The sequence below is a fragment of the Podarcis muralis genome, chromosome 8 (genome assembly GCF_964188315.1).
Source record: "Podarcis muralis chromosome 8, rPodMur119.hap1.1, whole genome shotgun sequence".
Taxonomy (NCBI): Eukaryota; Metazoa; Chordata; class Lepidosauria; order Squamata; family Lacertidae; genus Podarcis; species Podarcis muralis.
This window is the reverse complement of record NC_135662.1, coordinates 70,208,013-70,496,370: the sequence shown is the minus strand read 5'-3', so window position 1 is coordinate 70,496,370 and position 288,358 is coordinate 70,208,013.

Genomic DNA, 288,358 nt, shown 5'->3' with positions numbered 1-288,358 from the left:
ATATTTCATACAGAAGTAGCAATTTAAGCAATGACATTTTTATCCTATTTTTAGCTTCCCTGATACGGTGAGACACTATAAAGGGGAAAGATGCTAGAGAATACAGCCACTTTCTGATAGCAAAGATACAGCAGATTTGAGTTTATCTTAAACTGTAGCACCCTGCTTGTGGTTAACGCTTAGCTGGAATGAAATATTCAACGCAGCAATAGAGAAATTAAAATAATAATTTATTTGTCAGACAAATAAATGAGAGGCACAGTGGTATATGGTTACCAAGCTCTGGCCTGGCCTCCTGCCATTATGGCCAGCACTTATATTCCCTTAATCCAGCCCCCTTTGCTCCTCCTTGGCTGCATCTGTCCAATCAGCCTGGTTGGATTTCCTATTGGCTGCCTGCTATATCCAATCACAAAAGATACACCCACATCCTCCTGTCCTTATATGGAGCACAAAGAGCTATATATTGTTACATCTATAAATGACAAATAAGTAGTAATATATCTTACATGTGTCTCAACAAGGAATATTAATTACCAGCTCACCTCTTGCCCTCTTCGCCCTATTGCCTTCTAAAACAAATGGTTAATCTTAAATTTTTATCTTAAACATATGTCAAGGATCTTGAGTTTCACATCAACATTGAAAGATCTCCTTCATTTGAGAGTTTCTAAACAAATGTCTGACAGCCATATATCAGGACTGCTTGGATGGCTGCTTGGATGGCGTCTTCTTGTCTGACAGGGGGCTGGGCTCAATGGCCCCTGTGGTCTATTCCAACTCTAGGACTCTATGAAATAAGAATCTAACATCTAAATTTGTTACTTTCTAAATCCTTTGCATAGTTACATTTAAGCCAATATATTTAAGCTAATATATTTCATACATTATCATAGGTAACCTTTTAAAAGAATAAAGCTTCTCAAAATAGAAAGGAAGGAACTCAGTAAAAAACAGGTTTTAAAAGGAACCCTTTCAGTTTACCCCCCCTTCAGCCATCTGCTCTCCTCTTTAGCTGTTCCCAATATTTATTACCCTTAAACTCTCTCAGTTTAAGAAAGAAAACAGCTTTAAAAAAGACTTCCCAAAAATGCTTTCTTTCTGCCAGCCAGATGCTTCTCCATTTGGTCTTTAACCTTGGAAAGAAGATCTAGCTCATTTTACTGGGAGGCACATTGGTATAATTTTACTATTTACTCATTCCTAATTATATTTATCTCTGCCTTTGTTATCTTCTGTAACATGTAGGATCAGTGTCCGTTCTCAGCCTGTAATTTCAGCTTTTACGACTTTGAGAATTGTTTTCTGCTATCAATCAAGGGGCCCCTTGTCTAGGAAGAAAACACTGTCAGTGTTTTCTTAAGCAGCTAGCCTTCTTGCCTGGCGTGAAACTTTTAAAAATCTAAGCCCTCTTTAATATACAAGCCTTGATCAAACATTAATAAAATGCAGGCTTATGCCTGATGCCTCATTCCCCCCTTTCAAGCTCACGGACCTTCGTCCCAAGTGTCCTTGATAGCTTGACCTTCATCATATTCCTGAGGTAAGGCTCTATATAGTGCCATGATATGAGGTAAAGTTTCATTTGAAATCATCTTGCTAATTGTACTCCTAAAACATGAGATGATACATGGCACCATACATAAAACCATTATCTGAAATGTTAAAGCAACAGGCATTCCCTGTCAAGTTCAAGACTCCACATAGGCCTCCCTGCTTGGCAAGTCATCCAACTGTCGTGCAATAAGTCTCAAACTCTGGGCCGTTGCATTGGTTACAAGTTCCACTACTGCTTGCAATCGAATTATTCTGTTTAGATTATAAATAGGATCCCATGCCCCTTGTATGAGCTCACCAGGATTCCAGGAGGCAGGATCATAATAAGCTATAATGCGCTCTGGCGGCCAATCATCAGTACCGCTCCAACTTTGGGTACTTCCTCCTGCTATACGAGAAATATCAGCATTCCTTCGTGTTCGCTTGGCCGAACTAGTGGGCATAATCCACATTGGTGGTAATACCCATCCCAGGAAACAAGTCCCACTCCATTTGGAAGGGAGTTTCTTGTATGCCCATTCTCCACATATCCACCACAACCATCGGGTCTGAGGTTTTTGGTACGTGGAGTACAGAAGGCGAAATATCAAAAGAGGCAGAGAGTTCACAGTGCAGTATGTTAGATTGCCTTTCTCTGTCACAGTTATGTTCCATACCACTTTCCATGCATGAATAAAAGGAGGTGCACAGGGCAAGGTATTCCGAGTTCGATAGGTAGTACGTGTGCCCAGGTATGACTATTCTTAATATAATCCCAAGTATAGTGACAATGAGAAGAGCCTATCATGATAGAATCAGCTGCATCTGATGATTTATGTACACAGAATTCCCCTTGTACAGGTATAACTCGTAATGGTTTAGTTGAGTTCCATCCGGGGAAATTCTGTATTTCTGTTTGGTGTGGCATTTCGCTTACCATACCAATGGCATCTAATGGTATCGGTAATAAGGGCATACCTCCCTCTGAATCATCTGGCCCAAGAGAGCAAACAAGGCAATTGGTCCTATTTGCAACATTGGCTACCATTTCAGCTAAACCTACCCACATATTGTGGTCATGGCTGAATCCATATTTAGCAAATTTGGTCAGATTCAAGGACCCTTCCCCTTCCCAAGGGATCAGGATTAATAATAAAATCATGTTGATGTCTAGCATATGCATTCCTTCCACAAAAGATTACCTTATTGTGATAGCATAAAACTATTAGTCCCAATATAATTCCCCCAGTGACAGAAATGGGGAACCACCAAGACCAAAACATATATCCCGAGGATCCCCAGTGAGTAATATCTCTGATAATTGTTCCACAAGGGGGGGCCAGTCAATTAATTGTATAAGAGAATCTTCCCGTTCACAGTCGCTGGTTCAGACGCTCCTCAAGCTTCAGGCGTGCGCAGGTCAGCCAGCTTCCAGGTTGTGGCTGCAGCAGGCCGGTCGTCTAATGTTGCCCGTGACCTAGCCCGTTCCCGGTAGGGCTAGATACAGGGGTTTTTGGAGAGAGTCAGTTTTAAAGGATTAGAGGGGTCACCTTTGCACGTCCAACTGCCTTCGGACTTCTTCAAACGAGAGTGATGAATCCAGGGGGTCACCTCAGCTACCTTCACCGCTGTTGGAGTAGAGAGCAAGACGGTGTAAGGTCCACGCCACTTAGGTGCGAGTGGATCACGTTTCCACTCTTTCACCCATACGCTATGCCAGCCTGGAGCTGATGAATCGGCGTGGCAATGCTGCACGGCGTGTGCTTGAGGGCCCACCTGTTAAGAAAAAAACAACAACAAACAAACAAACACGGGAGAGAGACAAAAACACGGGAGAGAGATTGCACTTATCCCTGTGTCACATGGTCTCCTATTTGTTTGAGGTCAGTTGGAATATCCTGAACAAAGGAGGGCGGCCTCCCATACAGGAGCTCAAAAGGTGACAACTTAAGTCTTTTTGTGGGTGCGCACCGAACACGAAACAGTGTTATGGGTAACACATCTACCCTCCTGAAACTTTAGACACATTAGTGGGCTTCTGGCATGCCCTGCAAATACCTTGCACAAGCGTCTGGCGGTAGGTGGTAAGTCTGGCCAGGTGAATTGCATTGTTTGGATCCCAATTAGGATCTTCCAAGGGAAAGTTGTCTTGGAGATGACGGTCAATATTAAAAATATTTCCCACTCTGGCCTGCTCACGCAAATATATCTGTGCCTTTTCAATTATGTCTCTCCTTTCCTCAGTGGTGAAGAGAGTATTACTATTGAAGTCACCAAGTCCATCATAGCCTGAGGTTTTTCTGCGAAAGATGGGGCGTTTTCCAATTCATCAGACTGTAGTTGTGAATGGAATACATTGCAGGGTCGAAGTTCGAGGTGGCCTTGGTCCAGGTTGCCCATTAACCAGCACAGGCTCCTCAAGTGCATCAAATACTCTTCTGAGAGGGGCTACTACGTGATCTTTCTCTTCGCTTTGCTCTAGGGGCCTCAAATCATAGGGGATGGTATTTGTCCCAAGGCGTTCTTTTAGCAGCTTAATACGCCTGGCTGTATTGCTTGCTGACCGATTAAGATCTCCCTGTAACTTCTGTAATAATTCTCTAGGACTTGGATGTACAGGGGTTTGGGGTAGGCAATCAGTTGTTCCACTAAAAGAGACTGTAGATGGAGTTCTACTGGGACTCACAGATGGAATAACCACTTCTGCTTGGGCTTCATTATAGGACTCCAATGCCTCCTGAAGATATTTATCATAATCTATCAAGGAGTCAAGTTCTGTGTCTCTACCCCCATTATTCGTTCCACTTTCTTGCCTTGGGGTTACAACTGGTGGAGGGTTTGAATTTGTTTGGCAAGATTCCTTTCCTAGCTTTGGCTTTTACAGCCAATAATTTGCATCGTTGGACTTTGCATTCCCTTATCCATGGAGGATTTTTATTTAATGTGCTCAGCCAGGAATCTATATATGAAAATTGTTCTGGGCACCCTCCAGTTTCTTTGGTGATGTTAGACCAAAGTTTGCTTACTAAATTTATATCAAAGGTTCCTTGAGATGGCCATTCAGTATTTTGTTTTGGCCATTCTAGTTCACATAACGTTCTCAAGCGCTCTGGCGTCATTTTGACTCCATATGCCCCTGAGAAGGCTTTCTTAAAATTATTTAACATACATTCAAGAGGTGTATTTCCCCCCTTTGAACCCCCAACTCCCATTGTATGGCCCTGTGAAGTATCCACTCAGTCACTCACACACACGCTTCGTGGGTTTCCTTGCCCAGATGGAGTCGCCTCACTGGGAACCGAAGTACTACCCACTCCACACTCAGGTCAGCTACAGATTGCTCTGTACTTTCTCACACATACAATGCGCAAGATACTTCACCACACTCTACCTCCCATTCTTCCCTTTCCCCCCACCAGACCACCATCTGATATACCCAACCACCTAGCGTACTCAGTTCCCACTTACTGAGACGCAGAAGTTTGATCAAGACTTCTCTTCCTCCCAATTAATTGGAGGGCCAAAAATCCCTTTGTGCACTTACCCCTTGGTTGGTTCCGTTTCCCCCCGGTCCGTCGCCGTCGGTGGGCAGGGTATCAGACAGACGAGACTGCTGCGTTCCCCTGGAAAAAATTTTTCCATTGCGCGCTGAGTAGGCAGTGAGTGATCCTCTGTCTTGTACCCTGCTCAGTAGGCGAAGGGGCTGCGTTCCAGCAGACCACTTATCCGAGTCACAGGAGCACCATAAAATGTAGCACCCTGCTTGTGGTTAACGCTTAGCTGGAATGAAATATTCAACGCAGCAATAGAGAAATTAAAATAATAATTTATTTGTCAGACAAATAAATGAGAGGCACAGTGGTATATGGTTACCAAGCTCTGGCCTGGCCTCCTGCCATTATGGCCAGCACTTATATTCCCTTAATCCAGCCCCCTTTGCTCCTCCTTGGCTGCATCTGTCCAATCAGCCTGGTTGGATTTCCTATTGGCTGCCTGCTATATCCAATCACAAAAGATACACCCACATCCTCCTGTCCTTATATGGAGCACAAAGAGCTATATATTGTTACATCTATAAATGACAAATAAGTAGTAATATATCTTACATGTGTCTCAACAAGGAATATTAATTACCAGCTCACCTCTTGCCCTCTTCGCCCTATTGCCTTCTAAAACAAATGGTTAATCTTAAATTTTTATCTTAAACATATGTCAAGGATCTTGAGTTTCACATCAACATTGAAAGATCTCCTTCATTTGAGAGTTTCTAAACAAATGTCTGACAGCCATATATCAGGACTGCTTGGATGGCTGCTTGGATGGCGTCTTCTTGTCTGACAGGGGGCTGGGCTCAATGGCCCCTGTGGTCTATTCCAACTCTAGGACTCTATGAAATAAGAATCTAACATCTAAATTTGTTACTTTCTAAATCCTTTGCATAGTTACATTTAAGCCAATATATTTAAGCTAATATATTTCATACATTATCATAGGTAACCTTTTAAAAGAATAAAGCTTCTCAAAATAGAAAGGAAGGAACTCAGTAAAAAACAGGTTTTAAAAGGAACCCTTTCAGTTTACCCCCCCTTCAGCCATCTGCTCTCCTCTTTAGCTGTTCCCAATATTTATTACCCTTAAACTCTCTCAGTTTAAGAAAGAAAACAGCTTTAAAAAAGACTTCCCAAAAATGCTTTCTTTCTGCCAGCCAGATGCTTCTCCATTTGGTCTTTAACCTTGGAAAGAAGATCTAGCTCATTTTACTGGGAGGCACATTGGTATAATTTTACTATTTACTCATTCCTAATTATATTTATCTCTGCCTTTGTTATCTTCTGTAACATGTAGGATCAGTGTCCGTTCTCAGCCTGTAATTTCAGCTTTTACGACTTTGAGAATTGTTTTCTGCTATCAATCAAGGGGCCCCTTGTCTAGGAAGAAAACACTGTCAGTGTTTTCTTAAGCAGCTAGCCTTCTTGCCTGGCGTGAAACTTTTAAAAATCTAAGCCCTCTTTAATATACAAGCCTTGATCAAACATTAATAAAATGCAGGCTTATGCCTGATGCCTCAAAACAACAACAACAACAATCACATATTGCCAGAAAGAGGCAGGTAGGCAATTAGCAATTTACAGCATTCAGCCTCAGGTGACTGACTCAGAGTTACCAAGGAATTAAGAGTTAGAAAGCAGAAGGTCTCTTTGATCAAACACACCACAGGGAATGAGAAGGAAACAGAATGAGGAGTGCGGGGGGGGGGGGGGAGAGAAAGAGCAATCTTAGGGGAATTGAGACTGATCCCTAAGTCCCAGAGCTGGAGGGTAAAACTAAAGTGATTTGATGCTGTTTCCTGTTTCCTATGCATCTGATCAAGCTGGGGAGAGCAAAAGTTTGTATGACATGTTGTCAGGTTGTAAGCCAGAAGAATAAAAATAGAGGGCTGTATACAACTGATGCTCTTCCATAAGCACACAGGCTTCTGATCCAACAGGAAACATCCAGTAATCAAGGAGAAGGGAAGGTTAGTTTTGTCATTTCCTCCTCCCTACTGCAGCCCCCAGTGCTCCCTAAGGGCCTATTCTGGAGGATCCCCTAACCCTTCAAAACAGATTTTTTGGGGGGTAAGGCACTACGGACAGCAGGAGGGAGGGGACTCAGCAGGCATTTCCTCTACTTGTCCCCCATTAGTAGAGGCGTCTACTAGATCAACAGTGCTAAGAGGCCTAATTGGACCCCACCCATACACTGAGCATTGCTTGCTCCTAGAACATGGGAAGTCTCTGTTTGTAAAAGAGAGAGGGGGGGGGATGTGCAAATAAGTACCATTTGAGAACAATGATAGGCAGCACTAGTCATTGATTGGGGAAACCTAGATAGTACATGTGTGTCCGATCATGTATATGCATGTGCAAACAGCTACACCCAAGAGATAACCAGGACAAAGGCTGACATGGTGGATTGCATGCTAATTGCAGAACGTGCACAGAGGGGCTCAGCACTTGAACCCTGGGCTACCTGCAACCTCTCTGCAACAGGAGCCTTGAGTACTTAACTAGACTCCCACTCCAAGCATGGCCACAGGTACACGTAGAAGAAATAAAATGATGCTTTATCAGTACAGGCTCAGATGCACAGAAAAGGCAGGTGCAGTGCAGTGGTACCTTGGGTTACAGATGCTTCAGGTTACAGACGCTTCAGGTTACAGACTCCGCTAACCCAGAAATAGTACCTTGGGTTAAGAACTTTGCTTCAGGATGAGAACAAAAATCGTGCTCCGGCAGCGCGGCAGCAGTGGGAGGCCCCATTATCTAAAGTGGTACCTCAGGTTAAGAACAGTTTCAGCTTAAGAACAGAACTCCGGAACGAATTAAGTTCTTAACCCAAGGTACCACTGTATAGGAGCTCTTACAAGGTGAAATGTTAGCAGGAACAAGTTTGGTCAAGGAGGAAAGGGCAGTGTTCGTAAGTCTGAGATCATGAATTAACATGAATTCTGAGGTTGCATGTAAACTGCAAAGTTGCTCCAACACCTTTCCCCACGTACCCATCAAGTTTTTAAGTAGAAGTGTAGATGCTGCAGGAGTTTCTAGCCTGAAACCAGGTCTAGAGGGGTGCATTTCCTATTTTCTCTTGATATGCTGCCTCTTCCCTGGGGACAATCAGGGCCTGCCCACATCTCTGAATCCTCCCGTTGTGGCACTTCAGAAGATGCCCTGAAGTCCTCCTAATCCGCCATTGTGGACATGGCCTCTGGAGACTTTGACAGTCCTGTCTCCTCCACAGACAAAAGAGAGGAAGCCTCTGGGACCTCAGCTTCAACAGTGGAGCTATGCTTGTTCAGAAGGAGCTATTCATGTTCCATCAACTGTCTCCTCACCTCCCCCCATTGTCTCACATGTTGTCTGACCTCTATGCCATTGTCTCACCTCCCTCCCATTTGTCACCTTCATCTTCCATTTCCTCCCACTCCAGCACTGAATCAGAGTACTCAGAGGGGATCAGGACAGCACTCCTGGTAGGATATCCTGCCATGTAGAAAGCATTTGGCACTGGGCAGAAGTATTTTCTGTAAGTAAGGAAACAGCTTATATACAGTAGAAATGTTTGGAGTGCTGTAAATTGTGGCTGTGATAAAATAACCCAGGATCTACTTGTGTATCAGATGATGATCTTAGGAGAGTTAAGGGTGTTCGCATTATGAACTGCTCATGTCAAGCTCACAGAAGTGAGCAGGGAGTTTGGGGTTTTGTAATACATCACATTTTCCTTTTTCAGCCTGAGAGCTATGAGGCTCCTGATGTTCTAAATCAGATTGAACCCAGCTGAAGCTGAACAGAATGAGAGAGCGAGGAAATAATACAAAGCAGAGGTTTTCAATTCCACACTCGTGATATTGATTCAGGGAGATTTTATTTTGTGTATAAGTATAATTGTATCGATTTTCATAAAACTGGAGAATTGGAAAATACAGCCTGCATGCTGTTTAAAGTACACTGTGCTGTGTTAAGAATTGGAGGTTTTAAAGAGCTTGGCTGAAAACACGGCGGTGAGCAACTTTTACGGGGGAATAAAGGACAATATGCTTTCATTTATGCACATAAGAGCACAGGCGCATTAGTGGGTTGGAGATGGGATTACGGCTCTTGTTTCTACAAATGTACATCATGTAATACCTTATTGCTCGGTGATCCACAGGTGATGCTCAAGCAACATTCATCATGTAGCGGGCTCCCCATTCCCTCAACCATTTGACAGCACACATATGCATTAGGTGAACATAACACAATGCTTGGAAATGAACTGCCACCACTCAAAAGGATTGCTCCTTCATAGTCACAGCATGCAGGGCCAGCATCAGAAGCTGATGTAACTGGGTACCTGTCAAGGTCCATGTTCCAACCGAGAGAGGGGAACAAGGAGGAGAAATCAGTATTGGTGTCATGACTGAGCCAGCCCAGCCAGCTTTCAGTGGAGGAAGTAGGCAGGAAGAGATAGGGTTAACTACCAGAAGAGAGGAGCCTAGCCAAGCACCAACTTCCCCGCCCTTAGGAATGCAGGTCGCCAGGTTTCTCAGGGGGAGGGAAAAGGTGAGGAAGAGAAGATTGGCTGTCTGTCTTCTCAGGAAGAAGTTGGAGGTGATTCAATGAGCCCAAGGTGGAAGCAGAAACGTAAGGGGTATAAAATCCCATTTAAGATGGAGGAAGGAGAGGGACTCGGCAGAAGAGTCATTGTAATTCATGATGGTGGCAGTTGAGTTAATGCTGTCCGACGTTATTATTGTACTTGATCAAAAAATCATCCTTTCTTCTTAACTACGCTCCCTGTGTTGTCAAGCTGGAGGCTGGATGCCTGTCAATTGCCCCCTCACTCTGAGTGCCGGCATAGACTGTGCATGGAAGGAGAGGGAAAACGATTGATTTGACAAATCCGCTCACATTCCCCAGTGGGTGCTGTTGCGGCCCAGCATCCAGAACCTCCCAGTGACCTGGCTGGAGGGTGGAGGGATGCCGCCCGCATCATGGGGACTCCCGGCAGCGTCACGCCCCCGGCTGTCCAATCGGCACAGCCAGGGGCATACTATTTATTTGGGGTGGGAACCCTCTGTTTACATTAGATGATATATAGAATATTTGTATCAATAAATTCAAAACTTAAAAACTAAATGACATTAGATTAATCAAAATATGAATAAAAATCAGTTATATATATAAAAAACCCCTACACAATCAAATTCCATGTTAATATTGCATGGAAATAAAATGCTTCCTAAGGAATTTATATTTTTATTTTGATGGCAAGCACTGAAAATGAAAGTGCCTGCCTAATTTCAGTGGAAAGGGGGTTCCAGAGGATAGGTCTTGCCACACTGGTGGATAATTTCCTTGCAAACAAAGCATGCACATAGCAGCAAGGAAAGGGTGTCCACCTTGATCAACAGCTCTAAAATCTGGAATTGGCACTGGCATTATTTTATTTTATTTTATGAATGTATAAACCACCTGTCATTCAATAATACTGTGGTGATGTAAAAGAGAAATAAGTAAAGCAAAGATACAAAGTCCAAACAGTAAAAATTGATTAAATCCACCTGCAGAATCTATTCTTCTAATCCATCATGGGGTCAGATACCATCTGGTCATGATTTAAAAAGAAATTTCCAATCAAGGAATATGATATGTGTTCTTGTGCTGCTTATATATGGAGTCCCTCATCTTATCTGGTATTTCCTTCCTCTTTTGAGCCATTATGTTAAAAGACACAGCCACACAGTTCTTTTTAAGAGGCAATAAGATTTGTAGCAAAATATTGCAATGTACTATGTGAACTATGCCAAGGTAGATATACCAGCTTCTGTGATCATTGAAGAATGAACAGGTTTTGTCCATGTTTATTTATTTTGCAGCTGGACACTTTGCAATAATTTGGAAAGGGGGAGGGTAGAAGAAAATCAAACAAACAAACAAGCAAATATTCATAAAGGACCACAGCTTTAGACTAGAGAGGCTAGGGTTTAAACATGTGCTCAAGCTGTGACTTCAAGCTCAACATAAAAGGGAAATATTGACTGCTTTATCCCCCAGCGTTCTTCTAAACATGAGTATGGCTAATGATAAAATGATGCACCCCTTTATTACATTCCCATGCCACACAGAGGCACTAAAAATACAACCTTTAAGTGTGGGCATAGCTATTCAGTCAGCCACTCATTACCTTTATATACCCTGTCACTCAGCCATCAAACAGATTCCACCCACCCCTGGCAGATTGCAATCATACTAAATCACAATTAAAATCTAGATTAAAAAAACCAATTACTGTACTTTTCCGTGTATAAGACTATGTTTTTTCCTTTAAAAATCATGCTGAAAAGTTGGGGTCGTCTTATACATGGGTAGTGTATAGGGTGGGTGTTTGATTGGTTGCTGCTGAGGCTGTCAGAGGCTATTGTGCGTGTTATTGGTTGCTGCGTCAATGAGTGGTGTTGATTGGCTGACGCTCTGGCAGTTGGGCGGGCGATTGGCAGCTTCTGCCGGCGATGGGACAGACGGGAGGCAGATTTATTGGCGTGTGTGGGTGAGCAATTTTCTGCAATCCCCCCTAAAACAAGCTCAACAACCCTGGGTAACCCTCCCCCCATTTTCTTAAATTTGAGTCCACGGAAATAGGGGGCGTCTTATACATGGGAGCGTCTTATAAGTGGTAAAGTATGGTAGATCAACCACCAAAAAAAAGGATAAAGAAAGGAAGCAGCAGTATGAGCAGCCAAAAGCATTCATCCTTCCTCAGCTAAGAAGGTATTTTCAGTCTACAATTTGACAGAGCATGGGCCAAATGAGTGGCTGATGCAAATATATTTTGCCTGGGATCAGTGGCGTAGCGTGGGGGGTGCAGGGGGGGGGCGGCCGCACTGGGCGCAACATCTGGGGTTAGGTTAACTTACTGCGTTCCATCATACCTCTCCTCCCTTTCGACTGTTGCCCATAGACTGGCCTTCACCAAAGCGAGGTTTAACGTTTTCCCCTCCAATGTCCTGAGACATAGATTCTCAAAGGGCCAAGCCTCCGCCATGTGTGAATGTGATAAGGAGACGCCGGAGTCGCTCCAGCACATTATGTTCACTTGCCCCTTGTTCAATGTGCCACGGGCAAATTTGTTGGGATCAATCATACAGAAACTAGAGGGTACCCCACCAAAATTCCACCTTGCCCAAATCCTGCAGGATAAGGATACCCATACGACCCTGAAAGTGGCTAGGTTCCTGGTCGCTGTCCTTACCCAAAAGCGACGCCAAGGAGCACTACAAGCTAATTAAGGCGTAGTATGCCATCCCATCTTATAGTATTTTATTGTTATAGTGGTGTTTTAGCGGCTGTTTTTTCCCACGTGCACAAGCTGTTATTTATGTGTTGTTTTTATCTGTATGGGCCTATGGCCGTAATAAATTTTCTTCTTCTTCTTCTTCTGGGGTTAGGGCAAATCCACGGGTTAGGGGGCGCAAATCCACAGTTTAGGGGGCACAAATCCACGGGTTAGGGGGCGCAAATTACTTGCCTTGCCCCGGGTGCTGACAACCCACGCTACGCCGCTGCCTGGGATTGTCAGATCTGTGCACACAGTGTCCCATGTAGTGAACCTCTGAGTGGCAGGTGGCAGGTTACAATACCGTACTTACTTTCCCATCTTCTGGCACGAATTCTATTCCTATCATCCTCCCGCCCCGCTCTATTTGGTCATATGTTTTAATGTATTGATGGTCCTACTACAGCAATGTCTGATATATCTGTGAGACCAGTCCTCTGTTTGGTGAGCTAGCCTCTTGAAACAAGGACTCAAATAGAATTAATGGCTTAATAACTGTTAACAGCAAACATCATTCCTTCTCTGTGAGATTGAGTATTTTCAAATATTTTAACATTTAATATTTTAAAGGGTCTCAAGTGGTGGTTACTGTAGCCCGTCCAATGGCAGCAAATTATGATTATGCTCCGGGTCTAAAATCAACCATAATCCTGGATGAAAATTGGTTTTTTAAAAAGTTCATGCCAGCCATCCCGAACCTTGTGTCCTCCACAAGGTTTTGGATGACAACTCCAAATGGGTCTCTTAAGCATGGTGATGGCTAGGGCTGATGGGAGTTGCAGTCCTAAACAGGTCTCACCAGGTTGAAGTACTGATTGCTGTTAAGAATCAGGATAGCAGGAAAGAGTTGCTTTCAACATGCAGTGGTTATGACTGGGTATTTATTAAGATCCACTTTGCTTGGACTTTTTTTAAGGGATTTATTAATTATGGGCAAATTAATGCAGCAAATTAGGACTCAAAAAGGGAGACAGGGATTTGATTATTTTATGGAAGACTGGTGGCTAGTAATTGCACATTTGGACAGTGTGATCAGGGAAGAGCCAGATAAATACAAAGCTAAATTGCTCAGTTTGTCCATTTTGTTTCGTGCTAATTGAACCAGAAGTATTTATAATTGTGATTCTAATTCATAGGGAGGGGCAGAGGAGTTCTGCTTAGTGTTTGGTGTAGTATCACAGAAAAAATAGCAAAACAACAAGTTATACAAATGGCTTTTTGTAGAGCTGGAAAAATAATAATGATGGAACAGGAGTACTGTCTGCCATAGGTGCTGACTCCTAGGGGCCAAGGCAGTTTCAGTCCCCCAATTATATTTTTTGAGGGGGATGAACCCCCCACCCTCAATATTCAGAGGACATCACATGCACAGTGTCAGGATGTCACATGGCATCGTGTCAGGGCCCCCCAGTCTTCTGGAGAAGCTTGTGCTGCTGCTGCCTGAATACAGTGGTACCTCGGGTTAAGAACTTAATTTGTTCCGGAGGTCCGTTCTTAACCTGAAACTGTTCTTAACCTGAAGCACCACTTTAGCTAATGGGGCCTCCACTGCCACCATGCTGCTGGAGCACGATTTCTGTCCTCATCCAGAAGCAAAGTTCTTAACCCGAGGTACTATTTCTGGGTTAGCGGAGTCTGTAACCTGAAGTGTCTTTAACCTGAAGTGTATGTAACCCGAGGTACCACTGTACTGCTGCAAGATTTTTCAGAGACTCAGGGAAATGCAGAGAAGTGCTCTAAGGCATGGGTAGGCAAACTAAGGCTCGGGGGCAGGATCTGGCCCAATCGCCTTCTAAATCTGGCTGGGAATCCGGGATTCAGTGTGTTTTTACATGAGTAGAATGTGTCCTTTTATTTAAAATGCATCTCTGGGTTATTTGTGGGGCATGGGAATTTGTTCATTATTTTTTCCCCTCCAAAATATAGTCCAGCCCGCACAAGGTCTCGGGGACAGTTGACCGGTCCCCTGCTGAAAAAGTTTGCTGACCCCTGGTCTAAGGGGACTATAGCATTAGTACAACATCAAACAAGTACAGTGGCACCTTGGTTTACAGACGCTTCAGGTTACAGACGCTTCAGGTTACAGACTCTGCTAACCCAGAAATAGTACCTCGGGTTAAGAACTTTGCTTCAGGATGAGAACAGAAACTGTGTGGCAGCAGCACAGCAGCTGCAGGAGACCCCATTAGCTAAAGTGGTACCTCAGGTTAAGAACAGTTTCAGATGAAGAACAGACCTCCAGAACAAATTAAGTTCTTAACCCAAGATACCACTGTATAGGCTGTTAAAAGCAAGACAAAGGTGAGGGTGGGAATGGGTGGAATCTCAATTCTTTTTGTTTGTGTGCAGAACTATAATTCTTTCTGGGATGACTGAAATCTCAAATGTCAGAGTATAAGTGGAAAAGGTGGAGGTGGAAAGAATGTGGGCTCACTTTGAACTTTCAAAAAGACTTTATGCCTACTGAGATCTGCTACTTTCCTTGAAGCTTCAGGACTCTGCATGTAAGCATGAACTCCTGCCGAGAGCCCAAGTTTTCACTGAGGAATGAAAACTTTTGGCCTGTTGATACCGTCTGTATAACCCAGCCTGCATACAGTGCCAGCACCCATTTCTTGGATGTAGATACAACAAAGGGCACCAGTGCTTGGTTATGCAGTAAGCAACAAAGCAGCAGCAACCCCCACCCCTTGTAGTATGATTTTATTTTTAATTTTTTTGTAAAAGAATTTGACATTTCCAAAAACAATACATTAAAGTAGTCACTATGGGAAAAATCAGGATTTGGTTTGACTTCCATAACACATTATTTCCCCAACTTTTCTATTCTCTTTTAATTATTTTGAATTACATATGAGGGGGCGTCATAATTTTATGGCCAATGCTGTTTTTGTGGGGAAAGAGGTGCCAGAATTTGCTGTGATCGCCTCCCTTGTTATCTTATAATGGCAATGGCGTCCACCTGAGAGGTGCCAGAATTGAGTTCTGGCAAGTTCCAGCTGACAAAAAGCCCTACTTATGGCCTCTCAAGGTCTTCATGTGGCCTTAATGGACATGACTTTGATGCCTGCAATATTTGTTTTTCAGGTGTTATACAGGAAACTTCTAGAGTTTGCATTGAAAGAACATTTCATAGTGTTTGTGAGAAGAGAGCTGACAATCTTAGATGAAAACAATAATAATATGGGCTATTGTTTTTTTCTTGCAGATTTATGAAGGTTGTGGAGATATTATCCATCAAGTTGAATGCAGCCACCAGTCACGTATGGTAGCCAAACAGGGGAACGGGAGCCTTCCTTGTTTCTTCAGTGCATAAGTTCAACTTTGAGAATAGGGTGCTCACAAGTTGTGCAAGCCATTTTCAGGCATGGGAGTGAGTAGGTCAGTGGAAGAGCAAGAACAGGCTGCTCACAATCTGCAGTGTATATAGAGATTATGGCAAGTAATGCTAGAACTGGACAAAATTGTACCATGCACATTTTTCTGATCTCATAATACTTGTTGTTGCTCAAGGAAGTTGATTTGTGGAAAGCTTCGGGAAAATAAAGTTATTCCTCATACGACACATAACTAACTTCCCCCTGACTTGAGCATAACCTGAACTCGTATATGTTAAATGAGACACTTCTCAACCTGCCTCCTCTGTGAGAGATTCAGAGGTTGGTAACAAGGAAGAGGATTGTTTCAGTCACGGCACACACATCCCATCTATGAAATGTTCTCTTCAATGAGGCCAGACTTTTGTCAACATTCATATCTTTCCAGTACCAAGTTAAGGTGCACCTCTTCTGCAAGCCATCACACACACACACACACACACACACACACACACTTACTTGTTGTTTTTAATTGTCTCTGTAAATCGTCAAGATACAAATAAATAAGACTTAAATGACTTTACAACAACAACAACAAAAATGGATTACAGAACAAGAGTTTAGTATTCAGACTTGGGTAGTTGATGAGTAACTGGTAAATTAAAGGTAAAGGTAAAGGGACCCCTGACCATTAGGTCCAGTCATGACAGACTCTGGGGTTGCAGCGCTCATCTCGCTTTATTGGCCGAGGGAGTCGGCGTACAGCTTCCAGGTCATGTGGCAAGCATGACTAAGCCACTTCTGGCGAACCAGAGCAGCGCATGGAAACGCCGTTTACCTTCCCGCTGGAGCGGTACTTCTTTATCTATTTGAACTTTGATGTGCTTTCAAACTGCTAGGTTGGCAGGAGCAGGGACTGAGCAACGGGAGCTCACCCCACTGCAGGGATTTGAACCGCCGACCTTCCTATCGGCAAGTCCTAGGCTCTGTGGTTTAACCCACAGCACCACCCGGGTCCCTAACTGGTAAATTAGCCCATATGAAAATATTTCCATTTAGTCCAAGAGCTAGACCAGATTTTATTTACCCTTGAATACCAAAAGTGCTGTGGTGTTTTTTTTTGAAAGCCTACTACCTATACAAACCAAATATGGCAGTCTTAGTAAATTTCAGTGGTGGTGGGGTATGAAATCTGACATCATCAATATGGCCGCCATGTCATTTTTACTTTGAGGCATTGAAATGGCTGTAACTTAACAATGGTCTGTTGTATAGGCTTTTTAAAAAAATTCAAGATAATTTAATAATAAAAAAGCATGTTATGTCAATATTTTACATAACTTGTAAGCTTTTACTGTTTTTTAGTTTCAAACTCCAGAAATGGATATTTTGCCCCACACGTCACTCAGTGTAACTAAAAAATGAGCACAAAGCAGATGAGTAAAATGTATTTATTTACTAAAACACTTAACTTAGACTATTATATTTGACTATTATAAATCACAGAATATAATTATTAATGAATCTGAAATCAAATAATGAATATTTTAATTCATTTATAGCAAAAAAAATGGAAGGGTGGAAATTCCATGTGTTTGAGAGTAGCAACTTAAATTTTGTGAGTATATAGTTTCGGCAAGACTTACTTACAGCAGTAGTAAGACGGCAAACAGATCAAAAATTAATTGAAGAATGGGATTGTGTAAAGGAGTACATGAAAAAACATTGTTCTGGGACAAATATATTGAAATGCAGTGAATGAAGTTTACAAGGTAGAAATACTGAGGAAATGGATGGAAGTGGAATAAAAATAAAATAATACTAATAACACAACAAATAAAAGAAGATCAAGGGAAGGAGGTCAAACATGGGTGGAGGGAAGTCAAGTTTCTATGTATTTTTGTGTGTGTTTTTTTTCTTTTTTGTAATTTGCTGTTGTCCTTTTTTCTTGTGATATTGTTTGGTTTTCGTTACTGCAATTCAATAGTGTGTGTGTGTGTGTGTGTGTGTGTGTGTAAAGATTTCCATTCATTTCGGTGAAGACATTCTTATTTAGACAAGCCAACCAACATGTTTAGAAGGTTTGTATGATTCAATTTGTTTTAGTCTATTTTTTTGTGGTTTTAACCCTCTGCATGTTTTAAATTATGCTCATAATTTTTGTGTGTGATGATTTCAATGTTTTATTTATGTTGTAAATGGCATTCAGTGTGTGTCCCGCACCCAATCAAGAGTATATCAAATTTAGGAAATAAAAAAATAAATCACAAACCATGTTTCAGAAAATTTTAACCAATATCAGAATGAATAGTACTGAAATGGTGTGAAGTGTCCACCTTACTTGCGGAAATATGGGCCAATTTGACAACATTGTGTGGATTTTATTAATGCTTCATCAGATTTTTTATTTTATTTTTTTAAGTTGCATTCCATAATTGAGTCTTCCCTACTGGGGAAGTACGGCTTTATGGCTTTGATCACAACATGCATATTGATCCTTTGTTGTCCTAACCTCTTTTGCCTTTTTAGTTTCTGTAGAGATAACCTCCTTCTTGGCTTTGTATGAGATTTAATCATGTCATCTTCCCATTCCACAGGGTTCTCAATTTCAAATGTTGCATGTATTCATTTATTGATTTAAAGCAACCAACACAGAACCTATTTCTCATCCCCCTTTTTTGTCCTTTCTTCGGGACTATTTGCAAATCACCTCCTTCAGTAGAACAATTTGAACACTCAATCTAATTATATGCACGTCTCAGCATTCTTTGATTGCTTTTCTTTCAGCGTTCCTGATGGAACGGGTATCTCTCCAGTACAGGCATATCAGGAACAATAAATACGCATTAAAAACAGAAGATGATAATTAGCAATGAATTAGATTGATTTCCAGGACAATGTAACAGTCATTGTTTGGGGATACCTCATGCTGAAGCAACATCTAGGCAGTAAGGTATTTTTAAACAAATATAGTGCATATTAAAAACAATTTGCCACTCAAAAGAATGATGATTTTGAATAAATTCCAGTAATTAGCAGCACATGTTCTTAATTTGCCCATATCCTTTGTCCCTGGAAAAATATCAACTGTTATACAAAGGAGAAAGAGAATCACAATGTTTGTGTATGAATAGGAAAATATGCTGGCAGAACAATCAGATTTGGGCTGGAACCATTTCCAATGAATATTTGCATTTAATTGCCAGTGATAAATAGCAGAAGGTCTAAATATGTGTGACTGCATCTGCACATATTAACTCCCATTTTTTCACCATCTCACTTTCTTCCTTTTCGCTTTCTATCCCCCTCTTCCAAAATCTTCCCTCTGCCTAAAATTACATTTGGTTTAATTTTTTTTTGTTGTTGAATAATTATATTGCAATCCTCTTGCGGCCGGGAACATTTTTTATTTCTTCTAACATATAAAGCACTATGTACTCAGTGCTTAATTTCTAGAAACTCTGGTTCAAGTATGTCTAGAAAAAAACGACACACCACTGATCCCGAAGTCCTTCTGCTATTCCACTCCAAAATACCAGCAGTCTGGAAGCCCTACCAGCCTTAATTCCTCTCCCCAGAAGCTATGATGATTCACCCTCTCTCAGCGTAACCTATTTCCCAAGGCCATTGGGGAGATTAAACAGCTTGACCCTCATGGGAATGAACCTCTGCTCCTTAGATGAAGGTGAGCTAGAAATGAAATAAATGAATAAATTCTCGAAGGCTTTTTCTATTATTTTTTGTTTTGTTTCCCCCCCTGGCAGCTATTAACTTCCATTGCCTGCAGAAGCATGGGATACATGCCCCTATAGCTTTGTAGGTTTGCAGTCACAATGTATGTTGAATGAATTAGGTGAGGTTGTGGAAGAAGTGGTAATGAGAGTGGTGAGAAGCTACACTGAGGAATCGCGAGTTACATTCCATTTAATACCTAATTTCTGCTTCAGAAAGCCTGACATTATCAAATGCTCCCCCCCTCCACCTCCTCTGCTTTCAATTGCTTTGGAATTCTTATTGAAGATGCTGAGTTACTGAACCATAGGATGGGCTCCAAGGGGTTTAACATATTCTTTTAGTTCTGGTGATATAAACTTCTGCACAGCAAAGACTTTTATGACGGTTTCTCGACATCAGTTATATGAAAGAATCCCCCTTTTTAAAAAAGAAGGAGAAGAAGCCATTGGCTTTATCTGTTCTCATTACAAGGAGGAGGAAAACGGAAGAAAAGAAGCAGTTACACTTTATCCCGCTTTAAAATGTTACATGAGGGGATCATAATCCCGCCCTGAAAATTGTCTAAGGGGTTTTTATGGGGTCTTGAGCAACCCTTGGGGACTGGAGGAATTTATGAGGGAGGTGTTTTATTAATATTTTAGTGTGTTTGCTCTTATGGTGTGTGTACTTTTATTGTTGTGTGATATTTCTGTAAACCTGCCTTAGGAAACACGTTTTGAGTTTCATTCTCTTTTTATGTGGGATAAAAACACCGTTAAATGAATAAGTAACTACGGGCTGGATCAAAATTTCACAAACTTTTTTTTAAAAAAAGTTTCCTTTTTGAGAACTGTTAGAGAAATACAGTCCATCCCAGTAGGATATTTGGAGAAATAGGCTCCACAATTTCACTGGTCATGAGTTTCCAATGGGAAATGGGTATAATGAGTCTGCAAAGAAGCTGGATTAATTTTGTGCATCTGCCTTTACTATGGAAGATGTAGGGCAGATCTGTGTTCCTGAACTAAATTTCACAGGAAGGGGATTGGAGGAACTGAGGCAAATAGTTGTGACAAAGACTAGGCCTTTTTGACAAATTAACTGAACTTTCACATGGACTGGATGGGACCACACATAATTCTACAAACTTCTATTATGTTTATAATATGTTTACTTGCCTTTCTTCCAATCTAAAAAGCCCCAAACGCTGTAATATTTCTTCACAGGGGAGTTGTTCTACCAACCTGATCACTGGGGTTGTCCTTCCAGGAACATTTTTCAACTCTACAATATCAGTTTTGACATGCTTTTAAACTTGTTAATTGCTATTTGGATTCAGAGGCGAGCAGAGAAGTAGCTGTTTGCTGATGATACCCAATTGTCCAGTGTGGTTAAAAAAAAAAGGGCTCCAAAGGGATGTCTCCAAACTGGGTGAATGGGCAGTAAAATGGCAAATGCAATTCAATTTAAGCCTGATTTGACAGCATTCCTGCACATGGGAGAGTTTTTAAGCATCTTCAACTGAATAGACTTTAAATCCCTCTTCTTCAGACTTTCAAACTCTTTGGACAAAGATTTGACGAGCAGCTCACATGTCTGGGGACATTAGGGTCAAGTTTGCATACCCCCATTCTGCTCATTATCCACATTGTGTGCTCATGCCAATGTCTGAACACACTGTATTGTTTAATAAAACTGTTATACTAGTGTTCTTTGAGGTCGCTTTACAATATTGGACATATAACTTCAGGGAAATCTGTCTGTAGGTAATGTTTTCATGTTGTTGTTTCTTTTATGGATTGTCCTGAGGGACAGCAAAAAAGAAAAAGAACATCACTTCAGTGGTGATGTTCTGTTGCTTTTAAGTGAGGGTGTGGAGATTCCAATATCTGCTGCCAGACGTAATGCTGAGCAATAGTTGCAAGTTTTCCTTAATGTTAAAATAAAAAATAAAAATGTATCCAGTCGAATTCATCAAAGAGCAGACCCAGATATAAATTGAAACTCTGAATGAAAACCTTAAAATTAAGATATCTTTGATAAATTCTAGCATCATATCAACAATTATGATTAGGTATACAGTCGTACCTCAGATACCGAATGCCTTGGGAGTCGAACTTTTCAGCTCCTGAACAATCAAAAACCGGAAGTGAGTGTTCCCATTTTCAAATGGTCTTTTGGAAGTCGAACATCTGCCAGGGCTTCTGCGGCTTCCAAGCTGTGCTTTGGAAGTTGAACGTTTCAGAAGTCAAATGGACTTCCGGAATGGATTCTGTTCAACTTCCGAGGTACGACTATCATGAAAATTGGATTCAGATGAATGTGGTGCACATTGAATTCAGATGAATCATGATTCCTAAGGCAAAGCAGAGTGCCTGAAGAGAGTTCTGGCTTGTGAAGCAAGATGGCACCAATAAAAACATAACTCTGAAGTGTTCCATGATGCTTTGGTGAGCCACACATCAAAATAATGCTTCAGACAAGCATCTGCTAAAAGCGAAAGTATTGTCTCATAGCTTACCAGAATGCCTTTATTTCAGGGCATGAATGAAATATGATTCTCAAATGTTAAGTATGTGCAACAAAAGTGCTGTACAATACCCATGATTTTGGTGAATGATTGAAAAGAATGCAGGAAAAGTTGCAAGATTCCAGACTCCTCATCATAGTTTATTGGTGTTATGTGCTGTGTTGAATAGGATTCAAAATGCAGCAGTCTGATTGGTCCTAGAACAATAGGAATCAGAATGCAGCAGTCTGATTGGTCCTAGAACAATGCAGCAGTATGATTGGTCCACAGGAGCCACCCAATCCAGCTCCAGGTGGAAGTGAATCCACAACCTGATTGGCCTACAGGAGAATCCTGGAATTAGCCAATCACGTGCAGCCCATTGTGTAAATAATGTATATAAAGCAGATATTGTGGGGGAAATTCCATTCCTCCTCACCACTATGAGCTGAATAAAGAGCATGAAATCCACTCTTGACTCCGAGTATATTTCAATCAGTCTCAGAGGGAGTCATGGGAAGGCCTGAAGAATACTGAGGCTGCCTCTTGAGCAAGGCTAAAGGAACTGATGGAATGTTGTTGGCTGGGTTTACCTCAGTCCATGATGAACATACCTTTGGGGAAGGGTCATAGCTCAGTGCTAGAGCCTTGCATTCAGAAGGTCCCTAGTTCAATCCCTAGTGTCTCCAGCTAGGGCTAGAGATACCTCTGGCTGAAACTCTAGGGAGCTGCTTCCGGTCCTTGTTGACAACACTGAGTTGGATGGACCAATGTTTTCACTTGGTATAAGGCACTAAAGGAAGACAAAGAGGGAGGGAGGGCAATCTGCTCCAGAAGGAAATAAGGAACAGCTCAAAGGGATCTCCAACCCCAGAACTGTAACAAAATTGTTACAATTTCTGAATCTTTGCAGTAGCTAATCCATAATGAGAGATGTGCACCTTGCATTTTTTGCATTATCTGCAGTTCCCGGGAATAATTTTCTTCAAAGGGCACTGCATAGAGTGCATTTGAAGGCCATGAAGGCATGAATGACAATTGCCAGCTCGGTCTGACTATAAAAATTAAGGCAATGTATTGCAGCTGTGATTTAGTAGAACAATTTAAAAGGGAGAGGCTCACAGCAGGATATTTAGTCTAAATCTTTTGATTAATAGTAGCAAAGGCTATAAAGCTTGTATGACTATATTACTGCAGGCATCCCACCCCATTTGCCTTTAGAACTTTGGAAATGCACATCTTGGCAGTGACTACCGTTTCATATAAATGAAGTGACTTTGGTTCTTAATCTTATATACAGAAGTGTCCTTGAGTTTAAATTGTGTCTTATCAGTTTTGCACTGAGACCTGCTGCAGTGAAAGCATCAAACAAAGTATTTTGCTGTGTAAACACAGTTCCTCAGATGAACACATTGTCACATTTACTTACATTGCTAATTGAGATCAGGCCCATAGAATCTCTCTCTCTCTCTCTCTCTCTCTCTCTCTCTCTCTCTCTCTCTCTGTGTGTGTGTGTGTGTGTGTGTGTGTGTGTAGGATCAGATATAGTGGATTGGATCTAGACTTCCCATGTTGCTTAGAACAGATCCATTGAAATCAGCTTGATGTCCTATGGATTTCAGTGGCTCTGCTCTAAGAATGGATCCAACCCATTAACTTAAAATGACGAAATTTGTTTCCAGATTGGTTCACATAGTGCTCTGAACTGTAGGATCCATTTTGGTTTTCGAATGCTATAGCTGAACAACCACATTCTCCTATATGAACATGCCCAAGCATTGAGATCACCAAGAAATCCTATATGACCATGTCCCAAGATATCCAGATATATGCCTAGCGTCCCCTTCTCCTTGTGCCCTCCATCTTTCCCAACATCAGGGTCTTTTCCAGGGAGTCTTCTCTTCTCATGAGGTGGCCAAAGTATTGGAGCCTCAGCTTCACGATCTGTCCTTCCAGTGAGCACTGAGGGCTTGAACAACTCTTACCATCATAAAAATCTTCCAGATAGTTAGTTGGAATCTCCTTTCTTGTAACTAAACCCATTGGTTTGGGCCCAATCCTCCAGAGCAGGAGAAAAGAAGGTCATAAGGCTTGATTTTTAGACCCTTTATCATCTTGGTTGTCCACTTCTGCCCACAATCCAGCTTGTCAAAATTCTTCTTAAATTGTGGTGCCCAGAACTGGACACAGCATTTCAGGTGTGGTCTGACCAAGGCGGACTAGAGTGGTACTATTACTTTCCTTTATCTGGACAGTATATTTCTGTGAATGCAGCCTAGAATAGCCTTTGCTGCGGCACCACAATGTTGACTCATGTTAAGCTTGTGGTCTCATATTGGTTTTAATTTTTCTGGCTAATTTTATTTTTTTATCTTTTAAAATCTGTACTTTTGTTGTTCATGACTGTTTTTGATTGATTTAAAAAATATTGCTGTCAAAGTATGTGCTTTTATACTTCAGATTGTTTTGTCTTACATTGTTAGCAGCCTTGGGCTCTTTGAATAATGACAGGCTATAAATGTTTCAATTAACAAATAGAAGGAACATGAAATGTTCACTGTGTAATCAGCAGCTTTTCTGAGGATCCCTCACTACTGATCTTCAAAATAAGGGGCCACATATCATCTGTCTATTTATCTGTCTATCATCTATCTATCTATCATCTATCCATCCATCCATCTATCCATCTATCTCTATCTCTATATCGTTATATAACCAGTGCTATTTTTCCAGAAAAAGTGGTGCCGGAAATCACCATGAACACCTCTCTCATTCTCTTAGAATGGCAATGGTGTCCACCTGAGAGGTGCCAGAACTGAGTCCCTGTGAGTTCCCCTGGGGAAAAAAGCCCTATATATAACACACATTTATAAATGTAATCCACATTTCTCCTGAGTGTCCAAAGAGAGGTCCAAAGCAGTTAACACCAGCTATTTTGAATAACTCATCATCATCATCATCATCATCATCAACCACCCCTTTTCTTGAGAAGCCAGAGAAATAGAAGAGTTGTGCTCTCTTTGTTTTGCTTCCTTGTCCTCATTGGCTTGGCTGTTTTTCTTTGTGATTGTGAAAAAGTGAAGAGCTGGAGGGGAAAGCAACTCCTCCAGAGAGAATAAAGGAGCCAAAAGAGGTCAGGAGCTCCTGCGATGGCGAGTGCAGATGTGGCTTTGAACATGAGGTGAAGAAACAGCTAGAAAATGCATTTCAACTTGTAGATGCTGGTAGGAACCTATTAGTCTTAAGGCTCTATACAAAAGCAAGCACATTTTAAAATAGTAATAAAAATATTTTATCCTAGATTTTTCCACCTATTGTGGAACTCAAGGACTATAGACCACACTGTTTTTTTTAATCAAATCCTGTCTGCAACAAGTGCATTATATATTGTTTAATTTGTTTTGCTTACTAAGAGACAGAGAGAGGGAGAGAGGGGGGGGAGAGACTGAGACTAGTGTGGACTAATTCCATAGCAATTTCAAAATTGTATGGCTTGGTACATATCCTTTTTTGAGGGAAATAGCTGTTTCTGATTCTGTTCACAGGTAACTCTACACCTACTAGGCAGGGATGGGGATGGACTATGTGATGGAGCACATGTTCTGCACTCAGAAGGACCCAAATTAAATCCCATGTAGAACAGCTGGGAAAGACCATTACCCGAGACTTATGAGAGTTTCTGCCAGTTAGTGTGGGGTGGGTGAATAGAGTGTTGGACCTGGGAGACCAGGATTCATAGCCCCACTCTACCATAAAGCTCACCTTGGGCCAGTCACTGCCTCTCAGTCTAACCCACCTCATCAAATTGTTACGAGGATAAAGTGGAAATGGGGATCTATGTTGAACCATCGCGAGCTCCTTGGAGGAGAGATGTTGCAGGGAGAAGGGGAAGGTAAATGGACTGAGTATAGGGCAGTTTCATATGTTTATCCTATGTATGACAAGCAAAGCGTTCTCATTGTGAGTTAGCATAAATAGGCCTGAGTTCAGACACACAAAGATAGTGGTAGGATGCATGTTTCAAGCTTGCTTCCACACTGCACTAGGTATAGAGTGAACCAGGCCTATAAAAATCCATTTGTACTTCAAAATATATTAATACATACAGTGGTACCTCGGGTTACAGACACTTCAGGTTACAGAGTCCGCTAACCCAGAAATAGTACCTCAGGATAAGAACTTTGCTTCAGGATGAGAACAGAAATCACACGGTGGCAGTGGGGCGGCAGCGGGAGGCCTCATTAGCTAAAGTGGTACCTCAGGTTAAGAACAGTTTCAGGTTAAGAACGGACCTCTGAAACCAATGAAGTTCTTAACCTGAGGTACCACTGCATTGCTAATTTTGTATGCAGTGATGGATTTTCCCGTCATCCTAGAAAGTACAGATTATGCCATTTAACTGGTGTGTGTGTGTGTACTTGCACTGGCATGCTTTCGAACTGCTACATTGGCAGGAGCTGGGACAGAGCAACAGGAGCTCGCCCAGTTGCAGGGATTCAAACCACTGACCTTGTGATCGGCAAGCTCAAGAGGCTCAGTGGTTTAGACCACAGTACAAACCTCTGTGGCAGGAAGGTAAACAGTGTTTCTGTGTGCTCTGGTTTCCCCCACTGTGTCCCATTGCGCCAGAAGCAGTTTAGTCATGCCGGCCACATGACTCAGAAAGCTGTCTGTGGACAAATGCCAGCTCCCTCAGCTTGAAAGCAAGATGAGTGCCTCAACCCCATAGTCACCTTTGACTGGACTTAACCATCCAGGGGTCCTTTCTCTCTCTCTCTCTCTCTCTCTCTCTCTCTCTCTCTCTCTCTCTCCCTCTCCCTCTCCCTCTCTCTCTCTTTTAAATCTATTCTGCAATGCAGGTACAAACTGCTTAGAACCTTCCTTCCAATTGTATTAGAAGGAAGGAACTAAATGCTTACATAAAGCCAAATCTGCGGTTCATTAGTGGAGTGTGATCTAGCTTCATTCAAGTTGATAGGAGTTTTGCCATCGATGCAAATGTGGGACAAGAATTGCACATCCCTAAGATCCAACAGAATTCGTGCCAATTGGAACTGATACGTTTATAGCTGTGCTGTCAAGAATTTACTAGACAACCTTGCTGTTGTGCGTTTTTGAGTGGTATTTCCCAGGACCTTGGTTATCTCTCCCGGGTAGATTAATAGCACCATGGTGAGAGTGAATTTATTTTCTTGGCTTTAGAAGTTCCTCTCACTTCCTTTGACAGCAGATATAGATGAGTCTCATCCAACTTCCTAACTGAAAGCAAGCTTGTTTCCATGTCACTAATGACATTACTGTTCCAAGATGAAAGCCAAATTGATCTTCTGGTATTAACAGAGAGAGAGGGAGAGGGCATAACTAAGCCACTTAGTGAGAAAGATATTTACATCTCAAACACATTAAGAATATTTTCCTTCAGTGCTTCTGGAGCACAGTGTATATGTAAATACAGACTCTCCAAAGTTTTCATCTTCAAATGAACAGGTCTCTCTAAATCTTTCACTGTGAGATGTTACCTTCAAATAACTTTGAGTGTCTGAGCTCCATGCAAAAAGGCCATACAAATCAGAATGTTTAAAGTATTCACGATCAAAAGTTGGTATATTATCCAGTCCTGCTGTCAGCATAAAATGGGTAACTTCAACAAGCGTAAGAATAACTGTGCTAGTTTAGAGCTGCAGACATTAGCACAGATTAAGAGCCCTGCTGGTCCATCTGTTCCAGTATTCTGTTTCCACCAGTAGCAACTGAGAAGCCTATGAGAAGCTGACAAGGAGGGCATGAATGGAACAGCATTCTTCTCTTGTTTCTCCACAATATCTAGTATTCAGAAATCCATGTGGGACCTGCAAGAAAACATTGAAGTTTGGAGTGTTATTCTGTTTTCCAGGGTCATCCATTATACCCCACCCCACCCCAGTTTTCTGCCCACCACCAGCATTTAGGGAGCAACCCAACCCCAAGATCTGCTGGGATGAATGAGTTAGGATCCAGCTGGGCTATGCCAACATAAGTCTCACATCACAGCTCAGCCAGACATAAACCATCATAATTCCCTCAACCTGGCTCCCTCATCCTGGCTCAGCCAATTGATCTGGAACTGATGGATCTTATGCCAGCATAAAAGACGTAAATGGATGTTCAGAGGAGGGGCAGGAGACTGGATCCTTCAGCCCAGTCATATGATCTGGCAACCTGGTTGAACTTAAGTTGGCAAAATGGGTGGTATAATTAAAACACTATTTTAAGGCTTGTTTTCCCTCTGCTAGGCTCAGGAGGCAGTAGTCCTGCGCCTGAACAGAATTTAAAATAGGGAAAATTTACCCCTATATTTAGCTCCCTGTATCAATGATTTCTCTGTTAGTCTGGGCTTGGTGAGCATACGTAGTCTTTACTGAGTTGTTTTTATCCACCCATCCATCTTTCCTTAGGGTGCCTCCAGACTAGGGTTGGGTAAATATGTAAATTGTGGTTTCTCTTCATTTCTCAGGTTTCAAATCCTAAATTTAGTTCTCCATAGTTCTACAAAAGGTTGTGTGTGTGTTTCTAAAAGAGTCCTCATGAAAATTAACCAGCATTTTAGTGCAAACTTCTCAGATACATTTCTTCTTTGCAATTTTGCCTAACAATTCAGTGTCATTTTTCAAGAAAAAGAGGTGGCAGATCTCACCATGAATGCCCTCCTTGTTCTCTTATAATGTCAATGGCGCTTACCTGAGAGGTGCCAGAACTGAGTTCCAGTGAGTTCCAACTGAAAAAAAGGCCTGCCTAAAATAAACATCTAAAGGTCTTGATTTTTAAAGGACAAAACTCTAGACTGGATTTGGGTTGCGTGGCAATGCCAGGAATTTTCTGAGGTATAAGTGGATCTAAATGTGTTGTGGAGAAAATTGTGGTATTTATCCATGCACACATGCTCCCTGAGACAGAGAAATGTATCTTATAAATAGATGAATGGATGTTTCCTAGAAATGTATTTTATAAATAATTCACACTGTTCTATGCTTGTCATAATAAATGAGACATATTGATTTGATACAACATTCATTTTTTCCTCCTTCAGCTGTTCATTGATAAATTCTGATCTCTTGAATTAGTTTTCCAGTAATCACTGACAGCCAGGAAGAAGGTTTTTGTCAGCTAGCCCCCTCCTATGGACATTGTCTGCTCTAATAAATTAAGGTATATCAAGTTCTTTCCACCTATCCAACATATTGTTATGTGGTGTCCTTGTAGTTGCAGGCTTGCACAACCTCAAGTTCTCAGCCGTAAGTCTCTGTGATATGGTTTGTAGCCTGTGAACAAAGATTTATTGGGCTCATATTTTAAGAATATATTTAAAAACATGATTTGGAACTAAAATCCATGATCAATTATTCCAAACTGTAGGTCCAAGGTGGTGAATAGGAATTATGGCTTGTTGCATATTTAAGCATGCATATTATGTGTAAACTGTGGTCAGCACCTTTCTGATGTGCTCCCAAAGTCTGTTGTCTAGAAATTACTTTCATGTGTTCATTCTTTATAAAAGTATGAATATTCAGATACAGCCACTTCACAATACCATTTTTTTAAAAATTGTGATAAAATATGTGAGTCTGTGTAGTCTTTTCAATGATCTTGCCAGGTTAAAGTGGTATTTTGAGCATACTGAATTATCCTGCAGTTACCTCTCAAACTGTCTAGAAAAGTTATCAGAAAGTTGAGTGAAGAATGAGTTGCAATCTGGACATTTCACATTCACATATCCTCTGTCCTCCATGAATACTTTACCACTTCACTTCACCAGAGTATATATAGACCACTAACATGCTTCACCCAAGAAGTCACCATTTATGAGAATCACCACCCTGATAAGGATACATTTTCTCTTCCTACATACAACCAATGTAGTCATTTGTATAGTGTTGATGTGGAGATACCATTTCTCCAAAATGGCACCTCCACTTACTATGAACCCTGTTGACTCACATAGGGGTCATTCCTTGGCATTGTTTGGACCAATTTCAGAACCAAAAATGGACACAAGCTGTTCAATTGAAAAGTCTATTCCTATTCATTTTACCACTACCCAAAGTAATCATTGACATGTATCTCATTAAAGGAAACATTTCACTTTCCATCTCTTCATTCAGCTTTGGGCAAAAGCATCTGTTCATTTTCACAAAAGCAAATTGGACCAATAAAAGATTTTGATTTGCCTACTTTGAATTTCAATACCGTAGCTTTAGCAAAGTTGCTACACGCAGATTTCACCTCTGAAATACAAACATGTCAGCCTGGATCAGATATGACGTTAATACAGCATTGCGTCTACACTAGATCACAGTCTGACTGACACTGCTTTCCTTAAGAGGTCAAGGCAGCTGTTAAATCAATCACAGCTTTCAAAAAGGGACATATTGGCTTCTTTTCTCCACAAAGATTTTACTAAAGAAACAACAATGATGGATATTTATCACAGGTGGAATGAATATAGGTGTGATTCCTAGGTAATTCCGTGTTTTCCATCAGAAATGTTGTTTTTTCTATCACCCATGGGTATATGAGTGAAAAAATTCTAGTATCACAAGAATAATTTCCCCAAGCCTCCATATTCAACTCAAAGTTTTATTTAGGTGAAAATTTGTAGCAATTTGGACAGGGAGTATAGACGCCTGTGCAAAATTTCACGTCTAATCAAAACTGGTTTTTGCTTTCCTTGAATTTTCTTCTCGTCTCAAAAAACAAACAAACAAAAACTGCTTTCATCAAAATTTGGTAGCTGCTAGAGCACATTTTAGAAATTTTGCATCAACATCTGTTTAGGGAAGTTTTTAATGTCTGATGTTTTATTGTATTTTTAATATTTTAATATTTTGTTGGAAGCCGCCTAGAGTGGCTGAGGAAAGCCAGCCAGATGGGTGGGGTATAAATGGTAAATGATGATGATGATGATGATGTTCTGTTGTTCCACTTTTAGAGTCCACCATTAGTGATTGTACTAACAAAGCTGGCTCTGCCATTAGGCAGATTGAGGTGGCTGCCTCAGGTGGCAGAAGTCTCCAAGGCATGTGGGCCCTGTGGGCGATTTGCCTGCCCCACCACCTCCATCACTTGCACAGAAGTCATGCCAGTATCTGCACTGATTCTGGCCTAAATTGCAACCAAAATCACAAGAGATATTTCGGAATGCACAAGATCTCAGGCAATTCAGGCGAGAACTCACCCAAATTGGGGAATATCTTGCCCAAAATTGGCACTGATGCTGGTACTGCATCTCCACCAGTGGCAGAGGCAGCAGGGCAGGTGGAGAAGTGTTGTCAGTGGAAGGGCAGGGCAATGCAGCACTCCCCATTTTGCCTCAAGCCATGAAATGGGATGCACCGACTCTGGCTACTAATAAAGTCCGTTGGCTAGGGATAGACACATCCTTATGTTTATGGTCTGTGTCAGTTTCCTTCATAAGTCTGTTTTATCCCCTTTCCACTTTAATGTTTGGGGTTTTAATCAAAAAAGAATCTGCATAAATAGGATATTTGAATATATATTTTACACAAAAGGCAACATTTGTAAATCTTTCTCATTGTATATGTTTCTAAACATGTTCTAACCTAAAATGCACATTTTCAGATATTTTAGCATACCTTATCAGCAAAGAATTTTCATAATATTCAAGGAAGGACAAAATCTGGAGGTTAATTGTGTTTCTGTCCACACATATGTCCAGAAATATGAAACAACTTCCACAAGTGCAATGGACCTTCTCCTCCCTCTACTTCATTTACACATCCTCTCTGCATTGCCTCTAAATCCATCAAGGGAGGTTGAGAGACCTCTGAAACAGATTTGGTGTGGGTGGTGTATTTTTGGGAGCAGAGGAAAAGGAAGTTCCATTGTAAACTAGCTAAGAAACAACCACAGGTCATTTTGTATCAGAATCACAGAAATTACATTTCTCAAGAATCCCTACCATTGACATAAACATGTAACTACTGATAGTGTGTACACATGTAAATGTAGAAAGCACTTTTGCTATTATCAGATTTCATAAACTGTCAAGCCTAAAACATCTAATATTAAAATATGGAGGCCCTAAAATTGTGTAATCAACTTGTAAGTGATGTGATTTTGAAATCCATAGCTTTCCAAACATCCAACTTCTCTAGAAACATCATTCTAGCCTTTTCTTAGCTCACAGAAGGCTTGTAAAAATGGGAGCTGAGTTCCATATTATTTCTTCCTAGGGCTCATTATTTTAGGTCCCTGGAGTCCCTAAGAAATAACGAGATCAGCAATTAAAGGATAAATAACAGCAAGTCTATGTTTTGCGGTAATTGAAATTTTCCAAGGAAACAAAAATGCAACTTTGGGCTTACAGCAAGGTTAAAGTTGAAATTATCACTTCTGAAATGTATAGTCATTGGATCAAATTGGTTGCTGTTCAAATAAAAATCAGATTTTGAAGTGATATAATTCCCTCAGAGTAGAGTTGATTTATATATTAAAATCCACTCAGTTTCCAAGAGCTAGTCTCCGGCGTTAGGTGAAGCTCTGAAGAGGGTCAGTGGAGAAGAATTATGGTTATTAAGCATTTCCATTCCTCTTTTTAGTGGGTAAAGGTGAACTCTTGAACTCATTAATCTACACAACAGCTTTGTAAGTTAGGTGGCAGTTGTTCCTTTTAAAATAAAGTAATAGAATAAACTTGTGCATGTGCTACTAATCTGTGAAAAGAAAAGGTTCCAGTCTTTGGTTTGTAATGGAGAAAAAGAAAATAAATTTTGCACCTTTCTTCTGTGTTGCTCAGCCCAGGTTGGCATAGTTTAAGCTATTTTATGTTGTGCTCTGTGATGCAAGTTTATATCTATCATCCGTGTGTGTGTGTGTGTGAGAGAGAGAGAGAGAGAGAGAGAGAGAGAGAGAGAGAGAGAGAGAGAGAAATATGGGGAGATTATTTTTTAAGACTGAACTACAAAACCACTTTTAATTCAGTCTCAGTTCTATTTTACATGTACATGTACACAAACCTTCAAATCATGCATGGCATGAAGATGGATGGATTTCACAATTTGTGACTAGTCACATGTGTCTCTCTGTGTGTATTCATCCTAATAACCTGTGATAGGCAATCCTAAGCCTTTTCTTTTCTAGAGGATAACACCCAAGCATTTCTGAATTGATATTGGTCAGGCTTTGTGTGACAACTTAAGAAAACTCTACTATGATTGATGCTCTTAGCCTGACCTCCAGCACAAAGACCTCAAAATCTCACGAGAAGGTCTGCCCTTGTCAGTAAGTCTACCAAAGTCATGGAAACTAATTGGCAATGCATGTCAAGAGTCACAGCAGAGGGACTGGGCCACCATTCTGAAGCCTCATACTCTAGAATAGGAAGGGCAGTGGACTTCGCTTAGGTTACAGCTGGGCTAAGTAGCTTGAGGGAGGCAAATAATTGTAGCCTGGAGACCAAACTACCTTCTTGCCAGTTGATATTTCCAAGAAGGAAGAGAAAGAACTGATAGTATGAGAGGAAATTAGACTAATGCTATCTATATTAGTTCTGATACCCAGCAATATTCATAATTTTGAATATATTTCCATGGAAATACTCTTCAATTTCAGGAGTAGGATGTTCCCACTCACAGAGAAGGGTGGAGTAGATTTTAATCAATTCCCCATTTTCCCTGTGTCCTCATTTCCCCTCCTTCTCAAAAACCTGGCTGCAGAAGACAGAGGGATCTGTTTCTCATATACAGTCATACCTCGTGTTGCACGTTAGGTTCATGTTGCATCTTTTCGGCTTGCGAACACAGCAACCCCAGAGGTGTATACTTCTGGGTTTTGCTGCGCCTTGCATTTCACACATGCGCAGAAGCACTCTATCGTGCCGTGCATGTGCACAGAAGCGGTGCTCTAGTTACAGACTTTTCGGAGGGCGAACGGCACCCCGGAATGGATCGAGTCTGTAACTAGAGGTACCACTGTATACAACTTTGGAAAACAAGTGCCCCCGCCCTTTGAGTGAAGCAGTGCCCAAAATTTCGGTCAAAAAATGGATAGTCACTGGGGCATGCTTAAGATTACAGTCTAAATTGAGTATCTCCACACAATACTGTAATATTCTTCACTAACTTGCATCAGTTTCATTTTATCAAAGTGTTGCTGATTTCCATAGAGCTCCACCACATTCCAGTTCCTCCCTGGACAAATGCAAATGCTCAACAATGCTCAATTGTCGCTTCCATTTTCTTCAGCCGCTTCGTCTCACCGCAGTAACTTTCTCCCAGTTACTCACAGTTAAGTGATTCGCTATTAGAATAGTCAGCACCAATCAATTAAAGCAAATTAAGACTGACAGCGACACCAAAGAACAGACGAGTAAGCAATCTGCAATTACACAAGATTTTGAGAGGGAAGATGATTGCAGTTCTCACTGCAATGGTAAGAGGTGCTGAGTATAACTTATGCTTCTGGACCAGGGCCGGATTTAGGTTTGATGAGGCCCTAAGCTACTGAAGGTTATGGGGCCCTTTATATGTCCAGCTGTCCTTTGTCAACAACAAATTGTCGCTGTTTTTTTTTGTATTGAATATATGATATATGGTAATTTATGGACCTAATAGATATCTAAAGCCATTTGCACATAACAAATATGTATTTTATCAAAATAATTGTTGAACTGAAATACAATTAAGAAGAAGTATATTAATGTTGTGGTTGTTTAGTCGTTTAGTCGTGTCTGACCTCTTCGTGACCCCATGGACCAGAGCAGTCTTCCACTGCCTCCCGTAGTTTGGTCATACTCATGCTGGTAGCTTCAAGAACACTGTCCAACCGTCACTGCCTTGCCATGGTGAAGGGGCTTGAATAACTCAGAGAAGCTATGAGCTATGCCGTGCAGGGCCACCCAAGATGGACAGGTCATAGTGGAGAGTTTTGACCAAACGTGATCCACCTGGAGCAGGAACCGGCAAGCCACTCCAGTATCCCTGCCAAGAAAACTCCGTGGACAAAGACAACAGGCATATAAAACATATAAAAGTATATTAATAGTGAAATGCAATTAAGAATAAGTATATTGAGGGGGGGGGCAAGAGCGTGGGGCCCTAAGCTACAGTATATCTTGTTTAGCTTATACATAAATCCGGCACTGTTCTGGACCAAATGAAACTAAAAGCTCAAGGATTCAGCTTCAAGCAAATGAAGCAACAGTTACATCAATGGCCAATATTTGCATCAGTTGGGAATGCATTCCCTTTCTCTGGGTGTCTAATCGCTTACAAAAGTGAATGACATCATTATACACATTCCTTATGGATATTATTTTTTTAAAGAAAACATTGTTTTTCTACAGGCTTGTAGCTTTTGCTGCGAGCAGGCCTCAAAGAAGTCCGAATGTTATAAAGCTTTCAGCATGCTGGGATAACACATTATAAAGCTGATATGGTTCGCAACCCTAATGTAGCTCAGTGCATATCTGTATTTCAGTGTAGGTTTCTCTTGACTCCATTTCTATTGATTTTTATAATTTTTTTACTATTATGTACCCTGCCCACAATCCCAGAATCCTGAATGTTATTTTCTGCTATGCTTCAATAGCAGTCCACAGAATATTTATCTTCCAGCTATTCAGTTCCACTGGTCTTTTCTCAACCAGCATTATCATTGTCCTCGGTTATTGTCGTTTCTGGACGAGTTTCTGATCTTCTGAATATGGTTGGATCAACAGCTACTTCAATAACTGCTTCAATCTCAATATAACAGAATCAATTGAAAACTTGGTTTATTGCTTCACTTTGCAGTTTTCAGACTCTTTTCATGAACTGCATTTGAAATGTAAAACTTTCCTCTCCTGAAATGACATTGTAGAATCCCTGAGACCGATTGCTGTGCCGTATTTATTGGTCAAGTTCACAACTTAACAAACAGCGTGGAGATCAAAACTAGAGTTGGCGAAAATGAAATTTGAGCCGGATTTGGAGGCTTGTGCTCAGGCAACATATCCAAGGAATTACAGCAGGAAGCACAAACAATAGTGATTTTATGAAATAACTTGGGTGGGGAGGTGCACATTCCTAAGTCACATCCAAGTTCCAAGGTGGATTTGAAGGTTTCTGGTTAGGAAAAACACCTGAGGAATACTGAAGTGAAAAATGTCTTAAGTGTCACAATTTTCATAGCAATGTCCCTGTTTCTACCTTGAAGTACGTTCAACTGGTAGCGGTGGGATTTACTTGCAAGTAAACATGCTTTGATTCTGCAGCAGGAGCTGCCAGAAGAGTGTGGTAGTGCCATGCTACTGCCTTTCTGCCAGAAGCATCATTGTAACATGCTGGGGCATGGCAGTAGTGAGGTTGGGGCTCTGCAAGCACATCATCATTTTTAATTAGTATACCGTCTTTCTATCTTACTCAAGGCAGTTTACAAGCTGAAGAAACAAAAATTGCACATCTTATAACAATCTAATGCAATACAAAAATGTGATAATAAAACAACTTTACAATAGCAACCTACATCAAAAAGTAGCATCCAGCAATCATTGGAATAGTATTAAATAAAAATAATAACATATAAAAGTTAAACAGAAATCCACTCAATAGTTACAATAAATAATTTCTAAACTATGATCAATAAAACAATGGCAAACCACAGTACATAAAATAATACAATACAAATTGAGAAGCAGAGACTAGAGGGTAGAGCAACGCAGGTGAAAGGAGGCCTTGCCTGATGAAGTCTTTCCCCTCACAGTTCTTCCTCCAGGACCAGCTCCCTTATGAGGACTCCAAGGGTTGGAGGGTGGGGCAAGGCAGGTGGAAAGAGGCCTTGCCTGATGGAGTCTCTTCACAATGGTGGAATTTAACTGGTGCTCCTACCAGTGTACCTACAGAGCACCAACTTTGCCCTGCACTTTCATGCACCATCTTGGAAAATGCCAGAAGATTGATGACACAGCACTGCCCCGCTGTGCTGGCCACTCCTGCCCCACATCCCATTACTTGTTGCGTTTCCTCAGAATAATTCCCACTTCTTTAAGTAGGAACTACTTCCACATATCTGGAAGTAGGATCGTAGCTTTCCCCTTCTATCCACACAAAGTCTGTTGAATTCAGTCAAACCTACTTCCAAGTGAACATTAGGGGTGCCTGAGAAATCCATTCTAAATAAATACCAGCATGAACCAATCTGATGCACACGTCCCAGACTAATGTGCAAACCGACGCTATCCACCACCTTTAGCCCTTCCTGAATGTTCTTTTGCAGTTCTTGGGTGACAAAAGAAGGATTGAAATTGATTTGAACATGAGCCCCCTTAACTATGCTGATCCTGCCCAATGCCATTTTCACACAAAGTTCTGACAAAAATGCCCAGTCACCTGACATAATGAAGCACTTTGCTGAGGCACACAAGAGACACACATGCCCCACAAAACCCAATTGGGGTTGGGAGGAAATAAATCCTTTCTTGCCCTGTCAACCAGTGACCCAAATAGACCAGTGATGCTCTAGCACTGAGTTTGGGATCTTGACAGGTCATATAGCCCCAATCCCTCATGGGTGATGCCTTTTAAAGCCTCAGCCCTTCCTCCCTCTTGTGAAATTCTGTAGGATGATCGTTCCTCCTACAGGTTCCCATGTGACTTACACCACACCAGAGTTCAACACTGGCTGAACACTGTGTGGAATGCTATTTCAAAAACAAAGGCTGAGTAGTATAAGGAATCGATCCTGTCCTGCTGCCATGCCAACGCCACTTACCTGCTGTTTAGTTGTGTCCCGATTTCACCCCAACACTGGTGTCCAGTTTGAGTTCTTTCCACCACACTCACAAGCCACAGATATCTGACTGCCTGGACAAAGGCCAGCATATTTGTGATTCACACTGTCAGAATGAAATGCGTTTAAGAGCTACATCTTTACATTCTGGCACACTCCTACGCCGGCTTTGATGAGACTGAACCAGTTGCTTTGGTTTAATTGCCTGCCTTGTCGTTGCAGAATCGAGCCATTCCAGGATTTGCTCCAAATAGTTAATTGTAAAAATCGTATTTGCTTACTATCCTGCTCTCAGAGGTTTTAATAACAGCTTGCCCGTCATTTGTAAAATATACACACTTGTGTTGCTGCAGCCAGTTTAGAGGGACTGCCAGAGGTCTTGGCCAGAATTAGAACATAAGCATGTCTTTCACAACCTGCTGGTATATTTCATAGGATAAATGGCCTGGGATGGAACTGGAAATGAGATCTGGAGAATTCTTCAGCATGTAAGAAAGTGTCAAGAAAAAGAAGTGTAAGTAAGGGCTCATCCACACTTTCTCTTGTCCTGCCACCTTCTCCTGGGAAAACCAGCTGTTTACCACTGAATCAGAGCAAACTGGGTTTTCTCTAGATTGATGTTTGCTCCGATTTAGCGGCAAACAGCTGGTTTTCCCCGGGGGGAAGCGACAGGGCAAATGCAAAACCACTTGGACCTGTGCCCAGAAGGCATGGAAGAAGTGCAAAAGCCCTCGGACTCATGCTTCCTGGGCACAGAAAAGTGGAAGCTTGGCCTTTGAGAAAGAGAATTGTCAGGTGCTGTGGAGCTCTTCCACTAGTTTCTCAGCTGGTGGGTCACTGTTGCTTCCCGGGAGGGAGAGGGGAAGGGGTGAGTCAAATGCACTGACAGAACAGCCAGATTGTCATGGCACCAGCCTCTCTACCACCTTGCCTCCTCCATTCCCTTCTGGTAAGGAACAGCGGCTCCCTTTCAGGAAGCTAGCAGAGTGGCTCTACCTGACCGCTGAACCACTTCCGAAACTGTAATGAACTGGGGCTATGCAATGTTTATTTTGCATCTTCTCATTTCCATTATTATCTTTGTTTCACGATCCATTTCTACAAAATAAATTCAATATTATTATGTTTGTTTTCCCCCTCTCTTTTTTTAAAAAAAGTTGGGGGTGGGTTTCCTAAACGACCTTGGTCCTGTATACATGAAGGAGTGTCTCCACCGAGCTCAGCTTGGACACTTGGAGGGCCTTCTGGCGGTTCCCTCACTGCGAGAAGTGAGATTACAGGGAACCAGGCAGAGGGCCTTCTCATTATTATTATTATTCCCCAGATTCAATATCATTCAGGGGTCAGGGGATGGTAATCCCTCCAAGAAATGAGGAAGAGATACGAACCATGGTGTTGACTCCACAGCCAACCTAGACATCAGACTGAGATTACAAACCACCTTCACCTCCAGTTGGTCAGGAGGTGGCTGGGGAGAGGCAATCCAGTGGCAAAGTTGATGTGGTGCAATCTGATGCTCTGGCCCTTGCATTTGCACCAAACTGACCTCTCAGACACCCAACCCCACCACCCACTACTGTGCCAGAACCTCTGCAACATTATTATTTCTATTTATTATTTATTTTGCATCACTGGTACATGCTCTGCTTTATAGAATTACATAAGCAAAAACAGGCAGTTCTCTGCTCCAAGGGTGCTTAGAGGACACCCAGGAATGCTCAAGCACAGAATGCTGCTTTTGCAACACAACTATGTGGGGAGCAAAATTAGGGGTGTGCTTTTTGTCAATGTTTTGGCAGTGCTGAAAAAATATGCCCACCCCTAGCAATGCATCAATTATTGCTTTTGATTTCGTTAGCTTAGATTAAATATTGGCACACTCCTTTTCTAATAACAAAGTTGAACTCAAAGCAGCTCACAACAATAATGTGAAATCAACAAATGCCAAATATTTCCAGAACCATGAGGATATTAAGAAAACACATACTAGTATATCAGTGAAGCAAAAGCAATACAATTCAATACAAAATGCATTTTGATACAAGCTCGTAATAATTCAAAATAATTATTAGAAATGGCTGCTGAGATCTGGCCCATTGCCAGTCAACACTGCTTTGATTGCTTTGAAAATGTATATTCAGGGAACATTGCTCTTGTTGCATATTGTATTTGCACCAGTACTTCTGCATTGTTGCACCTGCAATTTTTTTTAAGTCCCTAGAATAATAGCATTGTATGATGAGGTGTTCCTAGCGCTGCTCACTGACTGAAACAGTACATCTTTCATTTGCACCATGCTGCCTCAAATTTCCTCCACTGATTAATTGATGAAAGCTATAAAACTGAATTGTCCAATTAAAGTTATGGGTTAAATCAATTATTGCTTACAGCCTGAGTTGTTCTTGTTCTGATGCTGTAGTCCATGAACCAACTAGCCCGAACAGCAAGATTTGGGGTTGGGCTGTTGAGCATTCTACAGGGATTGTGGTTGATATAGCTCTTGAAGTGTTCCTACAGTTTGTCATGGGCTGGTTGAACATGGAGGAATGGAGGGAGGAACCACCTGGAGAAGACCCAAGGAAAGAAAGCTCAGAGCCAGGGGATTGGTAGTGGGACAACAATGAGTAGTCAGATGGAGAAGAGGGAGAAGACTGGGAGGAGAAGTTGACAGAAGCTGAAGAGGTAACAAGGGTTGGTGAGAAGAGAGAGTCTATGGCAGATGGAAGTCTCAGACCAGACGCAGAAGCAGGAGAATGAGATGAGGGAGGCCAAGTGGCAAAGATGAGTCAGGCTAGTGAAGAGGCACTGGTGTTTCCTCCTCCTGCTGAGAGAAGCTCCCATCCCCACTGGTCTCCCAGGACCAGGAGAGGCATGAAGTGTGAGGAGCAATGGCAGACAAGCAGGCACAGTCTCAGATAGCTTGGGAAAGATCTAGGAAAGGAGCGGACAATGGTAGCTGTGGGAAGGTGGGGAGCTTCAGTCTCTGCAACTGCCTCATATTGGCGAGACCAATTGAAGAAGAGTCGCTGTGCTCATTAGGCCTGACATTTCTGCGCAGATCCTGCCTTTTCTAATAAAAAGATAGCTTCATGTACTCTGTGTGATTTACTGCTGGCTCACTCCCGACATGGTTTGATCCTAACCCTAAGTCCCACTGAATCAATAAGATTTACTTCCTAATAAGCATCTGTAAAACTGCAGTTTTGAAATCATTATGACCCTGATTCTCAGTTTTATTTGCATTCTGATGCACTTCTACATTCAGTTCAATGAGAGCCATGGTAGACACAAAGCAACCTCCACAGCAGTGAATGGAGAAGGCCTCACAGACAGGATAGCTCCATGCGTTGATCAAAACTCTTGCATCGGAAAGGTGACATTGAATTAGGGCGAATGTGGATTTTATGACTGAATAAATTTTCACTGTTCATTGGGGTAGTTCTCAGGTGTGCTTCCTTAGTGGCCAAAGAGTTCATCTGCATGGATAATTCATAAGCATGGGCAATTTGTGAGCATTTCTACAGCTCTAGCAGATCACCAGCTGCTTTAGATATTGACAACTCTGCATCACTGATGCTCACAAAGTGCAATTTGCTGGGCATAATCCAGATAAAGAGTCATTGAAACCAATAGGACCTGAACACTTTTTCTGTGCAATTATGTCCTACTGGTATCACCCGAACATGCTTAACTATTCTTGAATTGTGCCTACTGTTAAATTGCTGCACCATGCATCTATGTAGTGCCAGGAGACAAATAACTCATTGTGCCTATACTGTTTAAGCATTTTCCTGGGTTGCTTTCTGACAATTGAAGTACCACTTCAAAGATGATGTGTAGCCATTCTTCTCCAGCTGCTATAATTATATATGGAGGGGGGGAACCCATCAGGTTGATGGCTTTAGTTTGATGAAAACATCATCAAAATATATTTATCATATTGGAGAAAAGGGAACTGACTAAACAAACAAGCTGCAGAAGAGCAAATAAAATTGGCATATCTTATATAGATGATTTTTTTTTTATTTCTCCAATTTTCCATAAGCCTACATTCCCATCCTTCTTGCTTTCTGATATTGCTTTTCTAAATCCATTGTCCTTGTTTTCTCCCCTGGGTTGTAACTCATTTTGCAGTGTACATTTCTCTCTCCAACCTTTATCCAATTGTAATTGAAGAGTCTGAAACTTCTTCATAACTCTTTTCGTAGCCATCCCTCTGCAGGTCATGGGGAGCTTCCTAAATGAAAGCATTGAACCATGGTATTAAGCATCATTATTAGTCCTTGGACAAAATTATTAGCTTTTATTAAGCATGCCTGTCTGCACTTCAAAACAATAACAAATAGTACATCTGCAAACTCGTATCAATTTCACATCAGTGTGATTCTCATAGTTTATGCCAATGAATCTTGGGAATTTTTGTTTGGTAAAACTTCTGAAAGTTCCCTGTATGATCATTTGGAACAAACAAACACACACACACACACACACACACACACACACACGCATGCATGCATACCACTTGTTAAAAAGTACATAAAATAATGGTCAGTAACATATAAACAAAATATGCATTTAATGTTTCAGTATGCGAATGCATTCTGATGCGTTCCTTGACAAACATTGCATTTTCTGTTCATTTGGAATAAAGTTTGTCAAGGCATTCAGCTGTAAGGCTTATAGAGTTCTCCTTTGAAGGTAAGAGAGAGTATTGAAGATGTCTTTGTTTACAGCCTGAGCATGTGTTTCAAACTTCCACAACAGGTACAGATATATTAGCTCTAGGGCTTGCAGTCTATTCATTCATTCATAGAATGCATAAATTGCGTAAACTGTAAAATATCTAAGTGGTGGGTAAGAGAACATAAAATGCAGAGGATAAAAACTATAAAGCGTAATGACAAAGCATAATAATAAAAAAGAAATCATCTACTATAGATCGTATTGGCTGCAAGGTAAAAACGACACTTTAGTTGGAGAAGACCTAAAGCATAGACTAGACAGTGCCTGCCTAATTGCCATTGGGAATGGCATTCCACAACAGTGGTGAAACCACACCGAAGGTTATGTCACTGGTAACCGCACATTGAAGAACTGGAGTCATCAGCAAGGCCTTATCAGATGAACACAGGGACCAGGCAGAGCTGCAGGGAACAAGGTGATCTCTAAATATCCCCTATTTTCCTTTAAATCTGCTGCTGAATAGGAATGCAAAGCAACTGTGGTTATGTGCTCACTGTTTCTCACATTCACCTTTTCATCTTCCCCACTCCTTGGCCTGATATACCACACACTGGAACCCCCTTTATTAGAGCAGGTGGAGTTGGGGGGCAGAGAAAAAGAACTTAGATAAGAGCACACTGGAATAGATGTGGGTGTTTTGTCCCCTAGTTCTATGGTGAATTCAATGTAACACCGAGACTCAAGGAAGGACCATTTATGCCCTAAGTCAGAGATAACCAATTTGTTTACTGGTCAGGGATGATGGGAGTCCAGCAACCTCTGAAGGGAACCAGTCTGGCTATTCCTGGCCCATGTTCTGTTTCCTTGGCAGAGGTCAGGTACTTGTGTGTCGAGGTCCCCAGGGCCACCCCAATAACTCACACATCACACAGAATTTTTTGTTTAAGGTTTTTGGCATAATTTTGGCCACAACTTTATTAAAATACAAAAATGTGAGTGGTTGCTTAGGCATTGGTTGCGACTAGCTGCCCCCACAATGGGGGAAAGACTGACATTCCGCAGGATGCGAAAGTCTGAAAAGGGGAATACACTTGGGGGTAGCGACGGAGCAGGGAACCTGCCCTCAGCCCTCCCCAAATGCAACCAGGAGCTCATTGCTATGGCCCGAGCCCCCTTGATAGAGTGGACAAGCAATAGTTAGCCCCTGATTCCTTTAATGGACTCCCTTGCAGCAGCAGCATTAGAGGGGCAGGCACAGCCAATCCATGGCCTCAACCAACCAAACCATAAACCAATGCCTAACTGCAACCTTACAAGTTGTGATGATTTGCTACGCAGTAGGCAAAAACCAAATGGCCCCAGCCAATCAGCCAGATGCACAAAATTCCTACCGGGCCCCTGCCCCAAGAGCAGACGACCCCATGACAGGCATAGCAAGGTCAAAGCAAACAACCCTAATTCTAGGGGGGGGGGGGCGGGCAATCCTATGCACAGGCGAAAAGAGGAAGCCCTAGCCTCATGCAAGGAGTTTTAGCATTTCTGGCTGTCAATCAACAAATGGCAACATTAACTTCTTACCAACAACAAGGGAAGCCCCAATCACATCAGTGGCCAACGATCAATTAGCCCGCCCCCAACTTTGGAGTGTCCTGGCGGCCCCCACCGCAACACGTGCTCTCCATGAAGGAGAACACGCTTTAACAATACAATCATATACATGCCTACTCAGATATAAGCCGCAATGAGATCAATGAAGCTTCCTCTCTGGCAAATGGGTATAGGCATGCAACCTTGATTTTTTTATAAATTAAGCAAGCTTGTGGTGTTCTGCACAGTTCTTGCCAAATATCAAAGCAATTCTTTCTCCATCCTCTTCTGGGGTTACAACACTGTATTTCTGGCCATAAAAATATTATCACTTTCCCCATTTTCCTGTCAGGTATTTCTCCCCACATCACAGCTGTACATCGGGGAGTTTTCAAAGAACAATCAAGTCAGCTAGGGGCAAACTTTAATCACAGCGGGTGGTCAGTTTATTGTCAGAATGTGAATATTTCCCTTTGTTAGGAAGAACAACGGCGGAAAATGCCTATAGTGCTTAGATTTCAAATGTAATCTCCAAATAGTTCTTTTAGCTTACCTGAGTGCTTTTTTTCAAATATTAATTTGACACCTCTTATGTTTAAATAACCCCCTCACTCTGCGGAGTAGAATAGAGTTTAATAAAAGAAGTGGAAATTCTACCACAAATTTCAATTGTAACCTTTCAAAGACCAGCTTCTTTTTTATTAATAGGTAAGTGTGTATCATGAAGGTCACATCTGAATGCAGGCTTTTCTGTCCAGAGGGTGAAGTGAGGGGGAAAGTGGAAGGAAGAGCAGAAGACATAAAATGGACTTTAAAGAGGCCACAACTTTTATTGAAAGGGCTTAAAAAACCATTTGGTCAGTGGTGTCAACCACATCAAACCACTACAATCTTGACATAAAACCACAGCATGAAAATGCCTCATATAACACTAGTATAGCAATAACACATCCATAAGCTTGCCTTAAAACAAGCACAAATTGATGCATAAATATGAAGATGGGAAATAAGCATGGAACCATAACCGTTGTTTTACTGGTTGAGGGAGCTTATGACAACCAGCGTTTGTTTTATTCTCTTTAAACAATGTATATGCTGCTTAACCACAAAAGTCTCTAAGCGGTTTACAAAAGTACATTAAAAATAAGAGCAATCAATTAAAACTTGGATTTCAGTTGAAATGGTGGAATAAAACAGTCCTCAGTAGGCACCATAAATTCAGAATACAGTGGTACCTCAGGTTACATACGCTTCAGGTTACAGACTCCGCTAACCCAGAAATATTACCTCGGGTTAAGAACTTTGCTTCAGGTTGAGAACAGAAATTGTGCGGCGGCGGCACAGCGGCAGCAGGAGGCCCCATTAGCTAAAGTGGTGCTTCAGGTTAGGAACAGTTTCAGGTTAAGAACGGACCTCCAGAACGAATTATGTTCTTAACCCGAAGCACCACTGTACAGGGCACCTGCCTGACGTTAAGTGGGAGTTCCATAAAACTGGGCCCACAATACAGAACACATGACTCCTGGTGGATACGAGACCTGCGTCCAAGCCATGAAGGACCACTAACCAGAATGGAAATTCATATCCACAAGTATGCTTGGCCTGTACCGGTGCAGCACTCTGTTGTAGGTGTGGATATGAGTGTAACAATGGTATCTACATGTGGATTGCTGGATTGGAGCAATTAAATCTGAAATGCAGTTCTTCAAATCCAAACATCTTGTTTTATCACACAGATCTATTATTTATCTCAGGAAGGGGAGAATGATCCAGTGGCAAGGGGGGGAAACAGGGACACCATATTTGGGTTGCCTCAACAAGTTGAAAAACCAGATTGAAGTGAATTCATTTGATATCGTTTCTTGTCAGAATTCTTTCTGAGGTAATAAAAAGTCTTTATGCTATTTGGTATTTTATAGTCCCATATTTTATCTTCCATTCAGGCCTAGATTATAACCAAGCCCATAACCACCCCCCTTACTCCTTACTATTTCTGTCAACTTTATTGGATCTTCTGGTATGAATCTTCCAAAATTACTGAAGAGCAGGTTCATCTTTCACTCCTTTATATAGCATGTTTACTTCTGTACTAATAAATCGACCTTTAATTACACTGTTGACAGAGGCTGCCTTATGATTTGCTCATCTCACCGGCAGATGTTCTTCATTATGCCCGCTAAAGCATTCCATAACAGAATGTCAATTTCCGATCAGAATATTTGCCTATCCTTCTGTATTTCCACAATACAAATCTTTGGGGGGCAGTGTTAAAATATGAACAGCTTCAAAACATTGTTTTGGTTTGGTTTTTATCTGCTACTTTTCTACTTTTTTATTACTGGAGTATGGGCTTGTTTTCCTTTGGCCATGCCAAAAAATGAGTGTGTGCAAACGCCACAGCTGTCATCTATGACTAGGGCACACATCATGAATTCATCACAAACTCCCAAAGTGGCTGTCCATGGAGTTTTGATGCTTTTGAATTATGGTGCTGGAGGAGACTCTTGAGAGTCCCATGGACTGCAAGAAGATCAAACCTATCCATTCTGAAGGAAATCAGCCCTGAGTGCTCAATGGAAAGACAGATCCTGAAGCTGAGGCGCCAATACTTTGGCCACCTCACGAGAAGAGAAAACTCCCTGGAAAAGACCCTGATGTTGGGAAAGATGGAGGGCACAAGGAGAAGGGGACGACAGAGGACGAGATGGTTGAACAGTGTTCTTGAAGCTACCAATATGAGTTTGACCAAACTGCGGGAGGCAGTGGAAGACAGGAGTGCCTGGCATGCTCTGGTCCATGGGGTCATGAAGAGTCGGACACCACTAAATGACTAAACAACAACAAAGTTGCAAAACCCCACTGCTGAAAGGGTTTTGGATCTGGTGTAACTTTATGCTGGTGGCTTAATTTACAATGACTCATTACCAGACGAGGAGCTCAGAGAGACGAAACACCATGGTGCATCTGCAGCACAACCAAATACTACATCTACCCCAGCTGCAACAAAACATGTCTCTCCTGTATCGGTCTCTACAGCCATAGCAGGGGCATTATAACTCTCCAACGGTTTGACTTCTCCCCAAAAGATGCACTTCTCCATGGTCTCCCAAGACAGGTGGATGCCGACACCAGCTTCTTGCACCCCAAATTTCCTACCCTGAGGTGTTTGAGGTTATCCTCTTAGCGAAACACAGCTTATTTTTGCAGATAATTTCTTTACATTGATCATTAAGCAATTAATCAAGAAGAAGGATAAGTGACACAGTTACTGTTTAAGCTAAGGTGAAGCACATTTAGTGCAGTCATATCCTTGGAGGTCAAACCTCGCGACACTCATTGCACCTACATTACTTTTGTTTAATTATATGTAACCAAGCCTTCCGAGGACCTATTTGTTCAAGTTAACAGGAGTAGACATTTTATAGACAAGTAAATTTCATGGAGGGCTGGATATATTTTCAGATGGAAAATTCCAGCCATCCATGAAATTAAAGGGAAAAGGACTGCTTATAAAGAAAAGTTTTGCAATTACAGATCCCGTCCACTTTTCTTCTATATAAGCTTTCTTCTGTCAGTGCTTTGGTCACTTAAAATGTTGTGTTTTCTGCTGTTGTTCTAACCTATGCCACTTGGGAAAGTAGGGAGAAAATATTATCTGTATTATTAGTGCATGATTCAACTAGCCAAAGGAACACCATCTGAAAATCTTACAGGTGCAGCTTTTAAATAAGCATATGGAAATCAATAATGTATTTATTTCATCACAGGTGGGGGTATTGTTTAGTCAGCGTTGTTTGGGTGGGGTGAGGTTTGTTCCTGTTATCAATATTTTTTATCTTTTTTATATCCTATTATGGTTTACGTGGCAATTTAGTTGTGTTTTATTTATTGTTTATGACTAATTTTGTTAGATTTGTAATTATGTATTTTTTTCATGTTGTCAGTCACCTTGAGCATGGTTTTAACTACGGAAAGATGGTGTACAAATAAAATGATATGTGTATGTATATATGTACAGTATATACATATATACGTCCATATGTATATATGTAAATACGGATAATATTCACAGTATGTACAGTATGCCAGATCTAAAGCTAATTTACCTGCGTATTATTGTCATAAATGTGTAAATCAACAATAACTTTGATTTATGCCATTAATGCCTTTCTACTGAATTACGTAGATTGGTTTCATGTTGGAAGGGAGGGGAAGTCAATCAACATTCTTGAGCTTAAATAATCAAAGGACATAAGGAAAGAATGAAGTGTTTTAACAATGCTGGATTGAAATGTAAGACATGAAAAGAGAGGAGAGAAAAATGTTATTAAAAGAGCAATGCATTTTTAAAAATCTTTCTGAACATTAGCATTGTGCGCTTTCTAGTGGCAAACCCCTAAAGACATAAGCATAGCTCATGGAATCATCAAAGACATTTTTTTCATGTCTATGTACTTATTGATCCTTGGAAGCCCAACAGGCCCCTTTCCCGGGTTTCAGAACAAATTATTAATTCTTGCAATGATAATATTTTAGATGTCTACTGATTACTTTTTCTTCCCATGGAACAAATAGCAAATGTAGGGAAATTAATTCTACCTTCTTTGGTCTCATTTTTCAATGGATTTGGCTGACACAATCACTTCAATATACAGATAGGTGAGTTTTTCCCCTATATTCTTATCAATACACAGGAGATGTTTCAGAACTACCATGACTGAAGATGATTTCTTTACGTCCCTTGGTGAATTATATATTCATATTAAGAAAATCACAGTGATTCCTGGTTCTTCTTCTTTTTTAATAATTTCTGCCACTACACGCGGGTTAGATAATAAGAATTCACCTCATGTACTCCCCTCATGTAGTATTTATTGACTGAGCTGACCAAAGAATAGGCTTTTAAAAATAACTGTATGTCTAATGACACTGGGACAGTCTTCTGAGTCAATTTTAGAGAGTTATTCAGAATGCAGCTAAAACAGTTTCCCCTTAATTTCATTTCAGCCTTTACAGCTGCCAGTAATAGGAGATCACTGCAATATGTCTGGAAAACAAATCCACCCTAATTGATTTTTATTTTTTTTAGGGGGAAAAAATAAAATTAAAAAAAATTGAATCAGATGTATTGAGTTCATCTGCCCAGGCTGAGGGAAGTTGCTGCAAGTTCCCAATACTGTCTTAATAGGTGTGTGGTGAACTAGCTATTTTTTCCCAATATCACACTAACAGGCTATGGATTGGGTACAGACAGATGTGCTGTAGAAATTAAATAAAACAGATCAATACATAGGAACTCTTAGAGGCTGGAAAGGTTACAGACTGTCATAATGGTTCTTTTCAATCTTTTCACAAAACTAATACTCTGATGAACTGTTTCCCTGGGAGATATTGAAAAGAAAATAACTCAAGAGTGTACACAGAGACAAATACAACATACAGAGGCTTGTCAGAATGAGGTTATGATTAAATTGATTGCCAGGATACAGACTAACAAAATTGTTTTCAGCCCTTTACTATAAAAATACAGGTGAGTAAATTAGTGAAACCTTTTCTTATTATTTTTAACATGGATATGTTTAGGAAGAATTCTGCATCCTAGGGCTCAGTGCGCCTCTGTGTAGGGTACAATTGCACACAATGGGCTGTTTGGATTGTAGCCAACAAAGTTGGGCAATTGCACAAGGAATTATGTTTGTGTAATGGAACTTCCTCTCCTTCTCCTTGTGTGCCCCCATCATCTGTTCTGCATTTCCCCCAAACTAACCAGAGCAGATTGGGGCATTGGGGCACACAAGAAGAGGAGAGGAAGGCTAAGTTCTGTTGGGCAAATGGAAGCCCTTATGCAAATGGGACAACTTTGTTAAATATAACCCCCTGAGATGCAATTATGCATATAAAATAGTAAAACTCTAAGAACAAATTCAGATGTACTATACCCCTAGGTACTGAAGCTGAAGACACCCTGCAGTTAAGCACCTGTGTAATTTGAACTGGTATTCTCAAAGTTCTGATTTCCTGAATCATGTACAATTACAGTGGTACCCCAGGTTACATATGCTTCAGGTTACATACGCTTCAGGTTACATACTCTGCTAACCCAGAAATAGTACCTCAGGTTAAGAACTTTGCTTCAGGATGAGAACAGAAATCGTGCTCCGGAGGCATGGCAGCAGCAGGGGGCCCCATTAACTAAAGTGATGCTTCAGGTTAAGAACAGTTTCAGGTTAAGAAAGGACCTCCGGAAGAAATTAAGTACTTAACCCAAGGTACCACTGTATCCCAGAGTTAGACCGGGAAATAGTTTCAAATTTGCTGATAGCAGCAAATATAGCTGTTGCTAAAGCATGGAATAAAAGCTTGGTTCCATCAGTTCTAAATATGTGTGGAAGTAGATGGAGTATAGTAGATGGAGATCTTCGAGAAAAAAATGGGCAAAGAAATAGATTAAATGAACAATTCACAACTTTTATTATGTTTTGAGACGATAAGGTTCAGGACAACATATATCCCTATTATTTATTCATGTTGTTGTCATATTGCAACATTATTTTGGTTATGTGATGCATTCAACAAACCCATTCCACTAATGAAATCTCATGATTCTCTCCCCCCACCCTCCATGCCTCCTCAAATCTGCTCTGGAGGGTCAAGAGAAACCCTAGAACAAGTTAAGGGAGAGGAGGGCATAAACATTGTCCTTTTTTTGTCTCCTTGCTACTTTTATTTTTTGTGATAATTCTTCCTAAGAAAGCTGCCTGCCAGGAATTGTAAGGATTCCCAGGTTGTAGCTATGACTGTCCTGGCAGATGTTTGCAAAGAAGTTATGAGTTCCTTACTCTTTAGTTCTTCCATGTCTTGAGGATAAAAATGAAGTAAGGCTAAAATGTAGGTGATTGGGATTGCCTGAGCCATACTCAAGGATATCTTATAGAGGACATCCTTCCAAAATTGTTCTACTGTTGGACACTCCCACCACATATGCTAATATGTACCTCTACTGGAGCATCCTCTCATGCATAGTGGAGGGCTATTATGTTTTATGTAGGCTTTCAGGCCGAGGGAGCCACAGACAGTTTTCCAGGTCAGGTGGCCAGCATGACTAAACTGCTACTGGCACACGGAGGACCGGAAATGCACGGAAGTGCACGGAAATGGCGTTTACTTTTCCACCACAGCGGTACCTATTTATCTCCTTGCACTGGTGTGCTTTCGAACTGCTAGGTTGGCAGGAGCTGGGACCCAGCAACGGGAGCTCACCCCGTCATGGGGATTCAAACCGCCGACCTTCCGATCAGCAAGCCCTAGGCTCGGTGGTTTAGACCACAGCACCACCCACGTCCCTATTACACTATGTTTAGAAACAGTTCAAGGCTCAAGAGCTTAAAGCATGACTCATCCACCCTTCCTTTCTCTAAGGAATCTGTGTATGTGCAGTAGTGGATATGAAGCCAATGTTGGATTCCGCAGCATCTGGCAGGAGCGTGAGGTATTTGCCTGAATGTGAGGCATTTGCTCAGTGTGAAGTATCGGGAGTATAGCAAAGGGTAACATCCTATATGGTGGTAGTGTAGAATGGTAAGCAGGAATGGTAAAGTACTGATGGATCTCTCTGTAAACTTGGATCTTTACAAGATTTACTTCTAAGACCAGATAATTGCTTCACAGTATACTAGTTCATGATGTACCAGCATCTCTTAAAGTTTATGTAGATACAGTAGTGTGTTTATGCTTGTCTTGTACCATGAAACAGTAAATACTTTATACTTTGAGCTGAACTTAATGGCAAGGAGTTTCCTTAACCAGGAACTCTGGAAAACGCTAACAACGAAAAAGCAGAAAGACTCTCATGTTGTGCTGGAGCTGTGCATATACAGCTGATCCCACTGGTCAAAGTGTGCTGTGCTGTAGTATCAACAACAGATGCTGAAGTACACTTGGTCTCCCTCCTTTCCATTTTCCAGTGATTACTATGGACTGTTTGAGTTCATCAAGGTTTTGTTGTATGTGGATGATAATTGCATTATCCTTGCTTTTAACGGCTGTTCCTGTCTCCTTGATTGTCGTTGCTTTAAATGAAATGATTATTTTAAATGCTGCAATCCACCGTGAGCGGTTCTTTCACATTAAAATGACAGGTTAATTACCTATTAACAAATTACATTCTGAAACCTGGGCAAAGTTTAGTGATACAACCAGTGGAGACTAGCCCAGTAAGGCAAATGGGGCACTGCCTTTTGGCTTTTTCCTCCTTAGCCTCACTGTTGTCCTTGTAGAACTCAGATGGGAGAAAGATTTTGAGGGGGTGGGACTAGAATTAATTGGATCTGCAAACCATTGGCTCTGTCTCCACCTACTGTTGGCCTCTTGCTTTATGCCTAATAATAATAATAATAATAATAATAATAATAATAATAATAATAATAATAATTTATTATTTATACCCCACCCATCTGGCTGGGTTTCCCCAGCCACTCTGGGTGGCTTCCAACAAAATATTAAAATACAATAGTCCTTCAGATTTTTAAAGCTTCCCTAAACATGGCTGCCTTCAGATGTCTCCTAAAAGTCTGGTAGTTGTTTTTTTCCTTTGGCATCTGGTGGGAGAGTGTTCCACAGAGCGGGTGCCACTACCTGAGAAGGCCCTCTGCCTGGTTCCCTGTAACTTCCCCCAAGGGACACGTTATCAAGGGACGTGGGTGGTGCTATGGTCTAAACCACTGAGCTTCTTGCACTTGCTGATCGGAAGGTCAGCAGTTCGAATCCCCGTGATGGAGTGAGCTCCCATTACTCTGTCCCAGCTCCTGCCAACCTAGCAGTTCGAAAGCACACCAGTGCAAGTAGGTACCCTTGTGGTGGGAAGGTAAATGGAGTTTCTGTGCACTCTGGCTTCCATCACGGTGTTCCGTTGCATGAGAAGCGGTTTAGTCATGGTGGCCACATGTCCTGGAAAGCTGTCTGTGGACAAACACTGGCTCCCTTGGCCTGAAAGCCAGATGAGCGCTGCAACCCCTTTGACTGGATTTAACCGTCCAAGGATCCTTTTTTTAAAAAAAAACTTTTTACCAATGGATAGACACCATAGTAGATCTGGGAATGAATCTAGGGGTAAATCTTCGTCACTTTGGGGGCGTTGGGGTTCTATGAACAGAAAGCAGTGGCCTTGTGTGTGTCCAGGGTAGAGAGCAGCAGTTTCTGATGGATCAAAAGGCTAAGCCCAGCATAATATAATACATGAAAGTTTTATATTCATGCAAGATGAAGGTGAGGGGCAGGCTTGCCCTTTCTTTTCTGACAACTGCCACCAAAGCAAAATAAAGAAACAAATAAGGCAGGTCCTATTTTTTCCAAGTTTCCTGGCAATACAACTTGGTCTGCATTCTTTCTTTACTTGCTCTAGTTCTTTGAGGGCAATTAGGAGGAATATCTTTACTGCAGGGGAATGCTTCTCTTTCAGGCATAGGCTTCATATTTGATGATTACTTTATAACAAACCCTGCACAACTTGACACACACGCTGAACACAACTCACCAGCCTTGTATTGTATAGGCTGTCAGGTACTTGACAACCTCCTTTATCATTTCCAGGAAGGCAGGAAAAATTGAAGGTTTATTGAACCCCTAGTGGGCATCCACACATAGTGTGTGGGCTGCCTTCAGTTCCATGGGTCAAAAGTTGTGCAGGCCTGTTTTATAAATTAACTGCAATTCAGCTAAATTGGTAGTAATAAGCAATGTTCTCATTTTCAAGGAGATTTCTACCTCAAGGCCTGAGATGAATCAGTCACAAGCAGCAAACTCCTTTGAGGAGCACCCAGCCCTTGTGAAGAGTACTAAAGAGGCCTAATAAAAGAATGAACAGGTTGTTGAAAGAGAGCATAGCATTATACTGCCTAATAGCATTCAGTCAATGTAACAGGGACGAACATAATAAAATACCATCTAGCTTAAGACATACTAAATAGGACAAAGATCTAAGCACATTTGTGCTGGGAGAGCAGCTCAAAAGTTTTACTAATTAACATCTTTTTAAACAAAGCACAGGGAAGGAGACACTTAGGAATTCACTCCGTATGAAGAAGAAGTCATTGATTTCAACTCACGCGCACACCATTTTGCCTCCTTCCGAAATGTGATTATATGTCATTGGAGCCTCAAATGATGTATGTAAAAGCAATACTTTTCTCTGAGCTTGCTCCCTTTGATTCCTGGTCCTGCAACTTCTTTAGATGTCAAAAAAAATTAAGCAACCCTACTTTGAACAAACAGCTGTGAGAAACAATCTGCACTTTTGCAGTTTGGGGTAATTGTATTAATTGGAGGAGGGAAAAAGTTTCCCATTGTTGTTGCTGCTAATTGGGGAGATGTTAATAGCTGTCACCTAGCTGGGACTGTGAAGCAAAAGGAGCCCAACCTCAGTAGTCAGGGGCATGCACTGCACGGACATAGCCCATGAGTCAATCTTGGGTACCCCAAAGGTTAGGAAAGACTAATACAAACTTGTACTAGCTTGACTGATGTGGAGTTAAGAGCTGCTTCTTAGGAGTAGTTTAGACATGTATGCATGGTGCAAGTACTGTACTTCTGTATGAAGCAGCAAAGATGTTGTATATCTCATCATATAAACCTCAGTATAGAAAGACTCAAGTGATCGAAGTCTTCCCAGAAGGAAGAAGGCAGCTTCTATTTGAAATGACCCTGGATTCTTAAGTGGTGGAAAGTTGCGAGAAAAGGGGTGGTTGTCCATCCATTGTGGCATTCACTCCCCAAAGGGGCCACCTGTCTTGATCTTGGCTATGTTTTTAAGAAGCAGGAGAAGATCAGGCTGGTTAGATAGGAAACTTGCTACTTAAGATAGGCTGCTGACGCCTGGTTTTAGTATCGCTGTGCTGTAAATGTGATTACTTACCTTGTCCTGAATTGATTCCATTGCTTTAGATTTGCAAACCAGGGGTGTAGCAGAGGGGCCATAGGCCCAGGTGCAGATTGTTGAGGTAACACAAAGAAGGTGTCCCCAGCCTGGCCCAGCACTCCTCTCCAGGCTTTGATGGAACCAATGTTCTTGGAGAGGAGCACTGGACCAAGCTATTCTGCAGGTGCCGGCATGGGGGCACCTGCTTTGCATCCACCAAGTGCCACAAGCAGACAGGCAGGGCAGCACATGGTTGTTGCACCCTCCCTCCCTGAATCTGAGCCTTGCAGGGCCGTTCGGGGAGGGCTTTGTGGGGACACAGCAATTGTGCACCCTTTGATCCCATCCTTGCACAAGTGCTCCTTCGCCCACAAATAAGAACATAAGAAGAGCCTGCTGCATCAGGTCAGTGGTCCATTTGGTCCAGCATCCTGTTCTCACATTGGGCAAACTTATCGGGAAGCACACAAACAGATCCTGCAAGCCCCCCTCCTGCGACTTCCGGCAACTAATATTCAGAAGCCTATTGTCACTATTGGAAATCAGCCCTGAGTGCTCACTGGAAGGACAGATCCTGAAGCTGAGGCTCCAATACTTTGGCCACCTCATGAGAAGAGAAGACTCCCTGGAAAAGACCCTGATGTTGGGAAAGATGGAGGGCACAAGGAGAAGGGGACGACAGAGGACGAGATGGTTGGATAGTGTCTTCGAAGCTACCAGCATGAGTTTGACCAAACTGCGGGAGGCAGTGGAAGACAGAAGGGCCTGGCGTGCTCTGGTCCATAGGGTCACGAAGAGTCGGACATGACTAAACGACTAAACAACAACAACAATTGTCACTCCACTGAAGGACAATGTTTGGAGTGGGTCCAGCAAACATATTCCTGTTGCTCCCTCCACATATTTGCAAATGGATGGGAATATGCAAAGGGATGTCTTGTTACCTTTATACCTTGTTTTCTTCCTTTGCTGCTGTTTGCTTGCTACTTTTTCTCTTCATTTACTCTCACATTTCTTTTGTCTTTCCCACTATCAACATTTAGATTGCAAGATCCTTGGGACAGAGACCTTTCTTCTTCTTCTTCTTCTTCTTCTTCAAGTTACAGGGAACCAGGCAGAGGGCCTTCTTGGTAGTGGCGCCCTCCCTGTGGAACGCCCTCCCACCAGATGTCAAAGAGAATAACAACTACCAGATTTTTAGAAGCCATCTGAAGGCAACCCTGTTTAGGGAAGCTTTTAATGTTTGATGTATTTTAATATATTTTTTGGAAGCCGCCCAGAGTGGCTGGGGAAGCCCAGCCAGATGGGCGGGGTATAAATAAGAAATTCTTCTTCTTCTTCTTCTTCTTCTTCTTCTTCTTCTTCTTCTTCTTCTTCTTCTTCTTCTGTAAAATATAATATAGTCTCGGGGGGGGGGAGCATCGCATTGAATTTATAGCGTATGTTACATAATCGTAAAATATTAATATGCAATGTAGGCTCTCCACGGGCATATGTTTATTATTATTTTTGCAGAGACTGTATTCAATTTTATATAATAATAATAAGAGAAAGGACAGCAACCGATCTTGCTTATGTAACACTGTAAAGCAGCATGTCGACTGATGGCACAGTCTGCCTAAACACGATACCTTTTAATGCACATTTAAAGCACATTTTTCATCTCAAAGAATTCTGGGCACTTTTGTTTACCCCCTTGAAGAAATACAGTTCCCAGCATCCCTTAACAAACTACAATTCTTTGAGGGGGAAAATGTGTTTTCAAGCAATGGCATCTATGGTGTAAATTAAAATCATAATAGAAAGGTCCCAGCATGAGTTAGGCACATAAATGTCCCTTTTTTTATTGTGAGAATTACGCACACGCTAAATTCACTGCTTTTGAACTGGAGCTTAAGTTTAAGGTGTTTTATTTAGACTCTGCCCAATAATACACTTTTATAGAAAAATGCCTAGTTTTGCTGATCCCAGAAACATGGCCATTCAGCCATTGTATTGTGCACTCTGTCATATACTTTGCAGCTGTACTCATTTGTCTTCTCCTGTGCATACCACTCCTTGCTTTGATCAGGTATTCACTTTGAAGATGCATCAGTTTGAAGCCGCATCCAGCATGCCATACAATCTGTGTGGTCTTCCTTTATGAATTGAAAACAATTCTTTAAATGTCATCGCCAGGGCTCGAGGAGTTGCCTGATTTCACCGACAAGCAAGTCTCATGAGGATTCGCTCCATTCGAGAAAACTTCATAGTTTACAAGTTCCTTTACCCATCTATTCCTGAAAGTATTCTCTCTCCCCCCCCCCCAATGCTGTAAAATGCAAAGCTAATTTCCCCATTTTATCATTAGCTGAGGAGCTGCAAGATCGATGGCTTTCAAACTGACAGAGAAGTGCCAACAGGATTTGAATAGGAAATGCAGGTTGAATTGAAAACTGGGCATCTGGTAAAGAAATCACATGACCTCTTTGCCACCTGCTAAAACCTCCTTGGACCCATTCTTATTGACACATCAGTTTTGTTATATGAATTGGCACTGAAATCGTAACAGATTGAGAATGTGAGGAACTTTGGTGTCTTTCTCCCCTAAAATAAATTGCTTGGAAATGTTTGCTGATTTGATTTGATTGTTTAATTTTTTTTTTAGATACCTCAACTCTTTCATCAGTGTAAAGAGGTTTTTGTCGAATAACAGCTTCAAAAGGGAACAGCTAAAAGATGACACATGCAATATTAGTTTACTAAACCTTTAAGCATGTTTTAAGAAGTTATTACATATAGTTATTAGCCATCTATTTATTTTATTTCTATCCCACTCTTCATCCAAGGATCACAAGACAGTTTATCCTTACCATTGAGGTGATATATTTGATTAGAGACTAAAAGAATAATCAGTATCACCTTTGAAATAAAACCTTATGCTCATCTCTGCAGATATCATTATCCTCATCCTCATCATTATTATTTTCATCAGGGTTGCGAATGCACTACAAAGAACCTCAGGAATCCTCACTGTGACTCACCTTGCTGCTGACAAGCCCTTAATCCCCCCAAGGCACAATTTCAGCATAGGATTCGGGATTTCTCCAAATCTAATGCACACCCCTTAGTTAGCTACCATAAATCAGAGGACAGTGTTATGAGCATAGATCATCAAATTTTAGAGTTGGCAGGATGCCTGAGGATCATCTAGTCCAATGCTTTTGTTGTTGTTGTTTAGTCGTTTAGTCGTGTCTGACTCTTCGTGACCCCATGGACCAGAGCACGCCAGGCACCTCTGTCCTCCACTACTTCCCGCAGTTTGGTCAAACTCATGCTGGTAACCTCGAAAACACTATCCAACCATCTCGTCCTCTGTCGCCCCCTTCTCCTTGTGCCCTCCATCTTTCCCAGCATCAGTGTCTTCTCCAGGGAGTCTTCTCTTCTCATGAGGTGGCCAAAGTACTGGAGCCTCAGCTTTAGGATCTGTCCTTCCAGCGAGCACTCGGGGCTGATTTCCTTAAGAATGGATGTGTTTGATCTTCTTGCAGTCCATGGGACTCTCAAGAGTCTTCTCCAGCACCATTGCAACCCCTTGCAATGAAGGAATATGCAGGGATTCGAACCTGCAACCTTGGCATTAATAGCACCACAATCTAACCAACTGAGCTATCCAGGCTGACATCTCTTGTTATCCCTTGCCTGCTTGGTTTAGTTGACTTAGTGCAAAATTCTATAAAGCCGGGTTTAACGGCGAATAAATAAATAAATACATCGGCATCTATCCAGTGTGGCTTAGCTAATATCACTTCTCCTATTCTTATCCTCAGTAGCAGTTTTTTTTTTACAGCAACAGCCTAGTTACCTTTGTGCAGCCAAGGCTATAGGATAGTGGGTAGACATTCCTTAAGTAGTGGCAGCAGACAATAAACTTCTCACTCCCACAGAGTGATGTGTCATTGACTCTGGGCTGTATTTTTTAAGTGTTGTTAGCCGCCCTGGATTCAATATGAAGAAGGGCAGGATACAATGAGTAACTGGAAACAACCGGAAATACCAGTTGTGCTATGCAAGTGGTCATATTATACACCAGAGTAGCATGGTTGGTAGAGCATGTCTCTCAACCTCGTGGGTCATGGGTTCAAGCCCTATGTTGGACAGGAGATTCCTGCATTGCAGGGACTTGGACTAGATGACCCTCATGGTCTCTTCCACCTACAATTCTATGCTTCTATACACAAGATGTGAGATCAGGATCATTCCAGCCTACCTTGCCATCCTAGCACACCCTCCGCACTTACCCGTTCTGCCCAATAGTCACATGCTAGATCCACATCAGCGTAAAGGCTGAGATATGAGATGTAGCAATCTTGAAACCAAAAATTGCACATTGCTTCAATGTGTTCTTCTTCTTTTCTCCCTTCATTCATTTTTTATTTTTTTTGATGGGATTGGAGTGGAAAGTCTCCATTCTAAAACTGATCAATCCTTTGCCAGTCAGCTTTAAGTCTTTTTTAGAGGAATGGACCCGGTGTGTCTTTTCATTTCTTATATTGATCTGACTGCTCTAATGGGACATTGGCATTTTGCTCTGCTGTTTCATGGGTTTTGTTTGGTTTTCCATGATAACTTTAGGCTGGTTGGTAAATGACTATTTTTTCATTTTTTATTTTTTGGGTACCCAGTATTGCTGTCTAGACTTCTGCTACAAAGGTCATGATGTTAATAGTCTTACTGTATGTTTGGAGTGAGTGGTTACCTTTAAATTCTGTTAATAATGCAACCAGCAGAAAAAAAACCACTAAAGAAATGTAAGCAGTAGGATAGGGCAGATGAGGGGAGCTGACTTAGGCCCCATATTCTGAGTGCCCAGAGGTGTGCGACCACATTGTGATGCCATGACATCACTCAAGCCATGTGCCATCATGTCATGACATCACATCACATGCGCACACGCTGCTTGCTCTCACCCCTGTCACTCTCTGCTTCTTTGCTCTCCTGGGCATAGAGAGGCAGGGGGGTGGCCTTGGGGGCTGCATGCTCTCCCCAGCAATCGTGGAGCAAGGCACCCTGGGGCTTGTAGTATAGCTGCTTAGCCAAACAACCAAGCCCAAAGTGGACCTCAGCCTCCAGCGCTTGAGCGCTAGCTCCCTGCCGAAGCCATGTGCTTCTCCTTTGCCTCTAGGTCAAAGGCTACATGGACTTCTAGTGAGTTTGACCAGCCTGAACTACAGCTCCCAGCATCCATTTTTGTGCTAGAAAAGCGGGGGCAGGTGGGCTGAGCTTCTTAAGGCCATAGTTTGTTGGTGTTGTTTTTGGCTTAACACTGCCAACTTTCTTTTTCCTTTGAGAGGTAAAAAGGATTTTTAAAAAAGGTAAAGGACCTCTGGATGGTTAAGTCCAGTCAAAGGTGACTTTGGGGTTGCGAAGCTCATCTCGCTTTCAGGCCAAGGGAGACGGTGTTTGTCCACAGACAGCTTTCAGGGTCATGTGGCCAGCATGACTAAAATGCTTCTAGCACAACTGAACACTGTGATGGAAACTGGAAATGCCATTTACCTTCCCACCACAGTGGTACCTATTTATCTACTTGCACTGTTGTGCTTTCGAACTGCTAGGTCGGCAGGAGCTGGGACACAGCAACAGGAGCTCACTCCATCACAAGGATTCGAACCGCCGACCTTCCGATCAGCAAGCCCAAGAGACTCAGTGGTTTAGACCATAGTGCCACCCTCTCCCCTCTTTGATAGGTACACATCTGGTCAGTAGCTGTTGCTTTCAAGGAGATGTGATGACCCTTTCCCCTGTTCTGCAGCTGAGCCTGGAAAGGGGCAGGGTGACATTACACAGGTGATGCATTGGGTCGCTTAGCCAGACACCCACAGAGGAAATTTTGTGGGTGCCAAGCACCCAGGGGGCCCCAGAGATGGCACCTATGGGACAGGTAGTTCCTGTATTTGTGCCTCTTGGAAATATTCTGTGCCCAGTCTCTCGAAGTGCTGGGAAAATGCCATTTTTTTGGGGGGGGGGCTCAGGAGATGAAAAAGCTAGTGGGAACACACACACCCTTTGGGGGTAGCAAATAGATATTTTTACACAGGAGCAGTGATGTAGAGATGGCAGTCACCATGGAGGGTTTAACATAAGAACATATGAAGAACCCTGCTGGATCAGAATGAAGTCCTATCTTCTCCAGCAGCATGAGACAAGAAGAAAAGGTCAACCTGGGTGTGGATCAGGCCTGTACAGCTTTCAAATGTGCTTGGGAGATCAAGGTTCATCCTCCTAGTGATGCAGCAATAAAAAAGCTAGCACATTTGCAAGCTGTGCAGGCCTGATCTACACCAAGGTTGACCTGATCTTCTTGTCTCCACTCCCCAATTCTTCTCAAATTTTTTTTATGTTCCGTGCTACTGACAATGGCAAGCCAGGGATGGTAGGCAATTCCCCTCCCCACGCCTATTTTATTTCTACATCTGAATTTCAGGGTAATTATAAAATAATTATGGAAACAGAATGAAGAAAATCGATTTCACACAGTCATTAATAGCATTTTTGTGTGTGTTCTCCATAATAAAATAATCTCGGAATATATAGGAAGGCCAATTATATAATTTGAAAAATTTGTGGTTTTCCATTATGGTTCAGACTTCTTCGTAGCCACCTGCTAGGCCCCTCTTCCACAAGAATACTGGAGATGAATATATTATATTCAACAGCTGTGTTGGGGGTGTTTGCTCTGTGAATTATTTTCCCTGTAGTTATAATCTGTGAATAATGCGGCTACACAAACTAGAGCTGTTTTGTTTCTTTTTCAACTTGGAAGAAAATGCTGTTTTCATTTTGTTTTGAATTGCTAAAAGTCTTTGGGCATTCGTGCTTGTAACAGGGATAGTCCATCTTGCAGTTTGGAGAATCCTGTACCTACTTGTGCATGGTAGACGCTAACAGAAGGTTCACCTTCTTCAGACTGTGAGATGCTGTTGCATCACCATGTGGTGCATGAAACAGCTTATAGCAAAGCATAATAACGAGGTGGTGTACAACTATTTACAACAAAATAACTTACTAAACAGTAAATAAATAAATATTTCTGCTTGAAATACAAACATGACAGGGAAAAATACTGTGGGGTTTTTTTTGGGGGGGGGTGGATATTTTGGTGTCATCTCCCAAACAGGATGTCCACGGACCCTGGTTTTGTGAGAAGTTCCAGCGTTTCAATACACTTTGATACAAATTTCGACAGGTATGGAGAAACAACACTTCAACAACTTATTGAAGTGGGTCTGTACATGGTTGAATACCATCCAGGGCTTCATCCCTGGTACAAACCTTGCTCACTTGTTCAAAAGATAGAGTACCACTAAGACATGATAAAGGACGTGGGTGGCGCTGTGGGTAAAAGCCTCAGCACCTAGGGCTTGCCGATCGAAAGGTCGGCGGTTCGAATCCCTGCGGCGGGGTGCGCTCCCGTTGCTCAGTCCCAGCGCCTGCCAACCTAGCAGTTCGAAAGCACCTCCGGGTGCAAGTAGATAAATAGGGACCGCTTACTGGCGGGAAGGTAAACGGCGTTCCGTGTGCTGCGCTGGCTCGCCAGATGCGGCTTTGTCACGCTGGCCACGTGACCCGGAAGTGTCTCTGGACAGCGCTGGCCCCCGGCCTCTTAAGTGAGATGAGCGCACAACCCTAGAGTCTGTCAAGACTGGCCCGTACGGGCAGGGGTACCTTTACCTTTAAGACATGATAGAGACAAAGCTTCACCATACAGTAAGCAAAATGATTGTCCACATCAAAACACACAAGGCTGACAAGCTTTCAGTAGAGCACCATGTATGAAATAAGGTTCAACAGTCCTTTGTTTTATTTTCTGCACCTTGCTTAGTACGAGACCACACAATAGCAACATATGCCGTCATGACCACAAATCTTTATTAGTGGGGCAGGTGGGCAGCTGAAGGGGGGGGGGATATTAAGACATGGATCAGAAACATATTATTTAAAAATAAAAAATAAAGATAAGCCTGAGATTGCTTGGAAAAGGATTAGAGACAAACACAAGCTGAACAATTGCCGCCCAAATCCACAGACACTTTCTAAGTGGCAGAACTTACAAAAAAGGTCTGTATTTTAAGACTTTGCCGTCTATCCATCAAGCATTGTGACTGGAGAGAGAAGAAGAGAAGAAGACGACTTTGGATTTGATATCCCGCTTTATCACTACCTGAAGGAGTCTCAAAGCAGCTAACATTCTCCTTTCCCTTCCTCCCCCACAACAAACACTCTGTGAGGTGAGTGAGGCTGAGAGACTTCAGAGAAGTGTGACTAGGCCAAGGTCACCCAGCAGCTGCATGTGGAGGAGCAAAGACGTGAACCCAGTCTCCCAGATTACGAGTCCACTGCTCTTAACCACTACGCCACACTGACTCCCTGTTGAGTGAGAGTTGAGTGGGCTGCCTGAGGTGAAGGACAAGATGGTTCTACGTCTCCATTCCACGTTCAGGTTGAATCTAATGGCAAGGGGGCATCCTCCACCATAACTGAGGCAGCAGGCTAGCTTAAGGGAGTATAGGGCAAGACATGTGCACCTTGCCACTGTCCCTCCTCACCTCCTGCCTGAGGCACTTGCCTCACTCTGCCTCATGGAAGGGCCAGACCTTTCTTATATGGTGTTTTAATTTTAGAATGCAGCAATTTGGAGACTGCCTGGCCTTGTGAGAGACTGCTTTGAGCTGCTGATCAGCACAACTCATGACAAATTGCCTTGGGACAAACCAATCTGCTCTCTACTAATTTGGAGTTGTTTCAACTGGAAACAGCAAAGGAACAAGTCAACACAAATTGGTTGGGAATTTGGCAGAAGCTGGTGCACACCCCAAATTAGTAGTAAACAGCAGTTTTGCGTGGATGGGCTAGCATTGGAGTTACGGTTGTGTCTTTTAAGAAACTGTTCTAGCTTCCCTTGAATAATAATAATAATAATAATAATAATAATAATAATAATAATTTATTATTTGTACCCTGCCCATCTGGCTGGGTTTCCCCAGCCACTCTGGGCGGCTTCCAACAAAGATAAAAAATACACTAAAATGTCACATATTAAAAACTTCCCTGAACAGGGCTGCCTTCAGATGTCTTCTGAATGTCAGGTAGTTGTTTATCGCTTTGACATCTGATGGGAGGGCGTTCCACAGGACGGGCGCCACTACCGTGAAGGCCCTCTGCCTGGTTCCCTGTAACTTGACCTCTCGCAGTGAGGGAACCGCCAGAAGGCCCTCGGAGCTGGACCTCAGTGTCCAGGCAGAACGATGGGGGTGGAGACGCTCCTTCAGATATACTGGACCAAGGCCGTTTAGGGCTTTAAAGGTCAGCACCAACACTTTGAATTGTGCTCGGAAACTTACTGGGAGCCAATGTAGGTCTTTCAAGACCGGCGTTATATGGTCTCGGCGGCTGCTCCCAGTCACCAGTCTAGCTGCCACATTCTGGATTAGTTGTAGTTTCTGGGTCACCTTCAAAGGTAGCCCCACGTAGAGCGCATTGCAGTAGTCCAAGCGGGAGATAACCAGAGCATGCACCACTCTGGCGAGACAGGCAGATAGGGTCTCAGCCTATGTACCAGATGGAGCTGGTAAGCAGCCGCCCTGGATACAGATTTGACCTGTGCCTCCATGGACAGCTGTGAGTCCAAAATGACTCCCAGGCTGCGCACCTGGTCCTTCAGGGGCACAGTTACCCCATTCAGGACCAGGGAATCCTCCACACCTGCCCGTCTTCTGTCCCCCAAAAACAGTACTTCTGCCTTGTCAGGATTCAACCTCAATCTGTTAGCCGTCATCCATCCTCCAACCGCCTCCAGGCACTCACACAGGACCTTCACCGCCTTCACTGGTTCTGATTTAAAAGAGAGGTAGAGCTGGGTATCATCTGCATACTGATGAACACCCAGCCCAAACCTCCTGATGATCTCTCCCAGTGGCTGCATGTAAATGTTGAAAAGCATGGGGGAGAGGACAGAACCCTGAGGCACCCCACAAGTGAGAGCCCAAGGGTCTGAACACTCATCCCCCACCACCACTTTCTGAACACGGCCCAGGAGGAAGGAGCGGAACCACTGTATGACAGTGCCCCCAGCTCCCAGCCCCTCAAGACGGTCCAGAAGGATGTTATGGTCAATGGTATCAAACGCCGCTGAGAGATTCAGCAGAACTAGGAAACAGCTCTCACCTTTGTCCCTAGCCCATCAGAGATCATCAACCAGTGTGACCAAGGCAGTTTCAGTCCCATGATGAGGCCTGAATCCCGACTGGAAGGGATCCAAATGGTCCGCTTCTTCCAGGCGTGCCTGGAGTTGTTCAGCAACCACTCGCTCAATCACCTTGCCCAAGAATGGAAGATTTGAGACTGGGTGATAATTGGCCATCGTGGCCGCATCTAAAGATGGTTTTTTAAGAAGCGGTTTAATAACCGCCTCTTTCAGCGGGTCTGGGAAGGCTCCCTCACGGAGGGAAGCATTCACCACCCCACGAAGCCCATCGCCCAGTCCTTCCCGGCTAGCTTTTATAAGCCAGGATGGGCAAGGATCCAGGAGACAGGTGGTTGGCTTCACTCGTCCAAGCAGCCTGTCCACATCCTCGGAGGTAACAGGTTGGAATTGATCCCACACAACTGGACTAGACAGGACTCTAGCACTCTCCCGCCCTGGCTCTGCTCCCACGGTGGAGTCTACTTCTTCCCAAATCTGAGCGATTTTATCTGCAAAAAACTTTGCAAAATCATTGCAGGAGATCATGTGGTCCGTACTGGGCCCAGATGTCGCAGGTGGTTCCGCTAAATTGTGAACCACCTGAAAAAGTCTCCTGCTGCTGTTTTCTGCAGATGCAATAGAGGCGGCGAAGAACGTCTTCTTCGCCGTCGCTATCGCCACTTGGTAGGCTTGACGTTGAGCTCTAACCTGTGTCCGGTCAGATTCGGAATGAGTTATCCGCCACCGGCGCTCTAGCCGTCTCAACGATTGTTTCATTGCCCTCAGATCCGTGGAGAACCACGGGGCTCTCCGGGCTCCATGCAATCGGAGAGGGCACTTCGGAGCCAAACAGTCAATAGCCCTGGTTAACTCCACATTCCAGCGGGCCACCAGGGAATCGGCTGAAAGGCCATCAACATGGGATAAAGCATCCCCTACCACTCTCTGGAAACCATTTGGATCCATTAAGTGGCGGGGGCGGACCATCCGAATTGGTCCCACCTCCCTGCAGAGGGGATGGGTCGCAGAGAAGTCCAGTTGCACCAGGAAGTGATCTGACCATGGCACTTCTTTCGTTTCACTTTTACTTAGTAAAAGCTTTTACTTTCGTTTCGCTTTTACCTTGAGACTCTGCAAGTGATTCTCCAGATTACTGCTTTGCATTTCACATTACAAAATCTCAAAGCTACCTCTAATTAAAGAAAAACAGAGAATTCCATAGGAGAAGCTGATGTCTTTTAGCCAGTGTATTTGACCTCTCAACACAGTGATGGAAGTTGCTCACACTGGGATAGGCACATATTTCAGCCTATAAATATGGTCAGTCCCAATGGTCAGTGTGTTAGGCAACATAACAGGCCACCTGAAATAGTTTTACCCAGTGCTATTTTTTCTAGAAAAAGAGGTTGAGGAGCTCACCATGAACTTCTTCCTTGTTCTCTCAGAGTGGCAATGGCACCCACCTGAGAGGTGAGTTCTGGTGAGCTCCAGCTGGAAAAAAAGCTGTTTTTATCCATGAAAATTGGACACTTAAAAGGGGCAACCGTGGCTATACAGCTGACCTTTACTACAGCTGAAGGATTCTAGCACAGAATGTGTGTAAATGTTCTTTGAAGAAGAATAAAATGACTGCCTTTCATCTGAGTGGATCTAATGTTTCTAAGACTCTTCTTCTTTCCTTTGTCTTAAGAGGTGCCAAACTTTGCCTGGTTCAGTGGAATGATATGTTCAGCACTTCTGAAGCTTACATGCCATCTTCTTTTCTTAACCCACATTCATAAGTCTGAGATAATTTTACATCTCATTTTGTTCCCAGCTGTGCCTGTGGAATTTTTACCTAAGTCAGTTTATTTTCATACCAGGGCTATTCTCTAGCTTTCATAACTCTCCCGGACCTGTCATCCTCAAGATGGATGTGAAATAAGCTCTCCATTTTTACCTTGAAAGAGCAGGGTGGTTTTGTAAATCCCTCACATCTGTTTGTGTGAGAGGCAGCATGGTATAAACGTGTGGAGAGAAGCTATCTTTGAACAGAGTTTATTGAAATGGATAGGATGGTAGATCAAGGCCTGCTATGAGGTAGCAAAAATACCCAGGTGATCTTCCAGCAAATGTTGCTACTTCTCCGCCAAATATTTCTGCTGCATTATTTCAGCCATTCTGTATCAATTAAAGAAACGGCATTCAGCAGTACTCAAAGGAAAGATCATTTCTGCTGAAATTCACACAAGTTGGGACCTGGGTGTGTTTGTGTTGTTGTGCTCACCTTCATTTTGCCAATAAAACAATGAGCAGGGTGGTGATACAATGACTACTGCAATCAACACAAGATAATATCACCAAGGCAACTATCTGTAAACAAACAATAAACATCCATAAAAATTGCAATAGTAGTTTCTTTCCCAAATAGGTTTTATCTTAAACTATTGCAAATGCAGAAAATAAAGAGTTCACTTTTAATATAGCATCCTCTTTCTATGCTCCTCCCGACGGAAACATGCAGATGGGGACAGATATACCCCTGTTTTAAATCATTTATGTACTGTCTTCCCTTGTATATTATTTACTACAAAGCTCAATGCCTAAGCTGATTACTGGAATGACGGCCGAACACTGAACCATTAGTCCGTCATAGTCTGCACACATTCAACCCTGTCGTAAATTGATAACAATGCTACCTCTGGATTTTCACTAAGCTTTAACCCTGTGATTTCTGTTATCTCCGTTTGCAAAAATAAAAATTAAAAAAAAATTGTACACATTTACACACACACACCCCACCAGTTTCCTAGCATCCCCTACATCATAACACCAAATATTTCTTGTTTATTTCATTTAATCTTGCTGGTGTTAGATACCACCTCCATACTAACTTACATTAATTTTCTTTTATCCTTATAGACAACCTTTTCAAAGTGTGTTTCTCCCTTATTTCCCCCCAGTTTTGACTATCTATCTGCCCTGTTATCTCCTTTCCCCACCTCTTTTAGTTGATCCTCCAATTCTACTAATATTTTATAAATTTTGCTGGTTTCACCTTTTATAACTATATTTCCTTCTTTATCTCTCCCCTTTTTAATAATCCTTTTAAAGAAAAATTTGTATGTTCTCTACATTTCTTGTTTTCACTTAACCACTTCTTTGTCCAGTCAAACCAAGTTATTTTACTTCCCGCTATTACCCTTGTTGACTGGAAGGAGCCAGAGGAACCTGAGCTAGAATGAACAAGTTATGCAGGTTTCTTTTCAGCCAAGCTGGTGTCTGGGGCAAGGCCAGCTGAGTCACAAATCAGCCAGTTGAGACAGAGATCTGCTGAATCCTAAACTGCTCATGCAGGTGAGTCTTACCATGTTTGCTAGACATTCTTGGTTTGCCTAGGTTTCATCCACAAGCAATTGCATTGAACCTTTTGATGTACTGTAATTCGGCAATTTGACACCACAGTCTTCTTTTGATGTTCATGCCATTTGTGTGTATACCCTAGAACTGACATCATAGCTTGAGTTTAGACAAAGGGTTGTGTCCGATGTTGGTCCTACTCAAAATAGACCCATTGAAAAGCAATGGACATGAAGAGCTCAGCTCTATTAATTTAAGTATATCTACTTACTTGAATTTCTCCCAAAGTATCTGGTGCAAAACAGGAAAGTGCAAACATGCCTAAGCCTACTTATGCTTGACATAGAAGAGACTTATACCTCAATCTCCAGACATTTTCAACTCATTGGGTGAGTCCATGGTACATCTTATGGCATTCCAGTTTTTAAGGGCAGCCTGAAATAAAATGCCAGACCATTTGAGATTCTTCTTTTTTTAAGTGAAGCACATGATAGTTAGCTTTTCATGGTAGAGAAAATAAATATCCATGTATGATTTGAAAGCCCAAGATATTTGCATTCAATAAAATATGTACCAATGCCTACACATCTGTAGAGTTATTTAAAAAAAAACAAAAAAAACCCAACAACAACAGTAAATGATAGTGCACATGGCATCCACTGGTAGTGCAATTCTCCATGGTGGTAAATCAATTAGGCATTTCATTATTCTGCATTAGATAGCTATTAGAGACCTTTAGATGCTATCCAGATTCTCTGTGGGGAATCTATGGTTTCAAGTAGATATTTACTGGTATGTCCAATCAACAGCGATTACATTCTGGGAAATGATACTGAACATTAGGCTGATATTGATGTGAAAAGCCTTAAACTAATGGCCTTTACAGACATTCTCATTTGTATGATCTGTTCATGTGGTTCTCTTTTGACGCTGTCTAGTACATATTTGATTACTGTAGGTAGAGAAGCCATTGAGAGGTTAAGAATACTAATATTGACTATCTCATTTTCGTAGTTGGAAAATATTTGCTATACCATAGTTTCATTGAAATTTGTACTCTAGGATTCTTTACATTGTCCCTTCATGTGGTTTTCTTTGGAAAATCTCTAGTCCATGAACACTGTAGCTGGAGAAGCCATTGGCAGATTATTATTTTCAAATGATATGTATTAGCCCTGTAGAATAACAGCCCCCCCCTTCACTGTTGGAGAGTGCTTCTTATAAGTCACAGAGCTATATCAATACCCTGAAATTCTTAATATTATCAGTTTTGTTTTGTTTTCACCATTATGGAACACAGCTTACTCTGGTGAGTTCCACATGCTTGTTACTCTCAGAACTCTTCTAGAGTGATTCTTTGACACCCCAGTTGGATGGGCAGATTATACTCTTGAGTTTACATCTGCTAGCAGCTAAATTATCCAGCCCTTTGTTTAAGTCTGCATGTGTATTCATTTATTATAATAATTTGGACCTCTCCTTTTGACTTACCCAAAGTAGTGTTCAATGCAGCTAAGAACATTTAAGCAACGATAATGAATTAAGAATGAAAAACAAAATAAAAACAGCATGGCAATAGTGATGGTCACCAACTTGAATGACTAGGATTAGACACATTAATGGTTATGCAACACCACCAGTAGAAAAGAAGAAGAGTTTGGATTTGATAATCCCGCTTTATCACTACCTGAAGAAATCTCAAAGTGGCTAACATTTTCCTTTCCCTTCCTCCCCCACAAGAAACACTCTGTGAGGTGAGTGGGGCTGAGAGACTTCAAAGAAGTGTGATTAGCCCAAGGTCACCCAGCAGCTGCACGTGGAGGAGCGGGGAAGCGAACCCGGTTCACCAGATTACGAGTCTACCTCTCTTAACCACTACACCTCACTGGTGTAAACTATTGCACTCACCTCCTGCTTGTAGGCATCCCATAATCATCTAGTTAACCACTGTGAGAAGATGACCCAGCAGAGCTCTTCTTATACTTGTGTAAATAAAATATCTACCAAATCAACCAAGCTTAACTTTTTTTTGATGATGTCAATAACAACAACAACAACAACAACAACAACAACAACAAGCCTGAACAGAATTTACCTTGCAATTGAGAGATTTCCACCGCTGAGGTGGCACAATGGAAAAAGCTGGCATCTACACATATGAGGACCAGGGAGTGGGGAGAAATTTGATTCACTTCTCATTTAAAGGAAAACCAACCTAATTTGCACTTTTCAAAATAAATGAATAAAATATGTGTGTCAGGGACTGGGCAAAGGAGGAATGGTGCAGATCGTCTCCCCAGCCTGACCCTTCCAGAGAAGAAGACGGTTCAGAATTACAATAGGGGTTTGAGGGAGATCACAGCTCAGAGGAAGATGAGGGAAAAGGTTGGGAAATAATGGGAGAGGAGGAGGAGGTACAGCCAGAGTAGCTGGCTGACGCATTATCACTAGATTATCACTAGTTATCATCCTTTGATATTCACACATCCTTGAATTTTGCAATGCACTTTTCCAGTCAAGTAATGTGTTCAAAAACGCACACCCTAGGGTTATGTGCATAAAAATGCATGCATTAGTGAATATAACATATAAACATGCATTTTATTAGGGAAAATGTGCATTGTGACATGTGCGTATTAGGCAAAAGCACATTACAAATTTGAATATTAAGAGAAAGTTTTTATTGAGGATTAAAAAACACAGTCATTATGTGGAAATATGGATAGCCAAACTTCAGAATTGAAAAAAATGAGAAACCAAATTTGTGCTTTGCTAGAGATCTTAGGGTACAGACAGTGTTATAGATGTTCCAGAAGTTACTTTCTTTGGATCTGCACTTATTTTTCTCGCCACATGAAAGTGAGTTTCCAACCCACTCACCACCAATTGCCCTTATTATAGAAACCATAACGTATTCCATCAATCAGGCAAAATTGTATGATTGACAATAGATGTGAGCAGCTCTCTGGAGCCAACTGTTCAGAAAAGACTTATTCAGGAATACAATGTCAAGCAAATAAAAGGAAACATTAAAGCAGTATTTTACCTAATTCCCCACCTTCATAAAGCAATAAATGCCACAGAGGAGGATGCTGTCGTTGCAATGATTCTCTATTTTGTAGAGCATCTTAGAGTTACCCTGGACTCTTCTGACAAATTTGGCTCAGGTTATCACAAGCGGCAAGTGTTTGTTTGTTAAATTTATATACCACCTCTCATCCGCAGATCCCAGGGAAGTTCACAACTTTCTTTGTCGGTTTACCCCCTTGTTTAGGAAGTATCTCCAGAATCTAATGAGGCTTCCACGTAATAATGGGCTAAATTATACAAGACATGGGACGCAGGTGGCGCTGTGGGTTAAACCACAGAGCCTAGGACTTGCCGATCAGAAGGTCGGTGGTTCAAATCCCCGCGACGGGGTGAGCTCCCGTTGCTCGGTCCCTGCTCCTGCCAACCTAGCAGTTCGAAAGCACGTCAAAGTGCAAGTAGATAAATAGGTACCGCTCCGGTGGGAAGGTAAACAGCATTTCCGTGTGCTGCTCTGGTTCGCCAGAAGTGGCTTAGTCATGCTGGCCACATGACCCGGAAGCTGTACGCCGGCTCCCTCGGCCAGTAAAGCGAGATGAGCGCCGCAACCCCAGAGTTGGTCATGACTGGACCTAATGGTCAGGGGTCCCTTTACCTTTACCTTTATATAAGACTCAGAGAGTATTCAAGCATTGGACTCTATCTCCTCCCCTTTCACCAACCACCCCAAAGCTTTCTCAAGAGGATTGGGGAACTCCTAGAACAGATTTAGGGAGTGCCCAGAGGGAGGAGAGCGAGACAACAATCAACCCTTCTTCCCAGGACCCCTGGGAAGTGTGGCTCTGTTAGGGAAACAGGGATCTACTAACCATTTTCAGCAGCCCCAACAAATTACAGTTCCCATGATTCCTTAGAAGGAGCCATGACTGTTTAAAGTGGTATGGTACTGCTTTAAATGTAAAGTACATATGTAAAAAGGTAAAGGACCCCTGACAGTTAAGTCCAGTTGCGAACAACTCTAGAGTTGTCGTTTTTAAAAAAAGGTCGCTTTACTGGCAGAGGGAGCCAACTTTTGTCCGCAGACAGTTTTTCCGGGTCATGTGACCAGCATGACTAAGCCGATTCTGGTGAAACCAGAGCAGCACACAGAAACACCATTTACCTTCCCACTGGAGCAGTACCTATTTATCTACTTGCAGTTTGACGTGCTTTCAAACTGCTAAGTTGGCAGGAGCTGGGACCCAGCAACGGGAGCTCACCCCGTCACGGGGATTCAAATCTTCCGACCGGCAAGCCCTAGGCTCAGTGGTTTAAACCACAGTGGCACCTGCATATGTAACCTCGTATGAAATGCACAGCCATGCTTTACTATCAGCCAACTATTTTTCTTCCCACCCTGCCACACCTCTGGCCCGACAAAGAGTTCTGTAGCCCTTGAAAGCTTGCACACTATATGGTGATATTTTGGTTGACTCTAAGAAAGTTATTGCCCTAATGTGGATTTTTGGACTCAAATACTGAGTTATTTATAGGTCAGGCATAGGCAAACTTGGCCCTCCAGATGTTTGGGGACTACAATTCCCATCATCCCTGACCACTGGTCCTGTTAGCTAGGGATCATGGGAGTTGTAGTCCCAAAACATCTGGAGGGCCAAGTTTGCCTATGCCTGTTATAGGTTGTGCATTGCCAGTGCACCTGTTGAGTTATTCGCAGATATTCCTACCAAGATTGCTGTAATCAACATAGAGTTGCCATGACAGCAAATATTCCACTTGAATTGTTTCTAAATACCTAATCAATAAGCTGAGGTATAGGTTACACAGAGACAGGCAATCACAACGAAGTTTTCCTGCATTGCCTTATATGGAAGTCATCCTTTGTTCTGACACTAACATTATATATATGGGAATATTTCATATGACTATATTTAATATGGGGAAATATCTCATATGACTATATTTACTTATTACAAAGAAGCAGGCACAGAGAAGTTTAATTTATTGCTTTAAAAGTAAGCTCAGGAGAGTTATAAATCTCAGTTTCATTTTGCTTGTGAGAAGAATATATTTATCATTTCAGTGTTAGGTGATGAGCCTGATTAATTTTAACATCACAGAAAAGCAGTCCAGTTCCTCTGCTATGTATGGTAGATGCATGCTCTCCCTGTGTAAATTGAAATAACATTCCATTTGTTTCTCTCTCCCTCCCCCCCCAAAAAAAAAAAATTACTGTCTGATGAATCTTTCAGGACTATTTATATGGTGACACCTAGTGGCACTAAATTAATGACATCTGAATGTTGCTCACAGATAACTAGTGGCTTTCATCTATACTTCACAACCTCATGTCGCAATCGCTTTCTGGATGTTGTAGTGTGAATTGGATAGTCAGGCTCAATGTACAAACCTACTGAGGTCATTCGCCAATTCTCCTGACTTCATCAAAGGTCCTATGTAAAGGTAAAGGGACCACTGACCATTAGGTCCAGTCATGACCAACTCTGGGGTTACGGCGCTCATCTCGCTTTATTGGCCAAGGGAGCTGGCGTACAGCTTCCAGGTCATGTGGCCAGCATGACTAAGCCACTTCTGGCAAACCTGAGCAGCGCACGGAAACGCCGTTTACCTTCCTGCCAGAGCGGTACCTATTTATCTACTTGCACTTTGACGTGCTTTCGAACTGCTAGGTTGGCAGGAGCAGGGACCGAGCAACGGGAGCTTACCCCATTGTGGGGATTCGAACCGCCGACCTTCTGATCAGCAAGCCCTTGGCTCTGTGGTTTAACCCACAGTGCCACCCTTCCAGTTACAGATAGGTAGCCGTGTTGGTCTGCCATAGTCAAAACAAAAAAAATTCCTTCCAGTAGCACCTTAAAGACCAACTAAGTTAGTTCTTGGTATGAGCTTTCGTGTGCATGCACACTTCTTCAGATACCAAGAACTAACTTAGTTGGTCTTTAAGGTGCTACTGGAAGGAATTTTTTTTGTAGTGCCACCCTTGTCGTATATCAAAGGTCCTACACAACATCTATTTTTGTGTGTGTGTTAGGGCCAGCATCAGAAGGCATATTGCTTGGCAATTTGCTGGGATCCCAAGACCAGCACTATTCCAAAATGGTGTTTTCATTTTTACTTTCCAAAGAGCACTCGTGAAGGCTGGGATCACTACAAGAGCCAATGGGAGTTTGCTTAGAGTCATGCTTGTATCTGGGGGATATCAGTGATCTAAGGGAGGATCACATTTACAATTACAAATTTAAGAAAGTCATTCTTCTTCCTAAATACTCTTCCAAGAATGTACCTTTCCATATCCTCAAATAGGTAACTTGACTGAGGTTAATTCATTTTAATTGATTATGTAGCTATACATGGAGTGATTAATAACAACAAAAAAGTTTAATCAGGATATAGTTTTGCTTTTAACTGATGGCCTAATTCTGCTGATATGTGGACAGATTTCCAAAATGCTGTGCTAAAAGCAAACATAATTGAAGTGAATGGTTTGTGGATCACAGGCTTAATTTCCTTAAGGGAATGTAATATACCAAATAAAATGAAATTTAAGTGGCAATGCTACCCACCCTATTGGAGCCAGTCTCCAATTTACTACACTAACCTTTGGATCAGGTCCTTCGCCAACATTTTGTTGCCTGACATTAGATGAACAGAAAGATGGAGTAGAGAACTCAATTAGATTAAGTAGAGAGCCTTTCATATTATCAAGGATTGTTTCAAGAATACAAATGGTCTCAATTACCAAATGGGATTTCTGAACAGTAATAAATTAAACAGAGAAGCAGGGGAAATAGTAAATCACACACACCAAGAGAGAAAAAGAGAAATTTTACTTTTACTGTAAACGAACTACCTGATCTTTGGATAAAGGCAGCATATAAATTTAATAATAATAATAATAATAATAATAATAATAATAATAATAATAATAATAATATTTTCCCAAGAGGAAAACCATTACAAAACCAGTTACAAAATTTAACACAATCTATATCTTCTGTCCACCCCTCAATCAAACCGCATGCCAATGTTTGCAAACAGCTTTTCCATTTATTGTGATTTTCTGTGCTAAGTGTGACATATGTATACAATCTGGTTAGAGTCAGCCATGACATGTCCAATCCTTAGTCCAGCATTAAATCCCACTTAGTTCAATGGGATCTACTAAAGTGTGTTTAGGATTACAACCTAATTAGACAATACATTCTACCACTGAAAATGAGTGTCATTAGTTTAGCTCATTAAAAACACCAACACAGACAATAACATATCATTAATATGGTAAACAGTGCAAAGAAGCTAGTAAAAACCTAAGCTGGCAGAGCTTTAAAAAAAGAGACCCCCCCCCTAAAAAAAGTTGGTAAAATTGTTTTCATACGCCATCACTGCAGCCAGGATACCTTCCGTGCAAAAATGGAAAGCATCAGAAATCCCAGCAAAGGAGGAAGGGGTACTGAAGCTACTGGAGTACTCAGAAATTGCAGAAATCACAGATAAAGTAAGGAATCACAAAGATGAAATATTTGTGGAAGAATGGAAACCCTTTGCAGTTTATATAAGAACGCAATACAGCCAAATAAAATTTCAAACAGGTTTTGACTTATGAGGAATGGCAAGAAAACAGAAAAGACTGTAATATAGGATCTAGGTAAATAAATAATGTTAAGGGGTTAGGCAGGCAGCAAGGAGGAGAGTGAATTAGACCATCACAGATGTAAAGATGGGAAGTTGCCAAGATCAATACATAGATTTTGATGTAAATTGTATGTTATATGATCTTAATGTAAATCAATGTAAAATAATACTGTCATACCTCGGGTTACAGACGCTTCAGGTTGTGCGTTTTTGGGTTATGGACACACCGAAACTTGGAAGTACTGGAACGGGTTACTTCCTGGTTTCGGTCCTTATGCATGCACAGAAACACTAAATCATGCTTTGCACATGCGCAGAAGTGCTGAATTGCGACCCGCACGTTCACAGATGTGGTCTGTGGGTTCCGAACACTGCAGGTTGCAAACGTGCCTCCCACAAGGATCACGTTCACAACCCGGGCGTCCACTGTAAACATATTTTGAAAAACAACAACAACAACAGAGATGTCTTCCCCAATTCTTAAAAAAGAGTAGATGGGAGAGATAATAGTCTAGACAAGTACTTCCTGTGGCTACACTTTTTTAAGGATTAGGAACACACTCTCAGAGCCTTAGGACCCATTGACCTGCATTGCAGTCCTGAGCCATGTCATGGCAAGCTTTCTTTTCCAAGCTTTCTTTTCCATATGAGTGGGGACAACGAGTTAAAGATTTCTACCTCTGCCAGGGTTCCAATCCCTGCAGCCTGCAACCTGCCTATTACTGCTCCTTTCTTCCATCCCTTGCAGCTGAGTGGAGGAAACAGGGGATTGGACTGCAGTCAGAAAACCCTAAAGAGAAAACAGAATGAATGTTGGAGGGGGCATATGCATGCGCACACATGTACCCACAAAGCTGTGGCCAATAGGATTGTGACAGAAGGACTCATATTTGCTTTGTTGTTGTTTAGTCGTTTAGTTGTGTCCAACTCTTCGTGGCCCCATAGACCAGAGCACGCCAGGCACTCCTGTCTTCCACTGCCTCCCGCAGTTTGGTCAAACTCATGGTGGTAGCTTCGAGAACACTATCCAACCATATTGTCCTCTGTTGTCCCCTTCTCCTCGTGCCATCCATCTTTCCCAACATCAGGGTCTTTTCCAGGGAATCTTCTCTTCTCATGAGGTGGCCATAGTATTGGAGCCTCAGCTTCACGATCTGTCCTTCCAGTGAACACTCAGGGCTGATTTCCTTTAGAATGGATAGGTTTTATCTTCTTGCAGTCCATGGGACTCTCAAGAGCAGAATAACATTTTGTAGGCAAGGCCATGTGGGTGCCACCACTGAGAATACCTTGCAGTGTGGGATAATGCCTCTCCTTCCTTGTTGTGCAATGACACAACAAACAAATATGACAAGGAAGCCATTTTGTACACGTCATCTGACAATGGTAATAATGGGTATGTATTCTTAATAGCCTGTGTGTGGGAACAATGGAGAAATTACACTGACAGATCTCATATTATAAAAGCATCCAAAATGCACTGATAGACTCAGCATATGAATAAATTCTTTATAACAATGCCATCAGCACTTAATACCCTTGCAGAGGGCTCCAATTAAAAACCAATTATAAAGCCACATTTTTAAACTTTGATGAATGAATTAGTCGTTTAATCACACCAATAAATCAATGGATGTTTTTTAACCCAGCATTTTACATCTTTAATACCAGTTGTTCCTTATATTGGTCTGGGACACTGCCATGCATATAATTTTGTGCAGAATTTTTTTGGGAGAAGTATTTTTTATTAATTACTTTTTAATAAGTAATTTTTCCTGTGTCTTCTTCTTCTCCTGAACTGGCATATTTCTTCTTAGCAGTCAGGGATGTGTGTTTTAATGCTCAGAAGCCTTATTACCCAGTTGATCATTACAACGTCCCTAAGAGATTGGACATTCCTATTCAGTTGCAAGTGCAGCAAGGGATAACAGTTGATTGTCAAAGTCATCTAGTGAGTTTAGGTCTGAAAGCAGATTTAAACAAGGGGCCTATTAACTCATAGCTCATATTCTTCAGATCAAACCAAACTGATAATTGCATGAATGGCTGCTGTTTCTTAAAAATATATATATAGCAAGCACAGGAGGAGCTATTCAGATACGAGTTATAGGAGGAGGTGGGGACATTAAATCTTTGCTTCCTCCTATGGTTCCAATTAGGATTAAGGGACCTACTTCCTATTTGCAACGAAAGAAAAGCTTCCATTCATACCAATTGAGTTTTCCTTTTCAGGCAACCATTGTGGGGGATCAAGGGTGAAATCTCTTTCCCCAATCCAAAGCCTACCACCACCCAAGAACCCTTACGAGTAGCATGAATGGCATTGCACCTAATTTGCCCATAATTCAAGACAAAGACTGCCTTTCAGGTAGCATCAGAAGAGCTAAGGTTTGGGAAATGTATTAACATCCATCCAGGCTCGAACAGTGTATGGAAGAGAGGTTGATAAATTTCAATCAATGTCAAAATCAGCCAAACTGCTGTTCAAAACTATAATAGCTGATATCTTACTCACAGGAGTGTATTATAGCAGAAGGGAAAGGATCCCAGCCTAGGAGTTGCCCAGATGTCACAGTTTTAGTGGTCACTTTTTATTAAATAAATTCAAGGGTTGCCCCTGAAAATCTAATCTTGATCCTTCCGAATAAGATGGATAATTACACAATACTTTTATAGGATGAAGAATTGCTTTTGATATTACTCATGACTGTGAATAGTGTGAAAAGCCTATGTTTTCTCAATTTTTTTGACCCATTTACTTTACATATTTGTAATGAAAGACTAACATATCAAATGCAGGGTTATAACGTTGAATAAAGTGTATTTGAAGTAATATTTAAGGACACTAAGACTATTTTATGCTTTTATCGTATTAGCAATGTCCCAAACAGGCAGAAAGTCTGAGACTGTTTTCACTGTATCGGCAAAAATACAATATAGCAAATAAAAAGGAGCTTTTTTTCAAAAGAAAGCAGAGAAACTATTTGCAAGTTCGTGCAGTTAAATGCATAGTGCAGCAATGATTCAGATCTACATTATGCTGCTGTAGAAAGAAATCTGTTCTTTTGAAAGGAGAACATGATGTGCAATTAAGTCAACTGAAGATAGTGATGTACGCACAGTGCAGACGTGATTTAAATCTGCATTGTAAAACCATCATCAACATGGTTGAGGATAAGTATGCCCCATGCTCCATCTGGCGTTGTGTGGGAAGTGCTTATATAAAACATAGGTGTGTCCATTCATGTGCACTCGTGTGCATGCACACACTCTTCTGGGGTTGCTGATACATTCTCTTGCCACACTCCCACTCCTCGGGGTACTACTTCATGTGTCATTGTACTACCAACCTTACTGTATGATTGTGAAATGTGGACCACTTATAAATGCCATCTCCAGCTCCTCAAAAGATTCCATCAACAGTGTCTCTGAATTTTTTTGCACATCACTTGGGAAGACAGGCTAACTAATGCCAGTGTACAGGAAGAAGCAAAGATCACCAATGATTCTTCAACATCAACTTCTTTAGACTTGTCATGTTGTTCGAATACCTGATTATCGCCTTCCAAAGCAACTACTCTATTCTGAACTTAAAAATGGAAAGCGTAATACTGGTGGTCAACAAAAGAAGTTTAAAGACTCTCTCAAGGAAAATCTTTTAAAAATGTAGTATAAACACCAACAACTTGGAAACACTGGCCCGCGAGCGCTCCAGTTGGAGAACAGCCTTTACCAAAGATGTCATGGGCTTTGAAAGATGCTCAAACTCAGGATGAAAGGGAGAAACACAATAAGAGGAAGGCATGTTTGGCAAACCCTCACCATGATCAACTCCTGCCCAGAAACCTATGTCCCCACTGTGGAATGACGTGTGGGTCCAGAATTGGCCTCCATAGTCACTTACGGACTCACTGTTAAAACCGTGTTTATGGAAGACAATTTTACTCAGCTACGAGTGATTGCCAAATAAGAAGAAGACTTTTTGTGTCTGTGTCACTTGCTGCTAACTTTCCTTCCTATGTGGTGCATTGTGCAGGATTGCTTGAATTAGCCCCTTTGGTATTTTGTTTAACTTGTATAATTGTTAATGAAAATTGAGGGCTGCAACCCAGCACTTAGGAAGCCTACAAAACTCCTGTGGAGTTTGATGATAATTAATCCTGAGGACCTATGCACAGAAAGATGGCCTCATAACCTTGACTGTCTTGGTTTGATAGATATTCTGAAGCTATTTGAGCACAGTGATTGAGGCGGGGACTTGTGAGAGCTCATGACATTTGGATGGAAATGATGTGCAGAGCTGTGACATTCAGGAATCTAAAGGGGTTGTCTTCTGTCATTTGTGACAGGGTGATCACAGCCTGTCAGAATTCTACCGGCCGTGATTAAGACTATAAGTAGAAACAGCTGTGTGGAAAAGAAAAGGATGTTCATAGCAGACACGGCTACAGTGCAATATTCACCGTGCGGAAAGTGGGGCATGTCCATCCATCTGTGCTTTGTGTTGCATGTGTTTGATTCATCAGTTTTCATTGGAGCTCTGTTTTATATGCAACTGGAAAGTCATTATAATGTGAGCTTCTCCATTGTGCCGCTATGCCTTCCCAGTTCAACATCTGGATATCAAAACATGGTAAAGGTTTGTGTACTGATACCACTCTTTCCCCATAGCACCCTGGGTCCAGTTACACTGCCAGCCCACAACTGCAACCTGTGGTGTCAAAACAGTGGATTAACCAGTATTCCCTTTCCGGGTCACTTATTTGATGGTAGTCCTGGGTCCATCTGATTCTGCTAAGTCTTATTCTTTCATTTCTAATGAAAAATTATGGATTCCATTTTCATTATTTTCATTCAATTTCCCCCAAATGCCATTGGTATCTATTTGCTTCATATTTAGTTTCCTTTAAATTTTGATGTATTGAGCTCTCAAAATGATATTTCTTAAGTGTTCTTGTTGTTGTTTGGTCATTTAGTCATGTCCGACTCTTCGTGACCCCATGGACCAGAGCAGGCCAGGCACTCCTGTCTTCCACTGCCTCCCGCAGCTTGGTCAAATTCATGTTAGTAGCTTCGAGAACACTGTCCAACCATCTCATCCTCTGTCGTCCCCTTCTCCTTGTGCCCTCAATCTTTCCCAGCATCAGGGTCTTTGCCAGGGAGTCTTCTCTTCTCATCAGGTGGCCAAAGTATTGGAGCCTCAGCTTCAGGATCTGTCCTTCTGGTGAGCACTCAGGGCTGATTTCCTTCAGAATGGATAAGTTTTATCTTCTTGCAGTCCATGGGACTCTCAAGAGTCTCCCCCAGCACCATAATTCAAAATCATCAATTATTCAGCGATCAGCCTTCTTTATAGTCCAGCTCTGACTTCCATACATCACTACTGGGAAAACCATAGCTTTATCTATACGGACCTTTGTCAGCAAGGTGTTGTCTCTGCTTTTTAAAATGCTGTCTAGGTTTGTCATCGCTTTTCTCCCAAGAAGCAGGCCAGCCATACTTTTTTTCAGAAAGTTCCATTCAATTATCCCTCTTCTGTTTTACCATTTTCCCCAATAGTCTCAAATTCTTTTTTAGCCATACTTGAGGGTTCCAACTAGGACCAAAATGCACAATAAAAGTATAAGAACAAAACTTTCATATCTGCATGTTTCCCTGCATCATTACTCCAGTTAAAAAGACAGTAAATATGTGTTTCACATCGGGAGAGCTTAACTAATACTTAGCAAGATTGATCTTTCTATCACAATGGATGTGCTGCAGGATAAAGTTAAAGTGCAAGTTGAGAATCTTTACATTTTTTCCACAAATAGGAAAAAAAGATAATGCAGCTGTGGTGGCTTTTGAAATTCAGCTGCTGACTTCTTTGTCATGGAGTATTTTCTCTGAGCTTAGACCAAGTGCTGCTGAGGGCATTGCTATCAGTGACTGGAAAACTAACTACACTCTGACAAAAAGAGCCAGAGTATGCCTGCTCTCTTAAAATGATATTTCAGAACAATTTGTATGCATTTTGTTGGCTGTACAGGGAAGAAAGGAAGAAGCATTTCCTATGTTGATTCTGATTATCCAATGGGTCATAGGAATGTATAGACTATGAACCGATAAGAAAACAAAAGCAACATATACCACATGAATTCAAAATGAATTTTGCTCACAAACAGAATCTATCAAGTGTTTTTAAATGGCATGAATAAGTGCACCCTTTTTTACTTCCAGTGCTTTTTTCTTTAAAAATATATATTTAGGGATACTGTCATTTTCCTACTCATATTGAAATACTGCCCCTCAAAGAGGCAAACTTCGACTCACAAAATGTTTAGGGGTATGCGTAGCTCTGCGTAGCCGAAGAAAAAAAAAGCACTGTTTACTTCTATTGTTTATTTGACACTTTTACTATTTCTTGATATAGTTTTGCATTTTGCGATGAAAATTAATGAGGTTTTCTTTACATTCAATGGTACTTCAACACAATCGTCCTCCCTCTGATACCTTTAGATTCATATTTGCAGTGCACAAGCCATCTTAACTCAGGTACAAGGCTCTCATGGAGAGGGAGTCTGTGTAGCAACAGCAAACAAGATGCCCTGCTGATATCATTCAACCATAGCTCTCCTCACCCCTGACTACTGACCATGCTGACTGGGGATGATAAGAATTGTAGTCCAAAACTTTTTCTGGAGGGGGGTGGTGTACCACATTGGCTATCCCTGCAGTACAGCTTTGCTGTTCATTTCTTCCCATATTTGGCCTGTGCGCACAAAGTGTGCTGGTCTAGTGTTTGGATTAGGAGGTGAGTGTGCTTTCTGCATGACCCAAACCCTCCTTTCTAGCTCAGTGTAAATTGTTTGAGCAGGTTAGAGTCTGAGCAGTGTGTAATCAAACATATGAGGAGTCATCAGCTGAACTCTTAGCAGACAACGGGGAGAACTGAAGTACAGTGGTACCTCGGATTACAGATGCTTCAAGTTACAGATGCTTCAGGTTACAGACTCTGCTAACCCAGAAATAGTACCTTGGGTTAAGAACTTTGCTTCAGGATGAGAACAGAAATCGTGCTCCGGCGGCATGGCGGCAGCAGTAGGCCCCATTAGCTAAAGTGATACCTCAGGTTAAGAACAGTTTCAGGTTAAGAATGGACCTCCAGAATGAATTAAGTTCTTAACCAGAGGTACCACTGTACCCAGAAAACCATGTGGAAAAAATCCTGCAATAGGAAAATGTAAAGGTAAAGGACCCCTGGACAGTTAAGAGAGAGTGGTTGCTTGACGAATTTGTTCTTTGAGGGTTGAGATATGAACTGACCTGATTCATACCACTCAGACTAATGCACAGCTTGGAATACCCTTATTATTTGAGTTTTACAGTTCTCTGATTTTTTTTTCTATGCATTTGTCTGCTCCAAAAAAAAAAAAGAAAAGGTATCAAAATGAATACTTTTTTAAAAAATAATAATATTATAACATATTTGCTTTGAAATCTAATGTCAGGGGAGAAGTGAGCTGTATTCCTGTTTTCTCCCCATAGCAACATTGTCTCCAGCTGCAATATTTTATTTCCCAAAAAAGAATGAATGGCAGGTATGGGGGGGGGGGAATTTAAGTGTATATTCAGTGATATAATCAGGGTGGTACTACAACTGCCCCTTGCCCTCATCCATGTTTGGTTTTAGGGGCAGGGTTTCTTTCATCTTAAGTGTATCCCAGTTCCAATCTCTTACTGTTGTCCCACAGCCAATTGGGAGACGATGGAAACCAGGACAGCTCTTCTCCGCAATAGTCCTGCCTGGGTTCTGTTTCACCATCACTCAAGAACAGGGATGGTCCTCCATTTGTTGTTAAACTCCAACTCCCATCAGCCCCTGTCGTCGTGGTCCATGGTCAGGGATCATAGAATCATAGAATCATAGAGTTGGAATAGACCACAAGGGCCAACGAGTCCAACTCCCTGCCAAGCAGGAAACACCATCAGAGCACTCCTGACATATGGTTGTCAAGCCTCTGCTTAAAGACCTCCAAAGAAGGAGACTCCACCACACTCCTTGGCAGCAAATTCCACTGTCGAACAGCTCTTACTGTCAGGAAGTTCTTCCTAATGTTTAGGTGGAATCTTCTTTCTTGTAGTTTGGATCCATTGCTCCGTGTCCGCTTCTCTGGAGCAGCAGAAAACAACCTTTATATTCCAGCAAAATCTTGGTTAGCGATGGGCATAGGTTCACCAAACATAAAGCAGCGTGTTGACAAGATGCTGGGGAAGCTGACTTTTATATAGGCAGATAATAAGATGGTAATTTGACAACAAGTTTCAAATCATGGCAAGAGGTGCTGTGGAATTGTACAACTTTAAGTTGAGGAATCTAACATATATATACAGTGGACGCTCAGGTTGCGAAAGTGATCCGTGCCGGAAGCACGTCCGCAACCTGCAGCGTTCGCAACCCGCAGTGCCGTGTGTGCACATGCGCGGGTTGCGATTTGGTGCTTCTGTGCATGTGCAAGTGCCGAAACCCGGAAGTAACCCATTCCGGTACTTCCGGGTTCGGCACGGTGTGCAACCCGAAATTGCACAACCTGAAGCATCTGTAAGCGGAGGTATAACTGTATGTGTGTGTGTGTGTGTGTGTGTGCATATATATATATATATATATATATATATATATATATATTTGCTTTCGTAGATTTTCACGGGTACTGTTCCAGTAACAAGAAGCCGAAAGCACCAGCCTGAAGATGACGAGTGAGACCTCGTCGAAACGTCGCCTAGACACCCCAACTTTTACACGGGAAGACACCCGAGGACACCAAAACCTGCATATATATATATATATATATATATATATATATATATATATATATATATTTGCTTTCGTAGATTTTCACGGGTATAGGTATGCAGGTTTTGGTGTCCTCGGGTGTCTTCCCGTGTAAAAGTTGGGGTGTCTAGGCGACGTTTCGACGAGGTCTCACTCGTCATCTTCAGGCTGGTGCTTTCGGCTTCTTGTTACTGGAACAGAGCAGGATCTCAGTGTTTGAGTTCCTATAAATACTGTTGAGGGGTGTGGTAGCCTCCAATGTTCTGGGCCGAGAGGAAGTTCCCAGGCTAGTGTGCCTTTTCTTCTTTTGTTCCTTAGTTGCTTGAGGGATATCTTGAGTGATTTCTTGAGTGATATCCTGAGTACCACTTAGGTGGGTCATTAGGTGTGGATTAGTTGCTAAAGCCTTTGTGTCTTGACCTCTTGAACTTTGTGAAGAGTTTTTCTGAGAAGATGGCTGTAGTTGTGCTCTGGCTTGGCTTCGTGTATAGGGGCGAGCTGTGGTTTTGTGGCCTGTGCCAGCCAGATCTGTGTAGGGATTGCAGGGGATTACAGACACCATCCAGTAGCCAAACCATGATGGCACCTCCGGATGCTGCACCCCCCTGCAATCCCTACACAGATCTGGCTGGCACAGGCCACAAAACCACAGCTCGCCCCTATACACGAAGCCAAGCCAGAGCACAACTACAGCCATCTTCTCAGAAAAACTCTTCACAAAGTTCAAGAGGTCAAGACACAAAGGCTTTAGCAACTAATCCACACCTAATGACCCACCTAAGTGGTACTCAGGATATCACTCAAGAAATCACTCAAGATATCCCTCAAGCAACTAAGGAACAAAAGAAGAAAAGGCACACTAGCCTGGGAACTTCCTCTCGGCCCAGAACATTGGAGGCTACCACACCCCTCAACAGTATTTATAGGAACTCAAACACTGAGATCCTGCTCTGTTCCAGTAACAAGAAGCCGAAAGCACCAGCCTGAAGATGACGAGTGAGACCTCGTCGAAACGTCGCCTAGACACCCCAACTTTTACACGGGAAGACACCCGAGGACACCAAAACCTGCATATATATATATATATATATATATATTCCAAAATATGGCAGTCTTTTTCTTGAGCGCTCGGTTACATTGCCCTTTTCTGTCGTGATGCTTTATGAATTATGAATTGTGTGTGCCTGGAAAGCCTAAGGGTGACAATGGAGCAGCAGTGTCAGTAATGTATTGTCATTTCACGCTCTGAAAATGCCTGCTATTCCTTGCTGGGTTTCTCAAGTTTAAATTATGTCTCTGACAGCTACGACTCCAGACAGAAAAAATGCGAAACAACGAGGGGAAAATAGATAGCAATTACCCATATTAAGAACAAAAAAAATCCACACATGTTGTAGGTGTGTCTGCCTAATAAAGTCAGGTGGGTCTTTCAACACAGCCCTTGTCACCATTCAGTTGAATTCTTTGAGTGACACCTTGGAGTAGACACCCTATTTTCTAAGTGTACAGTGCTTAGCTGAACGAAATGAGAGTGGAGAGAACAGGTGTTCAGAGAGATTTTACACGGATCCCGTTGCTAGGGAAACCACTTCTTTTGGCTGCCGAACACAGGCCATGTCTGTCAAACTGGCAAAAGCAAACAAGGAAAGAGATTAAACATATATACACATTAGAGACACACATTTTCCCTGATACAGAAGAGCTTTTGAAATGGGGGAGGGAGGGGATATTAAAATTGTAATGGATTAAAAAAATAAATAATCAAAATAAATAATGGGGCTTTAAAAAATGCCAAAATTGTTAACATAATAATTGGATAAATTTACAGAACAACAGTAATATCTTTTTTAAAAACTATACGATAGCCTTAGATTCAGGAATGCACGAGAACACCGTAAATTACTTAGGCTTCAAGTCTTAGGCAAGGAAAGAATTTCAGAATGTATGCAAAGTGACAGAAACCTGGGAATCTAAAGAACTATTCATACTGAAATTTAACAAAGAATGTGATTAAATATATTTTTAGAATGAGACCATTTTTGCTCAAAACTATAAATTGGGGCTAGAGCAGAAGCTAATTTGAATTTCATATCCAAGAATCAAGTTGAGCATTTTGCAAACTCAAGCAAGCAATCTCTCAGGTCAGTGGTCTGCATGTAGCTTTTCCACTAAAGAGTTTTCAGATAGCTGACCTGGAGACATCCTCTGCCTGAGAATTTGGACATCTGCTGCCACTAAGAGTAGTGTGCAATGGTTATGATCCTGTGCACTCTTATTTAGAAGAAAACCCCATTATTATTATTATTGTGTGTGTGTGTGTGTGTGTGTGTGTGTGTGTGTGTGTGTGTAGAATCAGATGGCAACACAGCTCCTTGCCTATCACATTCATATGCATCCAGTGTTGGGATGGTTGAATATGTTAAAGTTAATTTTTCTCAGTTTCTCTTTCCCTCAATTTTAGGGCCAGTTCTTCACCTTTCTGCATCAGTTTGATTAGGGGAAGAAAAAGAAAAAAAACAATCTTCCTGAAAATTCATCAGCATTTCAATATGCAATTTTGCCTAACCTACACATCACTTTTGCAACCACTTTTCCCTAATCTAAAGCATTTTTGGTGTTATTTTCACTAATACGTGCATTTTAATGAACACTTTCCCCTAACATCCATTTTCTTTTTGCATGGATAACAGCACTGCAATATTCAGAGAAGTGCAGATTTCAATGAATGACTGCTTTCAGCTATGTGTATTCATTCAGGTTGTGTGAAATGGGTAGGTTCCCATTAAGATGCAAACCAAACCAAATTTCTCCCTTATTCCTATGACAATGATCTGAAATAGTTAAACACAAAATTCAAGCTTCTACCTACTATACCTTGTAACAAGGTTGTTGTTGTTTTGTTGTTGTTATTTTGGTGTGTGGATTAAACATCTAAAGAATTTGAAGGGATGATGATGATGATAAGAGGAGGCTATTGTTTGCCACAAGATTCTTCAGATCTCTGGTTAGAATTTTGCCTAAAGCTAAATTCAAAGTGATTTTGGTAGTTCCTTTTCAGCAAAATCAGGAGGGATTTTAAAGGAAGTCAAAGCACAAAGTACTCCCAGTCAGTATTCCAAGCACTTAATTTGCCAGGTGGCTATCAGTCATCTACTTCCATCCTTTGTCTCTGAATTTCATTAGTATTCTCAGTATAATTAAAGTGGGGACAGAGTGTTCAATAAGAAGAAAATGTCACTAGTTCTTCATCCCCTGGATTACACTTAAATTAGAGTACCAGAGATAGCTATTATAACACAAAACTCAAAGGTTATCTGTTAGCTGATAATAATTTCCAGACACTATATGACTGATACTAACTATGAATTTCTGCTCTAACATATAATAATTAGGAGACAATTTATATTACAAGATGGCATTTAGTGGCTACAATGCCCATAAAGAACAGGTTGCTATTTCTGTCTTCCATGCAAAAGGTAAAATGGGTCAGATAGTAACACTTCCTTCTGAAACTAAATTTCATGGTTTATCTGAATTATGAGTACATCAAAGCCTCAAGTCAACTGTTGTAATTTCGCCCCCTTCAGCCAAATAATTAACTTCTACTAGTGTCACATCTGAATTACACCTAAAATGAAAACTGAATTACACCAACATGGGTTAGCCCTTCGAAGGAAGTTAATTGTCTGAAAGGGTGTTAGCGTGTCTCCAGAGTTTCTATTGAAATATCTCCAAAAATAAAAGGGTATTTCCTGCTAGGGCAAAACATCTGTAGAAAATTCAATGGAAGTCGTGAAATCATTTTATATTTGTATGTTTGTATGCTGCTTAAAATATTTCCTTGCTTGGGGAACACATTTCAGACGTTCAGGGCAATCTGTGCGAAAGCATGGCCCTATCCTTCCCCATTCTCCCCTCTCCTGTGATGGGACTCTTTGAAGGACTTCCAAAGGCAATAATAAGTGGGAGAGAACTCAATATGCTAGTCCCTGAAATAACCTGGGCCCGAGAATTCAAAGACAAAACCAACTTCTTGAATTGGGTCTGGAGGCCAACCAACAGGAAGGATAAGCCTTGCTCTACTTTGCCTGGTGGTGTGGGAACAGAAAGTGGTTTGAGAGACCAAACACAGCTCCCTGCCATTCTCACAATATGTCGTGGGATGTCAATCATACCACAGGATCTCACAAGTAGGAGTGGCTGAGGCCTTTAAAAAGCCTCACCCACCAGGTTTTGAGACTATTTTGTCCCTTGAGCTTTTCTTCTTCTTCCAACCTCGGTTGGCCCACTAGTTGAGGTTTTCTCCCCTTGCCTTTCCCTCAGAGAAATATAGCTTGTGTATGTTAGGCATTGAGAGAATTCTGTACTTTTGTGGGAGAAAATTGCATGTGGCGGGATCAGCATAGTAAAGGGGGTCCCATTAGGGGGGCCTGAGGGGATGATTTCCTAAGGCATGACCTAACCTCATGTTAGGACCTCTACCTGGATGGAATCTTTCATTCTAAGTCCCTGAATGCCTGGCTTGGACCACACCAATATTCAGTGCCGGACGACTGCCATGGGGGAGGTTTGAGGCACTTCCCAACCCCAATGGAGTGCCATTCCATCAGTCCTGTCTCAGCTATTTCACCTCTTTCATGCCTGGGCAATGTTCTGTACTCTAAATAGAACATACTATTTCCCTCTTGGTACAAGATTGGCAGCAGCAGCCAGCAGCAGCTGAAGTGTTTGAGCCACTTTAAGGATGAGCTAGGCTCTATTCAATGGAAGCACAATTTTTGTCAGTTGTTGATATGTCACAAGGCTCTCTGTTGCTTCTGCTGCCAACCTTAACATAGCTGCTCCTTTAAATGTTCCCTGAAATGAACTTTGAAGTGAATTTCGAGTCCTGATGGGAAATAGCTGAAGATACACCACTTCTTCTTCTTCTTCTTCTTCTTCTTCTTCTTCTTCTTCTTCTTCTTCTTCTTCTTCTTCTTCTGGTGGTGGAAAACTATTTCAATAAAACTCACAAAGTTTATTGAGACATTTTGCACAGTCCCACAGACAGCCCCACATTAAGTACACTGCAGAACTAATATTGCAAAAACTAATATTGATCATAGCAGGAGGACTCCTTTTTTATTCTTCACGTGGGACAAAGCTGGCACATCTCGTATAAATGACAGAAACCACACCATTGTTAAAGATTTACAACATTTTCCTTTGCTATTTATGTGTATAGCAAAACAGATTTTTATCCTTTCTGAGTGAGAGTAAGACATATGCTCAAAAATATAATTTAAATACAGGGAACTATACATAGAAGCCCAATAAATTACATATAGTACATGATGACTAGCTGTCTTGATCTAATTCTACACACATACACACAGCAAAATTATTAAACCAACCCATTTTTTAAAAGGTTAAGGTATAAATATTTAAGACAGATAGATTAAATATATCTATACATGGTTTGTTGGGGAACATGAAATGGCTGTGGGCAAAGATCAAAATATCCATATATGCAGGAACATTGACAGTTCCTCTCCACATATAGGGATATCTGTGAAATATACCCTGAAAACACGTTGATTTTGCTTTTAAATTATCACTCCTTTTAAGTTTCAGTGTGTATGAAGGCCTTCCCTACTTAGTTTCACCTGTTTATTCAGACAAGCAATGAAAGCATTCCTTAATCTACCAACCTTTGGGCTGGATTAACAATGCCTCTGTAGTCAAAGAACTGCAAACATCAAAAGATTAGTGGGACTGAATTTACCCCTAGAGTATTTCTATTGACTTCAGTGGAATTACATTGCAGATGCACTTACTGTTTATTAATCCATTTGCTAATCTACTTTCCATGGAGACAGAGTGCTGTGTGGAATTAAAAATCAAATGTATTTATTTGATTAGCGGACTCCTTGGGTGAGAATGGTAAATATACACTCATTTTAGCTAGAAGATTATTATTCCCGCTCCTCCACATCCCCTGAATACACTTTGCCAGTTTAATGGTCAGTGGATGGAAGTTTTTACTGCTACTGCTGGCGTTCATGGAAATATTATAACAGTTACAATTCCATCATTTCTTTTCACATCCATAAAGAGAGCTAGCATATATTCTATGAAGCTTTCTCTGCTTGTTTCTATTTTGTATTCAGGACTGGACCAAAGATGGATTTGACTAAAGTGAAGGACCAGGGGAAATGGCTCTCCTCCTTTGACCTTATGTACGGTGTTCTGGTTGGTTACTCTATACTTGAGCTCCTTGCCAACAAGGTCATGAGGCTCCGGAAAGTTAATTGACTCAGTTGAGAGCTAGGATGCAGTCGTTGCAAAAAGGCAAAATTATTGGTAATCAAAAAGCCACCAGATGCAGGTTTTTGCCTCTAGAAGCCCCTATAACAAGCTCCAGAGACAAGCTTCCTACATGAACTATAAATTCAAAAGAAATGGAAGTGCAAAACAGACTGAACAACAGCATCTCCAGGCAAGCTAGCATGACTCACCAGTAACCTGTTTGCCCTAGTCATTGTTCTTGATAGGTATATTCATCCAGGAGGACCACCTACAAGGTAAACCTTCTGGATGAAACATCTTTGCTTGTCTACATGCCCCAAGCTACCTCTTACCAGACCCTTCCTCATCACATTACTGGGTCTTGTCTCATGAAACCCTTCCCTTAAGCTCAAACACACCTACCTAGATTTTACTTGATCCCCTTTCATCCCCTCATTTTGACCTCTTCTTGTTGGTCATCATGCCAACTCATTTAGACACACTTTGGGATCTGCTACAAGTCTTTTTAAGACCAGGTTTTAGTATTGTTCATCTCCCCCTGAGCACTCCCTACAATACTTTCTGACGGTCTTCTCCCTCTGAGCAACCTTTCTGCACACCCCGGAACGCCTTTAACCCCTTGCTGAATTCCACCCTTTGTTCCTTGTAAATCTATGCCAGCCTTACTCTTCTTGTTCTATTGTCTCTCCCCCAATCATCTCCCTGTAAAAGGCATATTGATTTGATAGCCATCATCAAGGCAGATATAGAAAGGTTGCTGCTGTTGGCATATAGTGAGGATGTGCAGGAAAATTCCAAGAATGGATACTAGTTTAATTGAAATTATTTCGGTTTTCCTTCAGATGTTTCACATAGACAGGAACCCGAAAAAAATATTTTAAATTTCACATAGGCAAAATTTCTGTGATTACTGTAGTGCCTAGACTGCTAATAGATAAAAGCAATCACTACTGGTCACATGTTGTTCCCTCCATAAGCAGCTGCAACAATTATACAGCTTACTCTTCCTAATATCAAAGAGGAATGTGTTTCTCCACCTGCATTCCACTTCATTGTCTGTTATTTGTAGGGAACAGATACTATTGGTATTACTAGATATTATATGGGAGAGAGGAGGAGGAGATATCTGAATTCTGCTTTCAGTAGCAACCACACAGTCTAGTTCTGGCTGAGCAAAGAATTCCATCCTGTATAGCTTTCATTTAGTCCCAGCAGTCACAGATCTGTTCTAGTTTGCATGCCATGGCAGTTCATCCTGCTGTGTGCTACTCTGCCCTGTCACGTTGTATGCATTTGGTATGCATTTCTAAAAAGAAAATAATAATAATAATAATAATAATAATAATAATAATAATAATAATAATAAATTTTATTTATATCCCGCCCTCCCCAGCCAAAGCAAGTATGTATTTTGTAAAACGATGGTGTTATATGAAATATGTGCTTTTCATGAACCGAGAATCCACTGAAAAATCTGGCAAAGTGTGTCATCTGACTGGGCTGCATTCTGATGGGCATGCAGGTTCAGAAGGGTCAGATGGGTTAATCCACTGTGAAAAGTGGATCAATCCAATTGCTCCCCCATCCTTAATCCCAACCATTGTATTCATCTCTTTCATTTGTCTGTTCATGTTCTCCTTAACGGACAGTGTTGAATTGGTATACTTTGTACAGAGCAGTAGCAGGGAAGACCCTCTTTTACAGTGAAAGATCAAAAGCGGGATCACCAAGAGTTGATTGGATCACCTTTTATGGTGGTTTGTGTTTAATCAATTATTTATGCAATGTTATATTTAAATAAGATTACTGCATTTTATTAAAGATGCTAAGTAAAAAGTATCTAGCTACTGTCAGTCATATACTTCCCAGGAAATTTCAAATGTCCTGATAGTATATATGCCAGCTGTTTGCTTGGTCTACCTGGATTCATTCTTACCATACTGCCAGAGTTACCACCGCCACCATTTTCAATTCTCAGTAGCTGTTAATATAGCAGCCTGCTGTAAATTAAATTTAGAAATTGTGGAATACATCTCTGCCTTTTTCATCATTTGCAATACACTTGATAGGAGCTTTCTTCAATTTAAGAGCACAGCTGTTGAGGCTGAAATGAAATAATAGTAATTCTAATATTTCTTGCTTTCTTTACAAATGGGGAGCAGTGGAATTTAAACCATAGAAAGAAGAATAAACAGAAGCAGAAGATAAAAGATAAAAAATCATAAGGGGAAAATGGGGGGGGGGGAGAGAGAAGAAGAAAACCCAGTTTCTTCAGAATGATGAAGAGTGGAAGAGAGTACAAAATGGCTGCTTATCAGAAGTTGTGGGAATAGAATTTCCAACTGTCAGCTGCTGCAGATGAAGCTTGGCAGAAAAAAAATGAAGTATTTTTGGTTGACAGTGAGAGAACCACACACTTCATGGCAGGGCTTTAAGGATGACAGTTTATGTATGAACCTGATGGAACAGAGATCAAATTGTCTTGAAACATAAGATTCATCAAAAGAGCTATATATTTGCATATATATGTTGTATATTTGCATTTTCCAAAGGAAGTATAAAAAGCAATCATTTCATACAGTTTATTTTTAAAATGGTTAAAATGACTGTGGGCGTCGTTAGGCAAGTGATTCATTGCTATGCCTACCTTTCAGGAAAAAAATGTTAAAGTTATCATAACTTTAAATATACCTAGAGTTCCTTAGCAAATAGCAAGTGTTTTTCTTCTTCTGGAACTGCTGACATTTTGGTTGCAGAATACAGAAGTTTCACATCACCTCAAAGATGATACTCAAAGATGAGCCAGTGTGGTGTAGTGGTTAAGAGCGGTAGTCTCGTAATCTGGGGAACCGGGTTTGCGTCTCCGCTCCTCCACATGCAGCTGCTGGGTGACCTTGGGCCAGTCAAATGTCTCTGAAGTCTCTCAGCCCTACTCACCTCACAGAGTGTTTGTTGTGGGGGAGGAAGGGAAAGGAGAATGTTAGCCGCTTTGAGACTCCTTAAAGGGAGTGAAAGGCGGGATATCAAATCCAAGCTCCTCCAGTTCTTCTTCTTCTTCTTCTTCTTCTTCTTCTTCTTCTTCCATAATAGTAGCAGACCACATATTCAGTGACAAGCAAGAAGCATATATCAATAAGGTCCCACACATTCCATATAGTTGATAATAAATGGTGAGAGATTGCATGAATCTAGATTAATGAGGGTGCCAAAATGAGGGGAGGGGTTGTACTGGGGACTTTATGAGTATGTCAAAAAAAAATCTGAGCCAAACTCATATTTAGTATGGCAGTGCCATCACCACTGGGTCTCCACAAATGTCCTCTTCCTATTTACTTTGTGGTGGTGGTGACTGAGGGCTGCTATATTAATGTCAAGTGTCTTTGTAATTAAAAATTCCAGGGCTTCTGGCAGTGGGAGAGGCCTTTGGACTTGGTTGCACTCCTGGTAACCATTAGGATTGTGGTGGGTTTTGAAATTTGGAATTGGACTCACATATAAAACAAGCTTACTTTGTCAAGCTCACTTCCAAATCAAGCCAAGAGAAATTCCAGATCCAAAACCACATAGCCCTGTGGGTTGGCAGACTGGCTTCTTTTCTTCTTTTTAATTTTAGCATGTTAAATATTTGTGTGAATGCTTTGTACAACTGCAGTTATGTCAAGACCATGGCTCATGAATTCCAGAAAAATCTTTGGAGGTGCATCCAGCCATGGAGCAGTGAATATAGAGATACTTGTTGACACACACACACACACACACACACACACACACACACACACACACAGTGGTACCTTGGGTTACATACGCTTCAGGTTACATATGCTTCAGGTTACACACTCCACTAACCCAGAAACAGTGCTTCAGGTTAAGAACTTTGCTTCAGGATAAGAACAGAAATCGTGCTCCGGCGGCACGGCAGCAGCAGGAGGTCCCATTAGCTAAAGTGGTGCTTCAGGTTAAGAACAGTTTCAGGTTAAGAACGGGCCTCTGGAACGAATTAAGTACTTAACCCGAGGTACTACTCTGTGTGTGTGTGTGTGTGTGTGTGTGTGTGTGTGTACACACACACATACACAGTATATATATTTTCCTTTTTACACAGTCTCCCAAGTACAATATACAGAAACCTCAACAAGAAAACAAGAAAACCTTTACGCACACAATATATTTACTGGAGTTACAGATAGCATACCACCCAACTTACTTTGCTCGGTAGCACAGAAACAACAACAAAAAAGTAAAGAGGTGATAAAATGTATACATGACCAGTCAGTTAATTATACATATATCCATATTTCTCAAACCTGAATGGACAGCTTCTTTGAAAATCCAGCTGTTGAGGTGAAATCAATTGAATAATGCCAAATAAAGGGGAAAGACTCCAATTTTCCTTGATGGTGTCAGTTTCAGTGAATGAATAATCTTTTCCTTAATGACTATACTTAAAAATGACCAAAACATTTGAATTTTTCAGCCCTTTGGAGGTTAGGAGTGGATACACAGTGGATATGATTATGCTTCAATGGAAAATCATGGTGAACAACTCTGTCAATCAGGAATCAGGATTGACCTTAGATTGCACTAAGCATTGGTTACTTAAAATTTAATCAGCTGTTTTACCTGTATGCTTTTCCTTCCCATCTTAAAATTATGGCTACCTGACTCAATTTCAATATAGGGTGGTTTAGAAAAAAGAGAGAGAGAATAACAAGGATTAAATGAGTTAGATGCATGGGTTTAAATGTTCCACTTAAATGGTTTGTCAATAATGCTGCTCATCTAGTAAACACAACTGGTTTATCCTTCAAAGTGGTGTCCTTAGATTGTCTATTTCATTAACATTTAATGAAGTGGGGTGGGGGAGGAAGCAGCAGAATTTCAAACCCTGTGCCATGCCTTGTCCATATGGTGTGGATTGCTTCTAATATGATTTTCTCACTTCTGAAGTATTCCCTAAGTAATAGTCTGTTACAAAGAGCAAAAACCTTGCTGCTCAGCTGCCACTGATCAGAATGTGCTGCTCTTAAATACATTAAGGCCAAAGCCTGAATGGCACACACGTATTTATGCACATCATTTGATTACAGTACACTTTAATGCGGCAGAATGAGTTCATTGATTCCATTGGAAAACACTGTGCTTGAGGTAAGGTGAGGTGAAATGGAAGTTCTCTTTCTGGTATTATAGCCAAGTTAGGCAATATATATCAATGCTGGGGCAAAATTCTCATGCCAACTCTCTTTAGTAGTTTGTTTGGGCTGGTGGGGTTGGACTGATTCCAACTGAAGACTCTGATTGTGTGGGAAATATTTCCCCAAAATTTTAGGTGATATCATCATTGATATCCCTGATTAATTTATGTGCAGAGGGCGATGTATAGGTTACCAATTTATTGTAATGTATGATGGTGGTTTCTGTTTTTGTATGATGGTGGTTTCTGTTTTTGTTTTGCTTCGCTTATCGTTTGTCTTTTGTAAGTTTTGGCGATTTTAAATTTGGAGGTTTAAGTATAATATGTTGGTATGGGAAACTGTCGGGTAACGGGCCAATGGCCGTAATAAAGATCAATCCAATCCAATCCAATTTCCCCAAAATTCATAGGGTGGGGTGCAATGCTTTCCTTAACCTTAGTTAGGTTCATGAGGTAAGAATAGGTTTTCCTCCTTGTTGTACACCACATGGTTTTGCTGTAGCTTAGGTAAAGGACCCCTGGACAGTTAAGTCCAGTCAAATTTGACTATGGGGTGCAGCGCTCATCTCTGCTTTCAGGCCAAGGGAGCTGGCGTTTGTCTACAGATAGCTTTCTGGGTCATATGGCCAGCATGGCTAAAAGGCTTCTGGTGCAATGGGACAGCATGGCTAGAGCACACGGAAACACCATTTATTTCCCTGCCACAGAAGTTCCTATTTATCTACTTGTGCTGTCGTTTGCACCCATCCACAGCAAACACCCATCTTCTGCAGTTTAAGTTTGCCGGTAGCTTCCCACCCTTCCAGATTATGCCCCAACACCTTTTCTGTTGTGTCTTTTAAAGAGATCTAAATCAGACCATAAAGTGCAGGCAGGAAGATTTGGGGTTTTACAGGTCAAAACCAGAAGTTAAAGTGAGCCTGGAAATGCATATGTAACCAGTGCAGTTGTAAAGGTATTTAAGATGCTCACTGTCTCACCCTCATTAGGATTCTGGCAACCACATTCTAGACCAGCTGAGGTTTACAAACTGCATTTAAAGGCAGCTCCATATAGAGTGCATTGCAGTAAATAGTCAGGATGTGACCAGAACATGGATCAGTGTAGCAAGGCCAGCCCTCTTTTGATATGGCCACAGCTGGAATATAAGTCTAAGCTGTTAAAAAACACTCTTGGTCACTAATGCCAACTGGGCTTCCCAAGTCAGTGTTGAACCCAGGAGCACTTCCAAATTGTATTCTACTACATCCAATCCCAATAGTAAATGATCCTGCCCACAGCATCTCCATCTTGCTTAGATTCAACCTCGCTTTTTTCTTTTTTGCCTGCATCCATTTCAGACAGGCATAGGCAAACTCCAGCCCTCCAGATGTTTGGGACTACAATTCCCATCATCCCTAGCTAACAGGACCAGTGGTCAGGGATGATGGGAATTGTAGTCCCAAGCACCTGGAGGGCTGGAGTTTACCTATACCTGATTTAAGAACTTCTTCTAGGCACCACTTGAGGATTTTGACCTGAGGATGGAAAGGAAAAGTAGAACTGAGTGTCATCAGCACACAGATGATACTGCAGCCCAGCAGTTTCGTGTATATATTTCAAAAAGGTCTGGGGCTGAATTAACTCCTGTGGACTCCCTCAAGCCAATCACCATGGAGAAAGCAAAAGTCTACCAGAACTACCTTCTGTGTGCAACCATTGAAGGACTAGAACCAATCCTGGCAGTCAATCCAGAAGGATGAAATGACTGATGATGCTGAAAGCTCAGAGATAACCAGAAAGACTCACAAGGTAGCAGTTCCCCATCCGTCCTCCAGTGTAGGTCACCCACCAGGGTGAGCAAGGTTGTTTTCATCCCATAACTGGGATGGATCCAACTAATCAATGTCACCCAAAACTATGTCACCCTGGAGTTGAGAGGCAACTACCTTTTCTATCACACGCTCAAGAAAGGCTAATTGAAGATAGATGGTCCACATCCAAATAATTTGGATTTTTTTTTTAGTGGTGATGTTGTTGTTGGCTTTTAACTGCCTTCATGGTCTTGTCACCCAACCCTGATCTCGCCAGTCCCAAAAGCCATGAAGGGCCAAGCTAGCAGATCGTAGTCCTCACTACTCCAAGCGCCCATTACAGATGAGGCATTACAAGCTGAAAGGTATCTGTCCTAACAGTGCTATCCTGCTCCTGTCCATCTCTGACTTTGTCACACCACCACCGTCAAGTGCAGATGAGAGCAATTTTATCAGCAAAGTGTGTAGCAAATTGATCAAAACAGCTCCTCGAGTGTTCCAGATGTTACTGCTTCATGTACATACCCAACAGTCATGTTAGCACTCTAGCTAAGAGATGCATCATAGTGAAGAAGCAATGAACACATTTATTTGACACAGTTGTCCTTCCCACCCAGAGCCTGATGACATGGGTTCCCACCCCATTTTTTATTATTTCCTCAGAATAATCCAATAAAATAGATTCAATAGAAAGACAGTGACTGGCCCACAGTTACCAGGTGAACAGAGAAGGTATCTGAACCCGGATGTGCATTTCCACTGCATACAGTAACTCCTCCATACAACACACTGTATTATGGTGCATATATTTTAATTGGCTAATGCACACTTACAAAGGGAAGCGTACACCATGGATTCTTTTCCTGCTGTGTTGTACACTTTTGGGTGCAAATGATGGTTATCTCATATTCCGGTTCCAGATTTTCCTCCTTTTGTTAATGCATATTTGCAGCAAAAAAAAGGGGGGGGCATAGGAAAGCCATTTGTGCACACAATTTCCCATTATGTATTCAATGGTAGTAATTGAAGATGCAAATTAGGGAAGCAGTGTTTTTCCCCCTTCTCACTTGGAGTTATGAACATCTGTTTGCACTCAGGAATTTGTCATGTGAATTGTATCCTTTGCACCCATGAAAAAGAGAGCCTGAGGAGGTTTTGCGTAAGCACATCTTAGTGTCATGCAAAAGAAACAAATGTGGATGAAATCGATGGAAAATTTGCCTCATTAGACCACCAGCTTGATTACCCTCCCTTATAGCATTTTTTTTTTCACACTCAAGTTGACTTCTACCAGAGTAGCAGTTTAAGGCTTTTTAGGGATGGGTGGTTTCTGCTATGAAGTTTTAAGTTTTCTTAAAAATATAAATTGCTCTTTATTAAGAGATCTGGACTAGTAGATTCTCACCATAGTACAAACAGCCTACTATTCAATCAGCTTTGGCTGGTACCCACCTACACCCCTAACTGGATAGCCTGATTTCTGTTGTCTGGTAACCTCTAGGTTAGATTACTGCATCGTGTTATATGGGGGACTGCCTCTGAAGATGATTCACAAACTTCAGCTGGTGCAGAATCAGTGGCCAGCTTGCTCACCGGGGCAAGACAGTTTAAGCCTATAGCACCAATCCTGGCCTAAATGCACTGGCTGCCAATTAGATTCCAGACCCAATTTAAAGTGCTGGTTTTGATGACTGCCTCTTTGCATATGAACTAACCCATACCCTGTGATCATAATCTGATGCCGTTATTTGTGTGCCCACTCCAGAAGAGGCCTCCAAGGCCTTGTAGAACATCCTCCGCAGGGGCAGGGAAGACAAGTGATAATGCTGCATGCCTGAATGCTTCTCTCATACCGTAACTCAGCAAGAGAGAGGGTTGTTCTGCAAGCCTCGCTACTCATCTACTTTGTCCCAGGGACAGGTAAGACAAGCAGCAATGCCATGTAGCTTTTTGCCAAAACTCAGAGAGAGGGGATGTTCCAGTGGCAGTGGGTGGGGTGCTACCTCCTGCAATTCTGCTGCCTGAGGCAGTTGTTTCACCCCACCTAATGGGTCGGCCAGCTCTGGAGAAAAATCTGACAACCAAGACAACCCTCCACGTCTCTGATGAGTGTGTGTGAGGGTGGAAGGGTTCTGTGAATCTGCCTCATCTGTCTCTCTCTGCCCCAGAAGGAGGAGGCACTTGTATTTACTATAGCCATTTTCCCAGCAATGAGATCATCCTGGAGCCCACAATTGTCCTTTTATTGGCCTTCCTCTGCTAGGCCATGGCAAAGTGTTGTTGAAGAGAAGAAAATGGTAAATTAAGTGTCTCAAAAATAAACTAGATTCACATAATCTCTTTTCACTTGATGAATCAGCCTTGAACCGAGTCTTCTTTCTGAGGTTATCAAATATTCAAAAGCATTCCTCCCACAATTTTCAGCTTGCTAGAAACCTCAGATGCCTAAATATGATTAACAATGTGCTCTCATTTTGCCAAAGGGGAATTTTCTACTGGTGTCTGTTTCCTCGGGTCAGGAAGGCTGGAGCCTGGAAGAGAGCTGCAGTGCCAACAGTGAAGCAGCTCAGACTGAGATCTTCTATGGTGGGCGGAAGCTTCATTCCTTCCTAGCTCTCAGTCAGGCCATGATCCACGCAGGTGCCTCATGAGCAGCTAGCCAGGTACTTCAGTAGCAGCCCTAAATCTCCTGCCTGGTTTACCATCTCCTCTGCTCTGTGACCTTGGCAAAGACTCAGGATGGGGATCTGAGAGCCATTCTGGAAACCAGGCAAGTGGTGGTGGTGGGGTTTCCTCTACTCCTAGTGAAAGGAGGTCCAGATCCTACAGCTCTTGGGGATCACTAGGAGTGTGGAAATCTACTTGGAGGGTAGGGTCCCCTGAGAAGAACTCAGATCTGAGGTCTGGGCGCGGCTTAACTTTGACAGCTGATATCATTGAAATGAATGGGAGCTGTGTAAGACCACTATTGTAGGGTTGTCATATGTCCAGAATATCCTGGACATAGCTGGAATACTGCAGTCAGAAGCAGTGTCCTGAACAACTTTGGCAACAACAATAAAAATGTTGACTTTTTGAAATATGGATCTTCACTTTTTGAAATACGGCAACCCTACACTATTGTATAGGTCTTGCTCTTTTCAACAGGGATACTACAGAGAAACTTTCCGTTGGATAGTGCCCTAGAAAATATGTTGGCAATGTGGATTTTATACACACACACACACACACACACACACACACACACACACTGTCAGGTTTAGCACTTCTCCCACACAAGACACAACACGCTGGCAGTTTGACTAGTTGAGGTTTATTTATCGACAACAGGCTTTCAACAATCCGAGCTTCCCACAACTCATACCTCACTGTCGGAGTCAGTTGACTCAACTGGCTTCTGGCCTCTTCCAAGGCCAGATATACACCCGCCAAGCCTGCCCCTGCTTCCTTCTAGTCTTCCTTTGTTCTGATTGCTTGCTCCGCCTCCTACTTCTGGGAGACTCAGGTGCAGCCAATTCCTCCTCCTCTGGAGTTGAATCCGACCCCCTACTACCACCTGCATTCTACTCCTTCGTCTCTGGGCTGCTGCGAAAACTTACAGGCAGCAATCCAGAGCGAGAAGGGCTTATCTCACTTTCGTGGTGTGAATGAACCAAATGCCTGCTTTCCTCTGCCTCTTCCTCCCCCTCTGCAGATTCCTCTCTGCTGGCCATGTCTCTGACTATATATATGGAGGCTGTACCATAGTGGATTGGGTAAAAAAGATATATATATGGATAGTCTTTGTTACCCAATTCACTATGGTACAGCCTCCATTCATTTCTATGTGGCTTACACATTTCCAGTGGACCATGCCTCATTTAAAAAGCAGATTAAATGCATACTGTTTACATATTTACTTGCCCATACAACAAAGACAACAACTAGATACTCTCCAACTATAGCAACTATAGTGGCTATAGATAAGGCCTGACAACTTGTGGGTCACCAAAGGAAATACAGGTCACCATCAATGAATTGTGGTTGATCAGAATTGTGACAACTCACTTAGTTTTTCAAGATGACAAAAAAATAGCGGAGCACTTTGGTTGTGTTTGGTTTTGTGGAACCAAAGTGTGTTGCATGTGGTTATAAAGAGTGAAGCAATTCTGGGGAAACATTAGGTAAGCAAGCCCCAAAACAGCAGTTATTTTCTATATCCTTGTAAGTTCTGCAAAATTCAAATGGAGCTCCTTTGTTTCCCCACTCCAATATTCTTGTCAGCAACATAAACATAAATTTTATGTAGATTTACCACTGGATAAAGCTCCACTTTTGAAAGCATTCTCTCTTTTTAACTGACTGTGGCAAATGTCTGCTCTAACTAGCAGCTCAGAGCAGGGGAGCTTTATATATGAAGCAGTGCCACCCATCCTGACCTCTTCCAAATATTTGGTTCCCAGCTGACCATACTTTATCCTTGTCAAGACCTTGGATCATGTGAAAGAAAGAACTGAAATCCTGCTGTATCCAGAGTGATTTATCTAGCAAACTCCCTGATATGTATTTATTCTATCTTTTGATAAAGTTGCTAATTGTATATTCACTTAGTAGTCAAAATTGGATAAACTCTTGGGAGAAAAAAATAAGCAATTATTCAAATATGTATTAGAAGGCTTTTGCTTTACATATCATTTTTTTATATAAGAAAATTAACATAAATGCAGCCCCATGCATTTGCTAATAAATTAGATTGGTATTAAGAGATTTGAAAAGGATAGGGGATATGGATATGGGACTCAAAAGTCTCTCATCAGAGTCTTTCCCGTTCTTCTTTGAATATTCACGATAATATTGCTTAAGGGATAGAAAAAAATCCAGGAACTCTTGATAATTTCTTGATCTCTTTTCTTTATTTTCTCCTTTTAGACAAGATAGTTTCAGTATTTTAGCTTAATGACAGTCAAATGGATGATGGAAGTGGAGCAGCTAGCCACACTTTTAATTTTTCTGCTAAACTAATGGGTGTTGTGTGTGTGCGTGAAATTTGCATACCAATCATTATGCATAATCCTGTGGATGTTTAATAAGAAGTAGGTCCCACTGATTTGAATGGAGGCTGCCAGACTAAACCCAGACTTAACCCAAGAGTTAGCACCACTGAATTCAGTAAGACTTACTTCTGAGTAGACATGGATAAGATTGCAGGCTTAACTGGTATAATTAGAAGTGCACCCAATTGTCTTCGATACTATTGCCTCCTAAGGTTGAGCCAAATGTTTGTGGATTTTGATTTTCACATCAATAATTTTGCTACTAAAGAGAGAATTCTCTCTGAGGCAAGGGGAAGGGTTAAGACTGGGAGAAACAGAGGGATTTGTTTCAGTGCTAGTCCCATTCCCACAAAAATATTAATATTAAGGGTAGAGAGAAATGTTTGAAAAAACTGAGGTGTCCAACACCTGTATATCTGAAGGAGCGTCTCCACCCCCATCGTTCAGCCCGGACACTGAGATCCAGTGCCGAGGGCCTTCTGGTGGTTCCCTCATTGCAAGAAGTGAGGTTACAGGGAACCAGACAGAGGGTCTTCTCGGTAGTGGCGCCCACCCTGTGGAATGCCCTCCCATCAGATGTCAAGGAAATAAGCAGCTATCCTATTTTTAAAAGACATCTGAAGGCAGCCCTGTTTAGGGAAGTTTTTAATATTGAATGCTATATTGTTTTTAACACTCGATTGGGAGCCGCCCAGAGTGGCTGGGGAAATTCAGCCAGATGGGCAGGGTATTAATAATAATAATAATAATAATAATAATAATAATAATAATATTCTTTCTATATTGCAGCTCAAGGTTGTTTCATGCATGACTTTTTAGATGCATGGATATCCGCTCCATGTAGGAAAAGATGTATAGACTTCAACTCTGTCACTTGCAAGAAATGCACATCCAGTTTTCAATGTGGAGGGAACACAGACATATCTTAATTACATGGAAGCAATTGGAATAACTAGGGCCAGCTCCAGTTTCTAGGGACCCCTCGGTGAAGTGTCATCTGGTTGGTCCCCTGCTACATTGGCCACTGTCCCCCAGTCTCCAGTATCCTTCATTCCAAGGAAATAAAAACCGAGGTAAGGGCTGGCAACTATAGGGTAGCTTTAGCAGGAGTACTCATATCATGGAGCCACATAAAGGACTTGCTATAGGAAGCAGAAATCTATAGCAGTAACACATCTTAATTTCCAGGGCTGATCTTATTGTGATACAATATGAAGCAGTTGCTTTGGCTCCAGATTACAGTCCAAATGATTCCCCCCCCCCCCTGCTTCCAGTTTTTGTCTCCTTGGGTCAACTTGGACGGGAGACATGTTTCCTTATAGTGTTGCTGTTGTTGTTGTTGTTGTTTTTAAAAATAACAATAATGGAGAAACAGCCTTGGAGACTGTGATGGCAGGGCATGCTCTGTTTAATCCTTTTCAATTCCTCCAGTGTCTCATTTCAAAATCACCCCCCTCCCCAATGCTTTTTCATCCATGAAGGGAAAGACATGGGGTTCCTACACCTTTTCTTTTCTTGATGAAAAGGTGCAATGAGTGGATTGGTGGCACACAAGGAAAGGGTTAAGCAGCTCTTTCTCTTGCTATTTCTGCATGTATCCTCCCATGGTGAGCTTCCATTTAAATTTTAAAAGGTCTTCAGGAGACATCCCTGTTGTAATACAGAATCATAGAATCATAGACTTGTAGACTTGGAAAGAACCCTAAGAATAATCAGGTCCAACCTCCTGCAATGAAGGAATATGCAGCTGTCCCATATGGAGATCGAACCTGCAACCTTGGCATTATCAGCACCATGCAAAGTGGTATCTAGGACACTTGGAGTGTTTGTTTGTTTGTTGGGCTTTTTACGTATTGCAGTGCTCATTGAAGAGCACAGCATTTTTATTTATTTATTGCTACTGCTGCAAAAATGTCTGAGGTCAGCCCTGAGCATTATATTGAACATGAAGGGAAATCCTGAAAATTATGTTAGTTATTCACCTCTGTTGTGAAGCTCTGGCACAACTCATGGATGGTATGAAAACTGCATTATAGTGAGTTAGACAATTGCACCATGGAAATGATTACTGTCTGCTCTGAGTGACAGTAGCTCTCCCAGTTTCCTCCCTTGTTACTCTTTCTCTCATCTTTGTCCACTGTAGAAATTTAAATTTCAAACTCCTCTGGAAGGGAATCTTACCTGCTCTGTAAAGCATTGTGCACATAGATAGTAGAAACAACTGTAACTTTATTTATGGTGTGTTTCATTGGGCTTATATAGCAGTGTCTATTTTTCTCCTTTTGTTCCCATCATGAGGTTTACTTCCACAGGGCATTCAAGGAAACAAGGTATTTATATCTCAGTAGTAGTATAATATTAACTATACATTTGAATAATTTCTTTGCTCAAGCCCTAAAAGGCACTTTGCATTTGTCTTTTTATATAGCAATGCAGTCTTCTAAATATAGGGAGTACAAAACACACAAGGTTACATTTGCAGTGCATTTTTGTTTCTTAACACTTATCATGCACACCTATTTGGGTTTTGACTAAATATATCTCACATCAAACCATCTTTTAGGTTCCTTTGTCAACAAGTTTTCAATATTTGTTCCAGGAACAATCAGGGGATATATATATATATATATATATATATATATATGATGTTCACTACCAGGAGAATTATCACAGCATGGACAAAACATTCACTTGGATTTTTTCAAGGCTGATTCTTTGCGTGCTGAGGTCCCCCAAAACACCCCTACCCCAATAACTCACACATCACACCTAATTTTTGTTTAAGGTTTTTGGCATAATTTTGACCACAACTTTATTATCATACAAATTGTGAGTGGTTGCTTAGGCATTGGTTATGACTAGCTATCCCCCCCGCCTTGGGGGATAGCACTGACTCCCGGATTCCAGCGAGAGTCAGTGTGGAGGAACAACATCAGGGCAACTGGGGCTGCGACACAGACCCTTCAGTTCCTCCCCGCATGCTCCTTGGGGTCTTACACGGCCCGCACCCGATTCCAGGGGTTTGGACAAGGGGATGGTAAGCCCCAGAATTCCTTTAACGGAATTCCCATGCAGCAGCAGCATTGGAGGGGTAGGCACAGCCAATCCATACCCCTCCACCAACCAATTTAACCAATGCCTAACCGCCAACCTTACAAGTTGTGACGATTTGCTACGCAGTAGGCAAAACCCAATTGGCACACACTAATCAGCCAAAAGGAAAAATTCCTACCAGGCCCTCGCACCAATGTGAACGACCCCATGACAGGCATAGCAAGGTCAAAGCAGAAGCCCAATCAAGGGCGGGCGGGCGGGTGATCCGGTGTCCACAGCGAAAGAGAAAGGAACAAGCTGTGGACCTAGAATAAATAACCTCTGATCCCACCCCTAAATAGGCAACATCAAATTTACCCCAGTAACAACAGCCACCAATCTGATCCAAGTCCCTTGCAACAGCCTGGCTGGCAACTGAGGATGTTTTGTCCGGCCCCATCCGCAACACGTGCTCTCTCTTTAATGAGAACACGCTTTATGACAATTTTCATCTGATCCGCACATTGGAACACTTTGCTCTTTTTCCAGGTTGGATTCATGGCGTGTGAGGAAGCTTTCCCATTCAGCAGGTGGAATAGTTCACGATGTGGATAAAACAACAAATAGTGGTAACACTGGAGCTTATGCAAAGTTGTTAAATATGATTGCTTCACACTGTCACAGCAACCTCCAAGGTTACAGCAATATTCCTTTCCTCACTGCTCTAGTTGGAAGTGAAGACCTGCTGCCATAATAAGATGCGTGTCAGGTGGCAGAGGATTCAGCCCCCACGGCAGGTTGCCAGGAATTGATAAGCAGATTACCAACTGCTTTTTTATTCAATATTCACAGAGAGAGGCTTGGGAATGCAGCCTCTTTGGATAATGGCATTGTCCCAAGTGAGTCTCCATCCCCTCCGTCTCTCCCACTTCCTCATGCATCATCACAATGGTGCTGAGAAGTGCCCTCTGCCTCTGAGCTCTTTGCTCTCCTACTTTCAATGCTTGCTGGGTTTTGGCTGGTCTGGAATGCTTTCTAAGGACACTGTTGCCCCTCTGGTGCTTTTTCTTCCTCCTCTCCCATTATTTCCCAGCATTTCCCCTCATCTGCCTCTGAGCTGTGATCTCCCTCAAACCCCTCTTGTAATTCTGAACTGCCTTCTTATTTGGAAGGGTCAGGCTGGGGAGATAGTCTCCACCATTCCTCCTCTGCCCAGTCCCTGACAATGGGTTTTAGGCCTCTGATGATTAGAATTGTTATTTATTTATTTGTTCCTTTGCTTTTCTTATTTTAGCCTCCAAAGCAGCTTGCAACAATTAAAATTTAATGCCAATAACATTTAAAATATATTATCCTTTGACTGACCTCCACACACGATGCCTTCTGCTGTTTTCATATGCTTAACTTTATTTTAGTAGCTATGTGGTTTTTCACTCTCGTTCTGTTTGGAACTGTTTCAAACAGTTGTTTGCTAATATCTTGCTGTATCTATGTAGACTTTCTTTGGGGTGGGGTAGTCGATGCAGTTGATTTCTCCAGTGAAAATAGGGATATCCCATACATCCCATTCCATAATGATAATTTTAATATTTCTACCCCACACATATTACTGGGTTGCCGCAGCCACTCTGGGTGACTTCCAACATATATAAAAACATTAAACATTTTTTTAAAAAACCTTCCCTATACAGGATTGTCTTCAGTTGGCTCGGGGGTCAGATAACTCCATACCCTCCAACATTTCTCCAGTGAAAATAGGGACATCCTAAGGAAAAGCGGGACATTCCAGGGTCAAATCAGAAACCAGGACAACTTTTCTAAATCAGGAACGTCCCTGGAAAATAGGGACATTGGAAGCAGACAGACCGTTCCACCTTCAATAGTTGTGCACAAAACAGGGGAATTAAGCAAGCATAGGAGGCTTGCCCTTTTTTGAGACTGTAAACCCTACTTGAGAGCCCATGTAAGGCATTGAAGGAAAAGAGAGAAAGTTTTCAATAAATAAAATACTGCAGAAGGGAAAACTGAGGATTTAGGTTGTTTGCCTCAAACCACCTTTTGAATTCAGAGATTATTTAATGGAAAATCAAATGAGATATCGTAAGCTGACATTATATGAATTGAATGGTAGACTAGCAATTTGGAGACCCATATTCAAATTCCCACTTGGCCATTATTTTACTGGGCTGTTGCCCCAGTTTCACTAACAGTCCGCCTAACCTTCTTCACAGGTTTGTTGAGGTAAGAGTGAGGAAAGACCACATAGGCTACGTTATTTTCCTTGGAGAAAAAGTTGGATATATAAACTGCTGGTGGTGAAGGTGGAAATGTTACCATCTCAACAAATTAATCAAGTTAATTAATCACCATGTTCCACTATTATGCTTCGGAATGACAATTGCTTGAAACAGCAGGAGAGGAGAGTGATCTTGCTCTCAGGTCCTAGCTGCAGGCTTCCCATCAACATCTGGTTGGCCACTGTAAGACAGACTGCTAGATGAGATGGGTCATTTGCAAGAACCTGACCTCTTGTTCTTTGCAAAGTGTTATGCACAAGGATAGCACTATATAAATGACAAGTTAGGAATGCCTGGGAATTTGAAGACACACAAAATTGTGATGATTAGATAGAGCAATTCATAAGTTTGTGGGCTGTGCACCACACACTAATCAAGGTCTCCAACCTGAACTGGGTAACACTTGTCTTGGCCCCAAATCAATTATTTGGAGGGGGGTAGTTAATGTTTATTTAGGGTTAATTTGGCTTGATTCCAAAAAGGTGTCTGGCATCTAAAGGTAGATAAAGACCGCTGCCTCCATCTTGGGAATGCTTGTACCAATGATATCAGGAATGCTTGGCAATGATATCTCTAAAGGCATCTAAATTGGCTCAGGCTGGAACCATCCCACCAAATTTGGTGGAGACCCACCCAATGGGGAGATGAGATCTTCAATGGTGTCTAAATTGGCATAGTTTGGACCCATTACGGGGGGTGGGGAATGGGTACAATAATACCAAAGTCACATTTTGGTCCACAAATTAGATTCAAAGTGGCACTCAGTGTCCAGTGTCCAAACACTGACAAAAACCACTGTCCCCACACCACGAACCTTTGTGCTGAGTTTGACAACCATCTATTGAGAGGTGGGCGAACCTATGATAAAAAATGGGTGATGTGACATCCAAGTGAAATTTGGGTCCACCATCATGATAGGTGTATTCTGAGTAGGACTAGCATTGAGTGCTAACCATGATTTTTAATTGGCTACTGTGTTTTAGTCATGTTTTACATATAATTGAACTTGTAAACCATATGGAGATTATTATTTTTTGAGCAACGAGTTAATAAATTTTCTAATTAAATAAGATTGAAAAAAATAGGATGTAAGCTTACTTCTCCAGGATGCATGGAACAGTCCTCTTAAGAGCTGGGATTCACTTCACTACTGTGTTGCTCGCCCTACATGTAGACTGTTAGCATCTGTCTTGTCTTGAGGGACAATGGAGTGTGCCTCCAGGGGTTAATTCAAACCGCTGCATTAGCATAGCAACAAAGTGACCTTCCCAGTGTGGAGACTTGGGCAATGTTGACTATATCTGCAACTGTCTCATGCTAAAGAAGGCAATCTTCTGTATTTCTGATGTGCTTAGAGCCTTCTAGAGTTAATTTTAATGTCTGTATTTAATGAAAATCAATTAGAAATAGGGGGGAATGAAGAGCAGGGGCATAGTTGTCCCGAAAGTCCTTCAGAGTAGATTTTCTAGTTCTGTGTCTGTGCAGAGCTTAGGATGGGATTTAGGGAAGAGCTCAAAAGATTCTCTCACACTTCAACAAGGGACTTCCAAGTACCAAGGCTCACTGGCTTTGGCAAATGCAATCATTTTTCTCCCAAGGGGAAAAGAAAGAAAGAAAGAAAGAAAGAAAGAAAGAAAGAAAGAAAGAAAGAAAGAAAGAAAGAAAGAAAGAAACCATGTGGGTTTGCTGCTTTGTTTCATTTTACAAGTAGCGATGATAAGACACCCTATGCTATAAAATTAGTGAAAAGGGTGCTGGCTTACCTCATTGCGTGCAAAGCAGAGGTTAATACTAATGGGAAATGCATAGTCTTTGGAAGAAGAATACATCCAAAAGTATTCCATTTACAGAGTACTCATTATATGGTACATTATACCTGAAATTAATAACATTACACCCAGTATTATTAACTGAGATAGGTTGGGATCTTGAACACTGATAATTATTTTTAGCAAGGTAATGACTATATTTAGCAGGGTGGCTAGGCCCTGGATGTGCAATGGCATGAACTCAGTAAGCCTGATCCAGGGTGCCTGATTTGTTCGGTCGCTGCCTCTGCTTGCAAATCGAAGCAGATTAGAGCTGGGCTGAAATTTCTAGGGAAAGTATTTCTGGATCCATATTCCTTTTCAATTTTCCCCTGAGCTGTCAAAAATGTTTAGTCTCTCCCGCCACCCGCCCAGCTCCAGATAATATTTTGTGAACTTCACCCACCTACCCAATGATCGCAGGGAACTTAGACACATCTGCAGAGTTAGTTCTAGCATTGTTTAATATCATCAAGATAATGGTCGGCTCCCCCTACTAGTTTGAGTTCTCTCTCTAGCCTGCAACCTTCATCCATGGGTCTGAAAGACAACATAATTCTACTCAATATTAAGGAGGCCAAATTTTGCTAGAACAGAATCTTTTGATTATATATATATATATATATATATATATATATATATATGCAGGTTTTGGTGTCCTCGGGTGTCTTCCCGTGTAAAAGATGGGGTGTCTAGGCGACGTTTCGACGAGGTCTCACTCGTCATCTTCAGGCTGGTGCTTTCGGCTTCTTGTTACTGGAACAGAGCAGGATCTCAGTGTTTGAGTTCCTATAAATACTGTAGAGGAGGTGTGTTGTATAGCCTCCAATGTTCTGGGCAGAGAGGAAGTTCCCAGGCTAGTGTGCCTTTTCTTCTTTTGTTCCTTAATTACTTGAGGGATATCTTGAGTGATTTCTTGAGTGATATCCTGAGTACCACTTAGGTGGGTCATTAGGTGTGGATTAGTTGCTAAGGCCTTTGTGTCTTGACCTCTTGAACTTTGTGAAGAGTTTTTCTGAGAAGATGGCTGTACTGAAATTAGTTGTGCTCTGGCTTGGCTTCGTGTATAGGGGCGAGCTGTGGTTTTGTGGCCTGTGCCAGCCAGAACTGTGTAGGGATTGCAGGGGGGTGCAGCATCCGGAGGTGCCACCATGGTTTGGCTACTGGATGGTGTCTGTAATTTATCTGTGGAGAGGGTCTGGGTTTGGATCTGGTGTGGTTGATTGGTGATGGCGTTCTGTGTGCCTCTGGCTCTGGTGTCAGTTTTTGTGGGGAGGGCTAATTTCCAGATGTCTGGCAAGCGGGATGTGTCGTCACGCTTGTTCATGTTGTGAGGGTGTTTCTCTATCTCGATGGCTTCCATGATTATTCTCTTGTGGTGATGTTCCATGTTAAAGAGCAATTTGGAATCTGCAAAATTAATTTCGTGTCCTGTTTCTTTCATGTGTTGGAAAAGAGAGGAAGTTTTTTCTTCTTTTTTGACGGCATTCTTGTGTTCTGCAATACGTGCATTTATTCGTCTGTTTGTTTGTCCAATGTACGTGGCTGGGCAGACTTTGCAGGGTATTTCATAGACCCCTTGGTTTTCCAACTGGATTTTATCCTTGGGGTTTCTGAGGATATTGGCTATTTTTTGGTTGGTGCAAAAGGCTGTTTTGATATTGTGTTTATGGAGGATTTTGCTAATTTTATCTGTAGTGCCCTTGATATAAGGAAGGAGGGCCATGCCATTGTTTTCTTCTGTGTCTTGGTTTTTGGGGGGTGTTTCTTTTTGGATTAGCTTCATAACCCTGTTTTGCTGGTATCCATTGGCAATTAACACATTTGAGAGATTCTGTAACTCAGTTGTCAGGTGGTCTTTGTCAGCCAGGCGTTTGGTTCTGGAGATGAGAGTCTTGGCTACGGAGTTTATTTGTACTTTTGCACCAACCAAAAAATAGCCAATATCCTCAGAAACCCCAAGGATAAAATCCAGTTGGAAAACCAAGGGGTCTATGAAATACCCTGCAAAGTCTGCCCAGCCACGTACATTGGACAAACAAACAGACGAATAAATGCACGTATTGCAGAACACAAGAATGCCGTCAAAAAAGAAGAAAAAACTTCCTCTCTTTTCCAACACATGAAAGAAACAGGACACGAAATTAATTTTGCAGATTCCAAATTGCTCTTTAACATGGAACATCACCACAAGAGAATAATCATGGAAGCCATCGAGATAGAGAAACACCCTCACAACATGAACAAGCGTGACGACACATCCCGCTTGCCAGACATCTGGAAATTAGCCCTCCCCACAAAAACTGACACCAGAGCCAGAGGCACACAGAACGCCATCACCAATCAACCACACCAGATCCAAACCCAGACCCTCTCCACAGATAAATTACAGACACCATCCAGTAGCCAAACCATGGTGGCACCTCCGGATGCTGCACCCCCCTGCAATCCCTACACAGATCTGGCTGGCACAGGCCACAAAACCACAGCTCGCCCCTATACACGAAGCCAAGCCAGAGCACAACTAATTTCAGTACAGCCATCTTCTCAGAAAAACTCTTCACAAAGTTCAAGAGGTCAAGACACAAAGGCCTTAGCAACTAATCCACACCTAATGACCCACCTAAGTGGTACTCAGGATATCACTCAAGAAATCACTCAAGATATCCCTCAAGTAATTAAGGAACAAAAGAAGAAAAGGCACACTAGCCTGGGAACTTCCTCTCTGCCCAGAACATTGGAGGCTATACAACACACCTCCTCTACAGTATTTATAGGAACTCAAACACTGAGATCCTGCTCTGTTCCAGTAACAAGAAGCCGAAAGCACCAGCCTGAAGATGACGAGTGAGACCTCGTCGAAACGTCGCCTAGACACCCCATCTTTTACACGGGAAGACACCCGAGGACACCAAAACCTGCATTCCTGTACCCGTGAAAATCTACGAAAGCATATATATATATATATATATATATATATATATATATATATATATAAGTTTTTACATATCTTTTCCAAACAGAACATAACATCTTCGCTCATCTTATACAACATTTTCACTATAAGCCTAGGACTTCCATCGGCCACGTCTAGTGATTTTTGACCTTCATCTCCTGGAATGCCCCACGGAGGACCTTAAGGTCCATAAATAGCAACACCCTAGTGGTCCCGGGCCCTAAGGAAGTTAGATTAGCCTCGGCCAGGGCCTTTTCAACACTGGCTCTGGCCTGGTGGAACACTCTGTCTCATGAGACCAGGGCCCTGCAGGATCTGATTTCTTTCCGCAGGGCCTGTAAGACAGAGTTGTTCCACCTGGCCTTTCGCTTGGAGCCAATTTGATTCCCTCCCCCTCTTTCTTTTTCCTTTCTCTTTCTGTGATGAGGCTGCATTTTAATATTTTAATGTTGTATTTTAATCTTGTTTTTAATTTGTATTCATTCAACTTGTTTTTATTATTGCTGGTTAGCCGCCCTGAGCCCTGCCTTGGCTGGGGAGGGCGGGGTATAAATAAAAACTATTATTATTATTATTATTATTATTATTATTATTATTATTATCTCTTAATCTTGCATTTCATTATCTTAACTATTACTTTTAATAATCCATAACTTAAAGTCCATTCTCATATTTTTTTTCTGTAATATTACATATAGTTCTCCTTACAAAACTTCTTGTAACTTTTGATAATTTTCTTTTTACACCTCCAAACTGTGGCAGAATTCCATCCCTTCGAGAATTTTTGGAACACACAGAATGCTGTTTTCAGGCTGCCTTAGACAGAATAAGACCTTTGTCTGCAAACCCATTTATCAGAGGGTCAAAGTACATATGATTTTGACTGCAAATTTCTGATCTTATGCTCAGGGCTTGCTCCTCATAAGTTGTCATGGCAGATTCGGACTCTGGCATGTGGGTTAGTGGGTTACTACTTGCCCTACATCAATTTTTATATGGATCCTCCATGTACATTACTACAATTTCCATTGTAAAAAAATTGCCATTTTATTCAAGGAAAATTGGGAAGGAAAGAGGTCCAAATAGGACCAAAGCATGAAGCTTGTCAGGTGTGGAGTATCCTCTCTTCCCCCGGTAGCCTCAGAGGCAAGAAGAACAAGCAGTTCACATTTTATGGCTTTTTATTCAGTCATCTGGTTTCAAGACAAAAGATCCATGTCTCCCTGCATAGGAGATGTTGCCTGCTCTTAATCCTGCCTCTGACATCCCCAACAACATCCTGAGTACCTACAGGAAGTCCCAGGAATCACACTCCTCTGCGTCCTCTGTTCTTGAATGCGGATGGATCGACGTGATTTTGGAGAGGGAGGATCTCCCAGACTCTCCAGGGAGGTCTCTGCTGGCTGATCTCTCACTCCCCTCCTCTTCTTCCCCCATTATCTCATTGTGGGAATGTTCAGGGAGGCAGGAGAGGATATATTGTTTATTAATATTCTTTCTAACTTGCGCTAGCAAGTCCTATAACTTAGCAGAGTTTTAACATTCCCCTTTAAATGCACAGTGGGTAGCTGGTTGCAAGCTTTGTTTAAGCTTCTCAATATAGATTCCTGGTAAGATCCCTTATTAATCCCTCTTAAAAGAATAAACATGGCACAATCTTATTTAAGATATATAAAAGTAGTTTACTCACAGCGGCATCAGTTCACAGATGGATCCCTGAAGGCAGACTTTGTTACAAATATATATACAGTGGTACCTCAGGTTACAGATGCTTCAGGTTACAGACGCTTCAGGTTACAGACTCCACTAACCCAGAAATAGTACCTCGGGTTTAGAACTCTGCTTCAGGATGAGAACAGAAATTGTGTGGCAGCAGCGCAGCGGCAGCAGGAGGCCCCATTAGCTAAAGTGGTGCTTCAGGTTAAGAACAGTTTCAGGGTATGAACAGACCTCCGGAATGAATTAAGTTCTTAACCTGAGGTACCACTGTACATGTGAGTCTATTCCATATGGACATATGGACATAATCTCTTTGTCCTCTGTTGGCTAAAAGCTAAAAAGCTGCTGGTCCAACAACAAAGTCCAAAAGGAGAAAGATGGCTGTGTGCCTTGTGCTTTTGTTACCTGCACAGGTAAGGTCATGCCCACCTCTAGCCACATGCAAGAGGAATAATGCTCCAGGCCAGGAGGAAACAGGAAGTTTCGACTGGCTGGAACAAACATCCCCTTTGCATGTTCACTCTAGGAAAACAAGGAATGTTGTACTTGACTGGTACTTATGTATCACATCTACACTCCTAACTAGGCATTTTGTCATTCAGCTGAAACTCAGCACTGTCTCCTTCTCCGCTTGAAACTGCTGGAGGCAGAACCTTCCCATTCCCCCTCCTCTTCCAAGAGGGGCTGAGCAGACCGAGGGGACTCTTCCCATTCCTCCTGTCCAGTCCAGTCCCTGACAAAGCCCCCAATTCCCATTTGCACTACCAGTTTATTGCCAAGGGGGCCCTTCATTTTGGGGCGGTTAAGGTTACTTGTAGGGTTGCCATATCTTGAAGAGCAAAAAAAGAGGACAGCCTGAGCCACTGCCAGCCCGAGTCAGGGAAAGAGTTGTGTGGAGCTGCCGCCACTGCGCCTACGTGCCTCTTTCCTTGGCTCAGGTTGGCAGCAGCCGTGGTGTGCAGAGCAGCCTGAGCCTGGGCCTGAGCTGCCCGAGCCTGAGCCCAAAACCCAGACATTTCCCTTAAAATGTAAAAATTCGCCCAGATGGGCATGTTGGCTCCCCAAAAGAGGACATGTCCAGTCACTTGTAGTTTGCTCTTGAAGCAAGTCTGCATAACTTGTGACCCACCAAGCAAAATGCCCTCAGATCGAGCATATATCACAGTGTGGCAGGGAACTGAAATCCTCCTTTTATTTGCAGTCCCTGACACGGCGTAAATAAAAATGACATTTTTCTAACCACTAAGTTTGAGCTGCAGCTCTTCTCAGATCAAACACGGGTTTGCAACTATGAGAAGAGGTAAGAAATTATTTATCACGTTGAGCTTGGTGGCAGTATGTCAGTCACTTTGCAGGTAAAACCAGGACATAAGTGAACAAGAGGAAGGTACCTCTATGCTTGGTCAAATAGAAATGTTTACCAATTTTTTTTTAAAAAAAAATTAACATGGGGGGGGAGGACCTTTAAAAAAAATGGTCCAATGAGGACTGAACATGCTCAGTAGCCACGAAATTTGGAGAGTCAGTTGGAAGAGAAAATTAGAGGGCATAATGAAATAGGTAAAGGTAAAGGTACCCCTGCCCGTACGGGCCAGTCTTGCCAGACTCTAGGGTTGTGTGCTCATCTCACTCTAGAGGCCGGGAGCCAGCGCTGTCCGCAGACACTTCCGGGTCACGTGGCCAGCATGACAAGCTGCATCTGGCGAGCCAGTGCAGCACACGGAACGCCGTTTACCTTCCCGCTGGTAAGCGGTCCCTATTTATCTACTTGCTCCCGGAGGTGCTTTCGAACTGCTAGGTTGGCAGGCACTGGGACCGAACGACGGGAGCGCACCCCGCCGCGGGGATTCGAACCGCCAACCATGTGATTGGCAAGTCCTAGGCGCTGAGGTTTTACCCACAGCGCCACCCACGTCCCGCTATGAAACAGAGTATGCTATTAATATTAGGTTGCCACCTTCTGTGTACTGTTTTTGACACCTGATAAAAAACTGCTTTGTTTCAGCAACACAAAATTTTATCATGCATATTTGTTTTTAAAACTGTTCATTTTGTGTATGCAGTGATAATTTTATTGTGTTTACTTGTTTCTAAAATCTGAAGATTTTATTGCTGTTTTCGTATGAATATTTTACACCAGTGGCTCCCAAATGTTTCCCCAATCCACTAGAAAACTGCTGATTTTTCTCTCCGTTGTTGCCACTGTAGCGTGCTGTTCTGAATGCTGTGTGATATTTCAGTGTTCTGTGTTATCATTGCCTTTTTTATTTCTGATATTTTACTTTAACATATTACAATTTGCTCTGCATAGAATTCAGATTGGAATATGAGAAAGTACAATATGAGAAAGAAAAGGGGTCATAAAATACAGCTAAAAATCTAATATTTGATGTGGACATGCTATGGACACAGCATGGAACTTCTGAATGAAGCTTGTGGACTTTGAGTGGTTTGTGGACCACAGTTTAGGAACACTTGCTTCATACTATTCTATGTAAATTTGAGAGTTTTTGCTGCTGCTGCTGCTGTTGTTGTTGTTGTTGTTGTTATTATTATTATTATTATTATTATTATTATTATTATTATTATTATTATTAACCAGCATATGAATCCAAATAAATAAATGGTGTTTTAAATTACTCTAAGTACAGAAGTTTCTCATCAAAATAGATAAACCTCAAATTTTATTATAGCCTGGACTGGACATGTGAATATTCCCACCCCTGAAAGCAGCAGCAAAGAGACAAATCCCTGCTCTTTCTAACTCAGGTTGTCGTCGTGAAACATTCCCTAACATGGTCACAGTAACACAAATTCCAAAGCAAATGCAATTCCCTGTCACTTTATTGCAACCCCTTCCCATAGCCAGTATATTCCTGGTGCTATGGGGGCATCAAAACTTAGCCAAAATTGGAGGAGGGGATTATGAATTGCATTAAGCTGTGACAGATCTCGGGGTGCCATATTTCAGCAGCATGCTGTGCAGTGCCAAAATTCAGCACCCCCCGCCTTTCAAGCTCTATTCTAAGCATAGTTGTGCTGTCCCCTGTGGCGCCCTGAGATACCGCACCCAGTGTGACCGAATGGGTCACCCTCCCCTAAACCCACCTCTGCATTAAGTCACCCACTGTATCTTTTCTTACATAATTCAAGAACTGGCTGATAGGTAGAAGGATGCTTTGGTCTTTGTACAATCAGTCCCTATCCTTTAGTTGGTTGCTGGCTGCTCCACAGTGTGGGCTGGTGGCTGGAGGAAGCCGAGTAATTTATTTGCATTATTATTATTATTATTATTATTATTATTATTATTATTACCAAGGATGGATAAACATTTGTAATCGCTTCCTCAGCCCCTTCATTCACTTCAAGATGCCTTGTGTTACTCTTGCACGATTCCTCATTTTGTTTCCTGCTGCCTTCAGATAAGTCGTGGAATACTGGGATGCAAGCTGTGAAGTAAAAGAAAATAAACCCTTTAGTTCAAAGTCATCTGGAATCCAAAAAGGTGTGTGTTTAAAGGGCGCTCCCCCACACAGACTCATTCCCCTCCTCCTTTCCTCTTAATGCCTTCCAGCGGCGAAAACAGCTCCAGTCTGTTTACACTGTGACTGCTTCATTTACAATTAAATTAGAATGAATGGCACTGGAGGCAAATTACTGTGAACAGCATTTCTAGATTCATTTACGAAGATGCCTACTAGACACTGAAGGTTCAGTTAGCAGGAGTTAGACTCCTGCAGAACCCTGGGATGTCTAGTGGAGTTATAGCCTTTTTAATCAGGAAAAGTGTATGCATGATCTGCTCTGAGCCCGTTTATTCATAGCTCCTGAAACTCTTGACGCAAATGCATCAGGGCATACTTAAAAATATATTAAAAAACGATGTAAAGATGAGGAAAGAAGATCTTTTATAATATAAATTTCTCTACCACAGATGAGGCATAGTGTCAACTGAGAGCACAAATCAGTGGCTTTCTGATCTGCTTTCAGGGAACCCTTTCTGCATTTCTCCATTGCTAAGAAATACCTCTACATTCTAAGACAACATTGGAAATGTTCTAGGTGCATCAATGGTTCCTGTAGAGAGTATTTGTGACAGACCTATTTGGCCACTTCATTGCCTTGTTCCAGAGTACTCTCGGAAGACACATGAGGCCATTACCTTGCTGAAGCCAAACAGGTCTAAGTATGGTCAGTCTCTGAATGGGTGATGGCCTGGAAACCACATGTGCACCTTAATGGGTTCCGTGATGGAAGAATGGTGAGAAATGGTTTTTAAAAACCAACAACAACACAATAACAGCAATGTGGGAACCCTAGGACAAACCCCAAAGGGCTAAGCTGAAATGTCCTAATTTCAGAGCCTCATTTCTGACATTGCAGGTACATTTCGGGGGCAGAGGTAGACCCAGGTGGTGGTCATTGAGAATTGCGCTGTCACTGCCAGCACAAAATGCTAAAGTGAACATGATGGGAGAAAGCATTTACTAGTGAGCCCCAGTTAAAACTCTAAACCAATTTGAATTGCTCTCCACCCAAATTTTCCTCATCCTTCCCTGTTCCCCTTTCACCCCCAACTCTCCAATCAAGCTGAAAACCTGACATGTCTAACTTGCCCCTTGGTCTTACCCAAAATTGGATTTGCTGTTGTTTTAGTGGTTCACCGTTTATCTGTTCCCGTTTTTCTGCTTTATCATGATGCAAGCTGACCTGCAACTTTGGGCAGGTAATAAAGGCACTTGATAAAGTAAAATATATATTCTGCATCTGTGCATTGCAGAAGAAGGTTGTTAGTGGTAAAGTTAGGCAAGATGCCTTTTGGAAAGGCTTGTCTGCCATTTCTAAACCTCTCATTAAGGGGCTCCTGGAGAAACCCAGGGCCTTGCAGAGCACAGTTTGAAAACCCTTGGTTTTGGCATGCTTACACAACTTTAGCCCTACTGAACTGAATGCAGCCAATTGGCGAAAACTGAGGGTAACAAAAAAGTGCTGGGTCGCCATACTTGGCAGGATGATGATGGCGGATGGATCAAGGTAGCAATGAGAAGGTCCGATGAGATCTGGGCTGGCAATTCTGCAGATATGTGCACCACTAACCCAGAGTTCCCCTGACCTAACTGCTGCCTCACCTGCTCCATCTTCGTCCCTAACCCATTCAGTGCGTTACAGCTGCAGCCTGGAAGGTGCCACCACCACTTCATCTCCCGACGCACCACTACCACACCCAAAGTTTGTCACATCACTTTCTCCATATTGTGTCCATCTCATTCATAGTTCAACAGCAGTGATGTATTCATGCTTTCTCCTGACCCGCTCCACACTTGGCTCTATTCAACCCATTCAACAAAAGTTTAGCTTTCTCTAGCTGGTGGGACATGCAGGTTAGGCCACAGATGGTGAATCCTTTTCAGACCAAGGGAACCTTTGGTTTTTGTTTGTTTTTGGTTTTTTAAAAAATAGTTTTTATCAAATTTTACAATTCTCTATTCAACACAATCATCATTATCACAAAAAGAATATATGAATCTCAATTTCCCCCACCTCCCCTCACAAGGCTTCCCCCAACTTCCTCTTCTGGTTCTTTAAATATTTGCTTCTCCTGCCTATCTTATTCTACCTTAAATTTGTAATCTTTTAGTTAAATATTGTTATAATTTTATCATTTTTGTACCATTCCCCCCAAATTATATCTTACCCTTTGTTATTTCCCCGTTATTACATCTTCACTTTTATGCTTGTTTCCTTAATTGTAAGTGTTTACTCAAATCCTGCTAGTGAGTCCACTTCTTTACAATATTTCTGTAAATACCACATAAATGGTTCCCAGTCCTTTTTAAAGTCTCTATTGTCCTTGTTTCTTAATTTTCCAGTTAGCTTCGCCATTTCAGTGTATTCCATCAGTTTTTCTTGCCATTCTTCTTTCATTGGTATCTTGTTGTCTTTCCATCTTTGGGCTAGTAATATCCTAGCCGCCGTTGTAGCATGCATAAATAGTTTCTTCCACTCTTTTGGCAAGTCATGACCTATAATACCTAACAAAAAAAGCTTCTGGTCTTTTAACAAAAGTTGTCTTAAACATTATTTTCATTTCATTATAAATCATTTCCCAATAGCTTTTGATTATTTTGCAATTCCACCACATGTGGTAAAACGTGCCTTCCTTCTTTTTCCACTTCCAACATTTATTGGAACTTGTTCTGTTGCCCAAGGGAACCTTGAGAGGACCATATGCCAGTGGGGGTGGGACAGAGGAAAATGCGGGTGGAGGAATGAAGGCACTTTTAAAAAACCTTTCCATGAAAGTTTCCAAACCCAGAGACACACACCTCTCTATCTTCCATCCACACAAGCAAGAGTCATTATCAGAGTTCAATCCAGATAAAAACCACTTGGACCATGAATCAGGACCAGTGAAGGGGTGGCCTAGGGAGAGGGGATGTGGTCTTGGGAGAGTCCCAGCGACTAGAAAGAGAGATCTGGAGGTTCTCCCACTGGATTGGTTGAGGGATTGAACTGGCAGAGGAACAGTGCCCAAATTAGAAGGCAGCTGCTACAAAACAGAAAGAGATAGATATTATCTGTGGGTTGTGACCTAGCTACACCCTTGTGCAAATTAATTGAAACAAAGCATGTTTTCTATCTTACTCGTAATCCTGTACTCAAAACAAACCTGAAAAGTTAGTTGATCATTCTGGTGTTGGAAGCCTGCAGCCAATAGAAGGAATAATGTGCTCGCCACAATATATTGAGGTTCTATGAAAGAGAGTTATTCCAGAGCTGGAAAAGAGGTATCCTGACGGTACTGGGATATTGCAGCAGGACCTAGCCCCCTGTCACACATCGAAAGTGGTGAAGAAATTCATGACAGAGCAGCAAATACAGGTAATTGATTGGCCAGAGAATTCCCCGGATATAAATCCCATTGAGAATTTGTGGGCTATATGCAAAAGTCACCTCCGTGCTGTAGACTGTACAACTATGGACAAGCTCATTCTGGTGCTGATTCAAGTGTGGTACAGGGATCCAAAAATCAACAGTGAGTGTTCAAAACTAGTAGACTCCATGCCAAACCGTGTTCAAATGCTGCTTAAAAATAGCAGAGGTCATATCCGTTACTAATGTACATATATGTGAGTTTTGTACATGTATATGTGAGTTTTGTACAATAAACTACATTGTTTGTTTCAATTAATTTGCACAAGGGTGTAGAAAGTGTTACCCAGACGTTACATTTTCTAAGCAGAAGAATCACTACCTCAAGTACGACTCCTGTGAAAAAGTGCAACCAACCATCTTGTATCCCACACACATGCATTATGCTTTGAGATGGGTAGCCAGGGGGTAGGAATCACTGAAAAATATGGTGGCAGATTCGACAAACTGAATGTGTTTTACAAGTCTGTATCCCGTTATTCTTACCAGCGTGACATTCCATGATCTTTAGCTGGCTTTAAAAAAGAAAATAAAAGAAAAAATGATACTAACATTCATTTCTTTTATGACAAATTCTGGTCAGACAACCTTCTTACTTCTTCCACAATGACAGAGTTTATATCGCAAGGTTTGAGGAACGCATCGAGGGGACAGGACATAAATGCATCATCTCATTCTACATTTTACATCTCTGCCCTCCAGCTTCATAGCTGAGGTGTTCCTAAAATGGTGTCTCTGTGTTGCGCCATCTCGAGACGCAGCCACCAAACAGTAATAGGAATGGAGTCTCACTGTTTAAATGAAAGAGGTCTTGGCAGAACTGTAGAGTCAACTGGGGCTAGTGACAAGTGAAATTCCCTAGACTCACCTCAGTGTCCATAGGATTTTTGTGAGCTTTTTATTTTTCTTTGTGTTCACTTCCTTCACACCATGCGTTCGTTTAGATTCTCAGCAAGTGCCATCTTCTATATTTGCTGGTACCACATTTTGTCTTGCAGTCTCTCTCAACAAACAAACAAAAAACGTTTTGTTGCAATTCAAGCACTTGGAAAAATGATGTGAACACACACCACTTGCGCTCTCTATCAATGCAATATAAACAATCTGCTACTGGAAATGTAGCCTTTATAACTGTGGCCTAGAGGCTAAAGCACCACATGAGTTGCAAAACCTTCCTTTTGCACCAAGTTTTTTGGGATTTCATCTCAGAAACCTGTTGTCAATGGGTACAGACATATATGCACACAAAATGTTATACTAATTTACTTTGATTCCCCCCCCCCTTGGGTTTGTTTATATTTTCCTATTCACATTTCTGTTTGTCCCTGTCTGCTGTAAGCCCTTTGAACACATGCTGGGAAAACAGTCATTAAAAAATTGAATAAATAAATGACACTTGCAGTTGGGTCTTTTCTTTTCTTTTCTTTTCTTTTCTTTTATTTTCTTTTCTTTTCTGGTGTTCATATATATATTCATATGAGTTTTCATAACAGAGTGCAATCTTACTTGTAGAAGATTAAACAGCAATTAAAAACGTGTTGACATTTTCTTTTAAAGAAGAAAAACTCCATCAAGGAATTGGCAGAGTGCTTTTGCTTTTCCCCCACCAATAAAATCGAGAGCAATAAAATTGCCGAGTTTGGTGCAATTCTGTAAAAAGTGTTGTTTTTTTTAAAAAAGTAAAAAAAAAAATCTCTACAATGTGGTAGGATTACTTTGTTTCAAGAAGGATTTTATTTTCTAATGAGAATTTAAATGTAATGGTATCCTGTAATGAAAACCAGAGGTCTAGCCCACTGTCTCTTTTAAGAATATAAAACATCACCTACATGAAGGGAAAAAGAATGAAGCCGACATGCACTACACTTTGTATACACTTGAGAATTTTTGTTCTTTGATTGTGAAGCAAGTCTGACAGGAACCAAATGTGGTCATTCCCTGAGTTCACACAGCTCTTTCCCCGATTCTCAAGAATGGCAAGTGCTAAGGACCCCGTCTCTTAGGAATTCAACTTCCATGCCACCAGCCTACACCTATGTTTCGCATTTTGATTGGATGACCCACCTGTCATTGTCCTCCTGATACAGCTGGAATAGACTAGACACAGATACTGGGTTCACTGAATAACTGAATAATTATGTGGACATAGGTTGAGGCAGCTGAAGGCAGCCCTGTTTAGGGAAGCTTTTAATGTTTGATGGACTACTGTATTTTCATATTTTGTTGGAAGCCTCCCAGAGTGGCTGGGGAAACCCAGCCAGATGGGCAGGGTATAATTAATTAATTAATTGATAATACTTCTACATTCTGAAACACCAAGATTTTCCTGAAAGTCCCCCCCCCCCAAAAAAAAAGGTGGACCTCAAGAAGTCTGAGTAGGAGAGTACAAACTAAAAATAATGTCACCCAGGTAGTGATATTGCCCCCAGCAGTATATGTTGCAATGCCTACATAAATACTTTGCTTCACAATGAAATGGGGGAAAGTGCTAAAATTACCATGGCATAAAGCTGCTTTAAGAACGAGTAAATATCAATAAATCCAGCAAAGCTCATTCTGTTAGGATTCACTTCTCCCGAAAATTGTGCATAATCACAACTTGACTGCCCTCTTCGTTGTTGGTGCAATCATTTTGCTTGGTGGGGGTGCCAAGTTTATTATTCCCTGCTTATACACATTCCTCCCGACAGCTGTTGTATTTCTGCTTTTAAATTTTATGTAAGCCTTTCTCTCCTATCTAAATTATAATGTATGCTAAAGTAAGATGCATCATTTGTACCCTTGTGACTACTTCTATTTACTCTTAATCATTTCGATCTATGTTGCATAGAACTGCTGTTGAAAACAACTAAACAGATCAGAGACACCCTGCCTTAGTCAAGGTCTCCCTGGTAGCTTTGAATGTGCAGCAAACAGCAATATTGCCAAAAATACTGCCATTGGGCTGGTTGGAGGTGGGGAGGTTGTTAGACACGGTCAAAGAGATGCAAGGTACTTTCAAAGGCTGCTGATTTCAGGATCACATTATGTTCAATCAAGAAATCACATTTACATAGTCAGGAAAACCAGGAGTACTTCTACAGCAGATCTTTGCTCATCATCTTGGCACTCTGCCTGTCATTCTCAAGCACTGGCACCACTGGTCTTTCTACATTTCCATGATATTATAAAAAAATAAAAATAAAAGAACACAGATCAATATAACACATGCAAGGTACAAAGTAAGAAGCTGAGCCCCAAAGACATTAAAGGTAAAGGTACCCCTGCCCGTACGGGCCAGTCTTGACAGACTCTGGGGTTGTGCGCCCATCTCACTCAAGAGGCCGGGGGCCAGCGCTGTCCGGAGACACTTCCGGGTCACATGGCCAGCGTGACAAAGCTGCATCTGGCGAGCCAGCGCAGCACACGGAACGCCGTTTACCTTCCTGCTGGTAAGTGGTCCCTATTTATCTACTTGCACCCGGGGGTGCTTTCGAACTGCTAGGTTGGCAGGCGCTGGGACCGAACAGCGGGAGCGCACCCCGCCGCGGGGATTCGAACTGCCGAACCTTTTGATCGGCAAGCCCTAGGCGCTGAGGCTTTTACCCACAGCGCCACCCGCGTCCCCAAGGACATTAGCTGCACCTTATTTCAACAGCCAAACCCAGGTATTGAAGGATGATTCCCATCATAACTCACATTTAAATATGATGTGCATCCTTCTATTCTGCTTTTGAATGCAGGGTTTATTATTTTTTAATATGGCATTTATCAAATGGTAGAGCTGTAATTTCTGGGGCCGTGTTTGTCTTAGAATTCCATATGAACCTGGCACAGGAGTTATTAGCCTCCTAAATTATAGAAAACCCATAAATCAAATGGATGGCTCCTATCTGCTGTGAGAACTTGTTCTCTTATCAGCTAGTCTGGTTTGCAAGTGCTCAACAAAGCTTCGAAAGCTGGCCCTCTTCCCTGTTTGTTTAATGTGTATTTACATTAGATCAGTCCTTCACCATTTACATGAACTATATCATGCTCCCCAACGTTTCTCTGATGAAATATGGATGTCCCATTCCATAATGATAACTTTAATATTCATACCCCACACATCTTACTGGGTGACAATCTGGGCAGCTTCCAACATATATAAACACATAATAAAGCATTAAACACTTTTAAAAAACTTCCCTATATAGGATTGCCTTCAAACAGCTCTGGGGTCAGATACATCCCATACTCTCCAACATTTCTCCAATGAAAATAGGGACATCCTAAGCAAAAGTGGGACATTCTGGGATCAAATCAGAAACCAAGAGGGCTTCTCTAAATCAGGGATGTCCCTGAAAAATAGGGACATTTGGAGGGTCTGCTATATTTAACTATGGCAGCAAGACCAGGGTGGGCCATGGGTAGCCAAGCAGGTACCTTCCAGAAATTTTGTACTGCAACTCCCATCATCCCTGACTGTTGGTCATGTTGGCTGGGGCTGATGGGAGCTCTAGTTCACAACAACTGATGAGCATGAAGCATAAGGCTTATGCTGCATAATTTTAAATACTGTTTTAGCTGTAACACAAAACACAATGTAGCCCCATTACAATCACAGGGAGTGAGTTTGTTTTCTAAAAGAAAGAAAAAAGGCCTTTCAGAACCGAATGAAGAGCTCAGAAAAACCTGTCTGCTCTTTTGCCAACAGTTCACCAATTCAAATAGATTATTAAAAGATTTATCACACAAATTTAGCAAAACTGAGCACACATAGTTGTAATTCTGTGTCAAGATTCCAATGACATTAAGGAAATCCTCAGATGTCTTTTGTCCTTTTAGCGTCTTATCAGAGGTCTCTTAAATATACTGTAGTTATGGCTTTAGTATGTGCTGTTAAGTATACCTTACAACATATTATGTGGACTCACATAATTACCATTTCCTTTTATTTACATTGGAGTACACACACCTTTTTTTCAGTAAATGAACAAAAGTAACAGATAAGACAAATTACATGTCTTCTTTGACATTACCTTCATTAGATTTGAAGCAAATTCAATTGCGTTGTATGTATCCAACTAACATGCTCAGAATAGATTCACTGAAATTTAATTAATCTCAACAGGTCTTCCCTGAACTAAATTGAATTAAGAACAATGAAAACAGAATAGCTTTTGCCTACCTACAATGAAGAATATTTTAGAAATAGATACTTTCTGTACAGAAAAAAACCAGATATGTTTTAATCTCAATCTATACACCCTGAAGATGTTATTAGACTGAACAAGCAGATCAGCACTCAGAGTTAGTCAGGGAACATCATTGCATGTGGTCCATCAACATTAAGTGTTTATTGATTTTCTAATAGAGATGATCATGGATTTAATGCATGAAACTCAGGTTTCACAATGAATATAGTACTTGCTGTAAAGCCATAGTGACCTCTTTCTTCTTCTTCTTTAAACTGTAGCCTTTTACTCCCCCAGCAGGTCCATTATATGACCCAAGAGAGCAGCAAAATAACCAGACTGTACAATGGTGATGGGATAAAATCAGACCAAATCTTTATTGACAGCAGCAGGCAGGGGAAGGGTTGGCATGGCATTGGGTCCCAGGATCAGTTCGTCATTTCGCAAGCCCCATGTGGATGGAATTGATCTGCGAGGTTTGGAGCACTCCAAATCTGTTCCATGGGAGTTGGCCAGTGTTGAACCTTGCCATGGTGCCAGTCAAGGAAGCAAAGTCTCCCTGAGGGACCAGGGTGTGGATTCCAACCAAGCAGATACCCCAACACTGAGCTTGGGTTTGCCATGGTCAGTGCTCCCCTCAGGACTTTTATGGGGGGGCCCTATACTGTGTTGATGCTGCCCGATGCCATTTCTGCCCTCATAAATGATGTTCTTCGCCTAACAAAGGAAGGCCATAACTTCACTAAAGGGAAGGCTAACCCCCCCCCCCAACACACACACCAAGTGCCAATCAGGTTGAGAGGGGGGGAAATCATTGCCAGCCTGCTAACAGTTGACCCAAAATTGCTCAGTGAAGTCTCTAACCCAAGGGAAGGTGGGCAGGAAGCCCTCAAAGCAAAATGGCTGTGAGCTCCAGGGGAAGCTGCCTTATATATACTTTCCCCTCTCCCTTGCAAGGGCTCATGGGACGGCTTTTCCCCATGAGCCCCACACACAAAGAAGACACTGGGCAAGACCTTTTGCTGCAATCTAATGGGACCACAGCGCTGCCAGGCAAAGGCGTCCCATGCTTATTGGACATGGAAATTTGGGTAAAGGCACAAACATGCTGTTCGCTTAATATTTCCAGAAGTCTTGCTGAAACAAGAGTAGGAGGAAATTTTCTAGGAAGAAAAGGGGAAAATAGTGCTAAATGGGTTGTTTTGGCAATGAAATAAACTGGACATGGGCTCAAGACAGCCTCGTAATATCAGTAGAGTAATAATTTCAATACTTCTTAAGATAATGAATAAAAGGTTAGCAGCAATATTCTCATGAAAGTGAGGAGGTTTAATTAGATTATAGTGGGCACAAAGTTAAGCAATTTTTAAGTCACACTGATTTCAATAGGAATGATTAATGAAGGTGATTAACACTCCCACTGAAAAATCAATTGGACTGTGCTTACCCATTGGCTGGATTGTGTCTGTTTGTGGGTGTGTTTATTAAAATATTAGCATGCTCTACTATAAGAACTCAGGATAATTCAGCCTAGACATTTGCTCCTCCTCCTCTGCCAAAGATAAAGGTTGAAAGTAATTATCTTAAAGGTAAAAGGACCCCTGACCATTAGGTCCAGTCATAGCTGACTCTGGGGTTGCGGCGCTCATCTCACTTTATTGGCTGAGGGAGACGGCGTACAGCTTCCAGGTCATGTGGCCAGCATGACTAAGCCGCTTCTGGTGAACCAGAGCAGCGCACAGAAATGCCGTTTACCTTCCCGCTGGAGCGGTACCTATTTATCTACTTGCACTTTGATGTGCTTTTGATGTTTGACAGACTATTGTATTTTAATATTTTGTTGGAAGCCGCCCAGAGTGGCTGGGGAAACCCAGCCAGATGGGCAGGTGGGTGGGGTATAAATAATAATAATAATAATAATAATAATAATAATAATAATAATAATAATACCTTAAAAGAAACACAACAATTATGTTGCATCTGATTGGATCCAGACCACTCCCAAGGGCAGAATCATCAATGGAACAGAGTTCTATCCAGGGATAGGGATGAATGAATCTGTCAGCTTGGGTTATGTATGTTTCTCGTCTCTTCCCCGATTCTTAAATTCAGTTCTACACATTTATGCAGAAATTTGTTTTTTTAAAAACAAAAATTATTGAAAAATTCAGAGAAGTGTGAACTTCAAAGGATTGTTGCGTTTCAGTTTGCAAATTGGTTAAATAAGTGCGAATTGGGTTTGATTTTTTTAATTAAAAAAAAAATTCTCCTCCTTCCCGACTGAAGGGATATTCCCCACCCCACGTCCCAAGAGCCACCTCACAGATTATTTTGGAGAGTTCAGGGGAACCTTTGGAGCAGTGTGGGAAGTAGAACTGGGGGATGCAGGGAGGGAGTGGAAATGGAAAAAATACCTCTCCCCTTGCCAGTGGAATTCCTCCACTGGATTAAATGCCTTCAGTGGATGGAAGAACCCTTTCTATCTGGAGATGGTGATCAACACCAAACCAATCGTAAAATTCCCTATTTACAAGACTAAGGAACAATACACTCCCTTAACCACTAGCGATGGGGTGGGTGGGTGGGTGTTGATAGAGGAAGTGTAGTATATTCTATAGTACATCAAAAAGAATTGTGACTAAGTGCATAACAAATGAGAATGAAGAGCCAGCTTTTGTCAGAAGCAATCGTGCTAAACTAGAGATACTCCAGGTACGTGGTCTTCATGAAATCCAATATGAACTGAACTAGAGTGCTGGAGAAATGTTTTATTGAAAGAAACACACACACACACACACACACACAGCGAGAGAGAGAGAGAGAGAGAGAGAGAGAGAGAGAGAGAGAGAGAACCTTTCAATAACTAGGTAAGATCAATTCCACACCCAACATAATTCTAAAGTGTCCTGAGAAGGAAGCAGAAAAACGGAAGCCTCTTGTTCAAGAAAACAATGTTTTTTGGAACTCAAAGGACACCTTTCATCACAGCAGTGGTATCAGTAATGTGACCCTAGTAAATCCAGCAAGTGTGTTGCCTCTTGATTCCATGTAGGGACAACAATGTGGTACCCTCTCTGTGACATAAATGTAGCTGCTAAAATCAATTTCTACCACGATCAGGACTCCCGTAGCTTGCACTATGCTTTTAATTTTATTTCAGTTGAAATCCTTGAATATAGTGAGATTCCATGAGCTTAAATGGCAAGGGGCTGGAAAGAGATCTGGCGGCGATCGTACGGTTGCTGCTTAAACTGTTGTTCAGTATTACAGTGGTACCTCGGGTTAAGAACTTAATTCGTTCTGGAGGTCCTTTCTTAACCTGAAACTGTTCTTAACCTGAGGTACCACTTTAGTTAATGGGGCCTCCCACTACCACCGCGCCACTGGAGCACAATTTCTGTTCTCATCCTGAAGCAAAGTTCTTAACCCGAGGTACTATTTCTGGGTTAGCCTAGTCTGTAACCTGCAGCGTCTGTAACCCAAAGTACCACTATATCAGGTTATCCTCCTCTGCTCATAATGAGTGGTTAAGGAAGCACTTGATGGGCTGCAACCACAACATATGCTTCCCACCCTCCTACTACTGGCAACCAATCATATGCTGACTTGCATAACCTGAGGGCAAGCCACATGTAAGGCAAGAAGAGAAGAAGGAACTTGATAGCTGACTGCCATTGTGGGATCAGCTTTGTGATCACCATTACATTTAGTTCCACTTGGGGTGGGGGTGGCCTTGTTACATGTATATCTCACAGAAATAGGCAGCCAAATGTTTAACACTAGTACTAAGCAGTAAAGATCAGATAAGTTAGTTAAACAAATTAATGTGCTGCTAGAAAAAATAAAAACAAACCCAGTCTGCATTAGTTAGCCTGATGCACTCTGGACTCCCCTGTAAAAAAGAGTTGTACAACAGACAAATATGTTTGTGCCCCGAGGTCACAATACAGTGAAAACCTACTGTATTATAATTAAGAAATCATATGTAATCATCCTCTTATGAATGCTCAAGCACCATATAATAATCCCTAATTTACAAATCCATATTTGTTAACACATTAATCTCCTCGGAGATTGTAGACTCTGATGCACATTACTTTTATAATCTTTATTAAATGTAAGCTATTGATCTGAGCAGAGTGCTAGCCAGCAGGTTTCAAGTGAGAAAGGGGATTTACGAGAAAAGCCCATGGCAGATAGTGAAAACAGCTAATGGATTTTATCATTCATTTGCGTCATGTCAAATATCCCCCCCCCCCCCCCGGGCAACTAGCAGAGCCCTATTGGAGCATAAACAGTTCCTCACCTCAACAAAGTAAGTGCAGGGAGTTGGACTCCTTTATCACTACCCGAAGGAGTCTCAAAGTGGCTAACAATCTCCTTTCCCTTCCTCCCCCACAACAAACACTCTGAGAGGTGAGTGGGGCTGAGAGACTTCAAAGAAGTGTGACTAGCCCAAGGTAAGAAGTATGTGATATAGGGGGAGGGTGACTTGGTGTGGCCCTGCTCCTTAGCCCTGTGTTGCTGAACACTGAGCTATTAACTGTAAAATGCTTTCAACCTTTTGTTTTAGTGTCAAAAGGACTGGGAACATTTGCCCACCCTTGCCTCAGTTAAGAGCTTCCTCTGTCAACTCCCTCTCCTAGCTAAAGAATCAATGACCGACCCTTTTCACAAGTCCAATATGGCGCTTTTACCTAGCCCAGGGGTTGTCAACCTGGTCCCTACCACCCACTAGTGGGCATTTCGGGATTCTAGGTGGGCGGTAGGGGGTTCTACGGCACAAGCAGAATCCTCCTTCCATTGAGCAGTGGTGGGTGGTAAGGACATTTTACCATCAAGAAAGATACATTAGTGGGCGGTAGGTATAAAAAGGTTGACTACCCCTGATCTAGCCCAAGTATTGAGAAGCTCAAGTCTGGAGTCTGAATGCATCCCTCCAAGCCATCCCATCTTTCACCTTGGGTGTCCACACTTCCCTCCTATCTATCAGCCAGGGGCATAGGTTCCACCAACAGGCTCTCACCCTGGTCCAGAAACCGCTTGTGTCTCCCACAGCAGCCTACCAGGCAGCAGACAAAACACTCTGCAAGGCCCATGATTGTCACATGGGTAGCTCAAGAAGAAGGGATGCGGGTGGGTTAAACCACAGAGCCTAGGGCTTGCCGATCAGAAGGTCAGCAGTTCGAATCCCCATGACGGGGTGAGCGCCCGTTGCTCGGTCCCTGCTCCTGCCAACCTAGCAGTTCGAAAGAACGTCAAAGTGCAAGTAGATAAATAGGTACCACTCCGGCGGGAAGGTAAATGGTGTTTCTGTCCGCTGCTCTGGTTTTGCCAGAAGCAGCTTAGTCATGCTGGCCACATGATTAAAAAGCTGTATGCCAGCTCCCTCGGCCAATAAAGCGAGATGAGCGCCGCAACCCCAGAGTCGGCCACGACTGGACCTAATGGTCAGGGGTCCCTTTACCTTTACCTCAAGAAGAGGACATTGGGAAGTGCCCATCCTAAACAAGGAGCTTTTCTCCCATTACTAGACTCCTGTCCTTAACCTATATTGCTTTTCCACAAGTTTAACATGTGGGACACAACTCACCCACCTAGAAATATACTTCCCCTTTCTTTGCTTTTCCCTCAATTTTTTTTTTTATTTTTTATGATGCCCCAACTGATTTATCAACAAGAGATGACACTTTGCATGGCATTTGGAGAAAACAACATGTCTCTTCAAGCATCTGGAGGGGTCCTGACTCCATCTTGAATTGAGACAACTGCAGTTCAGCCAGAGCGGGCTTACACATTCAAGTATCTCTTTTGCAAACCATCAACCCAACCTGATTTTAATTACTGTTACAACTTGCCATCAAAACAAATAGAAACTTTATTTTTGTATATGTTCAGAAAGAAGATAGCATAATGCTTTGATATCACATCTGTGTCATCCCCCCCCCAAAGCTCTGTAAACGTTCCCCCCCTTAATTTGGCAATCTTAATTTAACACATTGTGTCAGAGCTTTGATAAGATTAGCACAGCCTACACATTTCTTATCCACTGATGTTTCTGTTCTAGTACATTTAGTTATAATAAGTCTAGCTGTAACAATAATGTTTCATATAACAACTGCTTTCCTTGGGAATCAACCCTTGCGTTACACCTAGTGAACAAAACTGATTCATGATTGAGTTCATCCTTTTTTGCCTTTTCCATGTTACTGATCTAAAGGGTTTTGGGAGGATATCATTGGCTTTCCCCATCATAATATAATGCAGCCTGGGAGAAGGCCAAGCTTTACAGGTAAAAAAGGTAAAGGACCCCTGGACGGTTAAGTCCAGTCAAAGGATTGCGGCGCTCATCTCACTTTCAGGCCAAGGGAGCCAGCGTTTGTCCACAGGCAGCTTTTCTGGGTCATGCTTGTCATAGTTCTTATGTCCCAAGCTCCTTGGTTTTAATAAAGGAACAGACTTTAACTCAAAATCATGCATTGTACACATCTTTTGGGTATGGGTACAAAAGCAACTTTGCTGTATAATGGTATTTCTACCACCTATGACTATTATTTCCACCTGCCTTTTTTAAAAAAAACAACAACTACTAGCTAGAGACATAATCTAAAGAGAATTGAATGTGTAGGTTTTTTCCCCATCAGCAGAATGCTGGTCATGTTTGATACAGAGGAAGCCAAATTCTGCTGCTTGTTCCAAAATGGGTGATATCTCAGTTTCCTACCCTGGAATCCTAAACACTTCATCCTAAACCCTACTAGAGTCACCTCTGACTTGTCTGGAACCACCTGGTAAACACTTATCTACCCGACCATAGCTTTCTGACACTGATTCAGAACAAAGATAGGAGTGCCTGGATGTTTAGCAATTGAAATATAGAGTGGGTGTCACCAGCATACTAATGGCACTGGGCACCTCACTCAAAGAGAAATAATATGTATTTATGCAGTTTAAAATTCTCTTTGAACTTTAAAGTTTTAAGGAAATTTTGAACTATACTTTTAAAGCTGTGCTCCACAAAGAGGTGGCAGCAGCACAGGAACACACTCTGGGTGACTTTGCCCACAAGGCCTCATACTGAGGAAGAACATTCCTCAGGGCAAAGCTACAGGTAGTTGTTGAAACTAGTATCAGCCTCATGCAAAATTAGCATGACCTATCCTCCCCACATACATTTAAAAAAAAATAAAATTAAAAAGGGAGAATTTTGTCTCCCTTACCCTGAGAATGTTCAGCAAAATGCTCCTTTCCAATTCTGCTGCCTAAACAAAGTTGAGAATTTCAACAGCTCATTTCTGCTCACCTTGGCTCTTAGCTGTAAGCATTGATGATGATCACCTTAAATAGTAATACATATGATTTCTAATGTTGGTATACCATTCAACATTTCTCCATGAAAATAGGGACAGCAATGATGATGATGATGTTACTATTTATACCCCGCCCATCTGACTGGGTTGTCCCAGCTTCCAACATATATAAAAGCACAATAAAACATTAAACCTAAAAAAAACACCCTCCCTTATATACGCTGCATTCAGATGTCTTCTAAATATTGCATTTTTACTTATCCCCTTGGTCATATAAATCCATACCCTTTGACATTTCTCCAATGAAAATAGGGACGTCCTAAGGAAAAATGGGACACTGGAATCAAATCAGAAACCAGGATGGCTTCTGTAAATCCGAGACTGTCCCTGGAAAATAGGGACACTTGGAGATTCTGTGTTGGATGTTTACCATATTCTCTGAAATTGTGTATATATATTTGTGTGTGTGTGTGTGTGTGTGTGTGTGTGTATAAATAATAATAAAATTTATTTATATCCCGCCCTCCCTAGCCAAAGCCGGGCTCAGTGCGGCTAACAACAATAAAATAGTGCAACATTCTAAAAACATTTCATTATAAAAATTAATTAAAATCCAATTGATGGCAACCATTAAGTTTAAGTTCTGTAAAGATTGCCAAAGGAGGGAGTCAGGCTGCGCCCTGACCAAAGGCCTGGTGGAACAGCTCTGTCTTGCAGGCCGTGCAAAAAGATGTCAAATCCCACAGGGCCCTAGTCTCTTGTGACAGAGCGTTCCACCAGATTGGAGCTGTAGCCAAAAAAGCCCTGGCTCTAGTTGAGGCCAGCCTAACCTCTCTGTGGCCTGGGACCTTCAGGATGTTTTTATTTGAAGACCGTAAGTTCCTCTGTGGGACATACCAGGAGAGGCGGTCCCATAGGTATGAGGGTCCTAAGCCGTATAGGGCTTTAAAGGTTAAAACCAGCACCTTAAACCTGATCCTGTACTCCACCGGGAGCCAGTGCAGCTGGTATAGCACCAGGTGAATGTGATCTCGCAGCGAAGACCCCGTAAGGAGTCTCGCCGTGGCATTCTGCACCCACTGGAGTTTCTGGGTCAGTCTCAAGGGCAGCCCCACGTAGAGCAAGTTACAATAATCCAGTCTGGAGGTGACCGTCGTGTGGATCACAGTGGCTAGGTCAGGGCGAGAGAGTAAGGAGCCAACGGCTTAGCTTGGTGGAGATGGAAAAAATGCAGCCTTTGTTATAGCTGTAATCTGCGCCTCCATGGAGAGTGAGGTATCGAAGATTACACCCAAACTCTTAACGGACGGTGCTGGCACTAATTGCACCCCTGCAAGAGATGGGAGTTGCCCCCTCAATCCCATATCATCCCGTCCCAGCCAGAGGACCTCTGTCTTTGAAGGATTTAACTTCAACCGACTCCCATGTAACCATCCAGCCACAGCTTCCAAACATCTGATCAGTGTGTCTGGGGCCGAGTCAGGATGGCCATCCATCAACAGATAGAGTTGGGTGTCATCAGCATACTGATGGCAGCCCAGCCCAAAACTCCGGACATGTCTGTCATGTGGTGATAACTTCTGAAATGCTCCCTCACTCGTACTTACCCTCATTTCACTCATTTTTAAAACAGACTTTATCCCTTGTTGGCATTGCATTGACCTGGATTACTGAATTGCTCAATATTGGATTGCTCATCATTTTGAAGAGGGATGTACTCTTAGAGTCTGAGGAGTAAGATCTACAACTCAGCATTTGGTTTTACTGTTTCCCAAGAAACCATGCAAATTGCAAAAGGCAAATTGTGATACTGGCCATTCATAATAACGCTTGATAATTGGCCTTTACAAACCGCAATTGACATCTTTCTAAATTCTCTCGTAACATTAATTAATCTGAGACTATAGAACAGCTCTAACTGAGTTAAGGTCGTCAAACAGATAAATAAAATCACCTCTTCAGTCAATGAGCCTTTTTTTCATTTCACTCCTCCACAAATCTTGTTTCAGAATATGATTGAATTTAAATTAAGCTTAGTCCATTAAAAATAATGTGTGCAGTTTCATCCAGCTAAACTGAAAGTGTTATTTCCCCCCAATAGCCATAATATCTGATTTACCTCATAATTTTATAATTAGGCAAGTAAATATCTAGGGGTGTGCCAAATTGCCATTTCTTAACATTTTTGGCAAGAAAACAGCAAAAAATTTGGAGAGGGGGATACTAATTTCCTTCCTCTCGAACACCAGTGAAACCCTTTTCACCTGCATTAATGGGTATTTGCATTAATAGATATTTGCAACATGTTTCTTACTCACTGTATGGTTCTAGCTCATCAAAGATCACATGCTTGAGTGTAATGACATTGCCATCTAAGGTCATTTTATAATCTTTGGCTATTTTTCCCAAATGATTAAGAAACTGCAATAACAACAACAGGTTTTCTATTTTGTTGTTGTTGTTGTTGTTGTTGATAATAATAATAATAATAATAATAATAATAATAATAATAATAATAATAATAATAATATCTTCCACAAATGGCAACTACAGTGGTACCTTGGTTCTCAAACTTAATCTGTTCTGTTCCTGAAGTCCGTTCCAAAACCAAAGCATTCCAAAACCAAGGCAAGCTTTCCCATAGAAAGTAATGCAAAATGGATTATCCGTTCCAGACTTCTAAAAACAACCCCTAAAACAGCAATTTAACATGAATTTTACTATCTAACGAGACCATTGATCCATAAAATGAAAGCTGTAATCAATGTATTGTACCATAAAATAAATAAGACAGTATTGTAGATTATTAAAATTATAATTAATGTTTTTTTCTTACCTGCACTGATGATAGCTATTGTTTGAATGGGAGGATTCTATCCATTTCCGCAGTCACACAATCAATCAATCAATCAGTAGCTGAACTGGGTTCCACACAGTCACAAAAACAAATTAACCGAAAAAGCCTCAGAAACAAAAACACAAAATAAATAGCAAAAACAAAAGCGCCAAACTTAATCCGTTCCTGAAGTCTGTTTGACTTCCAAAATGTTCAAAAACCAAGGAACAGCTTCTGATTGGTGTAGGTGCCCTCGAAACAATAGCTGACAGCCGCATCAGACGTTCAGCTTCCAAAAAACATTTGGAAACCGGAACACTTGCTTCCAGGTTTTTGGCCTTTGAGAACCAAGGTGTTTGAGAACCAAGGCACCACTGTACATTCAAATTAAAGGCTGCAATCTTGCTCACTCGATTCGTCAACTCTCCTGCCATTCCCTCACATTAACCTCATAGAGCTTCATCTCCCCCCCCCCCCATGCTTGCTGTTCATCTTTCCAAACCCATTTTATTCTCAGTTGCCTCCAACTTCTCCTGTTGCTTTAAATCACCATGTTTCTCTGATAAATATTCCTCTTTTCTTGCTCCCACGTTGGAACCGCTGGTGTTGAGCAACCTGCCTTCACTTTTCCTCCCACACTTCACCCTGAATTCATGCAAATCCATGTAGTGATGAGGCACTACAAATCCTCCAATGGGGGCTGCATGATTACATTCTAATTATTTTATAGAGAGGTGTATGTATATGTCTAATCACATATATATTTACTGAATTTTTCTGTGTAAAAGATGCCCCCATGTATAAGATGACCCCTATTTTTTAAACCCAAAATTAAGAAATCAATATTTCTTTTTTTGGGGGGTCACCCTTGAGCTGCTGAGGTTTGGGGGGGGCACCCTTGAGTTGTTTAGCTTTTCTTGGGGGCAGGGAGTCACTGTCACCAGTCGCTCACCTGCCCTCTCTCGGCTGCGAGGTAGAGAGAGAAACACTTACTTTATTTTTCAGTGTATAAGATGACCCCCAATTTTTACCTATTTTTCTAAAAGCAAAAAACATTGTCCTGTACATGGAAAAATATGGTATGTTCCGAACACTGTCCAGATAGAGATCTTTTCAAATAAATATTGTGAAGAAATGGATCAAACATTTTGCAGCACTTTGACTTTGCTCTATCCAAAGTAGACCTTTTACTGAATACAACAAAAAGTTGCCCTGTGCAAAGATTTGAGGATTTCATCTCACATTAAGAAGATTAATAGTTGTGGTTCATCCACATTAGTTTGTTCACGACAGTCTTTCTTCGCCGATAAATAAATCTTCACCTGCAGATTTAGAGATAAGTGCAACATTAATCTGAAATTCTGTTGGGAAGGAAAGATGAAGCAAATCCTTATTACCTTTATCACAATTGCTTATTTACTGTAAGTTTTGCTGAGTTTGAAAGTTCCCCTGGGGAGCTGATTGCCTTGTGATGTGAGTAGAAGGTATAATATTTCTTCGCTGATAACAAGTAACAGTAATGAGCAGGTATAGATGCTGACTTTTTAGGACAAAGTAATGAAATGTGCGAGTTCATTTTATTTGGTGGGGAAAGAAAGAATGACATTTCCTTGAAATAGTGAAAGCCAAACTACATCTTATGGAGAAACATGGAAATGCTGACAAGCTGTAGGTTGCCCCATATCTATCCAATAACATGGAATGGGGGAGGGGGACACGTATCATGTTTCTTCTCTGTTTTCCATTCATGCAAAACCAAACCAAACCATTTCTTCCTCCCTCCCTCCCTCCCTCCCTTAATTCTTCTCTACATCATCCTCATGGAAACTGCTTTTGTTCAAACATCTACATAAAATATAATAAGTACCCTTAATAAGTACTTAACTTATTTCTGTGTTTTTTCAGGCCCAGAAATCTAATTTTAAGTACAATGAGAACATGTATTCTCACTTAACTGCTAATTCCAACAGTGCTGATATGTGTGTTTTTTTAATGTGGGGTCCATTTTTAATTTTGCTTTTTAAAGAGCCATTATTTGCTTCTGCATTATTTAGTAGTTTAAGCTACACCTGTATTCTGTACTAACTGCTTAGCTTAGAAATTTAAATAGAAAATTAGTGACTGTGGTAAAGGGGATGGAAGGAGAGACACCTTTTTTATTCATATAAATTGTGCATTTCAAAACACAGGGCACAGTTGTTTTGATAAAAGATATATGCTAAGTTAATATTTTGATCTCCAAGATAAAATTTGTTTCAGATAGCTGTTTATTTCCACAATAGTGATAATAAGGAAATGGGGCTTTCTACATCAGAGTATTTTATTTTTGCACAAATGAAATGCTTAAATGTGACACTTTTGTTCTTGAATTCCTGGCAATATTGCTGCTAAGTCATTATTCATTAGACTTTATTATTATTGCATGGTTCAGATCTGCATTAGCTAAAACGTTAGCCGTCAGTTTCATAGAACGCAACATTTCAAAGAATGCCTTGATCCAGTGATTCAAGTAAAGTAAAGGTGGCAGCTCCCCAAGATCTTGAAAAACAATTCCTCCCCCAGTTATTCATTCAAGAAGTAACATATGTGCAAAGCTTATTATTATGCCCAAATCCGTTAAAAGTTTCTTTGGAGTCATAAAGTATGAGAACTTAGAGCCGTTTAACACAATCATATTCTGATTTGCCAAAGTGCATATGTCAGAGGTGTGGATCTGGCTGAAAACGCTTGACGCAAATGCACCAGGGCATACTTAAAAATATAAAAAAAGAGGATGTGAAGATGAGGAAAGAGGATCTTTTATAATATAAATTTCTCTACCACAGATGTGGCATAGTGTCAAGTGAGAGCACAGATCAGTGGCTTTCTGATCTGCTTTCAGGGAACCCTTTCTGCATTTCTCCATTGCTAAGAAATACCTCTACATTCTAAGATGATATTGGAAATGTTCCAGGTGCATAAATGGTTCCTGTAGAGTATTTCTAACAGACCTATTTGGCCACTTCATTGCCTTGTTCCAGAGTACTCTCTGAAGACACATGAGGCCATTACCTTTCGCTCTTCCATTGTCTTTGAGCCAAGTCTGGCAGGTGGGTGAGGCTGCCCATCTATCAATCACCTGATACTTCAATGATGGCCTACTTTTGCATGCATGGTTTGAAACAAGCCATGTGGTTAAAGGCATTGCACTTTGCATGCCCTGGCAGTCAGCTGATCGTCGGACTTGCAAAGGGCAGGGTACAGCGCAACAAGAGTCCCTATGATCAACTGATTGTTGGGGTTGCAAAGCACCATGCACAGAGTTATGCATGTCCTGATGATCAATGGGTTGTCAAGGTTTGCAGAGGACCTTGCATGGTGCTTCACACAGTGCTTTGCACATGTAACAATGTCTTTATCTGCTGCACACCTGATGTCACCTGTAAGGCAGGTTAGAGTGGTCAGGGGGGGGGGGAATGAGAAGGCCTGGCTAGCCTAATTAGTTCATAAGGCTAGAGGTTCCCCACAGCTCGTGTATAGACACAATCCTTTTTACTTCCAATAATGGTTGCCTATTTCTCCTGTGTTGGTGACATTACTGTAGTTAGTATGAGGTATATGAAAATTAGATCTCAACATTGTTAAATGCTTTCTTTCTTTCTTTCTTTCTTTCTTTCTTTCTTTCTTTCTTTCTTTCTTTCTTTCTTTCTTTCTTTCTTTCCTAGTTGGCCTTTATGGTCCTGATAATAGCCACCACACCATCCTGGCCTACTTTATGTCAAAAGGGTTATTCTGACAGATTGGTAGCCTCTGTAGACAAATGAATGGATTTCCGTGCTTCATGGGAATTTGTGATGTGTCAAACCATTGAAGCTCATCTCCTGCACAATTAGGAGAGCTATTCTATTAAGCCATGTTTTAATGTGAGCTTTCAGCATCATAATGGGGGGGGGGACAGGTTTCTGAACTATCAATTGGACAAAAGCAGCACGTTGGAGTATTTACTCCCCCCTCCATCTAAAATTTCAAGCATATATTTTGTGATCCACTTTGCATCAATTTCCCAAGAAAATGTATATCTTTGAAAAGAAGCCTGTCATGCTCCGACATAGATCTGTTTCAAAAAGAAAGGAAATGAGAGAGGAAAGGCAGAGCTCTCTTTATACTACAGGCTTGAACAGGCTTTGATAATAGGATGAAGCCCTAACACAAATTCTAGCATGTAGACACAAGAAAGAAAAGCTTTGAATGTTTCATTAGGATTTTCTGTTTTTCCTTTGGGAAAACATTTTGTTGGATGTTGGCTTGTAAACTCCACCATAAAGAATCATTCAGCCTAGTGAATTAGCAAATGCTTCTTTGAAGTGCTTAAATAATGTAGACATTTATCTGTCCGACAACATATATAAAAGCCAGTTATGAGGGTTCTCTTGTACTCAGCTATCATCACAACAGCATTGCTTGCGATTTAAATGTGGTGCAAGGCATGAAGACGGAGTATGCATGCAGTGTTCCACATAACTGGCATCTCATTTAAACTGGATCAGCTCACTTGTGCTTGCAGTGTGAGCTTGCTTACGCACTAGATATCTATGGTCTGGACAAGCACCGCACTGTAAGCTCTCATGGCATGTGTAAGAGCTGAAGGACTGATTTAAGTGTGAAGCTAAATGTATGGGCAGGGATTGACATCATTTCACAACCTCCAGGCTGCCCCTTGGATATATCAGTACATTACTTTTAGCAGGAGACGTGTATGTGACTCCCATATTCCAGCTACAAATCTCCCACTCATGGCATTGGTGTCAGGAGTGCGTACAGGAGCTGGGCTGGTAGGGCCTTGCAGGACTGGGGCCTTCCTGAGTTTGGCCTGGAAGGGCAAGGCGTGGCCACACAGGTGAGGCTTGACTTGTAGCACCTGGTGGCAAGGGCTGGGAGGGGTATATAAGACCAGCATTTCCCTCTGGCTCTTTGCCACAGCAACACGCTACCCACCTAGCTGTGCTTCGGCTTCCTGACTCCTGGTATCTTGACTCTTGGACCCTTGGCTTCCTGACTCCTGGTTTCCTGACCCTCGAACTCTTGGCTTCCTGACTCTTGGTTTCCTGATTCGTGGATTATTGGCTTCCTGACCCCTGGATTGCTGCTTCCTGCTTCCTGACCTCTACCCCGGTCCAGACATACCAGGCCGGGACTCCAACTGCCTGTAACCCCGAACGTGGCAATTGGATGAAGATGGCTGGATATGGAAAGAAGAAGGAGGAGGAGGAGGAGGAGGAGTTTGGACTTGATACCCCATCTTTCACTCCCTTAAAGAGTCTCTCTTTTTTTAAAAAAAAAAGATATTTATTGAAATTTTCAAAATATTACAAAATGAAAAAAGAAAAAGAAAAAATACAAAATAAAAATAGTTAAAAAAACAATTCCATCTTTCCATCACTTATCTTTCATTTGCTTGTTTCCCGGACCTCCTCACACCTCCCTTTTTGTATTCCAATTTGACTTGTTAGTTCAGCAAATCCTTTCCCTCTTTGTTTATCCTAGTCTTTAATCTTAAAATATTGTAACATTAAATTTTTACCTGTTAATAATCCATTTTTTCATATTCCTTATAGCGTTATAGCTAAAAACCACTTAACTTTTTATCCAACATCATTCTAACATTCATTAATTTTACAATATTTCTGTAGATAGTCTTTAAATTTCTTCCAATCTTCTTCCACCGACTCTTCTCCCTGGTCTCGGATTCTGCCGGTCATTTCTGCCAGTTCCATATAGTCCATCACCTTCATCTGCCATTCTTCCAGGGTGGGTAGATCTTGTGTCTTCCAATACTTTGCAATAAGTATTCTTGCTGCTGTCGTGGCATACATAAAGAAAGTTCTATCCTTCTTTGACACCAATTGGCCCACGATGCCCAGGAGAAAGGCCTCTGGTTTCTTCAAGAAGGTATATTTAAATACCTTTTTCATTTCACTCCCTTAAAGAGTCTCAAAGCAGCTAACAATCTCCTTTTCCTTCCTCCACCACAACAAACACTCTGTGAGGTGAGTGAGGCTGAGAGACTTCAGAGAAGTGTGACTAGCCCAAGGACACTGAGCAGCTGCATGTGGAGGAGCGGGGAAGCGAACCTGGTTCACCATATTACCAGTCCACCGCTCTTTACCACTGCACCACACTGGCTCTCGCCTTTCATTCAATGAAATAATCAGTAGTATGAGCCAGGTAGATAAATGGGGAGATAAGGAGCCTGTTGTGATGGGCAGGACTTGCCTGCTCACAAGATGAACTGAGACAGTTGCCACCACCATCAGAGAAGTGAGGAGAAGCACCGGTAGCTTCAGGCAAGACCACAAGATCTCACCACAAACCATCATGACATCTTGGTAAACAAGACTTTGGAGGAGGGGCAGCAATGGAGCGGGACTGGGTTGGCACCTTCCCATTTTGCCTCATGCAGTGAAATGGGATGGGCCATCCCTGGTGATGGGCATTAGGGAAAGCATCCAAACAAATAAATCCGAGGCACAGAAGACATTGGCCTTATAATGCTACAACATACTTTTCTTTTTAACATGGAACCAAGACTAGAAAGGCAGAAATTAAAAAGAAGCTTTCAATATGAGATGGTGAGTATTTGAGAGAGAAAAGAAAAATGAGAAGGAGAATGTTGCATCGTAACATACAAATCTTCACTGAAAGAGGTTCAATATCATCCCAAACATTGTATGAGATTGAAGCCTAAGCTGTATGGGGGCAATAATTGCACACATGGCAGTCCGTGTAAATGTATTAACTGAAGCAACTAGGTATTGCCTGCTACCATATATGTGTGCTGAGTTCATTGCCTAATCTTTTGAGTTCCTTCAAGGTTTGACTGTATGCTGATGGAAATACTGCCTGAAGGAAAACGAAATACTGACTTGTATAAGGTATTTACAGCTTTACCTGCAGTGTCTACACTCAAGGCTGTTATCATTAGAGGATACAGCAGGTGCCTTATTAAGATATCTATTGCTAGAAAGTGGGTTGTTATGATTTAGTTGGGAATAATTTGTTTCCCCCAGGGGAGCAATCCTACACACAAGAAGCTAGTGTAAAGCAAGCCAGCATAAATTAATAATAATCTGGCCCAGTTAAACTGTCATAAAGTTACAATGGATACAGTGCCTGTCTGATTTGTATTGGGAGATAATTCCAAAAAATAGGTGCCAGCACACTGAAGGCCCAGTTTCTAAATTTTAAAGAATGGGCCTCCTAAAAAGATGGCATCTGCAGGAAGCCCTCTCTTGCAAGGCCCAGTGATCAAATTTGGATAGCTCTGAAACCCTTGTGGTTCCTCGAAGCCTGCTGAAACCTGCCTCATGTGGGTGGACAATGCCATTTCGGCCACATAAGAAAGAACTCACCTCTGAACTTCAGGACTATTTGCTATCATTTACTTCTTGCTCACGTATGGAAAGGAACGGACTTTGGTAATCTTTTGTAACATGGCATCCTGTGAGAGGCCAGATTTTGCACCTCCAAATGGATCTTCTCAATTACGGATCTTCTCAGTTTTGGGCCCTTTCAGCTCAGCACCCTGTCCCCACCACCAGTGATGCATGTGGATAAAATATGGAGATTATAGATATTGGTCCACACACAGATAGAAAAAGCTAACAATCATCACGTATCACACTCATCCAAGTACAGGCAAAAAGAAATTTAAAAATCCTTTGTAAAGAGAATTACTTTTTTCCCATAGTTCAGAAGTTGTTATTAAAAGGTTCTCCCAAATATATAAAAGCAGCACTTGAAAAGTAAATTGCAGGAAATGAGTAAATCTGCTCAAATGAACTATTTCCCCCCAGCCACAGCACCTCTATTCTAGGCCTAACAGACCTTCTTAACATGTTCCACATGTTATAGCTTGTTTTGCCTTAGAGGTTTGAGGTAATTGTCAGCAAAATGAGTTTCTAAAGAAAATGGGGGGAAATAGGAATAAACGAAATGAGTAATGAGATTTGCCCATGTAGGGAAGTTGAAAAGATGGTGGGGAAGGACCTCAGAACATATAGTCTGAAGGTATAGCCATATATATATACACACACTTATAGAGAAAGGTTGGGGAGGGAGAGACCCTCCAGGAAATGAAAACATTGACAAGCAAATCCCATAACCCTTTGATGCCAACTAAGTGAAAGCCCCTTCAAGGAATATTTATATAAGCCGTGGGCAAACTGAATTAAAAATAAAATGTATCAAGCAGTAGTAGAATGAAACCCAAGTAAATAAACAAGTACCGATAGAGACTTGGATTAATAACACTTGGAGCCTTGCTCTATCAGAAAGCCTCACATCCCATCGGCGGCTAATCAAAGGAATCTCAAAAAAGATACCTTTGACATGATTTGGTCTCTCTTTTTTTTTTCTTTTATTGAGGAAGAATGGGATGTTTTAATGCCAGCATCATCACAGATGTGTCTGCGGAGGGGATATATTGATTGAAAATGTCTAGTAAAGCAGATCATTAGTTGGGTTCTATTGAAGGTATTCAGTGAGTCAACATGACAGTGATGTGAGACTGAGGTATGCAATGATCATTCTGTGATATTATGGCAGTGGGCAAAGCTGTATTGTAACTTTCGAATAAATGTGTTTATTTTTCTTTCTTTCTTATTAAAAAAGGAAACTAGTACCAAGTTTCATATAAAGGATACAGTGAGATATCCACAAGCACAGTTTTCCCATTTCCCCCCATACATACTTATAGGGCGGACCTAGATGTTGCTGTAAACATGGATTTGCTACTAATCCTGGCATCTTCTCAATGAGGGGTATTGAGTGTGGTCCTATCTAGGTCCTGTTTGCTCTCATGATGTCTTGCCTCACATCCTTCTTACACCACCACCACCACCGCAACCTTTGATTGGCCATCTACCTCTAACAATGACAGCTGTTGCTAGCCCTTGCACACTCTGCAGGTTGATTTCCCCTATGTTTAAGCATCTACAAAACAACCAAGTCTCAGGAACAGCTAAAAAGACTGCAAGAGGAACCAGGAACATAGCTGTCAACTTTTCCCTTTTCTTGCAAGGAATCCTATTTGGAATAAGGGAATTTCCCTTTAAAAAAGGGAAATGATGATGGCTATGACCAGGAAGCCTCCATTTCAATACTTGCCTGTGCCACAAACCCAGTAGGTGGCGTTACACAAGCCACCCTCAGATTCATTCTCTGATCTGAAATATGGGGAGTGGGGGATGATAATACAAGCATACCTTACAGGCTTCTGTAAGGATGACAACTAAATAATCCATACAAAGCACTTTGAACACTTGAAAGTGCCGTAGCAGGAAGTAGGATGGTTCTGGGATGTTGAGTCTCAAGAGTTGAAAGGTTGCTATAGCCGGAAAGCTGACTCTGTGAAATGTGTTCACATTGTCAATAAAGCAGCTCATGTGGTAAAACCTGAGACATTAGTCCTACAAAATAAAACAAAGTCTGAGGTACCAGGAAGAAAAACTTCATTCCCAAAAGAAACTTTCGACGAACAGGTGCGGCAATCAATGTTTGCTTGAAGATTTACCACCTGTGCTGCTAGTTTTTCAGGTCAAACCTGAATAAGAAGTGTTTAAAGCCAAGGGGAGAAGGGCTGGAGGGAAAACTGTATGTCAACTGTGATGACGGCAAACTTAAATGTGAGGTAGTCTGGTAGATGGGTGCAACTCTTTCTGCCTGTATCAGGGAGAGAAATAATTTGCTGAAAACAGATATGCTATGTATGCCACATACACACTGCCTGCTTCACTTCCTATGGAAAATGAAGCGTATATTCTTAGTTATATTAAGAAGGAAATCAACCTTGGGAATAAGAATGTGTGTGATGAAAGAAGTCATTTGAATCTTTAGGATGCACTTCTTTGCTTCAGGGCTTTCACAAGCTGCAGGTGAAGAGGACTGAGGCTGAAGGACCAAGGCAGAGAGACCACATAGAGCATAAGTCATAAGCAGCCACTACATGTAGGGAACAGTGCAGTGTCTTCATTGTTCATATGGCTGGAGCCATAGCTTAATATTTCCATTGTGTTCTTTGTACTATGCTATCTTTTACTAGGGGTGGCTAACTCTCTGCATGGAAACATGATCCAGACCCCCAAGCAGTTTATTCTGACCTCTCAGGACACCACAAACTTTTGGCAATGCTGGGAAGAACAAGCAAGCAAAGAAAAAAAGTAGACAAGGAGCTGGGCTGGGCAGAGAGCTTTAATTGGCTTGATTGGGGTTCAAATTGCCCCTTCCCAAGTTTGCAAATCAGTCATTTTATCAGCTGGGGTTGTGTGTCCTACATGTGCCGGGGGGGGGGTGAATGAATGGATGGATAGATGAGTGGATGAATGGGTGAGTGGAGTGACCATATCCACTTTTGATCACACTCATTATTGGACAGTTGGCCAAAGAAATCAGGCCAATAAATGTTGACCACCCCAACACTTAAACTGAGCATTTTCTTGATCCTAAACTTAAGGCTGGAATCCTAAGCACACTTCTAGGACAGCAGTGAGAAATATCCAGTCCATTGCCTAATTAGGTCTTCATTTGGTCCTAAGGGCTGTTACACCAACCTACCCTATTCTTGATGTTTTATATGATGTTAGGTGTGAGGTGAATAAAGGCATGGCTGCAAAAGGACAAAAAGAAGCTTTGAAATGCCCTCCTGGTTCTTCCTTGGAGAGCGGGGCTTGTACTAAGTACCTTTAAAATCTGGCACCACATGTAAGCCCATCTCTGCCGAAAACCTGATAAATTTCCAATGGCAAATGCCAGAGTGCAGCTGACCTCAGTTGGGTTTGAAGCCACTGCCAATCAGCTGATCAAAAATCCACTTTAATAGGTAGTTACAAGCTGTGCTGCAATGGAAAACGGCCGCCTGACTTCAGATGAGTGGCAAGTGGACAGCCCTGGTATGGGTGAGGAACATCTGGATCTTGCCTCCTGGAGTGAATATGATCCTTACCTCTGAAAGTTCCATTAAATCAGGTGTGAGAAAGATGCTATGGGGGTATTTTGCAGGATGGAAAGCTATTCCCCCTTCTGTGGCTCATTTTTTCTTGTCTGGTGCTTAAATTTACCTTCTACAAAAAAAATCTGGGAAGGAAGATGTGGTGGAGAAGGCTGAAAATAACAGGCTCTCACCATGCTTGTTGGTCCAGAGATTTATAAAAGATGTACCACCAAGATTTTTTCCCCCAGAGAGGTACATACAACCTCTTACAATGGGCAGTGCCAGATTCACATATATGCTAAACAAGCTATAGCTTAGGGTCCCACTCTCTTGGGGGCCCCCAAAAAAAATTAAAGTAAAAAAGCCTGGTTGTACATTTCCAAAATATAAGATAAAAAAACAAATAAAATAAAACCTACATACAGCAACAGTGTTTTGTGTTGTGTAGGTTCCTATTATGTACGTAATGGGCCCTGCCTGCTAGCCTGCTCCCTAAAATATCACTGGTTTGCTCATTTCTATATATAGGGTGCCTACATTCTGCATGGACTGGTTGCATGGCAACATACGTAAACTGGACATATAAAGGGCCCCATTACCTTCAGTAGCTTAGGGCCTCATCAAACCTAAATCCGGCCCTGCAATGGAGGTAATATAGTCATCATTGCAAGTATCCATTGCCATGTTTATCCTTCACATGAAATCACAACACACTGCTGACTGGCTGTTCTAGGGTAACATTTTTCAGCCTGAAGTGGAATGCAAATACTGCCGCAATACTTGCTGCACTATTCAGATTCACAATTCCTGTCTTCATCAGTCTTCGCACCCTGCCTGCAAAAGTGAATCCTGAAAGAGGAGGCATATTACTAAACAAAAATAAATGTAATGTGTGTGGTTTTTTGTTTTTGTTTTTTACATGCAATTGCTGTTTGAATAAATTAACACCTGTTACACATTTCCATCTATGAATTATTGCAGAATTTTCTCCAATGTCTTAAATAAAACTGTTTTGGAATTAATGGATCCATTTTCTTAAAGCACTTGTTGAAAGTGGGCTCTTAAATAGCAATGAATCCTAGCAGAAATTGATAGCGCTGCTTGAAGGAGCATCTAAGCCCAACTTTCCAATGGAATTCATTGAAATGCAGGAAGGCAATATCAGCATTTGCAGTGAGTAGCACAATAACTTGGGTGGAAAATGAACACTTTGTTTACCTACCATGGAACATTTTAAATCAGGCAAACATACACAACTGAGAGTGGTTTCTGAGGAACTCTCAAAGATGGCGTGGAGTAACCAACTTTTAAAGTTTGTTTACTGGGAGAGGGTTTGTTTTACATACAAAGAATAAAGGTTTGCTGTGTATGTGATGGGCTAAATTTGAATTACAGTGGTACTTCGGTTTTCGTGGCTTCTGTATTGAGTTTTCCGGATGTAAATGCTTCTGGAAAAGCACACTTCGGTTTTTAAACATTTCGAAAGTCGAACGGTCATCCGGAATGGATTATGTTCGAAAACCGAGGTTCCACTGTATTAAGTACCCATTGATAGCTAGCATTTGGCAGTTACGTAAGACTGGTCTGGGAAAAGCTGGGCTCTTTTTCTACTGAGTTGGAGGGTTATCAATGTCGACCTGCTGGATAGAAATTCTTGGTCAAATTCTTGGATGGGAAAAATGAACTGAAAAGGGGGATAATTCTATGGCTAAGATTATGGTCTAAGAAACAGCAGCTGAAAGAGAAGACTGATGGCAGAAATATGAAATCTGGAGCTGAAACAGGTGAAGCAGGGGTGTCGAATAAAATATTTGTGGGGGGCAGGTAAGGTCTGCCCCACATAACTGATCACTTGATGTGGTGCACACACACTATGTGAATGGCAGTGCCCATCAGCTTTGAGAGGGCAACCGTCTCAAATATTTTATTGTAAGGTTACCAGATTCCCCCCCCCCCAATGAATCCAGGGACACTTTTCAACTTCAGTTGAATTCAGTGGATTTTGTCAGCGGACTGACTTGTAAATCTGGCGACTGTCCCTGGGAAATGGGAACATCTGGTAAACTTATTTTATTGGGGGGGGGGTGAAGACCCCTCAGCCCCTACAAGTTGGCTCCTATGAGGTGGAGGACTGGCAAGTGGCAAGAAGCTAAGAAGAGGCTGGAAGCATGGTATGCAAAAAAGGGAAAGAGCTAAATTACTAGCTTAAACTAAAGATTGGCAGTGACACCATCAAAGGGTGGTGAGCAATGAGGAAGAATTCTGCAAGGAGCTTCTGAAGCTGACCAAAGAAAGAACTGTATCCTTCCAACGCTCCTCAGATGAAAATAGGGACATTTCTCATTTTCCCCACTGCCCCTTTCAGAGCATTTCCTATCAGAAGAAGGTCAAGAAAATCCTTTAATCCCAATTTTATTTTATTCTTTGACAGATTTACAAAGAGAAAAACACACACCAATAAAGAAACATTAGAAAGGAGCAGGATTAGACATGGATGCACAAAGTAGTTTTATTTATTTATTTATTTATTTATTTATTTATTTATTTAAAGGGACTCCTTGGACACCTCTTCAGTCCCCCTTTCTTCCTGCAACTTGAACAATAATCTTTTTTTTACTCCCTACAAAACACCTGGCTGTGCACCAACCGTTATAGAAATGCTTACCTGCAATGAATTTCCACAATTTTCATGAGATTTGGGGGGCAGCCTTCCTGTGCCTCTAGGTGAAGCAATGGGCTTCAGGCAGCACCATGAGGCTGGGGAATTGATAAAGGTGGGAACCAGTGCTTGAATGCTACAGCAAGTTTTTATTAGTCCTAGTGATGGGGTGGAATGGGGATTGGGCCTTCAATTCAGGGTGTCCTACATGTTGCTGTGTTCTATGCATGCTTTCTCAGAAGTAGGTCTAACTTTATTCAGAAGCATCCTTCTAAGTAAGTTTTCATAGGGCTGCAGTCTTATTCAAGAGTATGCACCACTGACATCACTAGAACAGATATTCTCAACAAAAATGCATATGACGGGGCTGTTAATTCTTAGAATAACTTTGTTCAGTATTGTGGTCTTCGGGTGAAACGATAAAGCAGAGGAGAAAATCTGGTGGAATGTAGCTGAAATTACTGAACATGAATAAAGTGAATTGAAAAGGCACATCCATTTTTATATTTACAAAAAGATATGAACTCTCTGATCAGCACAGTTTAATTATTGAAGTTAACATTTTGCATCAAGTAAGGAAACAGGTTAATTAGGATATTAAATTATTAAACCTTTAGGCATGAAATGTGAAGTTTAATAACTTCATTTTTTTCACTTCAGATAAAGTTTCAGCACATTCCTATAGTGGAAATATTCAACAGTTATGCCATGAAATTCAGAGTTGATAAAAAAATATTATCAACAATATATATTAGTTGAACAACCAGTCTTTTTAACTTTTCCAACCTAAAGTACTCTAATAAGTATTTGAAGCAAAGATCCTGCTGACTTCAAAAGTACACATAGACCTGGTTCAGATGTAGTGGGAAACCATGGTTTCTCCCTGCATGAACAATTTTATTTGAGCCTCAGCTCATTGCCTTTCCCCTTTCCAATCCTTCTGTTTGGGCAGAGAATGAAAATGGAAGGTTTCTTTTCCAGTCTTAAACAAACCACAGTTCTCTGTTATCTCCACGCTTTTTAAATTCTAGCTTGTGAAAACAAATCAGAAGCAATAATTCTGGCTTCCCTCCGCACAACTAGAGTTTAACTAAACCACAGTCTCCTGAGTTGGGACTATTGCAGGCTGAATCTGGCAAAGAGAAAGTAAGTCTGAGTTTGGCTTACACCTTTCCCAATGTGAGTTCTGCAACGTTGCCAGGTCAGCTGGTTTAGCTCCATCTGAGCCAAGATGGAGGAGTCACACAGGTGTATCTCCAGCTGAGTCAAGGTTGAGGATTCAGTGCACCCAAGTTGAGCTGAGAACCTGCTGGCTGAACCAGACACCTGCCACATCCTAGCTCACTCATCCCAGCCCAACAGATCTAGTGTTAAGATTGCACCCTTAGTGAACTACCATGGCCTTCTTCAGCTGATGGATTGTCATCTGATGGAACGGAATGGAATGTCTTTCCATGTCTACATATTAAAAATAGAATCCTGGGAACTTTCTTTCAGTTAGGGTGTGCTGGGTAAACTCATGATCTTTATTTATATTCTTCTTTTATTCCCCTTGGGCTGCAGCTCACTTCCAAACTATATATGCCATATTGATAATTTCAACGGTACATGGAGAGTTACAATTACTATGTGATGCACATTGAAACTGCTCAGTTTACCTATGAAATTTCATTGCATTTATTTATTTAAATTCCATTTTAGTTACTGGAGCTGGCAATAACAAAAGTGATGTGTTGGGGGAAGCTCATAATGCATTTCCCCACTTTGGGGGATGTTTAATGCTTAATTATAATCAGATGATCTACAACAAGGAGACGGGAGTGTAATAGAATTGTACTGTCTGTTGTAATGGGAATTCCAAATGGAAAAGGAAGATAAATTGGTTCTGCTGATGTGTTCAAAATTCTTGATTTAGCACTCTTAGATTGTATTATTATTTTAATTAACTCTAGACAGAGTTATTTCATTATGTTCACCTGGCTCTGTGTGCTTGCCTCCCAGTGATTTCGCCTGCTAAGCTCTGAATTATTGATTTTTGGGTACGACAAATTACTTTTAAACAGGTCCCTAATGTGTTCTTCTAATGACAGTGTTATGAAATAATACTTGCTGCATGTCTTTGCTGCTCAGCTGAAGGTCTCTTAACAAGGATAGTAAGTGTCCCCTTGTTGTATACCAGAGTACCAGTGCTTGCCCCAAATTTCTTGCCTAGCTTAGTAGAATTGTTTTAAGCAATCATTACAGAGTTTACAGACATTCTGGGGACGCTGAAATCGGAAATTGAAATGAGAGTGAAGAAAAGGCAGACTTCCAGGATGATAATGAATCTGGTACCAAAATTCTGAACGTGAGAGGCACGTAGGGTTATCAACTACTCATATAATAATAATGATAATAATTTATTATTTATACCCCGCCTATCTGGCTGGGTTTCCCCAGCCACTCTGGGTGGCTCCCAACAGAATATTAAACAGAATAAAACATCAAACATTAAAAACTTCCCTAAACACGGCTGCCCTGTCTTCTGAAAGTCAGATAGTTGTTTATTTTCTGGACATCTGATGGGAGAGTGTTCCACAGGGTGGGCGCCACCACCGAGAAGGCCCTCTACTCACATGTCAAAATGCATCTGCCTTGCTTCTGTGCCTTTGAAAGCAGCTTGATCTGCATAAATTAGCATGTGAAGTCTTTCACAAATAGGCCAAGAACCATCACTTCCTAATCTTTGCAGATCAAGCTGCCATTAAAGACAGAGAAGCAGGAGCCAGTAAAGAACTGGCCGTTCTAGAGGATCATTAAGGAGAGGTAGAAGTAGACGCATATGCATACATACCTCAGACAGGATGTCTATCCGATTCACAGTCAGGAAGCCCTTAGTCTGAAGTATGAACTCACCCACCCCACCTGAAAAAGTAGTATAAAGGTAAAGGACCCATGACAGTTAAATCTAGTCACGAACGACTCTGGGGTTGTGGTGCTCATCTCGCTTTACTGGCCGAGGGAGCCAACGTTTGTCCACAGAGAGTTTTTCCGGGTCATGTGGCCAGCATGACTAAGCCACTTCTGGCGAACCAGAGCAGCGCACAGAAACACCGCTTACCTTCCCGCCAGAGAGGTACCTATTTATCTAAAGGTAAAGGTAAAGGTACCCCTGCCCGTACGGGCCAGTCTTGACAGACTCTAGGGTTGTGCGCCCATCTCACTCTAGAGGCCGGGGGCCAGCGCTGTCCGGAGACACTTCCGGGTCACGTGGCCAGCGTGACAAAGCTGCATCTGGTGAGCCAGCGCAGCACACAGAAACACCGTTTACCTTCCCGCTAGTAAGCGGTCCCTATTTATCTACTTGCACCCGGGGGTGCTTTCGAACTGCTAGGTTGGCAGGCGCTGGGACCGAGCAACGGGAGCGCACCCCGCTGCGGGGATTCGAACCGCCGACCTTTCGATCGGCAAGCCCTAGGCGCTGAGGCTTTTACCCACAGCGCCACCCGCGTCCCCTACCTATTTATCTACTTGCACACTAACGTGCTTTCGAAAGTAGTATGTAAATGTAATAAATATAATGAATGAATGATGGGTTTCACTGAGATCTGATGGGGAAACCCTTCTTTTCATGCACCACATTCTTCCAATGGGACCATAGTCTGTACAGTAATTATATTATAAACCCTGATTGTTTTCTCTTCCTTAACTGAGCAGCTTCTAGCCTGGGAGAATAATTAAGCAAGGCACACAACCTCTGTCCCACTGACTCAAACACAGCCCATCAGTTTTGAGGCCTGCCTAGCATTTGGCAACTCCAGAGTTTTCACACTGCCCAGAAGCAAAAACAGGTTTTTCTTAGCTCCAAGTGAGACGCGTTCATTAGTTACAATGAACACAATGTAGTTACAATTAGTTACACTTAGTTACAATGATTCTCATTGTATTTGCATTTATCTTGCTAAGTCGACACGTTATACTAAGTAATGTGATTCTCATTACTTATGGGAGTATTTGGATAAGGTTCCCCACCTCGCTTGCCTTACACTTTTCCACAATCCCTAAAATAGTCCATCTGAGGATAAAACCCATAATTCACTTTGGATTCTACTTCAGCTGAAACTGTGCTCTGAGCTATACTGACAGCCGTTAATTTCCCTGGGAAAATATCCAATGTGAAGTTTTGCTTGTCCTTTCCAAGCCTAGGGTAGAAATTAATAGTGTTTTCTAGGAAACTTTATACATTTATTAAAAAAAAAAAAAACTATGAAGGAAATATTCCAATCCTGTTCATGTATTATATCACCATAAGAATTAGGTTCACTAAATATTCACCTCATGCATAAATGCATAAGGTGATATATAAGTAAGGCAGTAACAGGTCTGTAAATATTAACTTAAATGCCTTTTTAAAATAGAGAAATGACATACAATAGCTATTATGGTTGTGGACCAGAAAAGTGACCCCATAAAAATGTCATCAATGCATTCCATGTTATTTATTTGCCATCAGTGATTTTATATCTAATGTACTTGGTTCATAAGGCAAACAAGATTTGTGTTAGTCCTAGATCGACCTACTGTACCTTGAAATCACACCAGTCTTTGTTCATAAATCTGTGAAGGCTTTTACAGAGATAAGTGAAATCCTATGTGATGTTTTTAATCAATCTTTGAAAATTGTGTGTGAATGTATCTGCCACCGAAAAGGGTGATGTGGGTGACTTCAAGTGGCTTATTCAGGGAGACCATTGATGAAAAGCAACAAATGAACCTACTAGCAGGGAGAGGGAGGCTGCCATTTTGTTTTCTCATTCAGGCACCTACCATCTCCCAAAAACGTTTCTGTATACCAGGGATGGGAGACATTTTTCATTCTGAGGGTGGTATTTCCTTGTGGGTTTTCTTCTTGGGTCCAGATGTTGGTGGTAGGACAAGTGGGCATAGCAACAAACATGAATGTCAGCTTTGTATATCCCCCAATCTAATCACCATCCAGACAAGCAAGAAGCGTATCAGAATTCCAAGGACACATTCCAGCCTGGCAAAAGCACTCGAAGAAGAAAGCAAAGTGGGTCTAGTGAGGAATGTGGCCTGGGGAGAGGCTATGTACCTGGGGAGGGAATGTAGCCTGAGCAAAGTCTCAAGGGCCAGATATGTTTAGAGGGCCACATACGCCGCTCTGCCTGAAGATTCCAATCCCTTCTGTATACTGTAACCCAAAACATCACATACATGAGTGTACATTTTTCCTATGAATATAACACCCTTTTCACTACCTTCCAGTTACAGAACACCTGGTGTGCAGGTGTACAATAAGACAGCAATGTTAAATCAACAATTTTAAAAGCAGGGTGGGAGACATGCTATTAGAAGCGGCAAATCATATCCCTGCAGCAAAGAACATACTTTATTTTGTGATGATCTCAGGCTCAGCCCTTGACCTCACCAGTTAAAAAGGAACCAGTAGTGGTGAAGCATATGGAGTGGGGGACAAAATAATGACAAATCAGTATTTTAAATTTCTAGGCAAAAGAGATTTTGAAGATGCATGTTTTGCGCTTTTGGGTTTGATGTGTCCTGCCTGCCCCTGTATCATAATACCTAAGGGCGTATTTACAACAATAATACTTATTATTTGTACCCCACACATCTGACTGGGTTGCCCCAACCACTCTGGGAGGCTGGATGTCTGTATTTCCCAGAATACGTCCCTGCAAAGCAGGTGTCAATCCATGCCACATTCTGGGTAGATGCATCGATTAGTACTCTAGTCTTGGGGAAATGTGATTCTCTTTACAAATCAAAACATCAGTGATGGCCCAAGACATTTTGCTGCCTGAAGCCCAAATGGTGCCCCAACAAACATACCCAGTATTAATCCCTAAACCTCCTGCTCCTAAGTGAGTTAGATGCCTGGTTTAATTATTATACATGCAACACCACTGACCACTAGGCGGTACTATTCCATTTACTTTCGTATTGCTTTGCTAAAACTCTATGTCTTGTCTGTGGCTGTGTTGTCTTGGAAACCTTCCTCTACAGAACAGATCTGTGTTGGAGTCTTGTGCTGTCAGTTTGATTGGCAGATATCTAATAAAGTTTGTTATTCTAATCCAGTATTACTATCTGTCAAACCATCCATCCATCCGAAATCTGTGTGAATATCAAGACTAGCCACTGTTCATCTATTACTGGTACTAAATAATAGCTCTGAGGTTAATGCAATTCAGAACCTACATCCATCTGTACTACATGTTTCACACTGGTTTAAGTGCCATGCCATACCTCAAAAGAATTATAGCAACTGGTGATTGGTGAAGCTCCTGAAAATTCCCTGTTAGAGATGCTCATTTCACACAGAGAACTCCATTTCCCTAGGCTTCCTGGAGAGAGGGGACAGCTTTCACATCAGCCTGTAGTTCAGATGTGCAAATAAGAAACATTAACAAAAGATCTAACCCCATTATTTCCAGGTGAAATAATGAAATAGGCAGCAGTAGCATCTGTTCCAAGCATTGTGAGGAAAGGCAAAGAGTATAAAATTAACACTTCAGTTCTAACCACCTTCATGCTTTATTGATTTTAGGGGAACTTACTTCCAAATAAAGTTTGCCCATAAGAGAAGCAATCTTTCTAACTCTGTTGGCATTAAAATGCCTTCTATGAGTGCAATCAATAAGAAATTTTGCTCATTATAATCAATGCAGAAATTCCGGGGGGGGGGGGGGGGAGAGATCTTCAGCCAGGTAGGTTTCTAAATATATGGGCTATTAATTCAAATAATGTTATGGTGAGTGATCTGAGTCTCCTTTTTAACGGCTTTGATTGAACAACAGATAGATATTCATTCTGCCCCATTACAGTAGATGTACATTGAGGACTTGGCCTGCCTTCAATGAAAGCTAAATTAAAACAATTACCAAGAAATCCTGGCTGTTTTGGCCATGCATATGTATAAAAGCACACAAGATCAAGGCCTAGAAACTGAAGCATATGGAAACTCAAGGCAGTAGAAGCATAAGATGATTAGAGCCCCACTGAACTTGAAGCATGAGAAGCCCCAACAAAAATTTATAATTTGGCAGAATATTTGGACTATATGATATGTATTTATGTAATTTGGAATACTTAATGTGATCTGATTGGATTGTTAAAATGGAAAATTTAATAAAAATTATTTTAAAAGAAAAAGAAAAAAAGAAACTGAAGCACAAGTTTGTCTTGTGTTTCAAGCCCTTCCTCTGTTTTCTCAGAGACCCAGAGCCATTACATGGGTCAGAAGTGCACAGAATCCACTGGAAGCAGTTTTCTGAACGTACAATTAGAAGCTGTCAGAGTCATGTCCAGAGAAAGCAATAAGGCCTTTCAGAACCATCTCACTTCTCGATGACCATGGTCTCCTGTGACTTTCTCTTCTTACCTCAGGCAGTAGCAACCCCAGGTGTATCTGCTCCTCCGCATGCCAACCCATTTTAAATGAGGCCATGCTGGGATAAGTATAAAAGCAGAATTCCTTGGGTGCCAGCATCCAAGTTTGGGGTAAGTACTCTTTGGTGAGAGTACCACGGCAGAGATTTAAAATCACAAAACGTGCAGCAAAGTAGTTTGGAAATATAGGCTGTTAGACCTTTAATATATCCCCATTTAAGTTGTTTCCAAAGTTCCCCACTTCCCCTAGCATAGAAACAGAACACATTTGGTAAATTAAAAATGTGTCCAATTTTACATAATATACGCTTTCTGGTAATATGATGTATTTTTGTATTTTTTAAACGAACACACACATATTTTCATGTATACTTTACCCTGGCCTATGCATCTGAAATGCACATTACTTGGTTGCAGAACTGCATTTCAAAGTTTGTTAAAGTGCAAATTTCAAAGGATAGCTGTGTTTTGGTTCAGGCATTGCTATAGCTAGTGGCTGATGCAAATAAAGATTCTTCTGGGTCGGGATTCTGGTTCAGGCATTGTTTTGAGAAGTGTGAATTTGATTTGGCTTGCCTTTCAGTGTGAACGGAATCGAATGTCTTCCTTCATCCCTTCTAGCACATGGATGGGTGGCAACACAAGGACAGGACTTTTCTGCAGCTTCCCATTTGTTGAATGTTCCCCCCAAGGTTCGGCTGGCACCTTCATTACACTCCTTTAGGCGCCAGGGAAAAATGTCCCTCTTCAACCAGATGTTATCTGATTAACATCTGATGCCCTTTTAAATGTGTTGTGCGAGGGGGCATACTTAGTTGTTTTTGTTCTTATTTTTATTATGCGTTTTGTGTTTTTTTATATTATCATTTTATGTTGCGATCTACGGATGGAGGGAGGTATACAAATTTAATTAAAAATAAAATAAAATGTTGGGGAAAGAGCCAGCAACATAACTTGTGGCCACTTTCAAAACATTGACTCTCCCTCCCTTTGAAGTGTTTTTCCTTCCCAGCCTGAAAGCTGCTTTAGAGTTGATAATGTAATAACTTTCTGAAATCCCCACTTCTCCACTCCCAAATCTCAGAAGCTTTGATTCCTTTATTGCAAAAGCAAATTGAGGGGTGGAGTGGGTGCAAAAGCACCATTTCCCTCAATTTCTCTGAGATTAGAGGCTATGGTCTATTCAGAGTTACACAAAGACATTGGCCACATCTGCATGGAATGCTAAACCAAGCCAAACCATAGCTTGCTGTGGATGTACTCTCTCTGTGTGTTTTGTTGTTCAGCGTGACACAGAACACCATCCAAATCCGGGGTCTTGGTTAAAGTCTTTCCTCCTTAACCATGATCTGAAATTATGGTTTGTCTTATGGCATCATATTTTGATGGACATCTGTCATTCGTTAATATGTAGAGACTTGTGTGTTCATAGAGATTTCATTGCTAGTTGCTGCAGACAGAGTTCTGTGACCCCATGGGGCTCTCTCTATGCTAAAAGAAAACAGTTTAAATGTCATGCTTGTGTTTGGTCTGTGGGATTATTGAGAAGAAAGTTTCATTCCTTTATGTGACAATAGTTTTATTGGAGAGGCCTGCCAACAAGCCTGTCACACACTCCTCACTTCATCTCTCATATACTCAATATTTGAAGGGTTTAGCTTGAAGGGCTCTTCAAACATCCATGGGACAATGGACTAAGGCTACAGTCCTAAACTCACTTCCCTGGAATTAAGCCCCATTGAATTCAACAGGACTTACGTCTGAGTATACATGGTTAGGACTGTGCTGTAAATGCTAGTAATGCCTCTACTGAAGCTCTAAATCCGTGTTTCCCAAACTTGGGTCTCCAGCTGTTTTTGGACTCCTACAATCCCTAGCTAGCAAGGCCAGTGGTCAGGGAGGATGGGAGTTATAGTTCAAAAACAGCTGGAGACCCAAGTTCGGGAAACACTGCTCTAAATGGATAATTCCAGGCCATTTCAACTTTTTGAGACTGTATAGTCTAGTTTTATATTTGAATCGCAATTCCGGTGGCCTAGGGATGGGATGCTCTCACTGAGGGAGCAATCACAAACTCTTCAAGCCCCTGCTTCACACTATTCAAAGCTTTGCAATGCTGTGCTTAAAGGTTTGTAAATCCTATTCTAATTGCACCTTAATCCCTCCTCTCCATAGGGCACACAAAACCAACATCCAGTTCAGTTTAAGTGGTCATTAAATTGTCCCCTAGTTGCCTGTCTTGTTCTAGTTCACTTTTTTAAAACTTAAAACATACAGAGACGCGCGCACAAACACAATGCAAGTAAATTAAACAAAACACTAAAAGCTTTTTCATATAGCTGAAAAGTAGGAAGCAAGCATCAGGGCATTTCTTCCATAGAAAATCTTGCTGCTCTTTAACAATGTTGCTTTGAAGGAAAATATCCCTCAGCTATTCTTTCTTTCTTTTTTTCGTGGTGGAGGAAGGACTCAGATTCTGGGAATATTTCCAAATGGGTACTAAGCCAAATGCTGTTTCCATTAGTTAATCATCATGTGCTACAATCTCCTTGTAAAAAAAGAAAGAAAGAAAAAGTGTGAGTATTTCATCAACATGACATCATAGATGGGAAGTGAACGAGCTGCCCATCATTAGTTCAATAACAGTTTCTTTCAAAGGTGCCTTTAAAATGCTCTTATTTTAATGCTATACCAGGTGCAATCTATCAATGTGTCTGTGATCTCCTGAAACACTGAATTCCTAACGTCCAGGGCACCAAGCAAAACGCGGTCCAGGTTTCACATTTCAAGATGAGTTGTGTGGCAGCTGTAATCATTATGCTCTTACACATTGATCCGTGTGCTAGTAAAGACTTTATAGAAAGCACTGAAGGTGGGATGTGGTCTTTAGGGTTCAGGAACATGCTGCCATCAACTGAGAGCCTGCATTTAGCAAGAATTCTTATTTTTAGATAAATAATAATTATAGTCCTATTGCTTTATTAAATTTGTATACCGTCCTTCATCAGAAGGCTGCATGCTGGTTTACAGCATGTGAGATATAGCCACTCCCGACCTAATGAGGGGGTGGGGTTGCGGGTTCACGCCCCCAACTACAATCTCGCGGGGCTGGCGTCAGCCCCGCGGGACTCAGGGATTCCCCTAGCTCATCAATATTCTTCACCCTCAGCGCCAGCCAATCGGATGGCACCGGGGGCGGGTATGCCAGGTGCACTTAAGGTCAGGGCAGCCCTGACTCACCCCCTTTTCTTTCCTACAGCAGCTGCGGTTTCCCACCCACCCGCCCTCTAGGTTTGCATTCGGACTTTGCTATGGGCTTCGGCTGGTCGCCGCAAGGGGTCTGGTAGGAGTTTTTCCATTTGGCAAATTGGCTGTATTTTGAAGCCACTTGGTTTTTTCGCCTACCTCGTAGCAAACGTCACAACTTCTGATTTTGGCGGTTAGGCATTGGCAGGGGTATTGTTATGCAAATGAAGTCGGGGGGGGGGAGGAACGCCATCACCTCCCCCAAATCTTGATGGGTAGTTCGTTAAAGGACTCCGGGGGGCGCCGCCTCGTCCGAAACCTATGGAGGCTAGGACCTAAAGCGTGCTCCCGAGCGGTAACCCCTCGGGGAGCGCCTAGGGATGTGCATCTCGGGGGCTCCCCCTGTTGGTGCTTAACACTTCCCGGTTAGACCGGATAGTCTGTTAGGGCCAATGCCTAAAAGCCAATACCGCTCTTACCTGTAATCAATAAAGTTGTGGCCATTTTCGCCCATTAACCTAAATTCTGGTTGCGGTGTCTTTATTTACTCCATTTGTGGGAGGGGGCGGGTATCGCCACACAAATGTATATACATAATATAGATACAACCTAAAAACAGTCATATTAATACAAATATAATAAAAGGATTATATGAGAACAGAAGTGTACACCATGATTGTAACGACTTCCATGGACTCTCCTTGTTTAATACTGTGGGGAAAGCCTTTGTCCCTCTACTTCCCAACAGATTACAGTTACTCACTGGCAGGGTCTATCCTGAGTCACAATGGAGCTTGAAAGCTCGGAGGTCAAGAGTCAACATGATTTTCTCACTGTGCCAGCTGCAGGAGAAATGTCAAGAGCAGAGACCACACATATACATTTTCTTCATAGATCTGGTGAAGGCATTTTACCTCCTCAGCCAAAAAAGAGTTCTCAGTGTTCAACAAGATAGGATGCCCACATAAACACCAAAATATAAATGGGTCCTTCCATGAGAACATAGGTACCGCTTTATAGCGGGAAGGTAAACGGCATTTCCGTGCGCTGCGCTGGTGCTGGCTAGCCAGAGCAGCTTCGTCACGTTGGCCACGTGACCCAGAAGTGTCTTCGGACAGCGCTGGCTCCCGGCCTCTTAAGCGAGATGAGCACACAACCCCAGAGTCGGTCACGACTGGCCTGTACGGGCAGGGGTACCTTTACCTTTATGAGAACATGCACAACACCATCCAATATGATCTTTCATCTTCAGACACCTTCCCTATCAAGAGTGGTGTGCATGTCTTCAGCTTGACTGAAGAAGGTGTGTATTTCTATTTAAGGAGCAACAGGGGTCTGTTCAACCAGCCACATCTCCACATCAAGACAAGAGTGTGGCAGGTTCTTATCTGAGAGATGTTGTTTGCAGATGACTCAGCCTTGACTCTGAGGAAGTCAACAGAAACTCATCAATCATTTTGCCCAAGCCTGCATGGAGATCGGTCATACCATCAGTATGACAAAGACCAACATCCTGGATCTGGATGTCACCAGCAGTCCACACATTGGCATTGGTGACTACACACGAGGTGGTAGACATTTTTTTTCTACCTGGGCTGGATTTTAATCAGCAATCTTTCCATCAGTGCTGAGCTGGACAAGTGTATTGACAAGACAGCTACGGCAATGGCTTGCCTCTCCAAAATGGTATAGGAGAATGTGATGATCAATATCAAAAAGAAAGTCTACCAGACTTGCATATTGAGCTTTATGGAAGTGAATTATGTGAAACTTACACCCACCAGGTGTGATGCTTCAATGCCTTTCATATACTCATATGTCAGGAAGATTTTGCTCTCCCAAGCCCACATTCCCAGTATGTCTGCAGTTATATCTCAGTGATGTCTACCCTGGCTTGGTCATGTACACAGAATGGAAGATGGCAGGATAACCAAGGATGTGCTCCTGAGGGAGCTGGCTTCACACATGGCTTCACGCATTAGGCCTGTTGGCAGACCAACTCTGTGTTACAGAGATGTCTGCAAACAAGACACGAAGGCTAGTGACATTAAACCTACTGTGTGGGAATCCCTTGCAGATGATCACAGTGCCTGGAGGCAGACAGTCAGGTATCCATAGCAGTGACCAGAGGAGGAATAACTACTGGGAGGAGCCAACACAGGCACTATAACTCTTCAATGGTTTGACTTAACCCCCCAATGTGGACTCTTCCTTTGTCTCCTGTGAGAAGCCAGTGCCAACCAGCTTTCATTTCTAGCAGAATTATTATTTATGCTTTAGCTCATTTCTCTTGATCAGAGTGCTTCCATTTTCCAACACAAATCCCAACACAATCTCAACACAAGAGAAAAGCCTCAGGTGACAAATACAGCATCCGGATTAGTTCATGTGAATAGAAACTATTCTTGAGGTAAATGAGGATAACTGTCACACGTTATTATTTTTAGGGGAAATGGTTTGGTTTTTTCCTGTGTGTGTTTTTTAGGGAAACTGGGTCTGATGAAGCTAGTGCAGGAATTTCCACTTTCACAACAGAACACACTCATCCTAGACATCTCCTGTGTGCCACTGTGCCCTCCCCATATTTGCTCCAGAGGCTTGGGGGAACCCCAAGAACAATTTTAAGGGGATGTGTGGGGGTACACAGAGAGAAAAGAGGGAACAGCCATTCTGTTGTGCAGCCAAAAATCCTTGTGCTAGCAGAACTAATTCATTGGCTACTGCCTTTGTATAGTAAACATGAATTGCTTTTATGTATGGTGCTGGAGGAAACTCTTGAGAGTCCCATGGACTGCAAGAAGATCAAACCTCTCCATTCTGAAGGAAATCAGCCCTGAGTGCTCACTGGAAGGACAGATCCTGAAGCTGAGGCTCCAGTACTTTGGCCACCTCATGAGAAGAGTAAACTCCCTGTAAAAGACCCTGATGTTGGGAAAGATGGAGGGCACAAGGAGAAGGGGATGACAGAGGATGAGATGGTTGGATAGTGTTCTCGAAGCTACCAGCATGAGTTTGACCAAACTGCAGGAGGCAGTGGAAGACAGGAGTGCCTGGCGTGCTCTGGCCCATGGGGTCACGAAGAGTCATAGAATCATAGAGTTGGAATAGACCACAAGGGCCATCGAGTCCAACCCCCTGCCAAGCAGGAAACACCATCAGAGTCAGACACGAGTAAACGACTAAACAACAACAACCATATCCCATAGACATTAGAACAAAAAAGAAAGGTCAGGGGCTCAAAAGAGATGGCTCCCAATATTTTCTTTTCTTTCTTTCTTTTTGATGAAATTCTTCATTATAGGAAATGTTGAAAACTTCTTGATTAAAACACGCAGACACAAAATTCCTAGGGGAAACTTTTCTGTCACAGTCATCTAAGCAAACTTATGTCTGACTAATTTTCTCCAGAATATTGACAAGTTCTTTAGGGTGAATGAGCAATCATTTAGCTAGTCAGGATGGAATAAGGGGAAAGCTGGATTTTGCTGCCTAAGTGACTGACAGAGAGAAGAGAGAGACCAGCAGACTCACTTCCAATCTGGCAAAATCTGAGCAGAGGCCAAGCTAATCACAGCGGACTCTTATTTAACAAACAATTTTCACCAATACCAGATCAGTATTTTCAGGAGTGAAAAATTAAAAGGGATGAATCTGAGGACAATTCTATTATAAATATCAAAGTACTTAAACACCAGATTTAAATGTGCCTGTAAGGTTCAGCATGTGATTTAGGAATTGTTGATTTGGTTCAGTTTACGACTTTCCCGCAAGAAACCTTCAGAGCTCTTTGGTATTCAGTTGCACAGCAGTTCACAGAAAGGTGCTGTGATGCAGCTGTGAAATTGGGTAAGAGGCCCCAGGAGTTTCACATTTAATTAAATGAGAACCACTTTAAGTAGTAGCTGCAACTCCATGTTTCAAAATCTACCAGGTGGCCTTGCTGTGTTACATGAAGAGCAACCTTTATGTCCCGTGACTATTTTAACTTAAATATCTGTGAGGAGCAGTCTCTTGAAAATACCATTTTGTTTGAGCTTGATCAATAACAGGAGAATATTTTTAAAGAAGCGTGGCACAAATGGTTATCATGTGTATCTATCCCATAGAAGTTCATTTTTACAAAGAGGCAGCATTTAGCATCTATAAGCCAAACTGGATTTTAGCACAGAATCATTTTTGAAATTGCACGTATGAATCACGGTACAGGCAAATGGCTGAATCAATGATTCTGAAATATATCCACTTCCTCACTCCTTAACTATTAATATGGATTGAATAAAAGATTTTGCACTTTTACCTGTATGTATTACAAGTGTATATTATAGATAGGTGTTGGTCTGCCATAGTCAAAACAAAAAAAATTCCTTCCAGTAGCACCTTAAAGACCAACTAAGTTAGTTATTGGTATGAGCTTTCGTGTGCATGCACACTTCTTCAGATACTGAAGAAGTATCTGTATCTGAAGAAGTGTGCATGCACACGAAAGCTCATACCAATAACTAACTTAGTTGGTCTTTAAGGTGCTACTGGAAGGAATTTTTTTTGTTTTAAGTGTATATTATGTAACAGTTATTTCATACCTTTTCATAATGGTTGTGGACCAAGATAATGAAGGGTAGAATACACAACTATGCTATATCATCCGCTGTATAGGGTATAAATTGAGGGTAGCTGATGGGTCTCAAACCCTTGGTGAGTTAGTGACTTCTCTTACATGCAAAGACAGGCTCCAGCAGATTAAGCAGATGATCAGCAATGGGTCCAACAGTAAAGAAAGCAGCTTCTGCATGTGCTATAGTGGGAAGTGAGGGGCAGATGGGGCTCGTCAACATGGGAAGATAGCCCATCTAGGAGAAGGAAAACTCTGATCCTAAACCTCTATTGGCTTGTGAGATATCTTTGGGGAAAGAAAAGGCTAAGGAGTAAACCCTACACAAATCTGGAGTGGAGTCTTTAAGAGGGTTGGATGGTGTTTTGTATACCTCCTTCCAGCAAGTCCTGCAGCCAAGGTGGTGCCAAATGAATTGGTCTGCTTTCCTTTGGACCACGTCAGCTAGGTCTGGTCATTTGGGTAACTCAGACTTCCATATACACAGTGCCCAGGCTTGTGCCCCAGGGAGGTCATTTTGGTGCTGCTAACACAGCAGTTTGACTTCACCCCCTGAGATGGCATTCCATTGTCTCTGGTAACAGATGGATGTCAACAAAATAGGGTGTAGCTAATAGGCTACAAAGAGCTAGAAGGATAACTAGTGTTTGGATGGAATCAATAAAGTGAAGGGAGTGGGGGAAGCCCCGTTTGTTGGAGAAGTTCATAGGGGCCTGCAACAGGCCTGCACAATTAGATATGTAGTCTAAAACTTTCAATGTGACATGAGTTAAGAATGCTACAGTCATTGGGAAGGTGTACATGAGAGGGTTAACAATGGAGATAAGAAACTGTGATGGTTAGAGAGAAGAGATGAACATCTGAGGTAAAAACTGAGACCCCCCCCCCCAAAAAAAAACCCAACACCACCATGGCTATACAATCCTGACAATAAATCTCTGTGTACATGTACAGATAAACTAATTGGTGGTTGTATAAGTCATGTGCTACTGTGGCAAAAAAAACCCCAACCATCTCTTCCTGATAGTTTTTAATCTTAGAGCAATTTCTGTAGAGTTGTTTTGATGCAGAAGGGAGCTGAATTAATTTCCCCTCTGCATTATTTATGAGACAATCTGAACTATTCACTACCACCTTAAACACACCGCTGCCATATCATGATCCACCCCTACGTTTGATGAGGTATGTGGACTTGTTCGTATTTATCAAACTCCAACTCATAAAAACTAAATGCTTCTGGAACTTTTCCTGAAGACTGATGTTCTCAGAAAGTCCGCACCTTATTGGCAGCTGTTCCACAGAATATATTTTACCGGAAGGGGAGCCCCAAAATTTGTTTCAGATTTCATATTAGGCAGTAGTACTGTAGCCTGACCAGAGCAAAGCGTGCCCTAGTCATCTAAGGATTAGACTACTGTAATGTGCTCTTCGTGGTGCTGCCCTTGAAGACAATTCACAATTCCCAGCTAGTATAAAATGCTGCTGCCATTGCTGCCTTACAAGCAGCACCACTCCTGATACTGTCCTGTCCATGATTTAAGTTCTGTACGGAAAAATCCTTTTGGCTATTCTGTAAGAAAAAAATTGTTGAGCTGCCAAAACTTGTAATAGCACTTTCTTGGCAGCAACACCTCAGTGCAGTACTGACATTAGCTGGTTTTGTGGTATTAGGCCAGGAATCCCCAACCTTCAGCCCTCCAGATGTTTTGGACTACAATTCCCATCATCCCTAACCACTGGTCCTGTTAGCTAGGGATGATGGGAGTTGTAGGCCAAAACATCTTGAGGGCCGCAGGTTGAGGATGCCTGTATTAGGCTAAGATGAAGATGAGGGAGTTAAGCCAGCAAATCCCAGCTACACCAGGGACATCCTTTGTTGAGCCACCCAATTCTAACCTGCTCATCCGGGCATATCTTGCTATATGTTTGCTCCCTATCATATTTTCCTCAATGCTTTTTTTGAACCAAGTGTTGGCCTACCAATTTAAATATTACAGGTGGAGGAATGGATTATTGCAGAGGTATTCAACCTTTTGAGTCCATGGCTCCCTTGAGCAACTATGTTATTTGTGTGGCTTCCCCTATCTGCTGGCAGCCCAGCCTCCTTCGAGGTGGAGGTGGGGCTCAGGAATGCTATTTCCTACCAGGCACGCTTCACAGGTGATGCAGCCCTCACTTCCTCCACACATGGCCGCTTATATTAAACTAATTTACATGATCTCATCTATCTATTAAGAGGAGGGAGGGAAGGAAGGAAGGAAGGAGGGACGGAGGTTGGTGCTGCCCACAGCTTCCCCCACCCACGGCACCCCTGGCCATCATTCAAGGCATCCCAGGGTGTTCCAGTGCATTTGTTGAAAACATTAGATATTTTATATATACACACACACACACACACACACGTGCACGCACACACACACACATTGTGGGATTTGTAAATATACAGTGGTACCTCGGGTTACATACGCTTTAGGTTACATACGCTTCAGGTTACAGACTCCGCTAACCCAGAAATAGTACCTCGGGTTAAGAACTTTGCTTCAGGATGAGAAAAGAAATTGTGCTCCGGCAGCATGGTGGCAGCAGGAGGAGGCCCCTTTAGCTAAAGTGGTGCTTCAGGTTAAGAACAGTTTCAGGTTAAGAACAGACCTCCAGAACGAATTAAGTACTTAACCCAAGGTACCACTGTACTGGGGTTTTGTAAATATATTGTTGATTTTAAAGGTTTTTGTGTTGTTTGCACCCTGAGACCATTCTAGGGAAAAGAGCAGGATATAACGGTCAAAATAAATAAATATTTTGAAGACAACTCTGTCCATAAAGCTATTACTATCTTTTAGTGCCTCATAAGGCTAGAATTCAGCCTATGGTTTTTTGTTTTGTTTTTTAATCCAAATTCTGCAAAGAGCTTAATTTTATATTTAGGTGCATTGTCATGCAGATTTATTTATTTATTTATTTTTAGATCTGTAAGAAAAAAATAATAACTATTTTGTTCCAGAACTCAAGTACATTAACATTCACTTTAAAATGTGCCGTTATAAAACACCATTCATATTCAATTGTAGTAAAAAAAAGTGTGATTCTAAACAAAGTTATGAGGTGAGACTATTTATAAAAGGTCTCAGCTCAGCTCTCTTTTTAAAATTAATATAAGTGTTATGTTATTTATTGTTTAGAAGACATAATTATGGAATTTGAAAGCCTATTCATTTATACCATGTACTTAAAGAATATTACATGTAGATAGTACAGCATATTTTTTGTTGGGGAAAATGCTATGTTCTGTATAGTCAGCTAAACGATGGTTGTATTCAAACCATACATATTATTATTATTATTATTATTATTATTATTATTATTATTATTATTATTATTATAATAGGACTCGAGGCAGCTAAAAATAAGAACCACTAAAAACAGAAAAATCAATCATTAAAATACAATTAAACATTGATACATGAAATCTGTTTAAAACATACCAACAACTGCAATAATATCAGCATGGCACCAGCCCTTTATTTAAAAGAAGTCAATTACCGAAAGCTTGCTGGAACAAGAATGTATTCATTTACTGGTGGAAGGAGCCAGTCTAGCTTCTCTAGGGAGGGAGAGCCAAAGTCTGGAAGCGGTCACCAAGAAGAACTACAATACCACTTTAAACAGTCATAGCTGCCCCCAAATAATTCTGGGAGCTGTAGTTTTTTTAAGAGTTCTGATGGTTGTTAGGAGACCCCCTAAAACACACCCAGTTACAGATCCCAGAGTGGTTTAATAATCAAATCCCTCTTCACAGAGAATCAGTTTATTGAATAGCACAAGGCACAAACTAGCTCTAGATCAAGAAGAAGAAGAAGAGGAGGAGGAGGAGGAGGAGGAGGAGGAGGAGGAGGAGGAGGAAGCCACACATCTGGCTGGCTTCTAACTCTGGGTGGCTTCTAACAAATTAAAACACAGTATGACATCAAACATTAAAAACTTCCCTGAACGGGGCTGCCTTCAGATGTCTTCTAAAAGTCAAAGTGTTGATTATTTCAGATTTAGTTTCTGTGGTTTATTTCACATTCTAGATTTACCTTTTGTAGTCCATAGCATACTCTCCAACATTCCTCAGATGAAAATAGGGACATTCTATTCTACTGATGTAGAATAGATGTCACACACACACCCAGCTGCCATCAGACTCCCATCATCCCTTCATCCCTTTTTAGCCACTGTCCCATTGGCATCTTCTAGCAGTGCAATCCTATATACATAAGTAGGCCCCATTGAGTTCAGTGGGACTTATTCCCAGATAATTATATTTAGGATTGCAGCTTCAGTAAATGTGCTCATTTATTTAGAACATAGATGGAAGCTTCTTTTTCCATGTGGTTTGTGCTCAAAAACATTTTCTGTTTGGCGCTAGCCATTGTACTAGCAGCTCAGGAACCAGAATACATCAGTTTTGATTTAGAATATTGCTGTGACAATATCTCTTTGATATTCAGGGAGACAGATCTTCTCCCTTAGCTTCTGAGATCCACATCAGGATGAAATCTCCAAGTGCTTTATTTTTTTATAAATCCAAATGCAATTAAAGGAAATGTACGATTTCCCTTCTCCTTTAGTTCATTAACATTTCCCTTTAAAATGGGAATTACTAATCAAACATCATTTTAGAAATATCTCCTGAATTGCCACTCATTCCCAGGCAGAGATCTGAAGACTTTAAACACTGACCAGCCTTGCTGCCAAGATCTTGCAGTAACATGAAAAGGTGGATTGGATTTCAAAATAAAAAAGTAAACAAAAGTTTCAGCCACTGTAAAAGATTCTTGAAGCTTGATAATAAAGACAACAGGCTTATATCTTGCCTTTTCTTCAGAAATGAAGTGCTGGACAGTTTCCTGTTGATTAATTCTTTAAATCCTTCACTGTCATGTTCAGTCTTTCTGTAACGTTTACAAGGATATCCATCATTCTTTCAACTGGGTGGATCAATTCCTGACAGCACTAATGTGAGTTCCACCCCCACCAAAAAAGTGGGAAGAACAATTATGGAAATCCTTGGGCTATTTTAATGCAAGATTTTAGTTGTGCAAGTTCCTCATCCCACGTATTATTTTATTCAATGTAGGATTCCAGGTATTTTTATTCATGTCCTTCTGTTTGCAAGCCCAGCCCATTTCATATGTTCAGATAAAAATACTGTCTAACCAAACTATACACTTGAAGGGTAATTAATGACCTTAGAGCCAGAGGTGGGATCTACACATATATAAAAACCGTTCTGAAAATGCTTTTTTTAAAAGCATCTTTAAAAATACATTGAATTTTCCATCTAGTGTCACATTGTATATTGTGCTTAAAACACGCTTAAAATGTTTTATTTGCAGCTGTATAGCTGAGTCAAGAGCGTGTGGTACTGGGGTATGACTACCAAGCTCAGACTCAGGTACGATGCCTTCCTGAGGGGGACAAAGGACCATGTGACAACATCACGCCATTTGTCAAGCATGGAGTATCCTCTCCTCCCCCGGTAGCCTCAGAGGCAAGAAGAACAAACAGTTTGCATTTTATGGCTTTTTAGTCAGTCATCTGGCTGCAAGACAAAAGATCCATGTCTCCACACAGAGTAGATGTTGGCTACTCTGAGTCCCTCCTCTTCCATCTCCCACAACATCCTGGAAACCTACGGGAAGTCAAAGGAGTCAAATCCCCCCACATTCTCTGTTCTTGAATGGGAAGGGACCAGCGTGCCTTTAGACTAGGAGGGTCTCCTATACTCTCCAGGGAGGTCTCTGCTGTCTGCTCTCTAACTTCACTCTCCTCCTCCACCATCTTGTAACTAGGCATTTCCTCATTCAGCTTTACATCATCCCTCTCTCCCTCTCCTCCTGAAACTGCTGGAGACACCGGAGGGGGGGGGAGCGGCAAATCTTCCCACACACCCTCCTCTTCTGAGAGGTGGTGATCAGACCAAGGGCTCATTTCCCATTCTTCCTATTCTGTCCAGTCCCTGACACCATGCATGCTGACATCACTCGTGCACGCTGCAGGGCATGCGGATGTGTTGTCCTGATGCCCCGTGGCATGCATGCAACGTGAGCATGCTCCATAGCATGCATGCATAGCCACACATAACTTTTTTGAGGGGCAGCCCCTTCATTGAAAATTGGGGGGGAATGCATCCCTGCAAAGATGGTGTCCCTGCTAGGACTCAAAAGAGCAAGGTGTCAGGAGCTCAGCCTACTCTCGAGTAGGACCCTGGCAGAGACACATGCCCAACTGGCATGTTCTCTCCTTCCTGGTCGATTGTTCGGGAGCTTCAAAAGCTTTCTTCTGCCCGAACATCACAGCGACCAATGCCAACAGACATCAGCACACTTAGGGATCTGCAGAGTTTGCGCAGCTTGCGTAACAGATCTCAGCAACTCAGCATTTTGGCTAATCTACTTTACTTGCATGTAAACACACACGGAGCACTGCAACATGGCTCCCTCTCTCTCTAGCATCAGACAGCAAAGAGAAAAAACAAAGGACAATAGTCCCACTTCATGGAACACAGTAACACAAACATCCTGTCTCCGTCACTTCCCACTCTGTAGAGTCAAAACATATACTGTCATGCGATAGACAACAATCCCATGACTGCAATCATGGAGCAGTCACTGGGTGATCCTGGTCCAGTTACACTTCTCTCCATCAAATATAGTAGGCATGGGCAAACTCGGCCATCCAGATGTTTTTGGCCTACAACTCCCATGATCCATAGCTAACAGGACCAGTGGTCAAGGATGATGGGAATTGTAGTCCTAAAACATCTGGAGGGCCAAGTTTGCCTATTCCTGAAATATAGGAAGAGCCTGCTGATTCAGGCAGGTGGTCCATCTAGAGCAGCACCCAGTTCTCACTGTGCCAAACAGACTCCTATGTGAAGCACACAAGCAGGACATAAGCACAACATCCCTCTGTCCTCCTGCAATTCCAAGCAACTGTTTTTCAGAGGCAGTAGAAGCCTGCCATTGTCGCTAGTTGGCATTGAAAGCCATGCCCTCCATTAACTTGTCTAATTAGAGATGGCAAGCCATAAAACCCACTTCAAAGGGCCTTTGTGAAAATAAGAATGGAGTAGGGATTATGTATTCTTCTCTAAGCTCTTTGGAGAAAGAGATAAAGACGTAAAATCGCCGTAATATACATGAAGCACTTTGACCACTTGAAATGCACTATGGGCAAAATGTACGGAAGCAAATTACGAGCCTATCAAAACAAACAAGCTCAATTATAGAAAATAACTGTTACCCCAATGAAAGTGCATTTATCTAGAATGGCTTCTTATTTCAGCCACGCTGAGTATCTGCCAGCCAATTTGAGATAAATATTCAAGCATAACTGCTCATCCTTTCTTAGATTGGTTCAGAGTTGCATGAAGATGAAGTATCTTAATTCCCCCCCCCCCTTTTGTCTTGGATGCCACAAAAGGAGGTGGCTGATAACAGCAAATTATTATTATGATCGATGTGCTTGTGAACAATAAGGTAAGTCAAGTTGCACGCACACATACAAAACCCAGCATGTGAAAGAACTTTATTTATTTAATCAGTCCAGTATATAGTCATCTTGACACCCTGATCCACTTTTTATTCTACAACAAAGAAAATCCCCTGTGTTGCAAAACAGAACACTCTGAACAACAACAAGCAACACGTCGGCTAATAATATACAGACACTATCCTTTATAAAAATTCATAAACAGAAGATATATCATAAGTGCATGGAGTCACAAACTAATAAGAATCAGATAAATGTTCCATATCCAGGAATGGTAGGATTGGTACTGTAAGTCACTGTCAAGGATCACTGAAATAAAGGCAGAATGCCTTTCCACAGTCAATATCCTATCCAAAATATAGTTGGAAGTGAGTTGGAGCACGGTGGTGCTATGGGCACAACACTACAAATGTGAGATGATGGGTGCTCCAAACTGCAATAGGGTGCTCTGAGCACAGCAGCAGACAGAACAGGATAATGAACTGTTTCAATGATAAATCTTCATCAGCTGGCAATAATATGAAATGAAAACCATTACATTCAAATGCAGTCCAGTGAATGAAATGACAGGGTCCCTCAGAACCTACAGTCTCAGAGTCCTCAACACTGCCTTCGAAACCAGCTCTGTCAGCTCAGCCAGGGAGACTGCTGGGCAGCAAGGTGGGTGGTAAACCAGCAGAATCCCTAATCTGTCCCAATTGTCCAGTGCCAGGACCACAAACTCTAGATCAGTCGTTCCCAACCATTTTTGGGCCATGCCCCACCTAAGTATCTCTTAAATCCTGATCCTCCCCCCCCCATGACATATAATTCTTATTATTCAAAAAGTGAACTCCTATTCATGCGGAGGAAGCCTAAAAGGCCATTCACTGTTAATAACGCATTCTCACATTGCACCCTTAAAAATCAAATTGCTCCCCTGTTGGGAACCATGGCTCTAGATCCTCACCCAACTGGAGAGAGAGGCTGGAGAGAGTGATGAAATCAGTATGTTGTTGTTGTTGTTTAGTCGTTTAGTCGTGTCCGACTCTTTGTGACCCCATGGGCCAGAGCATGCCAGGCACTCCTGTCTTCCACTGCCTCCCACAGTTTGGTCAGACTCATGTTGGTAGCTTCGAGAACACTGTCCAACCATCTCGTCCTCTGTCGCCCCCTTCTCCTTGTGCCCTCCATCTTTCCCAACATCAGGGTCTTTTCCAGGGAGTCTTCTCTTCCCATGAGGTGGCCAAAGTATTGGAGCCTCAGCTTCCAGTGAGCACTCAGGGCTGATTTCCTTCAGAATGGATAGGTTTGATCTTCTTGCAGTCCATGGGACTCTCAGGAGTCTCCTCCAGCACCAGAATTCAAAAGCATCAATTCTTCGGAAATCAGTATAGACTACAGCAAATCCCCCTACATGACCCTCCAGTCTGTCTTGATGATGTACTGAGTACCCAGGTGGACACGGCTGAGTGAGGCCAACTCCTCCTGCTCACCCACCCAGGTCTCAGTCAGTCCCAGATTTAGGGTTGAAGAGGCCCTAAGCTCCTGACGGTAATGGGTCCTTTATATGTCCAGCTGTCCTTTGTCAACAACAAATTGTCACTGTTTTTGGTGTTCCAATATATGCTATATGGTGATTTATGTACTTAATAGGTATCTAAAGCCATTTTCACATAACAAAATATGTATTTTATCAAAGTAATTGATATAGAATGAGCAAACCAGTGATATTTTAGGGAGCAGGCTAGCAGTCAGGGCCCATTACTTACATCATAGGAGCCTACACAACACAAAACACTGTTGATGTATGTAGGTTTTATTTTATTTGTTTTTTTATCTTATATTTTGGAAATGTGCATCCAGGTTTTTTTCCTTTAATTTTTTTGGGGGGCCCCAAGAGAGTAAATCCGGCACTGGTCTCAGTGATCCTGACCAGTTTGGCCTCCTCATCCATAACCAGATCGTGAATGAGAGAGGTCTTAATTTGAAGCCAACCTAGCAATCGGTATCAAATTCCTCACAAATGTCACCTGAGAAACAATTCACAAATTCACCTCAACTTCTGCCATACATGGACAATAGACTAATATTTATAAATAAAATGAATATTCTAAAAAATGTTACTATCCCCCAACATCAGTAATAATAATGGTTTTCTTCTTCTTCTAGGGACTGTGAATGAAACAACCCAAATTTGTATTTTGGGTATGTTTAATTTTAGTTTTTATTCTGTTCACTTTTTTCCCCTTTTGTGTTATTGAGGCATATGTTTTTGTTCAAATAAATAAAAATATTTTTAAAAACACTTCCACTGTACAGGAAACAAGGGTTACAACTCTTGTACTTTGATGGAAATTGCTGCTCCTCATTTTGGAGCTCCGCGTAGAGAATTATTTTTAAATGGGCTTTATTTCTGTATGTGCAGGTTTTGACTCCTGATGAAACTGTGATGACTTCTGCTTGATCCAATAAAATGTCGCTATTGCTTGCTGAAGGTGAACTCTGGCACTTACAAGGTGTCTCTATACAATATTGTTACAGTTCACATTCTGGATTGAATGGAAAGGAATGTTCGCCATGCTATCTTTGTCCTCATCTAATCCTATGTTCTCATCTGGCTTCAGTGAGCACAAGCAGACTAGAAATACTCGCAGCTACCCTTAGCTGGAAGAGCAAGGGTGCCAGGCTAGTTTAGGAAATGTTCCGTGACTTGGCATTTTTTGACTTTCAAAGCTTTATTTTTGGAAGTTAATCTGCATAATTAGCCGTACTCTCTTTGCAAAGGAGCTTTTGTTTAAGGCATGTGAACCACATCATGGCTGCTTTACAACAAAATCAAAGTCGGGAGCCAGATAAAGGTCCCCTTTCTTAAAGAAATACAGCCCTCAACTCCACACTTACACGAAGACCAGAATTCATTTGTATATAGCGAATAAAGCCATAGTGGGAAATCTATTAAAATGTGTTTAATCATTCACGTCTTTGATTTAACATCTGTCTAAAACCGAACATCAAAATTGAATAATTTATCATGTAATTGCATAAAAGCCCAAGTAATATATGACATTAATTAAAAATTAATATAAAATTCATACGAAGAAAGTTTTCAGTAGGCACTGTTTGATTACCCCTTCTTTGGAGTGGTTAAAATTACTTTCCATAGAGAAGCATAGTACATTTAGAAGGAACTACTTTCTGATACATGCCAGACTTTATATAGTATCAGTGGCGTTTTCAGAAACTTAATCTAGCACTTGCTGTATTAGAAGTCAGCCCCATAATTATTTTTTTGCCTTCAGCAACTGTGTGTCTTTTCACGACATCCATTACTGAAAACAATAACTATACAATATCCAGACATTTAGGGGCAATTCACATGTTGCAAACAGCCCTCTTGGGACGCTAGGGTGAAGGGAAGGTGATAAATTATAATAAATACATTAAATAAATTGATATTGACCATGTGGCCAGTGTAGATTCTGTGCACTAACCCAGAAATAGTACCTCGGGTTAAGAACTTTGCTTCAGGATGAGAACAGAAATTGCACGGCGGCTGTGCAGCGGCAGGGGGAGGCCCCATTAGCTAAAGTGGTGCTTCAGGTTAAGAACAGTTTCAGGTTAAGACTGGACCTCCAGAACGAATTAAGTTCTTAACCCGAGGTACCATTGTACATTCTTTGTTTCTTCAGCTTGTAAACTGCCTTGGGTATTGTAAGATAGAAAGATGGTATACAGATTAAAAGTGATGATGATGATGATGATGATGATGATTTTGTCATATAAGCAATATATAAATTAACCAACGATGGTGATGACAAAAGCACAAGCTTTGAATCAATCATCACATTCCTGGCTTGAAACTCAATAGATTTGGACTCAATGTATTCAACCGAGCAAGCAACCTAGCCACCAGCATATATTTAAGGAATGAAATCCGGAAACATATTGAACATCATAAGAACCTCTTAGATCAGTCCAAAGACTTATCCAACATTCTGTTCTCACAGTTGCCAACCAGATGCATGAGCACGAGTTCAACAATCTCTCCCAAACGCCGCATCCACCAAAATCTAGATAATTTTTGAAATGGCAATTTTAAATGTTACTTATTTCAAAATGTATAGACAACCATACATTTAAAGAAGATAGAAGCTGTGTGCAGAAACAGAATAGAAAACACAATGCAGATCATCGAACAGTATTAAAATGTGAAAAAGCAGCAGTTATTTAAAAGTGATGGGCTGGGATCACCCAGAGAGGAAGAGTATTTTTCTGCCCTACTTGGACTGAATATGGGACTGTTTGCATGGAAAGAATGTGTTGTTTCAGTAATCTGCAGGTCTTCTCCATTAATGGGAAACAGCAATGCTGACATTTTAATGAAGGGAAGAACTCCTCACATAGATATGGTTTTTTGGAAGCTGCCGTGTAACATGTACTTCCATGCACTCTGACTTGCCTGGTAAAATTGGCAGCATTTGTGGTAGAGGCGAGATTCAAATAATGGACTTTCAATCACAAAATTACCAATTACATTGAGACCCCCCCCCCAAGTGGCAGGTACCAAGAAGACTTTAGAAAACATAAGCTTCCTTATCACATTCAGACCAGAGAGAGAAGCACAGACAAACAAAGCAGCAAGGAAATCAAATGAAGCTTGGAGGTACAAGGTAATGAAATCATAGGTGAAACATATAACTTTGTAGAAAGAAGAACACCAAGTTATGTGTAAATGAACAGCAAATTTGATCGCGATGGGGAGAGCAGTCACAGGACTCTCAGTCACAACAGTGTTCACAGTTGAAAACAAGAGGTCCCAATATGTTTCCTAGAGTCAAATTGGCTCTTGAAAATTTCCCAACAAATATCTCTTCAGTAGGTGGACACGGCAATTCATGCAGGCCACAAGAAGAGCGTATCGGTAAATAGAAAAGTTGTAGACTTCACAAACAGTGCAGACACTACCAATTGAGACAAACTGCAGAGGGCGGCATGCCATGTAGTTGTTGCTACAGCACTAAAATGACCTAGGACATCTCATTGTGAGATATATATAATTTATGAATGAATGTAGGTTGTATCCATAGATCCCAGGGTGGTTCACAACACAATAATACAAGATAAAAAAACAAAACACATAATAAAAGCAAGAACAAAAATAGTCCCTCCTGCCCCCACTGCCTCCAACAACACATTTAAAAGTGTATCAGTCAAAGGCCTTGTTGAAGAGAATTGTTTTCGATTGGTGCCTAAAAGTTCATAATGAAGGCGCCAGCCGATCCTCTTTGGGAAGAAGATGCCGCAAATGGGGAGCCACTGCAGAAAAGGCCCATTCTTGTGTTGCCACCCTCTGGCCTCAGATGCTGATCTCAGGGTCTAGGTTGGAGAGAGGCAGTCAACTGCTGAGGCATAAGGTTTTGTGGGATGGAGAACATTTCATCAGATGTGTGGGTCGATCATTTTCTCCGAGATACGATCATCCAACAAAGAAATGCAGATTGCAGGGCATTCAATAAGTGGGTGTTAAATGTGTGGTAGTGCTTGAAGCACAATCAAATATTTGTTAAAGGGGTGACTTAGAAAGAAAACAAGTGAGTGCAGAGCATAGCTGTCAACTATCCCTTATTTGGCGGAAAAGTCCCTTATTCCAGCGCCGTGTCCCGCTGCTGTCCCTTATTGATGATGTCCCTTAAATTTCCCGGGTTTCAAAGGAAGCAGCTCCTCTCCCTCCCTCCCTGCCGGCCAGGGAGGCTCCAACTGTGTTGCTTGGCTGCGTTGCTCACCCAATAAGGAGTCTAAGAATGACTGGGGGTGGAGCTTGCATGCTTTGTGCCGATCAAATTGGCCGCGTTGCCTGGGGACTCGCCTTTGCTCAGCACTTCCCAGCAGAGAGGTGACAGTGGTTTTCCTTGCTGCATCCCCTTTGCCGGGTTGCTGCGCTCTGGGAACCACCACTTGAGGCTTTGTTTGGCTGCTGGCTGGGCTTTCTGCCTTTGGCTTGGAGGGGCTCAGAAGTTGAATATACCTGTGTTCGAGAAATCCCTTATTTTGGCTGCTGATCCCTTATTTTCGAGGCTACTGGTCCCTTATTTTCAAATCTGTAAGTTGACAGCTATGGTGCAGAGTTGCACCTAATTATAACTACAATATAGTCCAAATACAAATATAAAAATACCACATTTAACTCCAGCAGCTTTGCAGTTATGACACATAACTATTGTTTGCAAATCACTCTTTCTTATTCCTACTGGCGCCATTTTGATTTTTCCCTCTCAGTAGCAGTCATTGTTAATGGCAGCTTTACAGTGCCATAAGTGCCTGCAAGGAACTTACATGCTGATGTTTATAATGAAGCAGCTAATTAAAGGAACTGGGGAGGGGGTGAGATCAGCACAACAGGGATTTAGCTACATTCATAAAGATAAAGCGCTTTATATGCGTTATAACACTGTGACAACAGATGGCGCTGTGGAGTCCTGTCTTTCGCCAACAGGATTTCTCCATGTGAAGTTTACAATGCGCTTAACTGAATCGCTTTTTTGATGTGTCTAGATCCAGCCCAGGAGGTGAAAATGAGCAAAACTGCACACAAATTTCTGCAAGTGAGCAAATGCAGAAGTTGGTGTGCAGCTTTGCCCAATACACACATTTTTACAAATCATTCCCCCCCCTAATATTTACCTTTTCACTAATATATGCATCTTTATCCTAATATGTGCATTTCTGTTCCCATTACCTGGCTGCAGAACTGCAATGCCAAATGTGAATTTCAAAGAATGGCTGTGCTTCGGTTTGCATACTGTTTTGGGAAATGCAGATTTGATAGGTTCACCTTTAAATGCAAATTGAATTGATTCCCCCGCTGATTCCCTTGTGACATCTGATTTTTTGGTACATGCCCCCACCTATTTCAACCTTCTTTGGACAGCAGAGAATGAGGGTGGGTGAGCAAAAATCAGGTACCTCACCTTTCAGATGAGGACATGCTTTCTGCTAGCACAGAGCCACCATTGGATAGATCCCTTGATCATGAACTGAATTGCATTATTGTAATCCTTGCCATCACTCCATGCATATATATAAATAATCCCTTGCAGAAAATGCATTTGAAACTACTTTTGACTGGATCTTGAGACGTGGCTTCAAGAGCAATATCGCTCTGATGCTTAATAAATATAAAATAACAATTAATAACAATTATGGTTGTAAATGGTAGGAAAGAGGAGCCTAATTATCCAATTATCTGATTTGCACAGAGACTCAGGTAATTAGACAGCTCAGTTCTAAAGTTTGCACCTGTAATTAATTACGTGTGTAAAAACGTTAACGATTTAATGCAATTTATGTAAGATTGCATTTATTTATTTATCACTGGAGCATGAATAATCTCAGCAAAGAAAACCTTCGTATATCTACTCTGTTTTATAGCCCTATTATCTGAATTTATGCTATGTTTCCGTAGCAAGCATCTTCTGGTACACTTCATTGTTTAAAATGCAACACATCTGGCATTCCAATTGTTCATTAGCATTATGTTGATTGTTCTATACTAGCTGCATTTGCACTGTGAATATTAAGTGCTTGGCAGTTTTTGGCCTGCAAGGGATTTTAGCAAATCATATCCATGAGAAGAAGAGACCCTGGATTTGTAACATCTGCCAAAACGCTCACTTTCAATCAGTCCTTTACTAAGCTCTCTCACAGCAGGTGTATCCACTAGTGAGGATTTCCATGTGCCAGTGTCATTGAGTATATTAGGAATGTGCAACATGACTGTACAGAACAATCTTAAATTTGCAGAGGAAAATATCCTTTTAAATTATATACCCAAGACATGGAATTGAACAAAGGGACAATATGAATGGACATTATATCAGTAAGTTAGTTGATAAGAGTTTGAGAATAGATGAAATTTGAGAAAAAGTTAATCTTTTGGTTAATATTATGCCTATCTAAGTATTTAAGATTTTGGAAAACAAACTTAAAATTGGAGACATAATATGGGAAAAATATAAATAAGAAATGGAAACAAGGTGATAATTTGCTGTCTAGAATTTTATAAATTTGGAAAGCAGGAACGAAAGACGTGAGGAAGTCCAAAAGTGAGGAAAGTAAGAATCTGACGTTGATGTTATATTTTTTTCTTTTTTGTATGGTTTTCTTTGTTTTTTTTCTTTTTTGTCTGTTTATTGTATTGTTGGGGATGGGATTATATGTGTTGGATGATAAATGTTTAGAAAATTTTGAATATTTTTTTTTAAAAAAAATATGAATGGACATTACACACCCTTACTAAAGCAAAAAGACAAGTATTGATGAACTGGAAAAATAGAAATACAGCTCCCTTTTATGATTGGATTGAAGGTATGTATACAAACTCGCTACACATGAACTAGTTGTGTATAAACGTAGACTTGCCATGGACAAATTTAATGTACACAATACATTTTTTTTGTTCTGTTTGGTTTTCTACATGGGTACTATTTACATGGGACGCGGGTGGCGCTTTGGGTTAAAGCCTCAGCGCCTAGGGCTTGCCGATCGAAAGGTTGGCGGTTCGAATCCCCGCGGCGGGGTGCGCTCCCGTCGCTCGGTCCCAGCGCCTGCCAACCTAGCAGTTCGAAAGCACCCCTGGGTGCAAGTAGATAAATAGGTACCGCTTACTAGCGGGAAGGTAAATGGCGTTCCATGTGCTGCGCTGGCTCGCCAGATGCAGCTTGTCACGCTGGCCACGTGACCCGGAAGTGTCTGCGGACAGCGCTGGCTCCCGGCCTATAGAGTGAGATGAGCGCACAACCCTAGAGTCTGGCAAAACTGGCCCGTACGGGCAGGGGTACCTTTACCTTTACCTTTACCTTTACTATTTATTGTTTCTTCTTCTTCTTTTTGTGTCTTACCTTACTCTGTACCCTTGCAAATCTGTACTTTTTATTATTCAGTAAAGAATATAAAATAAAAAAAGGAATGTGCAATGCTTCCCTGGGAAATGCTACTAATCTCATCAAAATTCACTTCAGTTCCACTGCCAACCCTCAATATACAGATGATTTTCTTGAACACCGTTCCCAACACCCTCAAGCTGCAATTATGGGTTGGTGAAAAATTCAATTCAGTGTGCATTTAAAAATGAACCTACTTAATTCACACTTTCCGAAACAATATGCAGACCGAAACACAGCCATCCTTCAAAATTTGCACTTCTCTTAATTTTGCAACACGGTTCTCCAACCAAGCAATGTGTATGAAAATACAAATACATCGGGTACACTGCATATAAATGCATATATTGGTGAAAACAACATACAAAAATGCCTTATACAGGGTATTTGGGAAATTGTTTTGCAAAGTGCAATAGTCTGATATGTATATAAAAATAGGTATATTAGAAGAAATTCACACTAGGACGTTGGTGAATTTTCCAAGATCCTTACCATCCAACATCCTTTAGAAGCAACTCATGCGAGAGCATCTCTGGGGCTGCATTCTTGTGGGAGCCAGATAACTCATGCAAGTGTACAGCCTCTCACAAAATGTGCATCTTTTGTGGTTGCACTCTTGCAGGAGCCAAGACAGGACATCCCGGAATCCAATCAGAAGGCTTTTGTAATCATGGGATGCTCAAATAGGAATAGTTTATGGTTATGGTGTTAGCCTGAATCCTTGCATAGAACTCTGTTTTAAAGCCTTCGTTTCCCTCTGCCAGAATTAGGCAGTGCAGCAACAGCTTCACAGCTGAATGCGTTTTGCATCTAGTGTAATCTTACACTAGCTTAACTGACACAGTCTCACTTTATGTCAGCTTCTGGTCCACAGGATTCCTTCCTAATTTAGGTCTGTTGATATGATTTTTTTATGTACAGCATTTGTATCCAACTCATCTGTGGCTCAGTTAATAGAATCATAGAATTGTATAATTGGAAGGGAACATGAGGGTCATCTAGTCCAACCCGCTGCAATACTGGAATCTTTTTGCCCAACGTGGTGCTCGAACTCATGACCCTGAGATGATGAGTCTTATGCTGTACCGACTGAGCTAACCTGCAGGTCAATGCTGGCTGAACCAAGGCTGGTGTAAGACCCCCCAAAAGGGGACTTCCAGGAATATGGCGGTGGGAGACCCGGGGGTGAGGGGACATAGGCTGGATCCAAAACCCATTCCGCTTGGTCGCATGACCTGGCAACCTGGCATATAACAGTTTGGAGTCTTTTTTCCCCTCTGCTAGGCTGCATTCAGACCTCATTTTATTTGATCTTTCACACAACGTAAAAGCTATTGTTGGAAATCTAGTAGACTATCGTGGAAGTTTTAGTGCTCATTTCCTTGTCAATTACTTCCAGAAAGAATCCATTTGCAACCCCATTAACCCAGAAAATTGTGGGATTCAAGTGACACAATTTGTGGTGCTATACCAGCATACAATCCTTTCCTGCCATTTTCAACGGTGAATCATGGGGAACGTAAGCAGAATGTGCAGAAAGCAGCATGTCCAGTTATGTTTGGTGCTGTTGTGTCATGCCACGCCCACTGGTATGAATGAAATCTATTGTGACCTGCCGGAGTATCAGTTAAAAAGCCACAGATCCATAATGAAATGGGCACTGTACTATGAGAGCAATGTCAGAAACTGGGACAGAAGCACTACCATTATAAATCAGTGAAACTAATACAATAAACCCCTTTTCTGAATGCCGTCATAACCACTCCATACTTATGCTATTACATTTCTCTTGTCACCTTGGCTGTTTGCTCGAATTTGCCCTGACGTAATATAGCTCCTGGGAACAAGATAGCAAAAGTTCATCATGACAAAGTATCATTAATAACAGCAGAATATGACTCAATCTTGATTTTTGATGGGGCTTGGTCGCAACTAACTTTTGTGAGGTTGCATCCCTGGAGCTTTGTGTTCTGCATTGGAAATGGGGCATTGCACACACATTGTTTCTCATTTTCTATGTCTGCATAAGCAAAACTGTAATTTTGACTGCAAACACAATTAAAATTCCAGATTCGTTTGCAGAAGCACATGCTATTTGATTCTCTTCGTGGCAATTATATATTGTTTTAAGGTGTAGGGTTGTTTTCGTTTTGCGATCTGATTAACCTCAGGGAAAAGCCAAATAGGAACCCCCTGCTTTATATTTAATTTAAATTGAGAATAAATGATTGCACTAAAGAGAGCAATGTCTTAATCTATTGAAGGAACAGTGTAGGAGTTCATTAAATGAGGGGTAACCTCCAAGCACATGCAATAAGCGATCTGTCACAGACACAAGACACAATTTATTTCTCTTCTCCAGTGAAAACACAACCACTGGGACGATATTTCAGTTCTGTTTCGATTGGTGCAAATCAACAGTCACTCTCGTGGAGTGAATATTAAATTCATTTGATGAATTTTTTAATCAAACATTGTCCCAGAGCTTAAATTCTAAAACAAGAGTTTCTGCAGCTCAGGCCTTCCTTAAACTTATTACTTGTAACCTTGAAGCCCAATGTCATAACTCCAGATGAGTTATGTGTCTTTGATTAGCATGGAAAAGAATTCTAAGCATTATAACATCACCTTTTCTCAGGCTGAGGCCCAGTTCTAATGTTTTTTATGGTCTCCATGCAATTGCCTGTGGGAGCAAATGATGATGATTGGAGCAAGCTCAACACCCTACTGTCATAATATAGGGTGCTGGTTGCATGCATAATTTTATTGATTAGCAGGTGCCTATGTACCTGGTCAGGGACGCGGGTGGCGCTGTGGGTAAAAGCCTCAGCGCCTAGGGCTTGCCGATCGAAAGGTCGGCGGTTCGAATCCCCGCGGCGGGGTGCACTCCCATTGCTCGGTCCCAGCGCCTGCCAACCTAGCAGTTCGAAAGCACCCCCGGGTGCAAGTAGATAAATAGGGACCGCTTACGGGCGGGAAGGTAAACGGCGTTTCCGTGTGCGGCTCTGGATCGCCAGATGCAGCTTGTCACGCTGGCCACGTGACCCGGAAGTGTCTCCGGACAGCGCTGGCCCCCAGCCTCTTAAGTGAGATTGGCGTACAACCCTAGAGTCTGGCAAGACTGGCCCGTACGGGCAGGGGTACCTTTACCTTTACCTTATGTACCTGGTCAAGGGATGCGGGTGGCACTGCAGTCTAAACCACAGAGCCTAGGAGTTACCAATCAGAAGGTCGGCAGTTCGAACCCCCACAACGGGGTGAGCTCCTGTTGATCGGTCTCTGCTCCTGCCAACCTAGCAGTTTGAAAGCACCTCGAAGTGCAAGTAGATAAATAGGTACCGATCAGGCGGGAAGGTAAACGGTGCTACCGTGCGCTGCTCTGGTTTCGCCAGAAGCAGCTTAGTCATGCTGGCCACATGACCCGGAAAAACTGTCTGTGGACAAACACTGTCCCCCTCGGCCAGTAAAGGAAGATGAGTGCCGCAACCCCAGAGTCGTTCGTGACTGGTCTTAACTGTCAGGGGTCCTTTACCTTTAGGGAAAAGACCAATCTGTGATCCAAAATGTGAATTTGAGAAAAAAGAAAAAATACATGGCCCTCTTGTGATGACCCCAAAACACAATGGGAGACAGTGAGGGAGGAAGGATGCTGTTGCAAAAGGAGAGGCTGGGGAGAAGGCAGATTGTCCCTTAAATAGGGATCTGGCCCTGCCCCCCCCCTCAAACCACCTTAAAGGTAATTTGTGGCCGACTCTGCGGTTGTGGCACTCATCTTGCTTTATTGGCTGAGGGAGCCAGCGTACAGCTTCCGGGTCATGTGGCCAGCATGACTAAGCTGCTTCTGGCGAACCAAAGCAGTGCATGGAAATGCCGTTTACCTTCCCACTGGAGTGGTACCTATTTATATACTTGTACTTCATGCTTTCGAACTGCTAGGTTGGCAGGAGCAGGGACTGAGCAACGGGAGCTCACCCCATCACAGGGATTCGAACCGCCGACCTTCTGATCGGCAAGTCCAAGGCTCTGTGGTTTAAGCCACAGCACCACCTGCATTCCCAAACCACCTTAGGAAAGTGCCAATCAGCACCATGGATTTTCCCATGCTGCTTCTCTTTCCCCAATGGCCCTCAAAGACCCCCTTCCCTCTCAGCACCACCTGATCTGTTTGGCAAAGCATTCTAAGAATTAAATAATTGGATACATGTATATATTGAATCCTGTGACTTAAGTGTTCAGTGCCAATTCCTCAACTTGGTTCTGCTAACCAAAATGTGGGTAATAAACAGTGTTAGCTTTTTTGGTTTTTGCTTGTTTCCTCAGCCAGACAAATGTGATTGCTTTTTCAAAGAATTGCAAAATTAGTGATGATGGCAGTGCATTATATGTAACACATATTTGCAATTAATTCTGTAAAGTGGTTGATACAGCATGCTATAATAACCACGCATCCAATATTAATTTAAATTGGTTTAGATACGAAAACTGTCATTTGGAATGAATGCTGCTGAAGGACTGTGGCGGGGAGGGGGGAGAGTGGTGAGCTACTGAATTGGGAAGACTGTGCTCTGCCTTATTGCCAAAATTGTTAGATCAAGTTATAATTAATTTCTCCGTTAATGACCAAGTTTTTCCAGACCTTATTAAAATGGGAAGAATTAGAACCACCAATCATTGTGTGAGAAAAACAGAAAAATACAGACCAAAAAGAGGGGCAATCAGTATAATGATCTGATCATAGATTTTTGTGTTTGGTTCCAGACAAAGTTAGTCAATGTGGAAAGTTAGTCATAGCTAATTTTAGTCCTGTTCATTTCAATGGGAGCTATATTAAAGGTAAAGGTAAAGGTACCCCTGCCCGTACGGGCCAGTCTTGACAGACTCTAGGATTGTGCGCCCATCTCACTCAAGAGGCCGGGGGCCAGCGCTGTCCGGAGACACTTCCGGGTCACGTGGCCAGCGTGACAAAGCTGCATCTGGCGAGCCAGCGCAGCACACGGAAACGCCGTTTACCTTCCCGCTAGTAAGCGGTCCCTATTTATCTACTTGCACCCGGGGGTGCTTTCGAACTGCTAGGTTGGCAGGCGCTGGGACCGAGCAACGGGAGTGCACCCCGCCGTGGGGATTCAAACCGCCGACCTTTCGATCGGCAAGCCCTAGGCGCTGAGGCTTTTACCCACAGCGCCACCCGCGTCCCATGGGAGCTATATTACAGTGGATTAAAAGGAGAAAATGGAGAGGTCAGTTAGCTATTTCTGAGTGGTTCATAGGGCAAAAGCATGGTGCCCATGTGCCCATGGAATAATAATAATAATAATAAAATAAATCAGCATAGTGCCCTTCATCAGAAGACCACAGGGAGGTTCACAACATAAAAATACAAAATGAGAAAACAAAATACATAATAGAACAAAAACAGAACAATAACCTTCCTCCCATTTAAAATGCCACAGAATGTTAATCAGGCCTGGATGAAGATAAACATATTTTCCTGGTGCTTAAAGATATGCAATGAAAGTGCCAGGCGAGCCTCCCTGGGGAGATAATTCCACAAATTTGGAATCACTGCAAAAAAGAAGGGATATTTTTGTTTTTCCACCTTCTAGACCTCTCAAAAGGACACAAAAGAAGGGCCTCAGATGATGATTGCAGAATCCGGGTCGATTTATATGGGGAGAGGCAGTCCTTGAAGTATTGTGGTCCTGAGCCATTTAAGGCTTTATAGGTCAAAACCAGGACTTTGAATTAGGCTCAGAAACTAATTGGCAGTGAAGTCGGGCTAGGACCGGTCTTGCCGCAGTGAAAAACCTGGCCACCGAATTCATGCACCAGATGAAGTTTCCGAACCATCATCAGAGCTTTTCTTACAAAGGCTATAATGCCTCTTTTTATTTTTAAGGAATGTGATTTAAATATTTTTCTGTATCTTCCTACATTTCCCCACGGGCTTTGCTTTTTTCTTTTTAATCGCCATGCAAAATTTGAAAAAATAATAATGATGCATTAGTCTCTAATGTCTCAGAAAAAAATACTTTGTTCACCTAAGCTCCCCCCCCCCCTTTCTGTTAGTAACTTCTGGTCTTAATAATATGGTATTCAGTTTTTTTAAAAATCAATGATTAGTATTATTATTAAAGGAAAAGAAAATGGTAGAAAAGAAAAAGGTCCTCTTTGTCCCATTCTTTTATGAACACAAACTGTTTCAGACAATATTGCAAGCTCTTCCATGTGTCAGCTATGTGATGACTGGAAATGGGCCCACACCTGGACCTGCCTCCAGTATCATGTACAGAGCTGGATTTAGGTTTGATGAGGCCCTAAGCTACTGAAGGTATTGTTGTTTAGTTGTTTAGTCGCGTCCAACTCTTCGTGACCCCATGGACCAGAGCATGCCAGGCACTCCTGTCATCTACTGCCTCCTGCAGTTTGGTCAAACTCATGCTGGTAGCTTCAAGGACACTGTCCAACCATCTTGTCCTCTGTCGCCCCTTTCTCCTTGTGCCCTCCATCTTTCCCAACATCAGGGTCTTTTCCAGGGAGTCTTCTCTTCTCATGAGGTGGCCAAAGTATTGGAGTCTCAGCTTCAGGATCTGTCCTTCCAGTGAGCACTCAGGGCTGATTTCCTTCAGAATGGATTGATTTGATCTTGTTGCAGTCCATGGGACTCTCAAGAGTCTCCTCCAGCACCTCCATTACTGAGGGTAATGGGGCCCTTTATATGTCCAGCTGTCCTTTGTCAACAACAAACTGCCGCTGATTTTTTTTGTGTGTGTATTGAATATATACTATATATGGGACACGGGTGGCGCTGTGGTTTAAACCACAGAACCTAGGGCTTGCCGATCAGAAGGTTGGCGGTTCAAAACCCTGCGACGGGGTGAGCTCCCGTTGTTCAATCCCTGCTCCTGCCAACCTAGCAGTTCGATAGCAAGTCAAAGTGCAAGTATATAAATAGGTACCGCTCTGGCAGGAAGGTAAACGGTGTTTCCATGTGCTGCTTTGGTTCGCCAGAAGTGGCTTAGTCATGCTGGCCACATGACCCGGAAGCTGTACGCCGGCTCCCTCGGCCAATAAAGTGAGATAAGTGCCACAACCCCAGAGTCGGTCACAACTGGACCTAATGGTCAGGGGTCCCTTTCCCTTTCCCTTATATGCTATATGGTAATTTATGGACCTAATAGGTATCTTAAGCCATTTGCACATAACAAAATATGTATTTTATCAAAGTAACTGTTGAACTGAAATACAATTAAGAAGAAGTATATTAATAGTGAAATAATTATTAAGCTCTAACTATTTGTACGTTTTATTTTATTTGTTTTTAATCTTATATTTCGGAAATGTACATCCAGGTTTTTTGTCCTTCAATTTTTTTTGCGGCCCCCAAGAGAGTGGGGCCCTAAGCTATAGCTTGTTTAGCTTATACATAAATCTGGCACTGATCATGTACACCACCGGCCCCACCTCTTGGATGTTAATGTATTGTTATCTTTTCAGATTTCAACTGGAGACTCACACGGCAGGAAATTTCTCCATTAAAAAATCCATACATAGAGAAAACTGGCACATCAGGGAGGGAAAGCTAGCTTAGAATCCTCCCTTTCATGAAGATTTCAGTGAGCTAGGAAGTGGTGCAGCCCAGATACTGGTTGACCCTCCCATCTGCTGCATGCATGAATTATTTCTTTACATGTGTATATTCTTTTTGATCAGTGTACAGTTCCAGTATAGGGCCACTTGGTTTGATGTGCCAATTTTTGACTGCATTTACTTTGAACGTTAGAACGAAGTTCAGATCAAATGCAAGAGATCAGATAAGCCCACCTATCTACTCTAGTGGTTTGGGTATAATTCATTTAACTACACCTAACACATTATTCCCGCATGGTTACAAATAACAACTCAACAAAAGTATCTGCTGGCTGGAGCTCAGCAAAATGATAAGGTTGGGTAATTGTTGGCATCAGACTGGTTGGAATGCAGGAATGGATAGGAATGGGAGTCATTGCATAACAATCAATGAAATCTCTGTTGACATGCAGAACAGGGAACCTGAAGATGTGAAGCTTTAATATTTACTGTCAAGAAGCATGATAGCTATATGTACAAAGGTCCAAATTCCTTTGTCAATCATTCTTTTAGTCAGCAGCATTCTGTTTCCCTGCCTAGCTAGGAATCTGCTTTTGACTTTGGCATTATCATTCCATACATATTTTATAATTTCTCTAGAAAGGCTGAATAGGGATGCCAGTAAGTAAATAAAATAACTATATGTTTGACATTTTCAAATCCATACCAGACAGGTAGAAGGATTAAATAATAGGGAATGGGGGAGCAAAGGACAATACTTTTCTCACCCTTTCTAAATTGACTTTTGGGCTCCCACACAGAATTTATTTCCAAATTCCAAGGTAAGCCTTTCAAATGAGCAGATATAATTGAATTGCTGTTCAGCAAAATGGGCAAGACTCAATGCCCCTTAAGCCTTAATGGGAGTCAGGTCATTTTCCCTATCTGTGGCATTCACTGAAGCAAGAATTCCCCAAATTGTCTAGCATCCTGTTCCCACAGTGGCCAGCCAGATGCCTGTGGGAAACCCAAAAACAGGATTTGAGCACAAGAGCGTCCTCCCCTCCTGTGGCTTTCAGCAACTAGAAGCATTATTTTCTCCAATGTAGAGGCAAAGCATAGCCATCATGGCTAGTAGTCACTGATAGACTTCTGCTCCATTAATTTGTCTTATCTTTTAAAGCCTGGGCTGGTGGCCATCACTGCCTCCTGTGGGAGTGATTTAAACCAAGTGCTGCCTGGAGAAGTACTTTCTTTCATCTGTCCTGAGACTTGCAACATTCAGCTTCATTCCCACTGAATTTCACTTCAGAGGGAGTTCCCCCAATTACACTTGTGATGCACACTGGTCCAGGGGCATAGCGTGGGTTGTCGGTGCCCGGGGCGGGGCAAATATTGTGCCCTGCCCCAGTGGACTGGGCAGTGGTCAGTTCCTTCTCTGGCCAGCGTCTAATCAAGGGAGACTCTCCTTGTAAACTAACCCCAACCTGGGAACAAAGATAAGACAGAAAAACACGAAGCCTAGGGTGCTTCTCACTCTCCTGTTACCCTCTGGGCAATGCAGGTGGCTCTGGCAGTGCCTTCTCATCTTCCTCTTCCTCTCTTCCTCCTTGGTGGGCAGCAGTAGTGGTGCCCTTCCCCTCTCTTCCTCTCAGGCTCGGGGCAGGTTGTGTGTGGGTGTCTGTCCTGGATGCCACTTACCTCCTTGTGGATCTCGCCTCGATGAAGAGAACTGTCATGGGGTCAACTGGTTGACCCTCCTCAGAAATTTGGGCCTGGAGCCATAGCCTCCATGCCCCTCCACTACACCACTACACCGATCATTTATCTGTGATGCTCTGTCTTCCATCTTCAGGGACCCCTGAAAGTTAAGTCCAGTCGTGAACGACTCTGGGGTTGCGGCGCTCATCTCGCTTTACAGGCCGAGGGAGCCGCCGTTTGTCCACTTCCGCAGACAGTTTTTCCGGGTCATGTGGCCAGCATGACTAAGCCACTTCTGGCGAAACCAGAGCAGTGCACGGAAATGCCGTTTACCTTCCTGCCGGAGTGGTACTTATTTATCTACTTGCACTGCATGTTTTCGAACTGCTAGGTTGGCAGGAGTTGGGACCAAAAAACGGGAGCTCACCCTGTTGCGGGGCCTCAAGCTGGCAACCTTCCAATTGGCAAGTCCAAGTGGCACAGTGGTTTAAACCACAGCACCACCCGCATCCCCTAACTACTGTCTCCCATCTAACTACTGTCAATATCTACTGTTATCTATTGCTGCCATGTGTTGTCATTGACCTGTGTCATCAACTACACATGTCAAGAGGAAGTCATATTGAGATTTGGACCAGCAACTTTGTGGTTACATTTTTATAAGTAGAAGCTGCTCGAGGTAGGAGATGGAGAGATGGAATGTGAAAGAAGGTCCAGTAGCAGAGGATTGGATACAAGCCCAAGTGGCAATAGCAATGGCATCCAGATGAGAAAGAGGTGGGGCGAATTAAAGAGGAAGCACAATGGGGGAGGAGCTTAGAGGGGAGGAAATGGTCTCAATGCAAAATGCAAACTAGCTGAGGAGGTATGGAAGTCTTTATATATATATATATATCAAGATAGACCAATAAGATAGGGATAGGTTTATCAATGGGAAGAGACTGCATGAGCATGTTGAGGGGGTCACAGGGGCTACCAGGAGTCAGCAAACTTTTTCAGCAGGGGGCCGGTCCACTGTCCCTCAGACCTTGTGGGGGGCCGGACTATTTTTTTTTTGGGGGGGGGGGAATGAATGAATTCCTATGCCCCACAAATAACCCAGAGATGCGTTTTAAATAAAAGGAGACATTCTACTCATGTAAAAACACACTGATTCCTGGACCGTCCGTGGGGCGGATTTAGAAGGCAATTGGGCCGGATCTGGCCCCCGGGCTTAGTTTGCCTACCCATGGGCTAGCCTCTCTGCTTCTGCAGCCATGTCCCAGAGTTTCTGCATGCATGGTACAAATGAGAATTGTTAAGTCGTGGGTGAACATATCAGACGACACAGCAATTCTTCAAACAGCTCTTGTTTATTCACAGGTCAGAACAGAACTGAACTGAAGGGTTCAGCCAGCCTGCTTATATAGAGCTCCACTACAACACAACAGTAACCACTTTCTGTTACTATCCAATCACTGAACGTCACTTTCAATCCCTTATTTGCATATGTGGACCTGAGTGAAAACTATCTACAGTATCCCCCTGCTGGCCCAGGGTGAGATCTTCAGTACATAACAGGAAAGGTCCTTAGTCATGCAGAAACAGACCTGCATCTCCTCCTGCACATAAGGGGGATACAAAGAAGGGCATTAACGTGAACAATATTTGCGAGTTTCCCATTCCACAAGTGAAATGGTTGCCATTTGGGCTGTTCACCGAATTCAGCCAAAGCCCAAAGTGAATCTAGTCAATTCAGGGGGATCCAAGCTTCTCCTTAGTCAGTTCTAGACAACCCCAGATTGGCCCAGGTCAGGTAGGGCCATCTGGAGGGAACCAGGGCTGTCAGGAAGTAAGATTTTGAATGGGAGAGGCAGGTGACAGGTGGGAAGGAAGATTGGATGGATAAGAAGAAGAAAGGAGAAGATATAGAGGATTCCATTGAAAATGACTGCACAGCAACACCCCATAGGATTTAATATTCCACTCAACAGCTGCTGAGCAGAGCATTCAGTCCTGTTGGATGCGTAAAAAACACAGAACACAACCTAAATTAAACATTAGTTTCTCCCTCACTGAATTGGTGGTGGTCCCCTAGAGTTGGGTCAATGGGTTTGGGCACAGTCTTGCTTGCATTCTGTTTTGCAATACTAGATGGTACAGAGAGGAGAGGAAGAAATTTCAGGCTCTTGCTTTTGCCACCAGCTAGAAATTATGTATATCAGTTTGATGTTTTCATGTGTAACTCGGTCTATTCTCATGTTCCATCTGTATGCATGATGATGTAAGGAAAGAATGAGATGCTTTTAAAAAGAAAGGGTTTAAATTACCATTTCCCCCATTTAGTTGATTTTAAAAACAAAACAATACTATTTTGCAATCTTCAGACAACACTTTTAGATGTTTTCTGCTGCCTTAAATCACAGAGCACCTGGAGTGTCTTACTGCTTGAACAATTATTTTAACCAATGCTATAAAAAAAGGAAGAAATCGACTATCCAAGCCAAAGTAGCAAATGCTTTGCTGTTTTCTAATCTCACAGGTGTGTGGGGAAGCTCTCCTCTGTGCCTAAAGAAAAATCCATGTAAATGTAATTACTTAATAAACTCCTTCAGCAATAAGGTATCAAAGTTCAAAGTGTCAATACTAAAAACACACATTTTAGAACACACTTCTTAAACAGGGCTTATAACCCACAGAAATACCACCCTCTGTTTTCAGTGCTAATGCTTTTTCCTACTATCACTACATCCTCCCTTTATGTAATCTACCATGCATTTCCCCCCCTTCTGGAAGCAAAGATTTCAAGCAGATTCTCTTATTTATCACAGTGGCATGCAATTATGTCGATATATATACAGAAATTAGGCATTGCTTAATTCCACTTTTCCTCTCTTCTTATAAGCTGCTTTTCTGTAAGTATATGAGAAACTCATGGGTCTGTAATCTGATTTGTTACGTTTGCTCAGATGATTTTTTTTTTTTATTTTTGCTTCTGATATCAATAGCCAAACAACACCTACTGGTTGTTTGAAAGGAAGCAGGCTCGGTGGTCTTTTGAAGACGAAACCCTGAAAAAACGGCCTATGGCAAACTGAATTCAGGTATGTGTTAGCTATTTTGCATTTTTTTTTATTTTGCATTCAGTAAAATAATTGAACTAATTTAACTAATTAATTTATATCCTACAGATGCTCCAAAAAGCCCTGGGTAAACATTCAGAGGAAACAATTAAAACATCTAAAAATGTTATGTAAATTTTGCTGGGATTGTGTTCTTCAAATACCGATAAAAGTGCTAATCCAAGATATTATATCTTCATGGCTTATTACTATTAATATTGCTAACAGAGGGAGAGAGAGAGAACACTCAGACATGGAGATTTAAAGAATGGACTGTTCCTGGGAATCATCATCATTATCAACAACAAATAATAATTTTATTATTTGTATCCTACCTGCCTAACTGGCTCACCCCAGCCACCCTGGGTGGCTTCCAGCATATACAAAAACATAATAAAACATTAAACATTACAAACATCCATATACAGGACTGCCTTCAGATACCTTCTAAAGCAAGCATGGCCAAACTTCCAGATGTTTTGGGACTACAACTCCCATCATCCCTAGCTAACAGGACCAGTGGTCAGGGATGATGGGAATTGTAGTCCCAAAACATCTGGAGAGCCAAGTTTGGCCATGCCTGTTCTAAAGGTTGCATAGTTACTGGGAGATCTGATGGGAGGGTGTTTGACAGGGTGGGAGTCACTACAGAGAAGGCCCTCTGCCTGGTTCCCTGTAACCTCACTTAATGTAACAAGAGAGCCACCAGAAGGCCCTCGGAGCTGGACCTCAGTGTCCGGGCTGAACGAAAGGGCTGAGGCCATTTAGGGCTTTAAAGATCAGCAGCAACACTTTGAATTGTGCTTGGAATTGATGAGACAAAGACAGTTTGCCTCATCTATTGCCTTCATTCTAGCTAATTTTGCTGTGGCATTGCCAATAGTCGAAGATCAGCCTATTCACATATTATATGTATGCCATTTTCCCTGATAGTGTATCAGTCTGCCTCAGTAGCAGTTTTAGTTGTGGTGGTTTTCTTTCATTAAAACTGTGTGTGTGTGTGTGTGTGTGTGTATCACACAGACACACACTGTTTTTTTTCTGCGGTGGGGTGGGAGTTTTTTGCTAACCAAACCTGGTGAATTTTGGAAGCCTGATATGTTTAAGAAAAGAAAAGCCTTCTGCGCTAGTTAATAGGTTTTGCGAAAAAGAGGCTAGGATGGTCGCTGAGAGATTGTTACACCTGTCGCCTTGTCAGAGTTATGGAGGATCAGCGAGACCTACCAACTGGTTACATGTCATTGGTAAGGAAAGGAACTGGGGGTCTCTATTCGCAAGAGTGGCCATTAGGGACCCTGAGAATGCCAAAAAGGCACAGCGGAGTGAAGCAATCAGAGTGTAACAGGTGCCATCACATTATGTAGTTTGACAGGGTGACATTTGAATTGCACAATTACTTTTTGATATCTGACAGCATTGGTTTCAGGAAAGAAAAAGAAATGTTATGGGGGAAAAGTCACTACAGAAGAACTGATGGGAATGCAATTCTGGACCTGTGCCAAAAGGATTTTTAAAATAAATAAAAAATGTACCTAAGTTTTGCTCAGCCTATCTTTGCAATATGAACGTCAGCCAATTAATATTATTCCCTCTTCCTCTTCTTATATTTTGAAGAGAAATGGAAAGGTGTTTATTTCTTAATAGAGGTGTTTTGACTCAATCTTTAATCATAGAATGGTCATGTTAGAGAGCTTCTCATCTATTCTTATATCAAATATCATATATCATATATTTTTATATTGGCAAGGGTCAGATTTTGTACAGAACCAACCGACAAAGCACTGTTAGAATGGATCAAACAACCAAAATGGCCACACTTTAATGACTGCATTTAGGAAATTGTATTCTATCTTATATCTAAGATGTGAGGACATTTATTAGGAAGTAAGTGTTATTGTAATCAATGGAAATGACTGGCAAGTAATATGTTTAGCCTCAAAGCCTCTGGCTCACAACTCAATTTTAAGACTTTCTGCACCAGCAGATATGTTTCATACAAATTAGCCTAACCAAAATGTCTCACAGTATAATAATACCCTTGCGATCCCAGTGTATTTTCCATTACAAAAGCTAGATCTCCTGCTATGGATGTTTTTTAATTGGTGGGAACAGATTAGCCAATATTTGATCCTATGAATATTTGTGTCCTCGCAAGGAAACTCACCAAGAGCATTAGCCTCATTCATTCATCAATTCATTTCATACTTGCTAGTTCATACAATGGACCTAGGATAGCACAGTTGGTAGAGCATGAGGTTCATAATCTCAGGGTCGTGGGTTCAAGCCCAACGTTGGGGTGAAGATTCCTGCATTGCAGGGGATGGGCTAGAGGTCCCTCAAGATTCCTTCCAGCTCTACAGCTCTATCATTCTATGATTTTAAAGACTTGAGCAGTTTACATGGGACTCCCTGTAGTCTACCATCCAGATTCCAGATAGACTCACACGGTCTGCACCCTCTCACCTTCTATAATGCTACAGCACTGGGAGCTTCAAAACTATTTGCTGGAATTATGTGAAATCATTTGTCACTCGTACTGGAAACAATATGTTCCACTTTCATATCCTAACTAGTATTTTGTATGGACAACAGGATAGAAAAGCTTATCCTGTCACTTCAGCATCACTTTTAAATGTTTCCTTGGGTCTGGAGCCCCAATTATGGAGTTTTCACAGTTCAGTGCCATGATGCTATGAAACTTGCATTTCTTCAGTAAAAAAGAAAGGCAAAAGTGTAGCTCAGTTCAGACTATAGTTTTCACTTTTCTACAAACAACTGGGGAGCAAGTGTGTGTCTACACTCATTGCTTCCCTGGAACAATTGTCTGAGACTACCAGATATTCACATTAATGTTGCCATATTTCAAAAAGTAAAATTCCTGCTGACACCTACAAAGTTGTTGAGCTTTTTTAAGAAATACCCCAAAATTTGGTTTTTTTAGGAAGCCCACCAAAATTGATACTGATAAGGTTTTTTTGGGGGGGAGGGGGAGGAAACCCCAAATTGTTGAGCTTTGGGGAAATAACCTGACCCCAAAATAGTGATTTTTAAGCTTTTTGAGCTGTTTCCACGGCTTTTTCCATTGCATTGCCATACATCCAGGTTTTCCCTGACATTTTGCAGATTCTGCACATTTCCCCCCTGTTGCCATTTTTACACCCCAAAACCAGGATATGTCAGGAATTTTCCTGACGTTTGGCAAACCTCATACAGACTAGGGCGTAATATTGCGATATTCTGTCAGCAGGACCCTGTTTTAACTAAAACAAGCAAGCAGCCTGCATTTCTCTGCTAAGCTATAAAATTCAATCATTAGCTCAGCAAAACAGGAAATCCTAAGTAGTAATAATTGAAGGCTTTCTGACATGATGCTTACCAGTGCCTTACTTAAGAGAGGATACAGAGTTTTGTAGATACAGATTGGGATTGGGTTGGATAGTGCAAAGTTTATACACTGTAAAAGTCTCATTATGAAGATTCTAGAAGTCCAGGGATTATAAATGAAGCCTGATGGGGACTGAATTAGGTCAAACTGATGCCCCCCCCCTTTGGGGGGAAGTGTATCTTGTAGCAATACTACACTGTGTAGGAGACTCACAAGCAATTATATTTATTTTGATGCATTATTGCATTCACTTCAAAAAGGAGTAAAATTAAATTTATTTTCAGTTTAATGCGAGCGGGAGTCTTAGTTCAGAGTCTCAATCATTTTACAATGGTTGTCTTCCACTCACCCACAGCTTATGACTTTTTCCAGATATAGCAAAGTTTCTGATCTTTATTCTTCAAAAAGAAAGAGTCCCCCATCCCAAGTTTACTGCTTCCCTATCACAGTACAATGAACTTTCAAGGTAGGCACTTAAAAAAAAAACATTTTCAAAATGTGTCTTTCTGCCAATGCACTTCAGGTTACTGTTACTTTTCACTGGCAGGCAGTTTGTGCTTTGCTGCTGACAAGCTGAAGCTCAGCAGATGAAGCTGTTCTTCTGAGTTCTGTCACATGTAACCATTGGGAAAACGGCATGGAGATAAAGTGGGCAAGTGCAGGCATATTGGCACAAGATTGCTTTGCTGGAGACTCAATCTGTAGGCATTTCTGAAAAGGAGGGGAATATGTGCTGGATAGCTCATTCGGTAGAGCGTGAGGCTCTTAATCTCACGGTTGTGGGTTTCAGCCCCACATTGGGCAAAATATTCCTGAATTGCTGTGGTGTGGACTAGATGACCCTTGTGGCACCTTCCAACTCTACAATTTTACGATTCTATGATTCTATATGTATACAGTGGTACCTCGGGTTACATACGCTTCAGGTTACATAGACTTCAGGTTACAGACTCCACTAACCCAGAAATAGTGCTTCAGGTTAAGAACTTTGCTTCAGGATGAGAACAGAAATTGGGCTCCGGCGGCGCAGCAGCAGGAGGAGGCCCCATTAGCTAAAGCGGTGCTTCAGGTTAAGAACAGATTCAGGTTAAGAACGGACCTCCGGAATGAATTAAGTACTTAACCCAAGGTACCACTGTATATGGAGACAGACAGTGCTTTATTTCTGAAATGCCAGGTTTAAGCCTATTCATAAGGCAGGCATACATACACACCTGGGATTCTTCTCCATAATTTGATAGATCATGAGGATGACTGTGGTCACTGGGTGCTGGTGCATAAAGGCTCTCTTCACATGCTTAAGACCGTTTTTAGGATCATAGGAATCTGCCTTCTCCTCAGCCAGACCTTCGGTCTCAGTACTGTCCATATTAACTTGCAGCAGCTCTCCAGGGTTCTATGTGGGTTTCTCTGCCACACCTACCAGAAGTTGCCAGCAATCGAATGCTGGCTCCCTGCTGCAGCACAACAGAGAGAAGGTGGGAAGCTTTGCAAAGCCCACCTGTCAGGATTTACGACCTCCCTCTCACACCAAGAGATGGCAGGCTGGCAGTTTATTTACTCCTAGAATTTATTAGTGTTTACACAGGAGTTTCAGTTCCGAGCACACAGCTCAGTCTTCCGCACCCGATGAGTCAGTTGAGTCCACTAAAGGGCGTGCTCGTCGCCAACAGGGTATCCTCCATTGGCGGCCCCGCCTCCTGCGGGACCGCCGGCAACCCTACTTCTCCTCCTGGAATGTGGAGATTCAGCAGCAGCTTGCCCATTTTGCCCCTCCTTCCCTGAGAATGTGTCTGAGACCTGTGAGTTCTCCTCTGCCTGCCTCACACTGTCTTGGGAATTTACAACATGCAATCTGGGATGGGAGAGGCTCGCCTCACTCTCCGTTTGGGAAGAAAGCAAGCCTCTGTCTCTTTCTGCCTGCCACCCCCCTTTGTCTTCGGAGCCCTCACTGTTGCTCTGGGAAGGAGCGTTCCTAACACCACCCTACACTGATCCAGCCTTTGCCTTTCCAGTCCACTCAGCAGGACAAACCAAAGAGTGTTATGTACTGAAGTTCTCACCCTGGGCCAGCAGGGGGATACTCAGGTCCGCATATGCAAATAAGGAATGAAAGTGACGTTCAGTGATTGGATAGTTACAGAAAGTTGTTACTGTTGCTTTGTAGTTGAGCTCTATGTAAGCAGGTTGGCTGAACACTTCAGTTCAGTTTTGTTCTGGCCTATGAATAAACAAGAGCTGTCTGAAGAATCGCTGTGTCGTCTGATATGTTCACCCACGACTTAACAGAAAGATTTGTGATGTGCAAGGGAAGGGTTGCATGTTTGGAGTGATCTATGTAGGGAAGTTTGCAAGTTTGGAGCAATCTGGGAAGGGAGCATGTGGATTCACAGTGATCTAGGAGTGGCCTGGACAGGCTCAGAGGGAAAATGGAGTAGGTTTGGGACAATCTTTGAGGGGAAGGGGTTGGGTTACCTGTGAGGGAAATGGAAGGCATGAGGGTTGAAGGAGCTGTGAGGGAATGGGGTTGAAAGCTGAAGGTGCTGTGTGGGGATAAGTATTGGCAAGTGGAGGGAGCAGGAGCGACAACCATGTGTGTGTGTGTACCTTCATAAGTCTGGTAAACAACGATTGGCATAATATGTGCTATCTGACATATGATTAGATTCAGTATGCAGGCATTTAAACTAGTAGCCATATGGAAATGATGTGGTAAATTCAGTGCATGGAAGCATTTCCCATGCCAAAATACATGAGACTTTGGTCACATATGATGTACCTTATATAGCAGGGCTGGGGATCAGGATCTGACCAGCTTGCTAGATTATCTCCCTACCCTCAGTTGGTCCAGTTTGACAGGTGGGGCCACCCACCTGTCCATTCTATGATGTAACAATGGACCATTTCCCCCTGTGTAGATAACCATCAGAGCCCCAACCATATGCAGAGTTTCTGGACTCACATGAAGACATCTTTTTGCATGAACTAGTACACCCGTGTGAGTATATACTTCTGTTGCAATTGCAGTGATGTAAGTATAACTTTTATGAGCTACCATCCTTCTGGGATTCAGAGCACTGTGTACAGAACCACCACATTGAGGCTATTGTTCACACGGGTGCCACATTCCTCTGGGAACTCTTGAAATGTTTCATGGGAACTTTGAGGATCCAGGGCTGGATCCTCGTATGTTCAGGGTAATATGTTCAAAAGTTTGATAGGGTACTAACAAAAAGTAGTATGTGCACTGGGAACCATTGGCTAGATATTTTTTAATGGAGACAATGAAGTATTGGACACTGGCTGACAGCTCTGTAAATTAAACAAGACTGGCAGGAGACAGAATTTCTGGATTTTCAAAGGCAGATGCCCTTTGAAAATTACAAGGAGAATGTGCTATCATAGAGTTGTCTAGCCTATCCTTTCTGAAGCAGGTGTGAAATTAATCGGATGGGTCTCAAGGAAAGCTAATAAAGATGAAAGATATCCAACTATTGCCTGATTATAATTGCTACAGTGTTATAATAACTGGTGGCTTAAACTAGCCTCAAAAGGAATGAGTAAATGTAAAATCAGCTCATGACAATGGGAATTTCTAAAGAAAGAAAAGGGCCGTGCCTTAGAACAAGTAGTCATAAAATGAGAGCCCTTAATCTAATCCTATGAAGCATTTAGGATCTGGTGCAAGATTTGCTGTCAAATCACTTGGAAACAGTGACAACAACTTTTATCTAATTTAACAGATATTAATGGAACAAAAATCCCATTACAGTCAACAGACACAGTGTGAATGTTCATTGAGACTAACAGTACAATCCTAACCATGTCTATTCAGATATAAGTCATATTGAATGGAGCTTAGTCCTAGATAACTGGGGTTAGGACTGCAGCCTTACCTGTGTGCATTTAGGATTGCAACAACAATAAATTGCTCAACGAGGTGTATAAATGGACAAAAGGTTTGTATCATTAAATCCCAATGTCACTAAAAAATAAAATAAAATAATATTTCTCTCTCTTTCTGTATCTCATTATATTGGTTAGCAATAAAGAGGCTGAATTTGGAAATGTTATATATTTAACTCAAGTGATCAATAATTTTATATTTGACTTCTTTTGAGAAATGTCAACTCTGGTGATTGACTCTATAATTTAATTCTAAATTTTCAACCTTTCTGCTTTCTGTTTGATATAACTCTTCAAGCATGCTTCCTGGTTTGGGTGTGGGCATCTGTCTTTTACCTTTTGCGGGGAAGACTGGTCCATAAGTATCCATTTCTGTGTTGCCTGATTTCATCAACTTTTTACATCCTAGATCTGGAATTTGTACAATAATATTAAACACAAAAAGAAGTAAATGAGTGCTTTTTTAACATGTGGAGACTACATGGTCATGCATTTGTTTCTCTGCTTAGTTGAGGCCTTGAGAATGTGATATGAGTCCCAGCTGTGATAGAATTGCCTCTAAGTATGTGCAGTGCAGGCCATCTCACCCCCCCCCCCCGACTTGTTATGGAATGTGAATACATGGACAAAAAGAGCAAGTATCCTGACTTTTAATAATATCATCATTGTTAAAAGACACCATTGCAAGAAGGCATCATTGTTAAAAAGAGCACGCCTGCTGTAATAGAGGGAATCTGGTAGATGTAAAATAAGTGCAGTTCTAGTTAATGTCACCAGTTGTCACTAGTGATAATAGAGCTATTATATAAGAGCATTGTTCAATGGCAGAAACAGTAATGCTTCTGAATTCCAGTTGCTGGGAGCCACAGGAGGGGAGAGTGCTCTTATGCTCGGGTCTTATTTGTCAGTTTTCCACAGGCTTCTCGTTGGCAACTGTAAAAACAGGACGCTGGATGAGATGAGCCATTGACTTGATCCAGCAGGCTCCTCCTCCTCCCCCCCTCCTCCTCCTCTTCTTCTTCCTTGGTTCTACACATGAGTACGAGACTGGCAGAGATACATGCCCGACTGGCATGTTCTCTCCCTCCTGGTCGGTCTTTCTGGAGATTCAAAATCTTTCTCCAGCCCAAACATCACAGCGACTGATACCTCAGAAACATCAGCACACTTCAGGATCACCAGAGTATAGGCAGTCAGCGTACTCAGTAGCGTAGCTTCTTGGCTAAACTACGTTTATTTACATATATACACTTGGAACATTGTAACTCAGCTCCTTCCTCTTCAGCATCATACAGCAAAGAGAGAACAAAGACAAATGTCCTACATCATGGAAACACAGTAATAAAAACATCTGGTCTCCATCACTTCCCACAATGTGGAATGAAAACATACACCGTCATGTGATAAAACCAATCCCATGACTAACACCTCTTCTTCCTCTTCTTCTTCTTCTTCTTCTTCTTCTTCTTCTTCTTCTTCTTCTTCTTCTTCTTCTTCTTTGTAAAGCTGGATCTGCCACCTCCTTGACACACCCTCCCCCAATGCTGCCTCCCACAGTGGCCTCTTGGTGAACAGGAGGCACTGCTGGACTCCTCCCACCCTCTGTGTCCAGTGTTCCCCATGTTGTTTCTGTTGTACATCTCCATGCCCCTCTTCTTCCCTTGTGGGGAGGCACATACCATTTAGTGGTTTACCTCAAGTGCCAAAGGTCTTAGGCTGACCCTGGGTCTCACACTAGCCAGTATACACCACTATTACCCTGCATACCAGAGTAAGGCACAACTGGGTCTGGTCCTATCATTAGGTAGAGTGAGGAGGTCATGTTGGGAAGCCGACTTTGGATGTCATGAAAAAGCATCACATTCCTAGCTATCTCGTATATTAAGCTTTTATGTCTGAAGAGAGACACTTATAAGAATCTCTCGGGTGCCAAAATAACTTGATGAGCTTTCAGTGCAAAGCAACTTGACTCTGTGTGTGTGTGTGGTGAAAAAGATTTGCTGCTTTACCTCAGGCAGAAAAATGCCTTGGGCCAGTCCTGAGCAAATCAGAAATAACTAGCCAGAAATAATGAACAGGATGAAACTATCACCTGCTTTTTCTCCTCTTAGGAAGATTAGTGTCCCTCTTGGTTGCCTAAACAGCATGATCGACACGATGATATAATATAATCCTTATTTCAGGAGGTTGCAAAGTGGAAGGCCACTTATTGCTTTAGACAGCAACTTCTAATGAAATAGAGGCCAAGACCATGCCAGCTCTTTCCTCATTAACTCTGCAGTCAATTCTGTAAAACTGCTCATAGCTGTAAATCCCTTATCTACAATAAGAGTGGGAGACACATCTGACAAGACTCCCATATTTTGAAGCTGAGGGATACACTTTAAATACCAACTGAAATTTTTAGATTTCCTTGGTCACAGCTTCCTTACGACAAAAATAAGTAAGAATGGAACTCACACTTCCCTTTAATCCACTGCCAACCCCCTCCCCCACTAAAAAAAAATAGACAAAGCCAGTTTCATGGTGTGGCTTCATACCCCAAGTGTCTTCCAAAATAGTTTTTTTTTTAAAAAAAAATGACATGGGATTGTATGAAACATATATAAAAGACTTCTAAAATTATTATTATTTATTCAATTTTTACCTCATCTTTCCTCCCAAAGGGGCCAAGGGCAGCAAATGCATGAATAACAATAGCATTAAAATATTCTAAAAACACTTAAAAGCACTCTAGAACTATAAGTAAGTGTTTAGAACATGAGGCTATTCAGGCTCCGAGTTTATATATCTACACCTTTCAAGCCTAAGGCTACTTAAAATCAGGATTATATTGTATAATAAAATATTGTATAATAAAATATAAGCTTTTTGGTGGACTGTGGCGATGTAGTTTACTGTTCATTGTGCTGTTGAAGCTTTTTATGGCTGTTGGTGCAAGAGTCCTTGCTTAATAGCTTATGTGATCCTTGGGTTCTCTTCCAACTCTGTGGTTCTGTTATATTCTATGATTTATGTTGAGTGTTGGATACATCCCACAGGTGTGAGAATCATGGGTTTGGAACAGGGTGGTTCATTGGTCTGATTGACAAAGGCACAAACTTGATTTTTCTCTTCAGCTCAGGAACAAAAAGTAGCTGCTGCTGCTGCTGCTGCTCCTCCTCCTCTTCGTCTTCTGAAGCATTACATTGTGTGGCAAATTATACAAAGGTTCATTCAACCTTCTCAATGTGGCAGTTTAGATTATTGGAAGGAGTAACAAAGTCATATCTATCTATATTAGTGGAAAGTGTACATAAAAACAAAAAACATTAGTGAAAATAACATGGAAAGAGAGCACTTGCAAACATGTGAACATTAATCAAAATGGCATATAAAATGTGTTTATTAGGAGAATTCTGCGCTAAAATGCTGAGAAACGTTCCTTGGGGGGGGGGGAATTAGGGAGGGAAATTGCAGATTGCTGCAAAATGTGGAAAACTGAATATAAGACTGGGGAAAAGAGAGAGAAATGAAGAACTGAAACTGATAGACTCTTCCATGCCTAAGTCAGAATCTGTTCCTTGTTAAAACTAACATCCTTTGAGCCTATAGCTAAAATATCATTTTCCCTTTATTATGTTGATAATTTTTAAGACAGTATTTCAACAGACAGCTGAAAGAAAAATCTGCTAATGAACTAAATTTAACTTTTTTAAAAAAAAAGTCATATTTGATTTTTGCTATTGATGTTACTGATTTTTTTAAACTCCCTGCCAATCACGAGCATACCAAAAATAAATAAGCGTACTGGAACCTATTTCTAAATGAACCACTCATGCTAACACCGAGACAGATGCACTTCTAATTAATCAGCTTTCTACCTACCCATCCCAAAAAGCACTTTAAACAAGCAAGTTAAATCACAATTAGGCCATCTGAAGACATTGACTATAAATAATCCCTCCCAATTAATCTCCCTTTTAAAGTGTAACACAATGTGGTGTAAGTAAAAACAGTTTGATGAGCTAACAAGGAACAACCATTTCTCAGTCTCTGGCACTTTAATAGACTTGCTTCATTATGAATAAATCACAAGCAAAGGTTTTTTTTTGTACTTTTCCCCTCTAGAGCAGGTTCCAAGAAGCAGTCGCCTAATCTTGGACGTGAGCAGCACTAAAATCTAGCAACAGACAAAACAGCTGGGACTCAAAAATATATTTTGGCAAATATATTTGCATTTTGGAAACTTAAAACAAGCACTGCCAATTGCCTTTAAATCCCATCAGCTCTGCACCACTCCTAAAAAAGAAACAAAGAGTTCCAATTGTCTATTTTACGTAGATAACTTCTTTTCAGCTATCTGTCTGAACATGCTAGGGCTTAAGTTGGGGAAGGGACAGGGAAGCACAAGCAAAACCTTCCTTCAAAACTCCTGCAGTTGAACATACTTAGAAACTTCTCCACAATCTGGAATCCTGCCTTATCCCAACTGCAAAGGAGGCTTGTTTAGTTATTCATTTCAGCAGTTTTTATACTGCTTCATCACAGTCGCATATCCCTCAACTATCCTGGGGAAACAGAGACATCCCATTTTTTCATGCAAGAGCACGACAGCCATTTGGGAAGATGCGATCTCACCCTGAAGAAAGCACTTTTTGGAGGGCTGTGAACTTGCTCAGTGCCCCAAAACACATTTTTTTGGAGTCATGCTGTCTGTGAGAGTTCAGTTGTGCTTAGTACCAGATAGAGATGGGAAAGAAACTTGATTCAGATTGCATTTAAAAGTGGACTTACCAAATTTGCCTGTATTTTAATTATACACTAGTGCCAATTGTCATTTAGACATTGATTCATTGGAAGGTTATGCAGAAGAGACCTGGCCCTCAAACTAGAAAACGCCGCCCACTCCTGCTTCAGAGACTGATATCTGAGAAACAGACCATGTGAATTGGCCTAATTTCATGTGTTTAAAAAAATGGAAAAAAGAATGGAAAAGAACACTTTGGCATTGCAGAAGGTCTAAGGATCTCTCCTCAGTATCTCCCAGCTGGGAGAAGCAGTGGCGTAGCGTGGGTTGTCAGCACCTGGGGCAAGGCAAGTAATTTGCGCCCCCTAACCCGTGGATTTTAGCACTCGAGTGTGAGCGCGCCCCCCCAGATGTTGCGGCCGGCCCCCCTGACCCCCTCATGCTACGCCACTGGGGCTGGGGGCGAGCGAAGGAGCCAAGGACACCCCCCCAAAGGCTCAGCACGAATTTATTAAATGTATTATTTGTGGAGCCCCCGCGGGCCGAGGCAGCCGAAGCCCCCTCCCCTCGGGCGCCTCCCCGCCCTCTCCTCTCCTTGGGCTGTAGGTGGAGCCCGCGCTCCGAGGCGCTCCAGATCCGGGCTTGGCGAGCGCCTCTCCTCCTCCCGGCCGGGTCCGGGGGCTTCCAGCCGCACTCCGTCCTCGCCCACCCCCCCCCCTGCGGCTGAGACTTGCGCTGAGAGCCGGAGCCAGCGGCGCCCCCTTCCGCCAGGAGACCCTCGCCCGCCGCCGGCTTCCTCTCGGAGGGTTTTGGGGAGCGCAGGGCGCGTCGAGGCCCCTCGGAGCTCTCCTCCCTCCCAGTCAGCAGAAGCAGCCGCCGCCTGTGGCTGGGCCCAGGGGATGGCGTCGGTGTCGGGGTGCGGAGGCTGCCCGTGCCCGGCCAGGTGTCGGTGGCGGCGTCGGCCCTGCTGCAGCGGCTGCTCCTCCTGCAAGCAGTGAGTGGAGCGCAGCCGCGGCGGCGGCGGGGGCGCACACGCGCTAGGGCGCAAGGCTGGCGGTGGCGGTGGGGAGCCCGGCGGAGGAAGGAACTTGTCCCTTCCCTCTGGACTCGCGCCCCCCCCCCAGATGTTGTGCCCGGTGCGGCTGGCACCCCTGGCACCCCCCACGCTACGCCACTGGGGAGAAGCTCCTGCCTGAAAAACTAGAGGGCTACTGCTAGTCAGATTGTGTACATACTTAAAGCACCTTCAAAGCACATTCTTTCTCTCAGTGAATTCTGGGCACTGTGGTTTAACCACCCCTCACAGAGTCACAATTCCCAGCAACCCCTGGTAAACCACAGTGCCCAGAATTCTCAGAGGGACAGAATGTGGTTTTGAATGTATACTGTGCACACAACCTCAGGATAGACAATGCTGGGCTAGATGAACCAATGGTATGGCACAGATTCCTACACCCCAAAGACGTCCATAGATCCCTCTTCCATATAAGTGTAAGATGTGTAAGATGATACTCTTTTTTGTTCTTCTAATTGCCAATATCCTGACAATTTGATTTCTTCTTGGAGCTTTCCCCCCCACTACATCACTTATTGAAGAGGCAAAGGACATGACTTTCCGAGAGCTGTGCCATTTTTCAGTCAGAAAAAAAAGAAAGAGCCAGTAGTTGGTTCTTCCCATGCTTAGGAATCTCCTCCCCCACCTCCATCTTGTTTCTTCTCTCATGCAGTTCAGAAAATTTCAAGGAAGGGACAGACAAAAGTTTGAGTTATTTTAAAATGTCTACCCAGATGTAAGCTCCACTGGTTTCCACAGAGTGCTTTTAATAATGGGATTCATGAAGGCACCCCATCCGATCGCCCATTTTATGCAATCTAGTAAGCTAAATAAATAAATAAAATTGAGCAGAAGCTTAAATGTGAAATATTGATTTCTTTTTCTTTTCACAGAACTTAAGCTTAATGGTTGCCATCAATTTGAATTTAATTAATTTTTATAATGAAATGTTTTTAGAATGTTGCACTATTTTATTTTATTTTATTTTTTTTAAATAATATTTATTAAGAATTTAATAATTACAAAAAGAAGAAAGAGAGTTAAACAAAGCAAAACAATACAATACATAAAAAGCAAAAAAACCACAACAACACTGCTTATCTTAACAAAACAAAAACAAAAACAGAAACAATTAAAGACACATCCAATATTTTCATATCTTGTCTTTCATTTACTTGTTTCGATGACCTCCTCACACCTCCCTTTTTTGTATTCTAGTTCAATTAGCTATTTCAGCAAATCCTTTCCATCTTTCCCAGTTTTTGTCCTATAGTTTATCTTAACACAATCTAACCTTATTTTTTTCCCTTTGGCCCATTAACAGTCTATTTTTACTTAATTCTTTATAACATTTCTGCTAAAGCCATATAACTTCATTCCAGCATCCTTCTAACATTCATTAATTTTACAGTGTTTCTGTAAATAGTCTTTAAATTTTTTCCAATCTTCTTCCACCGACTCTTCTCCCTGGTCTCAGATTCTGCCAGTCATTTCCGCCAGTTCCATGCAGTCCATCAACTTCATCTGCCATTCTTCCCGGGTGCACTATTTTATTGTTGTTAGCCGCCCTGAGCCCGGCTTTGGCTGGGGAGGGCGGGATATAAATATTATTATTATTATTATTATTATTATTATTATTATTATTATTATTATTATTAAAATTATCTGAAAAGTCAACTTTCAGATCCTTTAGACTTTGTGGTTCTCTGATGTATTGGTTTGTTTTGCCATGTAAATATATGGGGGGGGGGAGGGGAGCTACTACTCTAGCTTCCCAGTTTGTAGGTCACTGTTGGTTATCTGGAGGGAGGTGGAAAGGTGGCAGGTATATCAGTGTTGTGCAAATGCATCAGCAGAGTCAATCTGGCTTGCCTGCTGGTGTGTTAGCACCACACCAGGCTCCCCACTTCCTTATCCCTCACTCTCTTCTCCCCCAATAAGCAATAACAATCGACCTGCAGGGAAGCTAGCATGGTGGCCACACTTTACATGGTGAGCCATTTCTGCCTGTCTCACTTCCAAACTGATAGGCACTCTTCCACCAACGTTCAGAGGGGATGGCAGTGTTGATCTGGTGTAAACCTACCAAGGGATTGTCCTCCATTGTATTGATATTTATAAGCTCTGTGAATAAAGCAGCCCCCGGGGAGAAGGAATTTAAACCCTGTTACTTTGTAGCAGCAGCAGAGCTTTAAGACAAAAGAAAATTGAATCACTAAAAAGTACAGTAACAGGTCTCATAAAAACAGCACAGCACTATGATAGTTTAGAAATTATGTTTTTGGAACGCAGCGGTTATGTTTGTTGTTGTGAGTTGGCAGGAACAAATGTAATTAGTTGTCAAGAAATTGCTGTCATTTTGCTTCCACAATGACATGCTTGAAGACTTCTACAGTCTGGAGACAGTAAAGGGGATCTTTTAGAGACATTATTCAGCTAATCTGTCAAAATTAGATAACTTGAAAGCTTTAACACATACACATGAATAGAGTGACTCAGTGATGAAGTTGACTATACCCCTGCTCAGCCTGCAACACAAACTTCAGGAGTGCTTAGATCTAATGAAGTCACGGATGGAGAAGAAATTTGATACAATTCACATTCAATTTGCACTTTCAGAAACAATATGTGAACCTAAACACAGCCATCTTTCAAAATTCACATTTCTCTGAATTTTGCAATACACTTCTCACAGTCAAATTATGTACACAAAAATCCATATTTTAAGGCAATAGAATGCATATGTCAGTAAAAATAAGCATGCATTAAATTAGGGGAGATTGCTCTATGGTCTTAACCCCTTCATGTGTTAATTAGATTTAAGCATGTTGGTTATATGGGACATATTATCCCACAGTCTTAACACTCAGGAGGGTCTGTAAAAAAAGAGATGGTCTTTTGGGTATTTGGGGCCTAAGTCATTTAGGACTTTAAGCACTAGTCCAAGCACCTTGATTTGGGCCCAGAAACAAATTTGTACCTAATGTAAGTATTTACTCCAGCAACATCCAAAGTGGAGCCACAACAATTGAAAGCAAAGTCCAAAATTAAAAGATAAAGGTAAAGGTACCCCTGCCCGTACGGGCCAGTCTTGCCAGACTCTAGGGTTGTGCGCCCATCTCACTCAAGAGGCCAGGGGCCAGCGCTGTCCGCAGACACTTCCGGGTCACGTGGCCAGCGTGACAAGCTGCATCTGGCGAGCCAGCGCAGCACACAGAAACGCCGTTTACCTTCCCACTAGTAAGTGGTCCCTATTTATCTACTTGCACCCAGGGGTGCTTTCGAACTGCTAGGTTGGCAGGTGCTGGGACCAAGCAACGGGAGCGCACCCCGTCACGGGGATTCGAACCGCCGACCTGACGATCGGCAAGTCCTAGACGCTGAGGTTTTACCCACAGCGCCACTCCAAAATTACATAGGATAAATAAACACTAATGTTACTAGTGGAGCTGTTGTTAATTTATGATACATTTCAGAGGGTGCTGCATTTCACATGTTATTGGTTAAACCAATGGTGGTCTTGCAGAACTACAGAGCAGTGCTTTTTATCTTGGCCTCTCTTGTACCCAAGCCTCTCCTCTCCCTCCTCCACTTGGAAAATAACTGACATCTATTCAATGTAGATTTTTCCAAGGTTGAAGCAAACACCTAGCTTTTCTTTGCTGCTTTCTAGAAAGGGTTTATGAGGAGAACACACTTTTTCTTTCTTTCTAGAAATATAACCGTTATGTCAACATTGGTATTACAGTTGCTATTTCAGGGATTAAAGAGGGAGGGGAAGAAAAAGAATTGCCACTGGCAAAATTGTGATATTCTGGGAAGAGATGTTTATTTATTTATTTGCTATCAAATCTAAAAGATGTCAGCTTGACCCTTTTTTTCCCAGGCAGAGGAATAAATGCACATGCTTCTACTTCTCTCTCTCTTTTTTTGGTTGAGAGAAAAATATAATAATACACTAAGGAGGGAAATTGCTATTTGACAGCCACTTTGGCCTTTGATCTATTATTCTTTTTACAGTGGATCAGCACAAAGCTACTTAGTGCAGGTCGTCCTATAAATCTCATAGTCTAGGAGAAAGTACTGCATTCACAATAAAACAAGGAAGCTGCCCCAAAGTAGGTCTTTTGATGCATCCATGTGGGAATTTCTCCCTCCCTCCCCCTTCAAACCATTCAAGATAGGGGTGAATGAAACCCTTTAGAACAGGAATGAGGTACCTGTGACCCTCCAGAGGTTGTTGTTCTCCAACTCCCATCAGCCCCAGCCAGCATAGCCAATGGTCAGGAATTATGGGAGGTGTCATCCAACATCTGAAGGTGCTACATGTTCTCCATCTCTGCTCCATAGAAATATTGCTAAACTTACTGAAAATATATTGCCTTGTCTTGAAATTTCTCAGAAATCTCATCTATCACGAAATATCCAGAATAATTTCAATTCTTATGTAAGATGCATCTAAAATTTTTGGCGACAGTTTATTTATGTGCTGAATCAGATCCCCACCCTAAAATGGGTTGAGTTTTAACAAACCCTTTTGGCTTTTCCTCAAACTTCCTTAGACACCACATTTTGATTTGAATTTTCTTTAATATCCTGGACCTGGACCAGGAAAGAGAAACACTTTGCCTTGGGCTCACAGACTAAAGAAAAATCAATAGAGCTCCTTCAAAATTGGTGCCATATGCTCTTTGTGAATGGTACTCATTAACAACTGGGCTCCAATGTTCTGAGCCAGTTGACAATTGCAAATATTTTTCCAAAGCATAGCTATAACCAAGCCAATCTGGTAGCTACCAGAAGATGTCCAGGCCAGCCTCCACAAACAATGGTGATCATTTTAAGTTCATGAAAGTTGTTCTTAGCAACAGGTGCTACTTAAACAAAAGGAAGAAAATTAAAATATTCATTTTACAAGAACACAATCTCCTTGCCTGTGCACATTGCATCAGTGGCCAACATTGAGGTCTCAGATTTCAGTGGCACCTTGTGTGATGCCAATATTTGGTGCCCCCCACCCTGCTTCTCACCTTCCATTCTACATGATAGTTCCAGATCCCCCTGTGGAGTCCCCAAGGCTCCATGCCCACTACGACTGAACTGGATGTGATTCCCTAAACCCACCTCTGCTTTCATACGCATGCTGCCATACCCTGGAGTCATAGTCATTTCTTTCCGCATATGGTGGTGGTAGTGGTGGTTGCAGTGGCTTGTGTGGTCACAAATCACTGCTGGATATACCACAATTGATGGCCTAGGTCAACAGGCCACAAAATAAAGTCAAGGCTTTTGGCTGTTCATTTCATAAGAGACATTTTTTACAAAGCATTCTTTCTCATTGCGAGTGCTGCTGGGGAAGATATACTGAGGCTATCAAGATATATAACCCTCCTGAACGGAGCAATATATTTGCACTGGCTAGCCTCGCCATTTCAATCATGTTGGAGCTGGGCTCAGTTCTGAAGTAAATACAGGGCCTCTGCTTTACGTGAGAATCTTTCCCTCTCCTGCCAAACGTAAAAGTATCAAATTGGACAGCGCCAATCAGTTTCTGCAGGAGAAGCAGGGAGAAGATATGCCCAAACCAGTGGCTGGTACCGCCAAAGCTGACCACAATGTTCAAAAGTGCCAAGAGTTTGTGCATTCCTGCATGCCAAAATATGAATTGTTCTCCTGCATCATATTCACTAAGTCCCCATCTGCACTACATGTTGAAAGCAGTATCATACCTCTTCAAACAGTCATGGCTTCCTGCAAAGAATTCTGGGAACTGTAACGCTGAGAGTTTCCTGGGAAGAGGGATTGATGGTTAAGCCACTCTGAGAATTGTAGCTCTCTGAGGGGAAGAGGGGGTCTCCTGCACAGCTTATGTGTATCTAAGCCAACGATGGGAAACTTGTGGTACTTCAGAAGTTGCCTTTCCCATTTTCCTGTGAAGCCATGAATAGGAGTTTTGCCTTCAAGAATTGCATTGCTTGCTTTTATCAAGCTCTCATAGGCCTCTGCCAACCCAAGGAAGAAGTGTTTCCTTCAACAATATTTTGCATTCAATTCACCTCCATCATATTTGGATGCCTTTGGATCCAAGTATGAATGCAAATGCCTTTGTTTCCCACTTTCTTATGTACATAACAAAAGATGACAGTAATCACAATAATGGGAAATACAGAGGGAATTCCCTTGTGTTATACCTGAAAGAAATGCTAACACCTTACTTATCAGTCTCTTGGGGTCTTGAATGGATGAGCCGATACAGGCACAATGAATCAAAGCAAAAATAATAAAAGTCCTCTCCTTCCCAAGGAAAATAAAATATTATTAATAAGGCAAGGTACGTTTTCAAGAATGGAGTCCCATACTGTAGCCAAAGTTTAGGGTCAATTTGGAAAGAGGAAGAATAATCCCTTCTTTGTTGGATAATTAATTATGACACTTAAGCAAAATCCAGACTGTCCATGTTTAGCTCACTGCAAGCTTTCAGGGATGTTACAAATGTTCAGCACATGGTTTTCTTCAAATTGTATATCATCCCCAGACTGAATGCTGGAAAAATGCTACAAGATCTTCTACTACAGTGGTACCTCGGGTTACAGACACTTCAGGTTACAGACTCTGCAAACCCAGAAATAGTATCTCGGGTTATGAACTTTGCTTCAGGATGAGAACAGAAATCGTGCAGCAGTGACATGGCGGCAGCCGGAGGCCCCATTAGCTAAAGTGGTGCTTCAGGTTAAGAACAGTTTCAGGTTAAGAACGGACCTCCAGAACAAATTAAGTTCTTAACCCGAGGTACCACTGTATATTGAATTGAAAAAGCAATGCTTCGGGTATGTAATGTTAGACCCTGGACTTAATTTTAGATGACAGTGTGGATTGTTTCACTCATTTCAAAATTTGATGAACGAGCCCTGCTGTGTTGGGGAGCCATCCTGCTCATTCTGCTGAGTGGAGCCACAGGTATTTGTACCTTGATGATACCTCTTATTAAAGTTAATGTAGGCTCCAAACACCCAACTAAGGGCCATCCTCTGCATCTCTGCATGTAGGCTCCAAACATTCCTACCCATCCCTTGCATCTGTGCATGATGTAGATGGAGTGCCAATCAGACATGAGTAATTCTCCTATACCTCCCACTCAAATGTGATTGCATCATTCATTTAATCCCACTGTGGAGAGGCAGCAGAATTAACCATCTGCTGATGAGGGTGTTGACTGCATCTCTGCATGAGTTCAGTAACTCTTGCTTCTTTCTCACCAACAGTCAGACAAGAAACTGCCTTATGATATCAGGCCAGCATATTTGTTCATTTAGAATAGGGCAATGTACTCTGATGGTGATTCTCCTGGCAGAGACCTTTGCAATTATTTTCTAGCTAATCCTTTTGAGTGGAGATGGCAGGGACACCCTGTAAGGAAATAATGCACTCTTGCCACTGAGCTATGCTCCCTCCCACATCCACACCTAAAGTTTAAAGCAGTATTATACCTCTTTAACAGCCATGCTTTCCTCCACAGAACCAAGGGAACGGAAATTCAGGTTGCTGAGAGCTGAAAGGAGATTCCTATTCCCCTCACAGATCTACAGTTCCCAGAGTGGTTAAACAACCAATCCATCTTCCTAGAGAACTCTGGGAATTGTAGTTCTGCAAAGGGAATAGGGGGTCTCTTAAAAACTATTAGCTCCTTTAAGAAACTGCAGCTCTCAGGATGCTTTGAAGGAAGCCACGACTGTTAAAGCTCTATAATAGCGCTTCTCATGTATGATGTGGATGTGGCCCTGTTAAGGAGTGAAGCATGCCTTCCATTTTGATTTGGGAAAGGTAAAGGTAAAAGACCTCTGAACAGTTAAGTCCAGTCAAATTCAACTATGGGTGCGACACTCATCTCTGCTTTCAGGCTGAGGGAGTTGGCGTTTGTCCGCAGCTTTCTGGGTCATATGGCCAGCATGATTGAACCACTTCTGGCGCACGGGACACCATGACGAGTGCCAGAGTACACAGAAACACTGTTTCTTCCTTCTCGCCAGTGGTACCTATTTATCTACTCACGCTGGTATGCTTTCGAATTGTTAGATTGGCAGGAGCTGGGATAGAGCATGCAGATTCGAACTGCCAACCTTATGATTGACAAACCCAAGAGGCTTGGTGCTTTAGACCACAGTGTGTGTATTGATTATAAGAAATTCAGGAAACACATGATCATAGCTTTGACTTTTTTATCCAGAAGTTCCTAGTGTCAAAGAGACAAGCCACTGTTCAGTCAGTATCTTGCTGAAAATTAATAAATGGATGCTGGAAGTAGAATGTGGGTAGCCAAGTTTCATGTGAGAGAGATGCTTCAGTTTCCCTTCATCTGCTGCACTAACCTAGGGGTTCTCAATTTTTGTTCAGGCCACCATCCCCTTAGTTTTCCATGAACTCATCCTGAGTGCTCCATACCGTACCCTATAAAAAGCATGATTCAGAATGGCATTTTGCATGACCTACTAAGGAAAATAACAATACCATAATGTTCAAAGCTGTAACTATCAATTGCACATTTATTCAGAATCCAATTAAAGCTATTTCATTAATTCAGCAATGTTTCTTAACTTGAAAGCTGCAATGATAGCAGCTTTAAAACTATAATGCTATAAATTGATAAGCATTATATCTCCTAATACTGTAAAAAAATGCATACATATTTTTGTTTTTTACTTGTTATAACTTATGTTGGATATTTTGTTGTGGAAATTATGTTGGAAATCTGTCAAAATATTATTTATAAAACCCTTTATATTCAAATAATATATTGCCTCCTGTTTATGCCTTTTAAGAACAAATGTTTTGAAGGGTGTGTGTGTGTGTGTGTGTATGTGTGTGTGTGTGCGCGCAATCATGTGTGGGGTGTATGTGTGCCAAACTGAGTTTTTGACCAAGGTGAAAGAAAGTCTAGTTTCACCCCGAAGATCTTTTTCACAGTACTGAATTATATAGGGACTTGGCCATCTTCATTTTGTGATGATACAGTATACTTGAAAGGGCCCTCCCCTATGTTCCCTCTTAATTAGAAAAATGCTCTTTAACAGAAAATACCAATAATGTCTGGTATTTGAGTCAAATTCTGAAATGGGAGAGAAATACAAAATAAAGAGTTTGTGAAGATTTCTCTGCTTATATGTAAGGGTGTGTGTGTGTGAAAAGAGAACCAAATATGGTTTAAGAAGATCACATTCAAGATGTCTTGTGTGACACCCTGCTATTTTCCCCGAATTGAGACAGCAGTGCGTTTGCAAAATTGTGCATTATCTTTCCAGTCTGGCGCAACATATTAACAGCTACCACTCAAAATTAAAAAGGCTAATTTTTAATTATCTAGAAGTAAGGCAAAAACAGGAACTTCCTTTGTCTAGTCAGGATCACTGGGTGAGCTTTCAGAGAGGTAACCACATTATTTAATTGAGCATTTCAATACAAGTTTCTACTCTCATATTACAGTGCTCATGGGGAGATTAGCTTTGGATTAAAACACAGAGATTTATTTTTTTTATTACCTGCTGTTCTGAAAAGTAAATTTACCCCTGTGGATTCTGGAAAGCCATTCTTTTAATTCTTCATTTGCATGCTTACTTGTCTCATTACTTCTCACAAGTTATCTGATTATTTCCAACTCTTTTGAAATAAAATTACAGTTCAAAAAGAGCAGGGAAAAGCTAAATTTGAAAAAGGGTACAGGATATATTTTTTTTAAAAAAAAAACAAACAAACAGTATAATAGTGGTTCAGAAAGAATAGACTAGCTTGTACTTTTAGCTCTTGAAAATGAACTTTTTCTCCTGTACTATGTTATGCTACAGTCACAAATTGAAGCATTCATGCATGCACATGCACACGTATCTACTATACATCTTTTATCACCTCTAACAAAATTGGCTCTTCTTCCATTGCTCTAAATAAGTTCAGCAATTCAAGAACTAAAACTGGACAACTAACAGACCAAGAGACACACTACTGCTGTATATACATTAATCTCAGATATAGTCAAGGCACTGGGTCATTATCATGACAGCTGGCTTGGCTGATCCTGAACTTGCTATTAGCTGATCCATGGGGTCACTTACACTCATAAAGAAAATTAACTCCTTCTCATGTCCAATCGTTTTCATGTTTTAAGTCACTTTGAGCATGATTTGAACAATGGAATTGTGGCATAAAAATAAAATGATGTAGGTAGGTAGGTAGGTAGGTAGGTAGGTAGGTAGGTAGGTAGGTAGGTATGCATGCTGTATGTAATATGTCGGTCCAATTCTTTTTCATGTCTCACAACTATGGATGGGGAAACATGTCAATTTCATGTTCTCTCAATTTATTTCTTCTTCTTTATTTATATTCCAAAGCTGAATTTCTTTTTTTTTTAGTCCTTGTGAGAGTCCTCATTTAAAGCCATCAGCAATCTAAGGATTCTCCTTATATACAGAATTTTGTACGCAATTTAGTCTATTGTACAGATTTTTTTCAAGCATTTCCCCATAATTCAGAGCCGTTTTGGCTATTTTCACATTTTTGGTGCAAAGGCCTACAGCTCTGCAGCTCAGGGAGGGTGAGCAAAAGAGAACTCAGAGAGGAGATGATGGGGCACCAACAAACAGAAAAGCCACCCCCCTTCCCCCTCCCGCCTCATCTTCTATAGTTACAGAGTAACAAGCTGGGCATCTATCTGGTTACATGTTAACATTTCATTATTATTGCTCTTACAATACTTTTTCTACAAAAAATTAGCTTTTCTACAACCAAATGGTGTTTTCCCCCCAGTAAATGTGCTTGCCATCAAGGCGGCAGAAGAAAACTATTTTATTCATGCAGTAATGATGGTGCTATGATTTAAGCGACTTTCAATGCAAGACTGCAAATGCTCAGATAATTTCCTCCCCCCCTTTTTCTTTTTAATCATGGTTGTCAAAATGTTTTTGCTTGTAGAAGCAAGAAGGAATTTAGAAGCAGTCGTGAAACAGGGAATGGTGATGAGGGAAAGAAGAGGTGGCAGTTGTGAGGATCGCTGTGGTTATACAAATTGCATTAGGAGTCTAAAGCCCCTACTCCCATCAGACCATTAACTTTAAAGGTCCAAAATTACCCACTGACTTATCCTTTGTTAGAATTTTGCCTCAGGCATGAATGAACTAGCTGGCGGTCCCTCACCCCATCTTTTATATGAGAATAAGCATAATGGCCTACCTAAGAGTGGGTGGTGCTGTGGGGTAAACCACAGAGCCTAGGGCTTGCTGATCAAAAAGTTGGCGGTTTGAATCCCCATGACGGGGTGAGCTCCCGTTGCTCGGTCCCTGCTCCTGCCAACCTAGCAGTTTGAAAACACAAAGTGCAAGTAGATAAACAGGTACTGCTCCAGTGGGAAGGTAAACGGCATTTCCGTGCACTGCTCTGGTTCACCAGAAGTGGCTTAGTCATGCTGGCCACATGACCTGGAAGCTGTACACTGGCTCCCTTGGCCAATAAAGCGAGTTGAGCGCCGCAACCCCAGAGTCATCCGCGACTGGACCTAATGGTCAGGGGTCCCTTTACCTTTACCTAAGAGGGTTGGTGTAAGGATTACTGAAATAATGTCATTGACATTTGCATAGCACTCTAGATTGTTCTAAACACTTTCAATATATTATCTCATTATACTTTACAATAATCCTACTAGATATTATTATTCACACACACACCCAATACCTTCTAGATTAATACTGGTGCATTTGAAAAAGCTAAGGGGTTTTGGAAAATGATATATAATGAAATGAAGGAAATGTTAACATTGGTAATTCCCCCCAAACCCAAGGCTTTTCTTGTAGGGATATTGGGGACAAATGTTCCAAAGAATATGATTAAACTATTTATGTATGCATCAACAGCTGCCAGAATTGGGAAGGAAGAAAACATCCCAACCAAAGAGGAATGGAATGTACAACTAATGCATTAAGCGACATTGGCAAAGTTGACAGCAAGAGTGAGAGACCAAAGTGCTGAACTTTTTTTTTTTTTTTGAAGAATACAAACCCTTTTTGGAATATTTGAGGAAGAACTATAGTCAAATGGAACTATGGGTGGGATTTGAATTCTCAGCAGCAGATTGAGAATGAATAAACGGAACAGAGGAAATATATATTAGATATAGTTTGACATATATTGCGGCAGAATATGGGTGGGAATAAAAACACCACAGAGGTAAGGGTGGGAAGTCACCTTGTAAGAGAAATGTATATTGAATCTGAAGTTAATGTGTTTAAGTTTTCAAAATTGAGTAAAAGTTATTATATAAAAAGGGGAGGGGGATAGATGAATCCTGGTGTGACCTTTTATATTGGCTATCCTTTCCTTGGTGTTAACAAGAGCATAAAAAAGTGATCTTGGATTCATCAAACCCGTAAGATGTGGAAGACTTATGCCGCTTATATTTTTAGATAGCTGTCTTCATGCAGAACATATTTTACAGAGAATATTAATAGTACAAAGTGTGACTAGAATGAGGATGGATGATAGTGGTATTTATGATTAACCAGAAGAAAATGGGAGACGGGGGAGTGAGTGAACATGTTCCTGCATGCTGTGGCTGCCAGACTGAGCATCCACCCACCCTCTGTCATATTCTTCCCTCCAGGATCGGCACAACAAAATATGTCCATCTCCTTTCTGAATCTAGGCAAATAAAGAGAAGAAAGCACAGATCATCATTAACTTTACTTGCATTGCTCGTTCTCTCTCTCTCTCTCTCTCTCTCTCTCTCTCTCTCTCACCTTCTCATATCCCCATGTTTGTTGTCAGCCAGTGACGCACAATACCATCTGCACATTAAATTGGTAAGGATTAGTGTTAACACCAATTTCCCCTCTGAAAATTCAATACAGATCATATGGCAATGCAGATGTGCTGTCCCACATCTGACCCCATCTGCATTATAAATTTGAAAAAGTATCATACCACTAATAATAATAATAATAATAATAATAATAATAATAATAATAATTTATACCCTGCCCATCTGGCTGGGTTTCCCCAACCACTCTGGGTGGCACCCAACAGAATATTAAAACAATCAAACATTAAAAGCTTCCCTAAACAGGGATGCCTTCAGATGTCTTCTAAAAGTCAGATAGTTGTGTATTTTCTTGACATCTGATGGGAGGGTGCTCCACAGGCCAGGCGCCACTACTGAGAAGGCCCTCTGCCTGGTTATGGCTTCTTGCAAAGAATGCTGGGGACTGTCATTTGTAAATATGCTGGGCATTGTTAGGAGACCCCTATTCCCCTTGCAGAACTACAATTCCCTGAGAAGAGGGGACAAGGTACCACCATGTAGACCCTTTCCCCCAAAACTTGGGTCTCTAGCTGTTTTGGAACTACAGTTCCCATCATCCCTGAGCACTGGTCCTGCTAGCTAGGGATGATGAGAGTTTGGGAGACACTGGTGCAGATAGACATCAGCCAACTGTGGGTTGCCATTGCCTGTAGTATAGAGAAGCCCTGAACATGGGCTGTGTTTGTGGGATTTGTTTGTGGGATTGGGTATGCGTAAAGGTAAAGGGACCCCTGACCATTAGGTCCAGTCGTGGATGACTCTGGGGTTGCGGCGCTCATCTTGCTTTACTGGCCAAGGGAACTGGCATACAGCTTCCGTGTCATGTGGCCAGCATGACTTAAGCCGCTTCTGGCGAACCAGAGCAGTGCACGGAAACATCGTTTACCTTCCCGCTGGAGCAGTACCCATAGCTGTCAACCTTCCCTTTTTTTGCGGGAAATTCACTTATTCCAGCACAGTTTCCCGCTGCTTGCCGCTGCTATCCCGGATTGTTAGATATCCTGTAGACTGTCCTTGGGAGAGGTGAGGCTGCTGATACCTTATTTTCAAATCTGAAGGTTAACAGCTATGGAGGTACCTATTTGTCTACTTGCACTTTGACGTGCTTTCGAACTGCTAGGTTGGCAGGAGCTGGGACCAAGCAATGGAAGCTCACCCTGTCGCGGGGATTCAAACCGCCAACCTGCTGATCGGCAAGCCTTAGGCTCTGTGGTTTAACCCACAGTGCCACCCACGTCCCTCTTAAGTATGCGTATGTGTGGGTATTTTTGCTCTGAAGTGCATTTTCTTTGGGTCTAAACAGGAGCTTAGCTTAAAGTTGCATGACGAAAATGTGCCAAATTCCTACCGCTTCAGAATCCATCCCCTTGGCCCTTCCTCCCCCCACCCCTTCTCTTCTTTTCATTTATTTAAAGCATCCATGAATCAGTTGGGAGTCAGCAAAAACTTAGCATTAATGAGATCATTTCCACAGAAATTGGCTCATTACCATGCTGACTTCCAATGTTTTGTGACAGTCATGAACTCGGTTCTTCTCAATGCGTGTTTGTCTGACTGCCTATTTGAAAATAATGAGGCTTTTAAAAAATAAAACGGCATTTCTCTGTAGTTCTTTTTCTAACAAAAAAATTATCAATTCAATGACATAGCAAAGCCTCAAGTTGCTTTTTGAGTTTCCCTACAATAGCAAGAGTCATTTATTTAACGTGTCAGCTTGTAACAATACATGGAGTTAGATGGTCTACATGAAGGATGAGGATTTTAGGACAGTAAGGACCCAAGAAAAGCCCTACTGGTCTGAATCACACAAGGGACACCCAACCCTTTTATATTTTTAATCTACTTGTAGAATTTTCATTTTGTAATAAAATTAAAAATACAGCCAACAACAACAACAAAAATTGCACACAGAGCAATGCAACAAGAGCCCTAGTAGTGCAACCTATGTGGTCTACTCAGAAATAAGTCCCATTGAGTTCAGTGGGGCTTGCTCCCAGGTAAGCCACTCTGGGTTATTCTACCATAAAGATCGGACACCAATGGTTTCAGAAGTTGTTGAACTCCAACTCCCATCAGTGGTTAATGATCAGGAATGATGGACTCCAACATCCCTGTTCTATAGCCTACTGAAATTCAAATTGCAGCCACCGGGAGTGGCCTTTTATGTTGTGGCACCCAATTGTTGGAACCATCTCCCCTCTGAAATAAGGCATGCACCCAGCTTAATGTGTTTGGGGTACTTGTTAAAGACTAATCTGTTCACACAAGCATTTGCTGGTTATAAATACCAAGCTTGTAGTAATTATTCCAACTTACTGTAAATGTTGTTGTATTCCTCCCCCCACCCATTTTATTTTGATAGTATTTCTATTGTTTGTGAACCACTCTGGATTTATTATTTAATCAGAGATAAATGTTTTCAATAAATAAATGAGCTGCGACCATCACACATCTTGTGGCAGTGAATCCATAAGGAGATTTACCACTCCCTAACTTGTTGTGTTCCCTGTTTGCAAAGAAATAAGGCCCAGATCTCTAGAACAGCTTCTTGCCATCCCTGCTTGTGTTTTTTTATATTATTATTATTATCAAGACAACAGCATTGGATTTCTTTTAGCCAACATTAATAGATATTGAACTGAAAAGGGGGATTTATTTTGCCTTTGCAAAGGAGTGTTTACGCCAAAGGGGTTCTTCTGTGTGTGTGATAGATTGTTTTAATGATTGACTGTATAGATTTTGACAACCTGTATCCTGCTTATCTCTAATCATTGTTCTTGTCATGACCTGTGGTTTGAACAAATCCTCATATGATGTACTCCTTGTGCGCATACAGTGCTTGGGTTTTAATTTCCATCAGTAGTTTGGTTTTGTTATAGCTTATGGCTAAACAACTAAAAATTCCAACACATAAATGAACTGCTTGATGTGTTAAGAATGATTTTATTTTATTTTATTTATTTCATTTCATTTTTGCCTGCCCTGAGCCTCTTGTCAGTAAAGAGGAAGGGATGGAATGGGGTTTAGGAGCAGTCACAATGGGGTTCTCACTTCATGTATTTCATCTAACCTGTGTTTAAAAAAAAGAAGAATACCTATTTGAAAGAATTTTATCCAGTTCCTTTGCATCTTTTCTTTTTTGGGGGGTGGAGGGAGCTGCTAGGGCTGAAGCATTGTGTTGGCACCTTGCTCTCACTAAAAATAAAACTAAAAACTAAAAAACAGAAGCTATGCTTCTACCACACAGAGAGACAGACAGACAGACAGACACTCAGAGAGAGAGAGAGAGAGAGAGAGAGAGAGAGAGCGCTCCTTTGGATTTCCCTCTCCCCCCCCCCCCCCGCTTTTCCTGTTTTTAAGAAAAAGCAGAGCAGGAGGAAAACTGGTAATGCATCCATTCCACTTCACAGCCAATCCCATGGCAGTTTCAGAACTTCACAATCTGGGAAGAAATCCAGGGAACTGAAGGAGAATTTTGAAAGCCCCCTTAATGGTGAACAAGAACTCCTCACTCAAAAGAATAAAAATAATCAATGCATTCATTTACCCAGGAATCGGTGAATGAGAAATGCAGAGGTGCTTCATTATGTGAAAATGTTTAATTCATACATGTAATTAGATTTTGGTAGCAAGTCATTATAGCTCTATTTAACACTATACAAAAATCACAAGCATAATATTTATTTGGGGAATATCGCTTCCTTGGTCAATAACGGAATGTGTTGTGTTTTATTTTAGAATTTAATTTAATGTTTTTATTGCCTGGGCCCTATTTATTAAGGCATTAATTAGAGAGGTGAGAAGCTGTGTTATTCCTAAAAGTGTAGCTCAGAGACAATTACTCACAAGCTTAGACCCTTTCTAATAAGAGGTGTGCAGTGCAGCACAGTCCCATGCAAACCTTCTCAGAAGTGTGTCCCAAACCTCCAGGAAGCTGCTTTTGAATTTTCACTTTCCCTCCTGAGAAACCTTTCAAGGAAGTGGTGGATGGGGGCAGATGTAAAAATGAATGGAGCAATAAATGTAAACGTTAACTTTGTAAAATGTGCTAATTCCCAATAGTATATCATGGGGGAAGCAGGGAGGCCATTACCCTGGCTGCAAAATACTGAGGGGGTGCAACAAGTTGCCCCCCCCCCATGCAGGCACTGGCTCCCATGGAGATTCCTGCCCTGGTGAAGGCAGCAGAGCAGCTCAGGCCCACAGTGAGCTGGCATGTGAGCTAAGCCATCTCTATCCTCCACCCTGGCATTATCAGCACTATGGACAAGGACACTCAGGTTGTGGAGCATGACCAGTAAGGGGTGTGGCCTTGGGAGAGCTCTGATGTTCAAAAAAGAAGCCAGTAGGGCTGTATTTGGCCCCTGGTCTTGAGGTTCCCTGTTCTTGGGCTAACAGACCCGGGGCAGGGGGAGGATGGCAGATAAGGACACATAAGCAAAGTGTGTACATAGAACAACAAGGCATTTGTACTGGAAATGGAACTGTCACGCCACACACGGTTTTCTAAAGGCCTCTACAAACAGTGACAGTTCATTCCTCCCAATATTTGAATCTAAACTTCTCTGCAAAGAGAGATTTTGAAGACAGAGTCCCCCGAATCATTCTGCCTTAACAGGGGGTGTTGTAAGCTGTGAGATGCTTTTATTCCTTTTTGCAAGCATATTATAAACTTGTTTTTATGCACCCGCATATTGGTAAAATGGAGCAGCTGCAGTAATAAAGGCAAATAACTTCAAATCCAGCATTCTGCCAAATGAATGGAACAGCAGGAAGGAAACCTATTTTAGTAAAACGGGAATGGAGTGGAGGAAGGATACCACTTTCAATTTCGGAATGAATCACATTGTATTAAAAAGCTGATACTGCTTCCTAACGTACTGGGCTTGTTTTTTGGGGGGGTTTTTGGGTTTTTTGCTGATGAGTCAGACCTAGGTTGTGGAAAGCACTCTTAAGTATCCTTTCTGAATATTTGTGGATGGGCTTTGCACAAGCGTCTCTTTGACTGCTTCTAACAATTACTTCAAAAGAAGCAATTCATTTCCAAGCACATAGATGAAATACGAAAAAGTTGCAGTGAAACAAGAATAAACAGAAACCCCAATCTGTCCACAGAAAAAGTCTGTGAATGACAACAAAGGGGGCAGTGTAAATGGTGGTCCATAGATCATCTAAATTTGTAAAGATTTCCAATTTTGACATTCAAAGTGTAGATGAAAAAAGTCCAATCTGAATTTTGAATATGCCTTCTTGTTCTTTTTACCTTGTAGCCATTTTTGAAATCTTGCTGTTAAATAAATAAACAAAAGGCCCCTGTGGATATGTGGGGGATTGTGGGCAGAGAAGAAGTTGAGCAATCCTTGTTGTTGTTGTTCAGTCGTTTAGTTGTGTCCGACTCTTCGTGACCCCATGGACCAGAGCACGCCAGGCACTTCTGTCTTCCACTGCCTCCCGCAGTTTGGTCAAACTCATGCTGGTAGCTTCGAGAACATTATCCAACCATCTCGTCCTCTGTTGTCCCCTTCTCCTTGTGCCCTCCATCTTTCCCAACACCAGGGTCTTTCCCAGGGAGTCTTCTCTTCTCATGAGGTGGCCAAAGTATTGGAGCCTCAGCTTCAGGATCTGTCCTTCCAGTGAGCACTCAGGGCTGATTTCCTTCAGAATGGAGAAGTTTTATCTTCTTGCAGTCCATGGGACTCTCAAGAGTCTCCTCCAGTACCATAATTCAAAATCATCAATTCTTCGACGATCAGCCTTCTTTATGGTCCAGCTCTCACTTCCATACATCACTACTGGGAAAACCATAGCTTTTACTATACGGACCTTTGTTGGCAAGGTGATGTCTCTACTTTTTAAGATGCTGTAGTGCCCACCAATCGTTCCCCTCTATTCTCCATTTCCCTGGCAGATGTTGTTCAGGTACCACAGCTGTTGTCTACCAAAATAACATCAAGCTTGCCTACCAGAAACTGAATTCAAGACTGGGTAACTGAAAGAAAGTTAAATAGACAGCTACACCCATCCCTAGTCATCCTTCTCCATTGCCCCATGCCTCAGCAATAACAAGTGATGGCAGAGCAGTAGAATACCAAGCTGTGTTGTGATTTCTGCTCATTGTTAGTTGGAAGGCAATGAAAGAGCCACAGTATCAGTTGCTCTGTGTCTCTGATGAGACCCTCATAAAAGCCCAGTCATCCTCTGACAGTCAAAACAATCAGGAGGCAGCACCATTGCACAGTCTGGCTTAAAACCCCGCCAGATTGGTGACAATCCTTAGATGCTCCAAAGTGTTCTTGTCTTGTATGTGGAGAGGTTCCTTGGCCTCTTCACATACAAGACAAGATGTAACTTGGCAGCTCTAGAGGGTTGCAGTGAGATCTGCTTCAGCATTTAAAAATCACTGCAACTTTCCCGCAAATTAAAAACCCCAAAATACACAGAGCAGCTTGCAGAGCTCATTGGAATCTATCCAAGCAGAACTTTCAAGTGTTCCACGCTGTGTGAAGCACTTCCCATGTGGGTGGGAAAACTCAAAGTGTTCTGCTGCTCAGAGCATCCCTCTTCACGCCTTAGATCCATAAATGAATGCACCGAGCTCCAACACAAGCCCAACTGGAACATGGAAATCAAAATGTGTCAGTCATTCGCCTGTTAACAGGTACCTAAATAAAGAATCCCGATTTGAGATAAATGACTATTTAATGAAGTGAGGAAATAATTAATATTTCATCGCTCATGTAGGGTGGAAGCAAAAGATAGAAATGTTTTGTTTGTTTGTTTGCAGCGCTGTGTGCTGCACTGTGAAATTGGAGTGGGGTGAGGGGGGAGAAATATTTTAATTGTTAGGAGACAGAGGCTTCTCAGGTTGAAGCCCAGAGATTGACACTGTGGGTTTGAAGTCATAAAATGGAGAAGGAGACACTTGCAGCTAAATGGAAATGCCCTCTGTTATGTATTGAAGTTCTCACCCTGGCCACCAGGAGTATTGTGTATGTAGTTTTCACTCAGGTCCACGTCAGTTATTTTAGGCGGGAAACCCTGGGTTGTTGTTGCTACATTGTTGACAGCCGGCTGCCTATAAAAGCAGGCCGGCTGAGCTGTTTGCTGTTCAGTTCTGTCCAGCTTACAAATAAAGAGCTGCTCTGGAGAAATCGCTGTGTCGTCTGCTATGTTCGCCCACAACTTAACACCCTCCCCCAAGTCAGAACCCCATTAGAAGACAGTTAAGGTGGGAAAATAGAAGTCATTCTCAAAAATTTCCAGGGGAGAAGTATATTAAAAAGTTTCATTCACTGGAGAGCGAACAAGCCATTGGTGGTGGCCAACAGTGGCACTAGTCTTCTTCTACTTTCAACTTAATTTGGTTTTGAGAAAAGGTTCTGTCAAAAGAAATAGCCAAGTTTCTCATGACAGCTGCCAGATCGACCGATTGATACCTGTCAACTGATACCAACTACATCATCCTTTGGAATTCTGGGAAGAAAAAGCAGGTACCAAATAAAACGGCGGCCACCATTCCCCACCTGCCCTATGACAAGACTATCTTGATGAGATTCTGGAGATAGCCAATCAGCAGCTGCTGAGAGGCAATTTACATTGGCCTGTGGCTCATTGAAAAAGTTATTCATTTACTTTTTTTTTAAGGGCTGCAGCAGCTGATAACTCCACCCATGAACCTTTTGAAGAATTGGGCCTCTCCTAAAACATGGATTTCAGTGGTTGGGATTCATCCACTGCCACAGGGCTAGCTGTAATGTGGTTAACCCCTTCCATCCCACTCCCCCTCTTCTGTTCTGCCGCAATGCTCAGTACAGCAGGCAGAGAAACCTGCAGTAGAAAGAAAGAACTGTCAAGTTGAGCTGCCATCTTTATTTCTTTTCCTGCAAGGGCTCTCATGTTTTTAATAGCTGTCAAGAAGTAGAAACTCAGCAATGATGGGAGAGGGAAATGTTCCCCATCTGATGTTCCCCCTTGTCACAAAAATAAGAGCACCAAAGTCAGTGTGGTATAATGGGCTTAATGGACTTTATAGGGGACTGTATTTGGATGGTGTATATAAAATATGAAACACACTGCAATTCTTCTTTTCTAACAGCCCACAATATAAGCACACACTCACATCATTATGAAGTGTGCCTTCAATCATAATTCCAATAGGAAACATCCCTCAATTATTAGAAGACTAGGAAGAAGCTGGTGCTACTGCCTCACCATTCTTTTCTTTCCATGTGTGCTGTGCATGGGACTTTTCAACTTTGGAGATATATAATGTGTGTGTGATATCATCCTCAGAATTAAATGCCACTCTCCTGCTAGGATTTTGTGGCAGCCAGTCTTCAGAATGTTCCTCTAGTGCAGGGCTCTTTTGCTTCAGCTGTTTTTGCACTGGCAAAGTGTCAGGGAGAAGTAAGACATTTCTTCGCTTATCGTCAGTATTTCAAGTGATGGACAGTTCTTTATTCAGAAGATAAGTAGGTCTCAGGAGTTTCCAGTGCTCCTGTGAGCCTCGATTGATAAACCAGCCAGTTTCGGCTATCCACCCGCCTCCTCCCATCTCTATAGTGTTTTGAGCCAGGTGCTGTTTCTAAAAAAAAAAAACTTCAAGTCTGATGGAGATGTTGGATATTTTTATTTTATTTTTATTTATTTTTATCTGACAACTCTCCCTACTGAGTCTTGTGAAATGCTGTTGAAATTCTCACTACAGATTTTTTTCCCCTGATTCCCCTTCCTGGATATGACTCATTTCATGCTGGAGCTAGCAAATCATCTGTTTTGACAGGATCCCATAACCAGATGTGCATTTGGCTATGGAAGATCCACCAGGGGACTAGCGCTCTTCAAAAAGAGCCCAGTCTTTTCATCAAGTCTGTTGGCTTTGCTCTTTTTATTTCAATGCCATCTACTAACACTTTTTAGTTTAGTTTTCTAATGACAATATTGCCCAGGCTAGCAGAGATTGTATTCTTACTGCCTACTCTCCACCCCACCCCCAAAAAGAAAGGTGTTGGGTGGTGGGCAGCAGCAGCAGGAACAAAGATATCAAAGGTTCTATATTACTGATAACTATTAACTGTAGTGGTTCATAGTTTGTCTTATGAACCTGAAAGTCAGTAGATAAGGGGTAGGCTTGAGCACCTGAACAACAGAATGAGGGCTTATCCAGTTGCAGTCACTACCCAGGTCGCCAGTCACCATGGCGAGATTATTATTATTTAAACAACTGTTATAACACTTCCTAAATTTACATTCATGGGTATAAATTTTCATAAGAAAATCTGTTTCCCCCTCTTTGGTGATATAGGAAGGAAAGGAGGAAGGAAAACAGTGAAAAAACGGAAACAGGGTTAGGAAGCATTTCCATGCCCAAGAAGGTGGCATAAAACCACCCTGTAATCCTCAAATGAAGGGCAGAATATAAATTTAATAGATGACAAATTAAATAGCTGATTAAAAAATCAAGCCAGTGCAAGCTCAGGCGGCATAAAGTTACGCCATATCTGTCAGATGTCAAAGAAATAAACAACCATCTGACTTTTAGAAGACATCTGAAGGTAGCCCTGTCTACAGAGGTTTTTGGTATGTTACTGTGCATAATGTGTCTTATTTGTTGGAAGCTGCTTAGAGTGGCTGGGGCAACCCAGGGTGGCATATATAGATAAATTAGAGATAGAGATAGAGATAGAGATAGAGATAGAGATAGAGATAGAGATAGAGATAGAGATAGAGATAGAGACAGAGACAGAGACAGAGACAGAGACAGAGACAGAGACAGAGACAGAGATAGAGATAGAGATAGAGATAGAGATAGAGATAGAGATATATACAAGGGATGCGGGTGGCGCTGTGGTCTAAACCCCAGAGCCTAGGGCTTGCTGATCGGAAGGTCGGCAGTTTGAATCCCCGTGACGGGGTGAGCTCCCGTTGCTCGGTCCCTGCTCCTGCCCACCTAGCAGTTCAAAAACACATCAAGTGCAAGTAGATAAATAGGTACCGCTCCGGCGGGAAGGTAAACAGCGTTTCCGTGCGCTGCTCTGGTTTGCCAGGAGTGGCTTAGTCATGCTGGCCACATGACCTGAAGCTGTCTGCGGACAAACATCGGCTCCCTCAACCTATAGAGCGAGATGAGCGCGCAACCACAGAGTCGTCCGCGACTGGACCTAACGGTCAGGGGTACCTTTACCTTTTTATAGATATATACAGTGCTGGATTTATGTATAAGCAAAACAAGCTATAGCTTAGGGCCCCACTCTCTTGGGCCCCCCAAAAAAATTTAAAAGAAAAAAATTTGGATGTACATTTCCAAAATATAAGATAAAAAAACAAACAAAATAAAACCTACATACAGCAACAGTGTTTTGTGTTGTGTAGGCTCCTATGATGTACGTAATGGGCCCCGCCTGCTAGCCTGCTCCCTAAAATATCACTGGTTTGCTCATTTCTATATATAGGGTGCCTACATTCTGCATGGACTGGTTGCATGACAACATGTGCAATTGGCTTTAGATACCTATTAGGGCCATAAATTATCATATAACATATATTCAACACAAAAAACAGTGACAATTTGTTGTTGACAAAGGACAGCTGGACATATAAAGGGCCCCATTACCTTCAGGAGCTTAGGGCCTCATCAAACCTAAATCCAGCCCTGATATATAGAGATAGATGATAGATGATAGATAGATAGATAGATGATTGATAGATAGATAGATGATAGATAGATGATAGATAGATAGATAGATAGATGATAGATAGATAGATAGATAGATAGATAGATAGATAGATAGATAGATAGATGATAGATAGATAGATAGATATAGATAGATAGATGATAGATAGATAGATGATAGATGATAGATAGATAGATAGATAGATAGATAGATAGATAGATCAGTGTTTCCCAACCGGTGTTCCGCGGCACACTACTGTGCCGTGAGACATCGGGTGGTGTGCCGTGGGAGGGAGGCGGGCGAGAGGCGGCGGCGGCGAGGATCCGGCGGGGGTGGGGGGAGCGGGGGCCGTCGTGCGCAACCGAACTCACTTGGCGCGCTGCCGGCTTGTCCTCCTTCAACCCGGGTCGGGCCAGGCCTGCTCACGTCCCCGGATCCCCTAGCAGCAGCCGCACGCTCTCCAAAAGCGCAACGCTGCGCGCAACCGCTCGGCCAGCTGGTGCTCTGCGACTCCGCCCTTTCCCCTCCCAGCGCCGGAGGGTTCGCGCGACCGCAGCTGTTCCCTTTCGCAGCGCGCGGGAAACAATTCCAGGCCGATTGCCTTGTGCCGAAAAGCACCGCCTCTCCTTCCAGCTCAGGCCCGGGCCGCCGGCTCCCCGAATGACGTCACGGGGGCGGGGCTTTAATGGTGGTGTGCCGCGAGATTTTTTTCCGGTAAACAGGTGTGCCGTTGCCCAAAAACGTTTGGGAAACACTGAGATAGATAGATAGATAGATAGAGATAGATAGATAGATAGATAGATGATAGATGATAGATAGATAGATAGATAGATAGATATAGATAGATAGATAGATAGATATTCCAAACACCATTCAGGTGTGAGGCTGCTGCTGCTGCACTGCTTGAGCCTGGCCGAAGGAAAACAAGGCTTTAATAAAGAGTTCTATGCCCAATTACCAGGAAATGTGATAGAAGTGAAGAGGCTAAAGATCCAGCCTAAGTCCCCACTCTCTGTTCCCAGCCCTGCCACACCTCTGGAATGCCCCCTTTCCTGTGGCCCAGGATCTGCTGGTATATCTCTGGCTAAGCCAAGATTGGGGACTTAACACCAGCTGAGCCACAATGCTCATCCTAGTGGATCTTGCCATAGGATTGCCCCTTCCAAGGTATACAATATGTCCAGGTAATGCAAAGCTTAGGAAAGCAATTGTCCATGAATTTGGATGAGCCATTTTTTTTGCCTCTATCATTTCTATGAGGAGATCTGAAATTGGGTATTTCAGAAGCGCCTGAAAAATCGGTAGGCAATATGTCTTCTTTTTCTTTTTTGTAAATATGAAATGAAATATACGATGATACTTTCAGAGAAAGAGAGAAGAAAAAGTGAAGATTTCTAAAGGTGTGCATGACTAATTTACAATAGTATGCTGTTAAATTGTTACAGGAATCTTACTGGCAAATCCATGAAAATTAAGCTTTCAGATTCTTTTCTATCAGAAAATGAATACTAATGACAGCAGTGCTATGCAGAGCCAGTAATAGACAAGTGTGTAAAGTGAGTGTGTGTGTGTGTATCACATGTCTGCCCCACACAGCCAAGTGTTGTCTTCAAAGAAGTGATGAATATTTCATTATCCTATTGGAGCATCTCTCTATTATTATGTACCTTAGCCACACAGTGATACTTAATTCACTCCACTTCCAGTGGAACTAAATAAGTTCTTTTTACTTCACTTTGCCCTGAATGAGATGCAAAAAAGCATCAGTTGCAGATGGGGTTATCTAAAAAAAATGGGGGGGGGGGGAGGAATAAAAAATGCTTTCTCAACTTCACCAAGGGAATTTATCTGTAATCATAGAACACACACATGCACACACAAACATTCTCTCATTGCTATCTCAAACTGTGAAGAAATTTGGCAGTCAAGCTCGTTTAGAAATTAACAAGCCTTACTGCAGGGAGTGGGCAGGGGAATCACCATGCAGGTACAACAGATCTACCAACATCAGCAAATTCAGATATTAGCCTGAAACTCCATCCTCTTCCTTCCCCCAATACTAGTATACCTGAAGGAGCGTCTCCACCCCCATCGTTCTGCCCGGACACTGAGGCCCAGTGCTGAGGGCCTTCTGGCGGTTCCCTCACTATGAAAAGCAAAGCTACAGGGAACCAGGCAGAGGGTCTTCTTGGTATTGGCACACACCCTGTGGAATGCCCTCCCTTCAGATGTGAAGGAAATAAGCAGCTATCTTCTCTTTAAAAGACATCTAAAGGCAGCCCTGTTTAGGAAAGTTTTTAATGTGTGACATTTTAATGTATTTTTAATCTTTGTTGGAAGCCACCCAGAGTGGCTGGGGAAACCCAGCTAGATGGGTGGGGTACAAATAATAAATTGTTGTTGTTGTTGTTGTTGTTGTTGTTGTTGTTGTTGTTGTTGTTGTTGTTGTATCCTGTGTCATTCCTGTGGCACTCCCTTCACCTGCCGCAGCCATTAAGTGCCTGTGCCAGCAATTAAAATCACAGAACATGCAGCAAAGCAAAGCATAGAAATATAGCCTGTTAGACGTTTGAAATATGCCCTTGTGAGTTCCAAAACTTCTCTTTTCTCCTAGCATAGGAAAATACCACACATTGAGTAAGGTTAAAAAAACAGTTTACTTACAAACACTTCAAAGATAAAGTTCATGTGCTTATGCTGGCATTGCCTAGCTTTGGCAGGAATCACTTGACTGAACCAGTGATCCACTGTCTCCAAATTCATTCATCTTGGCAGATCTTGGGTTTTGATTGCTCTCTTATTTATCCTCTGAGTAAATCCATTGAAGTCAGTGGTCAGTAGGTCATTTAAGGCCTTTGGGTTTCCGGTTTGCTTTGTGTATGACTCGGTCTGGCTTCAACCTAATGATGTTAATAGCATTAATTTTTACTGGCAAAGTGAGCACATACTGGCTGCATACAGAGCATATTTTAAAGCAACACACACACACCTTAAGAATCCTTGGAATTGTAATTTGTTATGCATACTGGGAATTGTAGCTCTGTGAGAGGTAACTGTTGTTCCCAGGACTCCTTCAGGGAGAAATGTACTTTAAATGTGCTTTTCAATGTAAGCCACTGACTATATTCAAAGTTAGGGCTTTTTAAACAAAAACCCAAATCACGTAATTTATTTTAAAAGAAAATAAATTCCGTACAAACCAATAGACATAGTAAAAAAAAACTATAACAAGTATTGTTTGAGCATATATAAAACTTCATGCATCCTACTCTGTTTCCAGCTGAATGAGCTGAGGGTTTGTGTGTGGGGAGTCATGCATTTGTGTGTATCTACAAAAAAAAAAAAAAAAAAGGAAAATAACAGAGAACATTTTCTTTGAATGGTATAAGGTGATTATGAAGAGCACAGAAATCTGACTGAAATTGGGGTGGTGGTGGTGGAGCGGGATAAAAGCTCTTCTCCAAGGATAAGATTATAACAGTCGCTAAAAAATTAATTAAAATAAAATGGAGAGTGCTTTGTCTGCTATGAAATCTGTACCATGTCACACATTCCAAACCTTAAAAAATAGATATTGCAATGCAATGAAAAATGTAGCCCTTCTTGTCCAGCTTAACATAGACTTGTGCATTTCTGATATTGACTCTCATAAATGAAAGTGTTGCAGATGACTGAAGGCAGACAAAATAGCAAATGGTTTTGAACTGTGTGGTAAACAACTCAAACAGCACCACTCACTAAAGGAAACATAGTTACGCTGTTCCAATAGACACAGTCTGAGAAGAAAGGAGAGATAAAGAGGAAACTGCTGTATGCCGGTTAGATTATGGGTCTATGTGGTTCAGTACTACTGTCTACATCAGGTGTGAGAAACTGGATTACAACTCCCATCAGCCTCAGAAAGCATGGCCATTGACCAGCCATGCTTGGAGTTGTAGTTCTGCAACAGTTCCCCACACCCGGTGGCTTCAGAGATGACATCTTCTTAGGTCCTGCATGGAAATACCAGGGATTGACCTTTGGGATACATAGCATAAGTCCCAGCAGTGAGCTATGATTCTTCCCCCAAACTCAGTCACGAACAACATTTGTCTTCCTTCTCATCTGTGAATGATGGTTCTAGAAAGGAAGCAGCAAAGTGAGATAATAGTAAAACATCTGAGTGAAGCATCTTCTAACTGTTGATACTTTCGTGACAAGAGAAACATATTGACAAAAGAAAAGTCATCCATTTTATCTGCAAAATACATGAAATAACTAGAATTTAGAAACTTGATTGCTCACTGTGCTTCTTACCTTAATGGGGTCCTCGGCTTTTGAGTAAAACAGAGTGAATGCTTTGAATGGTGGGGGAACATGAACTTGTTCACCTAGTAAAATTGTGAGGCAAATGTTGAGATATTCCTGCTGAGGCAAATTCCCTGAAGAATGCTGAGATAAAAACAAACACAGTTTGAGAAGATTAGCAAAATTAATCAGAGAGTTTCCCTAAATGTTTGGGGGATGTTGTATGTGTGTGTTTGTAGTGACTAGTCTGAGCCCATTTACCTGGTAACAATCTCCACTAAGTTCAAAAGAGCTTTTTTTTAGTAGACACGGTTGAGATTGCACTGTAACTATCTACTTGAGGCCTGCAGAGAACATTAACATCTGTGCCCTGGATGTCCTTGGCCTTCACCTGTGCTTTGCAGGAAGAAAAAAACCTTATTCAGTCTGTGAAGTAGTGCCTCTTCTTTTCGTAGAATTGTAACCCCCATTCTTACAGTTCTATTAATTGATTCTGAATTGCCCTCAGAAAAATGGGAGCTGTTTCTATCTGCCATTAGATTTGGGTAGACAAAGACATCACTGATGCCAAACAGAGACATTACAGAGGGACACAAATGGTGCTTAGATCAATGAGTGGGCAAACATTTTCCCTCCCATTTTCACCCTCACTTTAGATTATACTTGAAACATCTCCAAAAGAGTGGGCTGCTTTTTTCATCATCATCACTCCACCATTTCTATTCAACACCATTTTTTTCTCATTTTCTTGTGACACAGTTCCCATGTGAAAAATTAAACTGTTAGTTATAATTGAAAGCAGAGTTAAGTGCTTTATTTAAGCCCATTGATTCCAGCGGACATCCATTTGGTTGGATTGTAATCAGCAGGTACCAAATCAAAGAAAATGTCTGAAAGCTACCTTTTTAATTTTATTTTTTGAGGTGGCTTTTTTACTTGAAAGCTTTTGCCATGCAAACACCTCTCCACACAATGTATACACAATGCATGTGTTGAACCAAAAGGTCACATCAATTTAGCCTTTTAAGGGTCCCTAATTTATCCCTGCTCTTAAGCAGCTGTGTGTCTTTTGACATCCCTTTGGGCCATTTAGATAAACGAAATTGTGGTGCCTTTCAAAAGGGATAACAGTTTTGGTTTGAGATCACACAAGCAATGCAAACCAAGGCTGCTGAGATGCTGTGATGACAGACATCTTTCCCAAGAAAGGAATTCGACTGCCTGAACCAATTAGGCAGAAGCCTCAAGGGAGAAAGCTTTTAGCCAGATTACCAATACTTTGTCCTTCTGGCCGATCCATAAAGTCAGTGGGACGAGGGCTATGCTAATTGGCCTACAGTGCATGTGGGAGGCATGTGTTATTTCCCGATAATTGGGAGTTTGGATTCCTAAAAGTCAATCAGCAGAAGAGAGAACTGTGAAACCAAGTGGCTTTATTAGAAAGGGAAATTCAAAGCTCGAGTCATGAAAGACAGGGAAGCTTGACATGAAAAATGACATGTGTGCATGTTTGAGTTAAACTGATCTTTTTCAAGCCTCAAGGGGAGAGCTTAGGTCAGCTGCTGCTTCAACAGAGCCATTTAAGCAGACCCTGATCATTATGACTTTGGTTGTCTCATCCCACTGAAGTGAACCTTGATTTTTTTTCTTTAATCCCCTTTACAATTCAGGCCACCATTTCTACACATCATATTCATTAAAGGTTCATTTGAGTTCCCCCCCTCTCTCTCTCCAACCAAAAGAAGAAGAATTCACATGGATGTTTTTAACCTGAATAAACGGCTCCACAAAGTGGAACTAGTCATGGTTTCCAAACAAAAATAACAAATATCAAAACTTTCAGAAGGCCTTTTTACTATACTGCACTCAGGTTTCCTGCAAGACTTGACAAGTCTTCTGAAAACTTGATTTCATTGCTGAATAAAAGCTCTTACGAACAGAAGAAAAGCCTGATGGAACAGATCAATGGTCCATGTAATTCAGCATCATATTCTCACAGTGACCAACCAGCAGTGGCGTAGCGTGGGTTGTCAGCACCCGGGGCAAGGCAAGTAATTTGCGCCCCCTAACCCGTGGATTTTAGCACTGATTTTAGCACTGCGAGTGCGAGCGCGCCCCCACCCAGATGTTGCGCGCGGTGTGGCCGCCCCCCCTGCACCCCCCACGCTACGCCACTGCCAACCAGATACCTTTGAGAAGGCCAAAAGTACCACCTGGGTGTAGTAGTACTCTTATCTGCTTGTGAAGCATTGAGCTCAAAGAAGGGCTGCAAGATAGCACCCTTCAGTTGTGGACTACAATTCCCATCAGCCTCAGCCAGCCTGAAGTTGGCTACCCCTGAGGTAAAGCAATTGCACCTATGTTGGATCAAACTAACTGCCCTATTCATTACTGCCTAGTAAGGATGCAGGTGGCGCTGTGGGTTAAACCACAGAGCCTAGGACTTGCTGATCAGAAGGTTGGCAGTTCGAATCCCCACAACGGGGTGAGCTCCAGTGGCTTGGTCCCTGCTCCTGTCCACCTAGCAGTTCGAAAGCACGTCAAAGTGCAAGTAGATAAATAGGTACCGCTCCGGTGGGAAGGTAAACGGTGTTTCCGTGCGCTGCTCTGGCCACATGACCCAGAAGCTGTACGCCGGCTCCCTCAACCAATAAAGCAAGATGAGCGCCGCAACCCCAGAGTCGGCCACGACTGGACTTAAGGGCCCCTTTACCTTTTAAGGATGTGTCAATCAAGACATTTCCAGTCAGTTGTATTTTTGCATGCCTTTATCCATAAGCTGATCCATCCCATTTCTTCATTATTCTGCAATTTAAAAATAATAATAATCTGCACTCTCAAAAAACCCTCATATTTAACTATGCATTTAAACATGTACAGTGGTGCCCCGCAAGACGAATGCCTCGCAAGACGAAAAACTCGCTAGACGAAAGGGTTTTCCGTTTTTTGAGTCGTTCCGCAAGACGAATTTCCCTATGGGCTTGCTTCGCAAGACAAAACGTCTTGCGAGTTCTTGCGAGTTTGTTTCCTTTTTCTTAAAGCCGCTAAGCCGTTAATAGCCGCTAAGCCGCTAATAGCCCATAAGCCGCTAAGCCGCTAATAGCCGTGCTTCGCAAGATGAAAAAACCGCAAGACGAAGAGACTCGTGGAACGGATTAATTTCGTCTTGTGAGGCACCACTGTATTTTTAAATATATTTTCTCACACAGTAACAGAGAAATCATTGTCAGCCAAAAGCCAGCTGCAACTGTCTGTCCCAAGAGACAATGGAGTGCGCCTCCAAGGGTGAAGTCAAACTGCTGGAGAATCACAGCACCTGCTGTTGTAGCCTTATTGAAGTTCACCGATTGGGTCTGCATTGCTCCCGGACAGGAGGAAAGAAGTCAAATGACACTGAGGGTTGGTTTAGAGAAAGAGTTCTTTATTTCTGTTCTCCGGAACAGCAGAAAGGCACTTGCGTGGTCAGTCCACAGCAAGTCCAAAGAAATGAGAAATTTCATGCAGTATATATATCCTCCAGGCACCCTTTCCCTCCTTCCCCAGGAATCCAACCACTTCAGCCTATACACGCAGGTTGACATCACATATGTTCCTGCTCCGGTATTCTTAACCATAAAAGGGTATTCCTTCCTGTACTTCTGACCATAAAAGGATATTCCTGTTCCTACTCTTATCTTGGAGCAAGAGGTCACCAACTCCAAGAACACTCTGGCACTGTTCCCGGACTAGGTCCATTCCTTCACTGTGGCCGCAGAGACCGGTAACTCAAAACTTCAGCTTCTTGCATCATCATTATCATTATTATTATGATTATTATGATTAGCAGCACTGAAGTGACCTACCTGGGGCACAAGCCTGGGCAGTGTGTGTGGAGGTCCTGGGCTGCCCAGACAACAAGACCCCCTCTCAGCTTTGCTGATGTGGTTGAAAGGAAATCAGAGTGAGACGTTTGGCCCCAGTTTGGCTGCAGGAGTTGCCAGAAGGAGACGTACAAGATGCCACCCAACTGTCTTAGGGACTCCACTCCAAATTTGTGCAGGATTTACTCCTTAGCCTTTTCTTCTCCCAAAGATGTCCTTCAAGGCAGTAAGTACTATGTTTTTAGATCTTTTTATTTTTATCCTGTTTACCTTGAATCCTGTGAAGGAAAAAGGCAGGGTATTATTATTATTATTATTATTATTATTATTATTATTATTATTATTATTTTAATTTACCTAATTCACACTTTTGAAAAGAATATTTTCAAGAAGAATATTTTGCAATGCAGTTTTCCAGGCAAATAAAGTGCACTGCAGTGCATTCACTAGGGGGAAGTGAGCATGAAGATACATATATTAGGGGAAATGGCTTTGCCAAAAATAAGCATGCAAAATGTGTGCATGTATGCTGAAATCAGCTCCAAAATGCTGCTGAATTTTTACAAGTACTTTAAAAAAAAAAAAAGACACAGACAGATGTGGAAATGTGGAGACTTGGAAAAATGAGCAACTGAGAGAAAACAAAATTAAAAGATTTGCTCCTTCCTACCACCTGCCTTTCAAGTCCCCACCCACCCTTTCTGCTGCCCTGGGAGCAGCAAGGAATTACATGATGGCTCTCTCTATCCTCCCCTCTCTGATGCTTGGTACACTGCTGTGGCTTTGTGCCAGGGGCAAGGAGTGCAGAGAATTGCCACTCTCATTGCGGGAAACATTACAAAGACGCCATGCTCAGATTATGCTGTAACATTGGGATTGCGTTTTGCATGGATTCATTTTGGAAACACTGTCCTCCATGGGTACAAAGTGTGCTCCTGATCCTAACATATTTGTATACCACATGTGTATTATTATTATTATTATTATTATTATTATTATTATTATTAATGCACAACTGGTTTAATTGCAAAACAACTTGCACTTCCTTTAGCTACTCTCTTTGCTACTCAGAGCCTAGTCAGAAGCCATATATATATACATATATATATATATATATATATATATATATATATATATATATATGTGCTTTCGTAGATTTTCACGGGTATAGGAATGCAGGTTTTGGTGTCCTCGGGTGTCTTCCCGTGTAAAAGTTGGGGTGTCTAGGCGACGTTTCGACGAGGTCTCACTCGTCATCTTCAGGCTGGTGCTTTCGGCTTCTTGTTACTGGAACAGAGCAGGATCTCAGTGTTTGAGTTCCTATAAATACTGTCGAGGAGGTGTGGTGTATAGCCTCCAATGTTCTGGGCAGAGAGGCAGTTCCCAGGCTAGTGTGCCTTTTCTTCTTTTGTTCCTTAATTGCTTGAGGGATATCTTGAGTGATTTCTTGAGTGATATCCTGAGTACCACTTAGGTGGGTCATTAGGTATGGATTAGTTGCTAAAGCCTTTGTGTCTTGACCTCTTGAACTTTGTGAAGAGTTTTTCTGAGAAGATGGCTGTACTGCATTTAGTTGTGCTCTGGCTTGGCTTCGTGTATAGGGGCGAGCTGTGGTTTTGTGGCCTGTGCCAGCCAGATCTGTGTAGGGATTGCAGGGGGGTGCAGCATCCGGAGGTGCCACCATGGTTTGGCTACTGGATGGTGTCTGTAATTTATCTGTGGAGAGGGTCTGGGTTTGGGTCTGGTGTGGTTGATTGGTGATGGCGTTCTGTGTGCCTCTGGATCTGGTGTCAGTTTTTGTGGGGAGGGCTAATTTCCAGATGTCTGGCAAGCGGGATGTGTCGTCACGCTTGTTCATGTTGTGAGGGTGTTTCTCTATCTCGATGGCTTCCATGATTATTCTCTTGTGGTGATGTTCCATGTTAGAGAGCAATTTGGAATCTGCAAAATTAATTTCGTGTCCTGTTTCTTTCATGTGTTGGAAAAGAGAGGAAGTTTTTTCTTCTTTTTTGACGGCATTCTTGTGTTCTGCGATACGTGCATTTATTCGTCTGTTTGTTTGTCCAATGTACGTGGCTGGGCAGACTTTGCAGGGTATTTCATAGACCCCTTGGTTTTCCAACTGGATTTTATCCTTGGGGTTTCTGAGGATATTGGCTATTTTTTGGTTGGCGCAAAAGGCTGTTTTGATATTGTGTTTATGGAGGATTTTGCTAATTTTATCTGTAGTGCCCTTGATATAAGGAAGGAGGGCCATGCCATTGTTTTCTTCTGTGTCTCGGTTTTTGGGGGGTGTTTCTTTTTGGATTAGCTTCGTAACCCTGTTTTGCTGGTATCCATTGGCAATTAACACATTTGAGAGATTCTGTAACTCAGTTGTCAAGTGGTCTTTGTCAGCCAGGCGTTTGGTTCTGGAGATGAGAGTCTTGGCTACGGAGTTTATTTGTGCAGGGTGGTGGTGTGATTGTGCATGTAAGTAGCGGTTGGTGTGTGTTTTTTTCCGGTAGATAGTGTGTCCTAGGGAGCCATCAGGTTTTTTGTAGATTAGGACGTCAAGGAAGGGAAGTTGGTTGTTGGCTTCTATTTCCATAGTGAATTGTATTTTGGGGTGTAGGCTGTTGAGATGTGTGAGGAAGCTGTCCAGTTTTTCCTTCCCGTGTGGCCAAATTACAAAGGTGTCGTCAACATATCTGAGCCAAAGTTTGGGTTTGTGTTCTGACTTGTCTAAAGCATTGGTTTCAAAGTGTTCCATGTACAGGTTTGCGATGACCGGTGAGAGCCCTCCCCACAAAAACTGACACCAGATCCAGAGGCACACAGAACGCCATCACCAATCAACCACACCAGACCCAAACCCAGACCCTCTCCACAGATAAATTACAGACACCATCCAGTAGCCAAACCATGGTGGCACCTCCGGATGCTGCACCCCCCTGCAATCCCTACACAGATCTGGCTGGCACAGGCCACAAAACCACAGCTCGCCCCTATACACGAAGCCAAGCCAGAGCACAACTAAATGCAGTACAGCCATCTTCTCAGAAAAACTCTTCACAAAGTTCAAGAGGTCAAGACACAAAGGGTTTAGCAACTAATCCATACCTAATGACCCACCTAAGTGGTACTCAGGATATCACTCAAGAAATCACTCAAGATATCCCTCAAGCAATTAAGGAACAAAAGAAGAAAAGGCACACTAGCCTGGGAACTGCCTCTCTGCCCAGAACATTGGAGGCTATACACCACACCTCCTCGACAGTATTTATAGGAACTCAAACACTGAGATCCTGCTCTGTTCCAGTAACAAGAAGCCGAAAGCACCAGCCTGAAGATGACGAGTGAGACCTCGTCGAAACGTCGCCTAGACACCCCAACTTTTACACGGGAAGACACCCGAGGACACCAAAACCTGCATATATATATATATATATATATATATATATATATATATATATATATATATCATTTATTTTTATTTTTATTTTGCATTTGAAGCAAGAAGTTGGGGCTATGCATGGGGAATCTATTCAGCTTTCTGTGGAGGAAGCCTGAATAGAAAGAGAAGGGTGGATGAATCTTTCAGTTTTAATTTATTTCTGTTTTCCTCCCCACCCCCTTTCTGCCAGCATTTAATTCAGTTCACCTCATTCCCTCATCAAGTTGCAAATTCAACTTAAAAACAAACAAACCAAAAACACATGAAAATTCACATGCATTTTCTTTTATAATTCTCCTAATGCATCTTTGTCTCATGTCTGCCTTTTTGCAAGCAATTTCCCTTAATTTTGTACATAATTTTCGTTCATATATCTATTTTGGTCCACACTTTGGGTTTGGAAAAGTGCATCGCAAAATTCAGAGAACCATAGCTTTCAAAGGAGAGCTGTGTTTGGGTGTGTTTTATTCTTCAGGAAGTGCAAAGAAGGGACATTTGCATTAAAAAATGAACTAAACAAAGTCCTCGCCCATCCCTATGCGATGATAATGAAATGTGCTGGCTGAGTGGTAGTGGGATATGATGAGGGATGTTGAGTGGAAATGGAACTGAAATGAGAGAAATGACTGACGGATAGACAGTTATGCAGCAGACTTATTTCAAAGTTATTAAAGCTTGTGAATAATAAACAACTTTGGAGCTTTCTATGTTTTAAGCAATATTCTTTTCCTTCTCAAAGCACCACAGCGCAAACAGCCCCCCTTCCCTTTTTAACTACCCAACCTTATTCAAGTTGTTTGTTTCAGAAAAAATGAGACTTATTTTTAGCTTCAAACTGGCACAAAAACGCTGTTCCCTTAATCTTCTCAGAAAGTTGGGTTTCAGAGCATCAGAGAACTGAAAGGTGTTAACGAATAGGCCTTAAACCAGGTGGGGGGGGGAGAGAGCAGGCATTGTGGGGCATAAATGGGGGGTGCCCTTGTGTAGTTGCATGCAGCCCCCTGGACCCTATGTGGCACCATTAGCACAGGCTTGGCTTCGCCTTCCCCAGGTGGGAGACCTGGAGGTCTCCGCCTACCTCAGCCAGTTGCCCAATCTCACCTGGGGAGGTGTTGCCAAGGTGATCAGGCCAGGTAGAGGGAGGATCTTACCTGGGAATCGTCAGTTGTTTCCAGAGCTTCTCCCACCCTGCCCACCCTCAGTTAAGACTTCTTTTGCAGGTTAACCTTTTCTTCACAGGTACACGGGCGCTGCTACATCAAGGTCGCTGTTGAAGGGCCAGAAAGGAATTCTCCTGCATTGGCAGGTTTGCCTTTCCCTTAGCAAAATGTCACAACTTTGGCGGTATCAGGCCTTGGGTGAAATCCTTTAGTCTATCTTCCCTGAATGGGGGGGGGGGCATGCAGCGGTGATCCACACCCACCTCCTCTTTGCGGTGGCAATACCAGGATTCCCCGTTAAAGGGGTTGTCTAGAGGGGAGGCTTTGGCCATACGCCTAGAGGTTGTCATTGCTCTCCCTTGCGACGGCGGCATAAGGGGGGCGGGCTCTCTCTGCTTGAACATATGTTCTCCAGAGCCAGCCCATCCCCCCCCCACACTGGATAACCCTGATGTTTCCCAGATCCCCGCCGGGGGACTGGGAGGGATAAACGCCCAATGCCTGAGCCAAGGTCTACCCACATCTGAAACATAATAAAGTTGTGGACAATTTTAATCCCATAGCACGTTGTCTTGAGTCGTTATTCCACACGGGGGCCTCCCAGGGCCTCCCACCGAAGCCTGTAAGCCTTGTTAGCAATTGTGCTAAACTGTGGTATAAACAAGCTCTCTTATTTCAAGTTCAAGCACCCTTCCATACGTATAACAAAGACTGGATTTGGAACGTCAAATGCATTGGCAATGAACATAAATGCACACACGGTTAAGCATCTTATAACAACTGCAGCTGAACACAAAGTATGTTCATTGCACTCTGACAGATAGTGTATCCTTCAGAATGCGCCACAGCCTGTCACTTTACCTTTTGAGCATTTTGATTTCTTCATGTTTAGATTCCCCATCGTAAGGGTGATAGACGACATTACTCAACATCATTAAAAGAAAGAAGTGCTCTTTTGCCGTACTCTAAGAAGATACTTTCTCTCTTTGGTGCAGTGGTGCAGTGGAAAGTATCATTCCGGGTGCTAAAAGCAAGCTCATTCTCTGAATATGGATCCTTTTGTAGCTGAAACAGCAGAATCCCCATGCCATAGAAATGTATTAGCAAGCTTGCAGAGATCCCCAGTGTTTGAAGAAGTACAAAGAACTGGAGACAACAAGACGATGGGGACAACATCTGCCCACCTCCAGTTCTCAGAAAGCTTACCTGTTCACTAATTCTCAAAGATTATAGAAAGAGACTCTCATATTACATCTACCAACTGCTTTATTACCCTTGGGTGCAGCTCATCAGGCCAAAGAGATTTGAATTCATTTAAAATAACTAGGTGTTCCCTTAGCACCTCTTTTCCTATCTAGGGCTGCAGCTCCCTCCTTGCAACATTTATTCTGTTATCACCAGGTTGGCCACTGCTTTCCTTTTTGGTGGAGACAGAGACAAAGGAGGTTTGGCAATTTTGCATTTACAGATTACTTTGTGCTCACCTCTTTATTGATCCTTGTTTGTGGTTATTTGGTTTTAGAAGGAGTGGCTACATGGGTCCTTTACAGCCTCGTCCCAGCCTACAAATGAATTTTATTAGATGTGATCTTCAATTTCATAGTAAAAGGTGCATGCACCAAAATGGTACCTGCAGGCAGAGCCTAGGACTTGCCGATCTGAAGATTGGTGGTTCGAATCCTCGCGACAGGGTGAGCTCCCGTTGCTCGGTCCCAGCTCCTGCCTACCTAGCAGTTCAAAAGCACATCAAAGTGCAAGTAGATAAATAGGTACCGCTCCGGCGGGAAGTTAAACAGCATTTCCGTGTGCTGTTCTGGTTCACCAGAAGTGGCTTAGTCATGCTGGCCACATGACCCGGAAGCTGTCTGCGGGCAAATGCCGGCTCCCTCGGCCTATAGAGTGAGATGAGCACAGCAACCCCAGACTCTTCTGCAACTGGACCTAATGGTCAGGGGTACCTTTACCTTTACCTTTAAGTGGTGACTACCCTTACCAAAACTGAGTGTTGGGCTGATGATGTGTTGCACCACAGAGATGAAAATGTCCCACAACTTTGGTCTTGGTAGTCAAATTCTGAAAGAGTTGTTAATTGCCAGACCAACTTTAATTTTGTGTTCAGACAAAAGATTTCTGAACTGACACATTGCATAGAATCTACTGTACATTAGTACATAAATTACTCTCCCATTTTATTATACTCCAGAGTTCTCCGTTTTTTCCTGCTGCTTAAACAGGAAGATGCATTATGACACTTTTTTCATACTATAATAGGAATTGAGATCTAGCCTGGAGCAACGTAACAGTAATTAAAGAAGCTGATCTCACTGAAGAAATGCAAATGCCTATGCAAATCAGGCCTGGCTCTCTAGCTTCTATCAGGTTATAAATGTGGGCCCTTGATGTGCTCAAGGTTGCACCATTGCGTTAATTTATTCTTCAACTTTCTTGTACTCCTATCACCACTGTGCTTTTCATTTCTTTCCCTGACAATATCATCCCATATGTATGAAATCCTTTCTCCTAGGCTTCGTGCACTATATTGTCAGCCTAAAAGTTAAGTGATGAAGGGAAACAAGTCCAGTGTCAACTAAACCAGTGGTGACTGGTTCCCATTGGGAATGGCAGAGGACCCAAACAGTGGGTGGAGGCAAAAACAGCTGGAGCCAAATAATTCTAGTTTGGTCCCCATCTTCTTCCATGCTGAGATGGTTGATGCTAGACCTACCACATACTATTTACATGTTTTCCTAAGGAAAATAATTCAAAGCAGAACAAAGTCCCCTGCATGTATGAATTGCATGACGGGCACATCATGTGATTATCACACACTGGCACAGACATCTGACCTCACAAAACCTACTTGTGAGTAGTTGCATGCATGTCAGTTTCCATGTGATCAGGGTTCCCGATTGTGCAGGAGTCCTCATCATGTAGAAGCTATGTAGAAACAGCTGCTTATCTATGTGATCCATCTGTTCAGATAGCTATGCAAGCATGTGGACATCCCTGGAGTTGGAGCAGGTTTGCAGTATGGTGGGTGCAGGGCAGGGTCTGCAATGCTGTCCTACTCAGTAGAGATTGAATGAAGTTACATTTCTTCACTTTTCACTGCTTTGCTTGAATGCTGTTTGGAAACCCTGCTGTGAGTTTGTTGACAGTGGAAAAAGAAGAGCTCTTCACTCAAAACTTGAGCATCTCTTAATGCTGTTACTTTGTTGTGCATAATGAGAGGTTGGGAACAAGGTTAGGAATTCACTGAAACACAGTGAGGTAGGCAGATTTGTGGTCTAGGTCTTTCATGATTCTTTGGCTCTCCATCTCTCTCTCTCTCTCTCTCTCACACACACACACACACACACACACACACACTATTTGTAACCCTAAAGGAACAATAATTCATTTGTGGCAGGCAGAACACGTCTTAGTTCTCCCTGTCAAATACATGCTTAAAGACTTTGGTTCTTGGAGCAATCTAAACTGACCTGTTATATGATTTCAGAAGCTCCTTCTGAATCAATCAATGACCGGTTCTTCCCAATAATTATCAAAACTAACCCTGTTCACATTTAGCCTAATTCGCTTTTTAGGCTTGAACATTGTTCAGCAACTATCTGTGGAGGCTGCTGTTCACTGGAACTGGTAGGGTGGAATCCAAGGAGACCAGCAGAACGTGTAGCCAGAAGAAATGACTGACAGACACTAGTCCAATGACAGGTAAAAGGTAAAGGTAAAGGGACCCCTGACCATTAGGTCCAATCATGACCGACTCTGGGGTTGCGGTGCTCATCTCGCTTTATTGGCCGAGGGAGCAGGCGTACAGCTTCTGGGTCATTGGCCAGCATGACTAAGCTGCTTCTGGTGAACCAGAGCAGCACATGGAAACGCCATTTACCTTCCCACCGGAGCGGTACCTATTTATTTACTTGCACTTTGACATGCTTTCGAACTGCTAGGTTGGCAGGAGCTGGGACCGAGCAACGGGAGCTCACCCCGTCGCGGGGATTCGAACTGCCGACCTTCTGATTGGCAAGTCCTAGGCTCTGTGGTTTAACCCACAGCACCACCCACGTCCCATCCAATGACAGGTAGAGTCAACTAATTCTTGGCTTGTTCCCATCCTCCTCTTTGATGTGTTCTACAAAGGCAAACATTGAGACTAAGGAGGAGCAAGAAACTAATAGCTTGATGAGGCAGTGCCTTAATCACCATGATCGTCCAGCCTTCCATGGTACCTTCATAGATGATTTCTGGTGAAAGCCCATAGCTGATGATTTATTATATAAAATACAATATTTTGCTCAGGGATGCCGTATGATTTATAATCTATTTGATCATATTGGTGGAGAGGTTGCATCTTCTTTTAGCACACTGTTTCTAGAGATGCTCTATCTCCAACTTCATGTCTATTAAACTGTTGAACAATTCCCCTTACCCCAAAGAAAAAGTATTTAAAATGTATTGGGAATTATCTATCAAATTATAATTAAGCCAACTTGGCCCCAGAACCTTTACTAAAGAGAAAAGGAAAAAGAAAAGCCATCTCTGTAATGTCTGTTCAAGTCTTACCCAGTGCCTTTAAAAAAAGAGAGAGGAAAAGACAAATGTACAGGTTTACAGGGTGTTTGGTTTTATAGTCAATTCCAGACGCTGCATTTATCTAGGGAATCTCAGCACAAAAATAGGCTTCTAAGCTAAAATAATGTCTCCTCAAACTTGCAAAGCAGATGAACTGAAATTAGTTCATACATCTGAAAAAGCCCTCCAAAAATTAATCCTGGGAACTGCAATTTTTTAAGGTTTCTGGGATTTGTAGCTCTGTGAGAGGTATACTACAGCTTCCCAAAAAAATTCCCCCCCTTTTTTTCTTTTGATGGGGGAGGGGGAATAAATGTGCCTTAAATGTATGGTGTGCATGGATCCTAAGGATGTGTTCAAATTACTGTTCATTGCCGATCCAGAATACTCCCACCAGGTTCACACAATGGCCACATTCAAACCATAGATTTAAAGAAACATGATACCACTTAAAGCAGTCATGACTGTTCTCAAAGAATTCTGGGAGCTGTAGTTTGTTAATGATGCTGATGGTCTCAAGGAGACCTCTATTCCCCTCACAGAGCTGAATTCCCTGTAAAGAAAGATTGATTGTTAAGCCCAGTCCCTTTTCTCTCTCTCTCTCTCTCTCTCTCTCTCTCTCTCTCTCTCTCTCTATATATATATATATATATATATATATATAATAATGTTTGGATGTCATCCTCTGAAAGTGCACACACTATGTTGTCATCAGCATACTGAAGCTCTATGATGGAAGTTACGATAACCTTACTCTGCTTTCAGGCTGCTCAGATTGAAGAGCTTTCCATCTGTTTGATATATGATTTCTACTCTGGTGGGGAGTTTCCCTTCGACAATGTGTAGGATCATGGCAATGAAAATAATGAAAAGAGTTGGGGCAATAACACAACTCTGTTTAACACCTGATCCCACTGTGAATGGTTCACTTTGAGAACCATTGTTATCTGCGATTGTTGCTGTCATATTATCATGGAGGAGCAGAATGATGTTTACAAAGAGTGGGTCACAAATGTTTAGGGGGTATATGTTCCCCTGTGCCCCCCAAAAGCACTGGTTAAACCACTCTGAGAATTGTAGCTATGTGAGGGGAATAAGGGTCCTCTAACAACTTTTGAATTATGGTGCTGGAGGAGACTCTTGAGAGTCCCGTGGACTGCAAGAAGATCAAACCTATCCATTCTTGAGGAAATCAGCCCTGAGTGCTCACTGGAAGGACAGATCCTGAAGCTGAGGCTCCAATACTTTGGCCACCTCATGAGAAGAGAAGACACCCTGGAAAAGACCCTGATGTTGGGATAGATTGAGGGCACAAGGAGAAGGGGACGACAGAGGATGAGATGGTTGGACAGTGTTCTTGAAGCTACTAACATGAGTTTGACCAAACTGCGGGAGGCAGTGGAAGACAGGAGTGCCTGACATGCTCTGATCCATGGGGTCACGGAGAGTCGGACATGACTAAATGACTAAACAACAACAACTCTCAGCACCCTTAATGAACGACAGCTCCCAGAATTCATTGGGGAAAGCTGTGACTGTTTAAAGGGGCATTATGGTGCTTTAAATGTATGGCATGAATGTAGTGGTTAATGTTAGCCACAATCCATGTGTATCCTGTAGCCTTTACAGAAATACTCCTCTTTGTTGTACTTCTTCTCAAGCCAGATTATATGCAATTCAGAAGCAGAAGCCAAGGCCCCGTTGTGGCATGGGGAATGAATTCATCGGGTGAAGACTCCCCTGCATCTGCTTTGGTGCAGAGAGAAAGCAAGTTAGCATTCTGTGTTCAGACGTGATTGGCCAGATACTGCTAGCAGTCCTCAAAGCAGGACATGGAGTCAATATTGCTTTCCCCAATACAGTCCAACACTGGACAGAGGGTTGGAGGTAGGGGCAGGATTCACACTGAACCAGTTGCGTTGTGCCTCTGTGCACCACTGACTGTTATTACTTCAGCTTCTACAATGTATTTATCAAGTTTATTTTGTTCATGCACATTTACGGCCGATTTCATCACCCCAAAGAGGGCTGAGAAGGCAGCAAGTTGCTGCACATCATTTTTAGAAAGCCGTTCATTCCAGTGACTCCCTCTAATACGATGTGTATCGGTACAAAAAAGCCGTTAAAATTAAAATATAAATATGAAACACGGCAGATTACACACCCCCTGTAGATTTTACAGCAGTTTATATATTGAAAATTGTTCTTAGCAAGACAGCAGACATACAAAGAAATCTAAGGGGATGTAGCATTAAATAGTGCAAGGAGGGTGGTTTTGATAGGCGCTCCTCTGACTTGTACACAAAAACAGGGAAAGATCATGTAATAACTCCTAAGATCAGGATCAAACCACAGGTCTGTCTAGTCCAGGAGCTGACTCATGGAAGGACCGCAAGAGCAACCTACCTGACCATGCAACTTGCAACTCTGGAAGATGATGTGTGCCCTTTTCTGCACGAATCAACAAATGCATCCATCCAGCTCATTGAGCATTGGGCTGGCAGACTTACATCCTCATGTGCCATGAGATCTTTGCATAGATCACCCTTATTGGATCATTCCCTTTATATGTATCCATTGCATTTGTATCTCACCTTAGTCACCAAGGCGTTTGAGGTGGTATGCACAGTTCTCCCCTCCCAATTTAGGTTGGGTTAGTCTGAATGGAAGCAACTGGCCCAAGTGAACTTCATGGCCAAGGTCTCCCAGGTCCTAGCCCCTGTAACCACTATACCAGATTGGGGGTGGATCTACGCACAGTGGGGAAAAACCACTATGGAAAATCACTTAGAATTTTCTCTGCTCTCTGGCGCCGTCTGGTGTTGCATGTTTATAATGCATTCAGAACGCTGTTTCTTGACTAACGTAGCTGAGCACTCACTCTCCATATTTTCATATTTTCAAGCCGTTTTCTCAAAAAAGAGATCTCAATTAACTCCCAATTTCTGGTGCTGCTTCAAAAGGCAGGGAAATTCAACGGCATTCTGTCTTGCAGAAGCCTGTTGTTTCATCTCCAGAGGATTCTCGTGCGCAATAACTTTCGGGCCATCTGGGAGGCACTTTCAGTCCATGACATTTGGGGGTGGGGGGAACCACTTCAAAGTACAGCACTATCATAATAGAATGCTTAATTCCAATTAACAAAACTGAAGGAGACACAGGAACAAAGCACATTCAAAGCCATGTGTGCCCTGGGACTGCGCTTTAAATCCATTCGTGTTTATTTTGAAATATGTTAAGGGCTTTTTGTATGATAGAAAATGATAATAAAGCTTTCACTTCCAGTATCGTTTCTTTATTTCATCTTGGGCTTTTATGAAATGAAAGTCATCATCTCTCTGTTGCTGCTTGGAATACTAAACACAGTTCAGAATTAGATTAATAAAAGCTTAGATGAACATAGACAAAAAAGGGGGAGAGAAGTATTATTACATGTCTAGATGAACTTGTCAGTATCACTCCAATACGGGGTGACTATAATTCTATTCCATGAAGCAATGTTCTCTCGGCTTATTACTCTGTATTTAAAAATCAAGGTTAATAAAGGTAGATTGAAATCTTCATCGGTTCAAAGCGACACATTTGCATCTTGTGCGTAAAATTGGGTTCATTATTGGCCGTTGATTCGGTCGTATGGGTGCAAGGCGAACCTGCACTCAAGAGTCATGGAAATAGCAGAGCTGAGTCAAGCCCAGTATGGCTCCTTCACCTGAAACCTCAAAATGATGGGGAGCAATTCAACAACTATGCCACCACTCCATGGCTCCTGTTGAAGGCATCAGGGTCAGACATGTTCAGCAGCTTGAGGAACCGGGTGGGTGTGAGCAGCACTGCTCCTGTTGGTGGATATTCTTCCTGCATTTCCGAGGTGAGGGCTTAGAGTCTGTTGCAGATGTGGCTCTCAGGCGTCAGGGAATCTGACCCCCCTATGGTAGGCTGTCAGGAACAGATAACAGGGAGAGTTCTTACCAATGTCTTTTATTCAATATTCACAGAGAGGGGCTTAGAAAAGCATCCTCTTGGAATAATGCCATTGCTCTGAGTAATCTCCCCCCCCTTCTCTACTCATTCATCAACAGCACCAACCCCGTTACAGTGGCCTCTTAAGGCCATTTTCCTTGGAGCCCTTTGCTCTCCTACTTGACTTGACGTTTTCATCCCCAAAATTTTTTGATTTGAGTTTCCATTGAAATGAGGCTGTATTTTAATGTTTTAATAGTTTAATGTTGTATTTTAATCTTGTTTTGAAGTTGCATTTTAATCAATTTGTTTTTATATCGGGTGTTAGCCGCCCTGAGCCCGGTCTTGGCTGGGGACGGTGGGGTGTAAATAAAAATTATTATTATTATTATTATTATTATTATTATTATTATTATTATTATTATTATTTCAATCCTTGCCAGGTTCTGGGAGAAGGTGGGTCTGGAATGCTTTCTAGTACAGTGGTACCTTGGGTTACGTACTGTCAGAGACTGCCTCCCGGTCTCAGCTCACAGAAGACCAACGCTAGCCATTAGAACTGTACAGAAGTCTTTATTGGCATTTAGTTTCCATTTCCAAACACTAGCGTGCGTCTCTACGTCTAAACCCTAGACCAGCGAAGCCTCGTCTGAGTCTCCGCCCCCTGTACACCAGCTTAAGACTCTAGCCTTACTCCACCTTCTACGTTTCTCCTTCCTCCTCTGGGTCCTACTACCCCCCTGGGTGCCTTCTTTCCGGGATGCCTCGGAAGCGGACCCTTCGGACTCCTCCCCTTCTCTCCGGCGGGCTTTGGGACCCGGCTCTCTCTCCGGACTGCCCATTGCGCCCCCCTCCTGTACATTTGAACTTGGCGCGCGCGCGCTGCCCCTGACCTTCCTTTTGACCGTTACCTCGCTCTCTGATGCAGGCGTGGCTAACCCTGACTCATGTCCTTCCGCTGACGGAAGGCTGCCTGCTGCCGATGTTTGGGACTCCTCCCCCTTACTGCTCTCCGGTGGGAAAGTTGGTCCCGATTTCCAGCTACTGCTCTCTGAGTCCCCTCTGGCCCCTCCTTCCTGGGGTGTTCCCTCTGGCAACCCCCTGGCTCTGACCACTGGGGCCCCTTTCTGTGAATCCTCTGATTCACTGGAGAGACTTAGAGACCTCGGATGGCTACCCTCGCTGACTTCTCCCTCAGATTCCTCTCCCTCGGTCTCTACTTCCTCCCTCTCCTGTCCCTTTGCTCCTGAACCCCTGACACGTACGTTTCAGGTTACATACGCTTCAGGTTACACACTCCACTAACCCAGAAATAGTGCTTCAGGTTAAGAACTTTGCTTCAGGATAAGAACAGAAATCAGGCTCCGGCAGCTCGGCGGCAGCAGGAGGCCCCATTAGCTAAAGTGGTGCTTCAGGTTAAGAACAGTTTCAGGTTAAGAACGGACCTCCGGAACAAATTAAGTACTTAACCCGAGGTACCACTGTAATAGCATATCAGCCAGCTGCTCCGGCTCTGCTTCCCCTTCCTCTTCTCCCATTATTTCCCAGCTTCTCTCCTCCTCTGCCTCTGAGCTATGACCTCCCACAAACCACTGTTGTAAATCTATACTGTCTTCCTCTTCTCTGGAAGGGTCAGGCTGGTCTCCACCATTCCTCCTCTGACCATTCCCTGACAATAGCTGAAACATCACCACCAACACAGGACCAGGAGAACCCCAAGTTTTTCATCTCTTATCTTGATAGAAAAGCCCAAATGGGGACTGAGCAAGTTCGGTGGTTGTGGAATATTAACTTACGCCTGAGGGGAGGAATGGAAAACTGTGCGGGGGGAAGGGAGAATCGAAAAGAGTGGGTGGAATCCTGAACACATCCCTTTCCCCTCCTGGCCTTTCTCCACTTGCCTCACTTTAACTCTGGTTCGCCTTGCTTCCTTCCCTCACTTTGACTGGTTCTGAACTCAACTGCCATTTGTTAAAAAAAACTGCATGCAAGTCTGCTCACCTTTTCCGGTGGGTGGCGTTACACCCCCTTCTACGTTGTCCCGGCCATGTCACCAGCACTGGGAGGGGCCCACCCTGCATGGCACCACTAACCAATCAGCGCTAGGAGGGGCGTGGCTATGGGAGATTTAGCTGCAGTGTGGCCAGGTGGGACCTCCTCTTTCGTCTTCTCCAGATCTCCCAACCCACCCGCCGTCTTTTCATACTTTGCTCTGATATGACCTTGCTATGGAAAATTGCCAGCTGCCATATTGTTGGGGCCAGGTAGAAATTTTCCCACATGGCAAATTGGTACCAGCCATTTGGTTTTTGCCTACCTGGTAGCAATCATAACAGCTTTGTGAGGTTATGCATTGGGTAAACCTTTGTTTGGATGGAGGGGCGGTTGTAGCCTTCACCTGCGCCTCCTCAATAAGGGTATCCTGTTAAAGGGATCTAGTGGTGTGGATTCTGTCCAAAGCCCAGACGTGGGCTAGGGCCATGTCACAATCCTTAAGGGGAACTCTCGGAGTCCCCCTATTTGATGTACCATATTTTTCGCTCTATAACACACACCCAACCATAACACGCAGTTAGTTTTTAGAGGAGGAAAACAAGAAAAAAAATATTCTAAATGAAACAGTGGATGTATGATTTTTGTGGTTCATGCTGTGGCCAAAGACATGTGATCTGACAGTGAGTTTGGAGTAGCCCAATGCAAAAATCCTGAGGATCCATGTGGATCCATGCTTTGTAACCACGTTTTTGCACCACTGCGGCCCCAGGCAACAGTGGGTGCGTGATTTTTTTGGTGCAAGATGTAGCCATGGACATGCTATGTCATCTGATGGTGAATTTGGGGTGACCCAGTGCAAAAATCCTGAGGATCCATGTGGATCCATGCTTTGTAACCACGTTTTAAGTGGGGAGGGAAGGAAAAGCACTCAAGGGACAAGGAGCACGCGTGGGGTGGGTGGAGAAGGATGCTGCTAATAATGCAGGAGAGGGGTTTAAGGGGAGAAGGAGCACGCGTGGGGTGGGTGGAGAAGGATGCTGCTAATAATGAAGAGGGGTATAAGGGGAGAAGGCTCCTCTCCTCTCCTGCTTTGCTCTTTTAAAGCAAGCAGGCTCTGCTTTTCTCCCTCCTCCCCGCTCATCCCCGGCTTAGCGAGCTGAAAAACTTTGCTGCTATTTAGCGAGCTGAGTGGGGAGGAGAGAGGGACAGAGAGCCTGCTTGCTTTAAAGGAGCCAACCGGACAGGAGCCGTTTACACTTGTGTAAGCGGCTCCTCTCCTCTCCCGCTTTGCTCCTTTAAGGAAGCAGGCTCTCTTTCCTTCTCTCCTCCCCACTCAGAAGCTCTTCTCCCGCTTTGCTGTTTCAAAGCGAGCCACGGAGGAGGGAAGGAAGGGGAACCATGGATCCTCTGCTCACGACTGCAGCAGATCCCCCCCCCCCCCGCCACCCGTAGGCATTCCCTCCATAACACGCACAGACATTTCCCCTTACTTTCAAAGAGGAAAAAAGGGAGTGTTATGGTGCAAAAAATACGGTAAGTCACAGGGCTCCCCCTATCGGTGGTTTACCCTTAGTTGGACTCCCTGCAGATGGTCTGAAGGTGTGATACAGACTGGCTTCACACAATGCCTAAGCCAAACTGCTCATATCTGTAACCAATAAAGTTGTGGCCTATTTGAACCCATAAACCAAAATACCTGTGTCTGTGTGTTTATTGTCCATTAGGGAACTGTGGGTCATGGGGGCCTTGGCAAGCAAGCATGTCTTTAGGCTGGTGTGACCGATGCAATCTTCCCAATTGCTCTTGCCTACAGGAAGGCTTTTCCACTCTGAAAATTCTCACCAGTGCAATTTTTTCTAGAAAAAGAGGTGCCTGAACTTACCATGATCACCTCCCTTGCTTTCTCATAATGGTAATGGTGCCCCCCTGAGAGGTGCTGAAAATGAGTTCCGGTGAGTCCCAGCTGAAAAAAAAGCCCTGCTTGTGAGAGAGGTGGAGATGTTTCTCAGGAAATGTAAATTTAGATTTAATCCAATTACTGGTGCAAGATGCTTGCCAGAGGTTGCATTATTGCTAGTTCCTTAGAATTAATTAATACTTGAATTGAGGTGTAAATGTTGATATTTGCATTAGATGTGGTGAGGGATCTGGGGACTAAGATACAAACAGTCATGTTATTGCTGTTGAAATGGAATAATTCCTGGCACTGCCACTGTTATGCAGAAGATACACTGTGGCTTCCTCTGGTTCCTTGCAATGGTGCTGCATTAATTGCTCAGAGCATTTTGGAGCATGTGCAGAGTTCCTGGTGAACCAAGCCTCCCAGTAACAACTGTTCCGTGGCTTTTCCAGGTTGGGCAAGTGTCTCTGGGTGGTGTGAGTTGGAAATAAAAGGATCATAGCTAGAAGTGCCAGAAGGCCTTCGGCGCTGCATCTCAGTGTCTGGGCTGAACGATAATAAATGAATAGAAAGAGAACCTACCCACATGAGGCTGATAGAGAAACCTCACACATATACCATGTATAGTGGTACCTCGGGTTACATACGCTTCAGGTTACATACGCTTCAGGTTACAGACTCTGCTAACCCAGAAATAGTGCTTCAGGTTAAGAACTTTGCTTCAAGATGAGAACAGAAATTGTGCTCTGGCAGCGCAGCAGCAGCAGGAGGACTCATTAGCTAAAGTGGTGCTTCAGGTTAAGAACAGTTTCAGGTTAAGTACAGACCTCTGGAACGAATTAAGTACTTAACCCAAGGTACCACTGTAAAAGACTGAAAATTCACTACCCACCTGCTCTCTCCCCACTCTTTCCCCATAACTCTCTTTCCCCCAACCTCATTTTGTATGCACATCAGATAGAACTGATCTGTAGAAAGAACTTTATGATCTGCAAGTAGAGACGATGCGTGTACTTTTGTAACCCCACAAATTCTGTAATAAAAAAGCATTTTTGGACCAGTCTGGAGTGGGTCACATCGATCTGGAGCTCAGAATACTTTCTGGGAAAGTCAGATGTCCTGTCAAACAGTGTTGTCACAGATCCACATTCCTATCACAAAGCTAGAGTTACCTACAAAGAAGAATTGACTGTTAAAACATGCTGTGAATTGTAGCTCTAGGAAGGGAATAGTGGTCTCCTAACAACTTTCAGCACCCTTAACAAACTACAGCTCCCAGAATTCTTTGTGGGAAGCGATGAATGTCTGAAGTGATGCTTTAAATGCATGGTGTTCGTGAGGCCTAAATCTGGTAACACTCAAATGGAAAACTGATGATGATGAATCTAAAGGTGCATTAATATTCACTTCCTTTCATAATAAGGACAAAGTAGTTTTGAATTTCTTTATACATTTGCACAATCTGAATTACTGCAAAGAGGCTCCAGCGATGAAAACCCCAGAACAATACCTGTCCATGATTACCACAAAAGAGACCTAATTGAATAAACACTAATGATTCTAATTAGTGCCACAGAGAGCTTTGACTTCATGCATGTTTAATTCCAAATGCAAGGGTTTAGAAATGCTGAGAGAGATTAGTAAATGCCAATACAGGGATATTTTAATGAATTGGCTAATCCTGGAGTAATCAGAACACACGAGCTCAAAAAAGTTAAAAGGGAAAGGGGGAGAACATCAGAAAGTAATAACAATGCAGAGTTTGAACCAACCATAAATTAATCATAATTTTCAAAGCAAAGAAAATTCTTTTCAACCATCATCAAAAGATTTAATGCCATTGCTTTGGGATGTGCAAAAGGTTTGGGATTGAAGTCTCAAAGCTTTATTTCCTTCTTCTTAATTGTAAATAACACGTGATAAGTCATTGCATCTCTTAAACAGCAATCTGCTTTGCACAAACCAACTTGTTTTATAAATGCTGACAAACAAATCAAATTGTCGGGTCCCACAAATCATTCCTATGCTAAAAACACAAATATTATCTGTGGACATCTGGGTTCCCACACTCAAGTTGTAAACAGTAGACTGCAACTGTATGCACATCAGAGACTGCTTCAAATTCCACTGAGTCTCCTAGTATAGTCAAACCTCTTCTTACATCCGCCTCGGCTCGCGTCCATTTCACCCAGCGTCTGCAGCAAACCTGGAAGTAACCAGCAGGTTTTTCACCGCCCACGCATGCACAGGAGCGGCGATCAACATCCGCGAATGCGCAGAAGTGGTATCGCCGCCCGCGCCTGGGCACAACAGTGCCTCTCCAAGCGACCCATTTTGCCCTCAGGATGGACCTCCAGAATGGATTATGGTTGCAGGTGGAGGTTCCACTGTATTTGCTTGGAGTTATGGGAAATGTATCTGCATTACGCAGGTGGCGCTGTGGGTTAAAGCCTCAGCGCCTAGGACTTGCCGATCGAAAGGTCGGCGGTTCGAATCCCTGCGGCGGGGTGCGCTCCCATTGTTCGGTCCCAGCGCCTGCCAACCTAGCAGTTCGAAAGCACCTTCGGGTGCAAGTAGATAAATAGGGACCGCTTACTGGCGGGAAGGTAAACGGCGTTTCCGTGTGCTGCGCTGGCTCGCCAGATGCAGCTTGTCACGCTGGCCACGTGACCCGGAAGTGTCTCCGGACAGCGCTGGCCCTCGGCCTCTTAAGTGAGATGGGCGCACAACCCTAGAGTCTGTCAAGACTGGCCCGTACGGGCAGGGGTACCTTTACCTTTACCTTTATCTGCATTACCTGATGTAGGATTTGTCTCTTGATCACACCAGACTGTGACAGAGAGGCAGAACCCAAGCACTGACTTTTTATGTGACGATGGTGTTGTTTTTACTGTGTTGAAAGCCCCACTCTCCCTAAAGAAAAAATAAATCAATACCAGGTATGCTCTGTGTCATTTATGTTTTGCCTGTGGAGCTCATTCTCTGCTGTCTGGATGCTACTACTACACCTTCCCTGGTCTGTCAGCACTGTAAGAAAACCTGCGGTGCTATCATCTCACAGAAGGAATTATTTTTGCCCTAGCTAGTGGATTGCTTTTTATGTAACTCAGTAGTCATTATGGTTTCCATTATACCCTTAAGTGAAAGAGGTACTTTACAATGAGAGAATGTGACCAGCAAGAGAAGTGTCATTTTAGCAACTGGTTTTTGAGGAATATTAAATAATAAATGCCTTTTCAAAAGGTGGCTTCAGCATGTGTGCGCAATGCGTGCACGCATACTGAAAAAAAATGTATCTGTATTAAGCAATTAATTTGTCTTCCTGTTGAAAGAAATATCATTTCAAGAGGAAAAATGAAATGTTTACGCTGCAGTATCTGGAGGGAATCGTAATATGCAGTGAGATTCATACATTGGCCCAGATCTAAGAAAATAGGGGTTAATCCAGAAGATGCATGACACGGGAATCGTCTCCCGCTCACAACCCCTCCCCTCCTGGGAGGAGGAAAGGCTTAAGGGTAAAAGGTAAAGGACCAGTCAAAGGCGACTATGGGGTTGTGGCGCTCATCTTGCTTTCAGGCCGAGGGAGCCGGCGTTTGCCAGCATGACTAAACTGCTTCTGGCACAACGGAACACCATGACAGAAACCAGAGCGCACAAAAATGTTGTTTACCTTCCTGCTGCAGTGGTACCTATTTATCTCCTTGCACTGGCGTGCTTTCAAACTGCTAGGTTGGCAGGAGCTGGGACAGAGCAACAAGAGCTCACCCCATCACGAAGCTTTGAACCGCCGACCTTCTGATATCTAATTATGTGCACAGCAGTTCCCTACATACATCTGGTTTGGGGAGCATCTTACTCTAAACAGAGCAGGGGCAAGAGGAGGCAATCCCCTTGGTTGGCACCTACACTAGCAGCATGCCAGACACAAGGGAGCTAACATGGCCCACGTGCCTTCAGCTCTTTCAGGGAAAGCTCCACTGCTGCCCAACAGCCCCTCTCACTGCTGCTTTCTGTCCTGTGATTTCTGCCTCTGCCTCCTGCCTCCTCTCTCTTCTATCTGCGCTCTGTGTTTCTTCTTTCCTTCAATTGTTGCTCACTGCTCTCCCATCATCTTCGCCGCTCGTCTTTGTCACTCATCACTCATCTTCTGTGCTGCTGCTCCTGTTGCTCCTTGGCCAAATGTGGTGCTGAGGGCAGCGCAGGTAGCTTTATATGGGGTGGGAAAAGACTAGAGTAAAGACTGCTGCACTCCAGTAGGCTCTCATGATCCCCATCCCCCAGGTCTGGCCAGATTGGCCCAAATTCATAAAGTGGTTGGTGGGAACTCCTGGTGTGCTCTGTGGCCGCCCCAGGAATTTCCCAATGGCAGGCTGCCTAATGGACATTGCTCCAAGGTATCATGGAGCCAGATGCGAGGGGTTGCAGCCACTGCCCATTATTCACCACACACACTCATTTTAGCCCTTTTGAGCATTTGCTCCCCGCCCTCACAATTTTTTTTTTTTTCCAAATATCTGAAACACAATACAGCTTAACAATATTATTCTCCTTTCAATCTATATCTTATTCGAATTAACTTCCCTCCACCCCTCTTCTGGCTTCTCTACATTGCTCTTTCTTACGTGTAATTACTATATATACATACTATAAATGTCTATAATTCCTTAATAATTTTTTGTATTATACTTTAGACATACATTCCTTATTATATTACAGCATTACATCTTGTGGTCTAACCAAATGTTTACAATAAACGTTATGAGTTTTATTTCAGTCCTGTGAGTTTCTTTATTTATGTACAGTTTCCTCTAAGTATACCATAAATTTGGACCATTCTTTTTGGAATTTCTCATCATCCTGCTGTCGGATTCTTCCAGTCAGCCTTGCTATTTCCGCATACTCCGATACTTTCTGTTGCCATTCTTCAGTTGTCGGAATATCAGGTTGTTTCCATCTCTGTGTGAGGAGTAGTCTTCCTGCTGTTCCCTTTTGAACATTCGCAAAGGGTTTGACTTGCAACTAAGTTATAGTTCGTACCCCACTAGTATATCACTTCCATAAGAAAAGCCTGCTGGATCAGGCCAATGGCCTGTCTAGTCCACCATCCACTCAGATACCTGTGGGAAACCCTGAAGTAGCACCTTCTTGTGGTTTTCAGCAACTGGTATTCTGGAACATTGCAGCCTCTGACAGTGGAGGCAGAACATTGCAAAGGCTAGCAGCCTTGTCTTCCAAGCATTTGTCCAATCCTTTATTAAAGCCATCCAAGTTGGCAGCGATCACTACCTCCTGTCGGAGAAAGTTCCATAGTTTAATCATGGACTGCATGGAAAAGTACTTTCTTTTATCTGTCCCAAATTTTCCAGCGTTCAACTTTATTGGATTCCCACAAGTTCAAGTGTTGTTGTTAGGGTTTCTTTAGCCACTCTCTCTGTACTAGGGACGCGGGTGGCGCTGTGGGTAAAAGCCTCAGCGCCTAGGGCTTGCCAATCGAAAGGTCGGCGGTTCGAATCCCCGCGGCGGGGTGCGCTCCCACTGCTCGGTCCCAGCGCCTGCCAACCTAGCAGTTCGAAAGCACCTCCGGGTGCAAGTAGATAAATAGGGACCGCTGACTAGCGGGAAGGTAAATGGCGTTTCCGTGTGCGGCTCTGGCTCGCCAGAGCAGCGATGTCATGCTGGCCACGTGACCCGGAAGTGTCTCCGGACAGCGCTGGCCCCCGGCCTCTTGAGTGAGATGGGCGCACAACCCTAGAGTCTGTCAAGACTGGCCCGTACGGGCAGGGGTACCTTTACCTTTACCTTTTACTCTGTACTACGCATAATTTTCTAAACTAAGGTTACCAAGAATTGATCCTTTTGAATTATGGTGCTGGAGGAGACTCTTGAGAGTCCCATGGACTGCAAGAAGATTAAATCTGTCCATTCTTAAGGAAATCTGCCCTGAGTGTTCACTGGAAGGACAGCTCCTGAAGCTGAGGCTCCAATACTTTGGCCACCTCATGAGAAGAGAAGACTCCCTGGAAAAGACCCTGATGTTGGGAAAGAGGAGAAGGGGACGACAGAGGACGAGATTGTTGGACAGTGTTCTCGAAGCTACTAGCATGAGTTTGACCAAACTGCAGGAGGCAGTGGAAGACAGGAGTGCCTGGTGTGCTCTAGTCCATGGGATCACGAAGAGTCGGAGACGACTAAATGACTAAATAACAACAAATTCTATTATTCTCTGTGGTCACAGTACAGCAAAAGTTTGTCATGAATCAGACACGTTGGAGACAACAGGATGAAGGTTAGTCACAAAAAGTTCAAGTGTTATTTCCTGTAACAGGACAGAGTTGCCACCACCTTCTGTCAGATTACACTGTGTGTATCTAATACAACCATTTTCGTGCCGCATGCCTTTCAGGGGCGACACTTTAGTTTTCCTTGCCTTTTCCCTCTAATGTCCAGGATTGTGATGGGGTCACGAAGAGTCGGACACAACTAAACACCTAAATAACAACAAGGTTACCAGACACCCCCGTTTCCTGGGGACAGTCCCCGGATTTACAAATCAGTCCCCATACAAACTCCATTGAAGTTGAAAAGTGTCCCCTGATTCATTGAAAATATCTGGTATCCTTATTCTAAACTTCTGTCATGTCACTTCTCTCTTGCCTTTTCTCTAAACTAAAAGATCCCAAACACTGCAACCTTTCCCCAGAGGGAGTTGCTCTACCATTTTGGGTGCTCTTTTTCTGAGCTTTCCCCCCAACTTTAAAAGATCTTCCCCCTGCTCACAAAGGGATGCCACCCTTTCTGTAAGCTGCAGATGCATGACTGCTATCCCAACATTCAAATATTCAACCTTCAAAGTAATTGTTAGTGGGATCTGTTTATGAAGTGCCTTTATGGGCTGCCCTGCAAAGCAGTTTTAGGCCTTTATTTATATCCATAGCTCTCACATACTATAAAATTACCTAATTATAAACTCCATCCTCAGTGCATGAATAACGGCATGTTTCACCTGAGGCTTGGCTGCTGCCAAATCTGATATAGTTTAATATAGCGCTTTATTTTTATTTTTTAACTGCCATATTTAGAAACTGCATCACCCTTCGATCTTATGGCTCCATTCTGCATGGCAGCTTCCACACAAATTGTACTCTTAATATGACTGCAAATAAATAAGGCAGGAAATGATCCTTCTCCCTTTTTTTTATCTCTGTGAAGAGTCTCATTAAAGCTAATTGAACTGTTTGCATGTGTGAGAGCTGGATAGGTGAGTGGGGACTGCCTGTCTAGGATGGCAATTTCAAAACCTGTGATTAAAAAAATAAAAATAAAAAAGGCCACAGGAGTAAATGCTTAATTAAGAGCCAGAAAGGCAAGGAGGTGAATGATCCTTTGGTTCTCTTCCCTTATTCACACAAATGACTCTTTAGTAAATCACCTGAACTCTATATTCCTTGTATCTTAATCCTATAGGTATAACTGCTTTAGGTTCCTTTGGGGCTAAAAAGCAGTGTACAAATATATTCTTGTATTTGAAAAATACATGAAAAACAAGTACAGTGGTACCTCTGGTTACATGCTTAATTCGTTCTGGAGGTCTGTTCTTAACCTGAAACTGTTCTTAACCTGAAGCACCACTTTAGCTAATAGGGCCTCCTGCTGCTGTCGCACAGCCACCACGTGATTTCTGTTCTCATCCTGAAGCAAAGTTCTTAACCCGAGATATTATTTCTGGGTTAGCGGAGTCTGTAACCTGAAGCGTATGTAACCTGAAGAGTATTTAATCCGAGGTACCACTGTACATGCAAGAATGATGCAGCTTTTAAATACAGCTGTCAAAAATTTGTTTTGTTTTGTTTTAAAATCCATTGGGCTTGTTTTTAGAAGAGATGCTAGTCACAAGCCAACACAGATTTGAGTCCATTGGGTTGGCCTGAGCATAGTATGGGAAGAGGTTTTCTCCTGAGTCAGGCCATTCATTCATCTAGTTCAGTGTTTCCCAAAGTGGGTGATACCATCCCCATCGGGGCACTGGAACAATCCAGGGGGGGTGTTAAGAAGGTTACCAGATTTTTTTCAATGAATCCGGGGACACTTTTCAACTTCAATGGATTTTGTATGGGGACTGATTTGTAAATCCGGGGACTGTCCCTGGGAAACGGGGACGTCTGGTAACCTTATTTAGCCTTGGGCGCAATTGGGGGGGCGGCCTTGAATAAAAATAAGTGGTGGTTGAAGCATAAAGAAAGGAGAAACGAGAAGGAATTTTTTTAAATATAATTTTTATTAAGTTTTCCATGTTTTATTACATTTCAGTCTCAAAGAATAAAAAATAATAATAGTAATTCATGCCTTAAAATATTGCTTAAATAAAGCATCAACCTCCTTCCTTCCCTCTAACAGACTTCCATATCTCATTACCAATTTCTCCACATTCCTAAATTCACTTTTTTTACCTTAAATCAAACTTTTAACAATCACCTTCTTATAAGTAAATCAGCTCCTTAATTTCCCATTACCAAACATTTCAACTTAAGCCTACAAACGTATTCAACTGTTTACCATTTACGAGAAGGAAAATATGGGAAAAAAACAACCCTGTTTACAGTGGCGTAGCGTGGGGGGTGCAGGGGGGGGGCCGGCCACACCGGGCGCAACATCTGGGGTTAGGGCAAATCCACAGGTTAGGGGGCGTAAATCCACAGGTTGGGGGCGCAAATCCACGGGTTAGGGGGCGCAAATTACTTGCCTTGCCCCGGGTGCTGACAACCCACGCTACGCCACTGCCTGTTTATAAATGTTTCATCTGTTGTGTAATGATGCTTACTGTCAGGTTGGGCACCATTGCGGGATGGTAACAACACCTCTCCTGGATCCTGCAGTCATATTAGAGGCGAGGGGTTTTCCCCAGGCTTGGGTGAACCATTTTTGGCTTCACTCAGGGCTGGGAAATGGATTGCAGCTTGCCTGCCTATTTGAACAATGGCAAGTTGGCTGCAGTGCTGGCCCCATCCCTGGGGTGGATTGAATTGAGCTGGCAGGCTTCACTCTAGTCCCCCACTCCCATGGACTTTTAATCCCGGGGCCTAGACCACCTTCTTCTCCAGTTTTGCAAAACCTTTTATACATGTTTCATCTGTTGTGCAATGACACTTACCGATGTAACATAGAGTTAAAGTTGCAGTGATTATTTTATTTTCCAAATAAACACACAGATTGCATGTTATAACCTATCAGTGGTCGAGTCCACCAACAGGTCTTAACAAGCGAGCGTGTAGCACATTGTCCGGAACTCTAGCATGCATCGGCAGGAATATGGGCCTATAATGACTTGTTTACAATACTATAAACAGGTGACCCCTGCAATGCAGCAATCTCAACTAAAGCAAACATGACAGATGGCCACCCAACCTCTGCTTAAAAACCTCAGTTGGAGGACATACCACCACCTTCCGAGGGAGTCCATTCCACTGTTGAACAGCTCTTACCATCAGAAAGTTCTTCCTAAAGTTGAGTCAGAACCTCTTGTAACATGAAATCATTGGTTTGAGCAGGATAAAGCAAGCTTGCTCCATCTTCCATGTGATAGCCCTTTAGATATTTGATTGCTATCAGAGCTCCTCTTATCCAGTCTGAACGTACCCAGCTCCCTCAATCATTCCTCGGCTTGATTCCAAGACCCATGATAAACTTGGTCGCCACCCTCTGCACACACTTCAGCTTGTCAACATGCTTCTTAAATTGGGGTGTCCATGCTCAAACGGTCTTGTCCTGGTGAGCACCTGGCCACTAAATTCTGTACTAGATACAGTTTCTAAACCATCTTCAAAGGCACACCCATTTACAATGCATTACAGTGATCTAATGGCATCATTGCTTGTTCTGTAAGCAATGGCATTCTGCTTGAATGTTTGATCCTAGTACCGCCTGCTAAACAGCAGCTATAAGAAAAGCCATGCCTACTTTAAAAAACTTTGTAAAAGTTAAGGATTTAATTCCGGCTATTGATAAAATGGAATCCAAATTAAAAATCAAATAAGTACCTGGTGACAAGAGCCAGTTTGGTTTAAGATCATTTTTCTTATGCTTTAATCGGCTGATCTATCATTAATGGGGCCTAGAGGGGACTTCTCCATATAGCTGCATCAAACCGTTATTAAAGCAGGAATTGTATAATTAAAGGTGACTGTTCTCCTTTTGCTCCTTACCTTTTACTGAAGGAATACTATTTTCATTGGACTCATTGAATGATTAAATGCATTTATCAGAGCCGTAAGAGGAGTTGAACACATGCCCAGACATGTTTTTCTTGGCAGAAAATGCATTAAATAAGGACCTTCTTGTTGGTTATAAGCAAAGGCACATTTACGGTAGGAAAAATGCATGGAAATTATTAACTGTTGATGTACCATTCTGCTTTTAAAATCATTGCAAATTGTTACAGTGACGTGCTGAAATCACAAAAATGTGCATTATATGAAGGTCACCAAGGAGCTTCAGATGTTGCTGGGATGGAAAGAAGGGCATCTCCCAAAGATCTTAAAGCCCAAGTAGGCTCTTATTAGATCATAGTGGACAGCTGGCATAACCTGGTGCCAGGTTGTGCACTTTGAATTGTGCTTGGAAATACAGCGGAAGCCAGTAAAACTGTTGTGACATGACAGTCACATGCTTCCTATCACTGGTCTTGGTGTCTTCACCATTCTGAACCTTTGAAAACTCTGTAAAGGCAGCCCCATGTAGAGTGAATTGCAATAGTCCAAATGAGATGTAATGATGTTGTGTGTCACCATGGGCAGATCTGACATTTCTAGAGACAAGTGCTCCTGGCTAGTGCTGAGCCTTGAACATTTAGTTTCTCTGCTAAATCCAGGAGCACATAAACCCAAACAGCAAACTTGAGTCATCATGGGGAATCCAAATTGAGCGTATCAGTGCCTGCTTCTACCATGTCATGCATCAGGGACTGGGCAGAGGAGGAATGGTGGAGACCACCTGCCCAGCCTGACCCTTCTAGAGAAGAAGGCAGTTCAGAATTACAACAGGGGTTTGAGGGAGATCACAGCTAAGAGGCAGATGAGGGGGAAAGCTGGGAAATAATGGGAGAGGAGGAGGAAGAAGAAGCACCAGGGGCCAACAGCTGATGGACACAGTGTCTTTAGAAAGCATTCCAGACCCCCCACTCTCCTAGACCCCGACAAGCATTGAAAGTAGGAGAGCAAGAGCTCAAAAGCAGAGGGCATTTTTCAGCACCTATAGCGATGACGCATGAGGAAGTGGGAGAGACAGAGGATGTGGAGACTCACTCGGGACAACCCCATTATTCCAAGAGGCTGTGTTCTCTGAATATTGAATACAAAGCAGATGGTAAGGACTTTTCCTTGTCTTCTCTATTCCTGGCATCCTGCCTTGGGGGTTGGTTCCTCTGCTGCCTGACACATCTGCTGCTTGGCTCGGTATTCTGCAGGCAAAGCTATGACAAGGTACAGGGGTTGTGTACATATTTTGAGCCCACCATAGTGGCCCTCTGTCATACTTTAGGCTTTTCAAGTATAGCCACCACAGTTGTCACTTTTGAATTGCGTCCATTCTCCTTTCAAAGTGCCCTGTTTCCCCCATATTTATCTCCAATATACTGCTCAGCTTCACACTTTTGTTTGGTAGTGGTCAGACTAATGTACTAATATTTTATATATTTGCAGCAACACAATAATTTCTGAGGCCTCTGTGGGAATTAGCTGCTGCTCAACCATTCAAGTTAATGGAAGTTGCATGTCAGCTCCACATGCGTTACACTGAGTGTTTACTCCTATAATTGCACCTGCTATCAACATTATTACACCACTTAGTGTTTTGTGACTCAAAGTGCTAGACTAAACTGGGTGATATATTTAGGGCTCTGACATATCTTTCTCTGACTGATGCCCAAGTAGTGAAAACAGGCAATTATCTACCAAGAAGAGAAGCTTCATGAGATTGAATTAAACTACTTACTCTTGTTGCTAAAGAAATAGCTGGGTTAAACTTTGACAAAGCAGCATAGGTAATTTTGGATAACAGTTCTCTCAGCTGCTAAGGCACAACTCTGAACTTTGCTCTGTTCAAAACATCATTTTCATAACAACCATACTGCCTTACAGAGTGACCTTTCCAGATGTATTCAAGCAACCACACAGAACTCCAGGTGTTTAGGAGTGCTGAAACTTTTAATATTTATTCAGAAACCTTCTGAATTAATGCCTTTTTCATGGAAAGAAAATGGTGCTGATGCACCTGCACACATGACAAGGTTAAAAATATGCATGATGCTAACATTGATTGTCTCTTCACAGATGACAAGCCAATTTTTCTGTTACAGAAGTTTCAGAAGTTCCTGGATGGAGAAGGGATAGACCACAAAGTTGCAGTTTCACCAGAAGCGTGGAACAGAGGGGTCTGTGTAAAAGTGAACAAAGAATTGCAAAAGGGGATGCATGCGCAATTGCTGAGTTCACATTTACCACATGAATATTGGGCAGAGTCGCTAGCGTCCTATCTTCACGTGTGGTTGAGAAAGGTCTCAACAGAGTTGGGATGTTCTCCTTTTGGGAAGCTGTTCAAAAGAAAACCTTCTGTTGCCTATTTTAAGGTTTTCGGGTCTCATGTGAGAACAGAAGCTCCAGGTGGAGTGAAGAATGCCAGAGGCATTTTTGTGCTGGACATGTACCTATTGCAAAGTTCTCACCCAGAAGCCTTTGGGTCTCTGTTTGGCTGCCCCATATGAATTGCTGCAGCCTGAATGGTCACTGGATCCTGCAGGATGGGAAGGACTAGATCCAGTCAAGCTTTGCTCAAGAATTCTGTTCTTCCTAAGTTCTGGTTTTCCTGTATCCTTGAATATTCTTCCATCCTGACTTCAGGGTTGCTCCTCAACCAGTGGAGGATGGTGCCCATTAGGACTGGCAGGGAAGGCAACAGTAGATGGAACCAGAGCTAATGACTGGTGGAGCTAGAGCCAAAGATTGGGGGAACCATCTAATTATAGTTTTGTCCCCATCCTCCTTCCTGCTGAGTTCCATAAAGGCAACATTGAGACTGGCTAACAGCCAGTGATACACCCTAGACAGGTCATAAGTCAGGAGGTAGGTAGGTGGGCACTGGCTCAGGGCAGTTTGGTGGGGCAGCGTCTCACTTGCCTTAATGGACTAGTATCTACTGTCTTCAATCTTGCCTCTTGTATGTCCTTCAGTTCTGACTTACCATTCAGTCCTGACTACTGACGTTGCCGCACACAGCTCCTGGTTCAGAACTCCTGACTCACCTCAGAGAGCTATGCACAGCCATCAGTATAAGCTTGTGTATCCCCCACAGATAATTGGCAGTAGCAATAGTGATATGTTTCCTATAAGAAGACTCTTCTTAGGTTAGAATCTATCTAGCCCTCTTTTCCTCAGTGCCCAACCAGATATGTCCAGGCAGCCTACACAGAACATGAAGGTGATAGCCTTCCTCTGTTTCTTGACCCAGAAGAACCAGTATGCAGATGATAAATATTCCATACGGCCATCATAATGAATAGGCCTATCCTCCATATCTTATCCCCTTTGGAAATCATCTACACCGCTGGCCAATTCCATATCTTGTAGTCTCAACAGGGAGGAAGATGGGGATGAAACCACAATTAGTTGATTCTATCTATTATTGGTCCTGGTTCTGCCTGCATCAGTCATTGACTGTGTCTCCTCCTACTGTCAAGCTCCGTTGGTACTACCCTACGAATCCCAACTGCCACCAGCTTCTGCCACAATGCTGTCTGCCTTATTTTTTGCCTCATCACTATAAATAGCTAAAAAATGCAACCAGGGCTGCATTTTAAGGGTTTAGCTGCTTCCAAGGCATTTGTAAATTCAACTTTAATATACAGTCAGCATTTTTTAAAAAAATCTAGTTGCCCATTTGTCTGAGCTATGCATTACTTTGTTGCAAAGGGAAAGAAATAACACACGCACACACACAAACACACACACACCCTTGAAAATAAATGGCTTGAGAATTTAGAGAAACTTATCCCTATGAATAAGTAATACTAATAAAAACTAAGCATTTAAACTGAAGCTCACACTGCTAGATCTTACTGTGAAAACAGGAGGAAAAGATTTTCTTTTCTTCCAGAATCTTCAGCACAAATTCAGATCATGTGGAATGTGGATCAATGCTGTGGTTAAACAAGCTCTGAGCCTTTTTCCTTGTGATGAGCAAAGGTTGCTTATAAATGCCTATATTCCCCAAACATGGTGGGCAACCTCAGAAATCTACAGAGGTGGGGGGAGGGTGTCAATAGCAAATACAAATCTCTAGTCTTCTTCCTTTTATTTGAAGCTCAAGTTTGTCAGCTCTCCCACTGCAAGATGTATTTACCCCAACACCACGTGAGAACATATTGAGCTTGAAAGATCTCCTGAGATTCAGCACCTGAACCTTGGACTTCATTTCATTCAGAAATGAAATGAACATTCCCTGTGTCAATTTCCTCTGCTTTGGTTGCGGTCTACATGGAATGAGGGGTAGAGGTTGCCTGAATGAAATTATTAGGTCTACCAAAGCGACACTATTGATCAAATGGATTCATGTGGAAGCAGCCAATGCCCCATGATGAAGCATTTTTGTAACTAATTGATTGCATGTGCTGCAGAGGATTCATTCATCCAGACTTACATAAAGCTGTTCAACTGAGAGTGGAGTCATATTGGCTTGTCAGTGTGAGCTGCCAGTGGATGGGCAATCCTATATACATTTACCTTGGACTTACTTCTGAGTCAACACGATATAGGATTGCATTGTGAAACAGTAACACATGCTGAAAGGCGAGAAGGAAGGATAAGCCTTTGAAGAAACCTGAAAATCCCTGCAGGGACATGTAATTGTCTTTTGAAAGCTCTTCCACCATGTAAGCCCTCTTCTGCATCATCTTTGAGTGCATATGTGTGTGTGTAGGGTATGCAGCAAGAACATAATAGTTCTGCACCCTCATCTCATTGACATTCCCATTGGCCTCTAATACAGATAGGCTTCTGGTTTTGTACTCACAGAAGCTGCTTTTCCAGGATTCTAAAATGCATGGAAAGCTTCTGCAATGATAGAAGGCTGCCATCTTCACACAGTCAACATCCATGAATTGGAGGGTGATGGGGAAGATGATGAGTGACAGTGGACACTCATCCCTGCTTGCCACACCTGTGTTTTCTGAGCACTTAAAAGTAATGCATGAAAAGTGCCTGACTGATTCGATCAGTGGTGTTATCTTTTCTAGGGTTTTCCATTTGAGTCCTTCCAGGAACGTAGGATACTATGTAGGGAGGCCTGAGGAATTTGCTTCTGTGAATTCCAGTGTAAACTGAGCAGCTCAGTTTAGTGCAGAATGGAAATGTAATTATCTTCCAGACAGACAACATGCCTCTAAAAATGTTGTGATGTAGTTCTTGGCTAACCCCCCCCCCCCAATGTCTTCAGATTTGTACTTTAGGATAAAATATATTTAGAAATCTGCACATTGAAATAAAGTATGTATTTAAATGAGGAGTTGTGGTGAAATAGACATTTAAAGATAAAATGTGTGTGCATTTATATACTGTACCACAAAGAAAGGTAGAAACAGGAACTAATGAGTGGACAAAAGTGTCATTGTCGCAGACCAGAAACAGACTGATCTCTGATCCCCTAAGGCTATGGCAGGTCAGCCTGTTTGTCCATCTGGTCTAGGGAAGGGAGAGTGGAGGAAATCCCATTGCAGAAGTGGTAATCCTTATTCTGATGGGATGTGCACACACTTTGAAAACACTTTTAAATCTGCATCATAGCAAACAATGCTTGGTTGGCATGAACTTTTCCCTGTTCCCTAACCCTATTTAAACTCTATTGGCTGATCGCCGAAGAATTGATGCTTTTGAATTATGGTGCTGGAGGAGACTCTTGAGAGTCCCATGGACTGCAAGAAGATTAAATCTGTCCATTCTTAAGGAAATCTGCCCTGAGTGTTCACTGGAAGGACAGCTCCTGAAGCTGAGGCTCCAATACTTTGGCCACCTCATGAGAAGAGAAGACTCCCTGGAAAAGACCCTGATGTTGGGAAAGATGGAGGGCACAAGGAGAAGGGGACGACAGAGGACGAGATTGTTGGACAGTGTTCTCGAAGCTACTAGCATGAGTTTGACCAAACTGCAGGAGGCAGTGGAAGACAGAAGTGCCTGGCGTGCTCTGGTCCATGGGATCACGAAGAGTCGGAGATGACTAAATGACTAAATAACAACAAATTCTATTATTCTCTGTGGTCACAGTACAGCAAAAGTTTGTCATGAATCAGACACGTTGGAGACAACAGGATGAAGGTTAGTCACAAAAAGTTCAAGTGTTATTTCCTGTAACAGGACAGAGTTGCCACCACCTTCTGTCAGATTACACTGTGTGTATCTAATACTGTACAACCATTTTCGTGCCGCATGCCTTTCAGGGGCGACACTTTAGTTTTCCTTGCCTTTTCCCTCTAATGTCCAGGATTGTGATGGAGCACTGATGATACACAGATTGGTTGCTGCAATAATTTGCCGCACAAATTGTTATTACTTGATACATATCCTTTAAATGTATCCAAATGCACACATTTATAATCATAGAACTCTCAACCTTTCATGTTAACAGGCCATTTGTATTCTCCCAAGACATTGCTTTTGTATGGAATTTACTATCAGGCAGTACATATCAAAGAGCAATGCAATCATGATGAAAACCTACATATACAGTCAAAAGTGGGACCTTGTGAATTGGTATCTGCTATTTCGTGCTGAATTTCAAAAGGGTACTATATTTTCCTTCTAGGGTTCATTACCTTTTCGCTGATATGGAGTGGCAGGGGAAGTAGATTGGTTTAAAAATTGTTCAAAGGTCATAGAAAGGGTATTCATACAAACAGTATGGCCTTTTTTCTCCATTGCTTTCCTATTCTGTTTTTTCTCTCTTTCTTCCTCTCAGTTATACTGGGATAATGATTTATGTTACATGTATGTGGCAACCTGGGATTTTTGAGGGTTGCGAGGTATTGCTGGGGCTTTGTGTGGATTTTCTTTTGCTTGCTTGCTTTAGAAATGCTTTCACTTCAACCCTTCAATTTATGTTCCATTGTGTCCTGCAGAAATTATTTCTTATTGTACTCATTCCCCAGATCAGCTACTTTTATTATTATGCCCTTTCCAATTCACTAAGGATATTTTTACATTCTGAGAACAGGCATCTTTAAAGTAGAAAAATGACCTACATCTTGCAAATGTAATATTGTTCCATATATATATATATATATATATATATATATATATATATATATATATTTCATGATCCCTGTAAGATCATCTTTAAGCTTCAAATACCTGAAATTGCTGTAAAAAATGATTTTCCAGTCAAGAGAGTAACACTGCTCATGGCACATTAAACACTGTATTTGTATATATTCCACACACTGAAAATAAAGTTTGTTGGTCACAATTGAATTCCTACCAGTGGTTTGTAGAAGGGAGGGTTCAGAAGCCCTTTATTGAAGAAGCTCATCATGAGCAGATAGTATTTTAAACATTTTTTTAACCAGTTCTGTTGGCTAATGAATCCTGAGGTCACATATTGCTAACACGAGGACAAATTACTTCATTTGGTTTGTCAAAACACTCCTTCTTCTTAGCCTTCTAAGATCTGTGAATGGTATAATGTGAATTATGTCACAGGCCTAATATACCTGAACCATGGCCAACCCTACCATTAGCTAGTGTCATGCAGCTGCCTCAACCAGTAGATGCTGGGAGTGGCTAGGAGATGTTGAAGAACTGTGTGCCATACAGCTTGACCCTACCCCATCTAAGGTAGCCTGCTGCCCTCAAATGTGGAGGAGGATGTAGTCCCATCACCATCCCATCCTACTTTCTAGAGTAGAGTCCTCTGTTTGAAGTAATCAATAGGAGTTAATTCCAAGCCAACACTCAGGCTGTTAATCTGTGGGGACCGCTAAGGGGGGGGGGGATGGCCCAGTGCAAAGCAGGACAGGTCTCCTATACCTTTTAAGAACTGCAGAGTGTTGTGGGCTGTTTTTTGTTTGTTTGTTTTTGCTTTTTGCTTTTTTTGCTGGTTCAGCTTGTGAAGCAGAATAGAGAAATCAAGGCTTGTAGACCCTCCAAGCATCCCTATTTTCCAGGGATAGTCACAGATTTACAGAAGCCATCCCAGTTTCTGATGTGATCCTGGAATGTCCCAATTTTCCTTAGGACATCCCTGTTTTCATTGGATAAAGTTTGGAGGGTATGGAATAGAATGTTCCTAGGGCTTCCCCCCTCCCAGCTGGAATTCACCAGAACTCAGTTCCGGCACCTCCCAGGTAGGCCACTATTGCCATTCTAAGAGAGGTGTTCGTGGTGAGTTCTGGCACTTCTTTTTTCTAGAAAAAAATAGCACTGGGCACCCCTATTTTCATCAGAGAAATGATGGAGGGTATGGGCTTGTTTCCTCCAAGTTGGAGTTGAACATTTATGTGCCATTTAGGGCGGATGGATGCAAAAGAGGACAAGGCCCTGTACTCTTACTAGTTGTGTGGAAGAGCAAATCCTTCTTTATACAACTTTAAAAAGTACTGGAGCCCTATCCTCTTAGCATCTAGCCAACCCAGTGTAGTGCCTTATAGTTTCTTGATTACTGTTTAATTGCTTCCGTGGTATTCCCCCCCCCCCCAGGTGGATTTTTGTGTGTATGCTTTGAACAAAGTCTGTCTTCCTGTTCATTCGGATGTGCATGGTCCAAGGCTCTTGGATATAAGAGACTATGGTGATAATTTTATTATGTCTGTGGTTTTGTTGGTCTGAAGTTTTGAGATTCTTTGAGTGAGGCTATATATGTCTACTCATAAGTAAACCCCATTGAAATCCATGCGGCCAGTTTCCAAGTAAGTGTGTATCAAATTGCAGCCTTAGCTGTCAAAAAAGTAGAAACGGCATCTTAATTAATATTTTATCAAAGAAAAAGCTGGTTCCCATCCCTGCTTAATTGCTCCTCTCCCAATTGGACATATATTAAATATGTTATGCAAACGGAGAACTTTGGAGGAGCAGGCAATTAAAGTTAATATTTAATGGCATTATAGCAGATGTACCAGAAATTGTTTATCGCAGGTGAAAATGGAAGATCATTTCGTTCTGCAGCCATCCTTCAGTAGTGAATTTAATGAAGAATGATAGCTGCGTAGGTTCCTCTTTGCCAACCTCCTAAAGGCCATTCGTTAAAAATGTGGGGAGAAAAACAACAACAGGAAATTGTGTGTGTGGTTGGTAAAAAGGACCTAGCTTCTGCCAATTCCTCATTTTATTTCATTTTTGGTCCAGTGAATTAATCTAAAAAGCTTCAGGTAAAGACATAAAGAATAACTAACAACTCCAAGCAATAACTTTTTTAAAAAATAAAAGCAAGATCACATCCAGGTTGACATAAGGCCTGTGGGGGCCAGAAAACTTTAATTAATAAGCAAGACCAATCTTCAAGCAGGACATAAATAACCATGATGCTCTACCGAAAAGAATCTGAGTTATGAGAAGGGCATTAATATAGTATTATGTTGTACTTTTGCCATTCATTTCATCAGGGCTTGAACAGGAAACCATCCTGATGGATGAAGTATTATCAATGTGGTTGTCTTTTTTGCATGGACAGGCAGAGACCCCCAACTCTGGGAGACACCCGCGTGGAATAATGACTCAAAACAATGTGTTATGGGATTAAAATTTGGCCACAACTTTATTAAAACTTCAGATGCGGGTAGACCTTGGCTCAGGCATTGGGCGTTTATCCCTCTCAGTCCCCAGCCAGGGATCCGGGGAACATCAGGGTTATCCAGAATGTGTGGGGATTGGGCTGGCTCTGGAGAATGTCTTTTCAAGCAGACAGCCCGCTCCCCCCATTACGCCGCCATCACAGGGGAGAGCAATGACAACCTAATGGTGTACGGCCAATGCCTCCCCTCAAAACAACCCCTTTAACGGAGAATCCTGGGATCACCACCGCAGGGGGAGGGTCACTACTTCACGCCCCCCCCCCCATTTAGGGAAGATAGACTAAAGGATTCCGCCCAAGGCCTGAAACCACCAAAGTTGTGACAATTTGCTAGGGGGAAGGCAAAACCTGCCAATGCAGAAAAATTCCTTTCCGGCTCTTCAACAGCGACCATAATGTAGTAGCGCCCGCGTACCTGTGAAGAAGAGGTTAACCTGCAAAAGAAGGCAGGTTAAAATAGCATTAAGATTCTAAGAGAAGGGGAGAAAAACTATTGAAGTATCTGTTTCCCTGCTGGCACAACTCATTGCCATTGTTGGCATAACTCTGACACAGAAGTTAATAAATCTACCCTAAACCCTTTATTGTTGGCAATTTTAAATTGTCTCATTAAAGCACAACAATTCTTATTTGGCAGCACCAGAAACAGCAACACATTGGGGAGATCTCCTTAAATTGTGCAGATGGTTGGGGCCAATCAATGTACACGTGTGCTTTGAAAATGTACTGCAAAGCAACTTTGTTGTGATCATCAGCATTTTCTAGTACAATGTTTTAAGGGAGGAAGACCTCCATTCCTGCTCCTTGTATCAATCTGAAAAAAGCCTTTTTCTGCTTTTCCGATCCCCATCCAACTTGGACTTTCTTTTTCTGATTGGCTTTCCAGATCTTTGTCTTGTTGCTTTCCTTGACTTCCTGTCACAGACTTGATAAGCAAATTTGACCCCTTATTGCAGTACAGTGGTACCTCGGGTTAAGTACTTAATTTGGTCCAGAGGTCCGTACTTAACCTGAAACTGTTCTTAACCTGAAGCACCACTTTAGCTAATGGGGCCTCCTGCTGCTGCCGTGCCACCGGAGCACGATTTCTGTTCACATCCTTAAGCAAAGTTCTTAACCCAAGGTAATATTTCTGGGTTAGCGGAATCTGTAACCTGAAGCGTATGTAACCTGAAGCGTATGTAACCCGAGGTATCACTGTACACAGACTTGTGTATTTAAAACTCTTCCCTAAGTGTGCTCAATGGCCTAAGCTTTGCTTAAACTTATTCTGTCCTAATTGCTGCTGTCCACAGGCCTGTGTTAATCTCATTATTCTATGTCCCCATAATTTCGAGTCCCCTCGATTAATCAGAAAATGATAAATTACCTCTATAAATATATGTCTGCGAGTATGTGCATCAGAAAAAAGAATAAATGGTTGCTGGAAGTAAAACGCTCTCTCCCCCTTTCAAAATCACAAAATGCACATCTGTACTATACCTATCATAAATACTAACTGTAACTAGCAGAACTACTCCTTTGAATTGTGTGCGCGCATCTGCTGTACGAAAATACAGCGTGACAGGATAATGTGCACTGTGTTTGTTCAGCCCCTTTCAGCAGCAATCACTTTAATTCAACTTTAATGTCCGTCCGTCCACGGAAACCTGTAATCTTGTCAAAGCACGTATAACAACATAAAAGAGACACTTTGTGTCATTCTGCTTCGTTTTACGCCATAAGGAATGAGTAGCAGGTAGCTTTGTTGGAAACATCGGAAGATGAATTGCTGGTTCATGCGCTGTACACACTCAGACATCTGGTGGTTTGTTTATCTTTATTTACAAGCCGCCTCTCCTCTGAGGAGCTCAAGGTACGGTTCACCATTCTATCCTGTGAATTTGCCCTCTGTGGGGAATCAGGTTGAAGTCAGTTGCAATGGAGTCAACCATTTTAGGTCATATATAGATACACCCCAGCTCCTACCTTCTAACTGGAATACGCAGTTTGCAATAGTAGGAGGGCTCCTGTGAGAGTAAACATTTCTCTAGGAAAAACAATATTAAAGCCCCTAATGGGCTAAAATGTGGTATATACATACATATACAGGGCTCAACAATAAAATGTTAGGGATTGAAGAGGCAACTGGTCAGGATTCCAGGCTTTCCATTCTTCTGTAACAGCCAGCCAGAATTCTGTCCACATGTAACATGCTCAGTCCTTATTGGTGTTTGGGGGTATTTTCCATGGTCTTGGGAGGGGGGGTTGGACACATGCACCCAATCCCTGTTAACATTCTTCAATTTCTCCACTGACATCTCTTTTTTGGACCCCCCCCCTTTAAAAAAAAAAGCTAGTCATTGTGAACTAAGGACTAACCAATCCAAACACTCAGATGGATCTGTCTGCCTCTATCATTCCTTTGATGAGAGGGTTAGAGTGTTGGACAGGGACCTGGGAAACTAAGGTTCAAATCCTCACTCAGCTATGAAGCTTATTGAGTGAACTTGGGCCAGTGACCATATCTCAGCCTAGGCTACCTTGTGTACCAGGCTAAAATGCAGAAGAGAGAACTATGGGGAGAACCACCTTGAGCTCCTTAGAGGAAATATGGGATGTGAATGTAATACTCTACCTACCTATGTTTATCTGTCCTCCTGCTCCAACCTCTCCATTCAATTTCTCTTCTATTTATTTGTCAGGTCCCCCCTACTTTCAGTCTCTCCATATCCCTGGCTGTTGGGTTATTATGAGGCCAAGTGTTGTTGTTGTTTTAGGGGGTGGGAAGACACAAATAGATATTAATATGTATACATTGGTAGATCTACAACTAGCAGCAGTCATCCCATCATGCTCTAGAGAGAGGGAAAGTGGACTGCAGTTAAAATACTAGCAACATCTGGCTTCTTTTGTCCTTGGACTCTGAATTCTAGCTAGCTCTTATAAGAACTCTGCAACTAAGAACTAGTGACCAAAATACTGCCATTTCACACTAACTTTCATTCACATCAATGGGTGTGGTGTGACACAACTGCAGGTGTCATCAGACATGCCACCTCCTCCAACCCTTTTTGTCTGTGCATTTCTGCGCCCAAATGATTTACCCATGAATTTGAAGGGAAAGAAGTGTATGTTGGGATATCCCCCCCATTTTGTTTTGGATTTGTATTTTTTGTGTGTTTGTTGAACAAGGCTTCAAACCTATTTTTCCTGGAACCAATTAACATGGGAATCAGCGCTAAACTTCCAGTAGATTCAACGAGATTCTGAGAAGGCTTTTTTTTTTTTTTTTGGTCATGTGAAAGATCACATAAAATGCAGAAATGATTGGGTAAATAAATGTTGGAGAGCTGGAATAAAGTATTGTCTGAATGCAGCCTTGCCACTCATGAGCCAATAAAAATGGAGCAACCTCGTTACTGGGTCTGATATTTAAGCCTAACTATTTCTTTTTAAACAGGTGTGTCTTCTGATTTCAGCCATGGGAGTCTAGAAGTAAAATGTTGGAAGGAGGAGGTTCAGCTTGAAAAATGTGCACTTGCTTCGCTTCTGCAGAGCAGGCAATGAAAAAGCTAAGCTTCTAGCTGGCTATTAAGTACAATGGCTGTCTATCAAGCCCAGTTAAAACTTGTGGACCTCTGTTCACTAAACTGATGACCCTTGATAGGTGGATAACTTGTGCCCAAACCATAATCCAGGTTTCTGTTAATTTCAGGTTTGCATTATACACAGTCCTTTAAGGGGAATTTCCTTTTCAAATCTTTTTCTGTTCAAACACTGAATGAGAGGGCTTGAGAGTGCACACGTACAATTCGCAATGAAAGTAACTCATATGAGAACCTCTAGCAACTAATCTCATCCCTCCCAAACCTCCAGGTTTTTAATGGGCACTGACTTGCAACAACACATCTTCTTTCCATTATGAATTGAGCATATAATTGAAAGCAACTACTGCTGTTCGGTAATATTTAGATGCCCTTTAGGAAGAAAGAGTGGGTGGGGGGAGGATTTATTGATCAGTTTGCTTTTCTGAGTGGGGAAAAAAACATGTAATAGGAGAGCTTTGAAGAAATTGTTCTATTTCCATCTCGCATGAAGATCTCAGTATTTCCTACAGGCTAGCTTGCCTTGTGTTCCTTTCAGAGAGCACCAGCTCAGAACGAGATGCATAGCAGGAGCTGCAAATTGGGCACAGCTACTGGAAGCTCAGCCGAATTTGCTGAAAGGTTCATGAACTTTCTTGAACCTGGGCTCATTGTGAGAAGGAAGCTGAAAAGCAAGTGAGTTCTTCCAGCATGGAGTTTTATTATAAACGCTTCACATGCCACCCAAAAGGGTTTCACCAATTGGGACTGATCCTTCATTTCAGCTCTCTTCGCCTCCCTCCCCTCCTCAAATGCTCCTGACAGGTCCAGGAAGTGTGACAGCATTCAAGTAGATATCATCTAATTTGAGGACAGAAGTCACTTACTGATAGAAAAAATATTCAGCTTATCCAGCAGTTGCTCAGGGAATCTGGCATCAAGGAATAATGATGCCTGGGCTGCAGAGGAAAATCACAACATTTGCGGAGGGTGGGGAGCTAACCTTTTTACTTGGAAAACAGGACAAAGTAACACCAACAACCCAAAATGTGTCTTCCCACCAAAGAAAGGAGAAGTAAATTATTCAAACTGGAGATTGTTAGGAACTCTAAAGTGCAATGGAACTGTGCTGGGAATCTTGGCCCTGGGGGTGGGTACAAAACAAGCAAACAAGAAAAGGAAACCAAAGTTTGGTTTTGTTTTTTTGCTAGTGATGTCCAAAGAATGCTTATATTTCAGAATAAATCACAATACAGACAGCTTATGTATTCACCTGGATGCTTCCCCCCACTTTGAGTGGCGAAGGGGCAGCTGCACATGAATTAATGAATATCCTTGTTGGGTGACGGCAAAATCCCTCTTCTGATGCCCTTCCCCAAGTATCTGATATTTAGAAACATACCACTTCTAAGCACAAAAACCATGGCTATATTCTGCCTCCATAGTTAAGGTAAAGGGACCCCTGACCATTAGGTCCAGTCATGACCGACTCTGGGGTTGTGGCGCTCATCTCGCTTTATTGGCCGAGGGAGCCGGCATAGAGCTTCCGAGTCATGTGGCCAGCATGACTAAGCCGCTTCTGGCGAACCAGAGCAGCACACGGAAACGCCGTTTACCTTCCCGCCGGAGTGGTACCTATTTATCTACTTGCACTTTGACGTGCTTTCGAACTGCTAGGTTGGCAGGAGCTGGGACAGAGCAATGGGAGCTCACCCCGTCGCAGGGATTCGAACCACCGACGTTATGATCGGCAAGTCCTAGGCTCTGTGGTTTAACCCACAGCGCCACCTGCGTCCCTCGCCTCCATAGTTGGAGGGAGCATAATTCTGAATACCAATTGCTATAATTCATAAGTGGGGAGAGTGCTGTTTGTGGACAGGTCCTGCTTGTGGACTTCTCATGGCACCTGTTTAGCCATTACATGCCCAGGCACATATTGCCTGCAGCACGGTGAGGGGCTAACCATAGAATATAGGTTTTGGCCAACACATTGGCTATGTGTACACTATCAAATAACCCAACTGCTGGTTGATAAGGAAGGTGGAGTTGACCCTTGGTTTTGAGGTTTCCCCTAACATGCACCAGGTGATACAGTCACACCTGGGTCACCGTTGGCAAGGGTGCTATGGCCCATCATAAAGGTACCCCTGCCCGTACGGGCCAGTCTTGCCAGACTCTAGGGTTCTGCGCCCATCTCACTCAAGAGGCCGGGGCCAGCGCTGTCCGGAGACACTTCCGGGTCACATGGCCAGTGTGACAAAGCTGCATCTGGTGAGCCAGAGCCGCACACGGAAACGCCGTTTACCTTCCCGCTAGTAAGTGGTCCCTATTTATCTACTTGCACCCGGGGGTGCTTTCGAACTGCTAGGTTGGCAGGCGCTGGGACTGAGCAACGGGAGCGCACCCCGCCGCGGGGATTCGAACCGCCGACCTTTCGATCGGCAAGCCCTAGGCGCTGAGGCTTTTACCCACAGTGCCACCCGCGTCCCTTATGGCCCATCATACCCTGTGTGAACTCTTGGACAGAGATATCCATCCTGGATCCCTTTCACAGGGATCAGCTAAGGATCCATCCCAATGCCTTATATGCCAAAGTTGTGGCATTTGATTTGAGGAAGGCAAAAAACCCCAGCAGATTGGCCAGTTTTTCATTGGAAAACAATCCTCCTTAACCCTAAATACACCAATCAAGTAAACCATATCAAGGTTCTAATACAGTGGTACCTCGGGTTACATATGCTTCAGGTTACAGACGCTTCAGGTTACAGACTCCGCTAACCCAGAAATAGTACCTCGGGTTAAGAACTTTGCTTCAGGATGAGAACAGAAATTGTGTGGCGGCGGCGTGGCAGCAGCAGGGGGCCCCATTTGCTAAAGTAGTAACTCAGGTTAAGAACAGTTTCAGGTTAAGAACGGACCTCCGCAACGAATTAAGTATGTAACCAGAGGTACCACTGTACCAGCCTGCCACTGAGAAAGAGAAGGTGGAAACAAAATATCAGTTAGGGAAACATAAGGAAAGCGGAACAAACTGTTGTATGAATGCAGCCTTGTGCTATTCTCTGCTATATCCTGGAAAGTGCCTTCAAAATTTTCTGTTGCTGTTTCAAAACTCAAGATCTGTCACTTTATTTCAGAAAGCAATATAAATATTACCTTGCGATTCAAATAAATGCTGGCATTCATTTGCCTCCCAAATATTCAAGACAGATTAAGCATAAATATTTCATCACGAGATTTTGGAAGCATCCCCAGTTTTTCACAGCAAATGGAATTTGTAGCCAATCACAGCAGATATGATTCAATTGGTCTTGCACTGAGGAGACTAATTAAGACCCTTGTGGATGAACTGGGTAGCCTTGGTCAAACTTCACTTTCTCACAGAAAATGGGGACATGAAAGGTCTGTCATAGATGCTGATTATGAGTGTGAAATTCATTTAGAATTAATCTATTGCTGTACACTTACCCAGGTTGACTTCGTACATTTAGCTATTTGAATTCTTCCAGACTCTGGGACCGGCGAAAAATTGTTAAGGCCCATCCCATACTGAGCACCTACTGAAGGAATGGTAGCAGCAAACAGAAGTTTGTTCTCCAGGAAATGCCATAAAAATATTAAGAAAATATCTTTGAGAAAATGAGGAGGAAAAGGGTGGTGGTGGTAGTGGGTTTTTTTTTAATTTCCTCAGGAAGGAGCAGATGCTATGAAAGGAATTTAACATATTTCTCAGCTGGCAAAAATCACATTATAAATGGGTTGAATGCTCAGAGGCAGTTATCATTCTCTGAAATGCATTATCTGGCAAAAATGCATTGACTAAAAGGATTTATTAAAATAGATGTTTACCTCCCTTTTTTGTAAATGATAGATATTCCCACAGATAGAAACTAAACTATTAAGCTCCTTGGTATTTTCTCCCCATTTTAATTTGAAAGCTAGCTAAGAATTATTCTTATTTAAATGAAATTGGCGAGGGAGCTTCCAATTCCACAAAGGCCAATTTCTTAAGTCAGTGACCTCTTGTTTTCTAATTAGTCTTTCCTCACATCTGTACTCTTTCTTTTCTTTTCTTTTCTTTAAAAAGGGAGCTGAATGTCTCCTTTTAGATTTTTTTTTTATTTTAACTTCGAGACTAGAGCTGGGATGCTACTGAGTTCTGTATTCCAGGAGTTAATTGAACATTGGTTTGAATCCTAAGGTAACTTTTCTTAAGAAGTTCCATCAAAGTTTCTGGTCCTTTCCTCCCCCATGGCTGCCTAAGGACCTGCTGCAAAAATGTGGTGATGCACGCTGACTGGGGAGTGAACCTGAAACTGACAGATATTTCTATCCCTGGTATACAGTGGTACCTCGGGTTAAGTACTTAATTCATTCCAGAGGTCCGTACTTAACCTGAAACTGTTCTTAACCTGAAGCACCACTTTAGCTAATGGGGCCTCCTGCTGCTGCCGCACCGCCAGAGCACGATTTCTGTTCTCATCCTGAAGCAAAATTTCTGGGTTAGCGGAGTCTGTAACCTGAAGTGTATGTAACCTGAAGCGTATGTAACCCGAGGTACCACTGTACATATAATCTCCCACTGATTGTAGTTTCTGCCTTCGTTGGAAAGCTGAGCTGGACCGCTTTTGACTGAAACAGACTTTAATGTCCCCCCTCCAGTTCAAGAATCTGGAAAATTCAAGAATCTGGTGCCTGGTATTGGAGGGTATAGGGGACGCGGGTGGCGCTGTGGGTTAAAGCCTCAGCGCCTAGGACTTGCCGATCGAAAGGTCGGTGGTTCGAATCCCCGCAGCGGGGTGCGCTCCCGTCGTTCGGTCCCAGCGCCTGCCAACCTAGCAGTTCGAAAGCACCTTTGGGTGCAAGTAGATAAATAGGGACCGCTTACCAGTGGGAAGGTAAACGGCGTTCCGTGTGCTGCGCTGGCTCGCCAGATGCAGCTTGTCACGCTGGCCACGTGACCCGGAAGTGTCTGCGGACAGCGCTGGCTCCCGGCCTATGGAGTGAGATGAGCGCACAACCCTAGAGTCTGGCAAGACTGGCCCGTACGGGTAGGGGTACCTTTACCTTTACCTTTATTGGAGGGTGAGCAAGAGAATGATGAGAGCTGATAGCTTTAGGAAAAGAGCGACAGTTAACTAATCTTCCTCACTGAACCCAAGGGGAAATGTGAAGAACTGCCTTACTTAAACATGGAAGCTTTAAAGCCTTTTTGTATGACTTCATGTATGAAATGGCATCAGAACAACAGAGTGTGCATCATTTCTGAATGGTTCTGAGCTGTGGTGGAGAGTGTTTTCTCAGCTTCCAGAGCGGGCGTACCTGAGCAGCCCGGGAGGCAGGGCAGAGAAGGCAATGTGAGGAGGACACAGCAAGGGAACCATGCACCCTTCCAGTCAGCCCAGGGGAGCTGCCCTCATCTGCCAGAACCCAGCAGAAGAGAGGGGTTAGACAAACGTCTAGGAGACCCAACAATGAAGACTGTTGTGCTTGTCCGCACTTCCTTTTCCAGGTCCAGGCGTGTCAGGGACTAGGCAGAGAAGGAATGGTGGAGACTGCCTCCCTAGCCTGACCCTTCCAGAGAAGAAGACAGTTCAGAGTTACAACAGGGGTTTAAAGGCGATCACAGCTCAACGGCAGACAAGGGGGGGAAGCTGGGAAATAATGGGAGAGGAGGAAGAAGAAGCACTGGGGGGGGGCTGACGGACACAGTGGGACTGCCTCTCCCAGAACGCAGCAAGCATTGAAAGTAGGCGAGCAGAGAGCTCAAAGGCAGAGGGCACTTCTCAGCACCCGTAGCGATGACCCATGGAGAGAGGGAGGGGGTGGAGACTCACTCGGGGCAATGCCATTATTCAAGAAGCTGCATTTCCAAGACTCTCTCTGTGAATATTGAATAAAAAGCTGTTGGTAAGAACTTTTCCTTGTCTTATCCATTCCTGGCGACTTACTGTGGGGGTTGGATCCACTACCGCTTGACAAGGTGTGAGCAGTGGTTTCTTTTTTTGACCCAATCCTTTCCTCAGGAAAATCCATGTTCTACCGCTGAATTGGAGCAAACAGTGTGGATGAGCTCTGAGAGTCCCTTTGAAGTATGCTGACTGGCGTTGATGGCAGCTTGGAGACCAAAAGTATCTGGAGGGCCACAGGTTGTCCACTGTGCTCTATGAAATCATCTTTAAAACATCAGAAATATGCAGAAATGTGCTGCAACCAGCTGGAGGGCTGGCACCTAAGACCAGAAAGGTGGGAATCTGCCCAAAAACATGCTCCGACCACAACGCTTTGAAATTAGAATTCAGACTTACTCAAACCGGTTCCTTCAGATGGAGGATGAATGACACCCTTTTAAGAGATCAAGAGATTGTGAAAAAGGCCCAAAAAACGTTAAAGGACTACTTTGAAATAAATCTGAACACTACAGTAGAAAAAAGAATGATCTGGGACGCTAGCAAAGCTGTCATGAGAGGGTTTCTTATACAACAAAACTCAATCAAGAAAAAGCTCTGGAATGGAAAGAAGGACAAAATAATGGAGAAGATTCATCAGGGAGAGAAAAAATTGAGAACTAACCCAAAGTCAAAAGAAGTGCTGAGAGAAATCAAATTCCATCAAGCACAATATTCTAAATTGATAAATCAAGAAATCGAATGGAAAATTAAACAGATGAAGCAAAGATCGTTTGAATCAGGAAATAAATGTGGAAAGCTGCTAGCTTGGCAGCTGAAAAAAAGACAAAAGTTAAACACAGTTACAAATCTAGAGATAGAAGGGAGAATAGTTCAGAAACCAGAAGAAATTATGAAGTGTTTCCACAGATACTTTAAAGAACTTTACGCACAGGGGCCTCAGAAAGAATTTGAGATAGACCAATTCTTAAAGACAAATGGATTATCAAAAATAACTCAAGACAAAAGATCAATCTTGAACTCTAAAATAACTTCACAGGAAATTGAAGGTGCCATTCAAAGTATGCAGCTAGGCAAATCTCCAGGCCCGGATGGGCTTACCTCCAAATATTATAAGACTCTGAAGGACTACTTGATACAACCTTTGTTGGAGGTATGTAACCAGATTATGGATGGGAAGAGGGCACCAGAAACGTGGAAGGAAGCTTTCATCACATTGATACCTAAGTCAGAATCTGAAAAGACTCAGCTCAAGAACTACCGTCCCATCTCACTCCTGAATGTGGATTACAAAATATTTGCAGACATTTTGGCAAGTAGACTTAAAAAGGTCCTAAATGAAGTAATTCACAAGGACCAAGCAGGCTTTCTCCCTGGTAGACATTTATATGAAAACACTAGAAACATTATTGACATTTTGGAACTCTTGCAAACTAACCTTAATACAAGAGCAGTGTTAATTTTTATTGATGCGGAGAAGGCCTTTGACAACATTTCTTGGATGTTTATGAAAAAAAATCTGGAAGGGATGGGAGTGGGACGGGGGTTTGAGAATGGAATAGAGGCAATCTATTCAGAGCAAAAAGCTAAACTGATAGTTAATAATGTGGTGACAGAAGAGTTTAAAATTGAAAAAGGAACACGACAAGGGTGCCCTCTATCCCCTCTCTTATTTATATCAGTCCTGGAGGTGTTGCTGAACATGATCAGGGAGGACCGGTTGGTACAAGGGATAGAGGTCGGAGTGAAACAATATAAATTGAAAGCTTTTGCAGATGACTTAGTTTTGACATTACAGGAGCCAGAACCCAGTACAAAAAGAGTGTTAGAACTTATAGCAGAGTTTGGTCGGGTTGCAGGATTTAAGCTGAACAAACAAAAAACTAAGGTTTTGACCAAAAATTTGACATCTACAGAAACAGAGGGGTTCCAGAGAGAAACAGAATTAAGCGTGGTTAAAAAAGTGAAATACCTAGGGATTTATTTGTCTTCCAAAAACTTGAATTTATTTAAAGATAATTATGAAAAATGTTGGCTGGAAATTAAAAAGGATTTAGAAATTTGGTCAAGATTGAAACTTTCCTTGTTAGGTAGAACTGCAGCTATAAAAATGAATGTATTGCCGAAAATGTTATTTTTATTCCAAACCCTACAGATCGTGGACAGAGTGGAATGCTTCGGAAAATGGCAGAAGGACATATCTAAGTTGGTCTGGCAGGGCAAAAAGCCCCGAATAAAGTTTAAAATATTAACTGATTCGAAAGAAAGAGGGGGGTTTGCCCTGCCGGACTTGAGGTTATATTATG